The sequence below is a fragment of the Antechinus flavipes genome, chromosome 4, assembly GCF_016432865.1.
Source record: "Antechinus flavipes isolate AdamAnt ecotype Samford, QLD, Australia chromosome 4, AdamAnt_v2, whole genome shotgun sequence".
Lineage (NCBI taxonomy): Eukaryota > Metazoa > Chordata > Mammalia > Dasyuromorphia > Dasyuridae > Antechinus > Antechinus flavipes.
Window position 1 is genome coordinate 415,438,483 of NC_067401.1, and position 233,336 is coordinate 415,671,818.

General features: G+C 34.0%; 1 protein-coding gene across 1 annotated transcript; it reads right to left on the reverse strand.

The window, feature by feature from the left end:
• Positions 1-31,237: 31,237 nt before the first annotated feature.
• Positions 31,238-209,460, reverse strand: CEP350 (centrosomal protein 350). Its single transcript, XM_051998844.1, has 38 exons — positions 209,378-209,460; positions 176,921-177,006; positions 174,843-174,886; positions 173,762-173,873; positions 172,688-172,850; positions 167,570-168,189; positions 163,994-164,107; positions 162,051-162,164; positions 155,360-155,506; positions 152,931-153,592; positions 152,492-152,613; positions 146,738-147,795; positions 141,875-142,025; positions 140,625-140,764; positions 133,841-134,027; positions 131,559-131,779; positions 130,158-130,321; positions 126,484-126,594; positions 125,224-125,364; positions 124,152-124,288; positions 123,295-123,417; positions 117,800-117,963; positions 105,239-105,435; positions 101,411-101,595; positions 98,131-98,218; positions 90,364-90,510; positions 82,444-82,601; positions 74,681-74,880; positions 67,864-68,078; positions 55,505-55,649; positions 52,687-52,847; positions 45,339-45,475; positions 44,786-44,868; positions 41,563-43,613; positions 40,102-40,512; positions 39,850-39,996; positions 37,492-37,614; positions 31,238-35,170 (listed from the first exon to the last, which is right to left on the reverse strand). Exons 2-38 carry the CDS (start codon positions 176,991-176,993, stop codon positions 35,006-35,008), a joined length of 9,381 nt encoding a protein of 3,126 aa, XP_051854804.1. The 5' UTR covers positions 176,994-177,006; positions 209,378-209,460; the 3' UTR covers positions 31,238-35,005.
• Positions 209,461-233,336: the final 23,876 nt, after the last annotated feature.

Below are 233,336 nucleotides of genomic sequence, written 5' to 3' on the forward strand. Positions count from 1 at the left end.
TCGGATGATTATTACACAATCTTGTTACTGTATACAATGTTTTCTTGGTTCTATCTCTCTCTTTCTAAAGGACATAATAAGAAAAGGAGAAAACAAGCAGTAATATGTGAGGTACTATGCTAAATGCTTGACAAAAATGCTTGACATTATTGAATACAAAATGGATAATTTTGATTATATTAAGTTTAAAGGTTTTGTACAAACAAAACCAATGCCTTTAGATCCAGCAGTGTCTCTACTGGGTCTGTAACCCAAGGAAATCATAAAAGAGGAAAAAAGATCCACACGTGCAAAAATGGTTGTAGCAGCTCTTTTTGTGGTAGCAAAGAATTGGAAAATGAATAGATGCCCATCGTTTGGGGAATGGCTGAACAAATTGTGGTGTATGAAGAAAATGGATTATTAATGTTCTATAAAAATGATGAACAAGCTGATTTTAGAAAGACCTGGAAAGAGTTACCTGAACTGATGCTGAGTGAAACAAGCCGAACCAGGAATACTATAACAGCAAGTATTATGTGGTGATCAACTATGACAGACTTGATTCTCAGTGGTTTAGTGATCCAAAATGATCCTAATAAACTTTGGTTAGAAAACTCCATCTACATGCAGAAAAAGAACTATGGAGACTGAATGTAAATCAACACATGCTTGTTTACTTCTTTTTTCTGTTTTTTTTCCCCCCTCCTGTGGTTTTTCCCTTTTGTTTTAATTTTCCTCTCCTAACATGATTCACAAAGAAATGTGCATTTAGGGGCAGCTAGTAGCCCAGTGGATAGAGCACAAGCCCCGAAATTAGGAGGATCTGGGTTCAAATTTGACCTCAGACACTTGACACTTCCTAGCTGTGTGACCCTGGACAAGTCACTTAACCCCAATTGCCTCAGCAAAAAAAAAAAAAAAAAAAAAAAAAAAAGTGCATTCTTACATGTATAACCAGAAAAAATTAATAAAGAAAGAAAAAAATAATAGCCTGAGGAAGCATTTCCAGAAGAGAAGTTACAAAATTACATTTAAAATCCAGACATGCATAGTTAATTATAGGCATTTTCAATCTTCAATGCTCCAGTCTTCAATACTGTCTCTTACCTTTCTTTGTATCCTCAGCACACAATGCCTCGCACATAGTAGGTGCTAAATAAATGCTTATTGATTGACAACAAATAAGCCCTGACTTTACTGACCCTGGCTGCTTGCCCTTTTCCAGGACAAGTTGTGAAACCTCATTTTTTTCCAGCTGCAATAGACCAAGACCCTGAAGATTTATCTTTAAGCATTTCTATAGCTCTTGATTTTGGCAAATCTCTCTTCCATTCCTTCTGTTTCCATTGTCTACAGGATAAGATACAATGACTTAGTCTGGCACTCAAAGCCCTCCACTATTTGTCTCCAGTCTCAGTTATCAGTCTTATTTCCCTTCCTCTTCTTCCCATGCTTTGATATTCCCTTCACACTGGATTACATAGCTCTTCTCTTTTCCTGCTCTCTCCTACCTTTATTGCCTTCCAGAACACTTAGACCAATTGACAGCTCCATCAATAGTGGAGAACTGACTTTAAAAAGAAAAGATGAGTAACTCAAGAGAAATGGAAAGATCTCAGGTACAAAATTCTGATAGCTTATTTGCTCTGACAAGAAAGAACAGAAAGAGCTTTCTGAAGCAATGGATACACAGGGAACTTAATGCCCAAATTGGGTTTTTAAAGAGATAAGCACAAAAGATAGAGGCATGGATAAGTAACAGATGAATACAAAAAAATAATGAAATCTTATAAGAATAGAAAGGCAGGAAGGAAACCAACTTTTATTAAGAGCATTCCATGTGTCAGACACTGTACTGGATGCTTTAGAAATAGGATCTCAACTATGGAGACTGAATGTAGATCAAAGTATAGTATTCTCACCTTTTTGTTGTTTGTTTTCTTTCTAATGTTTCCTTTTTCCCATTTGATATGATTTTTCTTGCACAGCATGATAAATATGGAAAATTATTTAGAAGACTTGTACGTATTTAACCTATTGATCTAAGGGGGGGGGGAGAAAAACTTGGAAGACAAGGTTTTTCTGGGGTGAGTGTTAAAATTATCTTTGCACATGTTTGGAAAAATAAAAAACCATGAAAAAAATAAAATGAGGAGAATGGACCAATTGGGAAATAAATAAGTATAATTTCATTGTATTTCAATGTATTCAATTGTATCAAAAATACAATTACAGTTCTAGGAGGAATAGGTGCTATTCTTACTCCCATTTTACAAATAAGGAAACTGAGGCAAACTACTGCCACCAAGTGACTTATTTAAGGTCATGCAGATAATAAGCATCAGTGCAAGCTAAAGCTCTGGATGAACATTTTTTAAAGAAAAGACTGTATGGCTATATTGGGAACAAAAAGAAGATGCAGGCAGAGATAAAACTTCTCATGAGAGATGGCATGATGGATGATAAGTAATTACAGAGAGAACTACTTAATTCCTGTTTGGCTTTTATTTTATCTACCAGGGAGAATGGTCTTCATATTGGGAAGGATAACAAAAATGGTTAAAAGGGAATTGAAATCCAAAATAACTGAGAAGATGAGAATATGGGAAGAGCATCCCTAATTGCTCTTGATGTATTCAGTGTCAATGTCCAGTGAATTATATTCCGAGGTGCTAAAAAAATTTCAGATGAAATTGCTGATCCATTGTGATATTCGAAAAACCTTGGAGATTGTGAAAGATGTCATATGACTAAAGATGGGTAAATATTAACTCTATTTTCAAAAAGTTAAAGAAATTAGACTCTGCAAACAAAGCATTAATGAATTCAACTGATCTCTGGAAAAACTGTGGAATGTATTATTAAAAGATGGTTTGATGATAAATATGGAGGTGTGTTTAAGGTGATTGTAAATGTGTAGTCTATATTGGATTGTTTGCTGTCTTGAGGAAGGAGAGGTAATGGGAGGGGAGGAAGGAGAAAAGATTTGAAACTCAAAATCTGACTTAATGTTTAAAACTAACTTTATATGGAATTGGAAAAATAAAATATTATTGAGAAAGAATTTCAAATAAAATTTTATTGAGATGTAAAAATAAAATAAAAGGATTGTTTGGAAGGATTTAGAAAGGAATTTGGCAAACACTCATTACCAGCATGAGCCTGCCAAAAATGGGACATTCTAGAATAACTTAGAGAAATCTAGGAAGACTTGTATGGGGCACAGAACCAAGTAAACAGAACCAGAAGAAAAATCTATACTCTATACACCAAATTGTCAAAACAAACAATTTCATAAGATAATAATTCTGATCCATTCTAGTGATCAACTATTATTTTAGAGGACCAAAGAAGAGGAATGCTACCTGCTTTCAGAGAGATAATGGATTAAATATTCAGGTAAGCAACAAATGGTCAACATAGGAAATTGTTTTTCCTGATAATACATATTTGTTACAAGGTTTAATTTTGTTTTGTTTTCCATGATGGAAAATAAATAGGAGGAAAAGAAAATGAATGCTTATTAATTGGAAAAAATCATTAAAAGTAAAAACCTATTTCCTTTTCTTACTAGTAGATCAAGGAAATGCTATAGTTCTTTAAATTTATTCACAATCTGAGACTGTTCATTCCACTTTTAATCATTAGATTTTTAATCAACATCATTCTCATTAATCAAATATGCATCTTCCTCACAGTAAATGCTATTCCTTATTCCTAAATCTGCTCTGCTCCCCAGGGGAAAATAAAAAGGTCTACCTTCACTTTCCCCATGATATGACAAAGATAAGAATTGGATTTGACTAGTATAAGGAACTCTCTTTTGAAGAAACTTCTTTTGTCAGTGCAAGTTGGTACTTTTTTTAGTTGGCATTTATTGGTCTTAAAAGACATTGGGATGGAAAACATCATCCATATTCAATAAAGAATGCTAAGAACAGTGATTTCACTGGAATCACATAGTCAGTATTGTACCAGAGGTGATAATTGAAGCTAGGTCTTCTTGGTTCTAAGGTTGATTTCCTATCCATTTAACCTACACTGCCTCTTTCCCTAATGATAATCCTCCAACTAGAAAAGAGACCTCAGCACTAGAAACCTTATCTTTTTCAAATTAAACATTCCTAATTGATCTTCCATCAATTGATCGATCACTCTTATTGTGTGTTCTCCAGTCCCTTCCTTACATGGTCACTATCCTCTGGATATTTCTTTCAAACTCTTTCAGAGGCTTTCTAAAATATGGAAACCAGAATTTAACATGACATTGTAGGTTTGTTCTGACAAGGAAAGAACAGCATAGGACTATATTCTTTCTTGTTTTTTTTAATTGCACTGTTGACTCATATTTAGTTTGTTGTCCAATAAAACATCTAATTCTTTCTCATAGTAACTATTTAGTAGCCATTCCTCTTGCTTGTCATTCATGTCCTGCCCCCTCTGCATTGGGGATAGCTGAAAGTTCTTAGCTGGATTCTCTTCTCTCTTAATATTCTCTTGGAGAACTGACCAGCTCTCATGGATTCAACCGACATCTCTATGTTGATGACTCTCAAATTAACATAGCAAGTCGTAATTCATTTTCTGAATTCTAGTTCCACATCTGCCTCCATCTACCTGTAGCTGCTTTCATCCACCTCCAGATACCTGACTAGTTGTACTTAAAATCCCATAGGCATTTCAAATTTAATATGATCAAAATGGAATTCTTTTTTTCAGGATCATCATCATCATCATCATCCTTCAAGTCAAGTTGATTTGCAAATTAGGAGTCATTCTTTACTTTTATTTTCATATCTAATGAGTTGTTGAACTCTTTTATTCCTCTTCTTCAATGTCTCTCCCATCTATCACTTTCTCTACACTCACCCAACTACTACTGTAGTTCACTCCCTCATCATTTCCACTTTGAACTATTTCAGTCACCTCCTAATTGATTCCCCCCAATAGAATTTCTTTCCACTCCAATTCATCCTTCACACAGCTGCCAAGTAATATTCCTCAATCTTAAGTATAACTATACTATTCTTCTGCTTAAGAAGTTCCAGCGACTTACTGTTGATTTCATGATCAAAAGCTAAGTCCTCTGTTGGGCATTAGCTAGGTATTAGTATCCTTCAGTCTGACTTGAGTTTATCTTTTCAGGCTATATTATTTCCTCTCATTCACACTATGCTTCAGTAAAAGTGGCCAACTTGTATTGTATTTGATATTCCATCTCCATCTTTTTGCCTTTGGATAAGCAGGTCCCTCCTCACATATAGAACACTTTTTCTTTTCATCTCTGACACTTGAAATCTCCATCTCCCTTTAAGGCTCAGCACAAGTGCCCTTTTCTTTAAGAAGCTTTTCTTGATTCTCCTAGTTGTTAGTAATCTGATAATATTGTTACCCTTTAGTAGAATGTAAGCTTCTTGAAGTCAGGAACTATTTCATTTTTACATCAGCATCTCTAGTACCTGTTATATAAGGACTGGATACACAATTGTTGATTTGTTGATCAGTGGTTCCTAGTTGCCTTTAGGATAAAATGCAAACCCCTCAGGGTGTTACTTGGAGCCCTTCACAGTCTGCCTCCCTTCTACCTCTCTCTAGATTTATTAATTCACTTTACTCGCCTTTTGGCATGCAATATTTCAGGCAAACTGGCTTAGTTGCTTTTTTCTTCATTTTTCAGCATGATAGCTCCCACTTGCTTGCCTTTAATCGGACGTTGTCTTTGCTCTGGACTTTTAGAATCCTTAGCTTTCTCCAAGGGCCATCACAGATACCTCTTCCCACAACAAGTTTTTCCTTATACCCTTGGTTGTTAGAACTTTCTCCCTCTTCATATTATTTTATATTTATTTATTTTGTTGCAATGCAACTTTATTGTAAATTTTTTAAGTTTTATAATCTAGAGACAGGGACAGAGACAGACAGACAGACACACACACACACAGAAAGAGAGAGAGAGAAGAGAAAGAGAAAGAGAGAGAGAGAGAGAGAGAGAGAGAGAGAGAGAGAGAGAGAGAGAGAGAGAGAGAACTCAATCTGCTGCTAGAGGGAAGAAATTGTTTTTCATTTCATTTAAAGCCTGGAAAGACTTACATGAACTGATGCTGAATGAAGTGTGCAGAACCAGGAGAACTACAAAATTATGTGATGATCAACTATGACAGATTTAGCTCTTCTTGGCAATATAGCAATCCAAAACAATGTAAATATCCTTGGGATGGAAAACATCATCCATATTCAAAGACAAAACTATGGAGATTGAATGAGGATCAAAGAACATGGTTGCTTTTTATTTCTTATAGGTTTTTCTTTTGTTCTGATTTTTCTTTCACAACATGACAAATATGGAAATATGTTTTAAATGATTGTACATGTATAACATCAGATTATTTGCTGTATTGGGAAGGAAGAAGGTAAGGGGGGAAGGGAAAAAATTCAGAACTGAAAATTCATTTTACAAAAATGAATTTTGGAGACTATTTCTACATGTAACTGGAAAAAATGAAATTCTATGTGAAAAAAAAAGAATTGCTAAAAAAAAGTATCTATATTCAACAATCATTAATTTTCTCTCCTCAGTGAAAAAAGGAAAAAGTCATGTAACAAATATCAATAAATAAGACTGTTTTTCTTCTTACACAGAAGATATTTTAACAATACTTTTGAAATGAATGAAATCAGAATGTCAAGGTAAAAGATATCATGATAGCAGCTAAAAGGCTAGTTGCTGGAATCAATAGTCCTGGGCTTGAATTCTGTCTCATAGATTGTGTGATAACAACCTTTCAGTGTTTCTGTTCCCCCTTCTGTCAAACCAGAAAAATACTCAGACCACTTACTTCATAGTTTTGTTTTCCTGAAAAGCACTTGGCAGAAGTGAAAGTGCTATGGAAATATGAGTCATTAAATTCTAGAATATTTTCATATTTTCTAGATATTTTCATAATTAAGTATATCTCTTGCCTACTTTGAATTTTATAGGATTCTAAAGATTCCTGTGCAATCTAGAAGTTGAAGTGACTTTTGATTAAGAAAATAAGATCTGAACATTTAGTTCAGATTTAAAATCACAGATCTGGACCCTCGCAGGGACCTCAAAGGCCTCATTTTACATCTCTCATTTTACAGATGAGTAAATTAAGGCCCAGGAAGGTCACAGAGGTCAGAAGCAGCAGAGGTGAGATTTGAGTTCAGGTCATCTGACTCCAAGGTCTGTGCTCTCAGTGAATGACAGCATCCAACACCCTGCTACCATATTTGTTTTCTTAGCACATATTACTTTTTTTTCTCAAGTCACTTTTCCTGAGCAATTACAAAGAATCATATCTATATCCGATTAAATTTTACATCAGTTTAGCATATTCAAAGCCATTCATAATCTAAGCCCAAATCACTTATCCAAATTTGCTTCTCTACCAAAATTTTTCCATTTAAATTAGGCTCCATTTAAGTTAATTTTGGAACCTCCCGCTCCCATGCCAGGCTGTTACTTTCCTTAATATCATGCCTTTGCTTAGACAGCCCTCTTTGTTCAAATGCCTTCTTCAGTTCTTCCTCTTCAATTCAATTCTTCCCCAAGTTCTCAGTTCAAAAACCATTTCTTTCATGAAGGACTTCTGGCTATCTTAGCCCACAATAGTCTTTCCCTTCTCTGAACTCCTATCACCTTTAGAAATAGTGCTCTACAGTCTACCATTTGACTGCATACTGGCTAGTCTTTTCCTCTAGTTCTGTTAATTATTAAATTGGGAATGGAGATCTATGTTTTTGTTTTATTTTTCAAAGCTCCTGCTACAGTGCTGGGTATCTGCCCATAGTAAGTACTGGGAAAATACCCATTGGAGAAACAATTTACTGACAGTGATGAATTAATAAAAGAAGTTATGATTTCCTTTTTATGGAAACTTAAAAGTGGGTATGGTTTTATCTTTTTTTTAAAAAACAATCTAGTCCAGCAGGATGAATACAGAGAGGCTTGGAAAAACTTACATGAACTGATGGCTGAGTGAAATGAGCAGAACCAGGAGATCATTATACACTTCAACAACATTACTGTATGAGGATGTATTCTGATGGAAATGGATATTTTTTAACAAAGAGAAGATCTAATTCAATTCCAATTGATCAATGATGGACAGAATCAGCTACACCCAGAGAAGGAACACTGGGAAATGAATGTAAATTGTTTGCATTTTTGTTTTTCTTTCTAGGTTATTTTTATCTTCTGAATCCAATTCTTCCTGTGCAACAAGAGAACTGTATGATTCTGAACACATATATTATATCTAGGATATACTATAATATATTTAACATGTATAAAAGTGCCTGCCATCTAGGGGAGGGAGTGGGGAGAGGGAAGGGAAAAATTGGAACAGAAGTGAGTGCAAGGGATAATATTGTAAAAAATGTACTGTCATTAAACAGTTAAAAAAAAAAAAAAGAAATTCGATTAACCTATCATGATTTCTTTAGAAATTCATTTCTTCTGATAATCACTTATCTATTCTTGACTCAAGGAAATTTGTTATTATGAAGGAAGGCAGATGGGCCAAGCTTCATTTCAAGGAAGTCTGATTTGTTAACCAAAGTATGGTCTAATATCTCTAAACTGACACTAAAAGAATAAAAATTTCTTAGTCATGTAAGGGAAGGAGGGGACTTGTTAGCCCCACCTCAATTACCAACCAATCATACCAGCCCTTGTCTCAGCTCTGTAACCAATCATGACTTCACCTTTTTTTAGTCAAGCTCTTTTAACTAATCATAACTTAGGATTACAAAGTCATTTTTAAAATTCTGTACTCACAAGCACTGTAAAAGAGAGCTGCCCCCCTTTAATTAAGGTTTTCCACTTTAGTGAGGAAGCTTACTTCCTATTTACTGATAAAATCTCACTGCACTAAAAAAAAACAACAACAACAACAACAAAAAAAAAAAACCAAAAACAAAAACTCAGCCTGGTCCAAATCGAAGAAGAAGGATGAATAAACTCTTTTCTTTGTCTGTTTCAGACAAAGCATTGAGTAACAACTAGGAGCAAGGTGTTGGAGAATTGCTTCTCTATTCATTTATTCAGTCAGTAAATATTTACTATTCACCTTGAGAGAAATCTGAGAAGTTAGGAAATAGTGATGAGGAGGGAGAAAATTCCAGGTATAAGGAAGAGCCAGTAAGATGCCTGGAGTCAGAGAAAAGAGTATTTTGTGCAAAGAACAGGAAGGAAGCGAATATCAATGAATCAATGAGCTCATGGGGAGGTGTAAGATGTGAGAAGAGAAGAAAAGTAAAGAGGAGTCAAACTATAAAGTGCTTTGAATATCAAACAAGGGATTTTCTATTCACAAACTCATGACCTTACTAAGAAATTGAGCAATTTGAGTTTGGTAGGATGGATTCAGTCACTGGTTATTGCAAAGAGCTTCCACATCAGTACATTTTATCCTCCTCAAGATATGAAGATAATGAGAGTATACACAGACACAGCAATTGGTAATTTATGAGGTATTTTTCTTCAAAGACCGAGATGTTGAGAATGTATGCAGTACTACCCTTATTTTATATATAAGGAAACCAACTCACATGGTGACATGACTAAAGGCCTTCACTCTCTGTGGTAGGACTCCTTTCTTCCATTCTAACTAGGATCTTTTTTTTCTTAAAAGATATTGAAAAGTTCCTTGAGATTTGATTGTATCAAGTGGCTAAAAGCTTTGACTATGTATCTCTTTCTTTGTCACTTGAGTACAAAGTAGCCAGGAAGAGTTCCAGGGGTTTTGATGCTTGACTTTTAGAGATCACAATGGCTCTTCTACCTCCATCACTCAGTAAACTCTCCTCCTTTGAGTTTCATTCAACACATATCTACTATACAATCAAAATTCCGAGAGCTATTTTTCATCAAATTCCAAGATATTCCCTTTTTTTTCTTCAATGAACTCAAAGCTAGTCTCACAACCTTTCTCTCCTGCCCAACTCTTGTCTTCATACTAGACACCTTCAATGTCCATCTTGATGTTTGTCTCAAACCACCTCACCTCTAAGTTCTTTACCTTGCTCATTTCTTCTTATCCATCATTCTACTCCACCTCAGTTATACTCAGAAATGGTCATATTCTTGATTTTGTCATTAGTAATAATTGTTCTACTTCTATGATTATGAATTCTGAAATTCCTTTATCTGACCATAGTCTTTTTATTCTAACTCTTCTTCTGCCTTGCAATCTGAAACCCTATTGTTCCTCTTTTCTTTTTCACTGCACTCCCTATACCATCCTCTTGCCTTTGACCCCTTCCTTAGTGAAGCAGTTGAACACTACACCATATTCTTCTCTTAAATTCCTTGCCCCTTTATCCTATGAATGATCTTTCCCTGTCAAGCCTCGGACCCACTCATACTATTTGCTGCCTTCAATTCTAATTCACATGCTGCCAAATGAAGCAAGAGAAAATCATGAGACTGTATGGACTAGATCTATAACAAATTTATGTTGCATAATCTCAGCTAGAGGACATGAAAGTGGTGCCATAGTGCTTAGAGTGCAGCGTTTGGAGTTAGGAAGATTCATCTTCCTGAGTTCAAAAATGACTTCAAATATTTATTAGCTGTGTGATTCTGGAGAAGTCATAGTTTCCTCATCTGTAAAAATGGTATGGAGAAGGAAATGGCAAAACACCATAGTATCTTTGCTAAGAAAATCCCAAAAGGGGTCACAAAGAGTTGGAAATGACTGAATAACAACAAAGTTTGACAATTATTGATGGAATAATTATTGAACAAAAAAAAATCTCAGTTGAGCCTTCAATGCAGCAAAATAATCATTTCCCTACTTGATTCCCCGACAACAGTGCTTTTTATCTCTCCTCAAGCCTCCCGTACTTCTGGCCTTCTGACACTCTCATAGCTATTAATAATATCACCTCATATTTTACTGAAAAAATAGAGGTATTCTCAGTGAGCACTTTCTTCTCCCCTTCTCCTCAACTTCTATCCCTCAGATCCATTTGCCAAGGCAAACTTCTCTAGTTTTTCAAATGTTCCCACACCGTCCCTTCTTCTCTAGCACATTGCCCTTTTTAACATCCCTACTCTTTCCTCTTTACCTAGTGCCCCTTTACTATCTATAAATCCATATCTTCTCCCATCATCAAAAAATCCCTCATTTGACCTAATCAGTCTCCACTAGCTATTGTCCTGTATCTCCCCTCCCTTTTGTGACTAACATCCTGAAGGAAGATATGTAAAAAAAATTGTTTTCACTTCTTATCTTTCTATAGTCTGGTTTTTGAGCTGATTGTTCTACTAAAGCTTTCTTCTGCAAAGTTATTTCGAAGTAATAGTAGCTCTTATCTCTCCAAAATCACCAGTGATCTTTCTGTTGCCAGATCAAATGGCTTTTTCTCAATCCTCATTCTTCTTTGCCTCTCTGTAATCTTTGAGAGTCAATCCTCTTCCCCTCTATTCTATCTAGGTTTTCATGATACTAATCTCTCCTGGTTCTTCTCCCCGGTGTGTGATGGCTCCTTCTTAGTCTCTCTTGCTAGATTTTAATCCAGGCCACACTTGATAACAATGGCTGTTTCTAAGGGATCTGTCCTTGGTCCTCTATGCTTATTCTATATTACTTTACTTGGTGGTCTCATCAGCTCTCCCATGGATTCAACTGTCTCCTCTATGCTAATGATTATCATGTCTAAGCGTCCAGAGCTAACTATTCTGCTGATTTCAAGGCTCACATCTCCAAATGCCTAGCCAATATCTCAAACCAAATATTCCATAGAAATCCTAAACTGAACATGTCCAAAACAGAACTCATTATCTTTCCTCCCAAAGCCTTCCCTCTTCTGAATTTTCCTGTTATTGTCAAAGGTACCTCCTCATCCTCTCCCACCCTGCCCTTTCCCCTTCTCCATATCTAGTCTATTCCCAAGTCCTGTTGGTGTTATCTTCCTAAAATGTTTGCCTGCTTCCATCCTCTGAAATTGCCTTAGTATATGAGCACTATTATCTCATTCCTGGACTATTGAAATGGTTGGTCTTCTAGCTATGGGTCTCTTTCTACTCAGCTGTCAATTAATCTTTCTAAAGTATAGGTCTGATCATGTTAGCCCCTCTACTCAATAAATTTCAGTGGTGCATTATCAACTTCAGAATGAAATATAAAGTTATATATTTTAATATTGTATATTTATATAAACATATAGTATATTTAAATACAAATATAAAGTTTGGCATTCAAAGTCCTGGCATTCATCCGGTCTTCTTACATTTTAGCCCTTACCCCCACACTTTGTAATCCAATGATGTGACTCCTTCCTGTTCCTCAAACAAGACTTTCCATTGCTAGCATCACCTATGCCTGGAATTCTTTCCCTATTCATTTCTACCTCCTGAATTCCCTGACTTTTTTTCAAGTCCCAGCTAAAATCTCACTTTCTATAGGAACCCCTTCTGGCTTAATTTTCGTGCCTTCCCTCCAATGATTATCTCCAATTTATCTTCTAGAGAAAACTCTATGTTGTCTTTCCCATTAGATTTTGAGCCTGCTTGTGGGGTTTAAAGGACCTTTCTTTTGCCTTTTTTTTTGTATCCTTAGCACTTTATATAGTGCTTGGCACATAAAAGATGATTAATAATATAAACAATAAGTAACATGGGGCTGGGAATTTGGGGCAGCCAAGTCAACTTGATTCATTCATTCATTCAATAGCCCCAAAATTTCCAAATTGTATTTCCAAAAATACAACTGGACCAGCAATTCTCAATCTATCTTTATATTTAACCAGCATTAAAGACATGGCTTGGGAGACCCCTAGATAATGCAAACCAATGCAGATCCCTGGAAATTTAGAATGCTATGCTGAAGAAACAGTTTGAATTTGGCTTATTTATTTGGAATTTGAGAGAACAATAGCAATTTTGCTGTATAGTTTTTGTTGGGATTCTTTGATGCAAGCCATTGAAAGATCTAGTCAGTCAACAAGCATTATTAAGTACCTGCTATTTGCCAGACATTATGCTAAGCATAGAAAGGCAAAAAATTTTGTCTCTGACCTCATTCTTATAGTTTATAGTCTATGAAAGGAGACACATACAAACAACTACAATATATTGACAGGATGTATTCAAGGAAAATTGAAGATAATCTCAGAGGAAAGAACTCTAAAATTAAGGACTAAAATTTTAGAAGAATATAAGCTGCCTTGTACCTAGCAGAAACTTACAAATTGCTTATTGAACTTTGAATGAGATGGAAGTAATAAAATAAGAGACTTAGGAACACAGTGATGTCAAGTGAAAAAGCATTTATTCAGTGTCCCTTAAAGACTAGGAGCATCTAGATCATGCAGTAGATAAGAATGTCTGATGAAGAAAGCAAGGAAGAAAAGAAAGAAGGAAGGAAGGAAGGAAGAAAGGAAGGAAGGAAGGAAGGAAGGAAGGAAGGAAGGAAGGAAGGAAGGAAGAAAAAAGGAAGGAAGGAAAGAAGAGGAGAGAGAGACAGACAAAGAGAGACAGAGAGAACTGAGAGAATTGATGATAGACTGGGAGTAAGAAGCAGAATCAGAGAGAATTAGAGAAGGGGGACACAGAGGCTTTCTAGAGATTGAAAGCCAGGGTGAAAGGGAGGCAGAATCAGAGTGGGACAGTTCAATATAGTGGGAAAGCATTGTATTCAGTCAGAAGACCAGGACTTCCATTCCAGAACTGTTCCTTATTATCTGTATAGGTTTAGGCAAATCCCTGCTCTTCTCTGAGCCTGTTTTCCTGTAAGGAATCAATTTATTAATTTTTATTTTATTTTAATCCACTAATTAATACTTTAATTTATTGTTAATTTATTAATCATGGAGATTGACTTTAATGACTTATAAAATCCCCTCCAGCTCCAAACCCTATAATCCTGGGGAGAGCCCAAAAAGACTTAGCAGGAGATGGACATGGAAAGATAAAAGGAACAAAGTGAGAAAGGAACAGACTGTGCTGGAGAGGTACCAAAAAAGGAAAATCTAGTCCAGAGAAAGAATAATAAGCAGATAGAGAGGCACTTGAAAAGACAAAGCTGAAATCCCTCCAAGAGCCCAGAGACATTTCTGGCATTGGTGATATGGCCCAATGAGCCAATTGCATACCTTTTAATAGGGGTACTACATCATTTTACAAAGTTTCTACTCTAAACTCCAAACTGTGAACTCTTTCTGGAGCTTCTAGAGAGGGGCCCTTGAAAAGTAAAGAACTCAGACCAGAGGAGGGTTTCCCCTGCAGAAACAGCTATTGCTTATATCTGGGGAAAAGAGTATATAATATCAGCCTAGAGGAGCCATTGGTTTTGTTTTGGGGGTGGGGGTTCTGTGGCTTTGTGTCTTTTCCCCGTTAGAGAAGAACAGATTAAAGCCTCAGAAGAAGCAGCACAATCATGCTCACATTTATGGCATCACTAGTCCCAGCACAGCACCAAAGAGTTCAGACCTTTATTAGAGACAGTTGTTTTTCTTTCAGAAAGTAGCAATTGACTCTGAGACATGGACCAGGGAACCGTAGTATCAATAGTTTTGATGTGGACTTTCCTCCCTTGACAGGAAGAAACCCAACCAGCTATTATGAAGCAAAATGAATTCTCAGACTATCCTGTTTCTATAGAGTGATTGTAAGCATGGAATCCATCCATTGTCTATCCCCCAGCCTCTATCCATCTTTGAACAACCTTTGGGGTGTTGATGAGTGTACCTTTAGACATATCTGGGACCTGGAATGCCAGGTGCATTCCATCTGCTCCTCCTTATTCCCTCCCTCTGAGGGAATATACTTTCCTGGTTTCTCTGAGAAACTCAAGGCTGTATTGCCCCTATAAAAGATCTGCTTATAAGGGAAATCCTTGCTAAGTTCTTTTCAGGACTCAGCCCACTATGAGGTACTCTCTCCCTCACAGGGTCTTCCCTCTAATAGCATCTTTCTTCCTACTATAACTAACTAGTTAGTCTGCCAAACTCCTCCATGGGATCTAACTTGCCAGTCAATGGCTTACTCCCACCTCAAGAACGATTTCTTTTCTTCTGATTAATTGCAAATTGCCCTGGGGAGTTTGTCTTCTCCTTGTTAGCCATGTGCTGTCCCAATTCGATTTTATATGTGCCACTCCTGGTGCCTATTTTACCTTTTATTTTGTCTAAAACTTCTCATAAATAAACTTATCTTTTGGCAAAGAGAATGGCCATTGTGTATTTGTCACATGTTTATTTTGAACTAGAATTGCTACCCCATCATCATCAGTGTGACTTGCCAATGGTCATATAATTAGAGACTGAAGCAGAATTTTAACTCGGCTTTTCCTGATTCCAGTCCCAAAACTTTATCCACTGCTGCACAGACATCATGTGCATGTAAATAAGCATGTGTGTGCTTCTGTGTGTATATGCACATGCACACTGTAATCTTCTGGAAGAACTAACAGGACTGCATTATTTTGAAGTCTGAGAGTTCTCATCACATTGCCTTTGGGTGTCCATCCATCCGGCTCTCATTCCCAAGTAGCTGAGCCCCGAGGCTTTTGGCAATGGAACTTTGAAATGCTAATCTCATCAAGAATTAGTCCAATTTTTTGGATTGGTGTTTGCTTAACTTAAAAATAAAAAGGAGCAATGACATTTAAAATATTATTTTTAAAGAGGAAGTGCAGCAGAATAACTATTTGTTGTATGGCACAAATGCATCATCTTTTGCATTTGTGTCTCTGGTACCTGGAGTTGTGCCTGGCACATAGCACAGGCTTAATAAATGTTTATTGATTGATTGATGTCAGATGATTGTGAGCAGTGTTGAGTCATCAAATAGAATCAGTTGGAGGGTAAAACTTACTTAAAGTGGACTAAGACATCCAATAAGGTGTCCAAGGTCATATCAAGAGCATTTAAGGGAAAAAAATGGAAGAACAATAAATGAGAAGAAAAATGGAAAACATACTCACATATGTAAGTTTGTGTATGGATATGTGTGTGTGAGTGTATAGATTTAAGGAAGGAAGAGTCATCAGCCTTACTTTCTCTTCAAGAGTCATGAAAATCCAGCAGCAAGATAAAAATCAGGATGACTAGGGATAGCCCAGGATGCCTAGGAATGACCTTCATGTTTTCTCTGGTGACCAAGGCCCTCCATGGGCTGCTTCTGTTGACTTTCTGGCCTTTGGAATAAATTGTTCTCATTTGTCCATTCCAGTGGGGGGAGTCTTCACCTGCTTCATACTCCTCTATCTCACCTCAAAGGCTTTAGCTGGAATATTTTTTCCCTCATTGCCACCCACTGTGATACAAATCTCTATCAGATGCCTGAATAACTAGGGTTCCAAATGGATCTTTTTACAGACAATCCAGGGGACATGACTAAGAATTCTCATCTATCCACGCACTTTTCCTGCTAACATCACTCCATTTCATTTTAAGACATTTTGTTCTTAAAGTATTTGATTGATTGGTTAATAGAGACTTGGTCTCAAGGTATCTGGGCATCTTCTCACTTAAAATGGAGTAAGGTGACCTGACTGATTTATTTAATCAACCCTATTCTTACTCCCTGGAAGAAATTCAAAATAAACTTAAAAGCAATAGAGGAGAGATGCAAATCTTCATGTAAATGAAATCTTGCAGCAGCTAGCTAAGGAGAAATAGTATGAGAAAGAAAGCAAGTGAAGGATAACATAGTAATTTGATTGTTCTAGACTTTCTTCTCTTCTCCCCCTTCATTTTATGATTTCTCATCAGCTCCTGTGAATTCAATTATTATCTCTAGACTAATGATTCTTAAATTTACCTCTTTTGTTCCATCTCTCTGCTGATGCCCCAGTCTCTCAACTACAATTACCTTTTAGACATCTCAGGCCAGAAGTGCAGTAGACATAAGCTCAACGTGTCTAAAACCAAACTTATTCTCTTTTTCCCTAAATCCTCGCTCCTTCTAACTTTCCCTATTACTATTAGGGATATCAACATCCTCCCAATCTTTGAAGCTCAAAATCTGGGTATCATTCTTGACTCTTCACTTATCTTTTACCTCCCCTTCACCCATGCAATCTATTGCCAGTCTATTGATTTAATTTTTGCAGCATCCCTTCAATACTTTGCCTTGTCTTCTCTGACACTGTCACCACCAGCAGACTGTCATTTCTTCATGCCTGTGCTATTGCAATAGCCTCCTATCCATTCAGCCAGGAAAATGATTTTCCTAAAGCACTTGTCTTACCATCACAGCCCCCTTTCAATAACACTTAATAAACTCTCGTAGCTCTCTATCACCTCCAAGATCAAATACAAAATCATCTGTTTGATGTCCCAAGCCTTTCATAATTTATCCCTTCTTCCCGACCCTTCTAGTGTTCTTATATGTTAGTCCCCACTACTACTCTTTGGTCCAAGGGCATTCCATCTCTTAGATCTAGATCTTCACAAATCTTACTTTCTACCCACCTTCCTGGCCACTGGAATAACTTGTTCTCATTTGTCCATTTCAGTGGGGGAAGTGTTCACATGGTTCACATTCCCCTAATTCACTTCAAAGGGTTTAGCTGGAACATTTTTTTCCCTTATTGCCACCCACTGTAATATTATAATAAAGATCTCTATCAGTTGCTTCATAACTTGGGTTCAGAACTGATCTTTTCACAGACAATCTAGAGGACATGATTAAGAATTGTTTACTAACCTATTTTAAAATTTTATTTTAAAAAAACAATAGGATTTTATTTTCAAAATATATACAAATATAGTTTTCAACATTTACCCTTGCAAAACAAAAAAATTTGTGTTCCAAATTTTTCTCCCTCCCTTCCCTCACCTCCTCCCCTAGACAGCAAGTAATCCAGTATAGGTTGAACATGTGCAATTCTTCTAGACATAGTACCACATTTATCATTTTGCATAAGAAAAATCGGATCCAAAAGGGAAAAAATGAGAAAGGAAAAAGCAAGCAAACAACAACAAAAAAGATGAAAAAACTATGTTGTGATCCACATTCAGTTCCAATAATCTCCTTTCTGGATATACATGGCTTTCTTCATCACAAGTCTTTTGGAATTACCCTGAATCATCTCATTGTTGAAAACAGCCAAGTCTATCACAGTTGATCATCACATAATCTTGTTGTTGTTATGTACAATGTTCTCTTGGTTCTAATTACTTCATTTAACACCAATTCAAGCAAATCTCTGCAGGCCTTTCTGAAATCATCCTGCTGATCATTTCTTATAGAACAATAAAATTCCATTCAATTCTTATACCTTAACTTATTCAGCCATTCCACTCAGTTTCCCAGTTCTTTGCCACTATAAAAAGGGCTGCTACAAACATTTTTGCACATGTGGCTCTTTCTCCTTTTTTTTAATCATCTTTTTTATGTAATACTAGTAGTAGTAGTAGTAGTAGTAGTAGTAGTAGTAGTAGTAGTAGTAATAGTAGTAGATGATATAGTAGAGACACTACTGCATCAAATGGTATGAAAGTTTGATAGCCTTTTGGGCATAGTTCCAAATTACTTTCTGAAATGGTTGGATCAGTTCACAATTCCACTAACAGTGTATTAGGGCCCCAGTTTTCCCACATCCTCTCCAATATTTATCATTATCTTTTCCTGTCATTTTAGCCAATCTGAGAGGTATGTGGTACATACAACCTTATAGGTTGTACCTTAGAGTCGTTTTAATTTGCATTTCTTGGATCAATAGTGATTTACAGTGTTTTCATATGACTAGAAATGACTTCAATTTCTTTATCTGAAAAGTGTCTGTTCATATCCTTCGACCATTTATCAATTGGAGAATGGCTTGTATTCTTATAAATTTGAGTCAATTCTCCATATATATTAGAAATGAGGCCTTTATCAGAACCCTTGGATGTAAAATTTTTTCCCTTCTAAAGCTTCCCTTCTAAATTTGTTTGCATTGCCAACCCTTTAAGTCAAGTGCCTCCACTCTGCTAATTATTTTCCATTTATTCTTCTCATTTGTACATATCTGTTTGCTTGTTGTCCCCCCCCCCCCATCAGACTGTAAGTTACTGGAGGGCAGTGACTGTCTTTTGCCTTTTTTCCTATTCCCATTGTTTAGCACAGAGCCTAGTACATCACAAGCACTTAATAAATGCTTATTAATTGACTGAAAGGAAGAAGAAAAACTGATCCACAAAAGAAAGGCATGAAAAGAATGTTAAGGTATAGCATTTGCAGGTGAAGGAAGAAAACAAGTGCAAAAAAAACAAGACTCCAAAATACTGTTGCTGAAAATGAAACTAACTTGGAAACTGATTCTAAGAATGAAAACTAGCTAATTTGGTCCCATAACTCATTGTTTCTTTCCTTACTTTCTTCCTAATTAGCCAAAGATTGTATTGGCCAGGGTCATTTTAATTTCTCACCCTCCTGATAAATATTCTAGAAACTGATGTAGAAGTCCACAGGTGCACCCAAATTGTATGATGTTGTTTGAGGAGTAAAAGGGGAGAAATTCAAGTGTTCTATTCTCATTCTGAGGTGCTATAATAGCTATTTGTTTCTTGTGGCATCTTTTCTACTTTGATGGATGTGGTATAGGTCATACTAGATTAACTCTAAGAAAAGAATTTGGGTATTTGTCTTTAAAAAAGGGATGGGGGGGCGGGAATTAAAATCTTACAGAATCTTCAACCTCCTTCCTCCTCCACAGGTTTGAGAGGTAAACTATCCTATGTTCTTCTAATTTATTTATAATCTCATTCTTTATGCCTAGATCATAAACCCATTTTGACCTTATCTTGGTGTACGGTGTTAAGTGTGTGTCAGTGCCTAGTTTCTGCCATACTAATTTCCAATTTTCCCAGCAGTTTTTGCCAAACAGTGAATTCTTATCCCAAAAGCTGGGGTCTTTGGATTTGTCAAACACTACATATTAAAGTTATTGACTATTTTGTCTTGTGAACCTAACCTATTTCACTGATCAACTAGTCATTTCTAGCCAATAACAAATGGTTTTGGTGACCACTGCTTTACAATATAGTTTTGGATCTGGTACAGCTAGGCCACCTTTATTTGATTTTTTTTTCATTAGTTCACTTGAAAGTCTTGACCTTTTGTTCTTTAGCTGAATTTTGTTGTTATTTTTTTTCTACGTCATTAAAATAGTTTTTTGGGAGTCTGGTATAGTACTAAATAAATAGATTAGTTTAGGTAGTATTGTCATCTTTATTATATTTGCTCGACCTATCCAAGAGCACTTATTATTTTTCCAATTGTTAGATCTGACTTGATTTCTGTGGAAAGTATTTTGTAGTTTTGCTCATATAGTTCCTGACTTTCCTTTGGCAGATAGATTCCCAAATATTTTATACTATTGGCAGTTACTTTAAATGGAATTTCTCTTTGTAACTCTAATTGTTGGATTTTGTTAGTGATATAAAAGAATGCTGATGATTTATGTGGGTTTATTTTGTATCCTGCAACTTTGCTAAAGGTGTGGATTATTTCTAATAGCCTTTTAGTAGACTCTCTGGGATTCTCTAAGTACACCATCATATCATCTGCAAAGAGTGATAATTTGGTTTTCTCATTACCTACTCTAATTCCTTTAATCTCTTTCTCAATTCTTATTGCTGAAGCTAGTATTTCTAATACAATATTGACTAGTAATGGTGATAGTGGGCAACCTTGTTTCACTTCTGATCTTATTGGCAATGGTTCCAGTTTATCCCCATTACATATGATGCTTACTGATGGTTTTAAATAGAAGCTACCGACTACTTTAAGGAAAAAACCCATTTATTCCTATACTCTCAAGTGTTTTTAATAGGAATAAATGTTGGATTTTATCAAATGCTTTTTCTGCATCTATTGAGATGATCATATGGCTTTTGTGAATTTGGTTATTGATATAGTCAATTATGCTAATAGTTTTCCTAATATTGAACCAGCCCTGCATTCCTGTTATAAATCCTACTTGGTCATGGTGTATTATCCTGGAGATGATTTTTTGTAGTCTTTTTGTTAGTATTTTATTTGAGATTTTTGCATCAATATTCATTAGAGAGATTGATCTATAATTTTCTTTCTCTGTTTTCAATTTATCTGGCTTAGGTATTAGTTCCATGTCTGTGTCATAAAAGGAATTTGGTAGGAGTTCTTCATTCACTATTTTTAAAAATAGTTTATATAACATTGGAGTTAATTTTTCTCTAAATGTTTGGTAGAATTCACATGTAAATCCATCTAGTCCTGGGTTTTTTTTCTCTGGGAGTTGATTAATAGCTTACTCTATTTCTTTTTCTGAAATGGTACTACTTAAGCAATTTACTTCCTCCTCTGTTAATCTGGGAAGCCTGTATTTTTGAAGGTAGTCCTCCATTTCACTTAGGTTCTCAAATTTATTGGCATAAAGTTGGGCAAAGGAACTCCTAATTATTGCTCTAATTTCCTCTTCAGTGGTGGAAAGTTCTCCCTTTTCATTTTTAAGACTAACAATTTGATTTTCCTTGTTCCTTTTTCTAATCAAATTTACCAAAGGTTTATCTATCTTGTTGGTTTTTTCATAAAACCAACTCTTAGTTTTATTTATTAATTCAATAGTTTTCTTTCAATTTTATTATCTCTCTTTTTAATTTTAGAATTTCAAGTTTAGTATTTGATTGGGGGTTTTAATTTTCTCTTTTTCTAGCTTTTTAAGTTGCAAGCCCAATTCATTGATCTTCTCTTTATCTATTTTATTCAAGTAAGCCTCTAGAGATATCAAATTTCCCCTTATTACCACTTTGGCTGCATCCCACAAATTTTGGTATGTTGTCTCATTGTTGTCATTCTCTTGAGTGAAATTATTAATTGTGTCTGTGATTTGCTGTTTCACCCATTCATGCTTTAGGATGAGATTATTAGTTTCCAATTACTTTTTGGTCTATTTATCCCTAGCTTTTTGTTGAAAGTGATTTTTATTGTATTGTGATCTGAAAAGAATGCATTTACTATTTCTGCCTTTCTGCATTTAATTTTGAGGTCTTTATATTCTGATATATGGTCATTTTTTGTATAGGTTCCATGAACTGCTGAGAACAAAGTATACTCCTTTCTGTCTCCATTCAGTTTTCTCCAAAGATCTATCATACGTAATTTTTCTAATATTCTATTTACCTCTTTAAATTCTTTCTTTTTTGTTTTGTGGTTTGACTTATCTAATTCTGAGAGTGCAAGGTTGAGTTATTTTCTTCATTAACTTTTGTTTTAATTACTATTTGTATATGTCCAATTGAGTTATTAAATGAGTTGTTTTGCTCTATAAAATTTTTTTCCCATTTCACTAATTTTTTTTAATGAGTTATTTTCTTTTTCCAATCCACAAATCCTACTTTCTTGGGAATTCTTTATCTTTTCCAATTAACTAATTCTGTTTCCCTGGGAGTTCTTTACCTTTTCCATTTCACATTTCAGGGACTTGTTTTCTTTTTCAAATCTTTCATTTAATGAGTTATATGCCTTTTCCATACTCTCTTGCAGAGCTTCGCTTTCCTTTCCCCATTTTTCTTCTAGTTCTCTTTTAAGATCTTTTATAATTTCTTCTAGGAGAGCTTTGTGTGATGGGGATCAGGTTATATCTCCCTTTTGGGGTTTTGTTTGCTATTGGTCTCCTCGGGATTAGAAATCTGCTCTCTTTCTGTATAGAAACTATCTATAATTAGAGTTTGCTTGGCTTTTTTACTCATTTTTTTTAAAAGCCCTTAGGATCTGCCTTCAGGGCAAGGAGGTTCTCAGCTTCCTCTACAGAACAGGGATAGATGTACAGTAGCTGTCCTGTGAACAAGCTGAGAATAGCAGCCACATTGCTGCAGAGGTATTACTGCCCTGGGAGGAACCCCATGCAGGAAATGCCATTGCCTTGGAAGAGCCCTGCTATGTGGATCAGCAACTGCTCTGGGATAAATGGCTGAGCAGCAGAAGTGTCACTGTCCTAGGCAGAGTCCTGCCCTGCGGACTGTGGCTGTGCTGTGGACTGCAGCTACACTGTGGTTGTGCTAAGTCACTTTCGGTGCTGGATAGGTGTGGCCAGGTCCTGTTAAATTCTGGCATTTTGGGGTTCACTCTACATTTGGTGTTTGTGTAACTTCTCTGTTGATCTACTGCTTTGCAACCACAGCAGAGCAGCCAACCTGTGGTAGAGTCCTCCCTGCTAATTCTCCACCTACAGAGTCCAAACCCAGTCTGCTCAGCATGGGCTTGCCTCCATGTGCTGCCTCTCTGTCTCCGCTGGCCTCCTTTTGCCTGATCAATACAGACCTTTTTTGGCAACCTTCCAAGTTATCTTTGGCTCATAATTTGTTGTACTCTTAATATTCGTGGATTTTATCAATCAAGCACTATTTCTGAGGCTGAATCAAGTAATTAGTGAGGGTAAAAGGGAGCTCAGAATGAAGCGTGTGTCCTCTCTGTCATTGGCTCTGCCTGACATTTGGGATTTTCTTGACAAAGATATGAGAGTGGTTTAACATTTCCTTCTCCAGTTCATTTCACAAACAAGGAAATGAAAGTAACCAGGATTAAGTGATTTGTCCAGCATCACTTGGCTAGTAAGTTTAAGAGGCCAGATCTGAACTCAGGAAGAAGAGTCTTCTTGACTCCAGACCCTACCTGTTCTTGTCTTGGTCTTATCAGATCTTAATGTACTTGAATTATTAATAAAACTACACAGTGCTATTAACAAAAAACAGAAGGAAGGAAGGAAGGAAGGAAAGAAGGAAGGCAGGAAGGCAGGAAGGCAGGAAGGCAGGAAGGCAGGAAGGCAGGAAGGCAGGAAGGAAGGAAGGAAGGAAGGAAGGAAGGAAGGAAGGAAGGAAGGAAGGAAAGAAGGAAGGGATAGAGAGAGGGATGGAGGAAGGAAAGAAGGGAAAGAGGGAGAAAGGAAGAAAGAAAGAAAGAGAGGGAAAGAAAGAGGGAGAAAGAATCATTTTTTTCTTATTTCCTATATCTTAAGTGTGAAACTCTTTCTTGACAGAGATGGTTTATCATTTCCTTCTTTTTGACAGGTGAGGAAACTAAGGCAAACAAGATTAAGTGACTTGCCCAGCATCACACAACTAGTAAGTGTCTGAGACCAGATTTGAATTTGAGTCACCCTGACTCCACACCCAGGACTCTAGCCACCGTAGCACCATGCTAATATGGTTCCTTACAAACTTTTTTTGATCCAACTCCACCCCTTCATGCATTGAACAGCCAGGAACTTCTTGTCCTGTCCTTTAGAGAGGGCTTGAAGCATGTGACTCACTGGACAGAACTAATGTATTTGTGTCCAGTTCATGGGAGGTATTCAAAAGATCATTCCTGATACATAAGCTCACCTAACTTATATTTATTAGAGATGGCTAGGTATTGTAGTGCATAAAGTACTGAACTTGGAAAAAGGAAGCCTGATCAGTTTGCAGTCCTCCCTTTTATCAGCCTTAAGTTTTATGGCACCTAATAATAATAATAATAACAATTGCACCTACATTCTAGAGTTGTTATAAATATCAAATGAGAGAATATTTATAAACCACTGCGCAAATCTTAAAGTATTATATAAATATTAGTTATTATCATCAATTATTAAGAGGAATGCTGATTGATATTTTTTAGCCCAAACCATAAGCAAGAAGTCAAAAAGTCCAGAAGACTTTGATTTTTTTTTGGTACATGGAGTCAAAGAAGAAAACTTTTTTAAAAATTAATTTCTATCAGTGCTTCTTTAAAAACTCATCAATGTCAAGGCATTTAAGCACTTTAATTCAGAATCACAATTGAAATGAAAATATTTGTGTTAAAAATGACAAGTCAAAATGGAAATGTAACTACAATTAGAAATGACAGCAAAAAGGGACACAAAGAGTCACAATGTCTTCTCAAGATAGTCAACCCCATTTACTCTGATTGTTAGGAAGTTTTCCCTTATTAAATCTGTCTAAACATGCCCCATGGTAACTTCTACCCATTCCTCCTAATTTTGTTCTTTAGGACAATTTTGTTCAAGCAGGACAAATCTAAAGATTTCCAGGTGACACCCCTTTAAATTCTTGATCACTAGATATTAGGGAACTCTTTGAGAGATTGAGGGAACCTCTTCTGTAGGTTAACCATCTCCAGGAATCCCAACCAAGTGACTTGAGAGATTGACTGAAACAATCTCTAGGGATTCCAACCAATCCTCATATGACTTCGTTCAAAGGTCCTTTCTTCATTCTGGTCACGCTCTCGTGGATGCTTTCCAGGTTACCAAAGTCTTTTCTAAAAGATTGTGCATAGAACAGAACACATTTCCCTGATCCTGTCAGAAAAGGAACGCATTTAGTCTGGCATGATCTGGTCTTGAGGAAGGCAAGCAGGGGCTTTGTGATTCTTTCTTCTCAAGATAGCTAATAACTATTCCTTTAATAATTTATCTTAGAATTTTGTATGTTATCAAGGTCAAACTCAATGGCCAATAGTTTGCAGACTGTACTCTTTTACCTTTTTAAAAAACATTGTTGGCATTTGATATTTTCCAATCATATGTTGGTGGCTTCACAATCACAGTCAGTTCAACTTATTTCTTAAATATTTTATTTATTAAACTAGGTGGAATAGTGGATAGATAGCTGGTCCTTAAGTCAGGATGACCTGAGTTTAAATGTAGCTTCAGACAATTACTAAATGTTTGGGAGTAATAATAGGACCTATCTCCCAAGATTGTTGTGAAGATTTTTAGCTGAGAACAAAAGATTACTATGTTGAAACAATTTGTAAAGAAGCTTATAAAGTTGTCCAGTACAGGAGAGGACCAAAAAAAAAGGATGACTTACTCCCTGCAAGTATCTGTAGGTTATGTTTTACATAAGATTCAAACAAAGGAAACAGTAACTGCTTGGCAACCATAGAGACAGTTTTCAGATAAGATACATGAGTTGCTTGAAATGTAAAAACAGAAGAAAATTCCTTACATTTCTTACATTAGTCTTTGGATCTGAGTGCATTTCTGGCCAGCATAACATAAGTCCCTAGTTAAGCATTAAACAAATTGATCTAGTTTCCTACTCATGAAGGGGGTAGATTCAAAAAATGCAATAAAATTTTCCCACAATTTCCCTTCTTGTGGGCTAAAAACCCATTCCTATACTAAGAAGCACAACTACAAAAACAGGTAGATTGAGGTTTAGAATAACCCAAGTCAGTGGAAGCATCTTCTTCAATGCCCATTTAATCAAGAAATTAATAGAATTTCTTTAAAGAGTGATAGGGGCCAGAGGAATCAAAATGGATAAATAATCAAATTTTTTTTTAACAAGACAAATTCATTACCCTATACTTATTTCAATGTCATAAAAGTTGACAAACTTTAAGGATGTAGTCTTATACATGAATATATAACTATTAGTGACCACAAATTCAGAATTATAAAATTAAAAACAGTAGCATCTTTCATATTTGCATCTCATTAAAGTAACTCAGAGGTATTTAATATTGTAACAACGGGATTCATCATAAATATACACGTCTACATTTTATCTGCCCATGTTATAGGAGTTTGCTATGAAAAAAAAAAGGAAAATGGTTATAACAATGTCAAAGCTGTCCTTGATACAGGACACAGACTAACCTGACAAAAGAATAAAAAGGATAGAGATTTCTTAGCTTTATTTGATTTCAGACAAAAGTCATAATTAGCCTTTATTTTCGAAAGGCCAATCATATAGCAAAGTTCCACATTATGCACTGACCAGACTCAGAATTAATCAGGTGGGAAATTTTCCTGTTTAGAAAGAAAATAGCAAAATGGTTTTTTTCATATTAGTCAATCTGATAGGTGTGAGGGCATAACTCAGATTTGTTTTGATTAGCATTTATCGAATCAGTAGTGATTTAGAGTATTTTTTCAAATAGACTATAGACTATAGCTTTGGTTTCTTTATCTAAAAATGCTATTCATCAATTGGAGAATAATTTGCATTCTTAGAAACATTCCCTATATATTTGAGAAATAAGGCTTTTATAAAACTTGCTGTCAACTTTCTCTTCTGCTTTTCTTCTTTCCTTCTAATTTTGGCTACATTGTTTTTTTTTTTTTTCTCTAAAACCTTTTAAATTTAATATAATCAAAATTATTCATTATACATCCTGTAATGCCATTTCTTGTTTGGTCACAAATTCTTCTCTTATCTACAGATGTAAGAGGCAAACTATTTCATTCTTCCCCAACTTGTTTGTTGTATCATCCTTGTGGGTCTAAACTATTTGCCTATTTTGACCTTATCTTGGTGTATGGTATAAGATATTGGTCTATAACTAGTTTCTGCCAAACTGCTTTCCAGTTTTCCTAAATAGTTTTTCTCAAATAGTGAGATATTGTCTCAAAAGAGTGGCCTACTTCTCAAGTGTCTATAGGTTATACATTACATAGGATTCAAACAAAAGAACAAGAAAATGCTAACTAATCAATATGGAAGCAGTTTTCAGATAAGACACATGGGTTCCTTGAAATATATAATGGGAGAAAACGCTATACATTCCTTCCTTCAGTCTTTGGATTTGACTGGGTTTCTGGTCAGCATAATCTAGGTACTGAAATAAGCATTAAACAAATATGGTTTTTAATCAAAAAGTCTAGTTTCCCAGCCATGAAGAGCTAGGTTCAAATAATGTAACAAAATTTCCTCAGAGGATAAAAGAAGATAATAATTGTAAAGTGCTTAGCACAGTGTCTGGCATATAATGTGTTTTAGTATAGTCATGTCTGATTCTTTGTGACCTCTTTTGGGATTTTCTTGGCAAAGAGACTGAAGTAGTTTGCCAATTTTTTTTTTCTCCAGCTCATTCTACAGATGAGGAAACTGAGGCATACAGGTTTAAGTGACTTGCTCAGGGTCATCAGTTAATAAACGTCTGAGGCTTGATTTGAATTTTAGAAGATGAGTCTTCCTAACTCCAAGCCCAGTACTCTATCCACTGAACTCCTGCATAATAAAGCTGTTATTATAATTATTTGTTAAGTACCTAGCATGTGCAGGATATATGCTAGGCACTTAGGAATTAAAGATAAAATTAAAAATGAACTCTTTCCTCACATAACTTACATTCTACTAGGCTAATAACACTTAGAAAAATGAGTACAAAATAATTTGACTTGGAGAAAATGAATCAGGAAGGCTTCCCATAGGAGGTGATGTGAGTTAAGCATTAAAATGTAAAGGCGGTCTCTATTTATTATTTCACCCACTTAAAAGTAATTACTTTTGTTAGGTAAGGGCACTTTTTCAGTGACTCAATCAATCAAACTCTGTCTGAGGCTTGTGTATCTCTTTGAATCAATAATCAAGGCTATTGTGTGAGACTTAGTCCTGTTTCAAGAAACTTATATAAAAGGAAGGGACTCAGAATTATATCGTGATTCTTAAGTGTGGGCAGCTAGATGGCACAGTGGATAAGAACACTGGGCTTAGAATTAGGAAGACTCACCTTTTTAAGTTCGAATCCAGCTGGAGAAGGAAATGGCAAATCACCCCCAGTATCTTTGCCAAGAAAACCCCAAATGAGTCAGATACAACAAAACAACAATAAGAAAAAGGTCTAGAAGGGGAAACTGAATTCATATCCTAATACAAACACTTAGTAGCTGTAAGATCCCAGGCAACTCACTAGAGTCTGTTTGCCTCAGTTTCCCCATATGTAAAATAAGCTGGAGAAAGAAATGGCAAACCCCTTCAGTATCTTTGCCAAGAAAACTCCAGATGGACTCACGAGGTCGTACAGATCTGAGCCAAGAATTGGCAATTACAGGGCAACCAGGAGAAAAAGGAGAAAGAAAAGCTAGAGCTGGGGTTGGTAGAGAAAGGAGATGCTGAAGAGGCCATCAGTTCTATAAGCATCTCAGAACACAGGATCTCATTAGTACTTACTGAAAGTCCAAGAGAACTAGCAAGAAAAACCTGCTTTTCCTGCCAACTCCCCCTCCACAGCAACTATCTTATATATAAAGTTTATAACAATCATCTATTTTGTTATTCAAATGTTTCCAGTAACCTGAATTGTTGCTTTAATCACAGAAATGACTATAAATGCAAATTTAGATAGAAAGCTCAATCCCTTCCTAAATGTTAGAAATTTTTCTAACTAGGGGCTATTGTAATGGAGGCTCATAATTTTGTCTAAAACAAGTCACAAAAGAGATGTTATGCAAGGACCTTAGGGGTCAAAGATAAGGAAGGAATACATTCCAGGCAAGCAGAACAGCCTGTTCAAAGACAGGTGGGAGATGAAATGATGAGTTTGGATTAACAATCTGAGCGGAACAAGGAATTCATAAAGGGCAATAATCTGAAATGAATCTGGATAAGTAGGTCGGAGATGGATCATAGAGGGCTTTACATGTCAAATTGAGGAGGTTGTACTTTATTTTAGTAGCAATAGGAGAGCTCCCGAGGATTCCTGGACCAAGGGAGTGACATGGGAAAATAACAAGGCTATTATATAACACATATACCTTGTTTGCAAATACTCTGGTTATCTTACTTGATCCTCACAAGAATTCTTTGAGAGTAGTGCTCTCACTATTCTCATTTTATAGGTGAGGAAACTGAAATTGAGAAGGCCAAAGGTCATACAGCTAGTTGGTGTCTGAGACAGAATTCTCATTTAGGTATTCCTTACCTCAAGTTCAATACAGTATTGATTTTACCAAAGTTTACAGATCTAAACTGGAAGGGGCTAACTCCTAAGGCTAACTTCTACATTTTACGGAGGGAAAAAGAGAGACTTAAACAAAACTTGGGCAGTAATAGGACTCAAACTCAGATCCTTAGAGCACTGTTTTTGGAGGACCTGGGATTAAATTTCGCCTTTAGTTACATTTTATATGAGATCTAGGCAAAGTCACAATCTCTGTATCACACTTTCTTCATCTACAAAATAATGGGTTTGGTCTCTGAGGTACCTTCTAGCTCTGAATCTTACAATTCCAAATAGAAAACATCAGACTTTGCCTTAAGATTATTTTCACATCCATAGAGGTTGTACTGGAGAGAAAACAAATTTGGAGGTTATTGAAATAGTGCATGTCAAAGGTGATGAGATCTTCAATTAGGTTGGTGGTCACGAGAATGAAAAGAAGGAAATGAGAAGTGGTATGGAAGTAGAATGGATAATCAGATATGGAGGCTAAGGGGGAGTGAAGAGTTGAAGATGACAGCTGAAAGAATGCTGGTACCTCAACAAAAATAGTAAGTTTGGGAATTAGATGTCTCTGAGGAAAAGATATTTAATTCTACTATGGACATGTTGAACTTGAGATATCCTTGGAAGTCTAGGTAGAGATATCCAACAAACTTCAATAGCTCCACTATCTATTCCCTGGCCATCAATACTAGACTATGTGTCACATCTCAGTTTATCTACCCAGGTGACTTCAGTGATCTTCCTGCCAATCTTCCGCACGTGGACTGGCACCTTTCCACATAAGACCTAAGATTTGGACTTCCATTTTTAATCTTCCAGAACCCATGTCCCCAATCCTTGGAGAATCTACTAATCTTTGTATTACAACCCAGTTAATAGGTGACTGAGGACATGCAGTCCAACTATCTATCACAGTTAAACCTATGGATTCAACTAATTTTTTCAAGATTAAATCTTTCTCAGAATCTAATGAAGTTTATATTGTTTAAAAAAATCATTTTCCTCCTGATATTTAACATTTTTTGAATGCTTAAATATTAGTATATTCAACATTCAAAAATATTTACTTTGGTCTCATTTACAGCTTTTAACTAGTTGCTTCATCTGTCATTTTTTAAACTGCATTAAATATGCTTTATCTTGACTTCTCCTAAATCCCTATCTTAGGCCAGAATTGCTATATGCACAAGACCCTCTACTCTTACACCATGCATGTTCTTAGGGATACAGATTGAAGACTAGCAAATTACAATCTCTTTCCTACATTCTATAGCTAGTCAATAACTTTTTTTTGGTTTTTACTTGGATATAACTGAGCAAGGTGCATTATGACTGGAGCTGTTACATGACTTCTGATTTCACTATTACTTGATTTGTAAAATGCTTCATACAAAATCCAAGAATCCTTTATTGTAGCTGTATAAGTCTAAGCTGTTAACAGTTTAAACTGATTAAGTTTGTTTTTGAACTATTAAAACATCAGTGGTCTTACACTGAAATAAACAATCTGAAGTTAGTGAATTTTATAACAAACACAAAAGCTTTTATAATATTCCTTTGCAGGTATAAAAAATTCACAACTTGGATAAGTTAATTTATAAATCAGTTTATTTACAGATTTTATCCTTTTAAAGTACATTTGAGTTAATAAAGATATTTACACTGGTATACATAGGGATTCATCCCAGTTATTTTACATTTCATACTTACAAACCACACCCTTAAGTCGCTGTGCAAAACTGCACTGGATGTGACGATTGGCTGAAAGTGGCCTGAAAATCAGACCTATTTACACATACACAGTAAACGGGTTTATTTATTTTTTTAATATCTGCACAATACAGTACACACAAGGAGGGTAGGCCCCCCAGAGAAGGCTTTGCAATGTGTATCAAGGAGGCTTTGCAGAGCCTAGAAGGAAAAGCTATTAAACATGGGTTAATTCAAATGACAGTACCCCTATTATATCAGTTTACATTTTTCTTGGAATTTTAAAAATACAAAGAAATCCTCTTGAATTGTTGCGCAACCAGTTTTAGATGATTTGTAAACATGTAAATTCCTACAATTTGCATTAAACATCATTGTAGTTTCTATCATTTTTTTTAAACTTAAAATTCTTTACTCACTAGTCTTCTTAAGGTAGTAAAAGGGAGATGAAAGTCTGACTTGAATTCCTTGCAGAAAAGTTAATGGTCTCTACTGCTGTGCTACAGAAATTCTTTTGCAGGTACACACTTTTATTCAAGTATTGCAAAGAGCTAAGGCCACTTTTTTCAAGAAAAGAATGTGTATGAACTTTTTTCAACAAGCCACAACACTCTAATGAATAACACAATCTTTTCTGAAAGATGTCTTAAATCTGTAAATACAATTTTGTGGTGAAACAAAATCACCATTCATTCATATTTACTTTTGAGATTTTTCCCAACTTTTTCCTAATGCATTATTTTTCAGTCCTGAAAAAGGACTGTGGAACCCTGTGTTGTTTTCTAGTTTAACATTATCTCAGATAGCACAAATCATTTTGCACTCAGGAGCCACATCTCAGTTTAGTACTGAATTCGGATGGTGCCAAATCTTCCAAGAGTTAAATTCTAATTTCATGATCTTGTTCTCAGGGAAAAGACAGGGTCAGAGTGAAAGAGAGAACAAAGGGGAAAAGAGGAAGGAAAGAAACCCATTTTATAGGGAAGTATCAATGTTTAGTAGAGATAGGACTTTGTAAAAAGGTTCTAACCCTGAGAAGATCAGTCCCTGTATCAATCAATCCTAAATCCTAACAATGCATTTATTCCTAATTACCCCTAAAACAATTAGTGGACAGGGAAATAAGTGTTTCTTTCAGTTTCCTTGCTCAGTTCTATAGTTTCTTGGACTTGTTAAAAGAACAAAAATGATCACTTCTTTCAAGGAGTAAGACCATTATTTTCCCTACTTTCCACCTAGAACCTATATAGGTCTTACTCTCAAGGTACTAAAGAAAAATTGTATTAAAGACAGATAATGTATAGGATCAGTACTAAATTTTCTTGGCAATATTTCTTATTATAGAGGCCTAAAAGATCTGCTTACTCTATCTACTCCATGGACTGACTGAAGATTTCCCTCCCTCCCCCCAGCAATAGTACTGTTTTATTTGAAAAATTAGGAATGAATATAGCAGACTTTATTCTTAAGAAATAGTTTTAGGACCAGATGAGAATCTGAGATAAACTGTTTTCCTATTTTAGTATTCCCATAGTAGTGCATCAAAAAGTTATGCTAGTCATATGTTTCAATATCATAACAAATGTATTTAAGATATGAGTCTGCCTTCTAACCTCCTGCATAAAACATTAAAGTGTACAGAAAACCAACCATCTGATCCTCACATTCCTATATTTTAAAAAAGTTACTGTTAATAACTCCAACCACTCCTCCCCTTTATTTTCTTATTAATTTGCCCATTATGGCTGGATGGCCATAGTTTATCATTAAAAGGTCAGATGAAGTGCTGATAAATACATCTGAGAACTTCACTGGACCAAAATGCAATCATTTTAGTTCTATTCCTGATATTCAGGAAATATCATTTACCAGTCATTGTGCAAAATGCAAAGATTCCAATGATTATTTCATTAACTTACTAATGAGGGAAATATGGAATCAGAGAAAGTCAAAATGGAAGTATGCATAGTGAAAAATTTAAGGAATAAGGACAGGTTTGGAGGAAAGGTATAGAAATGAATGTATATGCACATTTAAAGATATAGTATCTTTGGGGATTTCCTAACATGTTTTGGAGTCCATCAACTCCAAGATGTTTGGGAATATTTAATCAGTTGAGGTCTCATGTCATGTCTCTAGTTCAAAACCCTTGAATTTAAGGCATCTACATTCAAGCCTAGGATTATCTACGTTCTAACATGAAGAGGAACAACAACATTGATTACTATAAACCAGTAAAAAGGCAGGGTACTGAGGCCAGAGAACAGCACCACACATACTCTAACAAAGCAGCTGGATGCTATATAATTCCTCTAGAGAAGTTAACAGTTGTAATGAGCAATGTAAGGAGAGGCAGAACTGTACCTTACACAATGTCTTAAATAATTTCTCAACTCCTGCACATTGCAATTTGTCTTGGTAAAGTTCTTTCATCCTATTAATAGCCTCTTCATGGAATCCAAATGACATTTCCTACATTTGTATATGGTTTTATTTAAACCTCTAGTTTAATAATATAAGCTTTGAGGACAGAAATCTAAAGTAACATACAAAGCACCTTTCATAGATTCTGTGGTTTCAATATTGAAGGTGGCAGGGCAACCAACCTTGTAGAAGACACATACTTCAAACTTAATAATTTATCATAAAATAAATTAAGGAAAGTTCTACAAGCAAAATACAAGCACACAAGCAACGGGCATAACTTTTTTTGGTCTTTGGTGCATATACTCATTTCCTAAATCATTCAAGTAAAAGTTTCTCTGATTTCTTGGATGAACATGGGGATCAAGGGAGGGAAGGTCCAAATGAGCAATGTCCACTTCTGCCTGCCTGGATGCCTGAGACAGTCCTGAGTATTTGTGATTCTAGGAGCAGCTGGTGGTAGTTCAGAATGATAAGGAAAAGTAAGGGGTGGGAACAAGGATGGGAAAAGCTGACCCTAAGTGAGTCTTTTGTGCCCAGTCTTCAAGAAGGGCATTTCTTTGTTCTCATGCCCCAAAGTAGAAAACTGGAAAAGATACAAGGATTTCAAATTGTCTCTACTGAGAAAAAGAAGCAAGGTCACCCATTTTCTTCTGTTAACCTGACAATCCACTTGTGCTCCTAAATTTCTATAATAGAAGAAAATGAACTCCAGAGTGTAAAACTGATGTATATTGTTAGAGCTGTCCATTTAAAAGTGGTTGAAGAGTTTAACACTGTTTAAGTATTGTACTGTCCATTTATTACAACCAGATGTTATAGGCCAATAAGATTCCAAAATAATGTGATACTTCTATTTATAATTCTCTCTTGACTTAGGACTTGAGTAAACTGGTACCCTGGTCTAAACTAAGAGGTAATTCTGGTATTTTCAGCCCTCATCTAAGACCGTTTGGGATGCTGAAAAGTGGTGATTAGAAATATGCCTGTGTGTTAGCAGCAGGTGTGCAACTTTGCTCACTGAAAACAATTGATATGTTTAGTGAACAGTATCTAAAGGCAAAGGCTGTACCAGATTGCTCCTGGGATTCCATGTGAGCTGTCTTTAAAACCAGGTACAAGGGCCAGCAGCATTCTTGCTACGATGGAGATGTAGTGTATATCAGGAGGCAGAAAGGCCCACAACTCAAATTGTCACAATGTTTTCGGTTTATTTGGAAGGTGTCACACAAGCAGCATTCTCCCCTGTTTTTCATTGATCTGGTTCAGAACATCAATAGTATCCCTGATTAAGGTCTCAAAGATCCCATCAGCTAGCTGCATCTTTACGCAGAGTTCATCTTCATCATAGTTCACCCACTGAGCCTCCTCTTCATGGAGCTCTTGTACCTGAGATTTAAAAAGAATTTTGAAAATCACTATCATATAATTCTTACTCTAAGACATATAGTTCTTTGGGATATCTAAATTAAATTAAAACGAGCAGAAATCAGGAAAAAATGACCAAAGATCTATTTATCTATGTATGCATCAAGTGTTTTTGTGAACATAGAATCATAATCACCAAAGAATGTTAAATTTCAGTACACAAGCCAATATATCTTACCAGAAATGTTTTAAATATAATCCTGCCTTGAACAGAGAATGAACTAGATAAAAGTTTCTTCAAAGGCTATTGTATATAAAGTCTAATCAAATATTTTACAGAAAAGGAAATCAGGGCTTATAAAGGTTAAAAGACACAAGCAGTGTCTCAGAATGAATTTGTGGACTGATGCAGAACAACTCTCCCAGGGCTTCTTTTTCAATTCTCATTTACTCAGTTGCCAAGAAGATTCTATGTTCCTAGTGTCACTTGTATCTACTTCCTACCTGCCACTGCTTCTCCCCTAGTTCAGGCCCTCATGATCTATCCTAGGCTGTTACAATAAGTCGCCTTCCTCCGTTCAATTTTCCTTTCAGAAATCTACCAGATTAATGTTCCCAGAAAACAGATATTACATACATTATTCAGTTGGCAATAGGTACCCACTAAAATAGAAATCAAGTCCCATTCTCTTACCTTGGTATTCAAGGCTCCACAAACTGGCTCTGATCTGCTTTTTCAGTTTTAGGTCATAATGCTATTCTGTATACTCCAGCCAACCTGGATCCCTTTGTTTTCCCCACATATTTGCTGTTTCACTTTTAAGCCTTTGATTATGTTGTTCCATGAGTACAGCATGTACATTACCTCATCTCTGTCTGTTGAAATGCTACCTATCTTTCAAGACTCAGTCCAAATATTACAATCTCTATTAAAGTTAACTTGATAACTTTAGTATCTCATCCAATTCTGCTAAGACAAAGTAAAACGATAAAAATTTGTCCCAGAAAAATTAAGTAATTTGCTCAAGGAATTTCAAGTATTAAATATCAGAACTAGCACAGCTAGGAACTAAAATTCAGTGCCCTTTAATATATATAACAATAGGAATAGTTAGTTTCATTTGCTTGTTATAATCTAATAAAATTACTTTGGTTTATACTTAAACATTAGTCAAATTCACTGAAGCATTAATTGGCTGGGATTCAGATCTCTATGGAAATGTACAAAAATCTTCTACACTCAAGGAGCAAAGTTCCCTGCATATATAAAGTATTCATCACACATCAATGTAGTACAAGGGATAGAACACAGGACTTTGAGCTAGAAGACATGAGTTTGAATCCTATTTCAGATATTTACTAGCTCCAAGACCCCGAGTGCAAGTCACTTCACCCCTGTCTGCCTCAGTTTCTTCATTACCAGACACATAGAAAGATACAAATTAACTGATTTAAGCATGCCCTAAAAAGTTCTTATTTTTATGGTCTAGAAGGTAAAAGTACAAGAAGCTTAAGTTTCAAAAACTTGCAGATCAATTTCCTTAAGTGTAAACTAAAACAAAGTTTGCTTCAGGCTTTGGGAGGAGAGGGCCATAATGATGTGTATGTGAAAAGTCCAGTTGGATCAATCATGGTATCTTCTAAATCAATTAGTTAAAAATGCTTCAGGTCCAAAAACTCTTTGAACTCTTTGTATCTTTAGTGCCTTGTACCAACGATTAAGGACAACTATGGTTGATATTTAACCAATATTTGTATAATGATCTGCATGAAGGAATGAAGATGAAGAGATATTATTTTTAAATTTAAGGATAATACCACAACTAATGTAGAATATTTATGTAGATGATGCATCCAACAAAGGCTGGAAACAAGTGTATTATTCAGCTTACAATCCTAGGACAGATATTCCTTTACTGCATATGAAGTTACATCTGGCTATAGTAGAGAAAGCTTTCTGGACTCAGGAAGATCGGGCATCAAGTTCTGCTGTGGATTCAAAAATGGGTCAATTCACTTTTCCCTCACTGCCATAAAGAAACTCTTAGAATATATGGGCTGTAGAGCAAATGCTGATTTGTACTATTAGAAGAAGTTTCCTCAATGGAAATTCCCTTCACCACTACAATAATTACTCTAATTAAAAAAAAATTATATACACATGATTACTGTAAATAAAAATGTTCTCCAAAATAAGAAGCTAGAGATACAATAAATAGATGATTTAAGATTTTAGTTAAAACCAATCACTTAGGACCAATTTTATTAGTCCATGTCAAGAAAGTTCATGAATTTGGACAATGTTTATCAAAATAAAACACAGCTTAGCTTTAGTCACTGACCAGGATGTGATCAACTCGATCTCTCTTCTTCCGTCCAAATTTCATCATTTTCTGCCAATCTGTTTTGTAGTTTGGTTCTTTTTTAAGGCTGAACAACTTAAGTACTTCAGTAGCTATAAAGTTCTAAGGAAAAAAACAAAAGAGGAGGAATGGGTGAAGGAACATTACAATAATGATGTGATTGCAATTTAAGTGTACAATTCATGCATGGTATGCATATATTGATAATTACTAAAACTTCTGTCAAAATAAGAATGAGCAGTACAAATTCTAGCATGATTTATAATAACAGGAACTACTTAAATTGTCTTTTCTCTAATTATGCAATCTCAAACTGGCACAACCTCCAAGCTAAGCAATTCTTGAAAGTAAGCAAAAAAGGAATTCATAATCTGCCATGAAATCACAAAATGTCAGGGCTCAGGCTAATAAGGTAAAAGACAAACACAAGAGTTTGTTTTGGACAAAAAAAAAAAAAAAGCTTAACTGCTGCTATTAAGAACTAACAGCAAACTGTCACTTTACCGGGAAAATATCTCTATATTAATAAAAAGTCATTTCAGTATTAAAATTAGTGATGAGGTTCTAAGGAGTGAAGAAAGGAAAAAACAGAAGATGACTAGGTGGAGCAGATATTTGGGGTTTCTATGGAAAAGTTTTATACTTTTATTAACTGAAAAAACAAAGATGGAAGAGGAATAGGTGAAATAGATATTTGGGGTTTTTATGGAAAAGCTTTAAAAAAGTTTTATACTTAAAAGTAACTGAAAAAACATGGTGTTAGCAATGCTCTTTTATTCTTACTTTTCCTTTCTGTTGTTTCTTTCATTGTAGACTAGATCCAGGCAGCTAGGTGGTGCAGTGGATAAAGCACCAGTCCTTAAGTCTGGAGAACCTGAGTTCAAATCTAGTCTGAGACACTTACCACTTCCTAGATGTTAAGTCACTTAACCCCAATTGCCCTCAACAAAGCAAAACAAAAAAAGAACACTATAGACTAACTCCTTCAACCAGGTGTATAACTGATTTTTAGCAATGGAGTAATTCTCACAGGTTGAGAAGACTTAAGTCAAGTAATTTTGTATTATCGTAAACATTTTATGCTCTTCCAGATTTCTAAATAATACTCATCACTTTGTTGAACTGGAACAAAACCTTTCAAATAGGTACTAAGGGATTAGTAGTGCTTTTCTATTACTATAGGGGCAACAGGGTAAAATGGATAGAGAGCCATTCTCAGAGTCCTGCTCGCCCTAAAATGGTATACAATCCTGGACAAGTCACTTAAACAATGTTTCCATATAACTCTACACTGTGGAACAGTTTCCTCTCTACAGTGGAAAAGGCAGGTCCTTCACTGGAGTTCCTTTCTCACTTTGAGGTGTAGAGGAGCAAGATAATAATAACAATAGTATTTTAAAGACTAAAAAAATGCTTTACGGATGTTTACTTAAATAAAAACAACCATCCAAGTTGGTTTAATGGGCCCTTTTTACTGTTGAAACCTTTAATTTTTCAGAGGATTCTAGGAAGGTACCACCTATGATTAAAGTATTATAGGGTTTTAGTGTTTTGTTTTATTTTTAATATTTAGCTAAGCCTTTTATGTGAAGATAATACCAAACAATTTGGTTCTCTTCAAACTAGAAATCCCAAGGGACCAATTATGATTAATATTTGTGTCTATAAACTGATATAACTGATATACCATTGAGAATTTTTCAAAGACAAGTCCCAGATATATTCTATGTCTAAAATATATGTTTTAAAACATGGATTCTTAACCTGGGTTCTGTGAATAGTTTTCATTTAATATTCTGATAATTTTATTTCAATACAATTGGCTTCTTATATAATCATATACATATATATTATTTTATGCATTTAAAACCATAATTGATTAAAATTTCAGTAGGTTTCCAAAGAGATCCATTACACAAAAATACATTAAGAATTCCTATTGTAAAGAGGTTGTATATCCCTTTGGAAGGGCTTGAATAGAAGATGAAAAGGAATGGACCTGTGATTTTATTGCTATAGGGAACTAATTTGCGAGGAAACTACATTTACCAAAGCAGGTTTTTCCTGAATCTTATAGCCTTAGAGGTTATTAGAAAGGTTGCATAGCATTCTATAATTACTATAAATAAATCTTAAAGGTTTTTTAATGTTACAATAATTTCTAAACTTATTTTAAATGTCCTGATATTTCTTAATTGCATTTTATGTGAAGATACCATAATAATTATAAGTAACTTATTTTGTTTTTTTTTTAAGAGTTAAAATCTGCTTTGCAATTACATCCTTTCACTGTTTACTAACAAATTGAAAGGTAATGTTTTACAATTTTTTTCCTACCTTGATTTCATCAAGGTCATTTGGATTTTTTACTCTTCGGAAGTAACTGGAGTTCATCCTACATGGTTTCATCCAGATAGGCTGATTCAGATTGGGATCTTCAGCAAATATTTCTCCAAAAATTTCTTTCGTCAAGTCAAAGACCGCCTTGACAAAGGGAGAAAAAAAAAACAACCACCCAGTAAAATTAAGAATCCAAAATTTGGTTAATATGAGGTTTCCCCAAATTAGAAGTGACCTAAAAAACCATACCTTCTTATAGACTCTTTTACTGGTGTTTTCCATATCTTGACCCCTACAAGCACTGCCTAGTAGTTTTGTGGGAATGCTGATGCTTTGAAGATCATGGCCCATCTCTTTCCATTTCCAAAGTTCCTCAGCTGCAGCATGGACTAGTGTTTCTACCTCTTCTGCAGTGTGTGGAACAGCCAATAGTGTCTCACATGGCTTTGGAGGTAGTACTTTTTTTGACTCTGCCATTGGCGGCACAATTGGTTCTTCTACCTTATTTTGTTGGACCTGGTGGGCGGAACTTAAGCCAAAGTCTTCATCAAACCAGTCTTGGTCATCTCCTAATGCACTCAGGAACTCCCGGCTGATTTCAAGTTCTGCAAGCCTCTTAGCAAGTTCTTCTTGTCCACTGGCACCAAATACGGGGCTCTCCTATAGAAGCAAAAGACTATTTAGCAAATTCAAAACACTTAGTAGAAATATTTAAGAAAAAAGCAACAGTTTACTTGTACATTCAACTGTTTCTTTACATTATTCTCTCTATATTTGTGTTCAAACAAGAAAACCAAAATGGTGGTTATTAATAATAACTAGCTACTTTAAACATTTCATTTTAAAATAATTCTGCTTACATGTCTTATGACTGGATTTTTTTTTTTTAATTACTGGTTAGGTTTTTTTGCATCATAAATCTTCTGTGTTGTTATAAATTTGGAAATAGGATGTGGATTTTCTCACCTCTGGTGTGAATCTGGCTCAGGTTACTAAAAAGCATTACTTTTGCTCAATTGTCCAAGAACAACCTAAATAACTGATGGTCCTGATGTATGTCATAGTGGACATATATCCATTTAACCAGACTCATCATCATAATAAAAGCTGACATTTATATAGCGCTTTAAAGTTTACAAAGCGCTTTACATACATTTTCTGATTTGTTCATCATAACTGGCAGTCTCTGCACAGAAACCATGACTGAGTAGCTAGTTAGGCAAATAGCTCTCAGGCGTCTCCTCAACGATAAAGTTCAGAACCACTAGTAAGGAAATATAGAATAAGCTTGCACAGTGATCTACTTGGACACCTAAGCTGGGAACAATATGCGAGGTAGTCAGCTTAGCACTTTTTAATGAACACTATAATCCTCACAAATGTGTCATGTGTTTGTGACATCTCTAAAATAACTCTTTGTGATGTAATAGAGGACAGTTACTTCAGAGAGAAAAAAGCTACAAAGTATTTAAAAACAATGATTCTGTTTACTTGTAAACATCATGATTTCAACAGAGTTAACAAATTCACAAAACAAGAATTTCCACTGACTTAAAAAAAGATTCAGTGTAGGTAATTCATTAGTTACTTAATAGGGAGTACATTAAAGGGAGAAAAACTATCAGGTTTTGTATTACACAATTTACACTAATTAGATATCATTCCATGGTAACAAATTGACAGTATTTTTCTTATATAAGAAATACTCACTGGTCTGGGGCACATATCTGGAGAGGAAACTTCTTCTCTTTCATCATCTACTTCAGGCTTTAAAAACAGACCTGGCAGGCTACTAGGTGATTGCTCCTCATGATAATTAGATGGGACTCTGGAAAATACTTTTTCTTGGTCATCATCATGAAGCTCCTGATTGCTAAGTTGTATTTTCTCATTCTTAACTTTCTTAATTTGTTGCAACTGATCAAGTGTATCCTTCACAAAGGTTTTTAGCAGGCTATCTGTCAGTAAGCTGACTGTCTCCAATTTTTTTGATTTTTCTTCCACACTAAGTGATGATCTCAACTGAGCTTCCAATTGGTTTTTTTCTTTAGTTAAAAGGTCCAGGAGTGGGGTTGAAGGTTTTCCCAAAACTTGTGGAGATAAGTTCTCTTTCTTTTCAGGCAATTCTTTTGTCCAATATTCTTGTTGTCTTTTCAATTCTTCAGAAAGGACAATATCTAAAGCATCATCCAATACAAAAGAAGTAACTTTTTCTATTGCACTAGAAACAAAAAGGGAAATATCATCCTCATCTTTTATGGAACAAACTATAGAATCTACTAAAGATTGGTCTTGAGTAGTTGATTCAGTAGATACAGAATTCTCTTGTGTATGGTCTACTTTAAATATGGATTCAGTCTTACTGCTTCTTTCCACTGAGGTTTCGACTATGTGTATGCTAACTGGAGATTTCTCCTGGAAATTTTTATTTGAATCTTTTTCTCTATTGGACTCAGGACTCTCTGTGTCTTTCTGCTCTTGTTTTTGATGCTGATTATATTGTTCATTAGAAAAAGCATTTTCATCTATAAAATTTTCAAAATTTTCTTCAATGTGAGAGATTTTCTGGGGAGGAGCAAAAATCCCATGTTTCTCTTTACACTCAAAGTATGTAATTCCATCATAAGTTCCATTGTTATTTCCTTCAGGCTTGTCCAGCTCTACTCCAGCCCAAAATCCTTTTGCAAACTCTGTCAAGCCTTTGAATCGAAGAGTGCCAGGCTGAACATTGCTGATAAGGACTCTGTCACCAAGCTGGAAATCAAGCAATTTATCTGTTTCAGCAGTAGAGGCAGAGGCCCACGATGGTGCCTCAGTGATACCATTTTCATTCTCCACATCACTCCGTTCCTTACTTTTCAAAAGTTCTGTTGGGGATCTGAGTTTTAATAGTCTCCCAGAATGGACACTTCCAGAAATGGACAGACTTTTCTCGCTAAGGCATTCACTAATTTCATCATCGCTACCAAAACTTCTTGAGTTCTTTGTCAGTGGTAATTTTTCCCTCTGTGATTGAGAGTCTCTTCTGGGAGATAATACAGATGATAATTCAAAGTCATCTTTGTACAATTCAGCAGGTGTTTCTTCAACTGAAGTCTCTCTTTTGGGAGAAGAAGCCTCAAAGTCATCTGAGTAGGACATCTCTCTAAGACCAGAAAGTTGCTCTGAAACAGACAAGTCCTGTTCCTCTGCAATCTTTTCTTGGTAGGAAGCTTGTTCTGATTTTGCACTCAGATCCTCCATATCATCTCTGTCCTTTTGTACCTCTTTCATCATTTTTTCTATTTTCTCAAGTTTCTCCCTGGCAAGTGGGCTTTGTGAATCTTTTGGGGCACTTTTAGAGTCTAAAGGAAGACTTTTCATTGAGACAATCTCAGGTGAATCTCCCTGCTCCAGGTCTAGTTTCAACAAGACATAAGATTTTCCAGAGAGTTTAGAATAACTATCTTCAATCTCACTCTCTTCTGATTTTGCATATTCCCCCACCTCTTCTTGGATTTCAGATTTATGACTATCCTCTTCTTCCAACCTAATATCCAATACATTAGAGATTCTGTCGGTGTTAAGATCTTTGAAAGGAGATAATAAAGGCACATTTTCCAGATAATCCCCAGATTCTGCTCTGGCTCTTCTAGATATTTTAAGGTGTGGAGATGGGTTTGGAGGTTGTTCTACACGAATGTCCAAGTCAGCAGGTCTCTTGGCAGGTGTAGACAATGTTCTCTCAGACAAAGATTTCTCAGAACTTAAGGGCGAAGTATCTGAAAGACATAAAAAAAGAAAGCATAACATTAAAGTTATCAAAAAACACTTTCAGTTATATGCTAGCCATGTACAAAGTAATATTCGTAGCCAAGACAGTTATAGGAAGGAAGAAAAATGAAACCTTGGGCAATAATAGCTATTGAAAACTCTTCTACCAGGAGAAGCTTAATGCTTTGCTTTTTTAATAAAGGAAACTCAATAATAATTAAAACAAATTTGGAAGAACCTTTTATATACCATCTTAAAAACTTAAAAACTACCACCAAAAAAAAAAAAAAAAACCTAAAGAAAGAAAAATGGGCATACACTGGTAGAGACCATTTTCTTTTTACAATTAGTCAGACTGGTCAAAAGCAAAATTGTACAATGAATACCTATAAATTATTTTCAGAAAGGTAGGGGTTAGGAATAGGAAGAAGAGATAAATATAAATGTTCTATCTGGCAATGGGTAGCACAGTAGAGCTCAATGGGCTTGGAGTCAGAAAACTTGAATTCAAATACAGCATCAGATATGTACTAGATATGTGACCCTGAGCAAGTCATTTTGCCTGTCTCTCTTTTCTCATCTGTAAAATCAGAATGAATAATGATTGCACATACTTCCCAGAACTGTCATAAGGATTAACTGAGATAATTTTAAAGCACTTTGCACAAGGCCTAGCACATGATATACAGACCCTATGTAATGTTAGTAATTATTATTTCAAATATATTTTTAGAATACAATTCTTTAGCTCTCTAACTTTTTGGGGATAAGAAAGGAGGGAAGGGAGAAGAAGCCTTCCAATATAAAAATTCTGATTTTTTTTTTTTAATAATTGTCGGAATTCAAAGAAGAGAAAAAGTATGACCTAAACTGGCCATTAAAAAAATAATAAAGAAAATGTGGTACTAAGGGCTTGATGGATCTATGTTAAATATATACTTAATTATCTTGCCATATAAAGCTTTTCTATAACTCAGTTTTCTCATCAAATAGGGCAAATGAAAAATAGCTTCACACAAATGTGATAAATTTGTAATGCACATTGAAAAACAATTTTGTAGAATGAGCTATAAAATAGCTACCCACTGTTTCTAAAGTATTCACTACAGAATAGAGCAGGTGTAGACTTTGGGGTGTTCTGCACAAATCCTTAAACATCATTATGTCTTACATTACATACCAAGATGCTCAGCAATAGATTCTAGGGATCCTCTGGACCGTTCTGACTCTGTCAGGGATTTCCAGTTCTTTGCTGCTTCAGACCTGAGAGAGAAAAGTTAATAAATGAAGAGAAGTATAGAGCTCTATGACAGCAGACTATCTGGCAAAATGGAAAAGAGTGGGAATTCTCATTCAACTTCTAAAGAATTCTATAAGCAACTTACCTAGAGATCTAATTCCAACTCAATTAGCACCTCAGTGTGTTCTAATCTTTGTTATGCATATGCCAGATAGATTTAAATTCTTCCCACACTCATTTTTATGATATACTTACATAAATTGAATGTTATAAAGTTTTGGGGGTGGGGGTTGCCTCATGAAGACAAAAACAGCTTTAGTAAAATAAGAGAGGTATATTTGCTTTTAGTAAAAATTGTAAAATAATCTAATATTGTATCATGGTTGTCAATACTTCCAGTTTTCCATTTGTTTTAAATACTTCAACACAATATTAAGATATTTTATTATCAGATTGGACAGTACAGAAAACAAATGATTAAAAAAAATCTAACCTGTGAAGTGGTGGAGGTTTGATCTTGGGCCTTTCAGTAGTGGAGGAGGGAGTTTTAATTTGAGGTTTAGCTGTTGGTGATGTCTCAAGGTCCCGGCTTAACTCAGCTTCTGTTTTCTTGATAAATTCATCATAAGACTATTTTGAGAAATTGAAGTTGTCGTTAGTATTCAGAACTAAGACTTTTCTAATCAAGAACTTTAATCACTTTCAGTTTACATCTAAGTAGAAATATTCATATTCTGACATTGTGTATATTTTTGGGAAAGAATTATTTTTATTATATTATATCATTATGCATAATCTAATGCTGTTTTTAACATTTATATCCATTAATCCACTCTGGTAAAGAGTTGACTTTGAGGGGGAGGGGGGGAAGACAGCCAATATGTTTAATGCTCTAAGTCTTAATTTTATCTATTGTGAGAATAACAAATATTATTTGTAAGCAATTATCATCATCAACCCAATACCCTGCCCCAGAAAAATCATCTTATGTTTTAAAAAATATATAAGGTCCGGAGATAATTCTAGTTCCTTTGGAGATGGTTCTGGCCCTGTTCTAAACTCCCCTATCTAGGATGGACTTGGTGTCCTATATCTGTCACCAATTTTGTAATGCAATCTCCACTGTTTTGTCATTTAAAACCCTTCAGAATCTAGATGCTAGAGTCTATTATTTCTACTTCTATGCTTCTTTTCAATTAGTCATTCACTCAACAAGCATTTATTAAGTAAGAAAGCTACACTCTAACAACACTAGCCAACTTGCTGTTTCTGGCACATGACACTTTATCTTCAATCAGAGAACTTCAGCAAAGAGTCAGGAAATGCTTTCCCTCTCATTTCTGCCTTTTAGAATGCCTTCTTTTCTTCAAGGCTTAGCTCACATATTAATTTCTACATAAGACCCAATTTGATACTCCAGGTGCTAGGGCAACTCTACTCCCAGAAATTATTTTGAATATATTTTTTATTTGTTGTTTCCCTTCAATATAAGTTCTTTGAGGGGAGAAAATACTTGTTTTTTTTAACTGTATGTTCAGAATCTAACACAATGTCTGATATTTATAATAGTTCTTAGTACATACTTGTTGAATGAACATATCTGAAGGCTGTCGAAGAGACGACTCTCCATTAAATGCTATATGTGGTCAAACTAATATTCAGTCCCTAAAAGCATCAAGGAAACTTATATTGGAGGAATCTGTCTTCTATGCCTTGGGTATACTTGAAAATATTTTTTCCCTCATCAACTATAATGTGTTTGTTATTTATGAATGTACCTTTTGGTGAACCATTTCAACTCTACATTGCCCTCTTGAGTCCATCAGTGATCTTGCCCTGCCAAAATCCAGCCTCAGATTATCCAACTTTCACTCTTACTTACATGCTGCTGAATGAAGTTGGAAAAATCAAAAAGTCAAATTACCTGAATCTACTATAAATTTATACTATATAATCTCAATTGGATCTTGATTGTAGCAAAGCAATCCTTCTAACTAATCAATTCACTATCTCACTCACCAAAGTGGATTTTCATCCCTCCTCAAATCTCTATTCCTCAGTCTCCTCAAATCTCTCACTACTCCTCAGCCCTCTAAGCTGAGAATCTTGTCCCTTATTTTACAACAAAACAAAACAAAAACCCTGAGTCCATTAAAAGAAAGTTCCCTCTTTTCCCTGCCTCCTCATTTCATATCACTCAGATGTCTTCTAAAAGTATCTTTTCCTCCTATTTTACATGAGGAGTTGGTTCTTCTCTTTGGTCCAAAGTACACCCTTTTACATACACAAGGGATCCCATGCCATTAGGTTTTCTCCATCAGTGTTCCTCTATCATATCTATATGCTCACTAATTTTCCATCCCTCCCTCTTTCTTGGATGCCTCCCTACTGCCGATAAATGTGCCATGCCTCTCTCAGACTCATTTCATACATCTCTAATTTTTGTCTTTAATCTCCTCTCTTTTTTGGCTAACCTCTCTAAGCAGGTTATCTACAATAGAGTACTAGGATTTCAATGATCTCTAAGCTGATGATTCTCAAATCTCCTTATTCGGCCCTAACCTCTCTCTGGATCTTCAGTCTCTCAACTCCAGTTTGAATAGACATCTTGAAATGGATGATCCATACATATCTTAAATTCAATATATCCAAAACTGAATTCTATTATCTTTTACCCAAACTCTTTCCTTTTCCTAATTTCCCTATTATTGAGGGTACTAATCCCCCCAGTTATCTCAGTGTCATCCTTAACTTCATTATCTTATATCTCATATGTAATCAGTTGTCTAGTTCTGTTTTTTATTTTCTTCATAATACTTCACATATGCTCCCTTCTGTTTTTTGACATGAAAAGTCTCTAGTCCAAGATCTCATCATCTATCTTCATCAACAGCTTGCTTGTTGGTCTCCTTGCCCCAAATTTATCCCTATTCTATTCTAGTCCATCATCCACTCACCTATTAGACTGATCTTAAAGCTCTGGTCTATATCACTTCCTCTATTCAATAAACTCCCAGTAGCTCTCTATTACCTCCAAAATCAAATGTAAAACAATCTGGTGTTCAAAATTCTTCAAAATCTAGCTTCCTTTTACCTTTCCAGTATTTTTACACTTCATTCTCAAACATGTACTCTGTGATCCAATGACAATGACCTTCCTGACTGTTCTTCACACTCAATTCAAAGTATTTTCACAGGTCTGTGATTTCTGCCATATCTATAATTCTCTCCATTCTGGCTTTCCCAGTATTCTCAAGTCTTAGCTAAAGTCCCATGTTCTACAGGAAACCTTTTCCATCCCTCTGTTGGTAATCTCTAATTTATCCTATATGTATTTTGAATATTATCTTCCTTATTAAATTGTGAGTTCTTTGACAGCAAGAAACATTTTTTACCTTTCTTTTGTATTCCCAGTATCTGGCACACAATAAGCACAGTTAATAAGTGCTAGTTGACTGACTATTCATAATTTTTAAAACTTGTATTTTAGGTCTCTAATAGTTCCTGCTATGAGTTCTCTTAAATTTATTATCTCCTACATAAAATATTATTTTCTTTAATTCATTATTTAATTTTAATATTCTAGGACTTGTTGAAGAAGTATTTTTGACTAGATATCTACATCAGGGATCAGGAAAAAAAAGCTATAGTTTGCTTTGATCACAGCAAAACATTTGTCAAAGTCTAATACAATGTTTGTGGACAAGAAAGAATTGTAGGCTACACAAATGTTAAATGGATTCAGGACTAACTGAATAGTTATATTGTGAATATAGTGAATAACTATATCCAGAAAGCATATATTAATACTTTATATCTTATTTATTAATGACTTTAAGATATTATTTGACATGCTTATTCAAACTAAAAATAACACAAATCTTGGCGAGATAGTTAATAGTCTAGATGACAGAATCAGGATCCAAAGAGACAATCTAAAAAAGATGAAATGCCATATGGATAAACATATACTTTTACACTTGGCTTAAAAGTCAAATACAAGATTGGTAGGGAATGGCTACACAGTATTTTCTAAAAGTATATCTGGATGTTTTAGTGGACAATAAGCTTGATTTGAGTCAATAATATGGTACAGGTGCAAAAACAAAACAAAACAAAAAATCCCAACCAAAATGAAAAAATAAACAAAAAAAAAAAAAAAAAAAAAAGCACCACAATAATTGTGGGCAGCATTTAGAAGCAGCCAGGAATCAGAGGATGATGATGCCATACTCTGCTCTATTCAACCCATATCTGAGTAATCCTTTCAATTTTGAACTACCCATTTTAAGAAGGACACTGAAAACCTGAAATATTTTCAAAGGATGTAACCAGGAAAGTAAAAGGTCTTGAGATGATGAATTATGAACTTTAATCCTGAGGTTACGTTCCTTCTTATTAGAAGTATTCAAGTAAAGGTTAAATAAGTACTTATCAGACATATGGTTGGGATTTTTTTCAGGTATTGGTTGATCTTAATTGTCAGTCTCTTTTTCCTCTGAAATTCTGTGATCTCCCCAGATTCAAACATACTTTTCATTCCAGATTTTCCTTAATTTGTTTGCATCCCTCTCCTATTATTCTTCCTATCATATTCTATATTATACTTATTTGTGAATATGTCATATCATAGTAGAAAACAGGCTTAATGAGGGGAGAAACTGTTTTCTTTTTTAACTCTTATAACAGAGATGTGTAGCACAAAAGTTTGGAAATAGTAAAGTATTTAATAAATATTTGAATAAAAAATATGTTCTTTTGATTGCAGTATTTCTATTAAGTGGTGCTATTACTCAGTCCTCCATTTTTGAAATTTTGTCACTGTCTTTAATTCTTCTTTCTCCATTTCCTCTCAGTTACCAATCAATAAACTGTCTGCCATGGCACTGTGCCAAGTGCTGGAGGTGCAAAAAAAAAAAAGTTTGTAAAATATAGTTCCTACCCTTAAGTAGCTAATAATCTAATGACTATCAAATTTTTGATTCTCTATTAATACTCTTGATATTCTTGTATTGGTGGCTTCTTTTCTATTCCTACTCTCACTCTATTGTATATAGGTTCTCATTACTGGACTGATGCAGTAGGTCTTCCCATCTCTAGTCTTTCCTCCTTTCAAACCATCTTTCACATCAACGAGAAACTGAATTTCTCCATGTCATTCCTCTTAATAAAACTCTTTAAAAGTTCTTTAGCACCTGATGACCAAGGTTTATACTCTGACTTATAACTCAAGGCTGTTTACAAACTAGTACTACCGAATTATTTCAGTCTTATTTAATGATCATCTTTTCTTCTAAGCTCCAGCCCAAACTATTTGCCATCCTCATTTTTCTGTTTCTATACTTTTCTGTCTTTGTTTTTATTCATGCTGTTTTTTCTGGAAGTTCTTTTAGAAGATGAATTTCTACCTAAAGTCCTTCCCAAATGTCATTTTCCCATGAAGCCTTTTCTGAACCTCCAATTGACAATGATCTTTCTCCCAAACCTAAAATGACACTCTGTACTTAAAACCTCTGCTTGAAGACATCCAAGTAATGTACCTTTTTCTGAGGCAGCTCATCTTACTTCTGATCATCTTTAATTTTGGGGACTTTTTGTTTTATATATTCTGAATTCTGCCCTTGTGAACTAAGAAAAATAAGTCTAATTTCTCTTCCAAATGACATCCCATCAAATATATGGAAACAATTATAATGCCCCACTAAAAAGTCATCTTTTTCAGGACAAACACTAGTTCATCAACTAGTCTCTGTGATGACATATTCAATAAATTGAATTTGAAGGTAATTAGGATATCATTCAATGTGTATGCGTTTAGTCCCTTTATCAGGTGACACTTTTCAGAACATATTCAGCTTGTCAACTTCTGAAATATGGATATTAGAATTGTACAGTGCCCACATATGGCCTGACCAAAGTGATAGACAATGTCCCACCAATCTGTATACTAATTACATTGCTATTAATTTAGCTCTTAGGATACTTCTTTTTTGGCGTCCACATCACACTATTGATTCATACTGATCCTGTAATTCATTTTGATCCCATATTTGTGAAACTGACTTATAGGAATATATAGATAAATTTAATCTTATTCTTTTTGTCTCATCTGGCATCCAATTCTATCACATAACTAGGATTAATTAGTCTTCCCATTTCCAATCATTCATAAATTAGGTAATTATACTATTCATATATATTTTCATCCAAGACTTCAGTCTATATCACAGAAGGAAATTATGTCTTGTTTAAATTCTTTATTTGTCTTTTTGCTTACCACACACACCAATAAATACTTAATTCACAAGTGCTGAATTGAATCTGAAGTTATTTTAGGGCATCAGGCAAGGTGACTTAGGAAGCCTTCTATGTGGATATAGAAAGCAACTAAGAGTGAAATATATTACAATATCAACTTTAGGATTTTTTTATGTGTATGTAAACCAATAGAATGGAGTAGCAAAAATTCTCTTATGGTATTTCACTTTTACAGAATAACATAATTAACTACAAATCTCAAGAATGAGAACTCTTAATGGTTAATCAAGATATTTTTGTTTATTTTATTTATTTGTATATTTTGTTTATTTGCTATTTATAAACTGAGGAATATCTGCAAATATTTTAAAATGATTAAATTTTAGGATCATTGAGTAGACCCTCATATTTTAAAACTGATGATGTTATTTCAAACCTTTTCTCTGCCGATAGTGAAGACATTCAGTTTTATCTACTATCACACAACTTCTTGGTATCAATTTATGCACACCTTAAACATCACTCAAAATTACATTAGAGTGATGACATGATTCTTCACTTTCTACCTACCTTTAACTGGACAGTAAGATCAAAGTTGCACAACTTTGCATATATTTACTAAAAGGTATAGGGCTCTGCATTTGTGATTTCATTGATATAGGTATTCCTGAAATTCTCTTTACCAATGCAATTTGTAGTTTTAAAGAGTTGCACAAAACACTGAAGGGTTATATAGCCTGTCAGCATTACAAAGCCAGTGACTATCAGACAGAGGACTTGAATCCAGGTCTTCCTAGCTGTAAGGCAAACTCTCTTTCCAAGCTATCATGGAGCTGGCTCTAAAAAGATATTGCAATTACTAAAAAATCCTTTTATTAATAAATCTAAGGAATGAATTTTCATATCAGAAACTCAATGAGGTATTTATTTTGCTAAAGAATCAGCATCAAATTTTACTGTTGGCATGAGGGATAGAGTCAATTTTATATCCTCTGTCAACTCTGTCTTCTGTCATTTTAATGCCTATCTTTGCTCTTTGTACTTTATAACAGGAAAGTGAAATTTATCAAAGATAAACCCAGTGAACATTTTATTAGTAAACACTATTTTCAGTAATGATGAGGGTGATCATGATAATAACTATTTGGATAAAGTACTAAGATGTATTTGAAAAACAATATGAAATCATCAAAGGAGTTGCCAAATGTCTGGCCAATAAATACCAAAGTGCTTTGTGGCAAGGAACTTAGAAATTCATGATAGGTTTTATTTTTAATTTTTTAGACAATGCTTTGTATTATTTAATTGTATAAGTTTGTTGCTATTTCACTGGTTAAGTACTTTATGTTACTATAAAATAATCATTGTCCTTTGCACATTAAAAAAAAAATCATTTGTGTTTAATTCTTTGTAAAAAACTTAGATTTCATAAGATTAAAAAAAAAAACTCCAGCATAAAAAGAACCATTTAGTAATGGAAATTTTCTAATCAATTATCACTTTGTAAATATAAAAAACATTTTGGATTTCATATATACATTAGCCTTAGTATCAGATTACCCTTTTCCCATCCAATTTCTAACCTCTAACTGTTTGATCAGACTGGCCTCTTGGGCTTTTAGCCTCTCTTTCTGCCTTTTTTTCTGTTCCTTTTTCAATTGATCAACAACTGATTTTCTCTTCCGCAGCTCATCTTTTAAAGCTCTGATTCTACCTTCAATGTCACTCTGGTCAGAAGTAGGTTCTGAAAAAGATACAATTAAAGCAATTTAAAATATATAGCTTTTTCTTTAGTTTTTCCTCAGGTGATAAATTTCGTTCATGAATGAAATTTACCCGCAAACAGATTTTCCTAAAGCACAATAATCATAAAAACATTTGTGTTTAATCTTAATTACCAAAAAATTCAAAAGAAAACCTCATTTAAACATTCAATAAAATAAAATTTTCACAAACTAAGGAAAACAGACTTTACATCCTTTCTTATTCAATTGTTTTTTCATTTGTTTCCCTATTTTCAGGTTTCATTTCTGTCACCTGAAACTACAAATAAAACCGTGGTAATGGGATTATTAGCTCAAAGGATATAAATAATTTAGTGACTTGAGGGTAAAATTCAAAATTACTTTCCAGAATGTTTGGATCACATTCCAGCTTCACTAATAATACACTAGTCACATCTACTCATGTAAGGAGACATTTAAGTAGACAGAAAACAGAAATTAATTTTAAAAACAAATCAAAAAACATATTTGTGCACTAAAAACTTATGAATAAGAAGATTATATTAAGTACTAATATGAATTCACAGAATTAATTATAGTATTTCTTTAAATGGGGTCAGGAGGTCATATACATTCTCTTTAAAGTGAGAGAGACAGTCTTAGGTCTGATTCAAAGAAGCTTTAAATATGGAATAAGGAACCCCAAGTTTTGGTCACAACACTAGTGACTTACAGGGCGATATTGGGCAAGTTACATTCATTTATGGAGGCAGCCAGAAACTATTGGCAAACCCCAGTAAATTCAGAATTTATTAATTTGAAAACCACTAACATGAAGGAGTACTGTCTTTATTTAACTCCACAAAGATATAATGAAGATAAAGAGAATCTTATATGAATTCCATCCTTCATATAGGAGCTATGTCATACAGTTAGTCACTCTCTGAAGTTGAATTTGAACTCAGGTCTTCCTGACTCTAGGTCCTGCACGCTATTCATAGGGCCACCTAGCTTCCCATTAAAGTTTTCTTTAAATCAAACTTTTTAAGTGAAGACTCCATATCAAAAAATTTTGAGTTATTCATACATGACAAGAATTGTATCTACTATCCATTTGAAAAAATGTATTATAAAAGCTACTATAAATTTGGTACATTTTAAAATAAATTTATATTTTATTAATTATACTATCTACGTAACATTTAAAAAATGGGAACTTGCATATGTGTGAGACATTTACTTACGCAATACATTATATATTTATTTGTTTTAGAAGTATCTTGTTACAACTTTGAAACTTCTCAGAGGTCTATACACCATAGGCTAGGAACCACTGATTTAATGGAAAATTAAAGGCAAATGAATTTTATTCCCATGTACTTCTGCACTTAAAACAAGACTTTGGAGTTTTGCAATCCTAAGTATTTAATTAAAGACTTATACTAAAAATAGCAGCTAATGATTCTAAACTACTACACTACAAATGGAAAATCTGTGGCAGAGACTAAAAACTAATCTTTTCTGAATTTAATCTTATCAATATTTTTTTAAACTAAATTATTTGTTGTGCTTTTTAGTCAAAGAAATTACCAAGTATCTGAAGGTTGAAAAGTTACTTTTATGATGCTCTGAAAAAGATCACTGAGTTAATTAAAAGTTCACCAGGAAGTAAGTATATCAGGCAAGAAAAATTTTATCAGCAATGATTTTTTTGAGACAAAATATAATTGTTACTATTTTTAATTCATCTGAGGTTGGCAAAAATCTTAACTAAATCTACAAGAAATATAACATCAAACAAAAGAAAATTATAATGACTTATGTACTGTAGTGGTACTGTCAAATAAAGATAGACATAAAAACAAAGTATTTTTCCCCAGATCAGAAAAGCCAAGAACTAGTTGAACATAATATTGTATCTATACTCTAAGATGCAGTAACTCTTATCATATCTTTGTGCTTAATTTAAGCTTTTTTTTGATATACAAGAAGACTGATCTTAAGAAGTATGTATGTGAAATAATTTTCATTATATTTAGAAACATTATTAAAAACAAACAAAAATATTGAAAAATGAAAAACCCCTGAGTTTTATTAGAGTAAGACTAAAAGACTAATGAAAATGAATAATATATATTCCCTGCCAAATCACAATGGCATGATTGTACAGATAAGTGGAAATCATGTCATTGTATACAGTTTTATGATGTTCTATAGTTTTATGGGAATAATCTGCTTTAGAAAAGTGTGATGCATTTATTTATTCTGAAGCCTTTTAATCCATTACATAAAATAAAAAAGAATAATTCATTAAATGACCTTCAATCAAACTGACAGGAGGAAAATTGAGGCAATTTTGTTAGAAAAGAGAATTTGATATGGAACCTTAAGCTATTAGCTGTTGATGTATGTGATAACAGTAAAATAATAATCTCAATTGCCTCCTGCTAATTAAATAATTACAGTATTATCATCTAGCTTCATTGCTTGCAGCATTCCTTGCTAACAAAAAAGTACAAAATTTTATAGTGCCCACTTGTGATGTTATAAGCTCTTTTATTTAAAAAAAACCTCTCAATTCAATCATGATGGACAAAAACTTAGAAAAAAGCATTTTATTCATTTGCAGAAAGACAAATTGTATTGAAATGATATAATTAAAGATTATTAGTCTTACCTGACTGTGTCATAGATAATGACTCATCTGACCAACTATGAGAGAGTTGATGGGATTTCCCAGATAGGCGAGACTGTCCTCCAGTCCGGTGACTTCCTTTACTGGAATCATGCTTTGACAAGGATGCACAGCTTTTGGAAGGTGACTATTCAAATATGGAAGCAAAGAGGAGACATTTACTAAATTATTTTAAAAATTTTATTTAAAAAAGGAACATAATACAAGGGTAAAGTTCAGTTGTGAAAGGGGGAAGAGAAGAAAAGGAAAGCATTTTTAGAAATGATTGTGATGAAAGAACAAAAAGCACGAATCAGTCACACACACATATGTATATGTAAAGAAAGTAAATCAATTAATAAACATTTATTAAGCACCTACTATGTGCCAGGCATAATGCTAAGCAACAGGGATACAAAAAACAAAGTTCAAAAGTCAAAAAGCAGTCCTTACCCTCAAAGAGCTCACAATCTAATAGGAAGATACCAAGCGAACAAACATATAAGACTACATATAAAAAACTATATAACATATAATAAAACTACATAAAAAACAAACAAGCTACATATAAAATAAACAAATGAGAGAGAGAAAGTGCTAGAATTAAGAGTTCAGTTTTCCTGATAATCACTGTTCCTTTTTTTTTATGTCAAAGAAATCTGTTATCCTTGAAGGATGCAGGTGAATGCCAGGGAGTCTCATCTATGATCCTTGCAACATTGGCTGTCCTTCAAGAAAGTCTGGTCTGTTATGACTGCAACACTAATTGGCCATACAAGTAGACCCTACAACGAGCTTTTTTCCACACAGGCAAGATGAAAGGGGTTACTGCTAGCCTAATATCCCCAATTTCTAGCCAATTATATTGTTTTCCTATCTATGAAGTCCCTTTTAGTTTTTGGATGGTCTTCCTTTTGTCCATAAAAATAATCTATCAGCCCTCATTCAGGGTCTTTTGGATTGCTGAGGAACTAAAGATCACTTTTATTGGTAACTGCTAACCTTACCAATAAACTGAACAAGCTTGGAATTGTTACTTCAATTTACCTTAATTTCAACAGCAATAGGTCCTAAGAAAGAACCTAATTAATAGAGGGTCGTGGTATGAATCTATTAGGTCTAGATGATTTCAAAAGAATGGAGGGTAGGGAAGACAAAGGCACTGGGAATGGTGGAAGAATGGGGAACATTGTCTACATAAATTGGTTGCACAAGAGTTCTATAATACAGGGCAGCAGGTGAAGGGAGTGAACAATACTGGGACCACACTTTCATTTGAATGTATGTACACATCTGGATACATAAACTCATATTATCCAATAGGGAAATAAGGAAGGAAAATGGATAAGAAAAAGAACCAGGGATAAGAGGAAAGATAAATTAAGGAAGGCAGTGGTCTGAAGCAAAACAGAGAGTTATAAAGAGGGGACAAGATTTAAAGAGTGAAAGAGAAAAAACCTAAATATAGCAGAATAAAATGAAAGGAAACACACAGTTGGCAATCATAACTGTATTATGGGATGAATGGGATGAACTCACCCATACAATGAAAGAGGATAGCAGAATGAATTACAAATCAGATTCCAACAATAGGTTGTTTATAAGAAACACACTTGGAAGAGAAAGATCTAAAAAGACTTAGGAACTAAAGCAGAATCTATGATGTTTCAGCTGAGGTAAAAAAAGACAAGGGTGGCAATCATGATCTCAGACAAAACCAAGGCAAAAATAGATCGTATTAAATGAGATAAACAGGGAAATGACATTTTACTAAAAGGTACCATAGACAATGAATTAATATTAATACTGACCATAGATGCATTAAATGGCACAGCATGTAAATTAAATTTTTTAAAACAAATTTATTATTTATTTTTAAGCATTCTTTTCTTTTTAAATTTTAAGTTCCAAATTCTCTTACCCCTCCCCCACCCACTGAGAAGACAAGCAAAATTGTCAATTATACATGTGAAATCATGCAAAAGAAAATTTCATATTAGTCATATTGAAAAAAAATCAAAAGAATTATAAAGACAGCAAGAAAATCTTCAATTTCTGCTCAGAGTTTATCAGTTCTCTCTCTGGGGGTGGATACATTTCTTTTCATCATGAGTCTTTTAGAACTATTTTGCTTCATTGTATTAAACAGAGTGGTCAAGTCTTTCAGAGTTTAACATTATTAAACTTTGCTATTACTGTGTATACAACAATTTCCCAGTGCTTTTCACTTCACTGTACATCAGTTTATATAAGCTGTGCCATGTTTCTTCTGAAATTACCTCCCTGTCATTTACAACACAATAATACTTCACCATAATCATATGCTACAACTTTTTCAGCCATTCCCCAATTGAAAGGATCTCCTTAATTTCCAATTCTTTGCCATTACAGAAAGAACTGCTATACAAACTTAGTAGGGGTACACCTATTTTTCCTCATCCCCTTCTATCATTTGTCATTTCTGATAGCTGTGAGGTAGATTCCTCAGAATTATCTTAATTTGCATTTCTCTAATCAATAATAATGTTGAACATTTTTTTCACATGACTACAGACAGCTTTAATGTATTGGTTTTTTTTTTTTTTTCTCTGAAAACTGTCTATCCATATCTCTTGATCATTTATCAACTGGGAAATGACCAATGTTAGTAAATTTGATTTGGTTCTCTATATTTGAGAAATAAAGACTTTTATAAGAGAAAATTGCCATAAAGTGTTTTAAATTTCTTCATTGATAATGGTACTTTTTTAGAAAATGTAGTTTCCCAGATTATGTTTTAATTAGGTATTTTTGCTTTTGTTTTGTCTGAAATCATGATCACTACCCCTGTTTTTTTTGTTGTTGTTGTTGCTTTTTTACTTCAGTTGAGACATAATAGATTCTGCTTTGGCAGTATCTTTGTTTCAAATGTGTCTCCTGTAAACCACATATTAATCGATTCTAGTTTCTAAACCATTCTACTTGCCCACTTCATATTACTAACTGTGTATTTCTCTCCATCCTTGTCTCCCTCTTTTTATAATATTCCTCCTTAAAAGTCTGTTTTTTCTTCTGATCACTGCCTACCTTAATTAACTCACACCCCCAAATTTCTTATCCTATTTTCCTATTGGATAAGATAGATTTTTATACCTAATTAAATATAAATATAAGTGTGTGTGTATATATATATATATATATATATATATATATATATATATATATACACAGATACACACATTCTTCCTTTTTGTGAACCATTCCTTTAGAGTGAAGTTTAAACATTGCCTGCAAATCTTCTCCACTCCCCATTCCACCTTCCACTATAAAAGATTTTCCTTGCACGTCTTTTTAATGTGAGAAAAAATTTCCTTTCTACTTTTCCCTTCCCCTTCTAATGCATTCCTCTTTCTCATCATTTCTTTGGGAGGAAGAGATAATCCCAACATAATCAACTCACATTCATGCCCTTTGTCTATGAACATCTAGATACTTTTTAAAAAATTAAATGAGTTATAGGAGTAAATAGTACAATTATAATAGTGAGGGACATCAATCTGATCTTCACAGACTTTGGTAAAGTTACCACAAAATTAATAAGTTTGGAAGAATATCAGAAAAGTTAGATATGGTGGCTCTCTGAAGAAAACTGAATAGAAATAAAAAGGAATGTACTTATTTCTCAGCTTTGAAAGACATATCCACAAATTTGATCATGTATTGAAGCAAAAAAACAAAACAAAACAAAACAAAAAACCTCATAAGTAAATGAAGAAAAGTAGGACTATTAAATGCATCTTTTTATGATCATAATGCAGTAAAAACTACATTTAACAAAAGCCCTTTGAGCACAAATTCAAAATTAATTAGAAACTAAATAATTTAATTCTAAAGAAAGGCTAGGTCAAAGAACAAATCAAAGAAACAATCAGTAAATTCAGTAAAGACAATGAAAACACACACCAAATGTGGATGCAGCTGTACTCAGGGGAAAATTTTTATCTTTGAGTTCTTTCAACAATAATAAAGAGAAAAGGATAAATGAATTTGGTATGCAATTTAAAAATTAGAAAACCAAAAAATTAAAACATTCTAATTAAACACTAAAATAGAAATGTGAAAAATCAAAGGAGAGATCAACAAAACTGAAAGTAAAACTTCCCCAACCAAATTAATAAAACAAGAAGTGTTGTGTGTGTGTGTGTGTTTTGTTTTGAGGGGAAAACCTAATAATTTAAGTGACTAGCTAATTTGATCAAAAAAGTAAAATCAAATATGAATGAATCCACAATCAAAAATGAAATAAAAACAATTTTAGGAGCAATTTTGTCCCACTATATATCAACAAAACTGACAATCTTAAATAAAATGAATATTTACAAAAATTGAAATTCCCCAAAATTAACAGAAGAGGAATAAGTAACAAATCATAGAAAAAGTAACTGAACCAGCTATAAATTAATTCCCTAAAAAGGGGTGGAGGGAGGGAAAAAACCAGGATCGAATGGATATTCCACAGAATTTTACTACCTACTCCAGGGAGAATCAAAACAGAAAAAGAATAACTACAGATCAATTTCCCTAATGAATAATGATGCTAATTTTTAAAAACTGTACTGGAAAACAGAGAGTAGCAATATATCACAAAGATAACTAGGCTCTAATAGGAATGCTGGGCTGGTTTAATATTAGGAAAACCATAACAGACCATATTAACAACAAAAATCATATAATTATTTCAACAAGTGAAGAAAAAGCTTTTGACAAAATACAACATTAATTCTTGTTTAAAACACACACACACACACACACACACACACACACACACACACACCTTAATTTCTGTCAGAAAACCCAGAGAAAACATATATAATGGGATAAACTAGAAGCATTTTCAAAAAGATCAAGATTTGTAAAGCAAGCATGTCCACTATCACTAGTTATACTACTCTGTACTACAAATACTACAGCTTAGAGCAATAAGGCACTTTTTACAACTACTATGTTAATTTATTCATAAAACCCTAAAGATACAACAACAAAAAACTAATCAAAACAACTTCAGCAAAATTGCAAGATATAAAATAAATGCACACTAAGCAACATTTCTGTAATAATACATCAAAACCTAGCACAGAGAGAGAGAAATTTCCATTTAAAATAACTACACATAGTATAAAATATTTGATGGGTCTACCTGCCAAGACACACACGGGAACTATATGAACACAATCATAAAACATTCTTCACACAAATCAAGACAGAACTAAATCAAAGAAATATTAATTGCTCCTGGATAAGCTAAGTCTATATAATAAAAATGACAATACTAACTAAATTTCCTTATTCAATACCATACCAATGAAATTACCGATGAATTATTTTATGGAATTAGTAAAACTCTTAACCAAATTCATCTGGAGGAACAAAAAGTCAAGAATATGTAGGAAATCAATATCAGTACAAAATCTCAAACCACATTATATAGCTGCATATGCCAAAACAATTTGTTATTGAGCAAACAAGAGAGAGAAAATCTCAGAAACATCACATCATGTTTTAGAAGTATGTCCAAAAAGCTACTAAACTACATACATACATACATACATACATACATATATATATATATATATATATCTTTGACCCAATAATACTGTTAATAAGTCTATATTCCAAGCAAGAAGAAAAGGATCTGTATGTACAAAAATATTTATAACACTTCATTTTTTTCTGGGGGCAAAGAACTAGAAATGGAGAAGATGCCCACTGATTGGGGAATGGCTAAACAAATTATGGTACATGAATGTGATGGAATACTACTTTGATTAAATTACGAAGTAGATAGTTTCAGAAAAACCTGGAAAAACTTCTATGAACTGATGCAAAATTAAGTGAGCAGAAGTAGAACAATTTATATAATAACATCAATATCAAAGATATTGATAATCAACTGTGAAATAATTTGTAACTGAACATCACACGCACCAAACACAATTCCAAAGGACTCATGTTATCTACCTCCAGACAAGAAAATTGATGGCTTCAGAGTATAGACTGAAGCACATTTTCTTATCCTGTTTTTTTTTTTTTTTTTTATTTTGGAGGGGGGGAGGAGACAGTTGGGGGGATAGGAATGGGGAGAGATGACTAATGTGGAAATTTGTTTTGCATGACTACATATTTGTAAAGGATTTTATTTTTCCTGATTTTTAAAGGTTTGGGAGTAGAGAGTAATTGGAACTGAAAATAAAATCTAAAAGCTAAATATGTGTGTGTGTGTGTGTGTGTGTGTGTGTGTATTTATATCTGTCTTTAATTCTGTAAAGGGTTTTAAAATTGAATTCATATGGTTTCTAAATGTATCTTGCTAGCTACATTCCCAAATGTGGTATACGGTACATAGGCTGAAGTGGGATTTTTCTCTCACTCTCCTTATTGTATGCAACACTGCTTATTGCTTCAATTAATTGGAGTTAATTAAATTCAATTAATGAAGTTATCATCTGCAAAATATAATTTTGTTTCCTTTTTGCTATATCCTCATTACTTCTATTTATTTTTCTTGTTTTATTGCTATAGCTAACATTTCTAGGAACATGTTAAACACTAACAATAATGATGGGCCATCCTTCCTTTACCCCTGATATCAGGAAAGTCTGTGAATTTTTCTTTATTATTTATAAAGTTTACTTCTGTTTTAGAAACATATTATTTAGTGCATTAAAGAAAGGTCCTTTGTTCCTTTTTCTAGTATTTTTTTTTAAGATAAAAAAAGAGTTGGATTTTGTCAAAAGCCTTTTTATTATCTACTGATAACAGCAACAGAGTTAAAATTTATATAACTTTTTTTTTTATTTGTAGTTTTTCAACCTCCACATGCCTAGGTCATAATGTGTGAACTTTATAATATGAAGTTATACTTTTTATAGAGGGCTGAAACTCTTGAGTTCATGCACTGAGGTCCGGACAACTGAGCAATTTAAGTTAATTTCCGATTGGACAATATTCTATAAGCATATACTTGGAAAATGGCCCTTCTCACTATGGATAATTGGTATATACAGAGAATTGTAGGAGGGAACGAGGGGATGGAGTAAAACTAGCCAGGGTCACTCTGGGCGGGAGACGAAGAAGAAAGGTCATGGAGATTCTGCTTTCATCTAATTCAATCCTACCTCTAAAGACCAAGAATAAAGACTAAGGACTTTTGCTTATCCTGACTCGGGCTAATTCTAAGGTATCCAGGGTGCTAACGCGGTTATCACAACCTTTTGCTATTATTTTACATAAACTTATTTGTATCAATGTTCATTAAAGATATTGTTCTATAATTTTCTTCCTCTATTTTGCTTTTTCCTCATTTAGATATCAATTTCATATCTAGATCACGGAAAAGTAGGATTACCGATTTTTCCTTGTTATTGCAAACAGTTTGAGTAACAGAAATAAATTTTTTAAAAATGTTTGATAGAAGCTGATAGAATCCTTAATCTGTCAACTTACTTTTTGTTTTTTCCCAATAACATCAAAGCAAAAAAAACTCCTTTGGATCCTTTCTCATATTTATCTTTTTCTATGACTCTTAAAAATATTAGTGTTCTGAGAATTTATTTCTTATTCTATTATTATTATTCTGCTATTAAGTAATTTTTACATATTCTCTTCCAATTAAACAAGCATATATATCTTTTAAAAAATTTTCTTCTGGCTCTTGTTTCCATTTCAAAATGCCAATTCAATTCTGATCTTTTCCTTAGTAAAAGTTTTTATACATGGAAATTCACATTGTACAAATCTGGCTTTATGTAAAAAAAGTCTGAAAGAAACCTAAATTCCTCCAAAAAAAACCCCACCTCTGTTAACTTTACTGTATAGTGCTGGGCTGTGCTCTCTCTCTCTCTCTGCTTGATGCTCTGTAGACTTCCAAATGCCCACACCTCCAAAAAACAAACAATAACAAAATCATTCAAAAAACCTGTTCAAGCAAGAGCAGAATGGATTTATGAACCACTGCTGATGCCAGAGAAGGGATCTAACATCTCTGTTGCTAACAGAAGAGCTCTTTGCACCACTTTTACCCACTGTATGCATATTTAGTCTCCACTTGTCTGTCTGTGCTAGAGTATTGTATATCTGTACCTCATCTCCACGTGTTACCTGTCCTCTCCTGTCTGTGTCTGGAGTCTATGTATTTGACCCGCACTTGTTCCTCCTTCTGCTCTTGTTTCTCTGTCCCTGATTCAACAAGTGTCCTTGAATCCTCCCTCCACCTGCATATGGCTTCCTTTCTCCTTCCTTTCCCTTGTCCTTTTCCCACATCTGTGGGCAAATTCACATTATGTAAAAATCACTTTACAAAAAGGTCTGTAAAACAGTCTACTTATATAAAGTAAGAACTGTCTGTAATTGGAACTATTCTATTTCACTAAAATGTTCATTTCTTTTCCCTACATATTTAACTTTGCCAGATGAATTATTATTGATAGTAAGTTTTATCTTTTACCCTTTAAAATATCAGATTCCAAGTTCTCTCTCCTCTATGGTGGCAGCCTCTACAGTTCTATGATCATGTGATTCCTTTGTATATCCAACTCTTTCTTTTAGATTGCTTGTAGCATTTTTTTTCAATAACTTGTGAGCTCTGGATTTTGACTATGACATTGCATTCCTAAGAATTATCATTTTAGGTTTTCTTTCAGATGACTAGTGGATTCAATTTTCCATTGTGTTCTCTATTCTAAGAGTTTATATAGAGTTTTCATTTATAACTTCTTGGAATATGGTAACAAAAAGATATGGTTTATTCTGCAAAATTATGGTAAGCTTTTGATCACATCAAGTCAAGAGAATATCTCATAATACATTTCAGTACAAATAAATATATGGCTTACTTCTAAGAGCCAATAACCTGTTTTTGTACATACAAAACCTAATTTATCTTTCCAGTACACAGATGTCCAGAGATAACCTGCAGTCCCTCTAAACATATTTCATTTTCATGTAGCATTGGCTCCTGACGATTTTGGATTTCTTATTATTTAGTATCAGAATCATTTTAATATCTTTTCTTGGTGAAGAGTGTGGGGTGGGAAGAAACTAATTTCTTACCCAATTATTTCTCTTCAATTAGATGTAGGCTTTTATTTGGTCATGATTTTCAAATAATATAATTCTTAAATTATCTCTTGACCTTTCTCCTGATTGTTTTTTATATTATTATTTCTTACACCTCCCTCCCCAATTTTATGATTTTTGTTTTTATTATTTCTTGTTGTATTATTGAGCTATTTTTTGTTTAGCTCACTCTAATTTTTGGCAGTTAGCTCCTGGTTGAGATTTTCCACTGTTTTCAGGTATCAATTTTTCTTATTTTTTTTCCTTCCCAGTTATTCTATTTTGTACCCTGTATGATTTCTTCTTAGGTATTCTTACAATTCTCTAGCCAAAGCACTTTTTTCCCCCTGAAATTTTAACTGGAGCTGTACAGCTGATCTCTTCATCTAGGTCTCTTAATTTCTTCTTAATATTCGGTGTGTTAGCACACTTTTGCAGCCTGTGTTGAAAGGTTGAAATGATCTACATCTGGGTCCTGCTCTTACACTTCTAAATGGTGTAGGTCTTGAGCATGGTGAAAATTTAGTTCCTCTTTAACAGGACTCCACTACTGCTTCCTCTTGCCACAGGGCTCTGGGTTGTCTCCCTATATTATGCTTTAATTGACTGGGCTCCTGCCATGGGGCTTTATGATTACCTGAACTTTTTTCCTAGAGCTCTTCTTTCACCATTGAGATTGGCCACAGTTACCTTTATTTTAAGATACCAGATATATAGGGCCTCTGTTGTTGCTCAGGGGCAACTCTGAGCTTTGCTTTAGAACTGTCCCAGCTTATTTTCTTCACCATTCTTAGAGTATTCTGGTGGTATCTCTTTGTACCTTTGGTTTGGATAGAGGAATCTACCAGTTGATTTTCCTTATTTCAGCAGTTAATGACACATTTTTAGGTTTTATTGTGGTAATTACAGAAGGTCTAGGCTCCTCTAGGCATGCCATCACTTTCCCACAATTCCCCCAATATATCATTTTTTAAAAAATCATTTTTGTTGTACATGGTTTTCCCTACCAAACTCCAATTATTAGCATTCCTGATACTGTTTTTTTTTTTAAATTGCTTTTAAATTCACATAAATTGGTGCTAAGTGAAATGAGCAGAACCAAGAGAACATTGTACATGGCTGTGATGACCGCATTAGCACCCTGGATACCTTAGCATCAGCTGGAGTCAGAATAAGCAAAAGTCCTTGTCTTTAGAGGTCGAATTGAATTGGATGGAAGCAGAATCTCTGCCACCTCCTTCTTCCTCGTCCACCACCAAAGTGACCCTGGCTAGTCTTACTCTACCCCCTAGTCCCTCATACAATCCTCTGTACACACCAATCATGGAACCAGCACAGGATAGTGGGAAGGGCCATTTCCCAAGCATATTCCCATAGAGTATTGTCCAATCAGTAGTTAGCCTTGAATGCTCGAACAGACCTCAGTGCCACAACTCAAGAGTTTCAGCCCTTTGTGATGGACGTGGCTCTTCTCAACAATGAGGTGAGATTCAAGGCAGTTCCAACAGACTTGTGATGTAAAGTGCCAACATATCCAGAGAGAGAACTATGGAGACTGAATGTGGATCAAAGCACAGTATTTTTACCTTTGTAGTTTGTTTGTTTGCTTTTTTTTCTCTCTCTTTTGATTTGCACAGCATGATGAATATGGAAATTTAGAAGAATTGCACATGTTTAATAAATACTGGATTGCTTGCTATCTTGGAGGAAGAAAGGGGGATAGAGTAGGAAAGGGAGAAAAATTGGGAATACAAGGTTTTGCAAAAGTGAATGTTGAAAACTATCTTTGCATGTATTTGGAAAAATAAAGTATTATTAAATTTTTAAAAATTGCTTTTAAATTGACAACTTTTGTTTTATAGCATCTAAATTTCATTTTATATCCTTCCCAGACAGCTTTTCCTTATAACAAAAAAGATTTGCTCTGCTCATTTATTTATTTATTAAGAAAAAGGCAGAGAACTTCGTTCCTTGCTCCATTCCCCATAACCTCCAAATCAGTAAAACTAATCAATACACTGAAAAATATCTGACAATACATGCATGGCCCCATACCTGTAGACTACCCACCTCTAAAGGAGTGGAGGGAGGTGTTTTTTCATATCTCTTCAATGGAGTCAGGCTTGTTTTTAGTACTTATAAAACAATACCTTTCAATTGTTTTGTAGTTATTCTTTTCATTTACCTCACTATACTCATCAAACATACTGTTTCCTCGACTCTGCTTACTTCATTTTGCATTAGTTTATGTTAAATCTTTTCATGTGTGGGTGTTGAATGTTGTGTTTATTATTAATTGTAGATAGTGGGTCTTTTTTTTTTCCTGGTGACAAGAGAAAATAAGAGGGACTTGGAAGAGTAAAAGAAAGAAGCATATTGAAAAATTTTTATATATAAAAAGTCACAATCAAAAATAAATAAAACGTAAGTCAATGGATTTTGTGCATCTGTCTAAAGAAGAAAAAAATATATATATTTTTTACTTTCACTAACCTCTAACTGAAATCTTGTATTTTTGTCAATGATTAAATAACCTTCATTTTCTACTTCATTCTGAGATAATACCTTCACCTTGAAATAAATCTTTTCCTTTGGGGTCAAGTATCTTGGAAATCTTGGGGAAAAGGGTTCCATTTGAGGAAATTTGGGGGATACCGCCAGCAGAACAATATGCATTTTCCTTTACAATAAAACTTATCTCCAATCTTTAGTGTGTTTTCATTATTCCCCACTTTTCTGACAAAAATCTTTAGGATACATTGATGTTTTGGGGAGTAATATCCCCTTGTTCAGCAAAAATAAATGCTGGATTCTTTCCATTGTTCTTGGTGGTTTTCTTGGTAGTTATTGTTTTTTATAAGAAGAATGTCAAGCATATTATAGGACTGAGTTTCCCCAAATCCTTGGTCACTCTTGGAGTTTTGCCCTAATAAGATCTTTCTTTTAGCTTCTGACTAAAAAGATAACCAGCACTGCATACTGATTTTCAAAATGAGTCAAATTCTTGCAATGAGTCTGCTGTCCTGCTCACTCTTTTTTACCTGCAGCCCATATTCAAAAGCTAGTCTGCCATCATTGCTGACGAGTCCCCCTCAATCTCTCTTTCCTAGAGAGCAAGTTCTCTAAAGAGAGAGACTTTTTGCCTGGCATATTGTAGATGGTAAATACATGATTTCTGATGAAATGATTAATAATAGTACTATATTTGGTAAAGGTTCTTAGAATTCTAAAGATACTGTGATATGAAGTATAATTACACTTTCACTTACATGTTTGGTAGTGGAGGTAGTAGACAATTCTAGATCCTGTGAATAAACTATTTCTTCAGTAAGTATACTGTGATTTAGGCTCTCAGGTTGCCCTTGAGTTATAGTTCCAGATGGTACAGTTTCAGCAGGTGGACTGCCTAATTCTTCTGGGATAGAACTTTCACTGTTTAGATTAGAGCAAGAAGGTGCAAGAGACTCCTCTTCACTGGCTGTTTCTGTAAAAGGGAAGAAGAGTATATGAGAAAACTACAAGTTTAACAAAAATGATTAACCCCAATTTTTCTTCTTACTATTTATATTTGCATGAATAAAAGCATAATGCAGAAAAGCTGAAATGAACATTTATTAGCTTAAGAGTATCAGGTGAAGAGTTATATACAAGACATTTCATGATACTTTGCGTTAAGTATTTGTTTTTTAATGTAACAGGCATCTTACTTACTTAACTAAACAGATATTGTGTGAAATAGAACTAGAAATTGAAATAAGACACTTTCTAAATTAAATACCTATTATTTCTACTGCTGGGTTCTCTTATCTCCTATCAATAGGCCTTTCCTGCACATAAAGCTAGACAAGTACCCAAATTCAACTTAAACATTTATTAAATATCTATTTTGTACAAATGCAAAGAATGGGGAATACAAAACGAAAAAGGAAATAATTGTAACTGTTTCCAATTTATTCCATGACACCCTACACACACACACACACACACACACACACACACACACACACACACACCCCTAAACACAAAGTAACTAATGAAGGAAGAGAACGCTTAGAACTCTATTGTCTTCTTATCCAGACATTTTTAATACCTGATGAAATGTCAAAGTTTTGTGAGTTGCTGATATACAATCCATTTAAAGGTCAAAAAAGTTTTCAGATTCTATTATACATATTAATGTCCTGCTTTATCAATTATCTAATTGTAGGGTAAGCACCAAGCCTTGCCCCTTGTTTTAGTAAGGGAGGAAGGAATGGAATCTTATACACTTCTGCTTGACTGAAAATAATATATGAATGCACTTTCTTTTCCACTTTCCACAATTCATACCAATGCAATAGTCTATCTAATAAATATTTAAAGACTTAAATTTAAAGGATTGTATAATAATTTCTACTTTGCAAATCTTAAAAGTACTCTATCATTTCAACTCTTTGAAAGATAGTACACTGCATAGTATACTGAAAAGAGCAATGAAGATAGAGTTACGAGATTTGAGTATGAATCCTGCCAATTAATGTTTGTGTGAACTTAGAAAAGTCTCTAAAATTTCCTGGGTTGCAGATGTCTCATCCTTAAAAAAAAACAGTAGAGGAGACTGGACTGGATAATTAAGATGGCCTTTAAGATCCAATAGATTACATTTTAAAGACGAAATCAGGAAGTTTTATTTAGACTGATGAAGGTAACATTAAAGAACTTTAGCCATGTATAATCATCTATAGTTCACTCCACTTCCTTTCAAATGCTTAAGGTTAAATGAATTACTTAAATATGGGCAAATTATATCAGTGTCAAAAGATTTTAAGGGTATGATAACTATAATGTAGATATACTTAATTATTTAATAGTCCTTAAGGATTTATTAGACTTCCTTTTTTTAAACAATAAGGATCATTACAGTTGTTCAAGTATAATTTTATAAAAGAACTATGCTTTGTAGGGGGAAAGTCTTAAAGGTTTTTCTTTCCTGACTAATTATCTTATTATACTGTATGAATGAAGAGTATACTTTTGGATATTTATGCCATTTATTTGATGATAATATGTAATTTTTCATAGTTTATTTATATCATTAAATGCTAGTAATTTTAGGTGAATGAGAAACATTGCTGATAAGATGTGACTGATGAACCTAAAATGCTATACTTGAAAACCTCAGTTTATATTGTTTTTTCTCCGACAGCTTTTAGCAGTTTGTAAAAAGAAATCAATTCCTGATTTATGGAGGACCCAATAAGGCTTGAGTAAAAAAACTGCTGTTCCTCAAATATTTCCTAATTCACCTATTATAATTCAATATAAATCTAAGAATCAGCTCTATTACAGGTTGTTATAATAGCATTTCTCTCTCATAGTTCCTCTTGAATCTCCTCAAACCTCTCAAAAAGAAAGCCTTGCTTTTAATAGAACAAATCCAAAAGGCCTAAAAAAGACTGGGAGATAATTGAAGTTTATTAATCACTGGGGTCAAATCATCACATCTATACTTTAGGAATATCTCTTTGGCAGATATACTGTCCAGATGGACTGGAATGGGGAGAGATCTGGTTCAGAGACACCAATCTAGAAGGGTATGCAGCCTAGGTGAGAGATGGTGATAGCTTTACCTAAAGTGATAGCTCTGTCAGTGAAGAGGATTAATGTGAACGATGTAGGAAAAAAAATTACAAGAAAAAAAGGCAGGAAGGGAAAGTGGGAAGACAGAGAGACAGATAAACATAGTAATAACATTTAGGTTACAACTTGAGTGACTAAAAGTATAATAGTGCCCACAACAGTAAAAGGAAAGTTAGAAAAAGGAAGTCTTACAGGAGAAAACATAGTGAATTTTGTCTTGAACATGTTGAGTTTGAAATATCTATGGGACATATTATTTGAAATGTCTAAAAAACTGTTGGTATGCAAGACGGAGTCTGGAAAAGTGAGTAGAGTGAAATAAATAGCTCTGGGATTTTCTCAACAGAGATGATAACTGAACTGTGAAGAACTTATGAGATCACCACATGAAAAATTATATAGAGAACTTTGGTGGCCACACAAGAGTGAGTGAATATGATATAGATGATGATTCCAGGAAAAAAGATTGAGGAGGCATGATCAAATAATTAAGAGAACCACCAAGAACCATGTAAAGAAAATCCAGGGAGGAGAAAAATTATCTTTCAAAAAGAAAGACGATCACAAAGAGGTTATTACATATAGCAAGATCAATCACTGGAAACTCTGGAGTAGTTTCAGTTCAATGATTAAGTCATTAGCTAAACAGCAGAGGCTTTAGTGAGAGGAAAGATGGAAGCATTAATTGTCAAGAGTTTTTTCAAGGAGTTTAGATGAGGTGAGGAAGAGAGAGATATAAAATATACGGCAGGCATAGTTGGGTCTATTAAGGTTTTTTTTAAGTATAGTGGAAAAGAACAAGCAAGTATCTATTAAACACCTACTATATGCCAGTGCTGAACTAGGCTTTATATAAATATCTCATCTGAAAAGAACAGGTAGCAGCAGAGATTATAGATTGGAAAGACAGTGTGGGAATAATGGTGAGAGCAATTTGCTGAATGTAAGAGAGGATAGAGTCCAGGTTTCATAGTAGATGGGCTATGTCAGATCTCAGACTAAAGGAGAGGTCACATCAAAAGGATAGGAGTTGAAAAGGGGAGAAGGAAAAGCTCTTGGAGAGGGAATCAATATTTTTTGGTGAAATCTGAGGTAAGGTTCTTGGAGAGTGGGGAAGAGTGAGTAGCATGGGAAGTTTAAGGGAAGGAAAAAAGTTTATAACAACTGCTACAGTCAGTGGGATATGCAATCAAATAATTAAATAGGCAGCACTAACAAGATTGCCTTACTATAGTAATGGCTTAGCTGAAATTAAGCAGCATAAACAAAAAATATAAACAACCAACAACTTTATTCCTATCAAACACCAAATAAAAGGAGCATTTACATATACAAAGGAGAAATGTACATGAAAAACAGAGTATCTCTTTTAAGTACTTGTGTGCTTTTCTCCTTAAGCACATAAGAATTTCCACTTACAATTTTCAGATGTTTTGCTGATCATGTTTTCCTTTTTTTCCATTAGAGGTTGAGTAATGGTTCAAAGACTATCTTTTCTTTCTTTATTTTTGGCAATATAACACTTATTTTCCCCTTAGTACCTTCCCCACACAAATTTGGAAAAAAAAAAAAAAAAAAAAAGGATAAAAGAAAAAGCAAAACACCTTCATAACATTCAGTCAAACAAACACATTCCCATAGTCTAAAACTAGTGTTTCATGCCATACATCCAGTTCCTCACTATTAAGAAGATAGCAAGCTTCTACAATCAGTCCACTAGGAGAATCATTGGTCATTTCATTGATTAGGTTTCTTGAGTCACTCATGACAATGTTGTTATTATAGAAATACTGTTCTCAAACTCTGCTTATTTCACTATTATTGGCTAGTATAACACTTCTGAAGTCTCTCTGAAACATACCATTTCTTTCATTATTAATTTTTTCAGTTGTGTCCAACTCTTCATGACCCCATTTGGGGTTTTCTTTGCAATGATACTAGAGTGGTTTGCCATTTTCTTCTCCAGTTCATTTTACAGATGAGAAAACTGAGGCAAACAGGGTTAAGTGACTTGTCTAGGGTCACAAAGCTAGTTAAGTTTCTGAGGCTGGAAGCTGAGTTTTCCTGAATCTAAGCTTGACATTCTAGCCACTGGGTTCCCTGGCTGCCTCCATTATTTCTTATTATGCCACAATAACATTCCATTACATTTGAATATATGTTGTTCAGCCATTATCCAAATTATACATACTTCCTTAGGTGCTAGTTCTTTGCTATCACAAAAAGAGCTAGGATAAATTTATAATGGCCCCAGCCAAGCAGATTTCCTGATTCCCTCCTGTTGTCCAGTAGTACCTGAGTAGGAGTGAGGGAGGATAATTAAGAGCTAGAATGTGGCAACAAGGATAACGGAGTAACAGAAAAAGGGAACAAAGGATCTAAGTGAGTAGAGGAGAGGGTCAAGCTGAACTCGTGTACCAAGGGACTGAACTAGCTAGGAAAAGGGAAGCATGAAGCAGGACCAGATGTGATGATGTAGGACAGGTTCATATCTTCCCAGGAGAAGTTTATCACCTACTCGCCTCCCCATGCCATCCTTCATCTCTTCAGCCTTGGACTGGAGGCTGGAGAGTAGAGCACTAAACATCCCCAAAGTCACCCTTTAGAAAGGGTAGAGACTAGATTCAGCTCCCTCCACTTGGCATCTGCTGCTCCCTGCTCCCTGCCCCCATGTCTTTTTCTCTATGAGGTAAATTCTCAGCCCTTCATCTAGAGTCTGACCTTGTGGGTGCCCAATAAATGTATACTGGATTGGATTAGGGATTTGAGGTCAAGGTGAGGATGCAAGAGTATTAGAGAAATGAAGCAAAGCAAAAGGCACACAAACCCCAGCCTGTAACTAGATAAAGGAAATACAGCGTTCCTGATCAGATGGCAAGTAATTAGAATAGAGAAGCAGATATGTACAAGTTACTCCTGGAACAAGGATCTATAGGGGGTAGGAAGGGATGACATCTTTACAAAGGAATAGGAATGCCTTTTCTTTTCAGTCAAAAAAGAAAGACAGACTGGATAATGAGTTTTGAGGACTACAGGAAGGGATATGAGGAAGTACAAATCAGATGGCTTCAATTTTCTCCAAGGATTATTCAGTAAGGAGAATGAGGGCCACAAATGAAAATTACAGTGAGTCAAAGAGAATAAAATGTGAGTTTTGCAGTAATTAAAGTTTTTTCCTTTTTTGTTTTGGGACAATTGAGGGTGAAGTGAGTGACTTGCCCAGATCACACAACTATTAAGTGTCTGAGATTAGCTTTGAACTCAGGTCTTCCTAAATTAAAGATTGGTATTCTATCCACTGCACCACTGCACCCAGGAATAAAAAGTTTTAAAGGTTATATATTATACAATGTTTAGGTTATATATTTTAAAAACATTTTTAGCACATGACTTGGGAAATGGCTGAATCAATCAATATAAGGGAATATTAATATATGTAAGGGTCAGAGGACAAAGGTCATATTCAGTGCAACAAAGCAGAAATGCTTGAGAGCCCCAGAAGTAACTTATGTGTGAAAAAAGAGACTGCATTGTGAGTGGGAACTCTAGCCAAATTGAGATAGCTTCTTAATGGGAGTGTCTTCTTGTCTAATTGGCTGTGTGTGTGACCTCATAGACCCTATTTAAGCTCTATGGTGGAGGAAGTTGCTCTCTTTAACCTGGTGTTCACCTGGCAGTAGCCAGGAGGTTAGAGGCAGTTTGTGAATATGTGGGTCTCTCTTTGACCTGGGGGTCAACAAGAGATCAGGGCAGGATGTAAACACATGAATGAAAGGACTTTGAGTTTGCACATGGCTGTTCTTGAGCGTGCTACTGGTACTTAAACTACAATTCATACGAAACTGTGGCCAGAGATCTCTGAAGACCTCAGAAGGAGATAAGCTGGTTTATACACTGCAAAAGACAGTGACCAGAGGTTCCTCTGAGGGCCTGGCAATTAGGAGAGGCTGGCAATGTAAAATGCAGAGTAGTACTAGGGTGTTTGCAAATGAAGTGAATGCCCAGGGTTAAGCATTTTATAACTATACTCAAATAAATGACAAAAGGGATAGTTTTGGAAAAACCTGGTAAGATCTATATGAAGTGAGTAGAACTAGAACAATTTAGATAATAACACTGCTGAAAAGTCAAACAACTCAGAAAAACTTAAAACTCTAATCAATGCAATGACCAACCACAATACCAGAAGACTAATGAAAAAGCTACCCATCTTCTGATAGAAGTCTGGTAAATTTTTGGATATGGTTGGATAAATGTGAAAATTTGTTCTGCTTGACACTGCATTTTTGTTAGAAGGATTTGGTTTTTCTTTTCTTTGAAGTGAAGTGGGGTAAGGAGAAAATAAAAGTTAAAAAAATTGAACTTTAACAGGATTATTTATAATTGCATCAATCATTTGCTAATAATCTTGTAGTGTAGCATTCAATTTTTTAAAATTTCCAGACCCAAAAATAATATTAGCATTACCTTTTTGCTCTCTTCCCTCATCTCCCAGATCTTTCTTGGGTGTTTTAGATTTCATAAGCTCTTTGTCCCATGCTGCCAAAGCTTGTTTTTCCATTCGACGAATCTCAGCTTCTTCTGCATCCAAACGGCGTTTCCACTCCAGCAGTTCCTCTGCATGTTGTCGCCTTTGCATCAATTTCTGCTCTCGTTTAGTAAGAAACCTATGGTCACATTAGGAACAATGAGAAAACAAGACAAGAGAAATATATAGCCAGAAGTCCTGTGAATATTCTATCTTATCATAAAGCTGTGCAGACAGAACACTGATAAAAATTCTTCTTGAAAGTTCTTTCAATGTAATAGGTTCCAGGGATTAAATATTCAGAAAATAAGAAATTTTACTCATAAGTTTTTAAAACCAATATGCAAAGGCAAATGAAATAAATATGAATAGGTTTCACAAGACAAAAATTATAATATCTGGGTAGCCATGCCAATTAATGCTAGCACTTTAGTGTTACATTCATCTTTCATATGTGCTTCTTTTCCTTTTAGAAAAAAAAAAGTTCTGTAATCAAATCTCTAACTTGAAAAAGAAAACAAAAATGTGCTTCTCAATGACTTAGTGCTCACTTAAATTACCTGGGAATGTGTTTACAGAGAATAATTTACCTTTTGATGTTTTTAAAGATTCTGTATCTCAAATACTTTATCTTTAGAATTGGCATATTTATGCATTTTTATTCTCAAGTAAAAAATGTGTATGGCTGCTCTGTCAAAACAAAACAAAACAAAACAACCCACAAGAAATCAAACATGCTTTTTGTCTATGCTACACTTCTTTAAAATTCAGCCTAATTTTGCTTCAGATTGAGTTTTGTTCATTTTTGAAATGAACCTTTTGAAACCTTTGGAAAATCTCAGATGATCTATCAATTTTTTAACACTTGGAGAATCCTCAGAACTACAGTAATCTGTCCTTTTTGTCATGTGTACTTTAGTTAAGTCAGACATGTTTTTTTAGTTTGTTTACAATTACAAAGAAATGTACCAAGTACCTTAAATTTCTGAAGCCAGCCAAATTTTTAAACTCAAATGGTACATCGCTTTATCCCTAGCTCCAAAAGATTAAGAGAAGTTAATAAAAATTCAACAGTTAAAAAAAATTATAATAAATCTCATCACATGTAGATGCCACAACCATCTAAAAAAAGTAAGATAATCAGATTTTTGATCACAGCTTTATAGTGGTTATAAGGTAATTTAAATGCACAAGAACAACTGTATTTGTCACATCCTCTGTTTAGAATAAGTAACATATCAGATTAATATGGTAATATTGAAAATAAAATCCATGGGAAACCTACAAGTCGCCAGGATGTTAAAAAACTGAACAGAGCATGCTCTATCAAAGAGTGCACTGAGAAAGGTGCAAAGTTACCTGACCAACTGGTTGTAGATATACAGCTGGAATTTGGGATGGAGGTTGGGAAAACAGACACTGAGAGAGGCCCAGTGATGAGACGTAAAGACAGAGAAGAAGTAGTGAACAGGAGAGCAGTGTCTACAAAATAAGGAGGAAGAGTTTAAAACCAAGAGAACAAAGAGGCAGAAAGAACGAAAGGGAAAGCAAAAGATCTGAATGAGGAACTTTTAATATGCTTTTAGGTAACATATCTAGTTAAAACTTGCTATATTTTATAACAAAGGAACTAAACATATATATAATAAAAATGAATTCTGAATATGTACTAATTCTTATTTTGATGCTTAGTTATCTAAATTTTTTCACACTGGGAAAATCCTGAATGCTATAGTCATTTGTCCTTTAGTTATTATTAATATTATTATTTTGATAAATTTATTTAACCATTTATGAGAAAATTGGGAAATAGGTAAATCATCCTACAGAAATTTTTCATCCTTTTTTAATGAAAATTTAAAATAACTATTATGACTTTGGACCAACATTTGACTATTACTTTATAAGAGAACATAATCATACATTCTACACTTGACTAAGAAACAGACTGCAACTACATTAACTTGAACATACCACTTAACTTTAAAGTAATGAAATGATTAAGAAAAATTATCTTCTGCTGGAAAAAAAACTTTAAAAAATATTACATGATGCTTATTATAGCTTTTATTTTCTGTTAGATTTAGTCTAAAGTATTTACCTTAATTCTTAATATGGGACTATTTAAAATTCAAGAACAGTGTTTGGAATGTGACAAGCCAAAATTTTTGAAGCTACAGCTATAAATAAATTGAGTAAGTTGTTTCTATAGATTACATACTCAATGAACAATGTTACTTTTAAAGTAAGGAAGAAAACTCATTATGTTAAAAATCACAGAAGAAAGAATAAGCCCAACCCAATTGTTTCTCTCTTTTTTATAACACATTGATCACAATATTTTATGGGCAAAGGTTTGGATTCTATGGCAACAGTTTGTTAATTCTCTTTGACAGAGCACGCTCCTGTTCATACACACACAACAACAACAACAATAACTTGCATGTCAAGACAACTTTTACTGCCTTGGAGGGGCAAGAAAAAGTAACGCATTATCAAAAAAGTGAGAAAATCTAAGTATAAATCCAGCATTCTCCCTTTGATTTTAAAGTAAAGGACTCTTCTAACTTATTTTTCTTTATTTTTTTAAAAGAGCACAGAGTACTTTAATATTTATCATCTGTTCTACAAAGGGATGCAAGAGACAATTTTACATATTGCTTTCAAGTAATTTGGCATATTCCCTACCCCTCCATTATCACAAAACATCTTAGGGAATATCATTTTGCTGGATTGCTTTGATTTTCTGCACTAAGGGATTTAAGGGAACACATTCTTGCCAAGTTCCATTTTAAAAAGTATGCCTTCCTTGCCATTCTTTGTCAATCTACAATAAATTTCTTCTTGTGCCAATCATTAAAGTACTATTGTACTTGGCAAAAGGTTCCAAAGATCTATTTATAACATAAATATCACCAACCCTCTTAAATGCACAACTGCTAAATACATGCAAGACCTAGTACAAAAAAGTAACAAAACAGTATTGGAACATGTATAACAAAACTGTAAAGGTATAATTTACATTTCTTTTAATCTATCTTGATAACAAAGGACAGTGATTTCTTACAATTAGCACAGGTGGTGGTAACTAACTTCCCTTTTTAAAAAAAAAGATTTAAAGATTAGATAATCTCATCAGATCTAACTTTCTGGAAAAGAAGAACAAAATAAAATGCTTAATATATGAATTTAAAATAAAACACAGTGTAATAAATAAAACAAAACATCCATAAATTGAGTATTGGAGTTAGGCTGAAAAGGAAATTTCTTTGCTTTGAAAAATACAGGTACAACTTTAAAGACACCCGTTGAAATTTGAGCAAGGTAAGCTTAGGACAAATATAACAAAGTACTACAGAGTGGATAAGTTCTGGGAATTTATTATTCCAAGAGATGATATAAAAAGGAAAAAATTTTAAAAGGGTTTGGGCAAATTTGTGAATGACAGTCATAAATATTTACTGGATCATACTAGCTTTGGGAAGAATAATCAAGCCCTCCAGCAAGGCCTCTATTTGCAACAGAATATTAGACTTAGATGAACCACTGCTGAACTCCAATTTGGCAATTTCTATTTTTCTATGAACATAGGAATTATAATTACTTGTTACATATTTTTCTAAATAATGGACCACTATGAATCATATTACTGTTAATTTTGGTACTCAGCTGCTGATAATGTCTAGTACTTTTCTAAATCAACAAATACTATCTTGATGGATTAGTTGTCCCTAATTAAGATATGTCAAGTTGTCATGTGCTTAAAGATTTTTGCAGAATCATGGACTGTTAAACTAGAAGGTATTCCACTACATTTCCCTCACTTTTCACATGAGAAAACCAATGTCCGAAAGCTGAAATCATCAGCTTACATTCAAGGCACTAGTAAATTATAGAGTCTGGGTTTGAATCCTACATCTTGACACTTTGGGCCCAGTCTTATACATACCTGCTAATGTGCTTAGGTATGACATCTTAATCGACACTGGAGCAAATTTCTCATTCAAAAAGGACTTTACTAGGTCCTTAACACTGTATCAGAAGCAATCAGAGAAGCTAGGATTGCAGCTATTTTGTTATTAATAAGCCTTCTGTCTGTCTAACAGATTCCCTCCATCTTTTTGAGTTTTAGGCTCCTCCTCTATAAAACTAAGGGAATTTAAATCATCCTTAAGTGAAATTGCTTTCAATTTTCACATAACGGCATAAGGAGCAGCTTCTGCAATGTGCTCCAAGAAAATGCATTATGAATTAACTTCAGAAAGTGAGCAGAACTACAAATAGTGTAAGTTAAAGGTATACAAACATTAGCATAACTTAAGGAACAATCTTTTATTAGAGATGTCTAAAGATGTCATAGGCTATTTTGTAAAATAATAACCACTTTTAATCAGAGATCTTTAAAGCAGAGGCTTGATGACAAACTGTTGAGAGTTTTAAGTGGTAGTTGTTAAGATTTTGTGAGCTCTTAAAAGAATAATTTTATAATTCAATAAATAAATTCTGAAGGACTAGGACCCAAATAAAACACGGATCTAACAATGATATACAACTATTCAGGAACCACAATAACTTAAAAAGAGAAAAAATTATATTTTTCCCATAAAACTGGGAAAAAATGTACCACATACTACATAAGGCATCCTCAACACAATTCATTGTATTTTTATTTTATATAGTTGTACAATGGGGATGCTTACATAATATACAATTAGCTAGATAAAAAACATATCTGACTTACCTAAAACAGCCTACTTATAATAAATAGCATAGTAGAGTTCAGTCTACAAAATTTGGATATGGTATCAAAATAATTTGGTTCAAGTTCTGGTTCTTCTATATACTAGCCATGTGGCCCTAAGAAAATCAAAGAGCTCATTGAGTCTCAGAGATTCCTTTTTTAGTAAAAAGAGGAATGATACTTCTATGAGCATAAGAGTGTTTGTAAAGGCTCAAATGAGTGATTTGCAAGTATAAAGTACAATATTATCATTTGTTATATTAACATAATCTGCTATTATAGTTATTAGAATGAATAATAACAACCAACATCATATTTAAGAATTTTTCTGCATCTTAGAATTTAGAAGGATTTTGCAGAAATAACCCTGGTATTTACCTTTTCTTTATAAATTATTCTCCTCATAAATTTTCCTACAGCACAGGGATTCAGAATCATTTCACTGATTTAAAAGTTGTACTCATGACATGAATAAAAGCTTTAGCATTCTTTTTTTCTTTTTCTTTTTTTTAAATTGAGACTTAGTATGTTAACATTTTGTTGGTATCCAATTTTTCTTTTAATTGTGATTTTTTTAAAAGATTCATTATGTGACTATTACTTGACTGACACATAAAATATGAGAGTTGAACTTAGATGAAAATTAACATTCTCTTCATTTCCAAAATTCCAAAATTCCCCAAGGAAGGGAACAGAATGTTTTTAATTTATAAATTGAATTCTTTCACATTTTTATCAGACTCAATTTTATTGGAAGAGGTAAAGTGAGTAATTTTTCTATTATTCAAAGTAAACAAATGTTCTTATTCTGTTTCTCTGTCTCTATCAACTCAGTAAAAGATTACAAGGTTTCTGTCTCAGTCAGAACTATCAAACTATAAGACGTATGGCCACTCTAATAAAATATAGGGTACTAAGGTCCTTTTTGTGCTCCTGAAGTAAGGCAATAATATTATTTACATATTTTAAAGGAATTTAAGGATGACCTAAGTATGACTATAACTTAAGAGTTAAGACCAGAAACTTTAATTTAAGTTTTCTTTGAAGTAGTGTGGTTTATCATGCTTATTTAAAACAAAGTGATATTTGGTAGCCATACCAGTAAATATGTAGTCAACTCCTGATCATCTAGGAACTAATTAATATTTAGGGTTTTTTTTTTATTTTTTTCAAATGGCAGAAAAGGTGACTCAAATCTAACAATTCTTTTTAACCTCTTTGTTTCTAACTTGGTTAAAGAAGGTGAACATTAATATTTAAAGTGATATTTACATTTATTCATGCTGTATTGGTACATTAATTAGTAGAAACAAATGAGTTGATTTTACCTACACAATTTGTTTTTTCCTAATGAACAAATAAGAAATGTTTCCAAATTCAAACAACATTCCCAGGAACCTAAGTGGTTTTTATAGGTCTGGTGCTAAAATTTAAGAAAAAAAAAAACACAAAGATTTTACTAAATAACTATAAAGTAATGTCTACTTTTTACTGACACTTGAAATAATGGAAGTCCTATACTTCATTTTACTCAGGATATAGTTTCTTCACAAAATGTAATGTGAAGATAACTTGTCTTTCATGTTTCATGATAACTTTCAAAAGGACAGGTTTGTTTTTGTTTTTGAATAAAAAATGGAACAACTATAATAGATACATCTGAAGGGGCAGAAGTTTCATGCCAGAGGGGTGGCTGAAAAAATACCTTCCAAAACACAGATTTCTTCAAAGAAATTTACTACATGGGTTAAAAATAACATACAGCATTAAATGATTATCCTGGCAAAAAGGCTAAGGAAATATTAGCTTTTTTTTTTTTTTAATAGATCAGACTTTAAATCTTAATATTATAAAGATAATTCAATGAGGAAATTTCCTTTATGATTATGAATTAGCACTTGCTTTGCAATTTAGTCTTAGAAAATTGCCTGGACCACACTGAGAGGTTAAGTGATTTGCTCAAAGTCACAAAGCTAACGTGTCAGAGCTACCACTTGAACTCAGAGCTTCCTAATTTTAAGGCTAGCTCTTTATCTACTATGTCATGTTGCCCTTGCTGACAGTTTACAATGGCAATGGAATGCATTGACCATAAACCTGATGGGGTAATTTTCCTTTTAAATGTTATTTTATATGGTCAGAGTTCTAGTCAAATCCAACCATAAAATTCCCTTTGATTAAAATAAGCTATGAAAAGAAGTCCAATAAACAGAATGCAAATTCATTCAATAATGCAGGGAAAGTTTAGATTTTGTCCTAATGAGAAAAAAAAATCCTATTTATACAATTTAAATTTAAGTATTCTTTTTCAATTAGTTTAGAATCAGTGAGTAGTACAGGATTAAGATCTTGAGATCCATTCTGTTCATTGTGTTAGTAATTTTATTTCCAAAGAACTCATGCCCTACACAAGTATACTCAGATTTCAGAGTAAGAGTTTTTCTTTTTTAAAGTTTAAAATGGAAGAAGCCAAGAGATATTTGCCATGACCAAATGTAAAAATATTAAGATTAGCAAAAGTTAATCTGTGAGAACAATAATAATATCTCGTCTATCATCATTAATCAGTTCTACAAAATAAGCTGTGGAGGATGCAATGAATGAATTAGTTTCACAGGGAAAAAAGTATAAATGGGTGACCAAAAAGTGATGTTAGAATTGAACTGATTTCTGTGACCTGATAGTGAATTATTTAGTTAGATTGAACTAATAAATTCATTTCAAATTAATATGGTCAGTTGGCATTATATACTAAGACATTTGTATATGCAAATTGATTTCTAACTTGAAGTAATAATTCTTCTAAAATGTTACTGGGTCTAACAAGATATCCCAACAACCTGGACTAGTAGTCATGAAACAAGATAACCTCATAGACTTAAAACTGTTTATAGTAAATGTATTAATTATAAATATAATTATAAACACTTATTAAATATTTTAATTGCAAAAACAAATTACTTTTCATCCATGCGGCTGCGCATTTTCTTGAGTTTCTGCATGATGCTGCTAGTCTCACTGCTAGAAATAGAGACAGGGGATGGACTTCGAGTTTCTAAGTCAGTTGGAGCTGGACTAGAAGCCTTACTTTGCTTTGTCTCATCCTCACTACGAGCTTCCTGGAAATCAAAGAAAAGGATTAAGATATTATAAAATTTTATTGCAAATAACCTGAAATATTCTCAAACATTTCCCTTCCAAATGATGTTTTTCAAAAATGTTATTAGTAAAACTATGTTTATAAGTAAAATTTCAAAGAAATCTATTAATACTCATGAATATTCCCATTTGATAGATCACTTTTTAATTCAAGTAAAAGAATACTACTACTACTGTTTTATATACAGTCTTTCCTAGATTGCAACAAGATTATGCGATAATGTATTTGTTGTTAAGGGGAGATAGAAATATTCTATTTTACAGATAAAAAAAACAAGGCTTATCTGTAAGAACAACAATAAAAATATCTCATCTATCATCATTAATTAATTCTATCAAAATAAGTTGTGGGGGATGCAGTGAATGAATTAGTTCTGCAGGAAAAAAAGTATAAATGAGTGACCAAAAAGTGATGTTAGAATTAGGCTTTGTGACTTCGAATAAAAGTTAATCTACTAGGAAGTTCAGGTCTTCTGACTACTTTAGACTACTACTTTATTTGTTTGTTTGTTTTGCTGAGACAAGTGGGGTTAAGTCACTTGCCCAGGGTCATAGAGAATTAGGAAGTGTTAAGTGTCTTGAGATCACATTTGAACTCAGGTCCTCCTCACTTCAGGGCTGGTGCTCTATGCACTGTGCCAACTAGTTGCCCTCCTCTACTACTTTATTTTAAAGCTTAATAATTTATTATTTTGTCATTACTGTTATTGTCAGTCATGTCCCACTTTTCATGACCCCAAGACCAGGCCTTTCCATCCTCCACTATTTCCTGAGCTTTGTTCAAGCTTATGCCTGATCTAGCTTATCCTCTGTCATCTCCTTTTCCTTTTGCCATCAACCCTTCCCAGCATCCAATGAGTACTGTTTTTTCATTGTCTGGCCAAAGTACTTCAGCTTTAATATTTGTCCTCCCAATGTATCAATTAAGGTTTTTTGTTGTTGTTGTTGTTTGTTTGTTTGTTTGTTTTTTAGTGAGGCAACTGTGACCAAATGATTTGCCCAGGATCACACAGTTAGGAAGTGTCAAGTGTCTGAGGCTGGATTTGAACTCAGGTGCTCCTGACTCCAGGGTTGGTATTTTATCCACTATGCCATGTAGGTGCCCCCTCAATTACTGACTGATTTGACCTCCTTAATGTACAAATGCCTTTCAAAAGTCTTCTCCAGCACTACAAGTTGAAAACATCAAGTCTGCAATGCTCACTTTTCTTACAGTTCAATTTATAGTACAGCCCTACAATACTACTGGAAAAACCAATGCTTTGACTATACCGACATTTGTCAACAAGGCGATATCTCTGTTTTTAGGAACACTATTCAGATTTACCATAGCTTTCCATCCAAGGTGCAACTATCTTTTAGTTTTATGGCTGCAGTCACTTATCTTCAGTTTTCTTTGAGCTCAAGAATGCAAAATCCAACACTCCTTCCATTTCTTCTCTATTTGCTAGGAAGTAATGCAATCAATTGCTATGATCTTAGTGTTAATGTTGAGCTTCAAACTAGCTCTTTAAAGTACTTTTCCTACCCTCATCAAGAAGCTTCTTAAATCCTCTTCACTCTCTGCCAGAGTAGTATTATCTGCATCTCTGAAATTGGTTATTATTTTTAATATTAGTAACTTTTTATTTTTCAAAATACATGCAAAGATTAGTTTTAAACATTCACCCTTGCAAAACCTTGTGTTCCAAATTTTCCCCCTACTCTTCCTATCTTCTCCTAAAGCAAGTAATTTACTATAAGTTACACATATACAATTATTCTAAATATATTTCCAAATTTATCATGCTGTCCAAGAAAAATCAAATCAAAAAGGAAAAAAAATGAGAAAAGTAAAAAAATAAGCAAGCAACAGCAGCAACAAAAACATAAAAATACTATGCTGTGATCCATATTCAGTCTCCATGGTCCTCTCTCTGGATGCAGATGGCGCGTTCTATCACAAGTCTATTGGAATTGCTTCAAATCATCTCATTGTTGAAAAGAGCCAAGTCCATCAGAGTTGATCATCACATAGCCTTGTTATTACTATGTACATGTTCTCTTGGTTCTCTACTCATTTCATTTAGCATCAGTTCATGTAAATCTTTCCAGGCCTTTCTGAAATCATCCTGTTAATCATTTCTTATTGAATAATGATATTCTGTAATATTCACATACCATAACTTGTTCAGCCATTCCCCAATTGATTGGCATCCACTCAGTTTCCAGTTCTTAACCACTACAAAAAGGGTTATTATAAACATTTTTGCACATGTGGGTTCTTTTCCATTTTTTAATGATCTCTTTGGGATACAAACTTAGTAGACACACTGCTGGATCCAAGAGTAAGCACTGTTTTATTGCCCTTAGGACATAGTTCCAAATTACTCTACAGAACAATTTGGTTGGACCAGTTCACAACTACATCACATTGCATTAGTGTCCCAGTTTTCCCCACATACCCTCCAATATTAATCATTATCTTTTCCTGTCATCTTAGCCAATTTGAGAGGTATAAATCAGAGTTGTCATAATTTACATTTCTTTAATCAATAGTAATTTAGAGCATTTTTTATATGACTAGAAATAGTTTTAATTTCTTTGTCTGAAAATTGTTTATATCCTTTTGACCATTTATCAATTGGGGAATAGCTTATATTCTTATAAATTTGAGTCAATTCTCTATATATTTTAGAAATGAGGCCTTGATCAGAAACATTGGATGTAAAAATTTTCCCACAGCTTTCTACTTTTTAATCTTTGCTGCAATGATTTTGTTTTTTAAAAACAACATCCTTTTAACATAACCAAAATTATCTACTTTGCATTTCGTAATGTTCTCTACTTTTACTTTGGCCATAAATTCTTTCTTTCTCCCCAGATCTGAGAGGTAAGATTATCCTTGTTCTCCTATTTTGCTTAGAGTATTACCCTTTATGTCTAAATCATGAACCCATTTCAACCTTATTTTGATGTAGGCTATTAGGTGTTGGTCAATGCTTAGTTTCTGTCATACTAATTTTCAGTTTTCTCAGCAATTTTTGTCACATAGTGTGTTCTTATCTCAGAAGCGAATTTAGGAATCTTTGGATTTATCAAATACTAGATTACTATCGTCATTTACAAGTGTATCTTGTAAACCTAATCTATTCCACTGAACCATTACTCTATTTCTTGGCTAGTACCAAATGGTTTTAATGATCTCTATTTTATAAAATGGTTTTAGGACTAATACAGCTAAGTCACCTTCCTTTGCATTTTTTTTTTCATTAATGCCCTTAAAATTTTTGACCTTTTGTTCTTCTAGATGAATTGTTATTTTTTTTTTCTAGCTTTATAAAGTAATTTTTAGTAGTTTGATTGTATGGCACTAAATAAGATTAATTTAAGTAGAATCATCATTTTTATTATTACTAACTTGGCCTACCCATGAGTACTTGATAAATCTCCCAATTGTTTAGATCTAACTTTACATGAAAAGTGTTTTATAATTGTGTTCATATAGCTCCTAGCTTTACTGGAAGGCAGACTCCCCAATATTATCTACAGTTATTTTAAATAAGATTTCTCTTTCTATTTCTTGTTGCTGGACTTTGTTAATAACATATAAAAATATTGATTTAAATAGGTTTATTTTATACTGTGTAACTGCTGAAGTTAATTGATTTTAATAGCTTTTTAGTTAATTCTCTAGGATTCTCTAAATATACCATTATATCATCTACAAAGAGTGATAATTTTGTTTCCTCATTACTTAACTCTAATTCCTTCAATTTCTTTTTCTTTTATTGCTAAAGCTAATAATTCTAGTACAAAGTTAATAGTAATGGTGACAATAGGCAATCTTCTTTCACTTCTAATCTTACTGGAAATCTTTCTAGTTTATCCCATTACATATGTTTGCTGATGGCTTTAGATGCTATTTTTCATTTTAGGAAAAATTCCATTTACTCCTATGCTCTCTAGTTTTTAAATAGGAATGGGTGCGATATTTTGTCAAATTTTTTTTCCTGCATCTATTGATATAACCATATAATTTGTTAGTTTGGGTTATTTATATAGTCAATTATGCTAATAGTTTCCCTGATATTGAACCTGCAGCACTGCATTCCTGGTATAAATCCTACTTGGTCATAGTTTATTATCTTGGTGATAATTTCTTTGCTAATATTTTATTTAAGATTTTTGTAGCAATACTCTTTAGGAAAACTGGTCTATAATTTTCTTTCTCTGTTTTGGCCCTTCCTGGCCTAGGTATCAGCACCATAAATAGGTCATGTATCATAAATAGGAATCTGGTAGGATTCCTCCTCTTATTTTTTGAAATAATTTATATTGTATTAGAATTAATTATTCTTTTAATGTTTGGTAGAATTACATCTGAAATTGTTGATATTTCTCCTGACAATCTCAATTCCAGCTTTTGATTCATGTAGTTTGTCATCTTGCATGATGTACTTTGTATATAAGTTAAACAAATAAAATGACATACAGCTGTCCTACTCCTTTCCCACTTTTAAACCAATTAGTTGTTTCATGTTTGGTTCTAATTGTTATTTCTTGACCTATATACAGGTTCCTCAAAAGAAAAATAAGATGATTAAATCTTACCATCTTCTTAATGACTTGCCATATTTTGTTGTAGTCCATACTAAAACTGGAACTCCCTTACAGTCTAGTAAACGTTGGCAATTTATTTCTATTAATTCTTTGTTCACATACTGCTGAAGACTAGCTTGTAGAATCTTAAACATAACCTTGCTGGCATATGCAATAAGGATAGTTGTTTGGTAATTTGACCATTCTTTGGCATTACTCTTCTTTAGGACTGATCTTTTCCAAACCACTGGCTACTGTTGAATATTCCAAATTTGCCAGCATATGAATAAAGTACTTGAACAGCATTATCTTTCACTTGATTGGAATTCCATTACATCCAGTAGCTTTCTTGTTAGCAATGCTTCCTAAGGCCCACTTAACTTGATTCTCCAGGAAGTATAGCTCTCGATCATGGTTATCAGTAATGTTAAAATTTTCTTGAGTTGATATTAAAATCTTTCTTGGATAGTTTCTCTGTATGTTCTTGCTGTCTCTTCTTAATCTCTTCAAATTTTGTTAAGTTTCTACCATTTTTGTTTTTTATCATGCCCATTTCCCTTAATATATCTAATTTTCTTGAAGAGATCTCGTCTTTTCCACTTTATTTTTTCTTCTATTTCTTTGCATTGCTCATTTAAGAAAACCACCTTATCTCTCCTTGCTGTTCCCTGGAATTCTGTATTCAGTCTGAGTTATTCAGTTATTTATAAAGCCTTATTAGAGAGCCATTTTGCCTTTGTGCTCTTCTTTTTCTTTGGGATGCTTTTTGTTGCTGCCTTATATACAATGTTGCAAGCCTGTTTATAATTCTTTAGGCACTCAATCAGATGTAATTCCTTAAATACGTTTATCATCTCCAGTTCATATTCATAAGGGGTGTCATTTAGGTCAAACCTCTACGATCCAATGGTTTTCTTTACTTTCCTCAAGTTGTCTCAATTTTGCAACAAGAAGCTCATGATTTAAGCTACAGTCAGCTACAAATCTTGTATTAACTAACTTTATAGAGCTTTTGCACCTTCAATTGCAAAGTATATAATCAATCTGATTTTTATAGTGACCATCTGGTAGCATTCATGTGTAAAGTCACCTTTTGGGTTGTTCAAAAGGAGACTTTTGCTGTGATTAGAGTTATCTTGCCAAGACGCTATTACACACTGCCTGCTTCATTTTCTATTCCAAGGCCAAACTTGACTGTTATTGTAATTAGCTTTTGATTTCTTACATTAGCATTATCTTCTATAATGAATGTGACATCTTCTTTTGGTAACCTCTTTGGCATCAGTGGGATGTATTTTGGATTTGAATAGATATAATTGTCATTTTTGAGATTATACCTCAGCACTGCTTTTCTCACCTTTTATTGACTTATTAGGTTACGACAATTCTTCTAAGAGATTCTTGCCCACAGTAAACTATATAATGAATTAAATTCACCCATTCCTATTCATTTAAATTCACTGCTACCCAAGATGCCAATATTTAAACTTTCCATCTTATCTTTGACCATAGTAACTTACTTTAGTTCACAGATCTTATACTCCAGGTTCCTATATAAAAGTCAGCTTCTGATGTCATATATCTATTATCACTTTAACACTGTCCAATCAGTTTTCTTGGCAAAAATACTGGAGTGGTTCATCATTTTCTTTTCTAGAATGAAGAATTCTCCACAATGACCTATCTTAGGTAACCCAATAAAATAAGGTAGTTTTATTGAGCTACACAAGCCCTTCCATCACAAGGCGGCAGTGAACCAGGAGCAGTATTTTGTCATGGTAAGACATAAAATATAAAAAATTTCTACATTCAATTCAACAAACATTTAGTTGCATTTTGTCTGTATTTTCATTTGTATATGATGTTCCCAACACTGAAACTGCCTCTACCAACATGAATTAGAAAAGGCAACTTAAAACAGTCTTAAAAGAGCTGCCCGAGTCATACTTTGAACTCTTGTTGGCTCTAAAGCCAGCTTTCAGTCCACTATTTTACCTGCAGTATTATCCATAATACTGAATGAGGGGGAAAAAAAAGGATATTCAACGAACTTGCAGATTTTCAGGACTTTCTATCAACCAAACCCAAACTCAATGGAAAATTTAACATTTTCAATATCAAAGATCAATTTGAAGGAACTTAACATGGACAAGTTGTTTATGTTTTTCAAATAGAAAATGTATACCATAGTTTAAGATTGACATCAGCAATAAGGTAGCTCAAAAGAAAGATTGGTGCAGAGCTAAGGTAAAAACAGTAATTTTGTTATACAAATGAGGTACAGAGGAAGACTAGACACAGAAGCATTAGAGAGGGGAAGAGGACTCATTGTTCTGAAAACCTACTCACATCAGAAATGAGTTAAATAACAACTCTACCTATATACCATTATCCTCTAAAATTTAATAAATAAGGGAAGAGGATGGGTGGAAGAGGAAGAAAAGGATGGGGGAAGACAAGAGAGGGATCCAACAGTGGGAGGTAATTACATAATAGGAAGGCAAGTTAAGGAGCAGATTTAAAGCAAAACATTAGCATGGATTGGAAAGTGTGTGTGTGTGTGTGTGTGTGTGTGTGTGTGTGTGTGTAAATATATCCTTGCTTAACTATAGGTTGCTTGGGAAGAAAGGGATGAAAGGTGGAAAAAAGAATAAAGCAAAAAAGGTATACAGCAGAGAACAAAAGCATAAACTACAAGGAAGTTTAAAAAAAGGTAGACACTCAAGAATATAATTTCTTCTACTATTATAAAACTTTTTTGAACTGATAATTTATTGTATATTTTGTATATATTGTATATTGTACAGATTATATATTTTGAATTCTCCCTGATGCTCTGCTGAGCACATAACAATGTTCTGTTTTGTTTTGTATTGCTTCTCTGTTTTTCTTTTTTTTGTTTTATTTTTAAATATTTTTTTTTTTTTTGGAAAAGGAAAAAAAAAAAAAAAAGAAAACAAAGTGACTTAAAATCTTTTCAAGTTGGGGTAGCTAGGTGATGTAGTGGATAGAATACCAGCCCTGAAGTCAGGAAAACCTAAGTTCAAATCTGATCTCAGACATTTAACACTTCCTAATGATCCTGGGGCAAGTCCCTTACCCCAATTACCTTAAGGAAAAAAAAAAATCTTTTCAAGTTACCAATTTATTTTCCCCTGCAGATTTCAACTTCTCTTGGAGCTTAATTGTAGTTTGACGGATTCTTTCTATTTCTTCCTGCTGTTTAAGAATCAGTTGTCTTTCCTTCCTTGCTGCCTTGTTGGCTTCCTGAAGACGCTTAATTTCTGCCTAGGGGTGAGAAAAGTTAGGGATACAAAGGAGATGTAAGAATACAAAGGAAAGGCTATCATGTAGTATAGCAAAAAAAAAAAAAAATTAAATAAACTACATTAAAATAACTTTGAATCTGGAGTGGCTAGATGGGGGAATGGATAGAGAACCAACCCTGAAGTCAGGAGGGTCTGAGTCCAAATCCAGCTTCAGACCCTTAATACTTAATAACTTGTGTGATCTTGAACAAGTCATTTAATCCCGATTGCCTCCCCCTACCCCCCTCCCCGCCCCCCGCCTTCCCAAAAGAGGAAAATAACTGAATTTTATTTTAACAGTAATTTTTAACGTGAAATTACTAAGAATCTCCAAATTAAACTATCATTGTAAAGACAGTTTATACAACTTGTCCAAAGTTCCTATTTCAATTATGGAGGAACTTTTTTTGTTTCTCTACCTTTTGTTATAAACACCAACTGAATACACGTTAGTTCTTGAAAAAAATAAAACCACCTACATGTAGATTTAATAATAATGCTGTTAAATAAGAAAATTAGTTTTCTGGTTTATTTTTTGGCAAAAGCAATCTAAAAGCAGCAAGGTACAGTGAAAAAGCACCCTGCTCCGTAAGTGACTTAGCAAATCTTTCTGAACTTTAATTTCTTCAACTAAAAAACAAGATTATTGAAAGACTCAAAGAGCTCATGTATATAAAGTGCTTTTAAAGAACTATGTAAAAGCAGTTGCTGTTATTATTAACAGTTAGGATAGAAATAGTCCAGGTACAAATCATTCTCCTACTACTGGTCTTTTGAATTTAATTTTCTATGAATTATTGCACAGATGGATAAAATAATGGGTTTTTTGTCATTGAATAAAAGTGCTATCACTATCATTACTCTTATCCACAAATGCTGAAGACTGATTTGAAGTTATAAGAATGTGTGTATGTGTGTGTGTGTGTGTGTGTGTGTGTGTGTTTGTGTGTAGCATACCCAAACAATAAATCTGAGGATTTCTAGATAAAAGTACAATTTAGGATAATGAAATTTGATATTTCAATTTAACAATCCAACTGTAGCAAAAATGTGTTAATAACATAATAGCAAAGCAATTTACTTAGCATTTTGGCATCTAACCATGAATGTCTCTATTTTTTTCTTCTTTTCATGTAAATAGCCTTTCAAGGTTTATAGGGTACTTCAGAAAGATCTCATTTGAGCCTCATAATAATTATGGAAGATTAAATGCTATAGATATTATTATCACAAATGAAGAAACTTGAGGATCAGAGAGGTTAAGCCAGTTGTCAGTGGTCACAGTGTCTGAAGCAGAATTCAAACTTGGATCTTCATGATTCTAAGTCCAACGCATTTTACATTATACCTCATTTATACTGATTAAAAAAAAAAAAAAAAACCCTAGGCTAGGTAGAAAGAAAATCTGATAGTGTTACCAAAAATTATAGAAAAAAATAAATCTAAGTGGCTAAGATGACAGGAAAAGATAATGATAAATGTTGGAGGAAATATGGGAAAACTGGGACACAAATGCATTGCTGATGGTATGAAGTGACCATTCTGGATAGCAATTTAGAACTATGCCCAAAGGGCTATAAAACTTTAATTCAGCTAATAAAAGAGGAAAAGGACCCATATGTGTAAAAATGTTTCTAACAGCTCTTTTTTGTAGTGACAAGGAACTGGAAACTGAGTGGATGACCATGTTGGGGAATGGCTGAATAAGTTATGGTATATTAAAGTAACAGAATATTATTATTCTATAAGAAATGATGACAGGGGATGGAGCTAAGATGGCAGAGATGACACACGTTTCTTTCTGACCTTCTCTACAACTTTCACACTAATTACGAAATCCAGCCTCTGAATTAGCTCTAGACCAGGAGAATCCACAAATATTGCAACAAATTATCAGCAAAAGATAATTTCGAAGATCACCAAAAAAGGTCTGTTTCAATCAGAAACAGGAGGGAGGCAGTGAAGCACAAACAGTTGAGTACAAATGCCAGCATAGACAGCACAGAGTCCCAGGGCAATGCGTACTCCACAGGGCCCTGTGGACTCGGCAGGGTGCTCTGTGAAAGAGAATCTAGGGGGAGGAATCTATAGCAATGTTGGCCACTCTGGCCTGGTTGCAATCCAGTAGATCAGCAGAGAAGTTATAAAACATCTATCACAAACACAAAAGATCAATAATGAACCCCAAAACACCAGAATCTCACAGGACCTGGTATACCCACATAGCACCAAGAGTGAATTAGCATTAACCTAGCACAACTGCAACACTTGGAAAACCTTTTCTGTCCTAAAAGAAGACCTTAACTTATTTTTTTTTTAATGAGTAAAAAAGCAAAGAGAACTTTGATCACAGACAGCTTTTATGATGAAAGAAAAGAACAGATTTCAAACTCTGAGGAGACTAAAGGCAGATTGTCTCCAGATGAAGCCCCATAAGGCTGGTCCCCATCACATAAGGCTCTCCTAGAAGAAATTTTAAAAGATCTTAAAAGAGAGCTAGAAGAAAAATGGGGAAAGGAAATAAAAAAATTGAAAGAGGATTTGGAAAAGGCATATAACTCATTGAAAGATAGATTTAATAAAATGGAAAAAGAAACTCCCAGAAAAACAGAATTTGTGAAACAGAAAAAGAAAATAACTCCCAGAAAAACAGAATTTGTGAAGTGGAAGTAAAAAAATTAAATAAAAAAATAATAATTCACTAAAATTCAAAATGGAAACGGAAATGACTCAATGAGACAAGAATCAGTCAAGCAAAATAAAAAAATAAAAAAAAAAAAAAAAAAAAGAAAAGAAAAAATAGGAAAAAAAAGTAAAATACCTAATTGGGAAAACAACTAACTTGGAAAATAGATATAGGAGAGACAATCTCAGGATTATTGGACTCCCTGAAATACATGATGAAAAAAAGAGCCTAGACACTATCTTTCAGGAAATCATCAAAGAGAACTCCAGATATCACAGAACCAGAAGGTTAAATGACCATTGAAAGAATTCACCAAACGCCTCCTGAGACTCCAAAATTAAAACCCCAAGAAATATCATGGCTAAATTTGAGAACTATAGGACTAAGGAAAAAATATTACAAGCAGCCAGGAAGAAACAATTCAAATACCAAGAAGTCACAATAAGGATTGCTCAGGACCTAGCCACTTCCACTTTAAAGGATGGAAGGGCCTGGAATCTGATATTCTGAAAGGTGAAGTAACTTGGAATGCAGCCAAGAATAAATTACCCTACTAAACTGAACATTTTCTTTCAGGTAAGAAGATGCGCATTCAATGAAACTGGTGAATTCCATTTTTTTTTTAATGAAAACACCAGAGCTAAACAAAAAATTTGACCTCCAAATGTAGAATTCAAAAGAAGCATAAAAAGGTAAAATGAAAAAAAAATGTATTTCTGTTATGGGTATACATTGAGAATACATATATAATCTGATCTTACTGTTATAATACAAAAAAAAAGAACCTAGAGAAGGAAAAGGGATTGTAATAGAAAAAAAAGGAGGAAAGTGGAGGTAAAATAAAGGAAATAAATCACAAAATAAATAAGAAAGAAGTTAAAGACAAACAGAATACTAGACAAACTAGATATGATAGATCATTGGAGAAAATTAAATGGAGACAGAAAGGAGTACACTTTTTTCTTGGCAATTCATGGAACCTATACAAAAACTGACCATATATTAGGACATAAAGACCTCAAAATGAAATGCAGAAAGGCAGAAAATAGTAAATGCATTTTTTTCAGATAACGATGCAATAAAAATTACATTCAATAAAGGGCCAGGGGAAAGTAGACCAAAAAGAAATTGGAAACTAAATAATCTCATCCTAAAGAATGAACGTGTGAAACATCAAATCACAGACACAATCAATAATTTCATCCAAGAGAATGACAATAATGAGACAACATACCAAAATTTGTGGGATGTAGCCAAAGCGGTAATAAGGGGAAATTTTATATCTCTAGAGGCTTACTAGCATAAAATAGAGAAAGAGAAGATCAATATATTGGGCTTGCAAAAAAAGGAGAGTTCAATAAAACTGAAAGTAAAAAAAGATTGAATTAAATAAAACTAAGAGTTGGTTTTATGAAAAAAAAAATAGATAAACCTTTAGTTAATTTGATTAGAAAAAGGAAAGGGGAAAATCAAATTGTTAGTCTCAAAAATGAAAAGGGAAAACTATCAACCAATGAAGAGGAAACAAGCAATTATCAGGAGTTACTTTGCTCAACTTTATTCCAATAAATTTGACAATCTAAGTAAAATAGAGGAATACCTACAAAAACATAGATGCCTAGATTAACAGAAGAGGAAATAAATTACTTAAATATTCCCATTTGAGAAAAAGAAATAGAACAAGCTATTAATCAACTCCCTAAGAAAAAATTCCCAGGACCACATGGATTTACGTGTGAATTCTACCAAACATTTAAAGAAAAATTAACTCCAATACTATATAAACTATTTGAAAAAATAGGGAATGAAGGACTCCTACCAAATTCCTTTTATGACACAGACATGGTACTGACACCTAAAGCAGATAGGACAAAAACAGAGAAAGAAAATTATACACCAATCTCTCTAATGAATATTGATGCAAAAATCTTAAATAAAATATTAGCAAAGAGATTACAGATAATCACCCCCAGTACTACAACCAAGTAGGATTTATACCAGGAATGTAGGGCTGATTCAATATTAGGAAAACTACTACGATAATTGACTATATCAATAACCAAATTAACAAAAACAATATGATTATCTCAATAGATACAGAAAAAGCATGTGATAAAATCCAACACCCATTCCTATTAAAAACACTAAAGAACATAGGAATAAATGGGCTTTTCCTTAAAATAATCAGTAACATCTATTTATAAAACCATCAGCAAGCATCATATGTAATGGGGGATAAACTAGAACCATTCCCAATAAGATCAGGAGTGAAACAAGGTTGCCCACTATCACTATTGGTATTCAATATTGTATTACAAATGCTAGCCTTGTCAATAAAAGAAGAAAAAGAGATTAAAACAATTAGAGTAGGTAATAAGGAAACCAAATTATCACTCTTTGCAGATGATATGATAGTATACTTAGAGAACTGCAGATAATCAACTAAAAAACTATGAAAAATAATCCACAACTTCAGCAAAGTTGTAGGATACAAAATAAATCCACATAAATCATCAGCATTCTTGTACATCATTAACAAAATCCAACAGCAAGAGATACAAAGAGAAATTTTATTTAAAATAACTCTTGCTAATATAAAATATAAAATATTTCCAAAGGAAAGTCAAGAACTATATAAGCAAAACTACTAAACACTTTCCACACAAATAAAAGTCAGATCTAAGCAATTGGAAAAATATTAAGTGTTCATGGATAGGTCAAGTGAATATAAGAAAGATGACAATACTCCCTAAACTAATTATTTATTTAGTGCTATACCAATCAAACTCCTAATAAACTATTTTACTGAACTTGAAAAAATAACAACAAAATTCATCTGGAAGAACAAAAAGGTCAACTATTTCAAGGGAACTAATGAAGAGAAAAGCAAATGAAGTTGGCGTAGCTATACTAGATATAAAACTATATTATAAAACAGCAGTCACCAAAACTATTTGGTACTGGCTAGGAAATAGATGACTTAATCAGTGGAATAGGTTAGGTTCACAGAACAAAATAGCTAATGACTATAACAATCTAGTATTTGACAAACCCAAAGGTCCTAGCTATTGGGATAAGAATTCACTACTTGACAAGAACTGCTGGGAAAATTGGAAACTAGTATGGCAGAAAGTGAGCAAAGACCCACACTTAACACTGTATACCAAGATAAGCGAAATGGGTTCATGATCTAGACATAAAGAATGATATTATAAATAAATTAGAAGAACATAGGATAGTTTACCTCTCAGATTTGTGGAAGAGGAAGGAATTTGTGACCAAAAAAGAACTAGAGATTATTACTGATCATAAAATAGATACATTTGATTAAGTTAAAAACTTTTTGTATAAACAAAACTAATGCAGACAAGATTAAAAGGGAAGCAATAAACTGGGAAAACATTTTTTATATCCAAAGGATCTGATAAAGGCCTCATTTCTAAACTATATAGAGAATTGACTCAAATTTTTAGCCATTCTCCAATTGATAAATGGTCAAAAGATATGAACAGACAATTTTCAGATGAAGAAATTGAAACTATTTGTAGTCACATGAAAAGGTGCTCCAAATCACTATTGATCAGAGAAATGCAAATTTTTGAGATACCGCTACACACCTGTCAGATGGGCAAAGATTCCAGGAAAAGATAATGATCAATGTTGGAGGGAATGTGGAAAATTGGGACACTGATACATTGTTGGTGGAAGTGTGAACAAATCCAACCATTCTGGAAAGCAATATATATATAAATGTTATGGAATACTATTGTTCTGTAAGAAACAACCAACAGGATGACAGTCAAGGAGAAACCTACATGAACTGATGCTAAGTGAAATAAGCAGAACCAGGAGATCGTTATACATGGCAACAAGACTATACAACGATAAATTCTGATGGTCGTGGCTCTCTTCAACACAGAGATGATTCAAAGCAGTTTCACAAAGTACAGTGATGAAGAGAGCCATCTACACCCAAAGAGAGAAGCATGAGAACAGTATGGAAGGCATTATAGCATTCTCACTCTCTCCGTTATTTGCTTGCATTTTCTTTTCTTTCTCAGTTTTTCTTTTTCTTCCTTCTTGATCAGACTCTTCTTGTGCAACAAGATAACTGTATAAATATGTATACATATACTGGATCAAACATGTATTTCAACATATTTAACATGTATTGGACTACCTGCCAGCTAGGGGAGGAGGTAGGAGGGAGGAGGGGAAAATTTGGAACAAAAGGTTATGTAAGGATCAATGTTGGAAAAATTACCATGCATATGCTTTGTAAATAAAAAGCTTTAGTAATTTTTAAAAAGAGGAAAAAGAAATGATGACTGATTTCTTCATCAGTCTGATTTCAAAAAAGTCTGTAAAGATTTACATGAACTGATGCTAAGTGAAGTAAGCACTTCACCAAAAGAATATCATACACAGTAACAAGAAGATTATATGATGATCAACTGTGATGGACTTGGCTCTTTTCAACAATGTGATGATGCAAGATAATTCCAATATACTTGTGATGGAAAGTGCTATCCATATCCAGAAGAACAAATGTGAAGACTGAATGTAGATCAAAGCATCACATTTTCACCTTTGTTTTATTGTCTGTTTTTTTCCCCTTTCTTGTGTTTTTCTCCTTTTTGATCTGATTTTTTTTGCACAGCATGAGGAATATGGAAATGTGTTTAGAAGAATTGCATGTGTTTAACCTATATCAAACTTCTTCCTGTCTTGGGGAGGGAGAAAAGGGAAAGAGATGGAAAAAAATTTGGAGCACAAGGTTTTATAAAGATGAATATTAAAGACTGTCTTTGCATGTATTTGGAAAAATGAAATATTATTAAGAAAAAGAAAAAATATATTTACTAGTTTAATATAAGTTAAATTTTCTCTAGAAATGCCTTTTTTTCTTCTCACCTTCTCCTGCTGCAATTTCAACAGCAAACCACGTTGTCTCTTCCGGAGAGGGGGCATCTTATCATCTTCTCCTTTGTCTCGTAGATGTCTGCATATATATATATATGAATATATATTTATATGTATATGTAAACATAAATTTACTAAGACAGAATATGGTTATTAAATTTTAATTTCAAATTCAAAGATTTCTTTCCATTAATAAACTTATAGTCTAGTATACTTTTTCAAAAAGCCAATGATCCATGACTTCACCAATTGAGTAATATCCTTCAATGATGCAGATTACAATTCCGCATAAATGTTTTCATGACTCCCTGTGGTCAAAAAAAATCTTAGCACTTAGTAGCCAACCTTCTACTTGTAAGACTCTCCCACTTTAGCAAGTTTAGTGCTAAGGCAACAAATATTTAGAATCCATCAACTCTAAATCTGAATTTTTTTTTTTTTCCACCTTTGTAGACCTACCAGATCTTGAGCTACATTAGCTTCCTTAGTCTCCCAGAACCCTGGGTCACCTCCTAGTCACAATGAAACATCAAAGAAAGATTTCAGTAAAGAATAAGCTAGCATAACAGTTTCAAATTAGAGCAAGATAGATATATGTATCCATATATAAAAAAACAAAAAATCTTACAGGTAAAACTGGCATCTTAAATAGTTTGGGTAGACTGTGATAAAATCATTAATGTTGGAGTTGGAAAAGACTGAAAGTAATCTAGTACTCTGTGATAACTGATAGATAGCAACTGAATTCTCTGATGTTAAGATATGATATTCAGTCTCATAAAGCAGCCCATTTCAATTTCCTAAAATCACTAATCTGTAGAAAGTGCTTCCTCATAATTAAATTAAAAAGTTGTTTTACTTTCATTTTGACCCACTGTTTCCAGTTTTAGTCTCTGGAGCCTGACAATAAATCTAATACCATTTCCATAAATAGTACTTCAAATATCTGACAGGTATTAGTCATCCTTTTCCCAATTCCCACTCCCTATATATTCTCTTCTTCAGTTCCTTATTCCTCCTATACCATCATCTTTGTGCATCCTTGCTATTCTGGTCATCTCCCTTTAATGCCCACTTTGTCAATGTAATTAATATTTAAGACTCAGAACTAAATATAACATTTCAGAAGAGGTAAGACCAATGAAGAATATATTTTCTTCCCTTTTTCTAGATACTGTAGCTCTCTATGAGCAATCTAATACTAAATTACTTTTTTATATCCATAGGTATTTCATACCTCTTATTGGTTTTATTTGATGGTATGGATTAGCCAAATAAAAGTCCTACTTTTTTTTTTCTTATGAGAGGGAATTTACTTCTTTGAACCAAGCTAGGTGATTTAGTTTACTCATGAAATTTCATCCTGTGATCTGGTTCATTATTTCAGCTGGTTGAGAATTTTTGGGGGGAGTCAATTCTGCCATTTTAGAGTTGTCTTCAACCAAGTCACTATAAAAAGTTGACTAGGGCAAGGCCTAACATTGAGATTTGTGGTATACAAATAAAACTGTTATTAATAATCCAGATACAGTTGGTTAGTTATCAATTCACTTAAATGTATTAATTTTCAGCTCACATTTTTCCATTTCATTCACAAGTATAATTTGAGGCAGACTGTCAAATGTCTTAATGAAATCCATATAAATCATGCTTATAATCAGGAAAGAGGTACAAAAGTCAGTTTGAACCAGCTTGGGAGAAACCACTATTTCAAATTTTCAGTGATAACATTTATGCTTTAGAAATAGACAGATATTAGAAATCAGGAATTGTTTTGTTTTGTTGATGGACTAGATTTAAGAAAGGAATAATGAAAATGTTAGTAATTCAAACTAAAACAAAGTATCAGGTATACTTTTTTTTTTCCTTCAGAGAACCAGATGCTCAATATTAACTAGAACATCCTTGTCTGTATTTCTGAGGCTTAATAATTTGGTAATTATCTTAAAAAAAAAAAAAAAAAAAAAAAGAGAGAGATTGGTTTCATCTAACTTTTTCTTAGTAAATTCATATTAATTCTACATAATTACCACTTTTACAGCGCTTAGGCAGTACATGATTGCCAATTTCCTTTTTCAATAGTTCATAAGCTACTTAATAATCCATTTCAAAATTTTGCTGGGGATTATCATTACATTCATCTATGGAGATATCTAAAATTTCTAGGAGCCATCTTTTTGCAAAAATAATATTTGCCAATCTCTAATCTTTTGGCACTTGTCTTATTTCCCATTATTTCTCAAAGAATATTCAAGGAGTTAAAAGCTTATACCTGCAAATTTTTTTCAATACCATGAAATATTAATTTATATGAAATGGAAAACAATCTAATTTTAAGGCAAGCAGTGACTCTTACTATTTAATCTATCTTGACAGAAGAAAATTACATATTAAATAGATGTGTTTTCTGTCATTTTCCATTCCACCATCTATCAGAAGAGGCCCATTTCTTTCTTTCTTATTTTATATTCTAGAGACAGCCCCCAAAGCTTTAGTTATTTATTGTTTTTAACACTTTTTAAAAAGTCTGAAACTATGGATTTCATGACATTATCTTGTAGGTTTATAACTGATTCTTGGAAATGGGTGCCTCTTTCTACCTTTTGTTCATCTATTTTTAAAAATATTAATTCATAAGAGCTCCTTGTGTAACCACAAAGATTTTTTAGAATCCTGCCTTACCCTTTTCTTCCTCTCCAGAATTATTTATGATTGTGTTACTGACATTTTTGAGTATTCCTTTCCAAGACAATGGACACAGAATCTTAATTTCATTAAATTTTTTAAAGTCATAGTATAAATAGAACTTAAATAAGAATTTTAATGGGAACAACATAAAGTGGCCCAATATATATATACTTCAATTTACTCATATTAATTGTCCATGAGAACATAAGCTACATCCAATTCATCTTTTTATTCTTCTCATAGCACCCAGCACAGTGTTTTATAATCAATAGATACTGAAAGAATATATCATATTGGAAAATTCCTACCACTTATCAAAATGAATCTTAAAGATAAGGAGGGGAAAAAGAATCTAAAGTAATAAATGGCCACTAAATATGAGTTTATGCATTACTGCAGAAGCAAAAATACAATTCAGATTTTATAACTTCCAGGTAGATATTTCTTTGGGCTGGCGTCTTCCCTAGTTAGAAGTTAAGTTTCCCTAAGTTTCAATTGCATAAATATGAAAGGGAATTTTTATTACAAACCATAAAGCTAGCATTCTTAAAGAATTACTTTTTGGTTTTCAGAATGTCCTTACTTTTTTTGGTGTTCCAGCCAGGCTAGCTCTGCTTTAGCTTTCTCCTTCAGGGCTTTCTCACGGAGTCGTAATAATGAAGACTGGTGAGCTGCCCTCATTTCCTCTTCTTTCATGTACTGACGTACCATTTCCATAGTGAATTTAGAGAAACTATCTTGCCCTCCTGAGAATGGCATACTCAGTTCCTGAAATGAGGAGTTTATTTCCATTTTATCACCTTTTAAAAGCACACATAAATTTATTTTTAGATCCAAGTTAATTATAAAAATATGCAAACATACTCTTTAACCTAGAAATTCCATCAATAGACCAAGGAGGGCACTGATAAAAAGTCAAGTTGATACCCAATAGCTAAATATATTGTAGTTCATAAGTAGTATGGAATACTGTACTCTTAAGAAATTATGAATGAATAAAATAGAATGAATAAAAAAGAATGAATAGAATGAATAAACATGGAAAAACTTAAATTAACTGATGCAGAATGAAGTAAGTAGAGCCAAAAAACAATATACACTTTGGCTATAATATAAATAGAAAGAAGAACAAAATCAAAATAAATCAAAATCAATTTTCAAAATTACAAAATCCCTCCATAGATCATTAGTGGCTAGAGGTCAGGGAATGTCCCTCTAGTATCCTTAGAACTTAACATAGCATCTGCATACTTAATGAATAAATACTTACTAACAGAACAAGTATAGTTCCAAAGAAAAGAGAAGAGACTCCACTCAACTCCTTTGCAAAAGTAGAAAGTCCACAAGTGTGGAATACTGCACATATTTTTAGATTTTTAAAAATATGTTAACCATTTTGCTGATTTTTCAGTCTTTTTCTTTAAAAATATTATTTGTTAATCAATCAATATAAACATTTATTAAGTGCCTATTATATGCCAGGCAACTGTATTAAGCTCTGAGGATACAAAAAGAGGCAAAAACTAGATCCTGCTCTCAAGGAATTCACAATCTAATGATCTGCTATATGGGGACTCTCTGGGATAGGGTGACAACACTGAGGGAAATTCTAGTGATATAAAAAACAAAACATATCAAAAAAGTTTTTTAAAAGAATTTAAGGTCCTACACTCTCTGATTCTACCTTACCTTTTCAACCTTACTCATACTGCAAACTACTAACTGTTCCCTAAAGTAGACACACTATCTTATGCCTCTGAATTTTCAAAAGTGGTTAATCACAATCTTGAATTGCACCACCTCCTCATTCCTATCATGCATAATTCTTCTTTTTCTTCAAGACTAATCTTGGATGACATTCCCTTCATGAAAACTTCCCTTATTTCATATTACTAATATTCTCTCCTTCCTGAACTTACTTTGTATTTACTTATTATCTCTGTATATATTAGGTCTATATATCTCCTTTCCCAGAATTTTTGGCATCTTGCCAGTGCCTAATATAGTGTTTCACAAAGAGTATCAACATTTAGTAAGTGCTTGTATAACTATAACCTGTTGATGGAAAATTTTTACTCACCTCCATACCTGTCCCACATCTAAGTGTGATGCCAAACTCCCCTCTAATCTTGCCATGAATTTTCAGGTATACCTTTACTAATATATCTTTAGACTCAAACATCATTTACAGGCTTAACAAACATAATTTACGTGACTTATTATGCAAGACATAATTGACTTTGAATGCTGGGTAATAGCTCTCTATAGTTACAGCACAATGTTAATGGTACCAAAGACATGTATTTCCTCCCTATGTGGGACACTGATCATGAATGTATACGAATTCAGAACCATCTTGAAAACAGAAACCAATGATCACAAAAGGGACAAGGTGAGAGAATAATTATACATGAATCAATGGAAATTCACTTTTCTCCAAAATAGAGGGGAAAAAAAGTAAAATTTATCTCTAATATATCTTTCAAATACAGGCTACAATCTTAAAATCAGATCTTTTAGGAAAGAGTATGTTTATAGATGTATATAATAAAAACAAATTCTACAAAATTAGCATGTTAAAATATTAACAGGGCAAGGGAGAAAGCGGTTTTCTTTGAACATTAAACAATTTTTTGTTACATAACAAATAAGGCATTAAGGGAAAAAATTGAATAAAACAATTAATAAAAATAAAAGATAGGCAGTTGAGCTCAAGATTTCTATAGTTGAGGATAAGGCTATCAAAGATGATAACTATCACTTTTAGTCCTCTTCCCTAGTTTGTCTAATCAAAATTATTTTATATATGTTTTCTATTTACTTATTACGTACGTGTTGGTATTCATTTTTGTGTTTCTATCTTCATTGCCTTGTACAGGGTCAGGTACATAGTTCACATTCAATAAATACTCTTTAAACTAATATGAGAACATGGTATCATACAGATAATAATTACTTCTGGTTTTGTTGAAAAATATTTCATCCTACAGGTAAACCTGTTTTAAGAAAATCTTTAGTCAATTTCCTACTCATAAACACCACATAGATTTAAATATCTGCTGTATGTCTTGACTTTTTTGTCACCTGAGCCTTCTTTAGCCGCTATAATGGGAACTTCCCACCTACTAAAACTCTTCTTTCTTCTTTTTTTGGTACACATCTCGGGTAGAAGTCAGAAATTAGATTTTCTGGCACATCTTGAATTCAACATTATTCTTAGAACTACAATTCCGTTACGTTAGGGATTAAACAAATTTTGTATAGAATTTTTTAAATTGCTTGCTCTAAAATTTGAAATACTTTTGTTACAGGTTTTTTTTCCCCCTCTAAGGCAATTGGGATTAAGTGACTTGCCCAAGGTCACACAGGTAGGAAGGGTTAAGTGTCTGAGGCCAAATTTGAGCTCAGGTCTTCCTAACATCAGGGCTGGTGCTCTATCCATTGCGCCACCTAGCTGCCCCTTTTGTTAGTTTTTTTAAAAAACTAATATGAACCAATTATCTCCAAAAAATTAATAGATTTTTATTTAAATCAACTTAGGCATTTGTTGGAATCCTTACAAACTGCTAACTAATTAGAGTTGATCTAATCTTACAAGAAGATTTTGGCCAGAACCTGAAACAAAGTACTAAGTAGAACTAATTAGTACAATGCTTGTGTTTACACCTTTGTGTTCACACTTCCCTTAGAGCTCTTTGGGCCAGAGAGCACTATGGGAGAAAACCCATAATCCCATTCTCTCAGAAGATTCACATATAAGGCGAGAGAGCTATTCCAGAATACATTTTTCCACTTGGCTGGCTGGTCGCAGAGGAGAGTTCAGCTGGACTGGAGAGGAGCGACTCTGGTGCAGACAGAGAGCACTTTGCGGAATTACGCCAGAAGCCCTCTCTCCGAGGCAAGGCAGAATATATTCCACTTGGCTGGCTGGTGGCAGAAGAAGAGTTTTCAAAAGATAAAGCTACGAGTGAGAGTTCAGTGGACAACCAGATTCATCTTCATCTCACACCACTGTGGTAGGTGGCTGGGCTCCTGCACTTCCCCCACTGAGACCAAACTGGTCTGAAAGACTCACCAGAAAGTTAGCCGAGCCCCAAGAGAAGGAAACAAGAGATTCATTCCATTTTTGTGCTGGTTGGAGGCTGAAGAAAGCAGAGGCAGAGGCTAACGGACAGAACCATTGGATTTGGAGATATTCGGAGGGCCCTAAACTAAACCGGCTGTGTTTTGAGAAGAACAAGAACTCCAACATTTGAACTCCCAACAGGCATTCATAAATATTGCTATATATTTAACTCTCCAATGAGCCTGTCAAGGTAGATAATTCATCCTAAATTCACATACAGAAGTAATATAGCACCTCTGAGAAAGCTTATCCTTGAAGTACACACATAGATAAAAAGCAATTTACCTTAACAGAAGACAAAGCAGTCTTTTCTGGAGAAGGCTCCTCATCAGAATCGTCACGATGACCCCTTTTCTTTTCCATGTTAAATCGGCGATGACTCTCTGAGGGTAGTAAGGACCTAAAAGACTTTTCTTCTATTTCATCTTCTGTCATGGACTCATCAAATTTAAGGGAATACTCAGTTGCAATAGAAGTTGAGTCTTAAAAAAAAAAGGCAAAGAAAAAGTACATTTTTCCCATTCTATTACACACAATTTTCAGTAAGTCTTTAACTTGTACACAAGGCTTTGAAGCATATTTAGTTTCTTTATGGATTACAAATTATTAAAAAGGACACAACATGATGAAAAAAATGAATTCACAAATAAAAATCCCTAGAAGAAACTATTATGTGATTGAAACTTTAATGACTACAGAGCAAAGTTTTTGGAGCACATCACAGAACAGAAAAATTACCTAAAATCTTAAACTTAAATCATAAGAACATGATTGAAATAAAGACATTTTCAACTGAATAAATACCTCGTTTATTTAGATGACAAGATAATTTTCTTTCTTTTTTTTTTTTAACATAATCTTTAAAAGGGATCAGGTGAAAAGATGCTTATCTGCCCAAAATGGTTATTTGAATCATTTTTGATAGAGATCTTTCTAAAATATTCTTTATAAAATTCTCTCCCTTTTAAAATCAAATATATTGAACTTTAATTTATTTCATAATTTAATGCTATCATTATTAATACCGTGTTTCCCCGATAATAAGACCTATTCCGAAAATAAGCCCTCCCCTTACTGTGTAAGATTTCTCTAAAATAACCCCTCCCCCGAAAATAAGCCCTATTGAGATCGCTACTGTAGTGAAGGTGATCCCCTGCGCTACACGCTATATTATGGTACCCTCTGTATGCACCGTTCCCCCTTCCTCCCCAGGTGAAACACGCACGCCACGCTCCAAGCTGCATCCAATTAGAGCTGTAGCAGTGAGCGCGTCATCCTGTTCTTCCCCAGTGATTTGCTTGTTAGCACCATTGAGAGCAGTGCCGCGGAGGAGAGCTGAGGCAGGACAACATAAAAACCTGGTATGTAAGCGGAAGTGAGGGGGCATGATGGAGGATAAAAGAACTCAGGGGGCATCATGGAGGATAGAAGGAGCACTCAGGGAGCATGATGAGGTTAAAACATTATTGAGGGGCATGATGGAATGAAAAGAAGGACTGACGGTCATAATTTTATTATTCTGTCTGCACGGATCACCTGTGTTTTGGCAATTCGTTTGGATGGAAAGAAAGCCACACCTCTAATCATCAGTAAGGGCAAGAAAGATAAGATTGAACGTGTATCAGGCATTTACGTTCTTGAAACCGAAAAAGCCTGGTGTACACAAGCCGTTATAAGAAAGTGGGTTGATTTAATGCTGCCACTTGTTATGCGAGGTAACCAAAGAGGTCTGATAATCTGGGATTCAGCCAGCACTCACCCGCTAAAGAAATGAAGAACTTCTACTGGAATCCTTACAAACTGCTAACTCATTAGAATTGATCTAATTTTACAAGAAGATGTTTTGGGCAGAACCTGAAACAAGGTACTAAGTAGAACTAATTAGTACAATGCTTGTGTTTGCACCTTTACTCATTGGAGTTCACAAGTATGCCAGCTTCACAAAGTAAACTTTGTAACTTTGTGAGTTCACACCTCCCTTGAAGCTCTTTGGGCCAGAGAGCACTATGGGAGAAAATCCATAATCCCTCTCTCTCATATCCCACAATTCATCCCTCTTGTATAAAAGAAACAGACAGAGGCTCTCGGTCGGATTTCAGCGGAATTACGCCAGAAGCCCTCTCTCTGAGGGGAGGCAAGAGAGAATATTTTCCACTTAGCTGGCTGGTCGCAGAAGAGAGTTCAGCTGCATTGGAGAGGTAAACGAACAGATGGAAACTATGGGAACTCTTCAGCCTGAACTTCCATCTCCTACTCAGCTTCCTAGAGAATGGCCTCTTTGGGTTATAGACATCAAGGATTGTTTCTATTCTATTCCTCTAGACAAGGGGGGTATGAAAAGATTTGCCTTTTCAGTGCCCAGTGTTAATTTAGCTGAGCCTTATAAAAGATATGAATGGACAGTTTTGCTACAGGGAATGAAAAATAGCCCTACTATATGCCAAATGTATGCTGCTGTTGCTCTTGCTCCAGTAAGAAAAGCATTTCCAAAAGTTATGCTATTACATTATATGGATGATATATTGGGATGTGCACCTGAGGAGCAAATGTTAGAAGCATGTCTACAAAAGACCATAGAAACACTAAGATACTACAAACTTCATATCGCTACAGAAAAAACTCAAAGGCATGCTCCTTTTCAATATTTAGGATATGAAATATATCCTAAGGCACTTACACTATAAAAACTGTCTTTAAGAACAGAGAGGTTGAACACCTTAAATGATTTCCAAAAGTTAATAAGAGAGATCCAATGGATGCGTCCAGTGTTAGGTTTAACTACCAATCAATTGCAACCCCTATATTACATTTTAAGGGGAGACACTGTTTTAAATTCACCATGCCAGCTTACAAAAGAAGCTCAAGAGGCTTTGAGAGAAGTTGAACTGGCTTTATCCAATGTAGTTGAAAGAGTAACTCAAAAACCCTTGGAAATATCAGTTTTTGCTACGAAAGAAGCACCCACAGCAGTCCTTCATCAAGGAGACAGTGTGATAGAGTGGGTGAACCTCCCAGCACAACCAGAACAAAGCCTTACTCCTTACCCAGTGCTTGTGGCTAGAATTTTATTAAAGGCCATTAAGCGAGCAGTACAATTATCTGGGATAAGACCTGACAAGATATACACCTTTTATACAAATGCACAAATTAATGTATGCTGTAAAACCATCCCAGAGTGGCAAATTTTATTGGCCATGGCTCCAAATTTTGCACATGGATCTCCATTAAAGATAACCAGACTACTGCATAATTGGCAATGGATTTTTGAGGAGAAGGTTTCTAAGGTTCCTCTTAAAGGACCAACTATTTCTACAGACACAGCCAAACAAAATATTTGTGCTGTTTACTCTCATGATTTAACCGTAAAAAGAGTAGTCAGAACTCCTTTTCAGTCCACTCAGCAGAACGAATTATATGCGATCATGTTAGCTCTCACTTATTACCCAGGCGACATAAATATAATATCTGATTCCGCCTATTCAGTAGGTGTGGTACAAAGAATTGCCACAGCCCAAATAAAATTTGCAGCTTCTAATATATATCAGCTCTTTAAGGAACTTCAACAGCACGTGAGAAAGCATCCAGGAAAGATTTATATCCTGCATGTCCACTCACATAGTGGACTTCCAGGTCCTATTTTTGATGGAAATTCAAAGGCAGATAGCCTTTTAACTATGTTGGCCAGTACGCCTTTATTTCAGGAGGCCCAGGAACCCCACCTGAACAGGGACTGATTCAGATCCATCTGAACTAGATCACAACATTTTGGCACCCAACGTGGGGCTAACAGACCCCCTCAGTGGATTTCAGTGGAAAAGCTACGATCCTGATTCAAGTGGAAAAGCCTCTGATCCTGATCCAGTGGAAAAGACTCTTCAACCCAGAAATTAGGGTAAGTGTAACAAAGAAATTTTGTTAGAAGAGTTAAAGTAGAATTTCAGCTAAGATGGGACAGATGTTTAGAAAACAGCCTTCTGTTTCTGTTCAAGGAAAATGTTTAGAGAGCATTGTCAAAATTATGGAAAGCCAAGGTTTAATTATAATTTTGGAGCAGATCACTGAACTTTTAGAAATTGTTAAGTACTATGTCCTTGGTTTTCTACAGAAAAGGAATTAGATTTAGACGAATGGAAATTAATCGGAGAAAAACTGGGTGAATGCTACAGATCTAATTCAAACTCAATGCAGTGGACATTAGAAAGAGAGGATCTTTTTTATAATAGAAATGGACCTGACTCAATTTCCAAAGACATAATTAATACATATAATGTAATACAATTGGCTATAAGAAGTTATTTAAGTGATAAAATGAAGAAAAGGAAAGTACAGGAGGAAGAAGTGCCAACTTTACTAGGTGAAAAGGAGGACGAATCAGATGAGAATGGAGTTAATTACAATTCTGAGTGTGATACTTCACAGCAGGAGGAATTAGGTAATTCTACATCTCATGACCCTCCCCCCTCAATTAACTCTTCATGGGTGGAACAAGGGGGAGGGAGAGAGACAGAAACACAGTCAGCTTCTCCTGTAAAGCAGAATTTGAAAGCATTCATTAAAGCAAAAAATGAAGAAGATATATCTGATTTTATAAACGCATATCCTGTGATTGAAAAGATCGACTCTTCAGGTCAAAAAGAGAGAAGATACACTCCTTTTAATTTGGGAAAAATTAAAGATTTGAAAAAGGGTTGCACTCTTTATGGGGCTACATTATCTTATGTGAAGATGTTACTAGATAATTTGTCTTATGAAATCCTAACCCCGAATGACTGGAAATCCATAGCGAGAATATGTCTAGAACCGGGACAAAATTTATTATGGCTTTCAGAGTTTCATGAATTATGTAGGATTCAAGCCCAACGCAATAGGCAAACAGGAACTATTAGACAAATCACTTTTGACCAACTAGCTGGTCAAGGTCAGTATGCAGAGAGTTCAGAACAGATTTATTATCTCATAACAGTGTATGAGCAAATTTCTAAGGCTGCAATAAAAGCTTGGAATTCTCTCCCTAGACAGAAAGATGGAAATAATGCTTTCACAAAAATAGAGCAGGGTCCCAATGAACCTTTTGCAGATTTTGTGGGACGATTGCAAACAGCTGTAATAAGAACCATTGGAAATAATGCTGCCACAGAAATAATGACTAGACATTTGGCTAAGGAAAATGCCAATGAGGTTTGCAAAAGAATTATATGGGGGCTAAACAAAGATGCTCCTTTGGAGGAGATCATAAGACGCTGTGCCACAGTGGGCACAAATGCTTATTATGCCCAAACTATGATGAACATGGAAAGACAAGGTCCTTCTTGGCAAAGGAATTCTAGAGAAACTCGTCGATGTTTTCAGTGCGGAAAAGTTGGACATCTGAGAGCTCACTGTAGATATGGAGATAGAGTGAGAAGACAGGGTGAGAGAAAACCCAAAACCCCATGTCCAAAATGTAACCGAGGCTTTCACTGGGCCTCTAAATGTATATTGACCCAGAGGAATGAGAGGCAGGACCCAGCTCCAAAGTATCAATCAAAGGACAGGTGGGGCATGATAGCAGCTGAGGTTACACCCAGAGAGACTTTAGAAATTCAGAACTCTGATGTCATCAACCAACAGAAAAGCAATCAGGATTACAGTTGGGAAGAATACAAGTCTTTTAAGACAACAAGGCAGTATCCAGTGCAAACAACTCCAATGTAATTATCAGATAATGATGAGAAATCCGAAAAGTGGTAAATAGAAGGGAATTAAATAGATTAACTGCTTGGGGAAGAGGATCTGCTTTCCACAGATGGAGAAAGAATCAGATGGCTGACAATGAGACTGTTAAAAAGACTTTTAAAATCTTCAGGAATCATTGGATTTCCTAACACAAGATGAAACTGTTTTAGTTCTTGAAAAACCAGCAAGAATCATTGGATTCCTTAAGATGAAAAATTGTTGATGAGACTTTTTGCAGTACTTTCAGTTCATGCTGGCACATGAACTAATGGACAATGGATTCCTTATGGACTGTTTCTAGGACTTATGGACATGTGTAAAATTTCAGGATGATTCATGTTATTTGTTACATTACTACTAGCCTGTGTTATATTGCTATGTGCTTATGTAAATTATGTATAATGTCTCTCATATTGATGGATTTATGTATAGCATGTATATCTGTTACAAAATTCTGGCCCATATTGATGGATTTATGTGTACCTCTTCAGAAACCTGCTAATCTGATTTGACTTCCTATTTCCTTTGGTGTTTTCATCTTCCTTCCTGAGGTGTCAGGGAAGGCGTGATCACCTTTTTTGGAGGGTTCTCACCTCCTTGAGAAATCAGGGAGGTCATGACTACCCTATGTTCTAAAACAAAAGAAAGGGGGAGATGTTGGAATCTTTACAAACTGCTAACTAATTAGAGTTGATCTAATCTTACAAGAAGATGTTTTGGGCAGAACCTGAAACAAGGTACTAAGTAGAACTAATTAGTACAATGCTTGTGTTTGCACCTTTACGCATTGGAGTTCACAAGTATGCCAGCTTCACAAAGTAAACTTTGTAACTTTGGGAATTCACACCTCCCTTAAAGCTCTTAGGGCCAGAGAGCACTATGGGAGAAAACCCATAATCCCATTCTCTCAGAAGATTCACATATAAGGCCAATGAAGAGAGAGCTATTCCAGAATATATTTTCCACTTGGCTGGCTGGTCGCGGAAGAGAGTTCAGCTGGATTGGAGAGGAGGACTGTGGTGCAGACAGAGAGCATCTTGAGAGATTTCACCAGAATGACATGAAGAGTGGAGCTGGCTGGAGGCTGAAGAAAGCAGAGGCAGAGGCTGAAGGACAGAATCCTTGGATTTGGCAACATTCGGAGGGAGCTCTTGGAACCAAGCAGAGAGATAGACCTCTAAGCTAACCAGGCTATATTGGAGATAATAAAAGATCTGAACTTTTATCACCTGGCTGTGTTTTGAGAAGAAAAAGCTCACCACAAACTTCCTTGCAGAGAGAAGAATAGATCAAGTAATGATTCCTGCAGGAATGACTGCCTATCTCCAGACCCTTGATATTGCAATAAACAAGCCATTCAAGGACCATTTGCGCATGGAAGTCAATGACTACATTGAAAATAGAATGGAAAGAAATCAGCGTGGAATCTTTGTGAAGCCCTGTCTGCAAGAAGTCGTGACTTGTGAAGAAGTCATGGGATAAAATTACTGACAGCTGTGTCGCCAAGGCACTACGAGCAGGTTACCTGGACAAGACATGTTCATTTAAAGAGCGTTATATTGCTGGACATGACAGATTGGGTCCACTTCTGAAGGAAATAGAGGTGCAAGACATCCAGGATGGAATTCAGGGTATGGACACTTATGACGATGTTGTTGAAGAAGATGACACGATCATTATTGAATAAAGGTATTTTTTTTGGTTCACATTTACCTGTTTATTAAAATTGCTGTCAATGTTCATTAAAATAAGCCCACCCCTGAAAATAAGCCCTCTGATGGTTTTCTGTCCAAAATTTTTTTTGATAAGACAGTGTCTTATTATCGGGGAAATACGGTAAGTACTATATTTGATATATTGTGACATGCACTGCCTTTGGAAGTTAACATAGTGGCTAGAACAGAATGTCCTTACAGTAAATGTTCCCAAACCACCAAATTATATTTAATTCCTGCTTTGAATTTCATATCAGGCTGTTAAGTTATTACAGCCATAGTCAATTTTTGTTGTTTCACAGCATCTCTCATATACATCCCTTTTTCTTCACTCATACAACGACCATTCTAGTACAATACTAGATCCTCTCATAAAACATAACCAGATCCTCTCACCTGAACTACTGCAATAGCTTTTTAATTAAACTCTCTGATTCATTCCAATCCATTCTCAACTTAGTTGCTAAAGTGATTTTCCTAACACTTGGGTCTGACCATGTCCCTGACCATGACCTTCTCTTCAAAGACCTTCAGATTAAAATACAAAGTTAATTCTCTTTACAACCATGCCCTTTTGTACCTTTTAATAAGTTCTTCTATTTTATTTTTTATTCCCTTCCATGTACTTTTACAATACAGATACAATAGTGTAGCTGCTATCTCCTGATATGCTAAGCACATTTTCCCCTTCTCAGTGACTGGAATATACTCATTTCTGACCTATGCTTCTTCAAGATAAGGCTCAAATCTCACTTTCTGCAGAAGCTTTCCTATTCCTTCCAACTTATTTCACTGAAGCAGGGGTATAGATCTTTGTAAATAGTTTTTTTTTTTTTTGTTTTGTTTTTTAAACAACATGTTATAATAAGCTTCTTGAGGACAGGGACAATGCTTTTGCTTCTCTCTGCATCCCCAGTATAGTGCCTGGCATCTTAAAGGAGGCACTTTGCATATGCTTGTTGAGTGGAGCAGCACATTTGGATCCTTTTGGACTCCTTAGTTCATATTATTTTTGGAGGGATGAGAGTGCTAGAAATCTTACTTACCAGAATAGAGCATGTCATATACACAATTTTTCAGTATTTTTCCAGTAATTTTCATCATCAAATATTAAAGCATATTATCAGTTTGTCAACATACACTATCCTTCTAGTAATTATCAGTTTTGAATTTTATATGTAGCACAATATTTTTAGTAAGCAATGAATATGATATCAGAATTTGGATCACAGTTTCACGATGTATTTGTTCTATGTTCTTGGGGCAAATTAAAGAGTATTGAATTTTTATAGATTAAACAAACTTTTAAGATAATCTAGACCAATTTTATGATAACACACAAGAAAACTGAAGTTGAAGATGAGAAAAGCAAATTACCCAAGGTCATTTAATAGGTCAGCACCAGCCCTCATATAAGACCATGTCCAGTTCTTTTTCTCTATCCCAGATGTTCACTGATGCTACATAACTTTCAGGACTTTCATTTCCTCATATGAAAAATCAGGATAATAAAATAATAAAACCATCCCTCAAAGGGTTGTAAGCAAGAGCCATGAGATGACTGATGTGATTGAGGCACAAAATACTCTTTACAATCACTACGAAATAAAGCATAATAGTTTCCAACTGTCAGTGGAGCCAAGATGGAGGAGAGTAGACAGGTTTTTGGTATGCGTTCTTCTTGATTCCCTCAGAACATCACCAGATCAAGTCTCTGAATGAGTTTTGGAGTGAAAGAACCCACAAAGATTAGAGTGTAACAAATTTCCAGCAGGAGGTATTTTGGAAGAACTTCAGGAAAGGTCTGTCTCAATTAGGGTGGGGTAAAGCAACCCAGTGCAAGGACTCAGGGTGCAGAGGCCTCTTTGCATGGACTGGGAAAATCAACTGGGAGCCTCTTAGCCAAAATACAACATAAGATGTCCTGGTTCAGAAGCCAATGGATCAGCAGACTAAGTATGAGACCTCCACCGCAACTACAGATAGCAAAGAGTGAGCCCCTGAATCCAGGATAATGCAGGACTTGGCCAAGCTCACCCAACACTGGAAGTTAGCCAGCAGCACAGGCCCCTGGGCAGTGTGAAGTCACTGTCACTTGTAGGAGAAGCTTGGGACAAACTATCCTGTGCCCTAAGATCAGACCTCAACCTTTAACAAAATGAGCAAAAAAGCAAAAAGAGCTCTGATTATGCATAAACAGCTATTATGGAGACAGAAAAGAACAGACCTCAAATGCTGAGGACACTAAAGGCAAAACATCTCTAGATGAAGTCTCAAGGGGCTTTTTTTTTGTTGAGTTGATCTCCAACTCAAAAGACTCTCTTAGAAGAAATCAAAAAGGATCTTAAAAGAGAGTTAAACGAAAAATGGGTAAAGGAAATGACAGCTTAACAGGAGAATTAGGAAAAGGAAATACAGAAACCAGGTGAAGACAACTCCTTAAAAAATAGATCTAAAGAAACAAAAAAAGAAAACAACTACTTGAAAAACAAAATTGGTGAAATGGAAAAGGAGAACTCTCTAAAACATATAATTGGTGAAATGGAAAAAAAATTTAATGAACAAAATATTTAATTTAAAAGTTCAAATGGCCAAATGCAAAAGGAGATAAAAAAAGCTAACTGAAGAAAAGAATTCACTAAAAATTAAAACTGAACAAATGGGAGTGAATGACTCAAAGAGACATTAAGAGTAAATCAAACAAACAATTGTGCAACACTTTCCACACAAAGGAAGCAAGATCTAAACAACTGGAAGAATATCAAGTGCTCATGGGTAGGTTGAGATAATATAACAAAAATGATAATTCTACTTATTCGATGTCAGACATATCAAATGGCCAAGAAATTACAGAGATAGGAAAAAATAGTAACAAATTTCATCTGGAAGAACAAAAGGACAAGAATTTCAATGGAATTTTAAAAAGTAAATGCTGCTGACCTAGATGTACCAGACCTAAAACTGTATTATAAAGCAGCGGTCAAATACTTTTGTTACTGGCTAAGAAATAGAGTAGTCAATCAGGGGAATAAGTTAGATTCACAAAACATAATAGTCAATGGCTATAGTTTATCAAGTGTTTAATAAACCCAAAGACCCTCGCTTCTAGGATAAGAACTCACCATTTGACAAAAATTGCTGGGAAAATTGTAAAATAATATGACAAACACTAGGCATTGACCAATACCGAACACCCTATACCAAGATAAGGTTGAAATGGTTTAATGATTTAGACATAAAGAACAAAGGATAGTTTACCTCTCAGATCTGTGGAGAAGAAAGGAATTTTTCTACAAACAAAATCAATGCACAAAAGATTACAAGAGAAGCAGAAAACTAAGGAAAAAATTTTACATCAAGTGTTCTGATCAAGGCTTCATTTCTAAGATATGCAGAGAAATGACTCAAATTTATAATACTAGTCATTCTCCAATTGATAGTCAAAGGACACGAATAGACAATTTTCAGATGAAGAAATTAAAAACATGTCTAGTCACATGAAAAAATGCTCTAAATCACTATTCATCAAAAAAATGGAAATTAAAACAACTCTGAGGTACTAATACATACCTCTCAGGCTGATTAAGATGATAAGAAAAAATAATGATAAATGTTAGAGGGGATGTGGGAAACTGGGATACTAATATATTGGTGGTAGAATTGTGAACTGATCCAACTCTTCTGGAGAGCAATATGGACCTATGTCCAAAGGACTATCAAACTATGCATACAGCAGTGTCTCTATTGGGACTGTATTGCAGAGATCATACAAAAGGGAAAAGGACCTATGTGTGTAAAAATATTTGTAACAGCCCTTTTTGTAGTGGCAAGGAACAGAAACTGAGTGGGTGCCTATTAGTCGGAGAATGGCTACATAAGTTATGGTATATTAATATAATAGAATATTATTGTTCTATAAGAAATGATCAGCAGGATGATTTCAAAAAGGCCTGGTGAAAATTCCATGAGCTGATGCTAAGTGAGTAGAACCAAGAGAACATTGTACACAACAAGAACAAAATTACACAATGATCAATTCTGATGAACATGGTTGTTTTCAACAAGGTAATTCAGGCCTATTCCAATAAACTTGTACTGAAAAGAGCCATCTGTAGCCTGAAAAAGGACTGTCAGGACTGAATGTGGATCACAACATAGTATTTTCACTTTTTTTGTGGTTTGCTTTCTTTTTACTTTTTTTTTTTCCCTTTTTTTTTTTTTTTCTTTTTTTGATCTGATTTTTCTTGTGCAGCTTGATAAAATGTGGAAATGTTTAGAAGAAATTGCACATGCTTAAGATATTGGATTACTTGCTATCTAAAGGAGGGGATGGGTAAAAGGGAAGGAGTAAAAACCTACTAGCACAAGGTTTTGCAAGAGTGAATACTAAAAACTATGCATATATTTTGAAAATAAAAAGCTGAAAAAATAGTTTTCAACTATCATATTATTCCTATATATAATTCTTTAATAAATTTTTACAGCAATAGAATTTAAACACTAATTTTAAAGGATCAGCAATGTGCATAAAACAAAACATTTGAATTTTATTTTCTTTGAAGAATTAAAGGAAATAAAAGTCCAAATCAGAATTCCCTGCTCATGACAATTTATTCTAAATTAAAGATATGTCACCACTGCCTCTTCCATTACAAATTTCTCTTCTAATTAAATCAGACCAAACAGGAATAACTTGAAAAGTGGGCTCTCTTTTTGCACTCCTTGAATTCTACAGTGATTCAGAAATAATCAACTGCAGGAAAGAAATATACTAAAATGTCATCTGCTATTCCCTGGATTATCACATACAAATGTTACTTCGGTATACTTATTTAAAAATAAGTCATGGAACAGAGAGTATTAACACTCCAGGTTAATTCTAGAAGCCATTACTTTGTCTTAGTTTTCTTAGTTATCATTACCTTCCATTCAGGATTTTTTAAAACTGATGTTTCATTGTTTAAATAGAAATGAAAAATTAATTTAGTGACTTTGGCTCATATAAAAGTAATTCAAATTTAGTCCATATGGTTATTTGGACAATTAATACTAGGATTTTTATTATTTATTAAATAGAATTATAATGTGATCTTTCTTGTCTGATAATATTAACTATCCATATAAACTCCCAATTCCTGCCTTTGACTCATAATACAGAACTGTAGGTTAAACGACTGAATATTTTAATATAGTCTATCCCTTTGATTTCTCCCTAGAAAAACTAATTGGCTATATCTGACCAACACTGGATCAAAACCATGAATTTACTCCACATTAGCATCAAACTCTAATCAAATGAAGTAACACATCCAGGTAAAAATGAAAGCAATATCTAACTTCCTCTCCAAGGGTTTAAGAAGGCTGAGAATAAAAAAATAACTCAAAGATTTAGTGGTAAAGAACAAATGAAAGTTACCTTTCTCATCAGGCAATGATGGAATGCTATCACTCTGAAGAGAATCATCCACAGCAGTATGAACTTGTTCTTCAATAGGACTCTCTGTCTTTTCAGAAGCAGGTTTCTTTTCATTTTCCTTTATCAACAGAACTGAAGGGCTTTCCTGGAGGCTGTTACTGCTTCTGCTCCAAAAATTTTTATGTCAGGAAAATTAATAAGTAAACAAAATGCAAGTTAATTAATGATGACCTTGACTTCTGAAAATATAAAATGAAGAAAAAATACAAAATTCCAAATTTCAAAAATTACAGTGCCTTTTTTCCTCCTAACAGATTGAAAGGAAGTTGTCTAAGTCAGCTAATGAAATCCAATAATTTATTAAGCACCTGCTGTGTACTAGAGATACAAAGAAATAAAAATGAAAAGTAATCCTATTTTCCAGGAGTTGAACAATCCTGGAAAATAAAGATTTAAGATTATGGGAATAAAGAGGGTAATTTCTCACTAAAGCAATAAACAAGGAAATAATCATGTGAATAACTTTTCAAGATATTAGGAAAAATAATTCATGGATTATAAAATTTTTCTACTATAACTGTCATCATGGAGATAAATAGGCTTTGCTTGACTTGTAGAAAAAAGGGCATTCTATAATTGTACCATATAGGATTTCTGTGTAGATCAAAGCAGTATATATATATTACTTTTTAAACTTTATATAGCTAATAAATATAAATAACATTTTTATTATGATTTTTATTACAGGGAAAATTATAAAAGCAAGTATAAAAGTTAGGACTAAAATTCTTCCTATGATTTAATGGTAATTCCACATTCCTTTTTATGCCTGTTGTTGTTGTCGAGTCGCTTTAGTCAAGTCCAACTCTTCCTGACTACATTTTGGGTTTTCTTGTTAATACTGGAATAGGTTGCCATTTACTTCTCTAGGTTCTATAGATGAAGAAATTAAGGCTAAGAGAGTTAAGGGACTTGCCCAGGATCACACAGTGAGGAAATTTCTGAGGAAATATTTCAACCCAGGAATATAAGTCTTCCATACTCCACGCCTTATATTCTGTTCACTACCTAGCTGCCCTTTTGTTGTCTAGTAATCAAGTAAACACATAAAGATATGAATCTAACTACTATATTTTAAATAGAAGTTTAAATATTAGGGGAAGAAACAACTACTTTCACAGGCAAATATTTAAATTAGATTAATGAAAATATGTGTTTCAATGAAAGTATGATTTCACTCATCTAAGTTCTCCCTTGAATAGCAACTCCTATCTGCCTTCTCATCCTGGGCAACTCCTATGCATATCTTCCCAGAAGTACTCTATAGGGCACCAGTTAAATTTTGGAAATCTTCTTCTAGATCTCTTGACATAGCAGAGATGTCAGTAGAAACACAGGTTGCCCATCTGTCATTGTGTTCTCAGAATTAGAAGACAGAGGCCATCTAGTCCAACACTATGCTCAGGATCCAGTTGGCTGGGAATTGGGAGGCAATTTGTTATTCCCCTAGGTGACAAACCTTGAAATTACCAATGAAAGAAATCAAAATCTGAATAGATAATATGTTGTAAATATATCAATGCCCTGTGTGATATTCTTTACACAGTTCTTGGTGTACTTCCTTGACAATGTTATAGTTTATTATTATCCAGAAAGAGATGTTGCTTTATTGCCTTTGGAGAAGAAAGTAGGATGTGATTTTCAGCAACACAGGAACAATGGGGTAACACTGGCGTTTAAAATATGATCCCTTCCTTCAGGGAGAGCTCAGGGCCATTAACAGTACAGTACAATTTCCCAAAAGCAACCCAGTTCAAATTCTTCCTCTATTTAATTCTGAGAACAAGTCAATTTTCACTTACAGTATTTATTCATGATAACTGAATGAATAAAGCATTTATAAGGTCTCATAATATGTAAGACCCTGAGCTAAGTGCTATAAATACACACAGAAAAGTAAAAATGTTCTTGTTCTCAAGGAGTTCACATTCTAAATGGGGAGACAACACAAATGGAAGGTTTCAGTTGCAAGTCAGATAAAAAGGTCTAACAACTGCAGCAGATATTAATGCCTTAGCTTCAATGTTACTATAAAAATCAAGTCAATTTCTAATATTGAACCATTGGACAGTAACAAGAACTTTAGTGATAATAGCTTTCAGTCTTGTGGATCTTCAATGGATATGGCTATAGTAGATGAAGGAGCAATAGACAGGCTGCATCCCTATAAGAGTTACTTTTCAATATGGTGGCTGAGAGTATTGGGCTGTGCTGAGTTATTCTAAGTGAGGCAGTTGGTGAGGATGGCTGTTCTCTTCTCCACAGTAGTTCCTTCCCTGAATGAGGGCCATAAAGATTACTCTGGAAGCAAGATTGGGGATCTGGGAAATGCTGACACTCTCAGAACTCCTGGGTTTATCTGCCTGTCAGAAGCAATTAGTCAACTGCTATTACTGGTATTGGAGAATAAAATGAGTCTCTCCTCCAAAATGATTTCTCCCTTAAATAATGGCTATGGGAGCTGGGCTGGAAAATCTGGTTCTTGGGGGACATTGCTATTTCCAAGACTCTTATGCTCAAAGTCATGTTTTGATCAGGAATTGAAGGCAGATGGTCAAGATGGTGGTAGAGCTTCACTTTCTGAGTACATATTTCCTATCTCTCCTTAATATACTACATATGTATATTATGTATGGACCAGCTCCATAAGATCTCCTGGGAGCTCTCTTCTCCCCTTCTCTACATCTCAAAATGCTTTTACATCATTCCCTATTTTCTCCTTCCCAAATCCTACCTTTAAGAGATGATCCTTTTCTTTGACAAGGATCATACTTCGGTCTGTCAATCAATAACTTAATCAGTTAACTAGCATTCATTAGGAGCCTACTTTGTGCTAGGCACTATACTAAGTCCTGGGGATACAAAGGCAATAAAACAGGCTGTTTTCAAGGAAGTCCAATTCTAATGGGGAAGACAACAAGCAAATAACTAGGTCCAAAACAGATATACTCAGAATAAACTGGGGGCAATCTCAGAGGATATAAGATAGTAAGATTAAGAACTGAGAAAGACTTCTTGAAGGAGGGACTTAGCTAAGACTCCATTGTGGGGGAAATGAAGTATTTGGTTCAAAAACTGGCCAGGAAGCAAGCATCACTGGATCACAGAGTAGATATAGTGAAATAAGATATAAGAAGACAGCACATATTAGGAGTACACAGGTTAAGAAGAGCTTTGGAAGGCAGAGGAATTTTTATTTGATCTTGGGATTATTATGGAATTTCTACCTGATGCCTTTCCAGACTACTCCACATTTATTTTACTTATACTTATATATGTATATGCTGCTCCTCTGTAAGTTTTTTGAGGGTAGAGACGGTTTCATTTTGGTCTTTGTGTCACCATTAGCTGGCACCAGGGTCCTTAACCAATTTTTGTTGACTGGCTGAAAGAATGCCCTGTTTATGTTTAGACATTAGTGTAAAGGGCAGAACTCTAGAGAAGTATACTTGAAAGAAGATGTTAACTCAGTGGAATTGATAAGACAATGGTTATCTAATTTAACATGGTGATTAATAGTTCTCTAGTTCAGTATGATTGATTTAATCTGAAAACAAGATGTTAACTCAGTAGAATTAAGATAATGATTCTCTAGTTTACATGTATTTAGTATAGTTCTACAAGTTGACATCTATTCTACAAGATTGACACCTATGATGATGTACTTATAATAGAGATTTTTATCATCCTTTGGGAATTTCTGTATTATATTACTATGTGCTTGTGTAATATCCACATGTTGATAGATTTATGTATACCTGTTTCAAGTGAGACCCTTCAGAAACCCACTAATCTGGTTTGATTCCCCATTTCCCTTTGGTGTTTTCACCTCCCTTCCTGAGAGATCAGAGAGAGTGTGATCACCTCCTTTTTGGGGTTCTCACCTCCCTGAGAAGTCAGGGAGAGCGTGACCACCTATATTCTAAAATAAAAGAAAGCGGGAGATGTGGAATTATAATACAATGGTTATCTAGTTTAGCATGGTGATTAATAGTTCTCTAGTTCAGTATGATTGATTTAATCATAAAACAAGATATTAACTTAGAATTAAGATAATGATTCCCTATATTACATGTACTTAGTACAGTTCTACAAGTTGACATCTATTCTACAAAATTGACCATCTATGATTATGTACTTATAATAGAGTACACAAGAACCAACAAGGACTGGAAGAGAGACATTCCATCTCCCACCATTGTAGTGGCTGGCATGTCCTCCTTCATTTCTCTACTGAGACCAAGGCCTCTTTGAAGGCCCTCCATAAAGCTAACCAAGCCCTAGGTGAAAGAGACAATAAAGACTTTGGACTTTATCCCTGACTATTCTTGTGGTGATTATTCTGCTGAAAGCAAGGATGGTCCCAAGACCTCCAGAAAGCTAACCAGAATATCACACATTAGTCTTTAGTCAATTGGGGTTTTTTGAGCAGGTAATTTGAACAAACACTTTTGAGTTATCAGTTATTATGACTCTCATTTAAGAGATTAGAAAGTAATGGGAATTGATATAATTAGTTTGATGTTAATGTAAATGAGAGTATCTTGATTTTTATCATCCTTCGGGAATTTCTTTTCTATTTGGACTCTACAATGGAAATCCTTCATGACAATGGGAAACAGCTTTGATGAGCATATATTTATTGTGTTATGCCTTATTTGAAATTTTAAAATCAAAATGTCAATTACATATGCTCTTACATCTTTCAAAGAACCATACATGATTTTAATGAATTCATAGAAGACACTTTGTTGACAAGCCTTTCAGGCAGCATTCTGTTCTACCCAATTAAAGAAATGACTTTTTTATATTCAGGAAATAAAATGCATTTTTAATTATCTGTATCTTTAAGTGGATAACTATAAAGATGTGCTATATGCTATGAAGTGTAATCTGCAAAGGTCTGTATGTTCCCTTTTTAAAGCTTCAACAACAATATCCAAACATTAGAATGTAGAATACTCTCATCATCAAGATTTACTGAAATGAGATATATATGGAATCACTTATGGATTTTATTAACATTTTCTTTATGAGTAATATCTTAAGATCTTTGGTTTTTTTCCCCAAGCCGAAGACACTTGACACTCAAAAAATTGTGCTAACTCAGGCAAAGGCTTCTCTGTATATACTTTGTCTGATCCAGTGGCTCTTCCTACTTCCATATTCAGCACAGGATTGTGATGTTACACAACAAAGTTTAAGTCTCATCTCTGACTGGTTGTGGCATCCTAAATAAGTAATTTAATCCTTCAGCATCCTAGGCAATTCTCTAAGACTATAAATTGGTAAGCAGATGGCAATATTCATTGGTAGAAGAAGTTGCCTCATTAGGAGTTTCCTAAATAATGAAATCACAAGGCCACCCTATGATCATTATTTAATTTATATGTTATGATATGGATTATAAAATAAAGCTGAATATTTTCCTTTACCTCTGATCATGAGTCTTATTTTTTGAGGCTTCTGAATAACTATCAAAAGATGGAGAATACTTTTGATTCTTTGAATCAGATGTCTCTTCTTTACTCTGAGAAAGTAAAACAGATTCACTTTTCCTGTCAAAAAGAAATAGGAATAAAAAAATCTTTAGGAAGAAAAAGGTTTTTTAATATTGTTTAAAAGTAGAATGAAATTAAAAGATCATAAAAAATGAACTGCACACACAAGATAGAATGACCATAAAAATATAGAATAGTTTAATATTTTTGGTCACATATCAATAACATGAGCTTACTATTTTATCTATTTTTCTAAAATATTTTAAAGACTTAAGTTATCTGAAAATTTCCTAAAATGTAACACTTGACAAACAAAAACATCCAGCTAATAACCAGACAAAATAACCAGATAAATCTATAATATGACAGCTCATATATCTAAGATATTGGAAACATTTATGCTCATTCTAAAATATATTTTTGTCTTGACATTTAATTTTTATCTTATTTTTTCTCAATTACATATAAACTTTAAATAAATTAGTTATTTAAAATTTTTAAAGTCCAAATTTTCATTCTCCTTCAGAAGAAAAGCAATTTGATATAGATTATATAAGTGTAGTCATAAAACATTTTCATATTAGTCACATTGCAAAATACAGAACAAAAAATCCACAAGAATAATAAAGTTTAAAAAGTGCCTAGCATATTATACAACTGATCATGATCTAAAATGAATTTATAAAATGGAAAGTATTCACAAACTGCCTTCATTTCAGCTATTTTAAAGAAATTAATGATTTCCAATAGCAACAAGATTTTTGAAAAATTAATAGAGTAAATAATATTACCTGTCTGTATCAGTTCTGGCTCTCAACTGTTTCATGAACTCTGAATGCTGTTGCCGCTGGTGATCAATAAGAGCTGTAATTGGTGCTGCTGTAGCTGTGACAGCATCTGATATTTGGTTTCGTGCCAATTCTGTCATCTAAACATGGGATCATAAAACAAAGAGTAAAATACAGATAGCTGTGACAATATTATAATAAAATTATATCACATCTCTTAAGGAAAGTGGTATGGTAAAGTCATCTACTAGCTAACTGTGCAACTAAGGAACAAGACATTTAAACTCTCTCAGTGCTAGTGTCTTTGTCAATTGATCTACCATCTAGTTCTGAATCTAAGATCTTATGAGTTAAATTCTGCCTGATGCATAAAACCCTACGTTAACAGAGTTAGAAATGATATTTTCTTCCCCTGATTTCTTATCATAATTATCTATCTTATCATTAGCAAATAATCACAAGCTGTCTTAAGAAAAGGTGTTGCTTCTATAGCTCAGAAATACATCCTTTCAGTCTGCAACCTAGAAGTCATCCTGGCCTCATCACGGTCTCTCACCATGCCCCTCCATATTCAAGCTGTTGTCAAGACCTACAAATTTAACATTTGAAACATTTCTCCAATATATCCCTTTCTCTGCTCAGAGGAAGAAAGAGAAAAGTCCTCAGTTGAGAGGATGGAGGAAAGGAAAGTACAAAAGGGCATAGAGAAAAAAAAAAACTTGAAATATGCTCTCTGTGGGGAGTAGTATACAACCATGGTTATGTGACTCTATCCAGCTCTATTTAGCAGCAAGTGAGTAGAAGAGAAGGTAAATAATGATTGAAATTTGGCAAGAGATGTGTAGCAAAAGGACAATGACACTAGACATTCCACGGTAAAATGTGAAAATAAAATAAACTGATAAATTATAAAGTTTGGAAAGGGAAGTCAGAGGGGTTCTAAAAAAAAGTACTGGGGGATTTGATAAAAGCCAAAGAGATATAACTACCCAAGAAAAGACTATCAAACAATAATTTTACCACTAACTAAAATATGTGAATCCCTAAGAACAGTATGTTTCTCATCAGATCTCACCTCACGGATCTGTCGTGCTGCATCTGTGGTAAGCCGAGCAGCCTCTGCCTGCTGGGCAGCTATCTTACATGTTGTCTCCTGTAGTGCTTCAGTAGCTTCCTGTCGTGACTGAACCAGTTGCTGCAGAGATTCTGCATGGGCCTATATAAAAAAGGTAATACACTGTGTTAATCTGAGTTTAATAAATGTTTAAGCCTTCTCAAAAATAAAGAAGTCTAATTTAAAATTTTGATACCTGGGCCAAATGCTTGTCTTTACTTTTGTATTTTTAAAAAATTTCTACATAATCATTATGATAATGTATTGGCATAGGACTTGAGTAGCTCTGTAGTATAAAATTTCAAATATTGTTAATGTTAGAAGGAATTTCATAGGGTACCTAATCTACAATATTCACTATCAAGTAATCACCTGGTCTCTCTGTGAAGATGCTTCAGTGGTACGAAAGGCTTCACCTCGTGTGGCAGCCCATTTTACCTTTGCATGCATTTGGATTGTACAGATTCAGAGGTCCTCTAGTGTAGATATGATTTTTACTCAAACTATATGAGAAAGATGGGTGACAAACCTTCTTAAATTAAGAATGAGGCTACAGGGAATATAGCTCAAAATCTTGAAACTTTGCAGTAGGAAAAAAAAAAAATTTAAGCCCTTCCCGTGAGCCTGCTACATCAATTCAACTTATCAACAAACATTTATTAAGCATCTACTATGTCTAACATACTTTGGTAGGAAATGGAAATACAAAGACATTAATGAAACAGTCTTTGTACTCAAGAAACTTACTACTCTACTAGAGAGGTAGGGAACATACAACATGATCATAAATAAACAGGGACTAGGCTTGTAATTTCACCAGTTTAGGGATCTCCCAAGTGAGGAAATTCAGATCTCTGCAGTTTGATTATTGCCCTGAGAAGTTAAGTGACCTGTCCCAAGTCCCATAGCCAGAACAGGTCAGAGGTGGGTCTTAAACTAAATATTCCTGGTTTAGGAGGTCAGTTTTTCATGATTTGCAGCATATGGTTTTGCAGCATATGGTCCCTCAATTTTGTAAACACAAAATACATACAAAACAATACAAAGCAATTTCAAGAGGAAGAGAACAAAGCAAGCTGGGCTACAGAGTGAGGATCCCAAGATTCCCTTTGGGAATTTAGTGGTTTGATATCTTAAAAGGGATTTGTTTCCCTGCTCATTACAATACTGACAAGTCAAGGGAAGAAGAGGGATGGACAAGCATATGATAACTAACATCACCTGAGCTGCTTTGTGACGGGCTTCCTCCAGCTGTCTCTGACTTTCCAGGGCTTCACGTTCAGCCTTCAACTTTAAAAGTGCCAGATCTCGTTCATGACGCTGCTGCTGTGCCTATATGTTAACAGGGAGTCAAATCTGTATTATAATACAGATAATCAGAGGTGAAGCCAAAATGGCAGAGTGAAGACAGGATCTTGCTCAACCTCATCCCTAAACTGTTTCAAATTTCTTTAAATAATTATTCTAAACAAATTTTAGAGTATCAGAACACCCCAAAAGACTATGGACTAGAATATTTTCTAGCCGAAGGCAACTTAAAAGATCATCAGGAAAGATCTGTGACACCAGACTGGGAGTCCAGCATGCAATCCCCGGTGTGGGCCTCACTGACACTGTGCCAGTCCTGACCCAGATCCAGCCCAATTTCTGCATCAGTGGCAATGCAGGAGACTTCCAGACCTCTCAGCCCAGACACAACAAGGAGAACTTAGAAAGTCAGCAGAAAAGGTCTGTGGAACCAGAGTGGGAGCCTAGAGTATAATCACAGCACAGGCGAGTACAGCCCCAGCATCAGCATGAGCAAAGCAGGACTCTGTTGCTTTAGCATACTAGACCAGCTCCAGTGCAGAAAAGAATGCTTGGGATCAAGTCCCTGGAAGGATCTCTGAAAATAGCTACACAAAATCCCTGAACCTCCACCCTGAAAACAGAGCCCTACTTTAACAAAGAGTTAAACACCAAGTAATAGGCAAAGAAAATGAACAGAAAACAGAAAAAATTTCTGAACACTTCAGTTATCATGAGAAGAAAAAAAATTATACAGTGACATGGGAGATCAAAACACACCCTCAGAAGATGATAACAAAATCAAAGCTCCTTCATCCAAAGTCTGCAAGGAAATTAAGAATTTGACTCAGGTCATGGAAGAGCTCAAAAAGGAATTTTGAAAATCAAGTAAGAGAGATAGAGGAAAAATTAGGAAAAGAATTGACTGTAGTACAAAAGGAAATACAAAAATGCTAAAGAGAAAAAGAATGCCTTGGGGAAAAAAAAAACTTAAGTGGAAAAGGAGGTACAAAAATTCACTGAGGAAAATAATTCCTTAAAAATTAGAATTGAGCAAATGGAAGCTAATGATTATGAGAAATCAAGATACAATAAAAAAAAATCAAAAAATGAAAAAACAGGGGGAAAAAAGTGAAATATCTGGAAAACGGATCTAGGAGAGATAATTTAAAAATTATTAGACTACCAGAAAGTCATGATCAAAAAACAAAACAAATAAAATGTCATACACATTAAATAACTAAATAAACATCTTTTAAGAAGTTATGAAGGAAAACTGTTCTGATATTCTAGGACCAGAGGGTAAAATAGAAATTGAAGGAATCCACCAATCACTTCCTGAATCCCAAAATGAAAACTCCCAAAAATATTATAATTAAATTCTGGAACTCCCAGGTCTTGAGAAAATTATTATAATCATCCATAAAGAAACAATTTAAGTATAGTGAAGCCACAGTCAAAAATAACACAAGATTTAGCAGCTTCTACATTAAAGGACCAAAGGACTTGGAATGATATTTCAGAGAGCAATGGAGTGAGGATTACAACCAAGAACCATCTACCCAGCAAAACTGAGTATAATCCTTCAGAGGAATAGATAATCATTCAATGAAACAGAGGATTTTCAAGCATTTGTGATGAAAAGACCAGAGCTGAATGGAAAATTTGATTGTCAAATACAGGGCTCTGGAGAAGCATAAGTGATATCATAAGGGATTTTATAAGGTTTATCTGTTTACATTCCTATATGGGAGGATGATACTTGTAACTCATTAGAACTTTCTTATTATTGTGGCAATTAGGAGGAATATATTTATAGACAGAGGGCACAGGTATGAGTTGAATATGAAAGGCTAACATAATTTTTTAAAATTATGAAATTAAGGGATGAGAGGGGAATAGATTGGGACAAAGGGAAAGACAGAAGTGGAATGGTGCAAATTATTTGCCATAAAAAAGGGCAAAAAAAAGTTTTTATAGTAGAGGGGATGAAAGGGGGAGTGAGTGAACCTTGCTGTCATTAGAATTGGCTCAAAGAAGACATAACATATATACTCAATATGGGTATAGAAATCTATGTTACCCTGTAGGAAAATAGGAAGGGAATAGAATATGGCAAGGGGTGGAGGGCGGGGGGTTGGTGGATTAGTAGGGGGGCGGGGGGGGGGGGGAGGGTGGAGAAGGGTGATAAAAGAGAAGGCATATTGGGGGAGGGAGAGATCAGTAGCAAAACACTAATGAGGAAGGACAGAATGAAAGGAGAGTGAGACTAAATGGGGGGTAAACACAGCAATAGCAATTGTAAAAAGAATTCTGAAGCAAGTTTCTCTGATAAGGCCTCATTTCTCAAATAAAGAGTAAACTGAGCCAAATTTTTAAAAAATGAGAACCACGTCCCAATTGATAAATGATCAAAAGATATGTTGGGTATCCAAAGGGATATAAATTCAGGTATATCTTTTGACTTAACAACACCACTACTAGGCATGAATACTAAGAGATTTTTTTTTTTTAAGGGAAATGACCTATATGTACAAAAAATATTAATAGCAGTTCTCTTCTCGGGGCAAAAAAAATTGAAAGTTGAAGGAATGCCTATCAATTGGGGCATGGCTCAATAAACTATGGTATGTGTGTGTAATGGAATATTATCGTTCTTTGGGAAATGATGAGCAGAATACTCTCAGAAAAACAAACAAACCTGGAAAGTCTTCCATGGACTCAAGCAAAGTGAAATGTACTGTATACAAAGGAATAGCAATGTTCTGGGATGACCAGCTGTAAATGACTTTGCTAATTTCCGTAATACAATCACCCATGACTGAAGGGTTTATGATGAAAAATCCTATCCATACCCAGAGAAAGAACTGATTGTGTCTGAATACAAATTGAAACATTCTCTTTTTCTCTCTTTTTTTTAACCTTAATTTTTCTTAAGGGTTTTTATTTTTATTAGGGTAGGAGATCTATATTTTCTTTCACAACTTGACTTTTATGGAAATGTTCCACACAAATTCACATTGGTTTCTTAATTGTGGATGGGGATAAGGGAAAATACTTAGAACTCAAATTTTAAAAACAAATATATACTCAGAAAGCTAAATTGAAAAAGTGATTGCTCAATAGCTACACTGAAGGGGTATTGTCATTAAGATTTAAAAGCACAAACTCCATTTTGTATACTTGAGAAAATAATAAATCAATGGAGATAAAATATTATTACTAAGATTTGGGGAAACTAAAATAAAAAACATAATAAAAGAAAAAATTTTGTTTTGAATGTAATTGAGGAAAATGTTAAATAAATCAAATTAAAAACTTTTTAAAAATAACCAGATAATAATTGTAACAGACTTACTCCTAATATGTGAATACATCAAGGATTTGCGATTTCATCAGACTTCTTTTAAAAACTGTATCTTTAATCTTCATCTTAAAAAGTCTGTGTGTTGATATATTTAGGACTGATTATGATGTAGAATTAGCTGGCTGCACTCTAAAAAAGTGTGGTACAATAAAAGATGATTTAACTCACCTATAATACTGATTGAAAGAGATGAAAACACTAAGAATAAAATAAAGTAAGAGAAGAGAACTAATACAAATACCTTTAAGATCTGAGCCAAGGAGACAGTCTCCTGCTGGGCCAGTGATATGCCTCGAACTCTTTCTACATCTGTTAGCTGGCGCACAGACTCCTCAATGGCACTTAAGTAGCTAAGTTCTGCTGTCATACGATGCTGAAGACCAGCAGGAGAAAAACGCACAGCACCTAAAAGATCACGAGACAAATGTAGAAAACTCACAAGCAACTACTCCTAAATTAAAAAAAAAACTGGATCACACCTATGATTTCATAGGTATAGAACTTCCCAGGCAGAGAATGCCTTTATCAATGCAAATAACCTCTTTTGCAACTGATGGTCCTAAAGAGAATTAACTAAGGAACTGAAAGGTCACACAGACAGAAAGTGAGGCAAAGGAGGGGACTTTCTGACACCATGGCTGTGTCCCCACTATACAGTCAGCTGCCTCTCTAAATTCTTACTGTAAGAGCCAAAAATAATTTTGTTTTGTCTAAATCTGACAATTATTTAACAATTGTGTTATGGGCTGTGTGTTATGGGCTGAAGCTCGAGTTGATGCACTGAGGTCCCAAGCCTCTATTAATATATGCTTGGAGTATATATTACTCCACTCTTTGTGCAAGTTCTGATGTACTGTATAGGAAATGACGTAGGGACGACTTTGGAGAGGCGGAGAGAGAACAGAGAGACTGCTGGCCAGGTTCATGTCATGGCTGCTTACATCCCTATCGCTATCCCCCTTCACCTCCACAAAGAATAAAGATTGAAGATTTTCCCTTAACCTGAATTCCTGACTCCAGCTGATTTTAAAATACGCAGTCAATACAGACATGGATCTTAATAAGTCAATGCCAGGGATGTGGGAGTGGGGATAAGGAGAGGAAAAGGAATTTCAAGTTCTTAGCAAATTTTACTGGAACAGCTTCTAATTACTCTTGAATTCCTTTTCAGCATTTAGGTTAATCTCACATTATTTATATTTAGTCTTTTAAAAATATTTATAGAGTAACAGAATCTTAAAGATGGTAGAAAACTCAGATGTCATCAATTTAAGACAATACTAAATTAAAAATTCCTTCTCTTACATTCCAAGTAATCACGTTGAGGCATCACTTCTTTCTGAATCAGTCCATTTTCACTACCGGACAGCTAAGTATTCATTTACACTGAGCTTAAATCTATGTCCCTATAAGATCCATTTATGGTATCATGGTTTTGTCTTCTGGGGTGCCAAGTAAAACAAAACTTTTACCTCTCTTAGATGACTTGCAGATAACATACCCAAATAGAACTGACTTAACAAAATATTTTTCTATTATTCAAGAGGAAAAGTAAAGTAAAAGTATTCTCTTACTGAAAAGTAAAGGAAAATTCAAATTCATGTTTTATGTTAAAAATTACAATTATATAAAACACACTTGCCTGGGGTTGAAGGTGTTCCTGCTGTTGCCTTACTACCTGATAAATTCATGTCAGAGAAGACAGCATTGGGTTTGAATGCTGATGGTGTTGCAGGCAAGACTGCTGGGGATCTAGTCCTCTCCACTGAGTTTGCTGGAAGGTCAAATTGTGAAAGTTTCTGGGAGCTTGGAGACAGGGGAGAAGTTGGAGTTCTCTGTGATCTTCCCTTATCTGATGAGAGACTAAAGAAATTTTTAAAACTAAAACAAAGCAGTACTTTGAGATCAGATATTAGATAGTTCTTCTAAAAAATATATTCTGCCTGTAATAACTTTTTTCTTTTTTTTACCAGAGCAGTCATTTCAATGTTATAGGGAACTCCCAATGAGAAAGGTATCTGCAAATACAGACCAGAAAGTCTTTCTTTGACTTAGGGAGATTTGATTAGGGACAACTGCCAGGGAGGTTGTAGGTGCTGAGTGACTTGCCTAGAATCACATAATCATATAATGGGTCACAGGTAAGACTTGAAACCTGATCATCCCAACTTAGTAGCCTATTCCTCAGGCAGTTCATAACAGTATAATCATTTGTTTCTACTCAACATATATTTCAGAAAGCAATGACCAAAAGTAAAGGGAAAGCCAGTATTTGATGTTAGAACTCCATTTTTTCCCTACAATATACAGGTGCTATCCTTCCTTACATAATAGTTCACTTTGGATATTACACTGTATAACAATCATGAACATATACATGGAAACATATCTGCACATCTAGTTTCTAAATAGAATGTCATGAGAGGTACTAACTTATTTTCAGTGAACTTTATTTTCTTTTGATGAAAGAACACTATTACCTAGTTAGAATAGTCAAATAATTTCATTCAGTAGGCAAAAAAAAGATTTATCTTTGAGCTGACTTACACTAAACTTCTATTCTACCTTTAAATTCCCACCTTAGAAATAGCTCTTCTCCATACTCAATAATAATATTCTAGAACTCTTCTGTCTCTTCCCAAGCCAGGAACCATTTTTTGCCAAAATGACATTATTGTGACTTCTACAGAAGAGTTTACAGCACTTTTTTCAAAGAACATTTTATTAGACTTCACAGAGTTCCAAATGAGTATGAACAGGAAGGACACAATTCATATAACTGTAACAAAGAGACACCAATCATTTTCTTTCAATCACCTTGGGAAAATTTAAAGAGGTAATGTTGCAGAAAGTATTTGAAAGGCTTATTAACCTGGAAAATGAGAGATCTAGCATAAGCAGTACTCTGCAAAGAGGCTAAAAGAATATAATAATCATCTGTAACACATATGGAGATTTGCAAAAGGACAGAGTCATTACGTGAAGACTAGCAGCGAGGAGGTACCCACTAGTTTCTGAGGCATCCAATCATATTTCTGGATAGGTGAAATTGTCAAGAAATGAGTGTTTGTATCAAATATTAATTTGCTTCTTGTGACTCTCATTTAATGCTTTGATTTCAGCCTTCTAAGCTAACCAGAATCAGTTCAATTCATTTCCCACATGAAAATCTTTAGTAACAAACTGAAAACATTACACATATGATCCACCCAAGGCAGAGGACAGAGGGACTATTACCCTGCCATATTCCAAGAAATTAGATCTTTTTCAGTTCAGTCCAAGATAACATATTAGTTCCAGGCTGTTACAGCACATTGTTGACTCACATTCAGTTTTCAGTAAAAACTCTTAGTATCTTTTCAGACAGACTGCATACCATGCTTCTTATGCTTTCAAAGTCAATTTGTTGAACTCATGTAAGAGTTTATATTTATCTTCATTAAATTTCATATTAATGAATTCAACCCAATGCTTTCCAAATGATTTTAGAAATTTAGAGATATCCAAATATTTTGGATATCCAGAATGTTTTGGAAATTTGGATATGTACAATCACTGCCAGTTTTGTATTTTCTACAAAGGCATTAATGTAAGACATATAGAGTTGATGGAAAGTAACCTCAAAGTGGAAGATTCTACATTATAACAATGACTAGAAGCAAATAGTGCTGTCATAGGGAATCTAATGAGGAGGTTCCAGCAGGCTAGCTAAAAGATAAACAGATTAAGGTTATGGCTGTAAAGCAGAGGGAGTAAATTCAAAAGTTGGCACAAGAGTTGAAAAAGCACATGATTTTCTAATATACTTAATAGGAAGGATTGTGCCAAGTTGAAAATTATCTCAAGAATTCTTATCTGAAAACTAAATGATGACAGCACTAACTTTTAATAATATATAAATTAAATATATAAAATAATCTTTACCTCATAGATTGCCCAGAAAGATTTTCCAAAGTGCTATCAGAATCAGAATACTGCTCATAATCATTAATGGGAATTTTGCTACTAGTCACAGGCTTCTTTCCCTTGTGAGACCCACGATCTGAACCAGATTGTGCTCTTTCTTCTTCACGCAGAATGTTTTGAGCACCACCAGTAAATGACGCTAACCCTGAAATACAAAATACTTGTAAGCAAAGACTGAACTGTTAACACAGAAAAGCTAGCAAGTTTTAGTGCATAAGAAGGTGGATTTGAAGTCAAGATAAACATCTGGATTCAAATCCCTCTTGATATATAACATGTATGTGACTCTGGAATCAATTTATTCAGCGTGTCTGTTCCCTATTACAGAAAATTGGGATAATAATACTTGTGATGTTTGTTACCTCATACAATTATTATGAAAACACTTTACAAAACATAATTATGTAAATGTCATTTATTGCTAATAGTAAATGTTATTAATAATACAATAATAATAATAGCCATAAAAATCAATTTAACAAACATCATGAAGGACTTATTATGTGCCAGCACTATCTAAGCTTAAAAGATAGAAAAAGACAGTCCTTTCAAAAACAGGTACACTAATGAACTACTGGTAGAGTAGTGAACTGATCCAACCATTACAGAAAACAATTTGGAACTATGCTGAAAGAGCTAGAAAACCATGCATCCTCTTTGACCCAGAAATACCACTACTAGGAATGTATCCCAAAGAGAAAAAAAGGAAAAAGACTTATATACACAAAACTATTTATAGCAGCTATTTTTGTGGTGGCAAAGAATTGAAAACTAAGGCGGCACTCATCAATTAGGAATGGATGAACAAGTTTTGGCACAATTACGATAGAATATTATTGTGGAAGAAATGACAAGGGGAATTTCAGAAAAACATGGCAAAAACTACAGGAATTGACTCAAAGTCAACTGAGAAGAAATAGGAAATTATTTTCAACAGTAACAATAAGATCAATTATGAGAGACTTGGCTACAGTGATCAATACAATTATCCAAGAAAATTCAAAAGGACTCATGATGAAAAAAATGCAATTCATGTCCAGAGAGAGAACTGACAAACTCTGAGTGTAAACTGAAGTAAATTTTTCTCACTTTCTTTAATTTTCTTGTATTTTTTGGAAATATGACCAATATGGAAATATCTTTTGCACAATTTCACAAGTATAATTATTGCTTGCTTTCTCAGTGTTTTAAAGGGTAAAGGGAGAAAGGGAGAAAGAATTTGGAGCTCAAAATTAAAAAACAAAAAAAGAGTGAAGAGAAAAAGTAAAATGTTAAAAAAACAATTTTTTAACACTCTTTGTCCTTAAACAGCTCACCAAGTAATGGGTGAGATGAAATGTAAACAAATTACATAAGAACAAACTACATTCAGAATAAATAGGAAATATTTAACAAAGGAAAGATATTGGAATTAAGAGGAATTGGAACAAAATTACGTGATGATCAACTCTGATGGATGTGGATCTTTTCAACAATGAGGCAATTCAGGCCACGTCCAATAGATTTGTGATAGAGCCATCTGCATCCAGATTGATGAGGATTGAATGTGGATCACAACATAATATTTTCACCTTTTTTGTTTTTGTGTGCTTGCTTTTTTTCTTTCTCTTATTTTCTTTTTTGATCTAATTTTTCTTGTGGAGCATATACATAGGGAAACATATACACATATATATACATATATGTGTGTGTATATACACATGTATATACACACATGTATGTATACACACACGTATGTATGTATGAAAGAATTGCATATGTTTTAACACATATTAGATAATTTGCTTTCTAGGGGAGGAATGGGGAAGGAAGGGAGAAAAATTTGGAACAAGGTTTTGCAAGAGTGAATATTAAAAACTATCTTTGCATGTATTTTGAAAATAAGGAGCTATGAAATTTAAAAAAAGAGAGAGAGAAGTTAGAAAATGCTTCCTATAAAATATGGAATTTTAGTTGGGGCTAAGGAAACCTGGGAAGGAAGGAAGTGAAAATTAGAAGGGAGAATATTGCACACATAGAGGATAGCCAGAGAAAATATCTAGAGCTAAGAAATGAAAGATCTTATTTGTGGAAAAGACACAAGGCCCATATCACTAGACTGAGGAGCACATAACAAAGGATAAGATGTAAGACTAGAAAAGTTGGAAGGGACTAAACTATGAAGGGTTTTGAATGCCAAACAGTAGATTTTGTCTTTGGTAATTTGGAGCTGCTGAAGTTTAAAATATGGAGTGTAAAATGATTGGACCTGAGCATTAGAAAATCACTTTAACGATTAATGGAGAATAGATCAGAATGGAGTAAACATATACACAGACTATTATAAGAGTTTAGATATAAGACGAGGATGACCTATATCAGGGTGGTGGCAGTCTCTATCAAGTGGAGAATAGATGAATGATTTATGGGATATAAATATAATGGAATATTATTGTTCTATTAAAAAAAATGATGAGCAGAATGATTTCAGAAGGGCTTAGAGTAATTTACATGAAATAATGTTAAGTGAAGTGAGTAGAATCAAAAGAACATCGTACAACAACAAGATTATGTGATGATCAACTGTGATGGGACTTGGCTCTTTTCAACAATGAGGTGGTGATTCAAGACAATTCCAATAGACCTGGGAAGAAGAGAGCCATCTGCATCCAGAAAGAGGACTATGGGGACTGAATGTGGTTTGAACCTTTTTTTGCTGCTGTTTAATTTTTCTTTATCATGATTTTTTCCCCTTTTGGTCTGATGTTTCTTGTACTCCATGACAACTATGAAAATATATTTAAAAGGATTGTACATGTTTAACTTTTATCAGATTATTTGCTATCCTGGGGAGGGAGGGAGAAACATGTGGAATACAATGTCTTACAAAAATCAATGTTGTAAACTCTCTTTATGAGTATTTGGAAAAATAAAATCCATTAAAAAAAAAAAAAGAAAAGAAAAGATAAGCATGAAGATAGCAAAAGAAGCAATCTATTAAAGGAATGGGAATGGAATGAGATTGCATGGGTAGACAGAAAGGTTGGCCCCAGTAAGGAATAAAGTTATCTTATCATGTAAGAAAGGAGTTAAGAATCAAAGTGGCAAAAGACTCCTAAGCAAAAGGAAATAAAGAAAAAGGGAAAGGAGGCAGTTCAAAGGAATGACCACATTGGGGCAATATGAGGCAAGATTCTCACCTTGGTGGGAGGGGAGGGGAGAGAATGGGAGACAGGAAGATAGCTGACAGAAGATCTGAGAAAGGATAAAAAAAAATGGGAAAATGCTTGTGGAGAGTAGGATATTGAATTGATGAAGGCAGGTATAGAAGGATTACCTAAGCAATAGTTGAGGACTCAGATGAGGTTATATCACATAAATTTGGAGTGAATCCCGTCAGAACAGGTATGTGATTTTTCCACCTTTACTCAGTAGCACTTGTATAAGAGATGCTAAGGTGGAAAATGGTGGCAAAAAAAGCTGGGGCGTTATAGGGTATCAATCAGCAAAATGATAAAAGAGTCAAGGGAATTTCATATTTATATGCAAAAGGTAATTATTCCACCAGACATTTACAAAGATCATGGAAACTAATGAAACAAGGCCTGAAATTCATGAAGAGTAGTAAAAGTAAAAGCTAAGTATGTTGTAGACATTATTAGAGATGCAACTCATTAAAGATTTGGAACTCAAAATTTTTGTATAGTTATATATCACATAAGAAAGTGTGTTTCAATTGGGCAAATCAAGTTTAGGAGGTTTCCTGAGCTGAATTAATTTGGTATACTTCATGCCTGTCTTTGATGAACATCTTTTCTGCGATAGGCTAAGTAACTTTCCTTTTGCTAACTGCTTTAAAAAAAAAGTTTCATAAGACTCCATTTAATCTTTATATTGGTGAGATCAATAAATGCTTTTTATTAAAAAGCATATCATAGAATAACAATGTTAGAGACAGAAAAAACTTTAGAATTTCTCTAGCTAATATCCTAATTAATACCTCAGATTTACATAACATTTTTAAGACTTATTTCCTCATAACAACAGAGATAGATAATACAAGTACATGTTGTATGGTCCAATCAAACTGATGTTGCCCAAGGTCCTACAGCTAATAAGTATCTGAGATCAGATTTGAACTTAGAAGTGTGAGTCTTCCTGCTTCCAGGATCAGCACTCTATACAGTGTGTGGATCTAATTGCTCAATGCAAAACTTCTTGTTGTTCAGTTGTTTCAAGTTGTGCACAACTCTTCCTAAGTCCACTTGGAGTTTTTTTTGGCAAATACTGTAGTGTTTTGCCATTTTGTTTTGTAGTTCATTTTAGAGAAGAGGAGACTAAGATAAACATGGCTAAGTAACTTGCCTAGGATCATAAGGGTCTAAGGTCAGATTTGAACTCAGAAAGATAAATCTTCCTAACTTCAGGCCTGGTAGCTACTGTATCACCCTTCTGCCCATTTTACACTCTTAGTCTGCTTGTTTTCTCTTCCAAGGATAATAATCTTAGGCCCAAGAAAGACAGAACAAAAGTAGCAAGTATGATGCTGAAACACAAAATAAGAAAATGGAAAAAGGGCACCAGAATATTATCAATCACTTCAAAGTATCAAATTCAGTAAACTACATCCTATGAAATTAAAAGAGCTAGCATATTTTGTTGCTGAACCAATGATCTATGAAAAAAAGACAAGGAGAAGGGTCACAAGCCTGAAAATAGGCATATGTTGTCCTAAAGTTTAAAAAAGAGATTGATTCTACAAACTGAAATGAATATAACATTAATTCCAGGAAAAATTATTCAACATATTATTGAAAAAGGGTTTTATGATGATTAAGTCTGCACAGACTCCTCAAAAACAGATTATCCTGAATATTCTCCTTTCCTTTTTCTGATAGAGTTGTAAGACTGATAGAACAAGAGTGTGTTATAAAAGTAGTATATCTACATTTCAGGCAGGTAGTTAAAAAAATCTCTATATATTTTGGAGCTAAAATGGAGAGGTACAAGCTAAATAATAGAGCTAAGTGGATTTGGAAATTGTTAAATGACAATCTAAAGACTATGATCAATGGATCACTGTCAACTCAGATGGAGCTTTTAGATGCTTCGGAGATATTACTGGTCCTGTGCTATTCAACATTGTCAGTGATTTGAAAACACACTTGAAAAAGCACTATTTTTTATTGAATGTACAGATAATACTAAGCTGAAGATTATTATAAACTGAATAGCAGCTAAAAACCAAAACGATCTTTATACATTACAACAGACCAAATCAATTAAAATTAAAATTAAAATAGTAAAGTTCTCCCAAGAAAAAAAGTTGATGATCTCTTGAAGTGCAAAAGAAATAACATAAGGACATAAGTAAACTGCAACACATTGCAAACTTTAAAAGTGATGTAAAAAGAAATATATGACAGAAAGAGTAATAAACTGGCAAGAGCAAGATATAATAAAAAGCTCTGTATACATGTAATGTTAAAAGAATACCAAAAAAAGGCTTCTAGAATGATGGGCAGAACTTCTGTGATAAATGTAAATAAAATCTGAATAAAAGTTGCACAGACTAGGCAGATAATCCACATTAACAAAGGGAATACCTATGTTGATGAGATCACAAATTCAATGAATGTCTAAATATATACAAAGTCTTACATGCAGGTTAAAAAAAAAAGTCAATCTCAAAGTTCAGACAAGATTACTATGAGTCAACAGTATATAATATGGTAACTAAAAAAGCTAAAATGATCTTAAGCTGAATTAAGTGAAGTTCAACATTCAAAGCAGGAAAAATAACAGTTCCACTGTACTTTACATATCAATTGGTCAGAATATGTTCTGAACACATTTCAAAAAGGGTCTTAATAAATTAGAGGATGTCCAAGGAAGAGAAATCAGGATATAGAGAGAACAGATCATGCCATATAAAGATTCTAGAATGTAGAAGAAAAAATTTGGTAAAGACATGACAGAAATCAAGTATTTGAAGGAATAAAGAAGGGATATAAACTTGCTTTGCTTGTCACCAGAAAACAGAATCTCAGAACAATGGAAGCTAGAGATGGACTTAAGCTTAGCATTAGGAAAAAAAACATAACAATCAGACTGTCTTAAAATGAAACTGACTGCTTCAAAGGGAAGTGGATTGATTAATCCTAGAAGTCTTCAAGAATGCTAAATGGACATTTGGTTTAGCAGATCATAGAAGGAATATCTGTTTGGGTAAATTATACTCAATAACTCTATTAAACTTCTGAAGGTTCTTCCAATTCTGTGATTTAATCAAATCAAACAAGATAATACATGCAAAGCACTTTGTAATCCTTAAGGTGTTGTAGAATGTCTGCTATTATTATTTTATAAGCATTAAAACACTAAGTAAATTTTGTTATTATTGTAAGTATACAATATCCATTTCTCAAAGTGAATCATAAAGCATTAGTTATTGTATTAGCATTTTAAGAGACATTTCTTAAAGTTTCAGTTGTAACAAAGGACGTTCTGTTTTTTTAAAAACTGGTTTACTACTGGGATAATTATATCAATGACTTATTTTTTTTAATTACTACATATTTTAAAAATGATTAAATATTTCAAAATGCATTTTTTTAAATAACAGTAAATAGAACTAAGAATTCTATCCTTTCCTTTTTAGACTTTTACATTTCTGACTTTTCTTCATTTCCTTATAAAGAGATAAAAAGATGTCTAAGTATATTAAAAAACACAAACTCTTCTCTACAAACAAAACACTTACATTCTTTTTTTTCCTTTCTTCCTTTCTTTCCTTTGGAAGAAGTGGATGAACGAGATGATGTGACAGATTGAGTCCCTGCCGAATGTTGGGATTTCTTGCTAGAAGGTTCTTCCTGAATGCTTGAACAGCTACTACTGAGACTATATAATAAAAGAGGTGACATTATTTTCAAAAATAAGAAAATAATGCCATGAAACATTCACATATTATCAAACTAAATACATGTGTACACACATTCCATTTAGCCTACAGAAAGGACTAAAATCAAGGAGGAGATGCATTTCACTTCTTTTTTTGGTTACCTTATTATCACTATTGCCTTCATTTTTCCTAAATAACAGCCTTTATCTAGGCCATTAAAGCATAACAGAAATCAAATTTAGACTGTAGGAGTAAAGCATTTTCCCCCTACTAATAAGCTCTTTTAGTTCTATGATAAAGGAATCTATTTTTATGAAGGGAACATAATACATGCAACCACATATTTATTAAACAATAGCATATCACTGCTGTGCAAAATAAAGACTTTTCAGAAAAAAAATCTCATTAAAAAGTTCAATTTCACATAGTTTCTTTGCAGTTCTCTTTGTAATAATCCTAATAATCATTATTTAAGAATTTTGATCAATAATTTCTTTAATTTTACATTGCAAAAAAGCATGCAAATAGAAAAGACAGCTGCTACATATGACAACATATAAATTATATGACAAATTCACAAGGAGAAAATCTTTATAACAAATCTAAAGAAAGAGAAACAAGAATCTGTTTTACCAAAAATTCAACTAACTTATTTGTGTTTGGATACTGTGTCTTCCTATTTCTCTTAGGTTTTAAGTACAATGATCACTCATAAGACTAATACCTATAATACCTATTAATACCAATACCAATTAACCAATGCTCTGTTTTCCGAAGCTAAACCAATTCGTTCCTCTGGGAAGCTGACCATAAGAGTACTCTAAAAACATTTAGTCACCTTTAGTTTACTGTAGTACTCAATACTGTAATTAATACTCAATATAAGAGATCGACCAAGTAGTAGGGATTATAGTAGTGAACCTATCCAGCAGAGAAATTCTATTTTACTTTTCCCGCCATGAATAAAGTTTCCCTATGGCACCCTTTAGCAGACATGTTACTGTGAATAACTTTGAAAAGTAAATCGGGCTAAGTCTCATATCACTGTTATTATATAATTTTCTTTTTTATATTTCAGATTTCACTTCATACTCTCAAAATAATCTTACATAGGTTCATAAGCAGTTTTTTTTTCTGTCAGTGTTGCATTTGCTGGAGAAGACACAAAATCATCTTCATATGAAATACTGCCTGCAGGAGTTGTAATGGGAACCAAAGGGCGCAACACCGGTGATCCTTTATCCAACACGTCTTCAAAGCCTGTCAAAAAGATATAATCAAAACAGGGTAAATATGAATCATAGGCATTCCTCAATATAAAAATTCTCTCCAAGGAATTCAAACTTTTAAACTAACAAAGGTGGTTTTCAAAATAGATCTATAGCAATTTAACAGAACAGAGGAGCTGGGGCTCTAAGGATATGAGGCTAGAGTGAGTAACTACAGCTTTAGGAAAGAAGTCAGGAAGAACTAATTCAAACCCAGGTTCAGACACTTAGTAGCTGTAAGTTAAAATTTACAGGTTTTAAACTGCTTGCCTCAATTTCCTCAACTGTAAAATAAGGATAATAATACCACAAAAATGGGGATAATAACATCATCTATCTCTCAGGATTGTTATGAAGGATCAAATAAAATATTATCTATAAGGCAATTAGCATAGTGTATAAAATGTAAAAGGCACTATGTAAACACTAACTAAATTTTTACTATTTTTATAGTTGTTATTAAAAGTATTCAGAGAAAAAGAAAAAGAAAACTTTATTTTCAAATTTAAGAAAATCAAAAAATACCATCCCAAGTACCACTTTAAACTGTTAACATCAATCGCCTTTCTGGAAGACTAACAAAGCAAAGCAATAGAAAACACAAACTCACCCAAGTATATAAAATAATAACTTTTATATGTTCAAAGAATGTTAGCCTTGGAAAAAAGCTCAAAGAGCATCTAATCCAATTCTTTTTATTTTACACTGAGAAAATTGCAGCCCATAGATCACAATGTGTATAAGTAGTAAAAATATGACTAGATAACTGAGATCTTCTGAATCCTAGTTCAGTATTCTCATTACTAAATTCTAAAATAAATGCAATCAGCAAAAACTACCTAGAACACAGCCACAGCTCTCACAAAGCACATGTGTGAAAAAGGTGAAGAACTTAGAGATCAAGCACATATTGATCAATGACTGTTAAACTAGTTGAAGCCTTAAGGCCTCAGTTTTGGCTTCTCCAGAGTTATGTGATTTTAGATAAGATCTGGACTACATTCCTTTGTCCAAAGAAGGGATTAAAAAAATATAGTGGCAGAAGAAGCTATAGCATCACCTTATCTACTGCATTTCACTGACCAAATAGGGGAATAGAGACTTACGTAGCCAATCACAACATACAGAGGGTGGGATTTTGGGGGTTCTTTGTCTGAAATGTATAAAAACTGTTAACACTCTCAAGGGAGTGGGCCTTTACTGTGAATCTATTACTTACTTAGTGGACTGCTCTGCCTCTCATGAGACACTCTAATAAATAATTCTGCTTTCTCTGAGTGATCTCTGAGTGGTCATTTTTGGATAGGGGTCATTTTACATCACACACACACACACACACACACGATATACCAGAGATGAGAAATTCTGTAGGTACGTCAGCAAAGGTTAGATGAAATCCAGATAGAGAAGACAGCACTTGCAGTATATCATTTAAAAGAATCTGTAGTCAACAAGCAATTACAACTTCACAAAATTTACATAAAAACTAGGTTTGTTATAAAAGAAATGAACATGCATATGGAATCCAGAGTTCACAATCCATACAAGTTTGTGTTATGGGCCAGAACTCTGTATTTGAAATAAGGATTCTTACAAGGTGCTAACTCAGTGGAATTGATGAGACTATAGTTATCTAGTTTAGCATGGTGATTAATAGTTCTCTAGTTCAATACATATACTTAGTACTTAATATAGTTCCACAAGATTCACACCTATGATAATGTAATGATAATAGTGTATATAACAGCCAGCAGGGACAGATTCATTCTATCATCCACCTTTGTAGTGGCTGGAGGTTGAAAACAAGCCTTCAGACTCAGAGTCAGATCCATTCACTTCATCTCACACCACCATGGTGGCTGGCCTTCTGCACTCCCCCCACTGAGACCAAGGCTGGTCTGAAAGGCTCTCCAAAGAGCTGTCCAGCCCCCAGACAAGGAGACAATAAAGACTTTGGACTTTAACATCTAGCTATTCTTGTGGTGATTACTGAACTGAAACAAAGGCTCCTCCAAGACTTCCAGAAAACCAACAAGAACACTACAAATTTGTATCTTTGCAAAAGCAGAACAAAGGGAGGAAGAAGTGCCAGAAATCTCTGCCAGTGAGGCTTGGGAAGTAGTGGGAAAAGGACAAAACCTCTCCCAAAAGGGAAGAGCAAAGCGATGGCAAAAACCGTATTCTTTCGCCTGGGAAACTGCTAGACTACGAAGATAGAATGATTTACTTATCTACAAGAGTTCATGGTGTACAAGCTATTTCTCTGCTAGTGCAGACTAACTGGCTCCTGTTTTGATTCCCAAGGACACAATTTGGGATTCAAATAACACATTATGTCAGCTGGGGAAGTTGATACATTCAGGACCAATATGACAACTCAAAATGGTAAGTTCAAAGGACCCTTTAAGATTCTTTAACACATGAGAGCAGAGGAAAAAAGAACAGGGATAAGTACTGTAAAAAATTTTAGTTTGTAGCCTTAGAATTTCTGACAATATCAATTAGTATATTAAGTCTGATTACTGAATTTTCAAATAATAAAAACCAATCTGACAAATTTTCAGACTAAGTTCTAAATTTATTTCTCTCTCACAATCCACCAAACCTATCCTACTTCTAACAACATCCACCAAAGCTATCCTATTCCTAACAACATCTATATAATGTATCAAATGACAGATTCTATTTAGATTCATAACTCTGAATAGAAAATCTAAAAATCTATATTAACTACCGTAAGTCACTTTCAATTTCACCTAAACTAGGCCATCTATTTCAGAAGTCAATTCCTCTATAGCTCTACCACTGTTTTCATACTATGAGAAGAAATGAAAACATAAAGAATACACCTTCACTAATCAGAAAATAAATTTGTTAAATATCATATTACTCATATTTTAGTGGAGGTTTACAAATACCTCAGATGATGATCATAATGGTCATTAATAAGAGATCATTATTTGAAAATATATTTGTTGCAAGTGTGCCATATGGAAGCATAAAGATAAAATAGAGACAGAATTGGCTTCACAGAGCTAAACAAACCTGAATTTCAATCCTGACTCTTAAATATACTATCCATGAGAAAATTTCTTTAATCTTCTCAATTGACAAAGGGTCAAAAGATATGCACAGATGCCCATCAACTGAAGAGTGACTGAACAAATTATGGTAAATGATAATGGAATATTATGCAATAAGAAATGATGAGCAGAATGATTTCAGAAAAACTTAGAAAGATTACATGAATTGATGCAGTGAAGTGAGCAGAACTAGGAGAACATTGTACAGAACAACAGCCAATACTGCATGATGAACTGTGAAGCACTTAGCTATTCTCAGCAATAAAATGATCCAATATAATCCCAAAGGACTCATGATGAAATATGCTATCCACCTCCAGAGATGGAATTAATGGAATCTGAATACAGATTATTTTGTTTCTTCCTTCTTTTCTTTTTTTAAAATTTTTCTCCCATATAATGACTAACTTGGAAATATGTTTTATATAACTGTACATGTAAAACCTATGTCAAATTGCTTACTCTCTCAGGGAGGGAGGAGGAATGAGAAAAAGAAAAAATTTGGAACTCAAAATTTGAAAAAAATGTTAAAAAAATTTTTACCTATTAATTGGGGGAAAAATATGAATGGGTAATTTTCAGAGAAAGTATATAAAAATGTTCTAAATCACTAATAGTCAGGTAAATGCAAATTAAAACAACTCTGAGATATCACTTAACATCCCTCAGATTGGCAAAATTGACCAAAAAATATATATATATATATGACAAATGCTAAAGGGAATGTGGAAAATCAGATACATTAAAGAACTGTTAGTAAAGCTTTGAATTGGTATAGTCATTCTAAAAAGCAATTAATACACTTTTAGGTCTATACATCAAAAAGATTAAAGAAAAAGAATCTATATTATAATCAAGGTTTTGTGTGTGTGTGTGGTAACAAAGAACTGGAAACTGAGGGAGTACTTATCAACTGGGAAGTGAATAAGTTATGATATATGAATGTGGATATTATTATGCTGAAAGAAACAATGAAGGGGATGGTTTTTAGAAAAACCTAGAAGACTTGTATGAACTGATGCAAAGTGAAGGAAACGGAACCAATAGAACATTTTTTTTAAAGTAAGTACAATATTTAGGGATAAATCTTTAAAAGACTTAGGATATTTGTTCAACATAACGACCAACCACAATTTCCAGAGGATTCATGATGAAATATACTTTTCACCTCCAGTGAAAGAAGTAATGGACTCAAGCTTGCAATTTGGATTACATTTTGCCCAGGGTAGGGTGAAGAGAAGATAATATTATGGATAATTTATTTTGCTTGACTATAAATGTTTATAATGGATTTTACTTTTCATGCTCTCTCAAGAGAGCAGAAGGTATAAAGAGGAGGCATGAGGGAGAGAATTGTGAGATGAAAATAAAACTGATTTTTTTAAAGTCACCATCCTTCAGCACTCTAAGCAGCTCTAAGTCTTTAAATTCCAAAGCTGGTATTGACTTCCATTAACAAAAAGAGTTTTCTTATCAATCTTCCTTACAGCAATGGAATCCTAGGTTCAGAGCCTCAGTTGCCCCACTCGCTATAAATGAAATACATATATTTGGTATGGAAATAAAATAACAAATCTTAAGGTAATGTCCAAATTTAAAATGATCTATCAATTTTTCTCACCTTTTCCATAGACTTGATAAGACTTTGCAAAAATGTTAATGACACTATGTGGACTTCCTTTTGCCAATTCCTCCCATGATCCTTTGCTCTGTATGCCACTTGTTTGTCCAAAAAGTGGTGCAAATTTCTCAGCATCTTTTTGAAACTCTTTGATAGGTTCATAGGTGTTTCTTTCTCCAGCACAGAATTCCTTTTCCTTGAAGATTTCTGTTGCTATCTTCAAAGGGGAATGCCCACCCTTGCCTTCCTCTTCTTCAGAAAGGCTCCCCTCACTAAGAAGAGGCCCTTCACTAACTGAATCTGTGCTTGAATCATGAGATATTTTCACTTTATCTTGACCACAAACTTGGGTATCAGAGGCAGGAGAATCAGCCTGTTTTTTATTTAACAGTGCTAGTGGTCCTTCTGGTTTATGGGATGATCGTAATCCAAAGTTTGATACAGAACTATGAGGTCTAATCATCTCAGGAAGTTTTTTAAACTCACTAAGGTTCCCTACTCCAGGAAGATTATCCTCAAAGTCTGTGTGAGATATGCAGGTCCCAAGCATCTTTTGAATTCTGGCAGAAAAAACATCTTCATTATCCTCTTTCACAGGTGGACTCACAGGTTTAGCCCAATATCCATCCTCCTGGGTACCTTGCAGCATATCATAGTCAGTATTCCATGTTGTTCCATAGTTAATGTTAGCGCCAGCTAATTTCTTGGCTTCATTTTCAATTCTGCTGGACAAGGAAGCTGCTGTTGCTTTTAGGGCTTCAATTCGGTCTAACTTACTTCTGTACTGGTTTGGACTAGGTTTTATCAAAGCATCTTGCTGTGTAGTTGTTGAGGTCATATACAGTTGTGGTGTCAAATTCCAAGTCCCTGTGCTTACACCTTGGTTTCTCCTAGTTGACAATATAGATTCAAAGTCCTTCTGCAAAGTCCCTACATGCTCTAGATCCAAAAGCTGGGAGAGTAAACATCCAGTTGCTTCAATAAGTGGTTGTTGGGGAGGATAATTTCTTGGGCTTAACCTGTCTGGCTGCATCCACGCTGGTTCTACCAAATCACTTCTGGAAAAAAAAAGTGGTACCAATTAGGTTAACCAACATATATCTTTATAATTAAGAAAACAAGTTAAAAAGCTAAAAATTACAAAATATTAAAATCACAAAATATAGGTAAATTAATTTTTACCTGAGACTCACAAATATCATGAAGGAAAAACTATATATTAAATATGAATACAGTACTCGGATGCAAATTAAAATCAGTAAATATAGATATTAAGTGCTGAGAATAGAATGAAAGTTCCCAATGGCAAGGATAATTTCTGCTCTTTATTTGTATCCTTGACGCTTATCACACAGTAAATACTTATTGAAAAGACATTTTAAAACATGATTCCTACCTATAAGGAGGTTGAAATTAAGGTAAGGAAAAATACTTTCATGTACTAAGCAAACATCTTGGTGACCCAGTAGTTGGAATGGTGGCCCTGAATCAGGACTGGAGTTCATCCAGCCTTAAATACTTGTGACCCTGTTTGCCTTAGTTTCCTCAAATGTAAAATGAATTGGAAAAGGAAATGGCAAACCACTCCAGTATCTTTGCCAAGAAAATTATAAAGAGGATCACAAAGAGTTGGACACAACTTGTTGACCAAAGCCCAACCAAATAATAAACAAATGTTTATGTAATCCTGACTATAAAAACAAAGTGATATTAAATGGTTTTCAAAATGTTCAGTGTCAATCCAAATTCTTAAGAAATGATATTATGGCCCAGAGATTACAAATGATTAGAATGGAATAATGGAAAACCAGGCAAAATTAGATAAGGGAAAGTGGTCCTTAGTCCTATAGGCTTAAGAGGCACTGTGGAGACAATGCCTTTATTTTATTCTAAACCTTGTATTGTAAAAGGTATGACTATATTCTAAGAATTGATGATGAGTTCTCTGGGAACAGGATTAAAGAAAGAAGAAGGAAAAAAAGTATTTATAAATAATTATAACTATTGCTAAGAGATAAAGGGCAGTAAGACTTAGTAGTAAATCCAAGGAAGATCAACATTTGTGAGAAGCCGATTTCTACCCAGTGCTATATTAATGTTTATGGGTTCTTAACGTTTTTTGTGTCATGGATCTCTTAGCAATCTGGTGAAGTCAGATGCATTCTCAGAATAATGGTTTCAACTGCTTAATATACAGGATTACAAAGGAAATTAATTACATTGAAATAAAGTTAATAAAAAAATTTTGTTTAAAAAGACAAGTTCAAAAATCCCAACTTAAAAACAAAAGGGGCAGAAGGTCTCAAGGTAAAGGTAAGAGCTGACATATCTCTAGCTCTTTGTGGTTTACGAAGTGCTTTACATACTTGATAGAGCCAAAGATAATCAGTTGTCCATACTAAGGCTAGCAGCAATTTGGGGGAATTTGAACAGCAGTGAAGAGAAGAGGGAAGGAAGGATAGACATTAAGCTGTCTAAGGCAAATTTGTCCAGGTTGGAAATAAGAGTGGGTAGAATTCTCCCTGCTTATCAGCAGTGGGATTAGGTATATACATGACCACAGCAAATTGAAATAGACCCAGTTTCAAAAATCCCAAAAATTAAAGTCCTTTACATATATTATGCCACTTCGTTCTTACAACCACCTTGCAATGTAGATATTATTTCCTTCCTCTTACAGGGGGGGAAACTGAGGCTCAGAATAAAGTGAGATGTCCAGAGTCACACAGTTAATGTCAGAGGTACTATGTTAACTTATATCTTAACTCCAAGTCTTTTTTCTCACTGATGACAGAATAGCATAGGTAAGTGTGGGTGGAGGAGGATGAGGAGGTAATAGAAAAAAATTCTAGCATGTAGCAAGAAAAAAGATATATTAATATGCCTAATATATAATTTTATACCTTTGGATGCTAACTTGGATTGAGTATGTTTGATGTGTTCATGTTGCTGTGGTCCACTACAGGATGTAGATAAAGAACAGAAACAGAAAAGCCACAACAGCTCAAATAAAAGAGCACTAGGCCTCTGGTCAGAAAAGGCAGGTTCAGTTCCTGGATTTGACACTTTCTGTGTAAACCAAGACACATCAGTCAGCCTCTTTTAGTTAGTTTCCTCACCTATCAGATAAAGATAATATTTATAATCCCCTTAGGAGGTTGTTGGAAGGCACTTCGCATACCCTAAACATACAAGAGAAGTTATTATTGTTGTTATTGGTTCTATCCAATTCAAAATTTTTTACCAATAACTTTGATAAAACATAGAAAAAATATTTGTCAAACTTAGAATGGCTCAAAGCTAGAAGGAACAGAGAGAGAATTAAGATTCAAAATTACGTAGACAAATGAACTCTGGGTCAAAAACAACAGAATAAAATTCAACAGAGAAAATTATGATGTTCTAAAATTCAGTGCTGTCTTATTTTTACTTTTTAATGTGTAAGTATGCCCATAGAGTCTGAAAACTATAATATATGATCAATGACTCAAGAAATGAGAAAGTCAGTCTTTGAAAAAGAACGGGGAGACATAGTGCACCTGGCTCAAATATATGAAGGACTACTAAGAAGACATGAGTAGAATTCTGTGTTGCTCCTGGCAAAAAAAACCAAAAAAAACAAAACAAAACAAAACAAAAAACTAGGATCAAATGGCCGAGCGTTATCAGGAGAGAGATTTCAACTAAGCATAAAAAATATTTCCGAACAACATACTAAGTCAGGAGACAGAAATAGGGACTGAACTTGCAATTTCATTGGCATGGAGGATACTGATGTGGGGAAATGGAGGGGGAACCTCCACCAAAGCAAAGTGCCTTCTATGAAACTTGAACTCTTAAAAAAACTGCCCAGAGCACTGAGAGGTTTAAGTGCCTACCCCAGGGTCACACAGTCAATGAGAAGCAGAACCCAGGACTTCCAAGTCTAACTCTCAAGCACTGTACAATACTGTATAATAGCACTTATACAGGGAGATGCAAAATACACAAATGAAGTTATCAAGACATTTTAAATAGGCCACATATCATCATTACAGCTTATCAAAGAAAAGATTTTTCTTTCTGCCTTAAGAATTTCTAAAGATACCTTTGACTTGAGACCTTTTGATTCCTGAATCTTCCAAATCTAAAGAATTAGCTCTAAGAGCTCTAAGAACTTCCATATAAACTTCCATTTATAGGCTTGTAACAGAGTATAGACAAGGAAAGTATAGTTGCAGCTATCCCTGTTCTAATGGAGAGACCTATAACATTTAATATAATTTATCAGGTACCTATTATCTTTATTCCTATTGTAAAGGCAAGGAAAACAAGATCCCAGAAATTAGATGACCTACCTATGTTCATGTTGCTAAGATAGAGTTCAACTCACGTTTTTGGACTCTCATCTCCAGCACTATGGTCATGAATGACAGAATCTTCAATTCAGAATAGGAAGGGATCTTTAAGTGTACAAAACTAGGAGTCACAAGAATGTGCAATTGATAGTAATGAGAAACTTGAGAGAAGATACCTGTTCTTTTACAGATACTTTCAGTTTTTACTAAATTAAGTTTTAGGTTCTGTTTAGATGTCAAAGATACAACAGGGTATTATAATTCTAAGGAAGATTATAAAGTTTATATGAACTACAGTTAACCTCAACTGGAAGAATAAAATGCTATCTATATTAAACAATTATATAATATGTTCCAAAATCATTAATTTAAAAAAAAAAGAAGTGCAAATTAAAATGCTACGGTCGTATTTCATATTCACCAAATTCTAAAGGTGATAAAAGATTAAAAGAGTGAATATTAGAAGGGCTTATGGGAAGACAGACATCTTAATCGATGGTAGAATTATGAAAGATTCAATCCTTTGGGAAAACAATCTGGTATCAGAACACAAGTTATTAAAATGTTCTTACTCTTTGACCCAGGGATCCTACTACAAAGCATAAACCCCTAGGAAGGCAATGACAAAAAGCAAGGTTTCATGCATAACAAAATATTCATATTAGCACAGTATATGAGTATATATTACAATAAAACTTCTGGGGGGGAAAAAAAAGGTTTCCCGTTGACAGGGAAGAGATTAATAAACTATAGTATCCATTAAATTAGGCAGCTAAGTGGTGTAGTACATAGAATGCCAAACCTAGGAAGATCTGAGTTCAAATCTAACCTAAGACACTTATAAGCTCTGTGACTCTGGGCAAGTCATTTAACCCTGTTTGCCTCAGTTACCTCATCAGCAAAATGAGCTAGAAAAGAAAATAGCAAACCACAACTAGTATCTTTGCCAAACTGGCCATGACTAAAGAACTAAACACCACACATATTATTACAAAACTATAATGTTATCGCATAACAAGAAATGAGAGAAACGAAGAATTCAGAGAAACATGAAGAAATTTGTATGAACTGATACAAAGAAGGAACCAAGAAAATAATATAATGCAGACATTAAAAGGGCAATAACCAAACAGTTTCAGAACAACAATTCTCTCCTCTTAGGAGACAAGGGAATTGATAAGGGGCATGGAAGGAAAGGGGCAGGTATGGATATGAAATGGTATATGTGTTTTTAGACATAGTGACTTTGCCAGTTGAGTTTCACGCATCTGTTTTTCTGTGTTACAAGAAATCATTAATAATTAATAAGTGAGAAATACAGGGTGACTAATATTATGTAAAAAACAAAAGACATAGTAAACCTTTTTGAAATTTCATATGTTATTTTGAATGGACTGAATTTCTCTCCACATCTTACCTTACAAGGGGTTGCAGAGGTTCCGAAAGAGACATATCACTACTGGAAGATGCACTAGGGGGGCGTTCTTGTGCTTTGTTTTCTTTGTCAGATTCTCCAGATGGTTGGTACCCCGGTTTTACCTGCAAAAAAATCAAATTTATGTTAGCCTTATCAAAACGTTCATATTTCTATAAGCCATATCCTAGCTAATAGTGTTATAAACCACAAAACTGCATTCATTAATTTCTCCTTCAAGGCAAACCTATATCAGGATGCACTATATTTATCCTAAGAAAATTCAATTTTAGTTTTTATTTTTCATTACCTTTATTCCTAACTATTCTTGGAAAATTTGGAGCTATAGGTCATCTTACATTAAACAGCAAAATATCAAGATTTTCTGAAATATGATTTCCTTCCTCACTATATTTTTTTTCCTTAGAAGTATAAAAACTACCTGTGTTTCTTGTGTAACATGGAGTTGATGAGATGGCTCTTCTAATAAGGCTTGTCCCAGCAGCAATTTAGAGTAAGTTTCCTGTATCCTCCTGGCTGCTGAAGGTTCAGAAGAAGGTACATTTTTCACTTTACTAAATGCTTCCTTCTGTTTCCGATAAAGCTCCTGCAGTCGTTTGTTCTTTTGTTCAGTTGCCTCTTTTTGAGCTTTCTTCTCTTCATTCTGCCTCCTCTTTCTTTCCTCTTGTTGTCTAACAATGTACTGGCGAACTTCATCAGTATCATAGTGCCTTTTTTTAGAAATAACAGGAGGATCTTCATTAGCTGTTAACTTCTCTGGTTTTCTTTTAACAGGGCTATGACTCCTAGAATTTTGGGCTGGTACCACAAGCTTTTGATTCTGCCGATCCCCAGTTTCTTGCTTTGTAGACTGTGGTGCAGAATCTAGCTGAAGATCATCGAGAATCCCGCGAATTTCAACTGGTAAAAAGTCTTTATTTACAGTATCTTCCTCTGGTTTACTATCTGGAAGAGAATCAGGCAATTTCTTGAAGTTATTCTCAAGCCGAACCCTACTTCGTGAACGTTCTATGCTTCGTGGATGACGACGTTTATGTGAAATATCCAATCTAGGATCAGATTCTGCTCTTCCAATTTGGCCAACTGCAAAATAAAAATTATTAATACAGCAGTATATTATAAAATGTATTTCCAGTAATTTATTGCACGAAAAAATAAAAATGACCAAGTTCTTTTCATCTTCACAGACACAAAGTCAAGTAACCTAATGAAAACTCACTTATAAGTCTTAATGAAAAGAGAAATGCTAGTTCTTTGCAAAATAGAACTTTTTAAAAATTAAATTTAGAAAATCTGCATTAAAAACATCTAGGTCTCGCAAAGATCAACATGCAAAAACATGCCAAAGCTAAACCATAAAAAACCAAATGAAACCCACTGGATGTAAAAGTCTAATATGTTTTTAAAGCCAAATAAAATAGCACTAAATTTAGAGATTTTCTCTCAAATGAAATGTGTAAGACTATACCACAGAATTTCCAAAAGAGTCATATTTTTTAAAAAATTTGTTAAAATTTGTTGTCTGGCACAAAAAATTAAAATGAACCTCAAGCTACCAACATGCCTATACACAATCATGTTTATGATTTAATAATACCTGCAGAAAACAAATATTTCCATTTTCAGGAATAGCTTTTAATTATAATTTTAAATTATATCCTGTGAAGGGAGGACCTCACATAGCACTCTGCTTGAGCTCTCAACACATAGTGTTTCATATGTTATATCTTTCTCCTACACCAAGTTTCATGAGGCAAGACAATGTCCCATATTCAATTCATATTTAGCACAGTGCTTTCTATATAGGAGGCACTTAATAAATGCTGAATAATTTCTAACTAAGCATAATTTTCAATCTACTTAGAATAGGACAAAATGAGAATGGCTACAATTTCAAAAAGTAGTATTTAAAACAGATAACTACATAACCACCATTATTATACACAGTTACATACCAATATGGAAGCAAATTGTATATTAATGTGTGTCCATATATATGTTTGTATGCCTATTTATATGCATTATAAGTATTCAATGTCACACTAAATTCTTCAGGTTCTTAGAATGTGTCTACTTACAAAGTTGGCTAAAAATATTACACTGAAAAAAAAATCTCAAAAGTATTATGGGTGGCCCAAAAGTCTTAGTGACATTTACTTTTCTATGTAGACAACTATTTCATTTCTTTTAGTCTCTTTTCCTAAAATTAAAATTAATATTCCTATTCAGAAAGTCTATGTAGCTTAGAAATAGTTAACATGGATATTTTAAAACTTAAAACTACAACAATGCTCACTAAATGTAAAACATCCATTATTTAAAATTTCAGTCAAGACCTGGCCAACAACAAAGTGCTTTTATATTCATATGTAATAAGAAGAAGAAGAAAGGGAATTATTGAAAAAAACATTTCCCAACATCACTTTTTTCTTGGACAAGACAACCCCTAGATCAGGGAGTCCTCAACCTTTTTAAATAGGGGGCCAGTAAACTGTCCCTCAGACTGTTGGAGGGCTGGACTATAGTAAAAACAAAAACTTTGTTTTGTGGGCCTTTAAAATAAAGAAACTTCATAGCCCTGGGTGAGGGGGATAAACATCCTCAGCTGCCATATCTGGCCCGTGGGCTGTAGTTTGAGGACCCCTGCCCTAGACAATGATCAAATTAAATTGGAGGGTTGGAGAGGAGGAATTTTCAAACTAGTATAATGCCCTATCCTGAATTCTCCCAAAAGAATGTTTTACCACAAAAAAAAAAAAAAAAAAAAAATATATATATATGTTTGGATATGAATTTTTAAAGCTAATTCAATTGACTTTTTTTTTCATTATAATAATTTTAACCCCTCACCAGACTTAGTATTCTTCTCTTTTCCATTTCTATCACCTGACTCCATCCTTCGCTCTCTTTGTTCTATTCTGGGTGCTGGACCCAAAATCTTCTTTACTAACTTTTGTCCATCTCTCCAAGAGGATGTACTTATCATACGGCCGCCGCCTACAATATAAAATTACACAAAATTTCAAGTAGTTAGCTCCAGAGACATGCATCTATTAAACCACATAGTAAGCAATTTGTCTTATCTTTATCCACTGTCAAGAAGAAGCTTACATTTTATGATTTCCACCTGTATGTCAAACATTCAAATGGTTTAAGGACAGTATGCTTAAATATTGTTTCACCATCAATGAAATTGGGTACTTTGAAAACAATATGTCATAGATATTGCCAAGAATTTTTTTTTTGCATGAGTATACATATTTATGCTTTCTCAGTAATTGAGGAGGAAGAGAAGAGCTTGAGAGAATTTGAAACTGAAAATAAAATTGATTTTTTAAAAAAAAAGTAATGCATCAAATACCCTTTTTGAGCATAATGCCTTCATAAATCCTGAAAATTAAGCAGAGAATCCAACTAATATCTAAACATTAAATAGAGTAAGTTGTGTATCAGATTTTTTAAAATGCTTTCATAACTTATCAACATTACTCGAATTCATTAAGAAATTTCTAACAGATAAATTTCAGTAAGAATATTTTTAGGGAAATAAAGCCTAAATAAAAATCAAAATATATTCCAAAAGTTACAACAACTTGTGCTTACTTCAGAATATGATCCAATTAAACATTCATTGCCTTCATATATAAGAACAAGAGAGTGAATAATATTTTGAGACACTGTCCCTAATTTGAAACAGACTATCAGGAACTTTAAAGAGACATACCATCTCCAAAGACTCTTTTGCTTTTATGTTCCTACACAAAGAAGGTGGGAAGGGACAAGGGACACATCTTGAATGTGTCCAATTGTACAAATATAATTATTTGTAACTCTTTATTTGGGGAAACAATTGTTACAAGTGGGAGAAAAGACATTCACTTACAACCTGAGGTTTTCTGTTTTGTTTTTGTATTCAGATAACTTAATTTGATAAAATATTACAAAAAACTGTGTGGATTTATTGCTTCCCTGACATTTTTAAAAGGACTAATACTTCAACAGAAACATGAAAAAAATTTTCATTTGGATTTTATGAAACAAAGTTTAAAATAAACTATTGCCCATCAATGCAGCTTTGTCAAAGTCAATAGTTACATAGAAAATATCATGTTATTGTAGGTTTGGTGCACAACACACAATACTGAATTTTATGCCCACACAGAAGACAGAAGTATCTACAGAAAGATTTTTAAAAGTGAAATATTCTTAGGAAAAGCAGCTTAAGTTATGATTAAGATATTTGAAGATTGAAAAATCTGTAGATTTTCCCTCACATTTTAATAAGAAAACGTGTTTAAAATATTATGTGTAATATAATACAAGAATCACAGCATTTAAGCAGATATTTCCAAGAGGGCATTATCCTGTCTTAATCATGGTTATGTCACTTGAAATAAAACAAATTATTATACAGAATAGGGTGACACTGAAAATATTCACATTTTGAGACATGATTTTGGAATCTTTCTTAAGGGTTTCTAATTTTATTTGTTTTCAACAAAAAGTCAATGAGTCATGACAATGAAGAATATCTGAAGAAAAACTCTTCTCCCCCAACCAATCTCTGCCGCACCCCTCCCCCCACCAATATTTGAGATTGGTAAATTTGTGTTACTACCATAAAATGAGACTCCCAGGAAGGCCCCAGAAGACTTTGTTTCAAAAAGCTATTTGAGATAACAGGGATCCAGCAAATTTGTTAAACATATGGTATCCCCAAGCTTTAAACTGACACTCCATTCCTTTTCAAAGTTTTTACCTAGGTATTTATTGAATAAAAACAAAAAAGGTTTGTGAGAGAAGTCTTCATTTGCTAATGACAAATAGGGGGTGGTGGAAGAGAGCAGAAAATGATACATTTAAAAAGAGAAAGCTAGTTCTTCAAAGTCAAGTCTTATTTTTACCCATGACTAATACCAGGCTTTGTTGTTGTTGTTGTTGTTGTTGTTTCTGTTGTTACTGTGTTTTAAGAGGCAACTGGGGTTAACCGACTTGCCAAGAATCACACAGCTAGCATCAGAGGCTGAATCTGAACTCAAATATTCTTGACTCCAGAACTAGTGTTCTATTCATTGCACCATCTAGCTGCCCCACCCATGACTATAACACAAACTGGTAGCTAAGAATTTCTGGTTTATCACCTCAAAGATGCTTATGTCTTCCAGGTTCTGGTAATAAATTTGAAGCAAAATGTGAAATTTTCTTCAAAGATAAAAAGTATTTTTCTTTAGGAAGTAGCAATATTTTAAAATTTTATTTTTAGATTCCAGGTAGTAGGTTTCTTTCCTTGGAATTGTTATATGCTGCACATTTCCACTGGAAAGAGTCTTCTTCAAAAAATAAACTGTATACAAATGAAGCAATGTGTAAGGAAGCTGAGGATTCAAAAAGCTTTATTTGAATTGGTACCTTGGATTATTAAGATTAAAGTAATTTAGAACTGTTAAACTTGTCACTCTCTTTCAGCAATGAATCTCCCAGAATGTGATTCTTACCTCCTGAAAAAAAATTTTGAGTAGCATCTACTATAAAAGCAAGTAAGAAATATTCTTGTCAATGAGATTTATTCCAGATACATTTTGATGTAGATATGCTATCTTTATCTTGAAAAATCCTTCAGGTTTGGGGACTCAAAGTAAAATGTTTCTTTATAGGTTTATAGTTAGTATTTTCTTCATGTTTTTGTAGAACTTGGCAAGTATCCTTTGTCATTTATTGTATGGGCACTTCTTTAAAAATAAGCTTAGAAATATTCTCTTAGCTGAGACTGATCCTAAAAAGTGAAACGATAACAATTCCCATCGCACTCAGTAAACTATTAGACTGTAGACAGTCACAAGAGATTACATGTGACATCCTTTAAATATGGATTACTTTCACATGCTCATGGTGCTGCTGACCTCTTCAGAACTTCTAGGATATTCAAACTGTTAGTCTTGTCAGAAAACCCATTGAAACCATCAAAATAACAGCTAATAGCTGTTGTGTTCTATGGAATCCAAAGAGTTGCTAACAGCAATACTAGATTCCTATGCAACAGCAAGGATAGGAGCATTTGTTGTTTTGCTTTCCAATCATGGTTGACCATAATAAGCTATTTTCTCTAAGAAGACTCCCCGTCTTCATCATCCCTGTTCCCAAGAACATATTTTCCACCATTCCTTTGTTGGAGTCTTTTCCACTGTTACCATCCCATCATTGAGAGAACCCACTGGAAAATTATTATTTACTGAAGTTGCCACTAGATGCTGGCCCTACATTTTTAGAGAGAAAATTTTCAAGAATAAAAACATTGGAACTGAGAACAGTCAGTATTGCCTGTTCAAAGGGACCATTCAATTCTTCCTTTACTTAAAAAAAAAAAGTAACTACTATACGGTTCTATTACTACCCAACCAAGGCAGCTTTGTTTGTTTTGTTTTGTTTTTTTCCATTCAGGAACTTGTCCAGGGCATTTTCCAGTCTGACCACAAAGCACTGAAAGATCTGTTGTTGCATTTGCTGTCATTCTTTCAAGACTATTCACCTACTAGTTTGTTCAACCACATCTGTTACAAATCCTTGGAATGTGCTACACATTCCCTTTTACTACTTAGAGGTATTCTACTGTTCCCTTCAAGATTCAGATCAAATATAACATTGTCATAAAATCATCCCTAATAACATCCCTCTTCAATCCTTACATAAGCTTTGCTTACACCTCTTTTATGCATCATGTTCCATTTTGTATAATAGTTATTTATGTATCAAAAATACATTCTTACTAATCTCCTTAAAGGCAGGAACTATATCATGCTCTCTTTGTATCTTCTAAAACTTTGTATCTATTCTATAGTATATGCTTAATAAAAGTTTACTAAACTGAACTGAATTATATCACCTAGAACAATTAAGAGCAATTGCAAAATTATGCAAGATTATAAATCTAACTGTTTTTGAACATCTTCAAAAATGACTGCCTTTCAAACAAGTCATTATTCGCATCACTAGAACAACAAGCTTTGTCCATTCAAGAATTATATTAATTTGTATTCAAAACTTGTGACTCTTCAAATTTTTACAAATTCTTTTCCCAATTATTATGACACCTGTAACAATACTCTGATGTCCTGGATGTTCTTGATGTTGTTCAAGCATTCTTCAATCATTGTCTGGTACTTTATGGCCTCATTTAGGGTTTTTTTTGTCAGAGATACTGAAGTGACTTGCTATTGCCTTCTCTAGCTCATTGTATAAATGAGTTCACAAAGGCAAACAGGAATAAGCAATTTGCCTAAAGTCACACAGCTATTAAGTATCTGAGAGCAGATTTGAGCTCGGGAAGACAGATCTTCCTGAGCCCAGTCCTAGAAATCTATCTGCTGAATTAATGGAAAGTGTTAAGAAATGTAAGAAAAAAAAGAACAATTTTAAAAATACACAGAAGAAAAAAATTCAGAGGGGCATACAAACAAGATAATTTTGTGGCTAGGCAGTTAAGACAGAGTCTGAAGATCTAATTTCATTTGTTACTATCATGTTAAATTTAATATAAATTTAATTTTAAAAACAAGCTACATAGTTTACAATTTCATATGCAATGTTTTTTGTTTCTTTGTATGTTAGAATGTTTGTGATTTCAATGACTAAGCTCAAAATAAAATTTAAGTTTAAAAAAGGAAAATAGGAAAATAAAAAGTTAACAAGTAGAACTCATGAAGAGAAGGAAATGAGGAAACAAGGTCACAATTTTAAAGCTGGAAAGAATCTCAAAGATCCATCTAATCAAGCAATTATTTATATTAGGCACCTATTACATGTGCCTGGCACTGTACCTACTTGCAATTAACTTACATTCTAATGGAGGAGATGACAACACAGAAATATAAATCCATAAGTATGAAGCAAATAAAGACAAAGTAGGTAAAAGGTATTATGGCAAGGTAAGTATTAGCAAGTGAAGATCACTGGAAAGACATCTTGCTAGAAGGTACTGTTGAGTTACATCTTAAAACAAGAGAGGGAGCCTATTAGCCAGAGATGAGGAGTGCATTTCAGGCACAGAGGATACAAAGTTATGGAAAATGGAAGATGAAACATCACATGTAAAGAACAGAGAAAACCAGTTTGGCTGGATCACTGAGTATAAGATGGGAAGTATCAAATAATGAGAATGAAAAAAGAGGTTAGGATCAAATTGTAAAGAGTTTGCAAAGCTAAAGTGGAGCATTTATATTTTATCCTAGAGCCAACAAGAAACCACTAGAGTTGGTTAAGGGAGTTACATAGTTAGATTTGCAATTAAGGAAACTTCCTTTAGTAGCAATTTGGAAAATGGTCCAGAGTAGGGAGAGACTTTCAAATGAACCAGGTGAGAGGTAATGAGGCTTAAACTAAGGAGATGGCTGATTAGAAAGAAATGTAAGAGATGTTATAAAGGTAAGAATGGCAAAAATCTGACAAATGACTGCTTATGTGGGATGAAGGAGAAGTCCAGGATAATGCCCAAGACTATGAGCCTGGAAGAATGATGATACCTTCAACAAATTTTTGTTGCTTTTGTTTCATTCATGCCCAACTCTATTTACCAAGACAGAGATTTTAAAGGAAAAAAAGATCAACCAAACCTTAAGGAACACTCACAGATAAGGGACATAATATGGATAAGACCGCATAGGTGCCTGAGGAAAGGTCAGGCACGTAGGAGAACCAAGAGGCAAAAGTTTCATGAAAACCAAAATCAAGAAATTAGCCAGAATATAGCGAAGATAGCGGTCAGTGTTGTCACATGTAGCAGAGAGACAGACAAGTATTAGGACTGAGGAAAAATCATTTTATGTGGCAATAAAGAGAACACTGGTAAGTCTGGGAAAGAGCAATTTCAGTTGAAGTTGGAAACCAGATAGCAAAGGATTAACTGAGAAGTGAGAAGAGAAGAAACAGCAATAGTTGGTATTTGTAAAGTGCATTAAAGTCTGCACTGTCTTTATGAACCCTGACAACATCTCTGTGAAATTAGGTACAACAGGATTAATTAAACCCATTGCACAGAAGAGGATAATTAGGGGGCCCACAAATGTGCATTTATGGGTTTCATTGACATAGTACATTTCCCCATGGTAGAAAAATCTTCTGATACTCTATTCAAGCATATGGGATTTCCCAATAAATATCAAACCATAAAAGAGTTTATCATTGCATATATTTTTCCCTAAATCCTTAAGAAGATCCCCAACAAAATTATTCACAACAAATGCTACAAATTTAAGCAAACCTCATAGTGAACTGATTTCTGTTAACATGAGTTCAAATATTATAAAATAATGATTGCCATTTTTTTTACATCTTTTTGAAGTGTGCCCTTGTTAAAACTAATTACATTGCTCCAAACATATAAAGCCCATGAGATGTTATAATCCACAGCATGAACATAACTTACCTTGATCTACTTAGAACAGCACTAATCAAAACTCATGATGCTTTGTTTCATTTATTAATCACATGCTTTAGACTTGAATAGATATGGTCTCAGTATAGATCTGATGAGAGAACATATACTAACCTGATTTGTAATCTGGACTTGATGACTGTGTTACCTTTTGTACTTTTCTAACTGGTCTGATTGTTTTCTTTTCCTTACATTTTTCAAGAGGCTTCTCTTTTACTGAGACATCTTCTGAAAGGTAAAAATCACATTATCATTCACAAGATAATGATTTTTATCATTCCAATGAGAATTTTTTTTAAAAAAGCATCAATTCTTTTTTTTTTTTTAATGAAAAGATTTTTAAATCAATGTTATAGGTGCTACAGAATGGATTCCACAAATTGGGTTTAAATTTATTTCATTTTTCCAGTAAGGCCAATGGAAAAGTCACCTAATTTTTATAAGTTTCACAAAGTAGTAATAAGTTTTGTTGGTTATAATTATAATATTTTTGGAATTTCATTCAAATACCTCAGAACAGAATCTTAAGTTTACATTTTTTAAAAGTATTCTCTAGTTGAACTATTACTGAAATCCTGAGATAAAATTTCATGAGGTAATTTTCAGAGAAACAATTATCCTTATAAACAACATCTTGTCATTTTACCTGTAAACTGACAGCTAAATTGTTTTGAAAAACATCAATCCAGTAAGTGAATGCACTTAACTATACATATACGTATACTAAACAGTTAGCCTCTTAAAATGGAGATTTAAGTAATGGACACTTTTTGTCATATAGCCAAAACTTCCAACAATTTGCTGCGAATCAGCAATTTTATAAGATTTTGGACAAAGATACAATTTTAAAGTGGATCAGGAGATCAAGGTTAAAAAAAAAAAAAAAAAGAGGATAATGGACTGTTAGAGTTGAAAGTGACCTTAGAAATCAGCTAGTTAAAAATACATGTTTTACACAAAGAAAGAAGTCTTAAGAGGGCTCAATATCGCATAGCTAAGTAGTGGCAGACTTCCTGCTTAATCTTACATTCTTCTTTCCTTTCATCTAATGTTTTTTCCACTATATAATATTCCTTCCTAAGGTGATCTATAAGTAAAAAAAAAATTCTAGAAGCTGGACCCAAATAGAATATATTTCTTGAAACTCACACTTTTTAATAGCAATCAAATTTAGTAACAACATATTTAAGGTATTTGGTTTCAAAATAATAAGAGAAACTATAAAGCAGAATTAAACTTAATGAATTTTTTTTAAGATATAAAAAAGAAGTTAAGGATCATCTTCATCTCCTCTACACTGTATCTCCTTTCTATTTCTCAATCTCGACAGAGCATTTCTTCATCAGTACCATGACAAATTATTAAAAACTCAAAGGTATAAAAAAGACTTAAAAGAAATGCATTTTAATCATCTCTTCCTGAAAATTATTACAACTCAGCATTTTAAAATAGCTTGGTTTCTCCCTTGCCAGTTTTAATCCTGTAACAGAGACTTCTAAAAAAAAAAAAAAAGGTATTTAAGGAGTAGACAGAATAATAAACTTAAAATGAGGAAGATCTGGGCCAAATTCTACCCACCAATATTTATAAACTATGTGACCACAAACATTTCATTTCCCAGCCTCAGTTTTTTAATCCATAAAATAGGGAGAATACTGATAGTACCTACCTATTACAGGTTTCAGAGAGATTCAAATGAGATAACACTCATAAAGTACTTTAGAAATCTAAAATACTTGAATAGATTTGTAGCCTCTTCAATTTAGGTACTTCCTTCAGTATTACAGATCACATGTTTATGCCTGCATATTCTTAAGTAATCCCTGATTCTACCCATTCTTTGTAATTGTACATAAGTTATGAACCCTAAAGTCAACTACTATAAGTTATATAAAGTACTCTGTACAACTCTGTAGTTGAAATCCACATTCATTTTAGGTCCAAGATTGATTTGGAAAGAAGTAATACAAAATGCTAGACAGCTTTTTGGTTTTGCTTCCAGTTTAGCTTTGCATACAAAATTTTCAAATCATATGTTTAAAGAATTTGCTTCTTACCACCAAAGTGTAATCCAAGATCTCGATATAAATCTCTACTCATATTATGAAACACTGCTTCAGGCCACACCTTTCCATCAGGGGTTCGAATTTTAGTCTCTGCAGGATTGAAGCCTGTGATAAATCAACAAGATAGAACACCCTTAAGAATTCTCAGAGCTACCTCAGAAGATTGGGTTTTTGCTAGGAAAAATTGGTTCACAAATTATATAATATATTAAAACACACTGTCATAAAAATAAGGTACAACAAGAGAAAACAGCATATGATCATTTTAAAATTGCATAATAAAAACAAAATTTGACAGTGAATACATTAAATTCAACTTATTTCAATAAACATTTACTAAATGCCAACCATGTATTCAGTCTTATGGATATGTAGATAAAAAAAGTGACAGTTATTGCTCTAATAGGGAACTTACCTTCTTCAGGGGATGGGGGTAGGGGGAGGAGAAGTAGATACAGCAAGTACACAAATAATTTAAATACATGGGAAGGTGTCATTCAAATATTTCAAAGAAGTACAAAGAGTTCTAGGAAAACTGAAGAGGGATAGAAAAATTTCAGCTATGGAGGAGGTTCACTCTAATCAATAATCCAATGTTTAGAAATTATTTTCAAAGTAATTTGAAAGAAAAATTATTCTTACTGGAAAATGAATAGATGCCCATCAATTGGAGAATGGCTGGGTAAATTGTGGTATATGAATGTTATGGAATATTATTGTTCTGTAAGAAATGACCAGCAGGATGAATACAGAGAGGACTGGAGAGACTTACATGAACTGATGCTAAGTGAAATGAGCAGAACCAGGAGATCATTATACACTTCGACAACGATATTGTATGAGGACATATTTTGATGGAAGTGGATTTCTTTGACAAAGAGACCTAACTGAGTTTCAATTGATAAATGACGGACAAAAGCAGCTACACCCAAAGAAAGAACACTGGGAAACGAATGTGAACTATCTGCATTTTTGTTTTTCTTCCCGGGTTATTTATACCTTCTGAACCCAATTCTCCCTATGCAACAAGAGAACTGTTCGGTTCTGCAAACATATATTGTATCTAGGATATACTGCAACATATCCAACATATAAAGGACTGCTTGCCATCAAGGGGAGGGGGTGGAGGGAAGGAGGGGAAAAAAATTGGAACAGAAACGAGTGCAAAGGATAATGTTGTAAAAAAAAAAAAAATTACCCTGGCATGGATTCTGTCAATATAAAGTAATTTTAAATAAAAAAAAAATTGTTTAAAAAAAATTATTCTTATACAAAGATTTTTATACACATAATAATGTGATAGCAAAAACAAAATAATCCCAAAAGACAGAAAAATAAGCTAAATATATAGAATTGAGAAAAGGCTTAACAGAGTACACTATTTCCATAAAGAATAACAAATATGAAGATATATTAAAAATATGAAAAAATCTAAGCAAAATAATGAAAAGAACTAGAAAGACTAATATGAATTTACAACTATATAAAATATCTATCGACACATGTGAAGATATAAATGAAAAGGTTAGAAAAGAGTTATAGAATAGACTCAAGTTGACCCTAATAAACCTGTAGAACTATTATAAAATTCATTAAACAAAAGATAAAACTGAGGAAAAAAAAACCATTAGTCTTGGAGAAAGAAAACATTTTAGCAAAAGAGGAAAAAGATCCTGTTCTTCCTTCTTCTCTGCAAATTCTCAAAATTCTGTGTGCCTCAATCTCAAATATAAAGATGGTCACCACTTTTGTTTTGTCGCTTTAAGAGTTCAACACTATTGTCAAAAAAAATCTATTTCTTCAATTTATTTCAAATACATCATTAATCATAGCCTTTAAAAGCATACTACTGCTGACAATCATTCATCATAGTGATACAAAAGTCTTAATTTAGAATGGATCAGCATTTCAAAGTTCTGTATAGTTTTGTATAGTTTTTGAATTAGTCTGCTCTTGAACAGAATATTTCCTTCTATTAGGAAGAAATAATGTAGGGGAATATGCATACAATATAATTCAGAGAGCCTGGATAGTTTTGTCAATTTCACATTGAATTAATCACTAATTAAATGAAATGACTCAATCTAAAGCATGTATAAATTTTGGCTTAAATAACTAAATCTGACATCTAATTAGACAGGCACAAATTCACAGCCATGCACAGCATATAATAGCAATGAATCATTGTGGATTTTGCAAAGGTATGATGTGAGGTAAGTTTGAGGGTAGGGAAAATGGGCAGTAATTTCCATCCAGTCTTTAGACAATTTCAGGCAGTTTATGGATAAGCACCAAGAAATGATGTTTCTATTTTGATCTATAGTTATAAAAGTTTTTAAGTCTTAAAGCAATTATAATTTGGTCAAAAGAAGAAACTATGTCTTTTTTTTAACCTTTCAATGTCTATATCTAAATTCATTGCTTCAGGCCTATATCCTAGTCTCACTACATTCCCACTTTGATTTTCATTCCTGCTTTCTTCTTCCTCTTCTATATATAAAATATTCCTTTTCAATTTTTAAAAGTGGTTTAATGAAAAAATTCTATTGTCCTTTAAAGAAAACAACAATAAATTAAGCTCTTGCTTCTTCCTTCTCCCCCCCACCCCAGCATGGTTCTCAATTTTTTTCTGGCAATAAATGGCATTTGGAAGAAAAAAGGTTCGAATAAACAAAGTTAAAGAAACGTATTTAAGGATAATAGATATATTTTAGAAGCAATATAATTGCCACAGGAAGAAATATGGTATAGGGGCAGCTAGTTGGTGCAGTGGATAGAGCACCAGCCTGAAGTCAAGAGTACCTGAATTCAAATCTGACCTCAGACACTTAACACTTCCTAGCTATGTGACCCTGGGCAAGGCACTTACTTCCAAATGCCTCAGCAAAAAAGAAAAAAGAAAAGAAATACAGTATAGCAGATGAAGATCTGGGTTCAAGTCCTGTCATATTAGATATATGACCATGGGCAAATAAACTTCTCAGTGTCCCCAGGCAACCCTTTAAAATTATTAGTTATAGAACAGTTGCTGATCTACATCAGTAGAGTTTCACTACCAGAATTCATTACAACAATGAAATCAGAGGCCTACACACACAAATGTTGTTACAAATTTAAGAAAATAGCAATCCTATCTTTAAGCAAATGTTTATTCCATACAAAAGCAAATAGTAGACACCAAAAGGACTATCTACTGATTTCAAAATATAGAACTGTATTTAATATTGTAAAAATACTTGTAGAAAAAGTTCCTGAAAACATATTATAAATTAAAAAAAAAAATCAGAAAGAATGGTACTACTTTTAATGTATAGAAAGAAATATCATCTTTTTAATGACCTTGTTAATATAACCCTGTTAAATGTGATCAATAAAAATTTTGTTCAAAGTAAAACAAATTCAATTGAGTCAATTTTACAAATTAGTAAATATTATCATTTCTCCATCAATTATATCAATCTACTGTCAAACAGCCACAAGATAAGCCAGTGAAAAATAAATTATTTTAATATGTTATCCAAAAGAAGGCGCTCATCTGTTAAAAAACGTATCAGGAAGTATACAAACCTTTATATGCTGGAGCAGGTGGTGCTGTTGCCACTTTCCGAACTTTTGCTGTTACTCCACTGTCAACATTGGTTATCATTACTGGCTGATCAGCATGTCCCAGATGCTGACCTCTACCACTAACATCTTCTGAGTTCTCCCATTGTTTCCTAATCCGCTCCTTGAGTTTTTCTAGTTTGGAATCATGCTGTCGCCGCTTTAAGATGTCTAATCTGGTACTAGTAGTACTAGCAGACGACGGAGAAGATTCACTTGGCCTTGACACTTTCATATCAACATCACAGTTTATGTTACTCATTGAAGTCTTCTCATTTACTTTTAACCCACAAGGTTTTTCTTCCTCAGTTCTTATAGGAGCTATTGCTCTGAATAAACCTTCTGAATTCTGCAAGGCATCAATTGCTGGTCGATCATTTAAATACCTAACAACAGTTTCATTTACAGCAGATGACTGAGAGCTGTCAAAATCTTGGCAATGTATATCCCGGTCATCCTGATTATATATCATCCAACTTCCTCCAACAGTTGTCTCTTCTGTTTTAGTGGTGTCCAAAACATACAAATGTTTGACATCTGGCTGGCTAGAACTTAGACTGGATGGAGCAACAAAGGTCTCCCCTCTTTGATGTAATTAAAAGAAAAAAGGTTAATTTGACAATAAAGCTAACATACAATCATCTGCTAGATAAGCAAAATTGAGTTTAGAATTTTATGTACCTATATGACTAAAGGCTTTAAAAAAAAAAAAAAAGCCCTTTAGAAATACTGACTCAAAAACAAAGTTTAGACAACTATTGATAATCTAAAAAAGACAAAACATACTGAAACTAACTTAAGAGACTTCCTTGAGGTTCCTAGACATATAATTAGAACTTGTAGAACTTAACTTCTAAGCCCCAAATACACAAAATTGATCATCAAATTACCCTACAAAATATTAGCTACCCAAATAAATTCACTTTCAGTTAACAAATATCTGAAAAAAATTATAAACAGAAGAAATGTAAAGGTAAAATAAAATAAAATAAGTTTAAAAATTCTAAAAAATAACCAAAATATAAAAGCATAAACAAAAAAACCACCTCTGACTAAATGAAATATACCTTACCAAGTCCATGAACTTATTTTACAAAAAGAAGAATATTTCAAGATCTCCTCACTTCTAGTCTATTTATTTTTATTTATACGCAAATTCAATAAATTTGACTATCTGACCTTCTAGGCACAACAACACAATAGCAGTAAAAGATTAGAAAAGTGTTCTTTCTAGAAGTGATAGCTGAATTCAAGAGAAAAGACAGAAAAAGTTGGTTTAAGAAACCCCTCCCTCAAAACAAACAAACCCAAAACATTCTGGGTCTTTTAGTTCAGTGGAAAAGATCTTTACAATTTACTAAATGATGAAGTTATCAAGATATAATAACCAAAATACAATAGTTATTTAAATGAAGACACCAAGTCATAAAGAAAAATTTAAATATGTTTTGAGGAAAAAAACGGCATAACATACTTTTGAAAATTTTCCATTAAAATGATGGAAATAACTACAAAAGATGTAATCCCTGCTAAAAATTAAATTAAATTAAGGTTGGTAGACTTCTTGAGTTCAGGAATTCTAAGTTACAGTGGGCTGAGCTGATCAAGCATCTATTGTTAAGTCCAGCAATAATATATTGTACCCTTTCCTTGGTTGCCTAGGGAAGGATAAAGTTACAAATCAAATTCCAAATTTAGCTCCTATGCCAATCAGCAGTGGGACTGAACTATGAGTGGTTCCTATATTTCCAGGCTGGACAAGATGGAGAGACCAATCCCCTTCTAACCCAAAAAAAGGAGGCGGAGGTGGGAGGAAGGGAGGAAGAAAAGAAGCAAAGAAGGCAGACTTAGGCTAAATTTCAATTATTTAGAAAATTAATTTGTGTGAAACTTATTCATGATACTATCATGTAATATATTAATATTATTTAAATAGATTTTAAATAGCAAAAAGTATTATTTTGAATAACTTCATTATTCCCAATTTGAAGCTAATTTTAGGAGTATATAAATAATTGGAATACAGAGAAAATACTATAATAAAAAGAAAATCAATAATTTCTAGCTAAATAACATCATTAAGAAAATAAAGTATATAAAGTAATAGGCTGTGGTTAATAATGCTTCAGTCTAAAAGACAAAAATTGCTAGTTATAATAATTGATAAAATAATGTGTTCTCACATAGCTATCCTTTTTTTTCTTTTTTTAAATTCTGTACCTTTAACATCTTCAGGAGAGACCAGTATTGAAACTCCCTCTACTAAAGCAGATCAGTAACTACTCTGAAACTAGTCTTGTAGAGTTGTCTGAGGATAGTAATTAAATAGCTTGCCCATGATCTCATAGCTAGTATATATCAGAAGCATGTATTACCAGCTTTAGAGCCATTTCTCCAGTCACTGTGCTGTACTGCTTCTCTTTTTTTAAAGGTTGCCAAATTCTAAACATTAGTTTGGTATAACAGAAAATGGTAGGCATTAGACTGAATCAGAAACCATTTCTCTAGTTCCTGTTTGACCACTAAAGAAAATAATTTCTGAAAAAATAATTTATCAATTACATGCTTAGAACTTCCTCAATCCCCTATCTTATTTGACAACTCTTCTGTCCCTCCCTGTATACATTTCACAAGATTAATTTCTTAGGCCTTTGACTTTTCTCTCTCAAATAACTTTTCTTCTCATCACCCTGCTCATTGTTACAGCATCCACTAATGTTCTTCACAAGAAGGTTCCTAACAAATGTTCTTCATTCTATTATCTTCAAATGCCTGCTGTATATTACCATTTAGATACTTTGTTGTAACCTTGAGCCAAATATGTCCAAACTGAATTTATTATCTCCCAAAACCATCTCCCTTTCCCAGCTTCCCTGTCTTTAACACTGAAACCTTCTCAAGTCACCCAAGCAACAAAAAAGAGAATTCACATATAACCAGATCACAGATTTGGGAGAGAATTTAGAAGTCACAAAGTCCAATCTTCTCATCTGAAAGATGGGGAAGCTGGGGACGGCTAGATGGCACAGTGGATAGAGCACAGCTCTGAAATCAGGAGGATCTGAGTTCAAATCTAGTCTCGTCACTTAACACTTTCTAGCTTTGTGACTCTGGGCAAGTCACTTAACCCCAATTGCTCAGCAAAAAAAAAAAAAAAAGATGGGGAAGCTGTGTCACAAAGAAATTAAGTGACTTGCCCAAGATCATAAAGGTGACAAATGGCAGTACTAAAATTTGAACTCAGATTCCAAAGCCAAATTTCCTTCCAATTTTGGAACTGGAAGAGACCTCAAAAAGTCATCAAACCAACCCATCATCTGAGTCCTGGCTAGCCAAGGTAGCTATTCCTATTTCTAGATTTCTAAGCTTTGAGTTATTATTAAAAGAATTCAAAGACTAAAGGACCAATGTTCTAAATTATAATTAATACTCAGAAAAGAAACCAAAAAAAAAAAATATATATATATATATATATGATCAGACGTTTAATATTCACATATATGCTTCTCTACTCAAAGTTACATGCTTCTGTATTTTATGTCTACTGGACACTCTAAAATATCAATTATGAGTTACCATAATACTTTATTATCTACTCTGTATCCCTTTATAGCATAAATCTTGTATATCAATTCTTGGTTATAGAAGATACCTGACAAAAGCAGCAAAAAGCATTAAAAAGATTCAGCATTTTAATAAGAGTGTATTTTTATTAAGGAGATAATGAATCAATACTACAAAAATCTATCATTTCACCCACAGAGATAAGCTATCCACTGCTATAGTTTGCAACCATTTGACATAACATTAGAGAGCATTCATAAGTTGCTATGGAGTAAAACAATGTCATCATCTAGTAACTAGCTATCCTTCTGGCAACAGGGCTTTCCAAATTTAGTTCAGGTTATCTTCAAACAGAAAATGATCCATCTCCAAGATATACTTTCAAGGTTTTTGACTTGGTACACCCTCATTATTTAGAGCTTAAAGAACCCTTAGACATAATTTAGTCTAACTCTCCCATTTTAAAAATGAGCAAATTTAGGTCAGACATGTAAGATGACTTGCTGAAGGTCACAAGACAGAAAGAATCTAGGTAAAAAACCAGAATTTAAACTTAGCCTTCCTTCCAATGTGCTTTGCTCTAGAAGAATAACTGACTACTACTACAAAAAATTGTAATTGTAACTTTGTTCTTGATTCACTACATAAAGAAAAGTTTATTTCAAATGCCATCTAAAAGAGTTATAAAATTTTCAGATAATGGATAAAAATCTCTTCCTGATTTTTATTATAAAGATAATGTTTTACTAATATTATGCCTTTACCTTCTTTACCTAGATGTACATAGTAGATACAGTAGTGGACCTCAAGTCAAGACTACCTAAGTTCAAATTAGCCTCAGACACCTAATAGTTGTATGATTCTAAACAAGTCACTTAATCTCTGTATATTTTACTTTCTTCCATTATAAAATGAGTATAACAACAGTATCTAACTCAAAGGACTGTTGTGAGGATCAAATAATATTTTTTAAAATAACTTGCATAGTATCTATACATAGCAGACCCTACATATTGTGTATGCCTCTTTCCTTTATACTACCCCTTTAAAATAACACTATCAAGAAAAATCAGTGAAAAATTCATATCTTATCAAACTAATATGGAACTATTAAATTTTTTAGTTTTCATTTCCCATACATACAAATGTAACTGCAAAAACACAGCCATTTAATTTTGCTGATGGCAAAATATTCATGTATTTCAAAATATGCCACAAAATGAAATAGTTAAAAGCAAAATTCTAATAAATTATAAACAAAGGCCTCATGATAAAAAAGGAAACCAAATTCAATAGTGCAAAAATGTCTCATTAATATCTCCTTCCCCTCCCCTACCACATATACCTAAAAGGGGTGGCATTTATTATGTTGGGGTTTTTCAATCTTTCTTTGTAAAGAATCAAAAGAATAATTTAAAAGTATAACTGCTACGAAAAATTGCTAAATAAATTATGGTCTTAATATAAAGTTTAATATTAAAGACTAAACTTATTAATTTAATTTAGTTCAACACTAACCTAAATGAAGCTAAGGGCTCACGAAATTCCACGTGGTTATTCTTTTTCACATTGCTCTCTAAGGTGGTGGCTCGAAGAGGACTTCTAGAGGATTTTTCTTTTCGTGATTTGGATGCCTTGTTGGATGGAGCAATACCCAAACAATCCTCTAGATATCTACCATCTGAAGAAAAAGAAAATTCTTAAGGCTATATGACTTACATAATATAAATAATGCTATATTGGTTAGTATTCAAGAAATTAGTATTATTTAGTAGTTCTATGTCACTAGAGTTAATATCTCTAGCAAGATGTTATGAGTTTTAAATGAACAAAAATCATTCACAACAAATCACTGCACTAATTATTATTCTAATCCATAAAAGAACTTCTAGGGAAACCAAATATGAAATAAAACTATATTGTAACATTCCCTTTTTACCAATGATTGTCTAATAGTTTTCTCATTCATTTAGCAATCAGAATCTGGGAATCATCAAGAAATCTAGTTTATTCTTCATAGTCAGCAAATATAGAAGACTGAATAAAATGCGCTACACTAAAGAATCTAGATTACACAGATCAAGAAAGTATAGAATAAAATATTTTTAAAATAACACTGTCAAGGAAAAACTAGTGGAAAATTCCTATCTTATCAAACTATGATAGAATCTGCTAAGATTTTTTTATAGTTTTCATTTCCCATACAAAACTAATTATAAAAAACTTCCATTTAATTTATCTGATGGCAAAATACTTGTGGATTTGAAAATCCATCACAAAAAAGGAATAGCTAAAAGTGAAATCTTAATAAATCATAAACAAAGGTTTCATGCTGAAAAAGAAAATCAAATTCAGTGGTGAAAAAATTCCAATCAAAACTATCATTCTCCGTGAAATTTTCTTAAATGGTACTCCCAAAGAATACTTTACAATTATTTAGTTGACCATAGAGAATTTTTTAAAATACAATATTGAATGCTCAAAGCAAATAAACACATAAGACTATGAGAAGAAAAGTTTGAAAGAAAATGAACTTCAAAAGCTTATACTAATTACCTGCATTATCTCTAGAATTAGATTTTTCATACTTACCTTTCCTACTTATTTTCCTGGTCGCATTAGCGGATTTCTTGGTATCCATGATAGAATCAAACACAGCTGTGCTGGTGGGGGTTACTTCTAATTTGTTCTCAATGTGCCTCAGCTAAAGTTGCAGACAAAAGCAAAATACACAAGTTAATTTCTAAAATAGTAAGGTTTGTACATTTAAAACTACTTCAAATAATAATAAATATTAATAACATTAAGGTTTGCAGAACACTTAATAACAGCCTTCTTTTGAGTAGGAAGCACAAAGGAAAACTTACAATTTTAAATTTAAAATTATATTTTACTACAGATGTAAAAGAATCAAATTACAGAACATTCAAATTTAGGGGTTTTTAGGGGGGGAAAGAAAACATCTAATGTGCCAAAGACTCTGTTTTTTTATTTGGGTTTTCAACTTTTTATTGTTGATTTTTTTTTTAGAATAGAAAACTATCTGAAATGGCATGGTCCACCTTATAATGATATTCTATATGGTACATTCTCCAGACAGTCATGAGGAAAAACCAATTCAGCAAAGCAAGATTTTTGACTAGATAACCGAGATTTCTTTCTATGGATATGCGCACAAGTTATGTTTTCATGGTTGACAAAAGACATTAAATATGAAATAAAAGTTAGGTTACACAAAAGTGTGAATCAACCTTTTTTATATCACCAATTGTTGGGTTAAAAAACCTGTATTCTCCCCAATTGTAATCCCTTTCTCTCATCTAATTGCTTTTTGGCTGATTGATCATGTAATCCCTTTCTGCCACCTGATTGCTTCTCTACTGATTGATCATATCCCTGTATCCTTAAATTTTTCATAGTATTTTTAAATTCAAATGTGAAAATATGAAAAAGCACAAGTTTAAGCACTCATACAAGTATTAAGAGATGATCTCTGTGGGCCTCAATAAGGAATAATTAAAACTATTATTGTAATGTCATCACCTATGTAAAATTATGACTTCCTTATTCATGAGAAAAGTACCTCTTTAATTTATAGTACAACACAGAAAAATATAAATCAAGTATATTATAATCATTTTAAATCAAGAAAAGGAGAAAATTAATTACTTACAGCAGCCTTAGTCTGAGAAAGTGCATCCCATGATGTCATCACATCTGTTGGAAAAACAGTAGACACAAACTTTTCTATTTAAAATAAATATACACTATTTCTTTTTCTTTTTTTCCAACAATTCTTCTACAAATTTTTACTGTGATACCTAACTGTGACACTATGGTTAACTTAGGTTCTTTAGGGTTATGCTAGAAGTATACAAAGCTTTGACAAAATTTACTATGCTGGAAAATTCTGAGTACAGCAACAGATTATGTCTGCTTTTCTGAGGACCAATCTCACTAAGTGGGGAAAGAGTTAATACTAAAACCCTGAATAATAGGTGATAAATTCTTTTGCAAGAGCAATTCATGAAACAAAGAAAATTACAAGAATGGGTTTTGGTCATATACAGCCTTCTTGAGCTTTAAAAGTGACAGCAGTACAATAGAAGAGATAAAAGGATATTGAGTCTCATGCAGTTTTTAGACAAACTATAAATATAGAAGGTAGTAAGGTACAGTGGAAAAAGATTTGGAGTCAAAAAATGTAGATTTAAATTCCAGATCTGCCCCTTACTACACTGTGGCAAGCCACTTAATTTCAATGAGCTTCAATTTTTCTCATTTGTAAGATGAGAAGCCAACTTAAGTGACCTCAAAGGTCCCTGCTAGCTCTAAATCTATGGTCCTATTACTTAGCTTTTAATACTCTAAATATGAGATTCTTCTTGTCTAATGACCACTCAGCAGACTGGAGGAAGTGAATCAATTAGTCCTGACATTCTTGATATAAATAACAAAACAAAAGGAAGTTGCAGTCAAATGGAAGAACGCCTCACAGGTTCTGTTTGGAAAAGGTAAAGATGTTAGCAGAATTGATTTTATCATGTGTCCAGAGGCAAGAAGAAAGATCATTTCATGAGCTGATGAGGTATCTATGATAAGCATTTAGAAAAATGCCTATATGAAACAATTACAATTGAAGATTAAACATCTATTTCAGATAGGAAGAGGAGAGGATGGAAAACAGAGAAATCCCATGATAAAACCTTCCAAATTAAACCCAATTATTCTTTACCTGTGAAGAGATTAGAATATATCTAAGTATATCAACAAGGAGAGTCTTATTAGAGTATTCAGAAGGGAATACAGTAATAAAATAGTCCCTGTTTTGAAGGAACTAAAGAGTTTACTTGAGTGGTTGAAAGGGGAGAAGACAACATGTACAAAGATCGATAGATATAAAATACAAAAAGAAAAGAATAGGAATAGAATAAAAACATATGAGCAAACAATTCTCAAGGGAAGAAACTGAGTTATCAGTAGCAATATGAAAAATGTTTCAAATCACTAATAATTAGAGAAAATCAAATTAAATCACTACACTATTTTTTAAAGTAATTTTAGAATGAATCGTGTAGAATCACAATAATCAGTCTTCAATTTGTAGAAAAGATGAGGAAATCTCTCCTTTCACTGTAAATGTAAAGGACTACGATGTAAAACAATGTATGCTGCTATCAGATGTTTAATGTGCTGCTTGATTTGGCTTAACTTTTTTATTTTTGTTTTGTTACACAATTTTGTTATAAGCCTCAACGGGTGGGATATTGGAAAGGGTATATTTGGAAATGACTAAGATATAATATTCCCAATTGGTTCTAAACTAAAATGCAAACTCTTATATTTGGCATTTAAAGCCCTGTCACAAATTCATTTTAGTCTGACATCAATTTTACCCACTATAGCTACATTTGTCAGTTGGTTACTATTCTTAAAATCTCAGAATCTGAAGGAACGGAGAGGATCATTGAGGTTATCTAGTTCTTAATGTACCCTTTTCCACCTAATGAATAAATCTGCTCCCTAAAATCCACATAAATGTGATGACCTTAAAATTTAAAAAACCAACAAACTTCCAGCATACATTGCCTCACATAGCATTCCAACTCATCTAACTGGATCTCACTGTAAGGAAACCTCTTTATATTGACCCAAATGAGGTGTAATATTATCATATATTAGGTTATGTTAATACTTAAAGTTAACATTTAAGGTGTCTAAACAATAAATTTCAGTAACAAAAATCCATACCTCGAACAGTATCCTTATTATGAAGATTTCTTGGGTTTGGTAAAGGCACCTCTTTCGGCTTTCCACTCCACATTTTGCCAATTTACCTACAAACACAATAGACATATTCAATCTGAATGGAATTGTATATATTCAATCTGAAGGTCAAATTATGGTTAAAAAAAAATTTAAGAAAATAATCTAATTTCCCGAAAATGTTAACTTTAGCTTTCATTCATGTCAGAAAAGAAATTTATAAAAGATCTCTGCCTTTAGGAGTCATAGATGCCTAAAGGTTCATTTAAAGGAAATGTGTTACCTTTCCTTCAATAAAAGTAGCCACTACAGACAATACAAGTTCTGACAGTATGAATGGGAACAGCTAATGTGAATGGGAACACACTAATGAATGAAACTAGATACCCTGATAATTACAGGCAGTGTCTTTTTAATAACTTAACAGTATGGATGAAAATGTAAGATCCTTGGGAGCAGTAATTTTTTTTTTTTTTTTTTGCTTTGTATCCTCAGAATCTAGAAACTGTGTCTTTTACATATTAAGCCATTTAAAAAAGGCTTGTTGGATAAGACTGGTACCTGATACATCAGAAAGGTGCTAGGACTTAGAAAGTCCCAAGAGACCTGAACTAAAATCTTCCCAGTCCAACGCATTTGCTACACTTTGGAGCAAGTAATTTCACCTCTAATAAACTCCAGTGTACTCACTTTAAATGGCAATACCGATATTTGAACCGATATAGGAACCTTTGAGGAAAGTACTTTGTAAACTTCAAGGTGCTGTATGAGTTGGTTTTGTGCATTAAACACATTTTCCAAAGCCAGCAAATGAAAAAGCTGTGACTCTAAGGCAGATCTTTCCACTATCCTAAAACTACAACCCTGAAGAACTACAACCCTGAAGTACATTATTAAAAATAAGGCCTAAAAGCCAAAGAAAGGATACATTTTACCTAATATCATATAACAAATGTACAAATACAGGCTGCCCTGAATATAGTTCACAATTCTCAAAATGAAATTGCTTTTAAAGGAAAAAAGGTGTAAGTAGAAACTAAAAAAAAATACTAATTATAATTGCACTTAGATTTTGTACAAACCAAATTGGGGAATGGGGGAAGGGAGGGGAAATAGTTTCTTTTCAGACCAATTCAGGAATTAATAATACAAGAAAAAACTTGAGATAGTTTTAGCTAGTAGTTTATTATATTACTTAAATGTGCGATTACATTACTGTGGATGTTTCCTATAATGATGTAAACTGTGGAACGCTATAGATATTAAAATGTTGGACTATAAGATATATGCCCAATGTAATATTAAATTCAGTCTTTAGTCAAATGGGAAAACTGGCAACTAAAAACTACAGTTCATGCACAGATTGAAATTTTTCCAAGTCCAATTCCTAAATCAGAACATAAAAAATTTAGTTTTAAAACAAACAATAACAAAAAGTAAATAAGGATTATTTTAAGTTTTTTTTCCCAATCTAATATATTTAGTCAATAAGCATTTATTAAGTACCTACTATATTCCAGGAATTGTGCTAAGAGCTAGGAATATAAAGAAAGATAAAAGTTAGTCCTTGCTCTCAAAAAGCTCAAAGTCTAATGGGAGAACATGAAAACATAGAAAGAGCTACTACAAATAAAATACAGGATAAGCTGAAAATAATCAAGGGTACTAGAATTAAAGGGAATCAGGAAAGGTATATAAGGTGTGATTTTAGGTGGGCCTTGGAGAATAGGCGTTCCAGGTTATAAAGGGATAGTCAGTGAAAATGTCTAGATTAGGAAATGGAACATCTCCTGCAAGGGAATAGCAAGGGAACAAGTGTCACTATTCTGGAGAGTTCATCTGGGATGGGGGGATTGGAGGAATGTGGAATGTAAACGTAATAAGAATAGAAAGGGGAGAAGGGAAAAGAAGAGTCCTAGCTATGATGGACTTTGAATACCAGAGGATTTTATATTTGATCCTGGAGGGACAGATAGTCAATGGAATTAACTCCATTGACTTTATAAGGGATTTACATGGTCAGCCCTATGTGACCAGGAAGCTCACTTTGACAGCAGAGAGAAAAATAGAGTACAGTAAGTAGGGAGAATTTATGGTAGGTACAAAAACTAACACACTATTGCCATACTCCATTTGAAGAGATGAAGAACTGCATCATGGTAACATAGTCTCAGATAAAAGCTTTATACAAAAGATGTTATGATGGCAAAATCAAGAGGCTATCTTGAAAACGAGTTGAATATGAGAATGAGAAAGAGGAGCTGAACATGACACCTAGATTGCAAGCCTGGGAGTTGGGAGGATGGTAGTACCATTGACACTAATAGGGAAATTTGGAAGACAAAAAGGCTTGGGGAAAAAGTAAGTTCAATTTTAGATGTGTTTTGTTTAAGACATCTAAGCTAAGTGTCAGCAGAGAAGTCAGGGCTGGAAAAAATAGATTTAAGAATCATCAGCATATAGATGATAACTGAATTCATGAGGTCTCATAAAACCACCAAGTGAAACAGTGTATATAAAGAAAAGAGGGCCTAGGACAAAATCTTGAAGGAACACCCAAGGTTATCAAGAATGACCTGAATATCCAGCAAAGGAGACTAAGTAGTCAGATAGGTAATAGAGAGAAAGTAGCTTCACAAAAACCTAGAAGAAAGTAGTAAGAAGAAGAATACTGATAGTGTCAAATGCTGCAAAGAGATCAAGAAGGTTGAAGACAAGAAAAAGTTTAATAATTAAGAGATCATTAACAATTTGGGAGTAGTTCTGAGATCAGAAACCAGACTGCAAAAAGTTCAGTAGAGAAGAAAAATGAAGGCACCTACATTAGATGTCCTTATTAAAAAGTCCCAAAAAGAAAAAGATCGCCAACAAAAACATGATCAGTGAGGATTTTTGAGGATGGGGAGAAATGGATAAAAATAAAATCAGAAAAACACACGCTCAGCAATATTATGTAAAATTAATCTTGATTTGGGGCCAAATCTGGATAATTAGCCTGTTTTATTTGGTAGAAGTCTTATTCTTTTAAAATTAAAACATGCTAATGCCAATAGATAAAATGATTCAAGTGTTCTTTTAGAAAAATTTAATCTCCATGACTCCTAAATCTAATGATAACAAACTTGAAAATAATGTTAATGAGAGCATGGAGCTCAAGAATTTGCATGGGAAATGGAGAAAAATTTACCTTCTATGGATGAAAAAGATTAAAAAATGAGAGTCTTAATAAAGTGAATCTAGTGATATTAATTCCATTCCACAAAGCAAAATATTTATCAAAACATTTAATGTATAAGGTGCTATATTGGTTATATAAAAAAAAAAAAAAAAAACAAAAAGTCTCTGACCTCAAGAACTTCTATTCTTCACAACTCTTAACATTTAAACAGCAATTAAGATAAGTGCTTTTTGTTACATAAGAAAAATTAAAATGAGTTATAGTATACAATAAAATTTCCTTTTTTTCCTCCTTCTTCATAAAATTAACTATCTGGCTTTACTTTTCTCTTTATTTTCAACACATCCAAAGCTCTATACATTTCAACTTATCTAACTGTGCAATACTTCAAGTTTTTGCTCTCTTTCTTCATAGTTCTTTATTCTTGAATTATATATAGTATTTATGTAATTTATCATTTTTAAAAGTTACAAAGTAGGTCCCTTTTTTTTAAGAATAATAATTATGGTACACATAATAGGGTAATTGACCTACATGAATGGGAGAAGGAGGACAATTAATGAGAAAGCTCTTCCCTAGATAAAAGTTTAAAATCATAACAAAAAGTTTTGGGTTAGTCTTCTTGATCTTACACACACACACACACACAACACACACAATCTACTTTTTATCAAGCTATAAACTGAAGTGATTTCTTTTAAAATAGTCATTAAAATCATACTATTCTGAAAAAAAAATGAATACCATCTGCACTTAAATACTTTTCTCAAACACTTCACAAAGTTTTATAGAAAAAGGACAAGTAAGCTCAACTGGTCCAATTTTAAAATAACAATCTCTCAGAATCATGAAAGCTGGGAAGAGGAAGGAAATTTGGAGACCATCAAATCCAACTCATACTTAATACTATTCTATAATAACACTTATATGCAGCTATTCAATTTTTGTTTGAAAATCTTTAATAAAAAACATTATCTACTGAGGCAGTCCATCCCACTTTAAGATAACAAATATTGAGAGCCATCATTTTGCAAAGTATTATGTGAAGAGTAGCCTGCTCATAAAAAACATACAACTTAGTTGAGACTATGTGTACACACACACACAAACACACACACACACACACACACACACACACACACACCCTCACCCTCTTTTTACAATTTTAAAACTCTCTCCTTATAAGAGTCCTCTGAGGTAGTAGTACAAATATTGAATCAATTACCATTTGCAAATGAAGAAACTAATGACACACACAAGGAGAAAGTCAAATTACTTGAGGCCACAATAAATTCTCTAGATTTCCCCTATACTGTGACATAGCATTTTATTAGTAGTAGTATACTGAGAGGCAACAAAGTCTAATAGATAAAAGTGTCAGACTTAAACCAAGAAACCCAGATGAGAGTCTAGCCTAAAGAGCTTACGAGTCGTGAGATCATGGGCAAGCCACATCAGTTTCATGGGCCTAATACCCTAACTTAGGAAACAAAGATGGCAAATCTGACACTTATATCCCTGAAAGGCCCATGTGTCTGGAGATCTTTGTTCAAATATAAAACTGATACAGCATTTATTAGGCACCAGGAAATGGCCAGAATAAATCACTGTTAGGAAGCTAGATTTCCCAACTTGCTGAAGTAGTCAGTCCCTCACTATGCTTTTGAAAGACAGTTACTTGCCTCTAATTGGGCCCTACTTCAATTCGACTGAGGCAGAGGGGGCGAAGAGAGGGAGGGAGAAAGGGGTGGAACACATTTTATTAAGCATGTACTATGTGCTAGGCAGCTAGGTTGACAGAATGGGTAAAGCACCAAGCCTGGAGTCTGTTAGATCTGAAATCAAATTTAGCCACAGACTCTTACTAGCTAAGTGACCCTTGCCAAATCACTTAACACCTATTTGCCTCAGTTCCTTAGCTGTAAAATGGAAATACACATTGGAGAAGGAAATGGCAAACCACTTGCAATATCTTTGCAAAGAAAACCCCATGGATCAAAAATGTCTATGGAATCATGTTGAATCAGACACAACTAAACAATGGAGCACACATTGTGCTAAGTACCGGGGATATAAAGAGATCAAAAGGGCAGTCCCTACAAGCTGGATATAGGATATATAGGAACCACATAGACACACATTTGTATAAAAATACATTCTACTCAAAAGGAAGAAAGAAAGAAAAAAGAGAGAAGAAAGGACAGGAAGGCAGGCTAAGGGAAGAACTAATCCTAGGCAAAACAAACAACTAAAAATATACAAAAACTATGTATATCTTTTTTTGAGCTACAAAAGAATGGTCTACACAAGTGCCCAACAAACTGGTTAATGGTTGAGTTATAGTACAGAAATGTGACAGACTACTACTATGACATAAGAAATATGAAGGGAAGGTTTCAAAGAAAACTTTTTATAAACATAATTAAACAAACAGAACCCAGAACAATTTGTACATGACAACAATATGGTAAAGACAACTCTAAAAGACTTAGAAACTCTGATCAGCATAATTGCCAATCACAATTCCAGAGGACTCATGATGAAACATACTACCAAGTTCCTGAGAGAGATAAAAAAACTTGGACTAATGACTAATAAGGCCTATATGTATGTACATATTTTTGCACATGTTTTACATATTTTGTAAATTACACGTTTTTCTTTTGTGCATAGCCAATATAGAAATGTGTTTTGCTCAACTATACATGTTTATTAAAAGGGTTTCTTTTTTTTCCCTTCTCAATGGAAGGGGTGAGGGAGGAAAGAGAAGCAAATTTTTTTGCTGATGGAAAAAGGAGAAAAAAGGAAGAGAGAAAAAGAGTATGTTTGGGACTCCTATAGGAACATAGTTTATAATGGGAAAGATAGAAAACAGAGGACAAGGAGCAAATAAGGAAAGAAAACTAAAAAAGAGACACTATCCAGCAACAGGAGATAAAATGTAAATGCTGCAGAAACATCAAGACCAACAGATTTGACAATTAAGAGCTCTCTGGTGATGTTAATGACAGCAAATACAGTTTAAAAATGATATCAGAAGCCAAATTGGAGAGGGTTTAGAAGAAATTAAGAGGAAAAAGAAGTAAAAACAATCAATAAAGACACACTGTTTTTTCTACAATCAACAACTATCTTCTACTCCCTCAACACTGAGTGTTCTCCTGGGCCTATCCTGGACTCTTCTTTTTTCCTTCTCTACTTTCCCTCTGTAGAATCTCAAAAGATTCCATGGATTCCTAAGTCTTTCAATTGTTTGCCTTTACTATACTGTTGTTATTCTGTAAGCTGTTCTCAGTTCTGTTCATTTCTCTATCAGTTTATACAAGTCTTCCTAGGTTTCCCCAAAACCATCCCTTTCACCATTTCTTCTCTCACAATAAGTAATTCCATCACATTTATATACCACAACTAATTTAATTCAATTATCACCTCTCAGTCAATTTCCTGATATATCTAGTCCTATTCATTCTCATGAGATCTAGTTCCACACATTTTGAATTGGATTTCTTTTTAGGCATTTCAAACTCAAATCTAAATCAGAATTCATTATACTTTCCCCCCAAATGCCCATCTTCCAAACTTCCTTATTTATGTTGAAGGTGTCACCATTGTTCTTGTCATCCAGATTTACAACCTCTAAGTCATTGTGAACTTCTTTATTTATCCTTCTATCAATAAGCTTACCTAATTTTGTTAGATTCTACATCCATAATGTTATTTATCTTTTTATCAACTTTCTTTAAATACTAGAAAGCATGTTATTGAGAACTAATAATGATTTTTACTCCTTGGAGGCCCAAATAACAAAAATTTGAGAAATCTTTTCTTCCACAGATGGAGTTCTCACAGGCACTAAATCTATGTGAAATAAAAGAGGTGCTCAGTCACATCAAACTTATACATTAAATTATAATAAAACTTATAATGACTACTTAATGAATACAGAAGAGAACTAAAATATTGCGGTTTTTTAACATTAGAAATATCTGTTGCATTTCACCACATCCTCCTATTCACTTATTTCCTCCATATCAAAAACTATTTTGCTTTACTCCCCCTTTTTTCAATTTCTAATTGCCCACTGTTCTGAACTATATAGAACAAAGAAAAAGTATTGTAAGATATCTTTCCTTAAAACTTTTTTCAGTAGCAAAACTAAAAAATAATTTAAAAAAAAAAAAAAGATTCTACTTCCACATTTCTTGAATCTATTTCCTTTCTCTTTACTCAAGTGAATTCAGGGACCACATTTTTAACTACTTTTCTACTACAAATACTGCCAAAATTCCTAAAACACAGATCTGACTACATTATATGGTTTTCCTATTTGACAATTAAAGGCCTTCACAATCTGTCATGCACTAAAGTCCAGTTTAATGGCATATTATATCTCTTCATTCCCTTTGTACTCCAGTCAAACCTATTTTTACACTTATTTTAATTAACTAAGATTTTATTATATTTAGAAAGTGAATCTAAAGTTAATAGTGTTTTCTTGTTGTTCACTGAAATGACAAAGTGTAAAGAATGCAGAGCCGGGAATCAGGAAGAATTGAGTTCAAATATAACCTCAGACACTCAAGTTTCCTCATCTGTAAAATGGAGATAATATAATAGCACCTACCTCCCAGGATTGTTGTGAGAAACAAACAAAATGACAACTGCATTTAGCACAAAGCCTAATATGTAGATAATAAATAGATGTTAGCTTTCTGTTGCCTTGTATATTTCATCCCTAATTTCCATGTTTTTATACAGACTGCCCCTCATAACTGGAATGTACCAAATCTTAGTTTACTTATTAGTTCAAAAGGCAGCTCCTACTTGAAAAGTTTTCCTAATCTCCAATTTGTTAAAATTCTCCCCTAATGGAGTCATTTCACCTTATTTCAACTTCCTACACTTTATTAAAAAACAGCAAGTGAGATTCATCAGTTTTACTTAATTCTCACCGATTATCCTTTTGACAAAGAAAAGCAATCAAGCAAAAATAGTCCATATGAAGACTGACAATGTATACGATATTCTATCCTGGTAGTCCTCTATTGCTCTGCTGAAGGAGATGTAATCTCCTATATTATTAAACTTTATAACAGATACTATATATTAACAATTCAATTAGACAAACATTTAACAAGCACTTAATATCCAAACTACTGTGGTAAAAGGCACTAGTGATACAAAGAGATATAAGACAAAATCTGTCCTCAAAAAGCTTCTAACATATATAACAAGGCCACAAAGTACTCTGTGACAGGAAGAAAAATTAGGTATCAACAAGCCTGTGTTATACACCTACTGTGTTATGAATTCTATGCTTAACTCTGGTAAAGATACAAAGTTTTTAAAAGTCATGATAAAATAAGAGCCTCTATAAATGAAAAAGAAAATACACTAGAGCGCTATAAGAAGTTTAGTGGAGAGATCTCATCCTCACCCAGGAGAAATCCAAGAGGGTTAATGATTCCTTGAGCAAAGCCTTAAAGGAAAAAAAAGACAGGAATACAAAATGTTAGAGTTGACTTCAAGAAACAAGGTCAGGGGCAGCTAGGTGGCGCAGTGGATAGAGCACCAACCCTGAAGTCAGGAGGACCTGAGTTCAAATCTGGTCTCAGACACTGTCTAGCTGTGTGACCCTGGGCAAGTCACTTAACCCCAATTGCCTCAGCAAAAAAAAAAAAAAAGAAAAGAAACAAGGTCAGAAAATTCTAAAGAAAAAATAAATTTTATTCAGCAATGTCCTTAAGAAGGCAAAAAAGCATACAAACTAAAGCTTCAAACAAAAAGTTGGTTTTGGTATTTTTTTCCCTTGAATCCCAGAATCAGAAGAGATTTAGTCCAAGTCCTATAGCATAAATCCCTTCGATTATAATCTTAACCTCAACTGATCATTTTTTTACTTAACACCTAGAAAAAAACCTAATTCCTCTTTCTTACACATTAAAGCCCCACAAATATCTGAAGATGTCGTATCTCCTCTTCTAATATTCTGATGTCGACAGATCAGCATACAGTAGTACTTTCAAATTCCCTCAACATTCCTCGAACCTATTTTTACACTTATTTTAATTAACTAAGATTTTATTATATTTAGAAAGTGAATCTAAAGTTAATAGTGTTTTCTTGTTGTTCACTGAAATGACAAAGTGTAAAGAATGCAGAGCCGGGAATCAGGAAGAATTGAGTTCAAATATAACCTCAGACACTCAAGTTTCCTCATCTGTAAAATGGAGATAATAATAGCACCTACCTCCCAGGATTGTTGTGAGAAATAAACAAAATGACAACTGCATTTAGCACAAAGCCTAATATGTAGATAATAAATAGATGTTAGCTTTTTTTCTCACTCTTCACTTACAGTACAACCAGAGGTCAAAGAAATCTAAATATTTCACCAGATTATTTTCAACTTTAAAAAGTCTACTGTCAGAAATGATTAGTGATTCAAGTGAACTATTGGACCATAACAATCTATCAAATTATAAATCCTCCCCCCCCCTTTTTTTTTGAGAAAGCACATCTATACAACATAATAAAATCATCAACTTATCAAAACAGAGATGATTCACAATGCATTCACTTAGAAATTCATATAATTGAAAAACTGAATATCTTACTATCACTATTTGTTTTGAGGATCTGAGCATCTATCAGTTAGATAATACGGCTGCTTTGGAGAAGCAATACTTTGAAAGACTTAGGCTCCCCACTAAAAAATGCCTTACCTTTGCTTGGACTTTTGGAAATAATAAAATCTAACAATGTTGGATTATATCCTGTATGCTTATGTTACTTCTTACATTTTTTCATTTTCCTGAAAATTACTCTTCTTTATCCCAAAGCTCAAAAATTATATTCAATAGTTATCAGACACCAATAAACTTGCTAAATAGAACTAAGAATCAAGAATTCTTAATAAGGATTCAATAATGATTAAATATGATGAGAAAAAAGATAATGATGATGATAAAAACTGTTGAAATGTACATAGTACATTCACGTTTGTAAAGTACTTTATGTATTAAGATACATATGATCCTCAGGACAACTCTGTGAATTAGCAGATCTCACTTATTATAGTTTCACTATTTAAAAGAAATAGACTCAAAAAGTTTAAATCTTATACCCTGGATCCAATAGCTAGTAAGTGTCTGAGGCACTAACTGAATCATAGTAACTGGGAGGGAAAACTGTATATACCCTGTAATCCAGCAGTGTCACTACTGGGTCTGTATTCCAAAGGGAAAAGGACCCACATAAGAAAATTTTAGTAGTATCACTTTTTGTAGTGACAAGGAATTGGAAATTGAGTGGATGTGCATCAATTGGGGAATGGAAGAATAAATTATGGCATATGAATGTAATGGAATATTACTGTTCTATAAGAAATGATCAACAGGGTAATTTCAGAAAAGCCTGGAAAGACTTACATGAACTGATGCTGAGTGAATTAAGTGAACGCTGTACACAATAACAGCAAGGCTGTGTGATAATCACCTATGACAGATTTAGCTTTTCTCAGCAATGCAGTGATCCAAGACAATTCTAACAGATTTGGGATGGAAAATGTAATCCACATCTAGAGGGAGAACTATGGAGACTGAATAAGGATCAAAGATAATTTATTTTCACTTCTTTTAAACTTCCTTTTCCTTTCTTATGGTTTTTTCCCCTTTTCTTCTAATTTTTCTTTTACAAAACAATAAATGTGGAAATATATTTAAAATGATTGGACAAATATGACATATCAAATTGCTTGCTGTCTCGGAGAGGTAAGAGAGGGTAGGGGAAAAAATTGGAACTCACAATCTTACAAAAATGAATGTTGAATACTATTCTTTACATGTAATTGAAAAAACAAAAGATTTTTTGAAGAAAAAAAAGAAATCTATCATTTCTCAAAGATTAAAAAAACAACAAGAAAGTTCACCAAAAGTCATCTAATCCAACTCATCCTTTTACAGCTTTAAAAAAAAAAAAGAGAGGAGGGAGATTAAATGTTTTATGCAAGATTACACAGGTAATAAGTGTCAGAAGCAGGCACTTAATCCAAGTCTTCCTGACTCCAAGTTCAGAATGTTCTTTGTTAAATCACACTACCTTTCTCAAGTACTTCAACAGCTCAATAAAGGGCATTCCTACATTCTAAAATATTTAGTAGATAACTACCTTGATTCTATTTGTATAAGAGCTATATAACATTGCAGAGAGGTTAAAAACAACAAAGTCTATTACTCTTTGAAAGCTACCCTAAGAGATTGTGGCTTCTTTTTTAATACAATTAGTCAATGTCCAGTGTTCTATGAGATGAATATGCTGCATGACAAATCATCCAAAGTCCCTTGAAATTCTTACAAAATGAAATTCCAAACAATTCTACCACCAATTTTAATAAGATAATTTAAAATGTGTTATTTTAAAATAATTAATACATTATTTGCTATCTAAAATAAATTTGGACTATGAAAAACCTATTTGCTAAGGGTAAGAATGTGTGTGTGTGTGCATTTGCTTAGGACTAAGCTGACTTATCAATCAACTAGCATTTATTAAGGGCCTACAATATTCCAGCACTGGTGTCACACAGACATAAATGAAACAGATCCTGCTCTTAAAGCTGACATTCCACCTTGAGAGAGAATATCAATCAAGAAGTATTTATTAAACACCAAATATATGTCAGATGCTGTGCAGGAGAAAAAAATACAAAAAGAGAAACAATTTTTCAAGGTCATTGCACTTACTTGCTATTACAGTACAGTCTAACAGAGAAGACCACAGGTATATGTGTTAATTATATACAGCATAAATATAGTTAATAAATACAAATATATACAAAGCAATTAAATTCAAAGTAAATTGGAAAGGGATAACTCTAGCACAGTTGGAAGGATTAGGAAACATTTTTTGAAGAAAGTAATGCTGCATCTTGAAGAAAGGAATTTGATGAGTGGAGGTGAGGAGTAAGTATATTACACACATTGTGAGAGTGGGAGATGGCCAGTACAGATGCACAGAAATGGGAGATAAGAGTTTAGTATGTGAAGAACAAAAAAATCATTTTGAGGAGACTAAAGAGTGCAGAAGGAGGAGCAATGTCCAATGAGACTAGAAAGAGAAAATTGGATCTTTTTGGAAGTAGACTATGAAGAGCTCAAGTCAAAATAAGAAACATTTATTAAATATCTTCTATGTTCCAGGCATAGTGCAAAGCACTGAGGATACAAAGAGAGACAAAAACAAAAACAAACAAAAAATCAGTCATTGCTCTACAAAAGCTCACAATAAAAGAGGAAAACAACATGCAAACAACTCTAAAATCAAAATAAATGCAACATAAATTGAAGATAAAAGTTAAAATCACTATTATCAGAGAAATGCAAATTAAGACAACTTTAAGGTACCACTACACAACTCTCAGATTGGCTAAAATGACAAGAAAAATACAATAAATGTTGGAAGAGTTGAGAATACTGGGACATTAATACATTGGTGGTGGAGTTGTAAAGTGATCCAACCATTTTGGAAAGCAATGTGGAACTATGTCCAAAGGACTATCAAACTATGCATACATCAGTGTCTCTACTGGATCTGTATTCTAAAGAGATCATAAAAGAGGGAAAAGAACCCACATGTGCAAAAATGTTTGTAGCAGCCCTTTTTCTAGTGGCAAGGAATTGGAAACTGAGTAGATCCCATCAGTTGGGGAATGGCTGAATAATTTATGGTATATGAATGTTATGGAATATTATTGTTCTTTAAGAAACAATTAGCAGGATGACTTCAAGAAAGGCCTGGAAAGACTTAATGAACTGATGCTCTTGTAGAACCAAGAGAACTTTGTACACAGCAGCAACAAAATTATGCAATGATCAATTCTGATAGATGTGGCTTTTTTCAACAAGAAGATGACTGAAGTCAATTCCAACAGCCTTTCGATGGAGAGAGCTATGCATCATCCAGTAAGAAAACTATGGGGACTGAATGTGGATCACAACATAATATTTTCACTTTTTTGCTGCTGTTGGCTTGCTTTTTTTTCTTTCTCATTTTTTTTCCTTTCTGATCTGATTTTTCGTGTGTAGCATGATAAATGTGGAAATATGTATAGAAGAATTGCACATGTTTAAGTTATATTGGATTACTTGCTGAATAGAGGAGGGAGGAGGAAAGAGGGAAGGAGAAAAATATGAAACACAAGGTTTTGCAAAGATAAATGATGAAAACTCTTTGCATGTTTTTTTGAAAATTAAAAGCTGTTATCAAAATTTTTTAAAAGATAAAAGCTAAAGAAAGCAATTTGTATTTTCTACTACAAGCAATAGGGAGTTCCTAAAGTTAGGTGAGTAAGGAAGTTACAAAATAATATATGAACGTAAGAAAAATTACTTTGGCACCAGTATAAGGATGAACTGAGTGGTGAGAGACTTGAAGTAGGAAGCCCAATTACTAAGCTATAGCAATAATTCAGATCAAAGATGATAAGAGATTGAACCAAGCTGTAATGAGTAGAGAGGATTGAGATGCAAGAGATGTTATAAAGACAGAAATGTTGAGATTTGGCAACTCACTGACTAAAGGAGAGAGGAATAATGAGAACTCAGAGATAAAGTTGAGATTATGAATATGCAAAACCAAAAGGATGAGAGTGCCTTCCACAGAAGTAGGGAAGGCTGCAAAAAAAGAGTTTGGAGAGAGAGATATTTAATTCTGCTATGAATATATGTATGTGTGTGTGTGTGTGTGTGTGTGTACACACACTAATAGCTTTTTATTTTTCAAAATATATGAAAAGACAGTTTCCAAGATTTACCCTTGAAAAGCCTTGTATTCCAATTTTTTCTGCTTCCCTACTCTCGCTTCCCTGCCCTAGATAGCAAGTAATCCAATATAGGCTAAACATGTGCAATTCTTCTAAACATATTTCCAGTTATCATGCTGCACAAGAAAAATCAGATTAGAAAGGAAAAAAAAATGAGAAAGGAAAAAAAAAAAAAAAAAAGCAAGCAACCACCACAACAAAAAAAGGTAAAAATATTATGTTATGATACACATTCAGTCCCCATAATCCTCTCTCTGGATGCAGATGGCTCTTTCCATCCCAAGTCTACTGGAATTGACTTCAATCACTTCATTGTTGAAAAGAGACAAGTCCATCACAGTTGATCATAACATAATCTTGCTGTTGCTTTGTACAATGTTCTCTTGGTTCTACTCATTTCACTTAGCTTCAGTTCATCTAAGAATCTACAGCCTTTACTTGAAATCATCCTGCTAATTGTTTCTTATAGAATGATAATATTCCATAACATTCTATACCATAAGTTATCCAGCCATTTCCCAACTAATGGGCATCTACTCAGTTTCCAATTCCTTGCCACTAGAAAAAGGGCTGCAACAAACATTTTTGCACATGTAGGTTCTTTTCCCTCTTTTATGATCTCTTTAGGATATAGGTACAGTAAGGACACTGATGTATGCATAGTTTGATAGTCCTTTAGACATAGTTCCACTTTGCTTTCCAGAATGGTTGGATCACTTTACAACTCCACCACCAATGTATTAGTGCCCCAGTATTCTCCCACTCCTCCAACATTTACCATTTTCTTTTCCTGTCATCTTAGCCAATCTGAGAGATGTGAAATGGTACCTCAGAGTGAACATGTTTAGTTTTGTGATATCTTTAGGTCACTCAACTTGAAATGTTCACTAGGCAACTGACTGATAGAAAGTTCAAGAGAAAGACTAGGGCAGACTATAAGTCATCTGCATAAAAATGGTAGTGAAATCCATAGAATCTGATCCAGTCACCAAGCAGTGTAGAAGGAAAAAAGAAAAGTTCTAGGAAACAATCTTAGGGCAGTCACAGTGAAAGAATACAATATAAATGCTAAGTCAGCAAAGGAGGTTGAGAAAGATTTGTCAAATAGTCACAAAATCCAGAGAGGAAAAAAATTTTTAGAAGCTGGTCAAGAGTGCTAAATGCAACTGATAAATTTAAAAAGATAAGGATGGAAAAAAGCCTATCATATTTGGTAATTAAAAGATCACTGCTGAAAAAGATGCAGCAGATTTGACCCAGAAAGTCCAGATCAACAATCACCTCTCCCCAAATAAAAATGTACCAAATATCCCCAGGCCAATTAGAAAGGTCAAGCACAGTCTAAAACCCAGTGACCTCTATGCCAGAGGAGGCAGCCCAATCAAGGCCCCTAGCAGGAGAGAAGAGTCCTAAGTAAAGATGAGCTCAAAAAGACCCTGTCTCCTTATGGTTAAGAGGCCAGTATGGTCAATATGGCCCTAGATGGCAGAAAGGGGAAGTGAGGAGGAAAAAGAGCCTCACACTGATAAAGTAGCCCAAACCTTTTGGCAAAAGGGGACTCATTTGAAGGAAGCCCAATTTAGTCAGAGTAACCTGGAACCAAAAGGGAAAAGCTCAGGAACTCTGTTATTAAGATGGAGGGTCTAGGCAGAGCTGAGAGTTAAGGCTGTCCCAAGTCCCTTGAAAATGGGATTTATATTCTGGAAAGCAATAATGAACTATGCCCAAAGAGCTATCAAATTGTGCACACCCTTTGATTGAGCAGTGTCTCTACTGGACTTGTATCCCAGAGAGATCATAAAAGAGGCAAAAGGCCAAACACGTGCAAAACTGTTTGTGGCAGCCCTTTTTTGTAGTGACAAGAAACTGGAAACTGAGTGGATGCCCATTAGTTGGAAAACGTCTGAATAAGTTATGATATATGAATGTTAAGGAATATTATTATTCTGTAAGAAATGATGAGCAGGATGTTTTCAGAAAGGCCTGGAGAAACTTATATGAATTGATGCTAAGTAAAATGAGCAGAATCAGATCATTGTACATAGCAACAAAAAGATTATATGATGATCAATTCTGATGGACATGGCTCTTTTCAACAATGAGATGATTCAGATCATTTCCAAAAGACTTATAATGGGGAGAGCCATCTGTGTGTGGATCACAATAGAATATTTTCATTTTTGTTGTTGTTGTTTGCTTGTTTTTTGCTTACTTTTTCATTTTTTCCCCTTTTTGATCAGATTTTTCTTGTGCAGCATGATAAATGTAAAAATATGATTAGAAGAACTGTACATATATTGGATTACTTGCTGTCTAGGGGAGGGGGTGAGGAGAAGGGAGAAAGAAAAAATTTTGAACACATGGTTTTGGAAGGGTGATTGCTGAAAATTACCTTTGCATTTATTTTGAAAATTAAAAACTATTTTTTAATGGGATTTAGTCTTGACCATCACACTGACGACCAATTAAACCTATTTATTTCATTCAAATAACCTATCTATTTCATTCGGAAATGCAGGAGCCCAGGTCCTCTCAACTTCACAACATTGAGGTTGCTAAAATGATCAAACCAAGGAGAAAACCAAATACTTTGAGGAAATACTCTGGATTGAGAAACACTTAGTGGATACGCCCAGAGGTAACAGGCAATCTCATAAAAAGTCCAAATAAAACTTCAGAGTGAAAAAAAAAAAAAAAAAAGTCCTGGATACAAACACAAGACCATCAAGAAATCAAATAAGAAATATAAAGTGAAAAAATTACAGAAGAAAAATGACATCTTAGAATAGGTAGTAGAAAATCTTATCCAAGAACTGAATGCTCTAAAATTTAGTATAAACCAAACAGAAAGTAACAACTCAATGAAACAAGAAATATTAAAACAAAACCACAAAACTGGGGTAAAGAGGAAAAGTATAAAAATATCATATCAAAAATAACTATAAAAGTTGAAATAATCTAAGAATTACTGACCTATCCAAATATCATGACCAAAATTAAAAGCCTATATATCATGCTTTTCAAAAATATGAGTGAATATTCCCTAGAACTCTTAGACATAGAGGGCAAAGTGAAAAAAAGAAAACCCTGCTGATTGCCTCTTGAAAGAAACTCCAAAATGAAAACTCCTAAAAATGTCACAGCCAAACTTTACAGCCAGAACACCCAAGGCAAAGGGTGAAAAATACTAACAATACTACAAGCAGCCAAAAAAAGCTTTCAAATATCAAGGAATTACAATTAGGATCACAGAAGTTTGACAGTTGCCATTATTAAGAAGAGGTTGGAATTTGATATTTTAAAGGCAACATAAATATAAAGGATTACAATCAAGAATAACCTATTTAACAAAAGTAAATGTAATTCCAGGAAAAAGAAATGGATATTTAGTGAAATAAAGTATTTCCAAGCATTCCTGATGAAAAGGGCAAAATTGAACTGAAATTTTAAAATGAAATATAAGTACCAAGAGTAAAACTAAAATATATACATCATAATACTTGTTATAGGAAACACAACATGGTATCTAAACACTTAAAAGTCAATAAATATTTATTTATAAAGAGTTTATATATATATAAAGGGATTTATAAATCCCACTCTAAGAATGGGATTAGTTTTCTGTAGAATATGGGATTTTAGCTAAGATTTAAAGGACACCAGTAGGTAGAAATGAGGTGAGAGGGCATTCTAAGTATAATAGGGATAGCTAGAGAAAATTCCTAGAGCCAAGACATGGAGTATTTTATTTATGGAACAGTCAGACTGTCACTGTCGCTGCAAAGTGAAGCAAGTAAAAAAGTTACATAGTAACAATATAACAAAGCTCAACTGTGAAAGATTTCATTATTCTTATGAATATAAGATTCTTACAACAATTTCAAAAGACTTATTTTTAGGACATGTATTGCCAAAGCAAGCACCAAAACACTCATGATGAAAAACATTATGCACCTACAGAGAGACATCATGATCTCTGAGAGCAGAAGAAAACTTTCCCCCCCACTTTATTGTTAATATTATTGGGTTTTGATGGGAGCTGGGGAAGGAATATGGCTAATTTGGAAATTTACTTTGCATGACTTCACATGTATGAAAAGTAAAAGGGAGGGGCAAAAAGGAAGGAGAGAACTAGAAACTTAATTTGATGTAAAAAAAAAAAAAAATCACCAAAATGTTAACAGTTCAAGCTAATTTGGCATAACAGCAACTCTTAACTGTGAAAAAAAACTTCTTTCTTTTTTGTTATAAAAGTCTATTCATAAAATTTTAGAAAAGTTTCCATAAGGTTTACTCATTCTAAATTCAACTTTATAAATCTGTCAAAGTTCTTCAATGTTACTATTCTGTACTTCAACAAACTCAGGGCATATAGACTTATCCATTAAATCATTAAATAATAAATGAACTAAAGTAAGCTTGAAAATTTAGCCTCAAGCTATTTTCCCATCTTAGGTCTCTCAATACAGACATACTGAGAGAGAAAGAAAGAGAAGAGATCTACATAGAGACAGAGAAAGAGAAAAAGAAGTGGGAGGAGGGGAGGGAGAAGGAAGAAGGGAGGAAAAGAGAGAACTTTGAATGCCAGATGATTCTGTATTTGCTCCTAAAGGTAGAAATGTAGCTGCTGGAGTTCATTAAGTAAGAAGTAAAATGGTCAGACTTAACAGTTTAGGAAAATTACTTTGGTAGTACATGGAGAATGGATTAGAATGAGAAGAGACTTGAGAAGGAAGATTTACCAGAGGACTACTGCAGTTTAGGAATGAGATGATGAGCGCTTATCCCAGCTACTGCAGTGTCAAAGGAGAAAAGGGAGGATATTCAAGAGATACAGCAAGGGTGAAATCAATAGAACTTTGCAAAAAATTGGCTTTGAGGAGTAATAGTGAGGAGTTGAAAAATACATTTAATTTGCAAGCCTGAGGAACTGAAAGTATAATGTTGCCCTCAACAGCAATAGGAAAGTTGGAGCAGGGGATGGGATAGGGGGGAAAATGAGTTTAGTTTTGGACATGTTGGGTTTAAGGGGCTTACTGGCATCCAGTCAGAGATAAAAGGCAGCTGGTGATTCAAATCTGGAGTGTAACAGAGAGGATAGAGCAGGACAAGTAAATCTGAAAACTGAAAGCATAGTCAAGTTACTGGAAAAGTTCACCAAATTAGAGGAACAGTTGTGAAACTATAATAATGGAGAATCTCAATGGACCTCTTTCAGATCTAAACAAACATCAAAAGATAGCAAGAAAGAAGGACTTGAACAAAGTTTTTTTAGAAAAATTAGAGAAGATTAGCTTGTGATTACTAAATGGGATTAGAAAGAATAAAGTACTTCCAAGTATTTCAATGTACTCTCAATACAAAGATGGCATCTTTACAAAAACTAAGCATGTATTGGAGCACAATCATCAAAAAATGTTTTTTCCCCTCAAAAAAGACACTGAAAATATCATTTATTAATCACAAGACAATAAAAATTAAATTCAATAATATGCCTGGGGATAAAATTAAAAAGTAATTGGAAACTAACAATTTAAAATTATGGGTCAAAGAACAAATTACAAAAACAAAAGAAAACATCATCAAAGAAAGCAACAATTAAAATGAACACATTCAGATTTATGGGATGCAGTTAAAATAAGTCATAGGAGAATATTTATATCCCAAAACACTTTTTCAATAAAGGAAAAAAATAAAAGAGAAAATCATTAAATTTGAAAATTCTGATTATCAAAAATTTCCAAGTAAGCAACAAATAGAAATTCTTAAAATTAAAATGAGATTAATAAAATTGAAAGCAAAAAGCCCCACCAAACTGATAAATCTATTATGAAATAGCTAAAGAAGTTGTTATATGAAGTTAATGGAATATTATGTTATAAGTAATAAGATGAACAATTTCAAAGAACAATATGAAGATCTCTTTGATCCATCACAGAGTCAAATGAGCAGATTGATAACAATTTACACAACATTACTCCTTAAAAAAAAAATTTTTAAGACTTTAAAACTCTAATACAATGATAAAATCATGAATCTGGAGAACTGAAGATGAATCATACTATCTACTTATTACCAAAAAACATGATAAGACTCAAAATTCAGAAGAAAACGTGTTTCTATAGCACAGTGCCGAGCACATAGTAGACCCTTAATAATTATTTACTGAATTTTATATCTGAGTATAGTCAATGAAGAAATGTGCATATTTATTGTAAGGGTTTTGTTTTTGGGAGTTTTAAAAAAAAGTTTCTATAGGAGAAGGACTGTAAGAGAGAAAAATAATAAATCCTTTAAAAAAATAATATATAAATATAAAGTAACGCTTGCAATTTGATCATTAACTTGCCAAAACAGAGACTCAATAAAGATCTGTTTACATGGGATCCACACAAAATAATTAACTTTCTGGAACAAGAGTGAGGAATGACAAGAAACTCCAAGTGCTGCATTAATAACCACTAAATATTTAAAAAACAAGAATAAGAACTTACAGTGAATTCAGTGGCTATTTTATGAAAAGATCTGAACAAAAATTGTATAGAATAAGTATGAAAGGGTTGTTTTCTCTGGGTAGTGAGATCCCAATGGGATCACAGATCCACTAAAAGAACACACTATTAAATTAATAAGCATATTCTGAGTGTTTAATATGCACGTAACACTGGCTAGGAGAGGTAAAGTAAAAAAAATAACCACAACCACAATTTACATTTACATATCACATTATGGTGCAAATATTTTACATATACATGTACAACTCTGTGATGGCAAGTATATTATTATTCCCATTTTTGCAGATGAGGAAACTGAGCCTGAGGAATTAGGTGACTTGCTTAAGGTCACTCAACTAAGTGTCTGGAGCAGAACTGGAAGCAAATCTTCCTGATTTCAAGTCCAATCCGCTCTACACTATGCTACCTTAGCTGCCTTTAAAAAAAAAAAAAAAAAAAAAGGCAACATGGTCCCTGCCCACAGGAGGATTATACAAACACATACAATGGCAGATCATTTCAAACACTGAGCCTGAAGTCATAAGGAACTGGTTGGGTTTAAATCTTACTTTCTAGTTTTAACACTAATGTGACCCTTGGGCAAGTCACAATCTCTCTGGTTCTCAGTTTCTTCAACAGTAAAATGAAAGGGTTCGACTAGAGGGTAGATCTATGCTCCTACGTACCTACTGATCTGGGTTCTAGACAACAAGCTGTGTTACCCCAGACAGTTTACAATCTCTAGATCTTAGTTTTTTATCTGCAAAATTAGTGGGTTGGACCAGATGACTAAGTTCTTGAAAGGGGAAGTAATGGAATGAAAATAATGGATAAAATTAGTGGGAAAAGAAAAAAAGGAACAAAATGTGAACAGCATTAAAAAATAAACAATCTTGAGTTTAGTAACTGATTGGTTTGGGAGCAAGGGAGCAATCAAAGATGACTTCCAAGTTATTAGTCTAGATGACTTGATAGCACATGAAAAATAAATCTAGAAAAACATTTCTATTTTGCAAATGATGAAATAGTGACTCACCAAAGCCTGGTGACTCAGTGAAATGAAGTGGCCATTTGCTCAACAATATCTTGATTCAAGTTTCAAGAAACAAAGTTTCTCTATAAGAAATTCAACGGAAAGCTACACACAATCGGGGGGGGGGGGGGGGGGGGGAGAGGAGAGAGAAGATGGAAGTGGAGGGAAGTAGAGGAAGGAGGAAAAAATATCCTTCCATCATATAGTTAATGCTAGATACAATACTTAAAGAAAATAAAGTATAGGGACTTTATCCTGGGAGAAGCAAAAGGATCAAGGGAGTAAGGTAAGACAAGAAAATAAAGGACAAGGCACCAGTACCAATTTCCTGAGAGATTGGGAGTGACCTTTGTTCGTAGAAAAAAAGGAGACAAAAAAGAGGGAAGGGAATTGGGAAGGAGAAAAAGAGAAAGAAAGAGAGAAGTAAAAGGTTTATAGGTTCAGAGAACTGGGGCTAGAAGGGACTTTGTAGGTCAACTAATGTTGTATAAGATGGAACTGAGGTCCAGAGAGGTTAAGTGATTGTACAAAATCATACAAGATTATAAGTCGAAGTGGTGAACTCCCAGTCTTCTGACTATTTCTATCGTTCTTCCCCTCATACCACAAGGAAAAGGAGAATATTGACCAAAGTTGAGTTGTATGACTTAGCAATCAACTTTCATTATTCATTCAAGAAATTCTCAAGTTTATGGACAGCACCTAAAATATTTTATTATTTTGTTGACCCTAGGTCTCTCTTACGTTTTTACACAAAGACTAATCATACATCATGAAAAAGAAGAAAAAGAAGAGTGATCACAACAAGGAAACTGAAAGTTCTTAGTCCTTCCTAAGCCAACTCTTTATAATATGCTCAAGATTTTTTAAGCTAAACTTTCAGAACATCAAATTCTTACACATTACTGTACAAAATATATCTGAATATCAAATATAAGAGATTTGGAGATTATCTCTCCCAAACAAACCCTAGTCCTTTTTAGCCACCTCTACTTTTAACTTTGCCCTTTTTTACCTAAACACATCCTCACTTATAAAATCTAATTTTTAAAAAAAATTAATAGTAATTAATATGAAGCATGTGGTATTCATTTTGCGCCCAGTTGGGAGAATAGCAAATAGAATGCAGAGAAGTTCCTTGAGGAAATTAAGGAAAACCTAAGGAAGTTAGATAATTTGTTCAAAGTAACAGTGGCTATAAATGTCAGAGTCTCAAATACTTTTACTACAAATTAGTTACCTTCCAATTATATCCTGCAAGATATAATTTCACCTGCAAGAGCATATTTTCTTTTTTTATCCAGTATTTTTCCAGTTTGCTTGCCATTCCATATATACAACATTCCAGCTTTCATATCCATACTTTTACATGGCCTGTCCACAATGTACTCCTTCTTCATCTCTTCCTTAGATTCCCTTTTCCCTTCAAAGTTAAAACTCAATTCCTGATTTGCCACTAATGCCCTTCCCTTGCATTCACCTTGAATTCAATTTGCACTTAAAATTAATTCTCAACATTTATCCAATAGGGACATCAAGCATTCATGTGACTTTATTGATGGCCTCATTTTCACTTCTAAACTGGCAACCTCATATATTCATGGCTATTAAAAGTAGAGAAAAAAATTAGCGCTAAATGCATGTAAATTGGTGGAACAGTTGATGTCCTGTGAAGCACTTCACCGGTCTTATTCAACCTATTGTTATAGAGGCAAAGAGTTCCCTGTGCATTCACTGCATATTTTTACTGTTTGCCCTTTAAATCTCAAATTCTGGGTTGCAATTATGCCCCCAAAGTGTAGTGCAAGACTTTTGGGCTCTACAGTGATGCCAAGACTTCTTTTGACTTCCTTTTGTTTTCAGAAGGCAGCCATAGTAGAGGTTTACAGCAGTGTAATGTAGCCATCCTCACATGGCCATTTGATACAGTAGATGGTAAGATTCTGGTTGAAAAGTATTTTAGTTTTAAGAAATATATTTGTTTGGTATTTGTGGTATAGATTTCATGTATTATGAAAAGAGAAAAACATCTAAAATCATTTTTTTAAATTACAATAGCACAAAAGGTCACAGAATCCTAGTAAGGAAAAAATGTTTTGCATGTTGCATTTTATGGATTATTTCATGGTTACTCTATTAGGAAAAGTACATATCAGAATTAGCATTTTGTTAAAAAGAATTATATACAGAAAAGTGTATTTTCAACAATCTCTAACAAAAGACTAGAATCTTTGGTGGTAGCAGAAACCTAACTCCCTATTTCCCATAAGATCAATGTATCAACATTTGTGTTTTTGACTTTCTATGTTTGCTAGGAACATCACCTTCACAAAAGTTGAGAAATTACTGTACTTATATATGTACATGTTGTTTTCCCCCAAAGAATAAAAACCTCTTGAGGGCAGTGACTGACTGACAAAACAAATATTTGTTCATTGTTCGATTCTTGCCTTTGGGCTAATGCTTAAAGAGACCAATCCCAAATTGTCACACTCTTATTAAGTCTTACTCTCTAATAATCTTACATATCAATAACTTATTTTGGTTTTGGAATATTAAAATTTGTGCATAAAAACTGTTTTCCATGTCCAAATTTCACATGCTAAAAACTATTCAAAATCAAGATGATTATTATAAGATGTCTAATTTTATTTAGATTAAATGCTGATATCTATTTTCCCAATAACAGTAAAATCTAAACTCACAAATGTCTAGTCAAGAATTTACCCTATAAATATACTAAAAAAAAAAAAAAAAAATCCCAGATGAAAAATTTCCAACTGTCCCATGTAGTTAAAGCATAAATTGTCAATGACCATAAATGCTAATGCTTAAATAACTATCAACTGAAAAACTTTTCTAAAATATTACAATATGTCTACGTTATAATGACATTTCTACAAACATTAAAGTTGATTTATACATATTGCATATAGCAATCACGAATGAAGCCAATTATTTTTCAGACACAAACATTACTCATGAATGTGACTCCCTTACTTGATTAAAGTATAAAAGTTTTTAAGATTTTAAATTTTTATTTGGGGGGATCGTCTACAAGTCCATGATTACAATGAACAAAAATTACATGTGCTTCTTGCTTTGAGAAAATTTAATTTACCAAAATCTAAATTTTTTTAAACCAAAAAATTATGATCTGGGTATTATTTTAGAAATGTTTTCTTCCCTTCAAAAAAATATTTCCTCGAAACAGTATTTCTCCCTAACGTATTTTAAAGGATTTAAGATACAAAATGTAGGTTATACACAATTTTAAGAAAGATATCTAAAATTTTGTAAAGTGAGGCTTAGCTAAACTAGAGGTATTGTAAAGGAAACAATTTGAGGATAATAGGTGGTAGGCAAATTAGTTATATAGTAGTAGGCACAAAGGGATAACTAGACAACTCCCATGATCCAATGATACCCATGAAGATCCAGTGCAGAGATTCTCAAACTACTTCTATTATGGATCCTCTTTGGCAATCTGGTGAAAACTATGAACCTCTCAGTAACATTTTAAAATATATTAACATATATAACATTTTAAAATACATACATACAAAGAAAACCAATACATAAATTAACTTAAGAACCTTGATATATTAACTATTTTTTTCCCCAAATCAATTTAGGCAGCACATTTAAGAACAGTTTTTTTTTTTTTTAATTTCAGATATCAAATAAATACAAAAAATTTTAAACTTACAAAATATATCATCTGAAAGAATTTTAAATAATATGAGTAAAACCACTAGTAGGTACTTTTTTTAGTTTTCTCCATACTTTTAATTTTTATTTTTTATCCTCACTTCAACTCTCTAATTGAATTTTCTCTGCATATATGATACCATCCCATTCCTCCCAGATTCTTCCTCCCTAAGTTTTCACTGCTCTCCTAATTCTTCTTCCACTTCTCTGGCAACTCCTTCTTAAACTCCCTTTCTGGAATAACATCCACATCTATCTGTAGCTGTACCCTAGGTTTCTGTCCTTAGTCTTTATCTTTTTTCTCTTACAGCAATTTCATCATGTTTCATGAGTTCTATGTAAGTGATTCCCAAGTTTATATATATATTCAGCCCTAGTCTCTTTCCTGAGCTCCCATCCCAAATGGCCCCTAAATATTTCCCACTAGATATCACAAAAGCATGCCAAACTAAACATATCCAAAATAATTTTATCTTTCTCCCTCTCTCCATAACTTTCCTATTTCTATGTAAAGCACCACCATCTTTCCAATCACTCAGGTTCAAAACCTTAGATTCTCAACTCTTCCCTATCCCTTACCTCACATATCCAATCAGCTACCAAGTCTTCAAGATTTTATTCCAAGAAATCTCTACTATCAGTCCTCTTCACTCTACTAACAGCATTACTATCACACTAATTCAAGCCCTCATTACTTCTTGGTTGGATAATTGCAAAGCCAGCTAATTTATTTCTGTCTTCACCTGGTCCCCTCTCTATTCCACCTCAATTCAGCTGCCAAAATAGTATTTCATTTTTTCCCCCAGGACACAAAATGTTTTTATTTTAGAGTTAAAATTCTGTTCAAAGATAAATATGAAAACATTTTAAGAATTCCATAGCTTCACTTGGCTATTACACATTTGAAATGTAACAAAAAATACATATCTATAGCAATTAATTCTGAGACATTTCTGTTTAATTTTTTTAAAGCTTAACAGAATTCTTAATAAATATATATGTGTATATATATACACAAAACTTCTCTATTATTACCTTCTTGTTCAAAAGTTCCTTATTGCCATTAAGAAAAAAATACAAACTCTGGCACTTCAAAAGCCCTCACAACTGCCTCCACAACCTAGCTTTTCAAGTTTATTACACAAAACACTTTCACATATTCTCCATTCCCGACCAACTGATTTATTTGCTGTTTCCCTTGTAGGATATTTACCTACAGTGTCCATACTTTTACTCAAACTGTCCAGTGAAACTACCTTATCACTTCATTTAAAATCTCTAGCTTCCTAAAAGTCACCGCCTATGGAAACCCCATCCTGATCTCCTCCTCCCAATTACTATTCCCCTCCAAAAACTTCCTTGTTTACTTTTCGTGTCTCTCTGTGTGTGTATTTAGTTTACTTATAGCAGTAGCAATCTTTTCCTTCAATAGAAGTAAGCTGTTTAAGAGCAAGGGCCACTTAATTTTTGTATTTTTTTTTTTAACACTAGGGCCTAGCAGAGTAGCTGGTACATGTGCGTTTAATAAATATTTGCTGATGGAATGATATTTTCAATTAAGTAAAAGTGGTCATTTGAATTAATAGCTAGTATAATATTTTTTAGCTTGATATTGCAAGAGATCACTGATGCTTTTCCCCTCTCTTAGGTACCAAAATTAATAGACATAATAATCTCCAACAGTTAAGACTCCCAAACTAAGAGCCACACCTGAATCAGATCAATTTGTATTTACTTCAAGTAATCTGACAGATCAAATAAATATAAACTGTAGCAGAGATAGAATAGAACTGAATTGGGAGCTAGTAAAATAGACCCAACTCTTGACACTTTCTTATCTTTGGGAAAGTCATTTTAATCTCTCTTGAGTCTTGACTTCCTCATCTGTAATATAAAGAGCTTCAGTAAGATCATCTTTAAGATTCCTTAAATTTAAAATTCTTAAATTTTATAATTCTGTGACTAAGAGGAAATGATTTATAGAAATTATAATGTGCCCAGTGACACATCAGGAGTATCCTAAATCCACTTTTTACCATGTCAGAGTGACTATCACCAAAACAAATATAGGATAATTAACTATATGCAGATTTTCTGGAGCAAATTTTTCATCCTCATCTAGTTTTCCAGCCATATTCAAACATTTTTCTAGTTGATAAACCCCACAAAAAGTTGCTATTTTAAGGAAGAAATGCAAATCAGTTTTTAACATTGGCCTAAGAAAACTTGTTATTAGAAGAATTAAGCTAATGTGCAAAAAAAGTCATTAAATTCCAAACCCAAACAAACATTTGATTATATATTTTCTTAAGGTTGTGTGTCATAATGCAAGTTTAATAATAATTATTTTTAAGGAGAAAAACAAGCAAATTTTTTTTGGCTGAGGCACTTGGTGACTTGCCCAAGGTAACACAGCTACAAAGTGTTAATGAAATCACATTTGAACTCAGATCTTCCTGACTTCAGGGCTGGTGCTCTATCCACTGAACCACCTAGCTGTCCCAAGCAATTAAATTTTTAAAACTTGTCTCCAACAATAGAAGTAGTACATTTTATCATCATAGTGAAAAGATTGATCAATCAACAGAATATTTGTGTAACTACTATAGGACAGAAACTACACTAGTCAAGGGGGATACAAAGATAAAAATGATTAAAATGAAATAAGATCTGCCCTCTCAGAGTTTATAATCTATTATGGAAAATTACATGTACCCACATGAATAAACATAAAATACGCACAAAATAAATACAAGAAAATGAGGAAAAGAAATTTAAAAAGGATTCATGATGGAGTTGGAACCTGACCTTATCTTTGAAGGAAGCTAGGAATATAAGAGACAGAAGTGAAGAGAGTGGCTTGAAGCATAAGATACTCTGTGTAAACATCCAGAATCAGTGACCCAGTGAAATTAGGCACAACAAAGAGACCAACTTGGGTAGAACTGGCAGAATCAGTAAAAAGAGTAATAAATATTAATTCTGGTAATGTATACAGTCTGGCTGAAGCCAGATTGTGAATGGTTTTAAATGCCAATCAAATCTGTATTTTATCCTAGAGGCTACAATGAGCCACTGAAGCTTTCTGAAGAGGGTGATAATAAGGTCAATTCCTTGCTTTATGATTATCACCTTACTGGCTATATGGAGGACAGGATGCAAAGGGAAGAGATTTAAGGCAGAGAACGCAATAAATAAATATTGCAATTGTTCAGGATACTAGGCTTTGAATCAGAAGACTAAGGTTGCAGTCCAGGTACAGATTAATTCACTTTATCTTGGAGCCTGTTTCCTCATCAATAATTACCTACCTCCTTGAAAGGTTATGAAGAAAATATTTTGTAAACTATTAAAAGCTATATTAATGTAGGTTATTATTACTATTGACTATGATTATTATTGGATAGTTAAGTTTCAAAAGATGATGTTTTCTAAAATTAAAAAAAAACAACCAACCCTCCAAAAGTCTATGACTTTTTAGATATGTTGAGGATATAGTAGCCTACATTTAAACAAAACTGTCAAATGTTTTGAAGTGCCAGAAATAAAAAGTATTACAGTATCAAAAGAAAATGTCAGCCTTATTTCAGGGACTGTGGTACAGTAAGCAAGAGCATTGGACAGACAATTAGGAGACCAGGGTATGAATCCCACATCTGACATTTGCTAGTTATGTAACAAATCATACAAGTCACAGTCTCTTTGGGTTTCAGCATTCTCACCTATAAAATTATGATAAGCACTATATAAATGTGTTGTCGTTAGTATTTACTAAAGTAGTGGAAGCACTTCTTGGCAGGAGAAATGCACCAAATTCTTAAATAGTTTCCCTGCACCGACTCTCCCCTTTTCTAAGCCATTCTTCAGGATGTCACAGAAATCTCAAAAAAAACCTTCAGAAAGTTCATCACCTACCCAATAAAATAAAAGACTGATTCAGCCTAACTTTCCAGCCTTATTTAATCATGTTCTTTTTTACATACTCTATATTCTGGGCAAACTGGACAACTTCCCAATTCCCCAATCTCATCCTGCTCTCTCTCATCTTCATTTCATGTCTATTTACATCCTTCAAGACCCTGCTTAGCAAATACTCTGACTCCCTTTTGATGCAGACTAAGGTTTCCAGGCTAATCAGAGTTTCTACTTTAGAAGCAACTTACACAAACTGCAGTGTGGGTATAAAATCCACTGGAATCTGAAAGAATATCCAAAAGAGAAGAGTGTCTGTGCCCCACTCAGTAATTACAAGTGTATTTCACATGTTTTCACATGTGAATTTCACATTTTCATTCTTTATATATTATAAAGTGAACTTTCAAATTTTATTCTTCTAAAAGTATCCCAGCTTTCTAGAATTTGGCACTAGTAAGTCTTTAATTGTTTGCTTTTTTTTTTTTTTTAAATATGAAACATAGTTTGCGTATATATTTCACCTAAAAGATTGCTGAAGGTAGATGAAACCATTGGTGCAGAACACCTTCCACCCTTCCCCAAAAAAGTTTCATGGAGCTCTAGATAATTTATACTGGTGGAAAAGTGAAATACCGAATGTAAATAAATGGGCTGAACTTTCTTATATCTTTATTTCGTCAACTGAAAAATTTCCTATTTACCTCAGTAAAGTTAATTTGTGAGTCAAATTAAAAAAAGGTACATGAAAGCACAATGAAAAGTATAGTTTCTATGAGAAGTTATTTCTCCCTCTTTACAACATTGTGTATTCTCCATAACATTTTGTAGCCTCATTGCAATCATATCCTAATTATGTATTTGTCCTCCCTTACCAGACTATCAGGCTTATAATTTCTTGAAGATTGAATTATCTTGCTCCTATTTGTACCAATAGCCCTCTCTCCTTTCCAGCCTAACATGTGAAAAATAACAGAGACTAAATATATGTTGACTGTAGTCCCCAAAATATACCATTTAATTCAGTCAAAAGCTTCATCTTCCTTCTTTCTAAAAAACTAATAAGTATTAAACTTGACCATTTCAGTTTTCATTAGACTTTCTACCAATAATGTGATGGAGAAGCAAAGTTTTAAGGGGGAAAAAAGCAAAACACTGATGAACAGAGGGGAAAAAAAGCAAAGAACTTAGATCAGCATTTCCCAAAGGAATCTGTATTTTAAAATATTCTTGGGCTCAAATTGTTGACAAAATACAAAAACTGACACAGGAATATAAAATATTCCCTAGGATAATGTAATGACATTTAGGAATGAAAATGGTGAAAATTAACCTCTTAGAAATTTTAAATTACTTAATATAATTTTAACACAATTTCACATTTCAGAGAACTATTAATATAACATCAAAATTCTCATGAAAGAGGAATTTCTTTTTCAGATATAATTTGGATTGCACAGCCAGTGAGATCTCTCCCAACTCTTTCATATCTCAAAGAAGAGCAGGTTCCCCAGGACACAGTTTGGGAAACACTACCTTAACTACCTGATATCGAGTCCTGAAAAATCTACAAATAATGCACACAAGCAATGTGAATAAAACTTATAGAAATTAATTTTCTCATTTATATAGTCATAAAATAATCATACAAAATGTAAAATGTATCAGCGTGCAGGTTACTTATATTATTGGTTACATTAAGTTATTAAGAATACAGAATTATTATTACATCTTGGAAAGAGGTAAAGAAAAACATCACTGCTACTCTTGAAAGCCATTAAAGCATATAAAAGCATATGCAGGTATTTTTTTAAAAGTATGAAATCATGCAAAATATCAGAATTTATTTTATTTATTTGGACAGCATAATTATATCAGTTATTTTTGAGGCAGGATACAAGTATATTTAAAATTCCATTAAAATAAATGTGGTACAAAAGTTAGTGCAATACTTTTATTCACTTATGTCATAGTTCTACACTTATAAATGGAATACTGGTATGTCAATGTGACAGCCTCACATAGAAGTTTATTTTTTAGCTGATATTTATCAAGTGAAGAAGCATTTACTAAATACTTATGTGCCATTCCAGTTTGCCAAAAAAAGACAAAAAAACTCACTTCTCATTTTTTGCCTTACATAATATAATTTTTAATGCAAAGCCAGCTTAATTGTTCAGTTTTGCTTGATTACAACAAATAAGACGTGTATATATACAGTGTATCAGAATAAAAATAAGCAGTTTGAAGCAATTTCTAACACAGCAAGAAAAACACATCAAATCTCATTTCCTTTTTAATTAGCTGTATACTGCAGTTTCATTCAAAACGTCTTAACTACAAATACATTCCAGAAATGTTATGATTGTTTATTGAGGTGTCCGGATTGTTACCCAAAGTCTAAAGATACAATCCTCCCAGAAATATTTAAATGTAGAAGAGTAACATTATCTCACAATCTCCAGACGTAATTATAAGACTTCTCTAAAGTTAAAACAATTAAAGGAAGTCAGTCAATCAACAAGCGTTTATTAATCCCTTGTTATGGGCCAAGTACAGTAAAAATAAATTTTGAAAATCTCGAAGAGGGGTAGGGAAACAGGTCGAGTCAACCAGCATTCACTGGTACTTAATGGCTTAATAAAGATTTTCAGATTGTTGACAGTTAAATTGACTGCCTGGTCTACTATGTGGCAGGCAGGCACGGTACTAAAAACTGGATTACAAAGGTGGCAGCAACAAAAACTGTGCCCGTTCTCCAGGAACGTTCTTCGGGATCAAAGATTTCTGCTACATTATACCATTCTCAATTTCACCTCGGAAATTGAGCTTCGGAAGGAATGCGCAGCCTTCTACACAACACGCCCGGACCCTGAAGCTGTCCAGCCCCACCGCACTCCGTGCCAAGCGATGATGAGAGCTGAAGTTGGGAGTCCTGAGCTGCAGCCTGATGATGGCGGGGGACCCCGAAGTCGCTTCTCCAGGGGTCACTTCCCCAAGCTTTAGGGACAGCCCGAAGCCCATGGCCAGCAGCTGCCAGGCCTCTCTATGCGCTGTCAGCCCCAAGGCCGGGGAGACGATCGCCACTGCGGGAGTTTCCCGAGAGAAAGACCGGGGGCTGCGGCCACGGACTCCGGCAGGTGCCTCGCTCCATTCCGGGCCAGCCGAATAGGGAGAGAGACGACTATCTGGGGTCGGGTCCCGCAGCCTGCTGATCTCCCGGCCCCACCCCGCCTCAGACTCGCGGCCTCGGTGCTAGCCCGCGCCCCCTCCTAGCTCGCCCGCGGCTCACCTGAGAGAGTCGCCTCCGGCCCCGGCTGCGCCGGCTCATCCCGTGGGGCCGGGCGGGAGGAGCAGCGACGACGCCGCCACCCGGCCTGTCCGCTGGGCCGGGACGTGCGGCCGGCCCGGCCCGGCCTGGCACCGGCTGCCTTCTCCACCCGCCGGCCGGCGGGGAGAGACGCTAAGGAGGGAGAAGCTGGCTTCCCCTCCCGCGACAGCGCAACCTCCGGCGCTTCGGCTCGCCCGGACTCCCTCTGCCTCTGGCCCGGCTCCACTCCTCCCGCCGGGAGAGTCACTTCGGCGGCGGCAGGGGCGGCGGAGGCAGCGGCAGCAGTTCGGTCGCCATTACAGACCAACAACTGACACGGAGGAGGAGCTGCGGCGGCGGCGGAGGCGGCGGTAGCGGCAGCAGCGGCAGCGGCGGCGGCAGGCGCAAGGCAGGGCGGGAGTAATCCCGGCCCCGGAAACCTCGCGAGGACTACTCCGAGACTCTCTGCGCCAGCCGCAAAGTTCCGCGCCGGCCATAATGAGTGTGGCCGAAAAGTGAGGACAGGCGCGGCGGGAGCTCCTGGACGCCATGTTAAGTGTGGCTCGAGTTTGAGCACGGAGTAAGTGGAATCCAAATTCTGTCAGCCTCCAAAAGTTGCCTCTTCTCCTCTAGTGCATTTCATCCTGCGGGCAGGGAGACAAGATTTGTATTGTGACTGGGAAGTCTGGAAACCCCAAAACTAAAATTGACTAGATTTAAAGCTACGAGGCGAAGGTGTTTCACTTATTGGCTACGAAATGCTTGCAGGAGAGAGCCGCATTTTGGACTTCAGAGCACCCGAGTTCGAAGCTACTCTAATCTTCCTGGACCTCTGTTTCCCGTAAAATGAGAGAAGTTAGGCTAGATGCTCTGCGGTTTCTCCCAAACTTAATTCTATTAACCCATGGACCTCATTCAGGATTTTGTCATCCTGGAAGAGGAAAAAAGAGGAGACGGAGAAGCTGCTTTTCTCCTTTTTTACTACTTTACTTCTTGGTCTCATCAGTTCCCATTGCTTGAAACCCAATCCTGGATTCCTTATCATCTCTCAGACCTCATATCCATTCTATTGCCAAGGCCTGTTTGATTTCATGTCTGTAGCATAATAAACCTCCTACATTTCTCTGACACTGCCACCACTCTAGAGTGAGCCCTCATCAATTCGCCCCTGGACTTGCAATAGCGTTCTAGGAGTCTGCTTACCTCAGGTCTCTCCAAACTCTAATCCATCCTCTATTTAGCCACTAAAATGATTTCCTAAAGATCTGATCGTGTTTCTCCCTAGTTGCCTCCAGAATCATTAACAAAATCCTCTCCGTCTGGGATTCAAACCTCTTCATAACTTTCCAGTCTTCTTATACCATTACACACACACACACACACACACACACACACACACACACACAGAGTTTGATCAGAGGGCAATACTAATCTCTTTGCTGTTACATGAATAAGACACTCATCTCTGAGCTCTGCGTATTCCCTTTGGCTGTCCCCCATTCATGCTCTCCCTCATCTTCACCCTCTGGCTTCCTTCAAGTGTTAACTAAAATCTTATCTTCTACAATGAGCCTTTCCCAGCCCCTCTTAATTCTAGTACCTTCGCTCTGTTATTTCCCATTTATCCTATATATAGCTTGTTTCTACCTATTTATCTGCTCATTGTCTCCCCCATTTCATAGGAGCTTTTTGAGAACAATAACTGTCTTTTGTCTGTTTTTTATCTACAGTGTTTATTGCAGTGCCTGGCATATTGGAGGCATTTAATAAATACTCATTAAATGTCTGAGGGAGGGTTCCAAATCAAGATTTTCTGATTCCAAGTCCAGTGCTTGATCTGCTGAGCCATTTGTACCCAACCTGTAGGTCCAGGAAGTTTATAAATCTATAAATAAACAAATACACATTGAGCCCCAGTTCTATACCACCAGTTAACCTATTAAACATTTCCAACCATATGTCCAAAAGGTGGCTCAAACTAAACATGTTCAAAACAGTTGAGAATCTATCTGTCCCATTGACCTCTCCTTTATTTATATCTTTTTCAACTCAACACCAACTTCTCACTGTAAAGTACCCAACCCTTCTGTTACGCTCTCTGGAATGCCTGCTCTGTTATGGGCCAGAACTCTGTAACAAGGATTCTTACAAGATGTTAAGTCAATGGAATTGATAAGACAATGGTTATTTAGTTTAGCATGGTGTTTAATAGTTCTCTATTTCAGTATGATTGATTTAATCTTACAACAAATAATGGTTTCCTAGTGATAAAATGATTGATTTATACTCAGTATAAAGCATATAAGCTGAGACAAACTCAGCCAAAGGAAGCAGAGAAAGATTCTTTGTGGTGGCTGGATTCTGAAGCACAAACCCTTGGATTCAGACTCACTTCATCTCGCACCACTGTGGTGGCCTATCCTCCTGCATTCCAAAAAACTAACAGGAAGAGGTAAAGGAACAAAGCATCTTAGGTATTAAGGTATGAAGGCATGAAGCTAATGTAAAGTCTGGAATTCCTTCCCTTCTCTCCGCTTCCTGACTTCCTTCAAAACCTTTCTAAAATCCTTTCTCAATTCCCAGTTTTTTCCAATCCCCTCTTAATTCCAGTGCTTTCTCTGTCAATTATCCTAATACATACATATATATATATATATATATATATATATAGAGAGAGAGAGAGAGAGAGAGAGAGAGAGAGAGAGAGAGAGAGAGAGCGCTTGTTTGTCAGAGTTGTTTATATGTTATCTCCCCTATTATACTGTGAGCTTCTTGAGAACAAGGTCTGTTTTTATATAAAGAGACATCCCGTTATTTCTTCCAACAGTACCTGGCACATAGTAGGCACTAAATGCCATTTGGTGCTGGAGGGGATGTGGAAAAATTGGGACACTAATGTGTGACTACTGCCCTAGCATCCAGGATACCTTAAAATCAGCCAGAGTCAGGATAAACAAAAGCCCTTAGTCTTTATTCTTGGAATTAGGGGTAGAAGTGAAGGGGATGGAAGTAGTATTTCCATAACCACCTTCTTCCTTGTCCACAGCCAAAGTGACTCTGGCTCCTCTTACTCCACCCCCTAGTCCCTCCTACAATCCTCTGTATACACCAATCATGGAGCCAGCACAGGATAGTGAGAAGGGCCATTTTCCAGACATATGCCCATAGAGTATTGTCCAATCAGTAGTTAGCCTCAAGTGCTTGGTTGTCCTTACCTCAGTTCATCCACTCAAGAATTTCAGCCCTCTACACTAATGCATTGTTGGTAGAGTTGTATACTAATCCAAACATTCTGGAGAACAATTTGGAATTTTGCCCAGAGATTTAAAACTATGCATGCTCCCTCCTTGACACAGCAATACTACTACAAGATGTTTCCCAAAGAGATTTTTTTTTTTTAAAGAAAAAGAACCTATTTGTATAAAAAATATTTATAGCAACTCTTTTTGTGGTGACAAAGAATTGGAAATCAAGGGGATTTCCATCAACTAGGAAATGACTGAACAAGTTGTAGTATATGCATTTATAGTAAAATACTATTGTAGTATAAGAAATGCCATGGTTTTTCCCTTTTGTTCTGATTCTTCTTTTACAACATGACTAAGGTAGAAATATATTTAATATGACTATACATATATAACCTATATATAATTGTATACTGTCTTAAGGAGAGCAGAGGAGAGGAAGGGGAAAAATATGGAACTCCAAATCTTATAAGAGTGAATGTTGAAAGTTATCCTGATATAGAATTGGAAAAAATAAAATGCTATAAAAAAAAAAGGTATTTTTAGAAAAACCTGGAAAGACTCAAATGAACTCATGCAAAAAGAAGTAAAATAGAAACAATGGAATATTGTATAAAGTAATAGCAATATTGTAAAGATGAACAATTGTGATAGACTTAGGATTCTGATCAAGACAATGATCTAAGATAAATTTTTAAAAATGAAAAATGCTTGTGGAGGAGAAAGAAATTTGTGACCAAAGATGAACTAGAGACCATTACTGATCATAAAATAGAAAATTTTGATTATATCAAATTAAAAAGACTTTGTACAAACAAAACTAATGCAAACAAGATTAGAAGGGAAGCAACAAACTGGGAAAACATCTTTACAGTTAAAGGTTCTGATAAAGGTCTCATTTCCAAAATATATAGAGAACTGACTCTAATTTATAAGAAATCAAGCCATTCTCCAATTGATAAATGGTCAAAGGATATGAACAGACAATTTTCAGAGGATGAAATTGAAACTATTACCACTCATATGAAAAAGTGTTCCAAATCATTATTGATCAGAGAAATGCAAAGTAAGACAACTCTGAGATACCACTACACACCTGTCAGATCGGCTAAGATGACAGGAAAAAATAATGATGAATGTTGGAGGGGATGCGGGAAAACTGGGACACTGATGCATTGTTGGTGGAATTGTGAACGAATCCAACCATTCTGGAGAGCAATCTGGAATTATGCCCAAAAAGTTATCAAACTGTGCATAGCCTTTGATCCTTCAGTGTTACTACTGGGCTTATACCCCAAAGAGATATTAAAGAAAGGAAAGGGACCTGTATGTGCCAAAATGTTTGTAGCAGCTCTGTTTGTAGTGGCTAGAAACTGGAAATTGAATGGATGCCCATCAGTTGGAGAATGGCTGGGTAAATTGTGGTATATGAATGTTATGGAATATTATTGTTCTGTAAGAAATGACCAGCAGGATGAATACAGAAAGGCTTGGAGAGACTTACATGAACCGATGCTAAGTGAAATGAGCAGAACCAGGAGATCATTATACACTTCGACAACGATATTGTATGAGGATCTATTCTGATGGAAGTGGATTTCTTTGACAAAGAGACCTGAGTTTCAATTGATAAATGATGGACAGAAGCAGCTACACCCAAAGAAAGAACACTGGGAAACGAATGTGAACTATTTGCATTTTTGTTTTTCTTCCCGGGTTATTTTTACCTTCTGAATCCAATTCTCCCTGTGCAACAAGAGAACTGTTCGGTTCTGCAAACATATATTGTATCTAAGATATACTGCAACATATCTAACATATATAGGACTGCTTGCCATCTAGGGGAGGGGGTGGAGGGAGGGAGGGGAAAAATCGGAACAGAAGCGAGTGCAAGGGATAATGTTGTAAAAAAAAAAAAAAAAATTACCCTGGCATGGATTCTGTCAATATAAAGTTATTATTAAATAAAATTTTTTAAAAAATGAAAAATGCTATTTATCTCCAGAGAGTGCAGATTGAACTCTTAAGTGCAGATTGAAACATACTTTTTAAAAATTATTTTTCTTGGGTTTTTTTGTCAGTTTTCTTTTGCAATATGACTAATATATTGATGCATTTTGCTTGACTTATTTATATGGTCATCAAAAAAGGTAAACAAGTGCCTTCTTTTTTTATTTCATTATTAGGTGAGGCAACTAAGATTAAATGATTTGCTCAGGGTCACACAGTTAGTCACTGAGTCTGAAGGCAGATTTGAATTGAGATTTGAATCCTTTTGCCTCCAGGACCAGTTCTCTATCCATCTTGCCACCTAGCTATCCTAAATTTCATACTTTGTTAAGGAGGAAGGACAGAAGTGGGAGAGAATTTGGAACTCAAAAAAAATTTTTTACTTTTGTTTAAAAAATTTTTATATGTAATTGAGAAACATTTAATGAAATAAAAATATATTTAAAAAATAAATCATTTCTCATATATGTCATTTCATCTCATCTCAATACTTTTGCACTGGCTGTCTTCTATGCCTGTAATTTATACTCTCTTCACCTTGACTCTTAGAATTCTAAATTTCTTAAAAACATTGCTCAATCTCCTCCTTAAATTTGAATAAATTCTTGTTGACTGAGATTACCTGGTTCTTAATTTTCTTAGCTGCTACAATCTTCTCCCACCCTGCTTACAAATTACTTTGTATATATCCTACACACATTATATACTTATAATGCATGTTGTTTGTTTCAGTAGAATGTGTGCTCCTTGAAAGAAGAAACTATTTCACTTTTATTTTTATACATTCCCAATGATTTGTATGAAGTCTTGATGCAAAAATGTACAGATATTTTCTGTCAAACTCATTCTTTGTTGTGAGTCTAAAATTTTCTGGACAACATATTGTTCCTGAGTTGAAGGCAGGCATGATGGACAAAAGGTGGAGAAGCTGGAACTGATTATTAAGGTTATCTTTGATTCCCTCAGTAAATTCCCCCCAAATATAGATTTGACATGAGTCACTCAAAAAGAAGATAGCCATCAAGCTAGAATAGAGTACATCAAGTTAAAATAGAGAAAATAGAAAAAATAAGGGGAGTAAACTAAAGAAAGAAGAAAACCAAATTTGAACTTTGTGAGATCATGGTCACAAAAGTGACATTCCAATAAAAAGGCAGTAAACAGCAAAAGTAAAAAAACTTGAACCCAATACATTAGAAACACTAGAAAGGAATTGGGCAAAATCTTAAACTAGACATTTCTGAAATACATATTAACTCATAAGAAAGATTGGAATAAAGAAAGAAAATGAGTCAAAAGAAGAAGGCAAAAAGGTAGCAGTAATAACCTAAAGAATAAAATTTAACATCAGTGACCAGTAGCAAAGAAGACTCATAACACCAAAGAAAAGAAACAAGCAGTCTCCTGGAAGAGAGATAGTAAAGAACAAAAGTTAACAACAAGAAGTACAGATCCAATCAAGCAGCACACACAGATACCCACAGAGCACAGAACACCCTGAGTCTATTAACAATGAGCAGGGGACTAAAAGATCTGGGTCTTGTACAAGGGCTCATATCACCTTATTCACCATTACTAGCAAAGGGAGAGCAGCTCCAGATAGTTGCCTGGAAGAAAAGCACAAGATTTGTCCTAACAAGCAGGAAAAGTTTTTACCTTAAGGAGAATGGAGTACATTCCCACCAGTCTCATGTTACAGTAGCGCAGTCTCTTCCCCTCTCATAGTAATAAGCTCCAGTCCCACACACTCTTCCATGAGAGAGGATCAACATGCTTTTCTCTTCCAATGTTGTGCCTTCTGTTTTTTCTACAATAAAGATGTTAGAAACTTATATTAATATTCCAAAATGGTCAAAAAGTATGAGAACCACTTCTGCCCCTAAATATGGAGATACATAAGGCATAGCTAGATTAGTCTAGATCTGGGTCAATTCAGAACAGATAATGAAAGTACTTTATCTCATATCCTTTTTTCAAAAACTTTCTGATTCAAACATATGTTACTTACACAAACTTACATTTATATAATAATAGAATGGCAACAGAAGCCATGAAAATAGCTGCGAAGTAGTAATTATGAGGTATAGCTCTACTACAGGCATAGAATTAAACATGTTGGACTAGTAATTTTACGTAAGTCCCCTAAAGTCCTACTCCAAAATTTGATCATGTTGTAGAGATAACTCTGAGTTTCCAAATGCAATGACAGTCTTCTTATAGGCTCCATTAATTTGAAAAAACTTCAGGTATAAGCCCAATGACAGACAGTATGCCTTATCATCTGAAGGCTATTATAAATTTACAGAACCACCAGGGTTTGGTTACCAGGCAATGATTTTAGTTTAGTAAAGTATGGAATGGGTTCTAATCTATGTCTGTGGTTGGAGCCACAAATTCTTGAAGTATTAAAATACTTTTAAAAAATAACTATAAAATATATTTATTTTATTCCAGGGGATGAAAAATACACATTTTTTTTTTTTGCAAAACATAATCCATTTCTTGTTATTTGTGTATCCTATTTATCTTTTTTCTTTTTTATTTAAGTATGTGTATTTAGTAAGATTTGGGGGGTGGGGTAGTAATTACAGGTAATTAATAAATGTGGGGAATTCCTAGTATGAAAATACATTCACAAATACAATTTAGAAATTCATCTGTAACTTACATTCTTAAAGGTTTCTAAAGATACTGAGAAGTAAACTGACTGCCTCAGACATCACTAATGTCTGTCAGAGGCAAGATTTGTCATGTTTTCCTAATCCCAAGGCTAGCCCTCTATATTCACTAGATTGTCTGTACATCATTATGCCATGATCACATGAATGATGTTAATTGAAACACAGGATCAAAGTAAGAAAGCAGAGTCTCCTGGTGGGAGTTGAGTAGGGTGGGAGCTGAGCCAAGAAATTTAGTAGTAAATCTCACATAGACCCTACTCCTACACTAACAAGTGGACCTTGTCAATTAAAAAGGGAGTGGACTAAAAGGAGGGTGGTTATAAGCATAAATAAATAAAGTCAGTTGTTCATTTGATGAGCCTTCCAATAAAAATTAATGGTCAACAAAAAACAATCTCCTGTTTGTACTAATAACTGATTCAACTTATTGCTAAGGCCATGATTCAGTCATGATGAATAGTCCTCAAATAATGCTATATATATAGACACAGTGTGGTATTTATTCCCTTCTCAGAAATATCATAATATAGAACATCCTTTAGCTTTCTTTGAAAAGTGCTGTCCTAGCTGTGCTTTCAAGTCATTTGTAATCATATTACTCTTAATTATCATAGAGATTTCATCTAAAAAGAGGAAGAACATCCTTATGAATGGACCACAAATCCGACCCAGAATGGAAATTTCTATGTATTCCCCTATAATAACCAAACTTTTTAGTAAAAAGGAAGTTAGAATTAATACCAGTGGATCCCCAAGGAAACCTTCAAACTTCTCAAAAGTTGAGTAAGCGTTTGACTGACCACTTCACAACACCAAGTTGATATGAAAAAAAATTATTATTGAACAGATTTTAGAAAAATGAAAATAGAATCCTCTTCATACCTGGATTTGGTTTATTACATGCTATTGACCCAGGCAAAGTCATCACCCTTCGGACACTGAAGGGTAGGTAGGGGTCCTGATCAACTGGTTCTTTTCCTATGTAATGATAGAAATACTCTCAGTTCTTATTCCCCTTGGGGTTCAGAGTTGACATCTAGTAAAGTGAAAACACTTTTCTCCCTTACTTGTTCTCTTCATATTCTTATCCATATTCACTTCAACCCTATCTTTTGGAGTCCATACCTTCCTCTGTCTGCTCTTTCATTCTGTTGTGCTCTCTGGAACTCCCACTCTATTGTTAACATCCTTTCATTCTGGATCTTTTCACTGCCTACTCTTTTTAACTTCTTGGATTAAAGGAAGCCTGAAGAGAAATAAGAATAACGCTTGCTTCTCAATGCCATATCCAGATTGTCTCTTTGGTAAAGTTGCTCAGCAACCTCTTCTGCTTTGGAATTTGATCTCTCCAGATATATCAGAAAGTCCAGCTCTGTGTTGCAGTAAAAAAGAAGAAAAGACTTCTTTTCCATATATGGCCCACAGCTTTTCTCTTTAATCCCTACCTTCATTCAAAGGACTTCAATACATACTTCATTGTCCTCTCAAATATTCTAGTATTCCTCTACCACTTCACTTGCTATCTACATCTTCATTTCACCTTATTCATCCTAGAGATGTTCATGCCTTTGATTTCATCACTATTTTTAACTATGCTACACAAGACTCTGACATTCCTTTCTGATAATAACCACTTATCCTTCCATCTTCCATGCCTCAGTGGTTCATTCATTCAACAATCATGTATCTTCTATGAGTCTGACCCACAAGAGACACTTCTGGTTACTTAAATGATCCTGTTTAATCAATCACACTCTTACCCTACAATTTTGCACTCTATCTCGCACCAAAGAGAAACTGGTTCCAGGTGATTATCAGAAAGCAGAAAGTGGACCTCCTTTGGGTCCATTCCCTTTTTAGGTGACAAGATCTACTTGTTAGTCTAGTAGTGGAGTCTATGTGGAATTTGCTATTAAATTTATCAGCTTAATCCCCACTGACTAGGAGACTGCGTTCTTTCTTTGATCCTGTGTTTTCAATTAACATCAATCATGTGATCATGGCTTAATGATGTGGGTCATATAAACATGGCTTAACTGAATGTAATTCACAGAACCAAAAGGAATAAAATCATATATATTAAAACAACTTTCACATGAACTGACTCCTTCCAAACTCAGATAATACTAAACAAGTCTATAGGCATATCCCAAATCCAAGAAGCTCAAGAGACACAGTTCAAGTGCTTAGTCTCAGTCCCCAAAGTCAGACCTCCTACTAGGGAACTGGTTATTTTTTCTTTTCTTTTTTAATTTTATTAAAGCTTTTTATTTACAAAACATATGCATGAGTAATTTTTCTACACTGACTTTTGCAAAACTTTCTATTTCAGATTTTCCCCTCCTTCCTGTCACTCCCTCCCCTAAATGGCAGGTAGTCCAATACATGTCAAATATGTTAAAATATATCTTAAATACAATATATGTATACACATTTAAACAGTTATCTTGCTGCACAAGAAAAATCGGATCAAGAAGGAAAAAAAATCCGAGAAAGAAAACAAAATGCAAGCAAACATCAATAAAAAAAGTGAAAATTGTGTGTTGTGGTCCACGCTCAGGAACTGTTTATTTTTTCCCATCTGCTTTTCTATTTATGGCCTTCCAAAGGGTCAGTGTTCAGTAAACAGGGGAACTTAGAACCTCTGGCACTGATTATTCTTCCTCACAATTTTTCTTGTTCATGACTTTTTCATTGTCAAGGACTTTGAATTCTACCCTCTGACTGCTTTTTGGAGGAACTAGTTTATCAGCTAACTTATATAGGATTTTGATTATTTTTTGAAGCTTGTTCATCACTAATAGAGTGATGGAGTGTGCAGATGTTGGCATGAAGATTCTTCCCATACCCACACTACATTCTCTTGCCTTGGAACTCTCTCTCCTGGGATTACACAACCTCTATCATTTCTGCCCCAGTTGGCCCACTTGATAACACCTACTCCCTTTTCATCTTCCTCCTCCTGTTTGATGACTACTTTCCTATCCCATTAATCAGAGGAGTAGGGTAAAGCAAAGAACAAGAACGTGTACAAGACACTATGATAGATGCTAAGGATACAAAAATATAATAAAACATTCTTTGCCCTCAAGAAGCTTACATTCTTCTGGAGGGAAACAAAAAAAGATAAGTTTATTCATATATGTATTTCACATTATATTGGGGGAGGGAGAAGGGAGAAGGGAGAAGTAATAACATGTAGAAGTATCAGGAAGAGTCTTGTGCAGGAGATGGCACCCAAGCTGAGCCTTAAAAAGCTAGATGTCAAACAGAGGCAAAAGTAAGGATGGTATGCTTTCTAAACTTGGAGGATGATTTATGCAAAGAAAGGAAACAAATGATCAGTAGACCAATTTGGCTATAATACAGATTTTGTGAGAGGAGATAATATGAAATCAATTTGGAAAGATTCCTAAACCTCTTCTTTGTTCTATCATTCCTGCTCTGGTATGACTTTCTTCCCTTCACTATCTTGATCCTCTGGTTAGTATGATCAAAATTATATATCATCCCCTACCCTCGAATTTCTTGTACCCATGTCATGTTGCCAAACACCTTGCAAAACCTCAAATTTGTGTTATTTTCATCATCCACCTTCTTCACTTCTAATCTCACAAAGCTCAGTGTTAATGGGGAAAGTATGCCTTCATGCTGATTGGTTCTACTACAGATTAATATTATCTAATCTCAACTGAATTCTCATCACTGTATGGAAATCCATTTATTCTTTCCTTATTGATTCTCAGATTCTCCCCATCAGGTATTCTAAATCATATTACATCTTCTATGCTCAATACTCCCTCCCTCTAAGGAGATCTTGGCTCCTTCCTTAATGAAAACATAGAGGCCATCTGATGTCAATTTCTTCTTCTACCCCATTCTACTCCTCAACATCCCCATCATCCCCCTTCTTTGTTTCATTGCTTCAGTCTCAGAGGAAGAGATGATACTTTTCCTTCCCAAAACCAGCCCCCACCACTTATAAGCTTGTTCTTAATTCCTCCAAATCTTTTCTAGAACCTTATTTTTTCTGTTATTTGCTTCTGTGGGTTTCATTACAATTTGGATAACTTCCAGATCTATCTAGTCCCTGTTTCTTTCCTGAACTTTGGTACTTCAACATCAATAGCTTACTGGACATCACCATTTGAAGGTCCTAGAATATCCCAGAATCTCAAACTTGATATGTCCAAAATGGAACTAATTCTATTCCTCCAAAGCTCATTCCTTCTCCAAACTTTTTTCAACAAAAAGTCATTACTATTCTTCTAAATCACCCAAGTTTTCAATCTCTGAGCCATCCTTAACTTTTTTCTTCCCCATATTCAATTGGTTGCTAAGTCTTAGCAATTTTATCTCCATATTATTTCCTTTTTTGATATGCATATAGCCCTTAATTCATCATTGGTTCTTTGGAATACTGACTGGTCATTGAATTGATCAGAATTCTTAAATCTTTCCAAGTTGTTTTTCTTTATAATGTTATTACTACTCTATAAAAGCTCCAGGTTTTATTCAGATAAAGAACTTCCTTTTACCAATACACCTTCTCTGCAACTTTTGAGAGCCAAGAGAGTAATTTAGAGCATTGAAGGGTTAGGGGATTTGCCCAAGCTTCCACAACCAGTATGTGTCAGGAGGAGACCTTAAATTCAGATGATCCTGGCTTCAAGGCTAGATTCCTATTTACTATGTAACTTTGCCTCAACAGATGTCCTAAAAAAGTGAATGATTTACTCTTCGTAACAAACATAGTATATGGTCCAGTGGCCCAAATTGGTCCCTGGCAATTGGCTCTCATCATTATATCTCAATATATTATTTCACCCATCATTTCCTGTCTTGCAGATGCCATGAAGTCACCTTTCACATACTTTATTTTTGTTTTTGAGAGGCAATTGGCATTAAATGACGTATCTACCCCCTCTCCTTTCATATGTGTGTGTGTGTGTGTGTGTGTGTGTGTGTGTGTGTGTGTGTATTTTTTTTTTGCTCAGGCAATTGGAGTTAAGTGACTTGCCTAGGATCATACAGCTAGGAAGTGTTAAGTGTCTGAGGCCAGATTTGAACTCAGATCCTTCTGACTTCAGGATTGGTGCTCTATCCACTGCACCAACTAGCTGCCCTCTCATATACTTTAGAAGATTAATAAGAATGTAGGCAATACTTCCCTAGCATAGGTCAGTTAAATCCCTGCATAGTGAGATGTCATCAAACAGATCAGACTGATCTCACCAATATCTTGGTAACAAAATATTCTTTCCTATTACGATTTCATTGGTGAGGGGGACTCTGGATGAACAACTCCCTCTTCCCGTGCAGACTGGGATCCACTCTGTAGCTTTTATGCATATATTTATGCATTAATATTCATGCAGTAAGAATTGATTGGGGCAGCCTAGGTTCCAGAGTTAGGAGGTGTAAGAAGTGAAATCTGAATATCTAATTCAAGATAATTCTGAAGGACTCATGAGGGAAAATGCTAGCCACACCCAGAAAAAAAAAACTGATAGATTTTTAATGCAGATAGAAGCATAATATTTTCACTATTTGTGTGGTTGTGTTTCCTTTTAGCCTGTTTCTCAACATGAATATGGAAATATGTTTTACATGATTGCATATATGTAACATACTGAATTGCTTGCCATTTTGGGAAGAAAGAATAGGAGGGAGGGAAAAGATGTAAAAATGAATGCTAAAAAGTGTTTTTACACATAATTAGAACAAATTGAAACATACTCTTGAAAAACCTTGATGGTTTTTGGGGGTAGAGATCTATGTGTTCTTTCACAATGTGACTTTAATGGAAATGTTTTGCATAATGTCACATGTGCCTTCTTAATGGTGGGATGAAGGTGGGAAAAAAGAGAAAACCTAGAACTCAAAGTTTTAAAAATAAATGTAAAAATTGTTTTACATGTAAGTGGGGAAAATAAAAAATATTAAGTATTTAAAAATTAAAAGGTATACATAATTGGAAAAGTAAAATATGATTTTTTTAAAAATCCTCTAACATGGCTCTTTTCAACAATGAGGTGATTCAGGCCAATTTCTATGGTCTGATGATGAAGGGAGCCAACTGCATCCAGAAAAAGGATTATGGAAAATTGAATGTGGATCATAACATAGTATTTTCAACTTTTTTGTTGTTGTTAGCTTGTTTTTTTTCTCATTTTTTTTCCTTTTTGATCTGATTTTTCTTGTACAGCATGATAAATGTAGAAATATGTATGGAAGAATTGAATATATTTAATCTATATTGGATTACTTGCTATCTAGGGGATGGGGCGGAGGGAAAGGAGGGAGAAAACTTTGGAATATCTAGGGGATGGGATGGAGGGAAAGGAGGGAGAAAACTTTGGAACACAAGATTTTGCAAGGGTGAATGTTGAAAACTATCTTTGCATATATTTTGAAAATAAAAAGCTATTATTAAAAAAAAAAACTCCAGGTTCTACTCACTTGATTTTGTACTAGTTCATACATAAACCTTCCCAGGTTTCTTTAAAATTACCACTTTGGTCATTTCTGATGGGAGCAGTCACATTTTATAACATTCATATACTATGATCTATTTGGTTATTCCCCAGTACAAAAAGAGGTGTTATAAACATTTTGTATGTTGGCAACTAGGTGGATAGACCCTTGCACTTGGAGTCATGAAGAGGTATGTTTCAAATATAACCTCATACACTTACTAACTCTGTGACTCAACAAGTTGCTTAACATCTCTTTGCCTTAGTTTACTCATCTGCAAATTAGGTATAGTAGGATAAGAATTGCACTTATCATTTGTAAAATGTTTGGCAAATAATAAACACAAATAAATGTTTGCTAAATCTAAATCTAATTAAATGCACCATAGATTTAATCCTAGGAAGAATTTTTTAAATTATTATTTCTTTGGGTACGCCTGTTATAGATGACATTATGTTGATTTGAAACAGCTAGTGGTACAGTGAATAGAGCTCTGGGTCTGGAATTAGGAACACTTAAGTTCAAATCTGTCCTTAGATACTTTATAGCTATGTGACCCTGAGCAAGTAACTTAATCATCATTTGCCTTAGTTTCAAACATCTGTAAAACGGGAACAATAATGACACCTTACAAGCTCCCAGGCTTGTTGTAAGGATCATATGAGATACTACTTGTAAAAAGTGCCTTAGCACAATGCCTGGCACATGGTGGGCAATTTATAAAGGTTTATTCCTTTTTCTTCCCCCAATGATTGCTTTAAGCCCAAAACATTGCACAGTCTCCTAAATGAGATTCATAATCACTTCAAGTAATTTTCCTTGACTGTATACACAGCATTAAAGCAAAATGTCTCTTGTCCAAACTGTGCAATGCAATTGGATGAACAATTCATGGAGTTGGTCTATCAATAAAGATAGAAAGTGGGTAGCATATTCATCATTGGACTTTTGGAATGATGTTTGGTCATTGCATCAGAAAATACAAGTATTTTGGATAGAGGTTACAAGTGGAAAGTCAACTGGACTCAGAATTGAAGAAGGAGCACAGTGAGGCAGATTGCTCTTGAGAAACTGCACCATGTCTTTATAACCCTAAAACAAAAACCCATCTTTTTAGTAATATCATTCCAGGGATATTATCCAACCTTGAGATATAAAATAATAATCTGAGGCTTTAATTAAACCTTGGAGTTATCTAAAAAGTCACAGAGAAATATATGCTTAGATGAGCCTTGGTAGTAAATATGAACAATTACCTGCAAGAAGTGGGGTAAAGGATTCATCAGGGAGCTATGTGTGTGACTAGAACTAACCGTGGGAAGAACAAAAAGAAGATCCCCGCCCTATGATAATGGATCTTTTATGGAAGAATTTGGACAAGAGTGACACACAATGAGTAAGCACAGATGAGTGGTTGTATGCATCACTGGAGGGAGTACTCACATCAGTGAGAACATAGATCCATATTTGTTTCCTAATAATGACTGTAAATCTTCATTATGAAAATGTCTTTGAAATCTGGTATTTCCATCAAATCAACCAAACCAGAATTTCCCATATTCAGCCTCCCTGTTGATCTTACAAATCTCTCTAAAGATTTGTATCATTTAATAGTCAGCAATGAAAAAGAAGCAGAATTTCCTTTTCTTCAAAAAGTGGGAAGACGATTTAGAGTCAGAAGACCTAAGTCAGAATTGTAGTTTTATTCCTTACTACCTTTATGATCATGAGCAAATGACTAATCTTTTGGGGCCTCAGTCCCCTCATCTGTAAAATGAGATTAGACTTGATGATCTCTAACTTTCTTTAAATCTAATTCTGAGATTCCTTGCTGGCACCCCCTTTAGCTAATATAATTAAATATATGGCAGTTCAATTAACCACAGGCAAAGTAAATGCTTTATAGAAAATGAGTTCATACAGATTTCAGGATTATCTACATGAACAAATGGTGTAAAATGAAATATGTTGTGGAACATCTTTTAGCAAGACAGCTGCAATTCTAAAGAAACAAAAATATTTAGTGATATGAAGCTGCCAGGGGACATGTGTAATGAGACCAGGCCATATTTTGCAGGATGATCTTTCTCTGCCTTCAGCAGGCAGTGGGAAGTTGTCCACTCTTGGCAGGAGATCTGTGTTACCCTTCTAAAAATAGAAAGAGGCAGCTGGGTGCCAGTTCTGAAAAAAGATGCACAGGTTTAATGAGGCATATCAGTTATTGAAAATGCTCCTGGAATTCTGAGACTGGATGCCTCCACCTGTTGAAGGAGAACACTGGAGCTTTAGTTGCAAATCCAACTTCATTTTCTAACAGAATTGGAATTAAATGTGCACAATTGCATTGTTATTTATTTTACATATATACCAATGCGTCTATCAGAGAAACATTTTACATCCAGAAGATTTGAAGTAGTAAGCATGTATGTGGATTTCACTGCAAATGAGCAGTGACCAGGATAAAAATGCTAGTAATTGGGATTTTGTGGTGTTGAAAGAGGAGCCTTTCTATTTACTGGGTTTATTTCTTCCTTCTCTTGCTGTCTGTCCATTTCCTTGTACATGAAAGAGAAAATTAAAAGAGTACAATAGGAAAAATGTTTATGTTCACACAAAGAAAACATCTGAAAATCAATTTTTTATGCCTGAATATCTAGAGTTAAGAATGCTGCATTCATCCCCAATAATATCAAAGACTTGAAAAGGGTAAGTCTGTGTAGGGATCTGGATATATAATTCCTTGCAATGGTTTAGGGCCTGTTGCAGTAAATGGCTGCTAAAAAAGAAACCTTTAATCCTCTCCTCAGGCCTTAGCAAAGAAGGTATCCATTTTTCAAAGCCCCATCTAAAAATATACTTAGAGTTCACATTTAATTATATATGGTACCTCAAGCACTTCATTTTTTATCCTGTTTTTCCAACTTAAATGTTAGCTCAAGAATCTGCAAAGATCATTTAAACTTCATGTTTACTCATTTTTTTTTAAACAAGCAGTATTAAGTGAATATGGAAACTTGTTTTGTTTTTTTTTTTCCTAACAGGATGAAAAAAAGATCTATGAGAAAATTCTTACTAATGAAAAATGGTGAGTGGAATTTTTGAAGTAGCATTAACCTCTGCTCTTACAGAATATGAATACCTTTTGGCCTCATGACATTTGCAGGATCCAGTCAGAATTTGGAAAGCATCCAAATTATGGAACAATTTCTAGACTTCTTTTCTCCCAGGGGGGAAAAAAAAAACCCACTGCAACCACTGAAGGCAAAATGGTGAAATCCACTGCAACTCGAGTAGAACCTGAGTCAATTTTATTAAAACTACCCAAACTAAGAGATTCCATCTTCAAAAATTAACTCCTCTAATTACCTTTCTCCACAAGGAATAAGAAATAGATTGCCAAAATTAATTATGGTAGAATGTATAAGATTTTTTAAGCAGGTTTATGAAAATCCATGTAAATGATTTCCTTTTCTTTTTTAAGGGTTTGGGAAGGTGCCTCTTGTGATTAAGTCATAGAAAAAGGAAACCTGAAATCCTGGATGACATTATTTCCAGCTCAACTACTGACTCATTCCATCTTCTTAGGCAAGCCATTTAATCTCTTGGTATCTCAGTTTATCCACCTATAAATTGTGAGTAATAACATTTACTATGAGATAATGTCAGTGAAGTGCCTAGAAATCCTCAGATGAAAGGCGCCAGAAGTATTTTGTTATCTGAAGTATGACTTCATATCACATGAGAAATGGAATATGTTTGGCCTCTCGATTTGCCCAGAACTTTACTTAAACACTTTCTTTTTTAAATAAGGAAGATTACTTTTTCTGTTCCTCATAGTTCTCAATTTCACTCATGTCTATTTGTACAGTTGGTAATGTTTTTGTAGAGAGTGGACTGCTTTGAGGAAAACTTAAAAATGGCTTTTTTTTTTTTTTTCTGTTCCATAGAAGTCACATTCTGGCATTTAAGATTTTTGAACAGTTTTCAAATAAAGGGAGATGACTAGGGTGAAATTTTAAAAAACCCAGAATCCAAATCCACCAACTCCTCTAATTTTCACTATATTTTATTATCGATAGCACATGCTCTGAAGCTCCTTTACCAATGCTCACTCACAGTGAGTAGTTGGATCCCCGGAATATGACTATTACAACCCATGAGGGCTCTAGGGCTAGCCCTGAGAGATACTTATACTAAAAGGCATATAAACTTTTGTTTTGAAGGTCTTCATCTCAGTTCTCATTGAAACTGACTGATGGGATTCAGAGGACTGGTTACATCTTCTTCTTAGGGTTTTATGGGTATCTCAGTGAGATAATAAAGTGCTTCCTGTAACACTGTCAGCTTGAGCCCCAATTTGCTTGTCTTAGTGGAGAATGAATCAGAAATTCTATCTGGATGATCTTGTAATGGCAGGGGTGCATTGGGAGAAATTTCAGGTGCTATTTTTTCAGTTTTCTTTTTAAAAAATTCTTTCATTAATAGTATTTTATTTTTTAAAATACATACAAAGATAATTTTCAACATTCATCTTTGCAAAACTTTTGTGTTCTAAATTTTTCTTCTTTTCTTCTCCCCTTGCGCCCTCCTCAGGACAGCAAGCAACCTGATATAGTATAAACATGTGCAATTCTTCTAAATATATTTCCTATTTGTTATGCTGTGTAAGAACAATCTAGCCAAAAGGGGGGAAAAAAAAAGCAACCTACTCCTCCAAAAAAGACAAAATACTATGATTTTATCCACTTTCAGTGTCTCCATAGTTCTCTGGTTGTGGATGGTATTTTCCATCACAAGTCTATTGGAATTGCCTTCAACCTCAGGTGCTCTTTAGCATAAGAACCTAGGGAAACTTTTCTTGTAATTCTAAAGGAGTAACTTATGCCACACAAACCCCTGGAGAAAAATTGATATGCCCAGTGTAGAAAGGGATACTGTGAAATGTCTGGACTGAGAAGGATGTTCAGGCAGGTCCAGGAGGAGTGATATTGCAGAATCCTAAAGAGAAGTGTCAAGGATAAGATATCACAAGCTGCAGAGGTGTCAAGGAGGATGAGGACAGAGAAAAACCCATTTGATTTGGTAACTGAGAGTTCATTAATAACTTTGGGGAGAGCAGTTTCAGTTAAATGATGAGATCAGAAATCAGAATGTAAAGTTAACAAGAGGAAAGACAGCAAAGACACCAATTGTAAATTGCTTTCTCAAGGAATTTAATCACAAAAAAAGACAGAAATATGGGATAATACCTAATGGGGATGGATCAAATGAAGGTTTAAGGATAGGATAGATTTGAGTATGTGTAAGCAACAGGAAAGCAGCCAGTAGATAAGAGACTAAAGAAAAGTGAAAGAATGTGGATAATGGAGGGGGCAGATGGATGAGATCACTTTAATGGATAGAGGGCTTGGCAAAAAGGATCACCTCTTCATGTGAGACAGAACTGAAGGTCATCTTGGCAGATAGCACCTAAATGGGAGAGCAATCAGAATGGGGGCTCAACCTGATGGTAGTAAAAAAAAAAAGGCTAAACTTTAGAATTATAAAAGGGAGATAATATCGTTTGCCTCATTGCTGGAGAGATACTCAGAACTAGATCTGTGATCAGTTTTAGCATTTAAATTATAGTCTACACTGCTAATTTCTAAAATCTGAAATTGCTGAAGGTAAGAAGTTGAAGACCTTTCAGGAACAAAAAGATTTTGTGATATAACAGTGGTACAGTGTTCAAGTAAGAAAGTTAGTGGATTGAGGAGTTGGATTTCCCTTTGATACTCTTGACACCTTCTCTTGAGTTTGAACAGACTTGATATTTACAAACCAGCTTATCCTGGGGGAACAGAAATATTTCAGAGTGAAGACCTTTGGCTTTTGGAACATACCAATTTATGTCACAAGATACAATCTTTTGGAAATTTTATTATGGTATGACATTTCTGCCACCTAATAAGTTTTCTTACAAATTTATCAAATTTATTTATTTTTTTTCTTTTTCTTTTTTTTTTTTTTAAATTTTTTAAAATAACTTTTTATTGATAGAATGCATGCAAGGGTAATTTTTTACAGCATTATCCCTTGCATTCACTTCTGTTCCGATTTTTCCCCTCCTTCCCTCCACCTCTTCCCCCAGATGGCAAGCAGTCCTTTACATGTTGAATGGGTTGCAGTATATCCTAGATACAATATATGTGTGCAGAACCGAACAGTTTTCTTGTTGCACAGGGAGAATTGAATTCAGAAGGTATAAATAACCCGGGACGAAAAACAAAAATGCAAGCAGTTGATATTCATTTCCCAGTGTTCTTTCTCTGGGTGTAGCTGCTTCTGTCCATCTTTGATCAATTAAAGCTCTCTTTATCGAAGAAATCCACTTCCATCAGAATACATCCTCAAACAGTATCATTGTTGAGGTATATAATGATCTCCTGGTTCTGCTCATTTCACTTAGCATCAGTTCATGTAAGTCTTGCCAGTCCTCTCTGTATTCATCCCGCTGGTCATTCCTTACAGAACAATAATATTCCATAGCGTTCATATACCACAATTTACTCAACCATTCTCCAATTGATGGACATCCTTTCATTTTCCAGCTTCTAGCCACTACAAACAGGGCTGCCACAAACATTTTGGCACATACAGGTCCCTTTCCCTTCTTTAGTATCTCTTTGGGGTATAAGCCCAGTAGAAACACTGCTGGATCAAAGGGTATGCACAGTTTGATAACTTTTTGAGCATAGTTCCAAATTGCTCTCCAGAATGGCTGGATGTGTTCACAATTCCACCAACAATGTATCAGTGTCCCTGTTTTCCCACATCCCCTCCAACATTCCCCATTATCTTTCCCTGTCATTCTAGCCAATCTGACAGGTGTGTAGTGGTATCTCAGAGTTGTCTTAATTTGCATTTCTCTGATTAATAATGATTTGGAGCATATTTTTATATGTCTATAAATAGTTTCAATTTCTTCGTCTGAGAATTGTCTGTTCATATCCTTTGACCATTTATCAATTGGAGAATGGTTTGATTTCTTATAGAGTCAATTCTCTATATATTTTGGAAATGAGGCCTTTATCAGAACCTTTGATTGTAAAAATGTTTTCCCAGTTTATTGTTTCCCTTCTAATCTTGTTTGCATTTGTTTTGTTTGTACAAAAACTTTTCAATTTGATATAATCAAAATTTTCTATGTTGTGGTCAATAGTGATCTCTAGTTCTTCTTTGGTCAAATTTATCAAATTTAAACACTGTGAGTCATTGATGAAGTCATGAAGCCACGGCGAGTGAAGAGTCATGAGGTTATCAGAGGAGTCTTTCAAGTGAGCTTGCTACCCAAGCACCTGGTACTTCCTGATTCATGGATTTCTCAGACTGTAGTATCAATGACTTCTCTAAATTTCCAGCTTTTTTTGCTGGACAGTGATTATAAGCACCCAAATAACTTGAATTATTACTTTTAAGTTATTCATTTCCATGACTAATTGTTTTATTTCTAACATAGAAGAGGGCTAAATGTTTAGCAGGAAGTCAAATGATTTCTGGAGCATGAGTCTGTTTTGCTGTTTTTGCTCCTTATGAAATTGAAATTATGTAATAATAAAGCATATTTTCCTCAGGTTTGTAGATGATACCAAAGTTTTGGATAAATATCTGTCTTATTTTTCTGCTGAGAAAACTCATAGAGGAAGATTGGAAATAATTATAACTCTTTGGTTGTTGTCTTTGGTAGTAAGAATATTTTGGTTATAACAATTGTTACCTATTTATGGCATGATTTGCTGAAATACCATTAAACACATACACAAACTGCCACGAGCAAACTTTATCAGGTTTGTCCTGTTCAAATCCTGCTCATGACACTATCTGTGTGACCATAGGCAAGTCACTTAACCACTTGGAATTTCCAAAGCAATCCATCCAAGAATATTTGTTGCTAATGTGTTACTGATTTGAATCCATGGAGGGATTTTCCATAAAGTATTCATGATATGATGTCAATGAAATCACAGGTCTCTATGAAAAAAACAAGTACATGTGTGTAATTTTTAAGATACTAGCTCTATGTAGTTCTAAGTGAGTCTTCTAACCATTCAAGCTCTTTTCTCATCTGTAAAATGCGGATAATAGTATCTATTATATCTTATAGTGTTTTGTGAGGATATAAAGTTTTGCAAACTTTAAGTGCTATATAAATGTTAATGATTAAGAACTACTAATTATTAATAACTACTTTGATAGAATGTTTCTTGAATAGAGGTAATTTTGTTTCTGTATTCTCAGGCCTAGCACATTAGTAGGTTCTTAATATAGTAATTTTTACATCATATTTTATTTAAAAATGTGTACTTACATCTCATCTTATCTATCCTAGATTTTAAGCTTCTTTAAAAAAAAAAATCCATTTCCCCAAAATACCTAAGTATAGAACTTTGAACACAATAGGGATGAAATAAATATTTAACAATTTTATTTTCTAGGACTTTCCTATTTGGTCTGTTTATTAAAAATCAAGTCTGTTTTATAGCCTTATCTCCTTTTAGCATACACACTCAAAAAACATCACTGATAAGTTCCATCAGAATAATCACTTTGCCTTCATTTAATTCCAATTAACTACTACTATGAAGCCCATTTTGAGAAGGTATGCTACCATCAAGAATCTGGGCTTTAGCTTTCATCCCTATGCAAGCAAGAGGCTTGTATAGCCCCCAATGGTGGGCTGTTCAAGTTATTTCCTACATATACTTTCCTTTCAATGAAGGAAATAAAGACTCCTTTTTTGAAGATCAGTGGTCTTTTTAAATTCATCTTACCCGAGAGGTTCCAAATTCAAAAATTATGTAAACAAAAGCAGACTGGTAGTAACTTAACAACAGTTCTTAAACTGTACACATCAATTGTCTTGTTTTCCTCAGTGAAAAAATGAGAATTTCCTCAATTTTCTAGATTTAGAATTTTGCACTGATGCTTACAGAAATATTCTTTAGTTCCATTTTTTTTTCTGAAGAGGACTATGAGGTACATAACTTATTACTAAGTCAATATGCTCTCTACATCTTTGCTTACAGAAATCATCACTTCAAGATTTAGCCCTCATGTTAGCACTTCAATGAAGTCTCTTCTCAAGGTCTATCCACAGCTAAAAGGAATCGTCATATTTCCAAATTTCTTGTCCTTATACATACTAAGCTCTTAGCATCTGTTGAATTGAATGATTTTTGTGAAAGACACCCAATTTTTTTAGCTTTAGTGTCTTTAGCAAGAGTAACCAAAATATAAACAAATCTCCAAATATAAACGAGCTCCTTCAAAAATTGTTCAAATCAACAGCTGTTTATTTAGCACCTACTATATGTGAAGGCACTGTTGAGTGCTGGAATACAAAGGGAAAAAATGAAACAGGCCTGTTTTCAAGGAGCTCACATTCTACTGAGAGATTATTACAGGTACACAGATGAGCAAATACATAATTATACAAAGTAATTTCAGGAGAGAAATGTCTAACAAACTTGTAGGAGGAGATAAAGAAAA

Coding starts and splice junctions, on each gene's coding strand:
- CEP350 (XM_051998844.1), bottom strand. CDS start 176,993: ATGTGGAGTGGAAAGCCGAAAGAGGTGCCTTTACCAAACCCAAGAAAT. Junction 147,796..152,491: donor CCTCTGCAACCCCTTGTAAG/GTAAGATGTGGA, acceptor TTTTTTTTCCAG/AAGTGATTTGGTAGAACCAG. Junction 124,289..125,223: donor CAGCACGACAGATCCGTGAG/GTGAGATCTGAT, acceptor TCCCATGTTTAG/ATGACAGAATTGGCACGAAA.